The sequence below is a fragment of the Camellia sinensis genome, unplaced genomic scaffold (genome assembly GCF_055761805.1).
Source record: "Camellia sinensis isolate YWXY unplaced genomic scaffold, ASM5576180v1 Unanchor2, whole genome shotgun sequence".
NCBI classification, from domain to species: domain Eukaryota; kingdom Viridiplantae; phylum Streptophyta; class Magnoliopsida; order Ericales; family Theaceae; genus Camellia; species Camellia sinensis.
In genome coordinates this window covers 5764399-6052756 of record NW_028129079.1, presented here as the reverse complement: position 1 = coordinate 6052756, position 288358 = coordinate 5764399, and the positions used below count along the sequence as shown (strand labels likewise).

Here is a 288358-nt window from a genome sequence, read left to right as displayed (position 1 = left end):
AAACTGATTTTTAGTCGCCAATACATATACATTTGGCTACTAAATGGTTTTAGTCGCCAAAAGTCTTCATTTTTGGCGACTAAAATGGATTTAGTCGCCATTTGTGCAACTTTCAAAGACGAAATTCATTTTTTTAGTCGCCATTGGTGCTTTTTGTTGTAGTGGTTAGAGCTCGGATGGAGAAGAGACCAAAACCAAAGTGCTCCAAAAGCCAAGATTCTCGGATCAAAACGACGCCCTCGACGATCAACACAACTCTTACAAAGGCCGAAGGAGAGGGGAACACTCTAACTAGATCAAACCCTAGAGAGAAGGGAGTTTCTAGAGAGAGGAGCTCTCAAAATGACTTTTTGGAAAGTAAGAGAGAGAGAAAGAATGGAAAAGTGATTTGAGAAGCCAAAACACGGAGCTTTAACCCAGTCGCCCCGCTCGAGCGTCACTCACAGACTCCCGCTCGAGCGTCAACAATCTCGCTCGAGCGGCGGATACACACTCCCAGAACTTTTACGGAACCAGGTCTCTGCTTGAGCGTCAACCCTCCCCGCTCGAGCGTCACACACAACATCTCGCTCGAGCGTCAAAACTCCCGCTCGAGCTCACAACACTATAGAGGAGATACTGGAAGATGGAAAACTACGCTTGAGCGTCGGAAACCCCGCTCGAGCAGACGGACAACAACGTAGGGCCCGCTCGAGCATCAAAATCCCCGCTCGAGCGTGAAGGCCAAAATCTGGGCAACTACTCTTGTTTTCTAAGTTCAACCAACCTGTTTCACATTCGCCCAATACAACCCATGACTCGAATGCAAGGAGTAAAGGATGTAAACAAGACATATACAACAACCAACTCCACGGAACCTAAGTCTGGATACAACAGTTAAAGAAAAGGGGAAACTAGGATCGCTATATGAGCTTAATCTTCTCGGTTGTAACTTGAACCAGTTCGGGACCAATCAAAACTTTATCTCCCACTTCAGTCTAACATATCGGCGATCTGCACTTCCTTCCATACAAAGCTTCGTACGGCGCCATACCAATGCTGGCTTGATAACTGTTGTTGTAAGCGAATTCTACCAACGGTAGATGTACTTCCCAATTTCCCTTGAAATCCAATACACATAGTCTGAGCATGTCTTCGAGTGTCTGAATCGTTCTTTCTGTTTGTCCATCGATTTGGGGGTGAAAAGTTGTGCTAAACCTCAACTTGGTTCCTAAGGCTCTTTGTAAACTCTGCCAAAATCTAGAAACGAACTTCGGATCTCGGTCTGAGACAATGGACATCGGCACACCATGAAGTCTAACGATCTCATTCATATACAACTCAGCAAGCCGGTCGGCATTGAATGTCATCTTGACAGGCAAAAAGTGTGCTGACTTAGTAAATCTGTCGACTGTAACCCAAATTGAGTTCATACCTTTTTGCGTCCTCGGCAAACCAATCACAAAATCCATGGAGATGTGTTCCCATTTCCACTCAGGAATTGACAAGGGTTGAAGAAGTCCTACTGGTCTCTGGTGCTCTGTTTTCACTTGCTGACAACATAGACACTGGGATACGAACTCGGCTATCTCTCTTTTCATATTCGGCCACCAAAAAGTCCACTTCACATCTTGATACATCTTGGTGCTTCCTGGATGAATGGAAAATTTGGAGCTATGGGCTTCCTGCAAAATTTTCCTTTTCAACTCTGGGACGTCGGCCACGCACAATCTTTCTTCAAACTTAAGCACTTGATTTTCGATGGTGTACCCTGGCCTCGGCTTGGTGACGAACTCATCGATTACCTTCTTGAGGAATCCATCTTCCATCTATCTGGTCTTCACTTCTTCAACAATGGCCGGTTTTGCTGAAATTATTGCTAGGCACGCCAAATTTCCAGTCAACTTCCTGCTCAACGCGTCGGCTACGGAGTTCGCCTTACCCGGATGGTACTGAATCTCCATGTCATAGTCCTTTAATAATTCAAGCCATCTCCTCTGCCTCATGTTCAACTCCTTTTGAGTGAACAAGTACTTCAGACTCTTGTGGTCCGTGAAAACTTGGCAAGAAGTTCCATACAAGTAATGACGCCATATCTTTAAAGCAAAAACCACGGCTGCCAATTCCAAATCATGGGTAGGATAATTCTTTTCGTTGGGTTTCAATTGACGAGATGCGTATGCTATAACTTTACCTCCTTGCATTAATACACAGCCCAATCCCTTATGCGAAGCATCACTATAAATCTGAAATTCTCCCTTGACTGACGGTAAAACAAGTATTGGTGCTGTAACCAACCTCGTCTTTAACTCTTGAAAAGCGGACTCCCTATCCTCGGTCCATTCATACGCCACTCCTTTCTGAGTTAGTTGTGTCAGCGGTACTGCAATCCTTGAGAAATCCTTCACAAACTTCCTGTAATAGCCGGCCAAACCCAGAAAACTACGAACCTCGGACACGTTGGTCGGCGTCGGCCAATTCACTATAACTTTGATTTTACTCGGATCAACAGAGATTCCTTCTTCGTTAATCACATGACCCAGAAATGAGATGCTAGAAAGCCAAAACTCACACTTACTATACTTGGCGTACAACTTTCTGTCCCTCAAAACCTGTAAGGCCAATCTCAAGTGCCTCTCATGCTCATCACTATTCTTAGAATAGATCAGTATGTCGTTGATGAAAACAACCACGAACTCGTCTAGATACGGCTTGAAGACCCTGTTCATCAAATCTATGAATGCTGCAAGAGCGTTGGTCACCCCGAAAGGCATCACCAAAAATTCGTAGTGGCCATACCTTGTCCGAAAAGCAGTCTTCTCAACATCCTCGACTTTCACCTTCAACTGATGGTAACCCGACCTGAGGTCAATCTTAGAAAAGACTCGTGCCCCTTGTAATTGATCAAGCAAATCATCGATCCTCGGCAATGGATACTTGTTCTTAATGGTCACCTTGTTCAGTTCCCGGTAGTCGATACAAAGGCGAAGTGTACCATCCTTTTTCTTGACAAACAGAACTGGTGCTCTCCATGGTGAAGTACTCGGCCTAATGAATCCCTTATCTAACAATTCTTGTAACTGCAGCTTCAACTCCTTAAGCTCGGCTGGGGCCATTCTATAAGGTGTTTTGAAGATAGGCTGGGTTCCCGACATGACGTCAATAGTAAACTCTATTTCTCTGTCGACAAAGCAGCCAGGCAAGTCATTTGGAAAGACGTCGGGGAATTCCTTAACAACTGGGATGTCGGCTAACTCAACACTTCCTTCCAAATCACTTAGTATACTACACAGATAACCCCGACACCCTTTTTGGATCAATTTGTAGGCTTTCATAGATGAGATTAAGTAAGGTGGGGGTACTACTCCTTTCCCTTGGAAAATAACCTCGGCTTGGTTTGGGGGTTTCAATGTTACATTCTTCGAGACACAATTAATAGATGCGTGATTCGCTACCAACCAGTCCATCCCCAATATGACATCAAAGTGATTCATGCTTAACGGCATCAAATCAACTAATAATTCTACGCCCTCAATCACAACACTACACGCCCTATAAACGGATGCAACAATCATAGTTCTCCCAGATGGAGTAGCCACATATAACACATAAACAAGGGGTTCTTGTTCTCTATTTAATTTCTCGGCAAACTTAACAGATATGAATGAATGTGTAGATCCCGAATCAATTAATATGTATGCATCTTGAGAGCAAATTGAGAGTATACCTGACACCACTGTCTCAGCATTCGTAGTGTCTCCGGGTACCAATGCAAAAACTCTGCCCTATCTCATTTGGGCCCTCCCGATGTTATTTCTTTGTGCAAAGCCCGAGGTGCTCCCATCCTTCTTGCCGTCGTCAGTCCTTTTCTTCAGACAGTCTTTCACGCGATGACCCATTTCACCATATTCAAAACAGGCTCCTGATGCCCAACGGCAAACTCCGGAATGCGCCTTCCCACAACTTGCACACGTCGGCTTAGCGCTACTTTCCTGGTTTGAGTTGCTGGAGCTACTCGCGTTCGCTTTCTTCTTAGCGTTAAACGGAACTCGACGATTATCATAGTTCTGTCTCTTCTTCTGATTTTCTCCTGAGTTCTGGTATTGGTTCAGGTTAGCCTCTGCCAGGATGGCCTTGTCCAACACTCCGACATAGGTCGGCATATTGAGCATGTTGACTCGGTCCTGGATTGGTCCACGTAGTCCACTTTCGAACTTCCTAGCCTTCCTATATTCATCATCGACCATGTGAGGTGCATACCTCGCCAGCTTGGTAAAAGCACGGTCATATTCTGCCACTGTCCTGCTGCCTTATGTTAGAGTCTGGAACTCTGTAGTCTTGCGGTCTCTAATGCTAAGGGGAAAGTGTTTGTTGTAGAACAGCTCCAAAAATCTGGCCCAAGTCAGACCTGGGTTGCTCTCTCGGGTCATCATCCACCATCTTCGTGCATCGTCATCTAAGGTGAATGTTGCTAACGACACCTTCTGGGCATCGGTACTAGGAAAGATCTCGAACAGCTTTTCCATTTCCAAGACCCACACTTCGGCCGTCATCGGTTCAATACCCCCGGAGAACCTCGGCGGTTTCATCTTTTTGAACTCTCTGATCAAGGCTATAGTGTCGTCCCCATATAAAGCTTGTTGTGGAGGCACTTGTGGCACTGGAGAAGGTGGAGGTGGGGCTGCATGTCGGCCGTTTGTCTGCTCGGCCTGAGTAGAAGTAGTACTGGTGTCTTGTGGCCTAGTTTGTCTCAACTCGCGGACCAAACCTTCGACTAATCTCTCTAATCTGTCCAATCTGTCCTTGGGATGATCTTGGCCAACTGGTGGTCTACCCCTTCTCATGATGCTAGTAGTATGCAAAATATAACTTTAAAACAAAACAATCAAATAGACATGTACACAAGTAACAAACAGTCAAACCGAGATGATGCACACCTTGTCAAATAGCAAGCAATCATGATGCAATCCTAACATCAATTCTAAGGGAAATCCTATGCTCTTTAGGACTCGATGTGTGTGAGTAACGTACTAGAAAAAACTTGTGCTCTGATACCATTCTGTCACGACCCCAAACCACCCCTAGTAGTTTGGTGCCGTGATGGCCAGCAATCCGAGATTACCGAAGGCCAACTTTCAAAATTCACACACAATCAGAGTATAAATATATGGGGCTCACAAGTGTGGAAGCAATAATTTAAAATACAAGTGGTCCATAAGAGCTGTGCGTACATCAATGAAATGTCAAACATCTTTACAAAACTTACAACTTAGATACAATAGAAATGAAATACAAAATACACCTTGACCAAAAGGCTTCTCAAGCCGACATATACAAAACGTAATGAAATACAAGCTAAGAAGCATGATCTTCAAGATGCTACAAAAATATGAATCCAAGGAACATCGGCAATACATCGAAAAACACATCGGCAACACATCTAGGCCTCATCGCCTTCTTGCTCATCACCTACATATATATAGAGAGGGTGAGCTTGGATACTCAGTGAATGGTACAAGTAATAAAGGGTTTGCATGTATGACATCCGAGATCTTTAACAAAACGACACATAATCATAGCTTATAGCAAAACGTGAGATAAATCAAATTCATCTAACGAATCTATCGAGCTTCATCAATCAAAGTCTTTCAAGGCTTCCAAGTTCAAGGGATGACATTAGCAAGGGTTGTGCTACAAATGCTTATAGTACCCTAGCACGTACGGACTTTCAAGATTGTGCTACTAATGCTTATAGTCCCCTAGCACGTACGGACTTTCAAGATTGTGCTACTACTGCTTATAGTCCCCTAGCACGTACGAACTTTCAAGATTGTGCTACTACTGCTTATAGTCCCCTAGCACGTACGGACTTTCAAGATTGTGCTACTAATGCTTATAGTCCCCTAGCACGTACGGACTTTCAAGATTGTGCTACAAATGCTTATAGTCCCCTAGCACGTACGGACTTTCAAGATTGTCAAAACCAAGGCTAGTACATGATACACAAAATAGGGATAGTCATTCATGTTTAACAAATACTTTTCCAAAACAAGCAAGGCAAGGCTTTATCAAAACTTAATAACATAACTTTATTAAAAATACCACTCACCTAGTTTCTCAGTGTCGGGGTCAAGTGGGAGTCCAACTCCTACAAACACATAGCGAGGTCTATTGAATGTACTGACAAACAAGCTTTACATGAATGCAATGATCTCGGCATTTCTACAAAACTAAGTCAATCCCAAACAAAACACTGTTTCTCATCTCGGGAGAACATGCTGGGTACCAACCAGGCTATTGTCGAGGTCCCACACCTCCTAAAAACATGGACCTGGGTACCCATACTCGAAGATCTTATGAAAACAAACACAAAAGCATGGATCTTAATGCAACTTTCGGATCAAACAAGGCTTTTATTCAAGAACACATGAATACTACTTTCTCTTTCTAAAACCAAACTTTCAATCAATGCATAGCTCATGAAACATGCTAGATCATGCAATGCAGCTAGATGATTAATAAGAACAACAAGAATAGATCAAGAATCTAACCTCAAAGCACGGATCTAATGGCTCAACACTAAGGATCAAGCTTGGAATCTACTTCTCTCTCTAAAGACTTCTTCTTCTTCTTCTAGAGCTTCTCTCTCCTCAAGAACAAAGACATATAGCAAAATGATACATTTCTAGGTCTGCTAGTTGACTTAACACTTAGCTGGGACACGTGGCGCTACCGGGTTAGTTCTCTTCAAAAAGGTGGCTGACAGACCAGACAGAAGCATGGCGAAAGAGTGTTTAACAAGCAAAGCGGCATGGGCACTCTGGCAAGATGCTGACATCGGGTGAAATCATTGGCTCCGGTAGGTAAGGTATCTATGACCTCGGCTAGGACGGAAAAACCTCGGCCCAGCTGTGCCACACCTCGGCCTAGATGTGCCACACCTTGGTCTAGGTCGCACCAATCCAGGAATAAGATCACTTGGGTTCAAGGATAACATCTCGGCCTAGATGATGCACTTCTCAGCCTTGATGATACACCTCGGCCTAGAAAATGACATCTCGGCCAATATGCCAGGATGGAAGTAAAGGTAAACCAAAGTGGTTCCAAGATGGTTTTAGCTTTAAGGTGACTTCAGTTAGACTCACCAGGAGGAACAAGACTTAACAAGTGAATTCACATAAGCATAAACCAAGACAAGAATCTTATTCTAGATAAAACAAGCCGAGAAAATTCACTAATGCAAGCTTATCAAAACAAGATTATACAAATGCTCATGCTCGAGGCTAAGGTGGGTGAATGAGGGTCACTACAGTCTACCCTCCTTAGAGAAGTTTGGTCCCCAAACTTAAGTTACCTTGCTCTACAAATAACTACGGATAACGTATTTTCATTTCCAAATAGATCGTTAAGGTATAGTGGTTTCTTGAATGCACTTCCATGTTTAATTTTATGCAGTTTCCATTTCTATTTTTAATTTTATGCAAATTCTAATTTTGTTTTTATTCAACTTCCATTTTTATTCAATTTCCTTTTCTATTCATTATCCTTTTTTATTTAATTTCCAAATAGATCGTTATGGTATAGTGGTTTCTTTAATGAACTTCCATTTTTAATTTTATGCAACTTCCATTTTTGTTCAATTTTCTTTTCTATTCAATTTCTTTTTTATTTAATTTCCAAATAGATCGTTAAGGTATAGTGGTTTCTTGAATGACCTTCGTGTTTAATTTTATGCAGTTTCCATTTCTATTTTTATTCAACTTCCATTTTTATTCAATTTCCTTTTCAATTCAATTTCCATTTTTATTTAATTTCCAAATAGATCATTAAGGTGTTTTGGTTTCTTGAATGAACTATCATTCTCAATTTTATGCAACTTCCATTTTTATTTTTATTAAAGTTCCATTTTTATTCAATTTCCTTTTCTATTGAATTACATTTTTGTTTAATTTCCAAATAGATCGTTAAGGTATAGTGGTTTCCTGAATGAACTTCCATGTTTAATTTTATGCAGTTTCCATTTCTATTTTTATTCAACTTCTATTTTTATTTAATTTCCTTTTTTATTTAATTTCTAAATAGATCGTTAAGGTGTAGTGGTTTCTTGAATGAACTTCCATTCTTAATTTTATGCAACTTCCATTTTTATTTTTATTCCACTTCCATTTTTATTCAATTTGTTTTGCTATTCAATTTCCATTTTTTTTTTAATTTCCACATAGATCATTAAGGTATAGTGGTTTCTTGAATGAACTTCCATGCTTTATTGTATGCTGTTTCCATTTCTATTTTTTTTCAACATATATTTTTATTAAATTTCCAACTCCATTCAATTTCCATTTTTATTTAATTTCCAAATAGATCGTTAAGGTGTTGTGGTTTCTTGAATGAACTTCCATTCTGAATTTTATGCAACTTTCATTTTTATTTTTTTTCCACTTCCATTTTTATTCAATTACCTTTCTATTCAATTTCCTTTTTTATTTAATTTCCAAATAGATCGTTAAGGTATAGTGGTTTCTTGAATGAACTTCCACGTTTAATTTTATGCAGTTTCCATTTCTATTTTTATTCAATTTCCATCTCCATTCAATTTTCATTTTTATTTAATATCACAATAGATTGTTAAGGTATAGTGGTTTCTTAAATGAACTTCCATGTTTAATTTTTTGCTGTTTCCATTTCTATTTTTATTCAACTTCCATTTTTATTCAATTTCCTTTTCTATTCAATTTCCATTTTTATTTAATTTCCAAATCGATCATTAAGGTGTTGTGGTTTCTTGAATGAACTTTCATTCGTAATTTTATGCAACTTCCATTTTTTTTTTGGGTAAGTAACAACTTCCAACTTCTTCCATTTTTATTTTTATTAAAGTTCCATTTTTATTCAATTTCCTTTTCTTTTGAATTATACTTTTATATAATTTCCAAATAGATCGTTAAGGTATAGTGGTTTCTTGAATGAACTCCCATGTTTAATTTTATGCAGTTTCCATTTCTATTTTTATTCAACTTCTATTTTTATTCAATTTCCATCTCCATTCAATTTCCTTTTTTATTTAATTTCCAAATAGATCGTTAAGGTGTAGTTGTTTCTTGAATGAACTTCCATTCTTAATTTTATGCAACTTCCATTTTTACTTTTATTCCACTTCCATTTTTATTCAGTTTCTTTTTTTATTCAATTTCCATTTTTATTTAATTTCCAAATAAATCGTTAGGGTATAGTGGTTTCTTGAATGAACTTCCATGTTTTATTTTATGCAGTTTTCATTTCTATTTCTATTCAACATCTATTTTTATTAAATTTCCATCTCCATTCAATTTCCATTTTTATTTAATTTCCAAATAGATCGTTAAGATGTTGTGGTTTCTTGAATGAACTCCATTCTGAATTTTATGCAACTTCCATTTTTATTTTTATTCCACTTCCATTTTTATTCAATTTCCTTTTCTACTCAATTTCCTTTTTTATTTAATTTCCAAATAGATCGTTAAGGTATAGTGGTTTCTTGAATGAACTTCCATGTTTAATTTTATGCAGTTTCCATTTCTATTTTTATTCAACTTCCATTTTTATTCAATTTCCATCTCCATTCAATTTCCATTTTTATTTAATTTCACAATAGATTGTTAAGGTATAGTGGTTTCTTTAATGAACTTCCATATTTAATTTTTTGTTGTTTCCATTTCTATTTTTATTCAACTTCTATTTTTATTCAATTTTGCATCTCCAGTCAATTTCCTTTTTTATTTAATTTCCCAATAGATCGTTAAGGTGTAGTGGTTTCTTGAATGAACTTCCATTATTAATTTAATGCAACTTCCATTTTTATTTTTATTCCACTTCCATTTTTATTCAATTTCCTTTTCTATTCAATTTCCATTTTTATTTAATTTCCAAAATGATCATTAAGGTATAGCGGTATCTTGAATGAACTTTCATTTTTAACTTTATGCAACTTTCATTTTTATTTTTATTAAAGTTCCGTTTTTATTCAATTTCCTTTTCTATTGAATTACATTTTTATTTAATTTCCAAATAGATCGTTAAGGTATAGTGGTTTTCTGAATGAACTTCCATGCTTAATTTTATGCAGTTTCCATTTCTATTTTTATTCAACTTCTATTTTTATTTAAATTCCTTTTTTATTTAATTTCGAAATAGATCGTTGAGGTGTAATGGTTTGTTGAATGAACTTCCATTCTTAATTTTATGCAACTTCCATTTTTATTTTTATTCCACTTCCATTTTTATTCAATTTGTTTTGCAATTCAATTTCCATTTTTTTTTTTTAATTTCCCAATAGATCATTAAGGTATAGTGGTTTCTTGAATGAACTTCCATGCTTTATTGTTTGCAGTTTCCATTTCTATTTTTATTCAACATCTATTTTTATTAAATTTCCATCTCCACTCAATTTCCATTTTTATTTAATTTCCAAATAGATCATTAAGGTGTTGTGGTTTCTTGAATGAACTTCCATTCTGAATTTTATGCAACTTTCATTTTTATTTTTTTTCCATTTCCATTTTTATTCAATTTCCTTTCGATTCAATTTCCTTTTTTATTTAACTTCCAAATAGATCGTTAAGGTATAGTGGTTTCTTGAATGAACTTCCATGTTTAATTTTATGCAGTTTCAATTTCTATTTTTATTCACCTTCTATTTTTATTCAATTTCCATCTCCATTCAATTTCCATTTTTATTTAATATCACAATAGATTGTTAAGGTATAGTGGTTTCTTAAATGAACTTCCATGTTTAATTTTTTGCTGTTTCCATTTCTATTTTTATTCAACTTCCATTTTTATTCGATTTCCTTTTCTATTCAATTTCCATTTTTATTTAATTTCCAAATCGATCATTAAGGTGTTGTGGTTTCTTGAATGAACTTTCATTCGTAATTTTGTGCAACTTCCATTTTTTTTTTTGGGTAAGTAACAACTTCCAACTTCTTCCATTTTTATTTTTATTAAAGTTCCATTTTTATTCAATTTCCTTTTCTTTTGAATTATATTTTTATATAATTTCCAAATAGATCGTTAAGGTATAGTGGTTTCTTGAATGAACTCCCATGTTTAATTTTATGCAGTTTCCATTTCTATTTTTATTCAACTTCTATTTTTATTCAATTTCCATCTCCATTCAATTTCCTTTTTTATTTAATTTCCAAATAGATCGTTCAGGTGTAGTTGTTTCTTGAATGAACTTCCATTCTTAATTTTATGCAACTTCCTTTTTTACTTTTATTCCACTTCCATTTTTATTCAGTTTCTTTTTCTATTCAATTTCTATTTTTATTTAATTTCCAAATAAATCGTTAAGGTATAGTGGTTTCTTGAATTAACTTCCATGTTTTATTTTATGCAGTTTTCATTTCTATTTTTATTCAACATCTATTTTTATTAAATTTCCATCTCGATTCAATTTCCATTTTTATTTAATTTCCAAATAAATCGTTAAGGTGTTGTGGTTTCTTGAATGAACTCCATTCTGAATTTTATGCAACTTCCATTTTTATTTTTATTCCACTTCCATTTTTATTCAATTTCCTTTTCTATTCAATTTCCTTTTTTATTTAATTTCCAAATAGATCGTTAAGGTATAGTGGTTTCTTGAATGAACTTCCATGTTTAATTTTATGCAGTTTCCATTTCTATTTTTATTCAACTTCCATTTTTATTCAATTTCCATCTCCATTCAATTTCCATTTTTATTTAATTTCACAATAGATTGTTAAGGTATAGTGGTTTCTTCAATGAACTTCCATGTTTAATTTTTCGCTGTTTCCATTTCTATTTTTATTCAACTTCTATTTTTATTCAATTTTGCATCTCCAGTCAATTTCCTTTTTTATTTAATTTCCCAATAGATCGTTAAGGTGTAGTAGTTTCTTGAATGAACATGCATTATTAATTTAATGCAACTTCCATTTTTATTTTTATTCCACTTCCATTTTTATTCAATTTCCTTTTCTATTCAATTTCCATTTTTATTTAATTTCCAAAATGATCGTTATGGTATAGCGGTATCTTGAATGAACTTTCATTTTTAATTTTATGCAACTTTCATTTTTATTTTTATTAAAGTTCCGTTTTTATTCAATTTCCTTTTCTATTGAGTTACATTTTTATTTAATTTCCAAATAGATCGTTAAGGGATAGTGGTTTTCGGAATGAACTTCCATGTTTAATTTTCTGCAGTTTCCATTTCTATTTTTATTCAACTTCTATTTTTATTTAATTTCCTTTTTTATTTAATTTCTAAATAGATCATTGAGGTGTAGTGGTTTCTTGAATGAACTTCCATTCTTAATTTTATGCAACTTCCATTTTTATTTTTATTCCACTTCCATTTTTATTCAATTTGTTTTGCTATTCAATTTCCATTTTTTTTTAATTTCCAAATAGATCATTAAGGTATAGTGGTTTCTTGAATGAACTACCATGCTTTATTGTTTGCAGTTTCCATTTCTATTTTTATTCAACATCTATTTTTATTAAATTTCCATCTCTACTCAATTTCCATTTTTATTTAATTTCCAAATAGATCGTTAAGGTGTTGTGGTTTCTTGAATGAACTCCATTCTGAATTTTATGCAACTTCCATTTTTATTTTTATTCCACTTCCATTTTTATTCAATTTCCTTTTCTATTCAATTTCCTTTTTTATTTAATTTCCAAATAGATCGTTAAGGTATACTGGTTTCCTGAATGAACTTCCATGTTTAATTTTATGCAGTTTCCATTTCTATTTTTATTCAACTTCCATTTTTATTCAATTTCCATCTCCATTCAATTTCCATTTTTATTTAATTTCACAATAGATTGTTAAGGTATAGTGGTTTCTTCAATGAACTTCCATGTTTAATTTTTCGCTGTTTCCATTTCTATTTTTATTCAACTTCTATTTTTATTCAATTTTGCATCTCCAGTCAATTTCCTTTTTTATTTAATTTACCAATAGATCGTTAAGGTGTAGTAGTTTCTTGAATGAACTTGCATTATTAATTTAATGCAACTTCCATTTTTATTTTTATTCCACTTCCATTTTTGTTCAATTTCCTTTTCTATTCAATTTCCATTTTTATTTAATTTCCAAAATGATCGTTAAGGTATAGTGGTATCTTGAATGAACTTTCATTCTTAACTTTATGCAACTTTCATTTTTATTTTTATTAAAGTTCCGTTTTTATTCAATTTCCTTTTCTATTGAATTACATTTTTATTTAATTTCCAAATAGATCGTTAAGGTATAGTGGTTTTCTGAATGAACTTCCATGTTTAATTTTCTGCAGTTTCCATTTCTATTTTTATTCAACTTCTATTTTTATTTAATTTCCTTTTTTATTTAATTTCTAAATAGATCATTGAGGTGTAGTGGTTTCTTGAATGAATTTCCATTCTTAATTTTATGCAACTTCCATTTTTATTTTTATTCCACTTCCATTTTTATTCAATTTGTTTTGCTATTCAATTTCCATTTTTTTTTTAATTTCCGAATAGATCATTAAGGTATAGTGGTTTCTTGAATGAACTTCCATGCTTTATTGTTTGCAGTTTCCATTTCTATTTTTATTCAACATCTATTTTTATTGAATTTCCATTTCCACTCAATTTCCATTTTTATTTAATTTCCAAATAGATCGTTAAGGTGTTGTGGTTTCTTGAATGAACTCCATTCTGAATTTTATGCAACTTCCATTTTTATTTTTATTCCACTTCCATTTTTATTCAATTTCCTTTTCTATTCAATTTCCTTTTTTATTTAATTTCCAAATAGATCGTTAAGGTATACTGGTTTCCTGAATGAACTTCCATGTTTAATTTTATGCAGTTTCCATTTCTATTTTTATTCAACTTCCATTTTTATTCAATTTCCATCTCCATTCAATTTCCATTTTTATTTAATTTCACAATAGATTGTTAAGGTATAGTGGTTTCTTCAATGAACTTCCATGTTTAATTTTTCGCTGTTTCCATTTCTATTTTTATTCAACTTCTATTTTTATTCAATTTTGCATCTCCAGTCAATTTCCTTTTTTATTTAATTTCCCAATATATCGTTAAGGTGTAGTAGTTTCTTGAATGAACTTGCATTATTAATTTAATGCAACTTCCATTTTTATTTTTATTCCACTTCCATTTTTATTCAATTTCCTTTTCTATTCAATTTCCATTTTTATTTAATTTCCAAAATGATCGTTAAGGTATAGCGGTATCTTGAATGAACTTTCATTCTTAATTTTATGCAACTTTCATTTTTATTTTTATTAAAGTTCCGTTTTTATTCAATTTCCTTTTCTATTGAATTACATTTTTATTTAATTTCCAAATAGATCGTTAAGGTATAGTGGTTTTCTGAATGAACTTCCATGTTTAATTTTATGCAGTTTCCATTTCTATTTTTATTCAACTTCTATTTTTATTTAATTTCGTTTTTTATTTAATTTCTAAATAGATCATTGAGGTGTAGTGGTTTCTTGAATGAACTTCCATTCTTAATTTTATGCAACTTCCATTTTTATTTTTATTCCACTTCCATTTTTATTCAATTTGTTTTGCTATTCAATTTCCATTTTTTTTTAATTTCCAAATAGATCATTAAGGTATAGTGGTTTCTTGAATGAACTTCCATGCTTTATTGTTTGCAGTTTCCATTTCTATTTTTATTCAACATCTATTTTTATTAAATTTCCATCTCCACTCAATTTCCATTTTTATTTAATTTCCAAATAGATCGTTAAGGTGTTGTGGTTTCTTGAATGAACTCCATTCTGAATTTTATGCAACTTCCATTTTTATTTTTATTCCACTTCCATTTTTATTCAATTTCCTTTTCTATTCAATTTCCTTTTTTATTTAATTTCCAAAATAGATCGTTAAGGTATACTGGTTTCCTGAATGAACTTCCATGTTTAATTTTATGCAGTTTCCATTTCTATTTTTATTCAACTTCCATTTTTATTCAATTTCCATCTCCATTCAATTTCCATTTTTATTTAATTTCACAATAGATTGTTAAGGTATAGTGGTTTCTTCAATGAACTTCCATGTTTAATTTTTCGCTGTTTCCATTTCTATTTTTATTCAACTTCTATTTTTATTCAATTTTGCATCTCCAGTCAATTTCCTTTTTTATTTAATTTCCCAATAGATCGTTAAGGTGTAGTGGTTTCTTGAATGAACTTGCATTATTAATTTAATGCAACTTCCATTTTTATTTTTATTCCGCTTCCATTTTTATTCAATTTCCTTTTCTATTCAATTTCCATTTTTATTTAATTTCCAAAATGATCGTTAAGGTATAGTGGTATCTTGAATGAACTTTCATTCTTAATTTTATGCAACTTTCATTTTTTTTTTATTAAAGTTCCGTTTTTATTCAATTTCCTTTTCTATTGAATTACATTTTTATTTAATTTCCAAATAGATCGTTAAGGTATAGTGGTTTTCTGAATGAACTTCCATGTTTAATTTTATGCAGTTTCCATTTCTATTTTTATTCAACTTCTATTTTTATTTAATTTCCTTTTTTATTTAATTTCTAAATAGATCATTGAGGTGTAGTGGTTTCTTGAATGAACTTCCGTTCTTAATTTTATGCAACTTCCATTTTTATTTTTCTTCCACTTCCATTTTTATTCAATTTGTTTTGCTATTCAATTTCCATTTTTTTTTAATTTCCAAATAGATCATTAAGGTATAGTCGTTTCCTGAATGAACTTCCATGCTTTATTGTTTGCAGTTTCCATTTCTATTTTTATTCAACATCTATTTTTATTAAATTTCCATCTCCACTCAATTTCCATTTTTATTTAATTTCCAAATAGATCGTTAAGGTGTTGTGGTTTCTTGAATGAACTTCCATTCTGAATTTTATGCAACTTTCATTTTTATTTTTTTTCCACTTCCATTTTTATTCAATTTCCTTTCTATTCAATTTCCTTTTTTATTTAACTTCCAAATAGATCGTTAAGGTATAGTGGTTACTTGAATGAACTTCCATGTTTAATTTTATGCAGTTTCCATTTCTATTTTTATTCAACTTCTATTTTTATTCAATTTCCATCTCCATTCAAATTCCATTTTTATTTAATATCACAATAGATTGTTAAGGTATAGTGGTTTCTTAAATGAACTTCCATGTTTAATTTTTTGCTGTTTCCATTTCTATTTTTATTCAACTTCCATTTTTATTCAATATCATTTTCTATTCAATTTTCATTTTTATTTAATTTCCAAATCGATCATTAAGGTGTTGTGGTTTCTTGAATGAACTTTCATTCGTAATTTTATGCAACTTCCATTTTTTTTTTTGGGTAAGTAACAACTTTCAACTTCTTCCATTTTTATTTTTATTAAAGTTCCATTTTTATTCAATTTCCTTTTCTTTTGAATTATATTTTTATATAATTTCCAAATAGATCGTTAAGGTATAGTGGTTTCTTGAATGAACTCCCATGTTTAATTTTATGCAGTTTCCATTTCTATTTTTTTTCAACTTCTATTTTTTTTCAATTTCCATCTCCATTCAATTTCCTTTTTTATTTAATTTCCAAATAGATCGTTAAGGTGTAGTTGTTTCTTGAATGAACTTCCATTCTTAATTTTATGCAACTTCCATTTTTATTTTTATTCCACTTCCATTTTTATTCAATTTGTTTTGCTATTCAATTTCCATTTTTTTTAATTTCCAAATAGATCATTAAGGTATAGTCGTTTCCTGAATGAACTTCCATGCTTTATTGTTTGCAGTTTCCATTTCTATTTTTATTCAACATCTATTTTTATTAAATTTCCATCTCCACTCAATTTCCATTTTTATTTAATTTCCAAATAGATCGTTAAGGTGTTGTGGTTTCTTGAATGAACTTCCATTCTGAATTTTATGCAACTTTCATTTTTATTTTTTTTCCACTTCCATTTTTATTCAATTTCCTTTCTATTCAATTTCCTTTTTTATTTAACTTCCAAATAGATCGTTAAGGTATAGTGGTTACTTGAATGAACTTCCATGTTTAATTATATGCGGTTTCCATTTCTATTTTTATTCAACTTCTATTTTTATTCAATTTCCATCTCCATTCAAATTCCATTTTTATTTAATATCACAATAGATTGTTAAGGTATAGTGGTTTCTTAAATGAACTTCCATGTTTAATTTTTTGCTGTTTCCATTTCTATTTTTATTCAACTTCCATTTTTATTCAATATCATTTTCTATTCAATTTTCATTTTTATTTATTTTCCAAATCGATCATTAAGGTGTTGTGGTTTCTTGAATGAACTTTCATTCGTAATTTTATGCAACTTCCATTTTTTTTTTTTGGGTAAGTAACAACTTCCAACTTCTTCCATTTTTATTTTTATTAAAGTTCCATTTTTATTCAATTTCCTTTTCTTTTGAATTATATTTTTATATAATTTCCAAATAGATCGTTAAGGTATAGTGGTTTCTTGAATGAACTCCCATGTTTAATTTTATGCAGTTTCCATTTCTATTTTTTTTCAACTTCTATTTTTTTTCAATTTCCATCTCCATTCAATTTCCTTTTTTATTTAATTTCCAAATAGATCGTTAAGGTGTAGTTGTTTCTTGAATGAACTTCCATTCTTAATTTTATGCAACTTCCATTTTTATTTTTATTCCACTTCCATTTTTATTCAATTTCTTTTTCTATTCAATTTCCATTTTTATTTAATTTGCAAATAAATCGTTAAGGTATAGTGGTTTCTTTAATGAACTTCCATGTTTTATTTTATGCTGTTTTCATTTCTATTTTTATTCAACATCTATTTTTATTAAATTTCCATCTCCATTCAATTTCCATTTTTATTTCATTTCCAAATAGATCGTTAAGCTGTTGTGGTTTCTTCAATGAACTCCATTCTGAATTTTATGCAACTTCCACTTTTACTTTTATTCCACTTCCATTTTTATTCAATTTCCTTTTCTATTCAATTTCCTTTTTTATTTAATTTCCAAATAGATCGTTAAGGTATAGTGGTTTCTTGAATGAACTTCCATGTTTAATTTTATGCAGTTTCCATTTCTATTTTTATTCAACTTCCATTTTTATTCAATTTCCATCTCCATTCAATTTCCATTTTTATTTAATTTCACAATAGATTGTTAAGGTATAGTGGTTTCTTTAATGAACTTCCATGTTTAATTTTTTGCTGTTTCCATTTCTATTTTTATTCAACTTCTATTTTTATTCAATTTTGCATCTCCAGTCAATTTCCTTTTTTATTTAATTTCCGAATTGATCGTTAAGGTGCAGTGGTTTCTTGAATGAACTTCCATTATTAATTTAATGCAACTTCCATTTTTATTTTTATTCCACTTCCATTTTTATTCAATTTCCATTTTTATTTAATTTCCAAAATGATCGTTAAGGTATAGCGGTATCCTGAATGAACTTTCATTTTTAATTTTATGCAACTTCCATTTTTATTTTTGTTAAAGTTCCGGTTTTATTCAATTTCCTTTTCTATTGAATTACATTTTTATTTAATTTCCAAATAGATCGTTAAGGTATAGTGGTTTTCTGAATGAACTTCCATGCTTAATTTTATGCAGTTTCCATTTCTATTTTTATTCAACTTCTATTTTTATTTAATTTCCTTTTTTATTTAATTTCTAAATAGATCGTTGAGGTGTAGTGGTTTCTTGAATGAACTTCCATTCTTAATTTTATGCAACTTCCATTTTTATTTTTATTCCACTTCCATTTTTATTCAATTTGTTTTGCTATTCAATTTCCATTTTTTTTTTATTTCCAAATAGATCATTAAGGTATAGTGGTTTCTTAAATGAACTTCCACGCTTTATTCTATGCAGTTTCGATTTCTATTTTTATTCAACATCTATTTTTATTAAATTTCCATCTCCACTCAATTTCCATTTTTATTTAATTTCCAAATAGATCGTTAAGGTGTTGTGGTTTCTTGAATGAACTTCCATTTTGAATTTTCTGCAACTTTCATTTTTATTTTTTTTCCACTTCCATTTTTATTCAATTTCCTTTCTATTCAATTTCCATTTTTATTTAATTTCCAAATAGATCGTTAAGGTATAGTGGTTTCTTGAATGAACTTCCATGTTTAATTTTATGCAGTTTCCATTTCTATTTTTATTCAACTTCTATTTTTATTCAATTTCCATCTCCATTCAATTTCCATTTTTATTTAATATCACAATAGATTGTTAAGGTATAGTGGTTTCTTAAATGAACTTCCATGTTTAATTTTTTGCTGTTTCCATTTCTATTTTTATTCAACTTCCATTTTTATTCAATTTCCTTTTCTATTCAATTTCCATTTTTATTTAATTTCCAAATCGATCATTAAGGTGTTGTGGTTTCTTGAATGAACTTTCATTCTTAATTTTATGCAACTTCCATTTTTTTTTTGTGGGTAAGTAACTACTTCCAACTTCTTCCATTTTTATTTTTATTAAAGTTCCATTTTTATTCAATTTCCTTTTCTTTTGAATTATATTTTTATATAATTTCCAAATAGATCGTTAAGGTATAGTTGTTTCTTGAATGAACTTTCATTTTTAATTTTATGCAACCTCCATTTTTATTTTTATTCCACTTCCATTTTTATTCAATTTCCGTCTCCATTCAATTTCCATTTTTATTTAATTTCCAAATAGATCGTTAAGGTGTTGTGGTTTCCTGAATGAACTTCCATTTTTAGTTATATGCAACTTCCATTTTTATTTTTATTCCACTTCCATTTTTATTCAATTTCCTTTTTTTATTTAATTTCCAAAGAGATCGTTAAGGTATAGTGGTTTCTTGAATGAACTTCCGGGTTTAATTTTATGCAGTTTCCATTTCTAATTTTATTCAACTTCAATTTTTATTAATTTTCGATCTCCATTCAATTTCCTTTTTTATTTAATACCACAATAGATTGTTAAGGTATAGTGGTTTCTTAAATGAACTTCCATGTTTAATTTTTTGCTGTTTCCATTTCTATTTTTATTCAACTTCCATTTTTATTCAATTTCCTTTTCTATTTTCCATTTTTATTTAATTTCCAAATCGATCATTAAGGTGTTGTGGTTTCTTGAATGAACTTTCATTCGTAATTTTATGCAACTTCCATTTTTTTTTTTTTTTTGGGTAAGTAACAACTTCCAACTTCTTCCATTTTTATTTTTATTAAAGTTCCATTTTTATTCAATTTCCTTTTCTTTTGAATTATATTTTTATATAATTTCCAAATAGATCGTTATGGTATAGTGGTTTCTTGAATGAACTCCCATGTTTAATTTTATGCAGTTTCCATTTCTATTTTTATTCAACTTCTATTTTTATTCAATTTCCATTTCCATCTCCATTCAATTTCCTTTCTTATTTAATTTCCAAATAGATCGTTAAGGTGTAGTTGTTTCTTGAATTAACTTCAATTCTTAATTTTATGCAACTTCCGTTTTTATTTTTATTCCACTTCCATTTTTATTCAATTTCTTTTTCTATTCAATTTCCATTTTTATTTAATTTCCAAATAAATCGTTAAGATATAGTGGTTTCTTTAATGAACTTCCATGTTTTATTTTATGCAGTTTTCATTTCTATTTTTATTCAACATCTATTTTTATTAAATTTCCATCTCCATTCAATTTCCATTTTTATTTAATTTCCAAATAGATCGTTAAGGTGTTGTGGTTTCTTGAATGAACTCCATTCTGAATTTTATGCAACTTCCATTTTTATTTTTATTCCACTTCCATTTTTATTCAATTTCCTTTTCTATTCAATTTCCTTTTTTATTTAATTTCAAAATAGATCGTTAAGGTATAGTGGTTTCTTGAATGAACTTCCATGTTTAATTTTACGCAGTTTCCATTTTTATTTTTATTCAACTTCCATTTTTATTCAATTTCCATTTTTATTTAATTTCACAACAGATTGTTAAGGTATAGTGGTTTCTTTAATGAACTTCCATGTTTAATTTTTTGCTGTTTCCATTTCTATTTTTATTCAACTTCTATTTTTATTCAATTTTGCATTTCCAGTCAATTTCCTTTTTTATTTAATTTCCCAATAGATCGTTAAGGTGTAGTGGTTTCTTGAATGAACTTCCATTATTAATTTAATGCAACTTCCATTTTTATTTCCTTTTCTATTCCATTTCCATTTTTATTTAATTTCCAAAATGATCGTTAAGGTATAGCGGTATCTTGAATGAACTTTCATTTTTAATTTTATGCAACTTTCATTTTTATTTTTATTAAAGTTCCGTTTTTATTCAATTTCCTTTTCTATTGAATTACATTTTTATTTAATTTCCAAATAGATCGTTAAGGTATAGTGGTTTCCTGAATGAACTTCCATGTTTATTTTTATGCAGTTTCCATTTCTATTTTTATTCAACTTCTATTTTTATTTAATTTCCTTTTTTATTTAATTTCTAAATAGATCGTTGAGGTGTAGTGGTTTATTGAATGAACTTCCATTCTTAATTTTATGCAACTTCCATTTTTATTTTTATTCCACTTCCATTTTTATTCAATTTGTTTTGCTATTCAATTTCCATTTTTTTTTAATTTCCACATAGATCATTAAGGTATAGTGGTTTCTTAAATGAACTTCCATGCTTTATTGTATGCAGTTTCCATTTCTATTTTTATTCAACATCTATTTTTATTAAATTACCATCTCCACTCAATTTCCATTTTTATTTAATTTCCACATAGATCGTTATGGTGTTGTGGTTTCCTGAATGAACTTCCATTTTTAATTATATGCAACTTCCATTTTTATTTTTATTCCACTTCCATTTTTATTCAATTTCCTTTTCTATTCAATTTCCTTTTTTTATTTAATTTCCAAAGAGATTGTTAAGGTATAGTTGTTTCTTGAATGAACTTCCGTGTTTAATTTTATGCAGTTTCCATTTCTATTTTTATTCAACTTCTATTTTTATTCAATTTCGATCTCCATTCAATTTCCTTTTTTATTTAATATCACAATAGATTGTTAAGGTATAGTGGTTTCTTAAATGAACTTCCATGTTTAATTTTTTGCTGTTTCCATTTCTATTTTTATTCAACGTCCATTTTTATTCAATTTCCTTTTCTATTCAATTTCCATTTTTATTTAATTTCCAAATCGATCATTAAGGTGTTGTGGTTTCTTGAATGAACTTTCATTCGTAATTTTATGCAACTTCCATTTTTTTTTTTTGGGTAAGTAACAACTTCCAACTTCTTCCATTTTTATTTTTATTAAAGTTCCATTTTTATTCAATTTCCTTTTCTTTTGAATTATATTTTTATATAATTTCCAAATAGATCGTTAAGGTATAGTGGCTTCTTGAATGAACTCCCATGTTTAGTTTTATGCAGTTTCCATTTCTGTTTTTATTCAACTTCTATTTTTATTCAATTTCCATCTCCATTCAATTTCCTTTTTTATTTAATTTCCAAATAGATCGTTAAGGTGTAGTTGTTTCTTGAATGAACTTCCATTCTTAATTTTATGCAACTTCCGTTTTTATTTTTACTCCACTTCCATTTTTATTCAATTTCTTTTTCTATTCAATTTCCATTTTTATTTAATTTCCAAATAAATCGTTAAGGTATAGTTGTTTCTTGAATGAACTTCCATGTTTTATTTTATGCAGTTTTCATTTCTATTTTTATTCAACATCTATTTTTATTAAATTTCCATCTCCATTCAATTTCCATTTTTATTTAATTTCCAAATAGATCGTTAAGGTGTTGTGGTTTCTTGAATGAACTCCATTCTGAATTTTATGCAACTTCCATTTTTATTTTTATTCCACTTCCATTTTTATTCAATTTCCTTTTCTATTCAATTTCCTTTTTTATTTAATTTCCAAATAGATCGTTAAGGTATAGTGGTTTCTTGAATGAACTTCCATGTTTAATTTTATGCAGTTTCCATTTCTGTTTTTATTCAACTTCCATTTTTATTCAATTTCCATTTTTATTTAATTTCACAATAGATTGTTAAGGTATAGTGGTTTCTTTAATGAACTTCCATGTTTAATTTTTTGTTGTTTCCATTTCTATTTTTATTCAACTTCTATTTTTATTCAATTTTGCATCTCCAGTCAATTTCCTTTTTTATTTAATTTCCCAATAGATCGTTAAGGTGTAGTGGTTTCTTGAATGAACTTGCATTATTAATTTAATGCAACTTCCATTTTTATTTTTATTCCATTTCCATTTTTATTCAATTTCCTTTTCTATTCCATTTCCATTTTTATTTAATTTCCAAAATGATCGTTAAGGTATAGCGGTATCTTGAATGAACTTTCATTTTTAATTTTATGCAACTTTCATTTTTATTTTTATTAAAGTTCCGTTTTTATTCAATTTCCTTTTCTATTGAATTACATTTTTATTTAATTTCCAAATAGATCGTTAAGGTATAGTGGTTTCCTGAATGAACTTCCATGTTTAATTTTATGCAGTTTCCATTTCTATTTTTATTCAACTTCTATTTTTATTCAATTTGCTTTTTTATTTAATTTCTAAATAGATCGTTGAGGTGTAGTGGTTTCTTGAATGAACTTCCATTCTTAATTTTATGCAACTTCCATTTTTATTTTTATTCCATTCCATTTTTATTCAATTTGTTTTGCTATTCAATTTCCATTTTTTTTTAATTTCCAAATAGATCATTAAGGTATAGTGGTTTCTTGAATGAACTTCCATGCTTTATTGTTTGCAGTTTCCATTTCTATTTTTATTCAACATCTATTTTTATTAAATTTCCATCTCCACTCAATTTCCATTTTCATTTAATTTCCAAATAGATCGTTAAGGTGTTGTGGTTTCTTGAATGAACTTCCATTCTGAATTTTATGCAACTTTCATTTTTATTTTTTTTCCATTTCCATTTTTATTCAATTTCCTTTCTATTCAATTTCCTTTTTTATTTAATTTCCAAATAGATCGTTAAGGTATAGTGGTTTCTTGAATGAACTTCCATGTTTAATTTTGTGCAGTTTCCATTTCTATTTTTATTCAACTTCTATTTTTATTCAATTTCCATCTCCATTCAACTTCCATTTTTGTTTAATACCACAATAGATTGTTAAGGTATTGTGGTTTCTAAAATGAACTTCCTTGTTTAATTTTTTGCTGTTTCCATTTCTATTTTTATTCAACTTTCATTTTTATTCAATTTCCTTTTCTATTCAATTTCCATTTTTATTTAATTTCCAAATCGATCATTAAGGTGTTGTGGTTTCTTGAATGAACTTTCATTCGTAATTTTATGCAACTTCCATTTTTTTTTTGGGTAAGTAACAACTTCCAACTTCTTCCATTTTTATTTTTATTAAAGTTCCATTTTTATTCAATTTCCTTTTCTTTTGAATTATACTTTTATATAATTTCCAAATAGATCGTTAAGGTATAGTGGTTTCTTGAATGAACTCCCATGTTTAATTTTATGCAGTTTCCATTTCTATTTTTATTCAATTTCCATCTCCATTCAATTTCCTTTTTTATTTAATTTCCAAATAGATCGTTAAGGTGTAGTTGTTTCTTGAATGAACTTCCATGTTTAATTTTATTCCACTTCCATTTTTACTTTTATTCCACTTCCATTTTTACTTTTATTCCACTTCCATTTTTATTCAGTTTCTTTTTCTATTCAATTTCCATTTTTATTTAATTTCCAAATAAATCGTTAAGGTATAGTGGTTTCTTGAATGAACTTCCATGTTTTATTTTATGCAGTTTTCATTTCTATTTTTATTCAACATCTATTTTTATTAAATTTCCATCTCCATTCAATTTCCATTTTTATTTAATTTCCAAATAGATCGTTAAGATGTTGTGGTTTCTTGAATGAACTCCATTCTGAATTTTATGCAACTTCCATTTTTATTTTTATTCCACTTCTATTTTTATTCAATTTCCTTTTTGATTTAATTTCCAAACAGATCGTTATGGTATAGTGGTTTCTGGAATGAACTTCAATGTTTAATTTTATGCAGTTCCATTTATATTTTTATTCAACTTCCATTTTTATTCAATTTCCATCTCCATTCAATTTCCATTTTTATTTAATTTCACAATAGATTGTTAAGATATAGTGGTTTCTTTAATGAACTTCCATGTTTAATTTTTTGCTGTTTCTATTTCTATTTTTATTCAACTTATATTTTTATTCAATTTTGCATCTCCATTCAATTTCCTTTTTTTATTTAATTTCCCAACAGATCGTTAAGGTGTAGTGGTTTCTTGAATGACCTTCCATTATTAATTTAATGCAACTTTCATTTTTATTTTTATTCCACTTCCATTTTTATTTAATTTCCAAAAAGATCGTTAAGGTATAGTGGTATCTTGAATGAACTTTCATTTTTAATTTTATGCAACTTTCATTTTTATTTTTATTCCACTTCTATTTTAATTCAATTTCCTTTTTTATTTTATTTCCAAATAGATCGTTATGGTATAGTGGTTTCTTGAATGAACTTCCGTGTTTAATTTTATGCAGTTTCCTTTTCTATTTTTATTTAACTTCTATTTTTATTCAATTTCCATCGCCATTCAATTTCCTTTTTCATTTAATTTCCAAATAGATCGTTAAGGTGTAGTGGTTTCTTCAATGAACTTCAACGTTTAATTTTATACAGTTTCCATTTCTATTTTTATTCAACTTCTATTTTTATTCAATTTCCATCTCCATTCAATTTCCTTTTTTTTATTTCATTTCCAAATAAATCGTTAATGTATAGTGGTTTCTTGAATGAACTTCCGTGTTTAATTTTATGCAGTTTCCATTTTAATTTTTATTCAACTTCTATTTTTATTCAATTTCCATCTCCATTCAATTTCCATTTTTTTTAATTTCCAAATGTATCGTTAAGGTGTAGTGCTTTCTTGAATAAACTTCCATTCTTAATTTTAAGCAACTTCCATTATGATTTTTATTCCACTTCCATTTTTATTGAATTTCCTTTTCTATTCAATTTCATTTTTCTTTAATTTCCAAATAGATCGTTAAGGTATAGTGGTTTTCTAAATAGACTTCCATTTTTAATTTTATGCAACGTCTATTTTTGTTTTTATTCAACTTCCATTTTTATTCAATTTCCTTTTCTATTCATTTTCTTTTTTTATTTAATCTTCAAATAGATCGTTATGGTATAGTGGTATCTTGAATGAACTTCCATTTTTAATTTTATGCAACTTCCATTCTTATTTTTATTCCACTTCTATTTTTATTCAATTTCCTTTTCTATTCAATTTCATTTTTTATTTAATTTCCAAATAGATCGTTAAGGTATAGTGGTTTCTTGAATGAACTACCATGTTTAATTTTGTGCCGTTTCCATTTCTATTTTTAGTCAACTTCTATTTTTCTTCAATTTCCATCTCCATTCAATTTTCATTTTTATTTAATTTCCAAATAGATTGTTAAGGTATAGTGGTTTCTTGAATGAACTTCCAGGTTTAATTTTTTGCTGTTTCCATTTCTATTTCTATTCAACTTCTATTTGTATTCAATTTCCATTTCCATCTCCATTCAATTTCCTTTTTTATTTAATTTCCAAATAGATCGTTAAGGTATAGTGGTTTTTTGAATGAACTTCCATTTTTAATTTTATGCAACTTCCATTCTTATTTTTATTCCACTTCTATTTTTATTCAATTTCCTTTTCTATTCAATTTCATTTTTTATTTAATTTCCAAATAGATCGTTAAGGTATAATGGTTTCTTGAATGAACTACCATGTTTAATTTTGTGCCGTTTCCATTTCTATTTTTAGTCAACTTCTATTTTTCTTCAATTTCCATCTCCATTCAATTTTCATTTTTATTTAATTTCCAAATAGATTGTTAAGGTATAGTGGTTTCTTGAATGAACTTCCAGGTTTAATTGTTTGCTGTTTCCATTTCTATTTCTATTCAACTTCTATTTGTATTCAATTTCCATTTCCATCTCCATTCAATTTCCTTTTTTATTTAATTTCCAAATAGATCGTTAAGGTATAGTGGTTTCTTGAATGAACTTCCATTTTTAATTTTATGCAACTTCTATTTGTATTTTTATTCCACTTGCATTTTTACTCAATTTCCTTTTCTATTCAATTTCATTTTTTATTTAATTTGCAAATAGATCGTTAAGGTATAGTGGTTTTTTATAATGAACTTCCATTTTTAATTTTATGCAACTTCCATTTTTATTTTTATTCCACTTCCATTCTTATCCAATTTCCTTTTCTATTCAATTTCTTTTTTATTTAATTTCCAAATAGATCGTTAAGGTATAGTGGTTTCTTGAATGAACTTCGGTGTTTAATTTTATACTCTTTCCATTTCTATTTTTATTCAACATCTATTTTTATTCAATTTCCATCTCCATTCAATTTCCATTTTTGTTTAATTTCCAAATAGATCGTTAAGGTGTAGTGGTTTCTTGAATGCAACTTCCATTTTGATTTTTATTCCACTTCCATTTTTATTCAAATTTTTTTCTATTCAATTTCCTTTTTTATTTAATTTCCAAATAGATCGTTAAGGTATAGTGGTTTCTTGAATGAACTTCCAGGTTTAATTTTATGCAGTTTCCATTTATATTTTTATTCAACTTCTATTTTTATTCAATTTCCATCTCCATTCAATTTCCTTTTTTTATTCCATTTCCAAATAGATCGTTAAGGTATAGCGGTTTCTTGAATGAACTTTCGTGTTTAATTTTATGCAGGTTCCATTTCTATTTTTATTAAACTTCTATTTTTATTCAATTTCCACCTCCATTCACTTTCCTTTTTTTATTTAATTTCAAATAGATCGTTAAGGTATAGTGGTTTTTTGAATGAACTTCCGTGTTTAATTTTTTGCAATTTCCATTTCTATTTTTATACAATTTCCATCTCCACTCAATTTCCTTTTTTATTTAATTTCCAAATAGATCGTTAAGGTATAGTGGTTTCTTGAATGAACTTTCATTTTTAATTTTAGGCAACTTCCATTTTTATTTTTATTAAACTTTGATTTTTATTCAATTTTCTTTTCTATTCAATTTCCGTTTTTTATTTAATTTCCAAATATATCGTTAAGGTATTGTGGTTTCTTGAATAGACTTCCATTTTTAATTTTATGCAACTTCTATTTTTGTGTTTATTCAACTTCCATTTTTATTCAATTTCCTATTCTGTTCATTTTCCTTTTTTATTTAATTTCCAAATAGATCGTTATGGTATAGTGGTATCTTGAATGAACTTTCATTTTTAATTATATGCAAATTCCATTTTTATTTTTATTCCACTTCCATTTTTATTCAATTTCCTTTTCCATTGAATTTCCATTTTTATTTAATTTCCAAATAGATCGTTAAGGTATACTTGTTTCTTGAATGAACTTCCGTCTTTAATTTTATACAGTTTCCATTTCCATTTTTATTCAACATCTATTTTTATTCAATTTTCATCTCCATTCAATTTCCTTTTTTATTTAATTTCCAAAGAGATCGTTAAGGTGTAGTGGTTTCTTGAATGAACTTCCACGTTTAATTTTATGCAGTTTCCATTTCTATTTTTATTCAACTTCTATTTTTATTCCACTTGTATTTTTATGCAATTTCGATTTTTATTCGATTTTCTTTTCTATTCAATTTTCTTTTTTTATGTAATTTCCAAATAGATCGTTAAGGTATAGTGGTTTCTTCAATAGTCTTCCATTTTTAATTTTATGCAACTTCAATTTTTGTTTTTATTCAACTTCCACTTTTATTCAATTTTCTTTTCTATTCATTTTCTTTTTTTATTTAATTTCCAAAGAGATCGTTATGGTATAGTTGTATCCTGAATGAACTTCCATTTTCAATTTTATGCAACTTCCATTTTTATTTTTATTCCATTTCCATTTTTATTCAATTTCCTTTTCTATTCAATTTCCTTTTTCATTTAATTTCCTAACAGATCGTTAAGGTATAGTGGTTTCTTGAATGAATTTCCATGTTTAATTTTATGCAGTTTCCATTTCACTTTTTCTTTAGCTTCTATTTTTATTCAATTTCCATCACCATTCAATTACCTTTTTTATTTAATTTCCAAGGAGAACGCTAAGGTGTAGTGGTTTCTTGAATGAACTTCCACGTTTAATTTTATGCAGTTTCCATTTCTATTTTTATTCAACTTCTATTTTTATTCAATTTCCATCTCCATTCAATTTTCTTTTTTTTTTAATTTCCAAATAGATCGTTAAGGTATAGTGGTTTCTTGAATGAACTTTCATTTTTAATTTTATGCAACTTTCATTTTTATTTTTATTCAACATTGATTTTTATTCAATTTTATTTTCTATTCAATTTCCTTTTTCATTTAATTTTTTAATAGGTCGTTAAGGTATAGTGGTTTCTTGAATAAATTTCAATGTTTAATTTTATGCAGTTTCCATTTCTATTTTTATTCAATTTCCATCTCCATTCAATTTCCTTTTTTCCTTAATTTCCAAAGAGATCGTTAAGGCATAGTGGTTTCTTGAATGAACTTCAACGTTTAATTTTATGCAGTGTCCATTTCTATTTTTATTCAACTTCTATTTTTATTCAATTTCCACCTCCATTCAATTTCCTTTTTTTATTTCATTTCCAAATAAATCGTTAAGGTATAGTGGTTTGTTGAATGAACTTCCGTTTTTAATTTTTTGCAGTTTCCATTTCTATTTTTATTCCACTTCAATTTTTATTCAATTTCCATCTCCATTCAATTTCCTTTTTTATTTAATTTACAAATAGATCGATAAGGTGTAGTGGTTTCTTGAATGAATTTCCATTCTTAATTTTATGCAACTTCCATTTTTATTTTTATTCCACTTCCATTTTTATTCAATTCCTTTTCTATTCAATTTCCATTTTTAATTAATTTCCAAATAGATCGTTAAGGTATAGCTGTTTCTTGAATGAACTTCCATGCTTAATTTTATGCAGTTTCTATTTCTATTTTTATTCAACATCTATTTTTATTAAATTTCTATCACCATTCAATTTCCATTTTTATTTAATTTCAAATAGATCGTTAAGGTGTTGTTGTTTCTTGAATGAACTTCCATGCTTAATTTTATGCAGTTTCCATTTCTATTTTTATTCAACATCTACTTTTATTAAATTTCCATGTAACGCCCTCAAATTAAACCCATAATATACACAACAATAACATGCATTAATAAAAGAAACGAATCATTTGAGTTATTCATCAGAGTACTTTTATTGAAAGCCATTACATGTAACATCAAAATAAATGCCCTAAGGGCTTACATCTTTCCAAGCTATCACTTGGACACAAAAGAATGAGTACTAGCTCATTTACAAATTAAGCACTTGGCTTGAATGTTTACATGTAATCTCAAAGAAAAACAGATAACTAAAGACAAGTCTTCAGAATCCAAAAATTTAATCCTTCCAAGCTAAGTCCTTGGAGGTAGCTTATCACCTGAACCTGGAAAATGATGTTCCCATAAAGGGTGAACCACAGCCCAGTAGGAAAATACTAAACCAAATATAAGCACTGAATAAAGCTATGGCATTCAATAGATGGTTAACCAAGATAATCAATTATATCATTATACAGTTTCATGACACTAATGTCTATGACACGTTTCACTTTTCTTTATTATCAACATGGCTCAGAACCTGGCCAAACTTACAACAATGAACTATATATGTTATATCCACATTACTTCCAATATCAAACAAACAAATGAGACTCAGGCTCATATCAAAACACTTCATACTTCCCGTTTGATACACATTTTAGTGCTGTATCAATAACATGTAAAAACACTTCAATACAATAAGCACACATAATAGTGATGCTAATGGAGTCCATCCCCTATCTCCTCCCAAACAAAAATCTGGTTTAGAGGTCCATCCCCTATCTTCCCCTAAACCATGGAGTACATCCCCTATCTCCTCCCAAACAATATGCATATGCAATGCTCAATCAATACATGTATTTTCTGTATTAATTCAATAGTCTAAATTTATGACTTAAACAGATTGACTAGTTTCAATATTCCCTAATTCACATGCAATGTCTACAACAAACACGACTATCCTCCACCGATAGCCCAAAACAATTATTTCTAGACTGGAAATAAATATACCAACAATACAATAGGCGAGTGATTTAAATTATCCAACTACACCATTTAATCAATGAATTCCCCAATTTCAAGAATTTAACCAAATCCCCCAATTTTCTTAAATTAATTATACAAATTAATTCATTATTACAACTAAGGTTTTTTTCCAAAATTACCAAAGTATCCCCAACATATCAAGATACCAAAACTTAGAACAAAACTTATAAGAAGGAGTAGGAAATCCCTACCTCGAAGAAAATAACCCGAATGGAGAAGACGAAGATGAAGACCTAAATTCCAAAGTGCTCCAAACCACCAAACGTTCAGATTAAAAGGAAGCCCTTGACTCACTCTATCTTTTTAATAAAGGACTAAGGTTAGATACTCACCCTAGGTAGATCAATTCTTAGAGAGAAGACAAGTTTAGAGAGAGAGAGAGAGAGAGAGAGAGAAAAACTCTCAAGGGGCGGTTTTTAAAAGTTAAGAAATAAAAAGTAGGTCAAAAAGTGATTCAAAAAGTGAAATCACGGACTGATGTAGTCGACTCTCCGCTCGAGCGTGAAACACCCCGCTCGAGCGTCAGACACAGACTCACGCTCGAGCGTGAAAAGAGCCGCTCGAGCATTGATTGCACACTTCCAGAAGTTTTGCATGCGATGGTATCCGCTCGAGCGTCAAACTCTACGCTCAAGCTTAAGGACAAAAAAAACAAGATATCACGCTCGAGCGTAGAAAACTAGCGCTCGAGCGGACGAACTGCAGAGTAAAGTACTGGGAGATGGAAAACCATGCTCGAGCATCAAAACTCCCGCTCGAGCAGATAAGCAACAACGAAGACCCCGCTCGAGCGTTAAAACTTCCGCTCGAGCGTGAAGGCCAAAATCTGGGCATCACCTTTTGGTTTCAAAATGCAACCAACCTGTTTTAAACCTGCCCATCACAACCCAAGACTCAAATACAAAGAGTAAAGGCTAGGAGTGATAATGATATAAAAACAAGTCCACGGAACTAAGTCCAGAATACAGTATGCAAAGGAAGGAAAAATCGGGATCGCTATAACCTCCCCCCCTTAAAGAATTTCATCCCCGAAATTAAGTACAAGAAAAAGTTTTCTCTATTTCTCACAATATGCCAACATTCTATTAAATAACCTGACCCATTACCGGTCAATCCCATCTCTTTTCAAGAGGCATTTCACATTATACAAAACAACTTGCATTATCAATATGCATTATTGTCACGACCCCAAACCGCCCCTAGTAGTTTGGTGCCGTGATGGCCAGTAATCCGTAATTACCGAAGGCCAACTTCCAAAAACTTAACACAATCAGAGTATAATATAGGGGGCTCACAAGTGCGGAAGCATTAATTCAAAATACAAGCGGTCCATAAGAGCAGTGCATAGATCCAATGTAATGGCATACATCTTTACAGTTAACTTTACAACTTGAATACAACAAAGTAAAAGTCGGGTTACAACTTGATCAAAAGGCTTCTTGAGCCGACATATACAAAATACAATTAATACAAGTAAAGAAGCATGATTTTCAAGAATTGCCGACATAAAGATAAATGACATTGCCGACGTGAATGCAAAACGAGCCGACATAAACATGGATCCAAAACAAGCTTTCAAAACAGGCTAGGCGTCGCCGACGTCCTGCTCGTCACCTACATATATATAGAGAGGGTGAGCCTGAATACTCAGTGAATGGTACTAATAATAAAGGTTTTTGCATGAATATAGCCGAAGTCCTTCAAAACGAAACATGCCAAAAACCATACAAATATTAGCTGAGGTTCCTTACAAAACAATTTCATCGATGCTTACTGACATCGGCAAAACGAGGGATGAACCGTATTCATCAATCGAACATTACAAGTCTCAAGGGATGCTCACTGACATCGGCAAAACAAGGGATGATCCGTATTCATCAATCCAATCTTACAAGTATCAAGGGATGCTTACTGACATCGGCAAAACAAGGGATGAACCGTATTCATCAATCAATGGTACTGCGAAAGTTTAGAGTCCTCCAGTACAAGGGACTTGTGTTACTTAGGCCCGTAGCCCGATTTAACATATTAGAACTTCTAAGAAAGGACCGTATCCTTTTATACTCGGTACTGCGAAAGTTTAGAGTCCTCCAGTACAAGGGACTTGTGTTACTTAGGCTTGTAGCCCGATTTAACATATTAGAACTTCTAAGAAAGGACCGTATCCTTTTATACTCGGTACTGCGAAAGTTTAGAGTCCTCCAGTACAAGGGACTTGTGTTACTTAGGCCTGTAGCCCGATTTAACAATATAGTCTTTCCAAGAAAGGACCGTATCCTTTTATGCTTAGTGCTGCGAAAGTTTAGAGTCCTTCAGCACAAGGGACTTTTGCACTTGGTACTGCGAAAGTTTAGAGTCCTCCAGTACAAGGGACTTTTCAAGGATGACATCAAAACAAGGCTTACACTTGATACATCAAAACAAGGCTATTCATTCATGCTCAGCAAATACTTTCGTCAAAACAAAACAAAGCAAGATTTATCAAAGACAAGTGTAACATAGCTTTATTAGAAATACCACTCACATAGTCTTTCTTCGGTGTAGGCTCGAAGCAAAGATCAAGGACCTACAAATGCATGGCAATCACATTCTCAAAACAAGCTTTACATATACGAATGATCTCGGCATCCTTACCAGATCCAAGTCAAAACAAAGCAAAACACACTGGGAGCTTAAACACTGCTCCCGTCTCATAAGGACACACACACTGGGCACCAACCAGGTCTTTGCCGAGGTCCCACACATCCTTGCCGAGGTGTGGTCCCGTTGGCCTTATTCAAAACAAAGTCGGGAAAACCTGGGTTTCCCTTTGAAGAACGTGAAGAACATGATCATGAAGAAGATGAATGCAAGGATCATAACTTGTTACAAAAATCTGCGATTTCATGCCATGAGTTCAAAACATGGACCTGGGTACCCATTCAAGAAGATCACACGGGAACAAACACGAAAATATGATTTCCGTTCCCATCTATCGGATCAAAACGAGGCTTTCTTCAAGAACATATGAAAAACCATTTTCTCTTTCCAAACCAATTTCAAATTGATGCATGTCAAGCAAAACAGATCCGATCATGCAATGCAGCTAGATGTTCAATAACAACAACCAAAGTAGATCAAGATTCTTACCCCAAAACTCGAATCCAACGGATCAAACCACGAAGATCAAGCTTGGAAGACTTGCTCTCACTCAAGAACTTCTCTTCCTTCTCTCTAGAGCTTCTCTCTCTAAAGGCAAAGATTTGAGACAAAATGATTTGTTTCTAGACCTGCCGGCTGTCTTAACAATCAGCTCGGACACGTGGCGCTACCGGGTTGGTTTAACTCAAAAGGTGATTGATAGATAAGACAAGTCTCTGACAAAGCGTATGCAACAAGCTCGGGTAGCCACTTCGGCAATAAACAATATCGGCTAGAGTCAAAGCTTCAACAACAAGATAACAAGAACATCGGCTAGGGAGGATGACGCTTGACTAAGCTGTGCCACACCTTGGCCGGGGTGTGCCACATCTCGGCCTAGGCCATACCTGCCCGAGGACAAATATCACTGAGTACAAAACATCTCGGCAACAAGCCCGAGGTGAAGGTGGGGGTCGACCAAGGTCTCAAAACAGTTCTAAGTACAGGGGTTCAAAGGCGAACTAAGCTCAAGATGACCTCGACCACACACACACACCGAACAAGGAACAAAACCATGCAAGCAATGCAAACAAAACAAGGCAAGCAAATCCTTACAATTAACATGACAAGGCAAGATCATGCAGGAATGTATGCAAGTATGATAAGAGTAAGGTGAGGGTTGTTACATCCTATTTTTATTCAACTTCTATTTTTATTCAATTTCCATCTCCATTCAATTTCCTTTTTTTATTTCATTTCCAAATAGATCATTAAGGTATAGTGGTTTCTTGAATGAACTTCCGTGTTTAATTTTTTGCAGTTTCCATTTCTATTTTTATTCAACTTCTATTTTTATTCAATTTCCATCTCTATTCAATTTCCTTTTTTATTTAATTTCCAAAGAGATCGTTAAGGTGTAGTGGTTTCTTGAATGAACTTCAACGTTTCATTTTATGCATTTTCCATTTCTATTTTTATTCAACTTCTATTTTTATTCAATTTCCATCTCCATTCAATTTCCTTTTTTTATTCAATTTCCTTTTCTATTCAATTTCCTTTTTGATTTAATTTCCAAGGGGATCGTTAAGGTATAGTGGTTTCTTGAATGAACTTCCATGTTTAATTTTATGCAGTTTCCATTTCTATTTTTATTCAACTTCTATTTTTATTCAATTTCCATCTCCATTCAATTTCCATTTTTATTTAATTTCCAAATAGAATGTTAAGGTATAGTGGTTTCTTGAATGAACTTCCATGTTTAATTTGATGTTGTTACCATTTCTATTTTTATTCAGTTTCTTTTTTTATTCAATTTCCATCTCCACTCAGTTTCCTTTTTTATTTAATTTCCAAATAGATCGTTAAGGTGTAATGGTTTCTGGAATGAACTTCCATTCTTAATTTTATGCAACTTCCATTTTTATTTTTATTCTACTTCCATTTTTATTCAATTTCCTATTCTATTCAATTTCCATTTTTATTTAATTTCCCAATAGATCGTTAAGGTATAGTGGTTTCTTGAATGAACTTCCATTTTTAATTTTATGCAACTTCCATTTTTATTTTTATTCTACTTCCATCTTTATTCAATTTCCTTTTCTATTCAATTTCCATTTTTATTTAATTTCCAAATAGATCGTTAAGGTATAGTGGTTTCTTGAATGAACTTCCATTTTTAATTTTATGCAACTTCCATTTGTATTTTTATTCCACTTCCATTTTTATTCAATTTCTTTTTCTATTCAATTTCATTTTTTATTTAATTTCCAAATATATCGTTAAGGTATAGTGGTTTCTTGAATGAACTTCCATGTTTAATTTGATGCTGTTACCATTTCTATTTTTATTCAGCTTCTATTTCTATTCAATTTCCATCTCCATTCAGTTTCTTTTTTTATTTAATTTCCAAATTGATCGTTAAGGTGTAGTGGTATTTTGAATGAACTTCCATTCTTAATTTTATGCAACTTCTATTTTTGTTTTTATTCTACTTCCAATTTTATTCAATTTCCTTTTCTATTCAATTTCCATTTTTATTTAATTTCCAAATAGATCGTTAAGGTATAGTGGTTTCTTGAATGAACTTCCATTTTTAATTTTATGCAACTTCCATTTGTATTTTTATTCCACTTCCATTTTTATTCAGTTTTTTTTTTCTATTCAATTTCATTTTTTATATAATTTCCAAATAGATCGTTAAGGTATAGTGGTTTCTTGAATGAACTTTCAATTTTAAATTTATTTTCCATTTTTATTTTTATTTAACGTCGATCTTTATTCAATTTTCTTTTCTATTCAATTTGCTTTTTTTTATTTAATTTCCAAATAGATCGTTAAGGTATAGTGGTTTCTTGAATAGACATCCATTTTTAATTTTATGCAACTTCTATTTTTGTTTTTATTCAACTTCCATTTTTATTCTAATCCTTTTTCTATTCATTTTCCTTTTTTATTTAATTTCCAAATAGATCGTTATGGTATAGTGGTATCTTGAATGAACTTCCATTTTTAATTTTTTGCAACTTTCATTTTTATTTCTATTCCACTTCCATTTTAATTCAATTTTCTTTTTTATTTAATTTCCAAATAGGTCGTTAAGGTATAGTGGTTTCTTGAATGAACTTCCATGTTTAATTTTATGCAGTTTTCATTTCTATTTTTATTGAACTTCTATTTTTATTCAATTTCCATCTCCATTCAATTTCCTTTTTTATTTAATTTCCAAAGATATCGTTAAGGTGTAGTGGTTTCTTGAATGAACTTCAACGTTTAATTTTATTCAGTTTCCATTTCTATTTTTATTCAACTTCTATTTTTATTCAATTTCCATCTCCATTCAATTTCCTTTTTTTATTTCATTTCCAAATAGATCATTAAGGTATAGTGGTTTCTTGAATGAACTTCCGTGTTTAATTTTTGCAGTTTCCATTTCTACTTTTATTCAACTTCTATTTTTATTCAATTTCCGTCTCTATTCAATTTCCTTTTTTATTTAATATCCAAAGAGATCGTTAAGGTGTAGTGGTTTCTTGAATGAACTTCAACGTTTAATTTTATGCAGTTTTCATTTCTATTTTTATTCAACTTCTATTTTTATTCAATTTCCATCTCCATTCAATTTCCTTTTTTTATTTCATTTCCAAATAGATCATTAAGGTATAGTGGTTTCTTGAATGAACTTCCGTGTTTAATTTTTTGCAGTTTCCATTTCTATTTTTATTCAACTTCTATTTTTATTCAATTTCCATCTCCATTCAATTTCCTTTTTTATTTAATTTCCAAATAGATCGTTAAGGTGTGGTGGTTTCTTGAATGAACTTCCATTCTTAATTTTGTGCAACTTCCATTTTTATTATTATTCCACTTCCATTTTTATTCAATTTCCTTTTCTATTCAATTTCCATTTTTAATTAATTTCCAAATAGATCGTTAAGGTATAATGGTTTCTTTAATGAACTTCCATGCTTAATTTTATGCAGTTTCCACTTCTATTTTTATTCAACATCTATTTTTATTAAATTTCCATCTCCATTCAATTTCCATTTTTATTTAATTTCAAAATAGATCGTTAAGGTGTTGTGGTTTCTTGAATGAACTTCCATTCTTAATTTTATGCAACTTCCATTTTTATTTTTATTTCCCTTCCATTTTTATTCAATTTCCTTTTCTATTCAATCTCCTTTTTTATTTAATTTCCAAGGAGATCGTTAAGGTATAGTGGTTTCTTGAATGAACTTCCATGTTTAATTTTATGCAGTTTCCATTTCTATTTTTATTCAACTTCTATTTTTATTCAATTTCCATCCCCATTCAATTTCCATTTTTATTTAATTTCCAAATGGATTGTTAAGGTATAGTGGTTTCTTGAATGAACTTCCATGTTTAATTTGATGTTGTTACCACTTCTATTTTTATTCAGCTTCTATTTTTATTAAATTTCCATCTCCACTCAGTTTCTTTTTTTAATTAATTTCCAAATAGATCGTTAAGGTGTAGTGGTTTCTCGAATGAACTTCCATTCTTAATTTTATGCAACTTCCATTTTTATTTTTATTCCACTTCCATTTTTATTCAATTTCCTTTTCTATTCAATTTCCATATTTATTTAATTTCCCAATTGATCGTTAAGGTATAGTGGTTTCTTGAATGAACTTCCATTTTTAATTTTATGCAACTTCCATTTCTATTTTTATTCTACTTCCATCTTTATTCAATTTCCTTGTCTATTCAATTTTCATTTTTATTTAATTTTCAAATAGGTCGTTAAGGTATAGTGATTTCTTGAATGAACTTCCATTTTTAATTTTTTGCAACTTCCATTTGTATTTTTATTCCACTTCCATTTTTATTCAATTTCTTTTTCTATTCAATTTCATTTTATATTTAATTTCCAAATAGATCGTTAAGGTATAGGGGTTTCTTGAATGAACTTCCTTGTTTAATTTGATTCTGTTACCATTTCTATTTTTATTCAGCTTCTATTTCTATTCAATTTCCATCTCCATTCTGTTTCTTTTTTTTATTTAATTTCCAAATAGATCGTTAAGGTGTAGTGGTATTTTGAATGAACTTCCATTCTTAATTTTATGCAACTTCCATTTTTATTTTTATTCTACTTCCATTTTTATTCAATTTCCTTTTCTATTCAATTTCCATTTTTATTTAATTTCCCAATAGATCGTTAAGGTATAGTGGTTTCTTGAATGAACTTCCATTTTTAATTTTATGCAACTTCCATTTGTATTTTTATTCCACTTTCATTTTTATTCAATTTCTTTTTCTATTCAATTTCATTTTTTATTTAATTTCCAAATAGATCGTTAAGGTATAGTGGTTTCTTGAATGAACTTTCATTTTTAAATTTATGCAACTTCCATTTTTATTTTTATTCAACTTCGATCTTTATTCAATTTTCTTTTCTATTCAATTTCCTTTTTTTATTTAATTTGCAAAAGGATCGTTAAGGTATAGTGGTTTCTTGACTAGACTTCCATTTTTAATTTTATGCAACTTCTATTTTTGTTTTTATTCAACTTCCAGTTTTATTCAATTTCTTTTTCTATTCATTTTCCTTTTTTATTTAATTTGCAAATAGATCGTTATGGTATAGTGGTATCTTGAATTAACTTCCATTTTTAATTTTTTGCAACTTTCATTTTTATTCAATTTCCTTTTTTATTTAATTTCCAAATAGATCGTAAAGGTATACTGGTTTCTTGAATGAACTTCCGTGTTTAATTTTATGCAGTTTCCATTTCTATTTTTATTCAATTTTCGTCTCTATTCAATTTCCTTTTTTATTTAATTTCCAAAGAGATCGTTAAGGTGTAGTGGTTTCTTAAATGAACTTCAACGTTTATATAGCGATCCCGGTTTCCCCCTTTCTTTAACTGTTGTACCCGGACTTAGGTTCCGTGGAGTTGGTTGTTGTATATGTCCTGTTTACATCCTTTACTCCTTGCATTCGAGTCTTGAGTTATGTTGGGCGAGTTGGAAACAGGTTGGTTGAACTTAGAAACCAAGAGTAGTTGCCCAGATCTTGGCCTTCACGCTCGAGCGGGTATTTTGACGCTCGAGCGGGCCCTTCGTTGTTGTCTGTCCGCTTGAGCAGGGTTTTCGACGCTCGAGCGTACTTTTCCATCTTCCAGTATCTCCTCTGCAGAGTTGTACGCTCAAGCGGGAGTTTTGACGCTCGAGCGGGATGTTGTGTGTGACGCTCGAGCGGGAGGGTTGACGCTCAAGCGAAGGCCTGGTTCTGTGAAAGTTCTGGAAGTGTGTATTTGCCGCTCGAGCGGGATTGTTGACGCTCGAGCGAGAGTCTGTGAGTGACGCTCGAGCGGGGCATTGGACGCTCGAGCGGGAAGACTTTTATATAAATCCGAGATCCGACTTTTGGATCACTTTTTCAAGATCTTTTCTCTCTCTTACTTTTCCAAAAAGCCATTTTCAGAGCTTCTCACTCTAAAACCGGCCCTTCTCTCTTAGATTTGATCTAGTAGGAGTTGTTTGCTCACTTTTGGTCTTTATGAAAGTTGTGTTGATCATCGAGGGCTACATTTTAATCTGAAAATTTTAGAATTTGAAGCATATTGGTTTTGGTCTTCATCTCCTTTGGAGCTCAAACTTTGAGGTAGGGATATCCTACTCCTTTTTATGAGCTTTGTCTTTAAATTTTAGTATTTTGAGATGTTGGGGTTGGTTTGGTAATTTTGTGAAAGTTTGGGGGCTTTTGTGCAAATTTACAAAGTTGGGGTTTTAACTATATAAAGCCTAGATGCATGTTTGGCATGAAAAAAGTGGAATTAATGTTAAAACATTAATGAAAATGGAACCTAAGGGTTGTAATGTTAATTATGGAAAATGCCCTAATTACATTGGTTAATTAATTTGTAGAATTAATTGTGAGAAATGAGGAATTGGATTGGAAATGTTGAGATTGGAAATATATGGGATTAAAGGGTGTAGTTGGATCTTATGTCACTCACCTAGTTGGAAATGTTGATTTTATATCCATTTGTTGCATTTATTTTCTGTATAGAAATAATTGCTTTGGGCTATCGGTGGAGGATAGTCGTGATTGTTGTAGACAATGCATGATGATTAGGCAAACGGAAACTAATCACTGGGATGAGTCATTGAGTATGATGATTGAAAGGACACGTTAAATTTATGTGTTGTGTGATGATGTGTATAATTATTGTTTATATGCATTGTGTTGTGTTGGAGGAGATAGGGGATGTACTCCACGGTTTAGGGGAAGATAGGGGATGGACCTCTAAACCGGATGTTGTTGAGAGGAGATAGGGGATGGACTCCGTAGATAGAGCTCATATGCTTATCTAGTGATGTATTGACAGAGCTCATATGCTTGTCATTGGAAGTGTGATAGTGCTCATATGCATATCTGTGGAATTGATGATATAGCTTGTATGCTTATCTGTTGGGTTGATGATATAGCTTGTATGCTTATCTGTTGGTTTGTGATATAGCTAGTATGCTTATCTATTATGAAATGGGGAGGTGTTTGATATGAGTTATTGTCTCATATGAGTTGTTTGGCCAGGTTCTAAGCCATGGTTGTAAGATGAGAATTTAAAGGAACTGGAAAATGAATTGTAACATAGACTTGTATGTCATGAAACTGTAAAGTGTGATAAGAGAAAGTATAAGTGTTGGCCATCTATCAACTGCTAATCTTTTAGTCATTGTTCATATTTGGTTTAGTGTATTTCTACTGGGCTGTGGCTCACCCTATATGGGAATATCATTTTCAGGTACAGGTAGCATGCCACCTCCAAGGACATAGCTTGGGAGGCTAGAGGCCGTCACACTTTTCTTGTCTTATTTCTTTTGATGTATTACATGTAAATTCAAGCCAAGGGCTTAATGTGTAAATGAGTTAGTGCTCTTTTATTGTAACCAAGTGTTAACTTGGAAAGCTGTAAGCCCGTAGGGCATATGCTTTTGTCGTTAACATGTAATACTTTTTGTAATGGAACTCTGATGAATAGAAGAATGTAGAGTTTTTATATATCAATGCATGTCTATATTGATGGGTTTAATGTCATTATTTTGGGGGCGTTACAGTTTAATTTTATGCAGTTTCCATTTCTATTTTTATTCTACTTCTATTTTTATTCAATTTCCATCTCCATTCAATTTCCTTTCTTTATTTCATTTCCAAATAGATCGTTAAGGTATAGTGGTTTCTTGAATGAACTTCCGTGTTTAATTTTTTGCAGTTTCCATTTCTATTTTTATTCAACTTCTATTTTTATTCAATTGCCATCTCCATTCAATTTCCTTTTTTATTTAATTTCCAAATAGATCGTTAAGGTGTGGTGGTTTCTTGAATGAACTTCCATTATTAATTTTATGCAACTTCCATTTTTATTTTTATTCCACTTCCATTTTTATTCAATTTCATTTTCTATTCAATTTCCATTTTTAATTAATTTCCAAATAGATCGTTAAGGTATAATGGTTTCTTTAATGAACTTCCATGCTTAATTTTATGCAGTTTCCATTTCTATTTTTATTCAACATCTACTTTTATTAAATTTCCATCTCCATTCAATTTCCATTTTTATTTAATTTCCAAATAGATCGTTAAGGTGTTGTGGTTTCTTGAATGAACTTCCATTCTTAATTTTATGCAACTTCCATTTTTATTTTTATTTCCCTTCCATTTTTATTCAACTTCCTTCTCTATTCAATTTCCATTTTTATTTAATTTCCAAATAGATTGTTATGACATAGTGGTTTCTTGAATGAACTTTCATGTTTATATAGCGACCCCGGTCTTTTCCCATATGATTATTGTATCCGGACTTAGGTTCCGTAGATTCGGTCATTGTATAATTGTTGTTGTTGTTCCTTATTTTCTTATTTGGAGTTATAGGATGTGTTGGGCAGGTTTGTTTCAGGTTGGTTGGGTTTAGAAATCAAGTGTTGCTGTCCAGAATTTTGGATCTTCGCTCAAGCGAGGAGTTGGTCGCTCGAGCGAGCTGTTGTTTTTGGTTCTTCGCTCGAGCTGGGGTTTGGTCGCTCGAGCGAGAGTTTGCGTCTGGTTTGGACCTGTAGCTTTGCATTCTTGGCTCGAGCGAGCTTTTCTTTGCTCGAGCGAGTATTTCTTGTGTCTGGTCGCTCGAGCGACAAAGTCTTCGCTCGAGTGAGCCTGTTCAGTTTAATTACGCAGCAGCGGGTTTTGATCAGTCTTTTTCATCTTCTTTTTGATTCCAAACCCTAGGTCCGACCTCTCTCTCTCCCTACTCACCTTCTCTCTTAGGTTTGATCTATTTAGAGTGTGTTTTTACCCTAGTTGCTTTATTAAAAAGATAGAGGGAGTCGAGGGCTTTCATTTAATCTGAACATTTGGCGATTTGGAGCACATTGGTATTTGGGTATTCATCTCTATCTTCTCCATTTGGGTTGTTTTCTTCGAGGTAGGGATTTCCTACTCCATTTTATAAGTTTTGTTCTAAGTTTTGGTATTTTGATAAGTTGGGGTTACTTTGATAATTTTGGGAAAAACCCTAGTTGTTTAAATTAACTAATTTGTATAATTAATTTAAGGGAATTGGGGAATTGGGGAATTTGGTTAAATTCATGAAATTGGGAAATTTATTGCTCAAATGGTGTAGTTGGATAATGTAAATTACTCGCCCATTGAATTGTTGATATATTTATTTCCAGTCTAGAAATAACTGTTTTGGGCTATCGGTGGAGGATAGTCGTGATTGTTGTAGACATTGCATGTGGATTAGGAATAACTGAAACTAATCACATTGGTTAAGTCATTAATTTTGACTGTTGCATTGATACAGAAAATACGTGTATTGATTGAGCATTGCATTTGCATACATTGTTTTGTGTGGGAGGAGATAGGGGATGTACTCCACGGTTTAGGGGAAGATAGGGGATGGACCTCTAAACCGGATTTTTGTTTGGGAGGAGATAGGGGATGGACTCCATTAGCATCACTTTTATGTGTGCTTATTTATATAGAAGTGTTTTTATTGATACAACACTAAAATGTGTATCAATTTGGAAGTATGAAGTGTTTTGATTTGAGCTTGAGTCTCATTTGTTTCTTGATATTGGAAGAATGTGAATATGATATATATATATATAATTCACTGTTGTAGGTTTGGCCGGGTTCTGAGCCATGTTTATAAAGTTGAAAAGTAAAACGTGTCTTAGACAATAGCGTTATGAGACTGTAAAATGAAGTAATTGATTATCTTGGTTAACCATCTGTTGAATGCTATTGCTTTATTCATTGCTTATGTGTGGTTTAGTATATTTCTACTGGGCTGTGGCTCACCCTTTATGGGAACATCATTTTCAGGTTCAGGTGATAAGCTACCTCCAAGGACTTAGCTTGGAAGGACTTGGACTTTGAAGACTATTTCTAGTTATTTGTTTTATTTTATTGTTAGTACATGTAAACACTCAAGCCTAGGGCTTTATTTATATTTGAGGTAGAACTCATACTTTTGTGTCCAAGTGTTGGCTTGGAAAGATGTAAGCCGTTAGGGCATTTAATTTGATGTTACATGTAATACTTTTGATAGTAAGACTCTGATGAATGAATTAATAAATTGTTTTCTTTAAATAAAGCATGTCGATGATATACATATAATGGGTTTATTTTTGAGGGTGTGACAGTTTAATTTGATGTTGTTACCACTTCTATTTTTATTCAGCTTCTATTTTTATTAAATTTCCATCTCCACTCAGTTTTCTCTTTTAATTAATTTCCAAATAGATCGTTAAGGAATAGTGGTTTCTTGAATGAACTTCGTGTTTAATTTTATGCAGTTTCCATTTCTATTTTTATTCAACTTCCATTTTTATTCAATTTCCTTTTCTATTCAATTTCCATTTTTATTTAATTTCCAAATAGATCATTAAGGTGTTGTGGTTTCTTGAATGAACTACCATTCTTAATTTTATGCAACTTCCATTTTTATTTTTATTCTACTTCCATCTTTATTCAATTTCCTTTTCTATTCAATTTCCATTTTTATTTAATTTCCAAATAGATCGTTAAGGTATAGTGGTTTCTTGAATGAACTTCCATTTTTAATTTTATGAAACTTCCATTTGTATTTTTATTCCACTTCCATTTTTATTCAATTTCTTTTTCCATTCAATTTCATTTTATATTTAATTTCCAAATATATCGTTAAGGTATAGTGGTTTCTTGAATGAACTTCCATGTGTAATTTGATTCTGTTACCATTTCTATTTTTATTCAGCTTCCATTTCTATTCAATTTCCATCTCCATTCAGTTTCGTTTTTTATTTAATTTCCAAATAGATCGTTAAGGTGCAGTGGTATTTTGAATGAACTTCCATTCCTAATTTTATGCAACTTCCATTTTTATTTTTATTCTACTTCCATTTTTATTCAATTTCCTTTTCTATTCAATTTTCATTTTTATTTAATTTCCCAATAGATCGTTAAGGTATAGTGGTTTCTTGAATGAACTTCCATTTTTAATTTTATGCAACTTCCATTTGTATTTTTATTCCACTTCCATTTTTATTCAATTTCTTTTTCCATTCAATTTCATTTTTTATTTAATTTCCAAATAGATCGTTAAGGTATAGTGGTTTCTTGAACGAACTTTCATTTTTAAATTTATACAACTTCCATTTTTATTTTTATTCAACTTCGATCTTTATTCAATTTTCTTTTCTATTCAATTTCCTTTTTTTTTTAATTTAATTTTCAAAATGATCGTTAAGGTATAGTGGTTTCTTGACTAGACTTCCATTTTTAATTTTATGCAACTTCTATTTTTGTTTTTATTCAACTTCCATTTTTATTCTATTTCTTTTTCTATTCATTTTCCTTTTTTATTTAATTTCCAAATAGATCGTTATGGTATAATGGTATCTTGAATGAACTTCCATTTTTTATTTTTTACAACTTTCATTTTTATTTCTATTCCACTTCCATTTTTATTCAATTTCCTTTTTTATTTAATTTTCAAATAGATCGTTAAGGTATAGTGGTTTCTTGAATAAACTTCTGGGTTTAATTTTATGCAGTTTCCATTTCTATTTTTATTCAACTTCTATTTTTATTCAATTTCCTTTTTTATTTAATTTCCAAGGAGATCGTTAAGGTGTAGTGGTTTCTTGAATGAACTTCAACGTTTAATTTTATGCAGTTTCCATTTCTATTTTTATTCAACTTCTATTTTTATTCAATTTCCATCTCGATTCAATTTCCTTTTTTTATTTCATTTCCAAATAGATCGTTAAGGTATAGTGGTTTCTTGAATGAACTTCCATGTATAATTTTATGCTGTTTCCATTTCTATTTTTATTCAATTTCCATCTCCATTCAATTTCCATTTTTATTTAATTTCCAAATAGATCGTTAAGGTGTAGTGGTTTCTTGAATGCAACTTCCATTTTGATTTTTATTCCACTTCCATTTTTATTCAATTTTTTTTCTATTCAATTTCCTTTTTTATTTAATTTCCAAATAGATCGTTAAGGAATAGTGGTTTCTTGAATGAACTTCCATGTTTAATTTTGTGCAGTTTCCATTTCTATTTTTATTCAACTTCTATTTTTATTCAATTTCCAGCTCCATTCAATTTCCTTTTTTTATTCCATTCCAAAATAGATCGTTAAGGTATATCGGTTTCTTGAATAAACTTCCTTTTTTAATTTTATACAGTTTCCATTTCTATTTTTATTTAACTTCTATTTTTATTCAATTTCCATCTCCATTCAATTTCCTTTTTTATTTAATTTCCAAAGAGATCGTTAAGGTGTAGTGGTTTCTTGAATGAACTTCAACGTTTAATTTTATGCTGTTTCCATTTCTATTTTTATTCAACTTCTATTTTTATTCAATTTCCATCTCCATTCAACACTTCAACAAAAAAGGTCTATGGTGACGAAAATGCGTGACGAAAAAATATTTCGTCTCCAAATATGCATGTTTTAGTGATGAAAATAAGATTTCGCCTCCAATTGTATTATTTTTAGAGACGAAAACCAAATTTCGTCACCAAATGCTTAAAATCAAATAAAACAATAGGTGGCAAAAATTTTATTCGTCTCTAAATTTTATTTTTCGTCACAAAACAATTTCCCGCCCTTGGAAAATTTGGTGGAAGATTTGGCGCCATTTTGGAGACAAAATTTGTCGTCACCGTTGTAAAAAATTTTAGAGAGGAAATAATTTTGTCTCCAAATGTATTATTTTTAGAGAGGAAAACCAAATTTCGTCACCAAATGCTTAAAATCAATAAAAAAATACAAGAAATCTAGGCTATTGTGACAAAATTTAGTGACAAAATTTTTTTTGTCTTAAAATTTAACCGAAAGATGGCGAAATATTAATTTTGTCGTTTGTTTTAATTTTTCTCAGAAGTATAGGAGACGAAAACAAAAATTTGTGTGCAAAAATGAGGCGCCAATTTCATTTGCATTGGCGCGAATTATTTTAGCTCATTGGAGACGAACATTTTTGTCACAAAATATTTTTTTTTTTTTGTGACGAACGTAATTCATCACCAATAAATTCCATACCTATTAAACGATGTCGTTACATATTTCCATTTGTTAGGCGACAAATATATTTTTGTCTGGGAATGACAAGTTATGGAAGACGAAAATATTTCGTCACCAATAAACACTCCATCATGCGAACAATGTCATTTCATCTTTCTATTAAATAGGCGACAAATATATTTTTGTTTCAGAAGAATAAGTTGTGGGAGACGAAAATATTTCGTCACTAATAAATTCTAATTGATTGCGTGACGAATATATTTTTCATCTCATAAGGTTAAGTCGTGGAAGACAAAAATATTTCATCACCAATAATAAATTCTTTGTTCTGGTATTGAAGGATACAAAAATATTTTATCACTAATCATTTCTGTTTTTTAAAATGCCGTGAAACTGTGACCCTAAGAGATACACTCTGACGCTTATGACTCATTTTCATGTACACGGACCTTGAAGTCATGACCCAAGAAAACACTTTCTACAAACCCTCATTTCTCTCTCGCACTTGAGTCTACTCCTCTCTCACAAGTATTGAAGTCGTGACTCAAGAAGACACTCTGTAAACCATTTTTTCTATTTCGCGCTAAAGCCCCTCTCTTCTGTCTCACACTTAAGCCCTTCGTGCATGCTAGCATTGAAGCTATTATCCAAGAAGGTACCCTATGCAAACCCACTATTCTTTCTCACAGTGATGGCCCCTCTTGCACGCAAGCACTTTTTCTCATTGTCGGAACCAACTCTATCCTTTCTGTCTAGAACACTCATTTCAGAAAAATCGAAGGTCAAAACCTCTCTCCACAAAAAAAGAAAAAGAAAAAGATAATTAATGTAGCTATTTTTTTTGTGAGAAAAAATACAGAGAAACAAATAATAAAAAATTTGTAATTTTCAAAATTAATAGAAAACATTACCTTGTTTAGTACGGAGTTTTCAATAATTAATTTTTAAAATTTGGTGATAAAATTTATTTTCGTTTTAGAACATAACCCAAACTTGACCAAATATTACTTTTGTCGTTTCTTTTAATTGTTCTCAAAACTATAGGAGACGAAAAAATAAATTCGTCAGAAAAAAAAGAGGCGCCAATTTTTTTTCTTGTTGGTGCCAATTATTTTAGCTCATTGGAGACGAACATTTTTGTCACAAAATTTAAAGTATTTTGCGACAAAAGGAATTCGTCACCAATAAATTCCAAACTTATTAGACGATGTCGTTTCATTTTCTTATTTATTTGGTGACAAATATATTTTTTGTCTGGGAAGGATAAGTTATGGGAGACAAAAATATTTTGTCACCAATAAACCCTTCATGCTCGTTTTGTCTTTCTGTTAATTAGGCTACAAATATATTTTTGTCTCGGAAGGATATGTTTTGGGAGACGAAAATATTTCGTCACTAATAAATTCTCCATGTGTCGTGTTGCATTTTGATTGATTGTGCGACGAATATATTTTCGTCTCATAACGTTAAGTTGAAGGAGACGAAAATATTTCATCACCAATAAATTCTCCATCCCCATACAACGTTGTTTTTGTATTTTTGTTGATTAGGCAATGAACATATGAGTTTGAAACGAAAATATTTTGTCACTAATTATTTCTCTTTATTAAAATGCCGTCAGAAACTAAGAGACACTCTTCCTTAATCACTTACTTTCACACACACACAAATACTAAAGTCGTGACCCGAAAAGACACCCTCTACAAATCCTCATTTCTCTCGCACACTTGAGTCTCCTCTCTTACAGGTATTGAAGCTGTGACTCGAGAAAACAATCTCTATAAACCATCTCTTCTATTTTGCACTGAAGTTCCTCTATTCTCTCTCACATTTAAGCCATTTGTGCATGCAAACATTATTATCCAAGAAGACATTTTGTGCAAAGCTACTATTCTTTCTCACAATAAACCCCTCTCCACAAAAAGAAAATAATAATAATAATAATAATAATAATAATAATAATAATAATAATAATAATAATAATAATTAAACAAGGAAACAAAATACAAGAAATCTAGGCTATTATTGTGACAAAATTTGGTGATGAAATTTTTTTTGTCTTAAAATTTAACCCAAAGATGACAAAATATTGATTTTGTCGTTTGTTTTAATTTTTCTCAAACGTATAGGAGACGAAAAAAAATTCCGTCTGCAAAATTCAGGTGCCAATTTCATTTGCATTGGCTCGAATTATTTTAGCTCATTGGAGATGAACATTTTTGTCACAAAAAATATATATTTTTTGTGACGAACGTAATTTGTCATCAATAAATTCCCTACCTATTAAATAATGTCGTTGCATATTTCCATTTATTAGGCGACAAATACATTTTTGTCTGGGAATGATAAGTTATGGAAGACAAAAATATTTCATCACCAATAAACACTCCATCATGCAAACGATGTCGTTTCATCTTTCTATTAAATGGGCGACAAATATATTTTTATTTTTGAAGAATAAGTTGTGGGAGATGAAAATATTTCGTCATTAATAAATTCTGATTGATTGCGCGATGAATATATTTTTCGTCTCATAAGGTTATGTTGTGGAAGACAAAAATATTTCGTCACCAATAATAAATTCTCTGTTCTTGTATTTAAGGAGACAAAAATATTTTATCACTAATTATTTCTCTTTATTAAAATGCTATGGTTTTGTGTTTCGGAGCACTGAAACCGTCACCCCAAGAGACACACTCTGACCCTTATCACTCATTTTCATGTGCACGGACACTCAAGTCATGACCCAAGAAGACACTTCCTACAAACCCTCATTTCTCTCTCGCACTTGAGCCTACTCCTCTCTCACAAGTATTGAAGTCGTGAAGCAAGAAGACACTCTGTAAACCATTTCTTTTATTTTCGCACTAAAGTCCCTCTCATATGTCTCACACTTAAGCCCTTCATGCATGTCAGTATTGAAAGCTATTATCCATGAAGGCACCCTATGCAAAAACCGACTATTCTTTCTCATAGTGAAGGTGCCCATTGCATAAGCACTTTTTCTCATTGTCTAAACCAATTCTACCATTTCCATCTAGAACACACATTTTAGAAAAATCGCAGGTCAAAACTCCTTTTCACAAAAAAAAAAAAAGATAATTAATGTAGCTTTTTTTTTTTGTGTGAGAAAAAAAAACAGAGGAAAAATTAATAATAATTTTTTAATTTTCAAAATTAATAAAAAAACATTCCCTTGTTTAGTATGGAGTTTTCAATAATTAATTTTTGATTTTTAATCTATATTTTTTTAGTGAACATTTTTTAATATTATAATTTTTTTTTTCTTTTTTTTTTTAACTTTTTAAATCCCTTTAATTTAGATGAGGGCAAATTGCAGCAGTTGTCCCGATACTTTGGTCCTTGTATCATATAAACGTTATGTGCCATATTTATATCTATCTATCTATCTATCTATCTATCTATCTATCTATCTATCTATATATTATAGAGAAAAGCTAAGGATCATGAAAAAACTTTCATGAAAATGATCATAAAAGAATTATGACCCTTGGATTACCTTGATTAATGTGTGGTGCTTTATTTTAAGTGTAATCCAAGAGTCATAAATCTTTCATGATCATTTTCATAAAAAAAAATTCATGATACCTAGTATTGCTCATCTATACTATATATTAAGCAAAAGGGGTTTTTAACCCCAAGCCTTGTGAGAGCTCCAATCTCCCAATCTAAATTTCCTGATTTTTTTATTTAAAAAAAAAATCTTAGCATTTATTAATTTCTCTCAACTCTCAAGTCTTACCAACATAATAACACTTTAATGCATTAAGAACAAGCATAAAAAAAATTATTTGAAATCCAACACATATGAATTCCTTGAAAAGTCCCAACACATATAGTTATTAGCCCTCATAATAACACTTTAATGCATTAAGAACAAACATAAAAAAAATTTCTTAAAAAGTCCAACACATATGATTATTATGAATTCCTTGAAAAGTCCCAACACATATGACCATTATCCCTCATAATAACATTTTAATACATTAAGAACAAGCATAAAAAAAATTTCTTAAAAAGTCCAACACAAATGATTATTATCAAAATATTAAATTTTAATATAATATAATAATAAAAAAAACATTTAATTCCTTGAAAAGTTCAACATATATGATTATTATCTAAATATTAAACTTTAATATAATATAAAAAAGGAAAAAAAGAAGACATTTAAAAAAAAATTTAAAAATCACAATTCACATATATAGATAATTGTAAACACAATCCGTGCATAGCACGGGTGATATGCTAGTACTATATATTAAGCAAAATGTAGTTTTTAACCCCAAGTCTTGTGGGAGCTCCAATCTCCCAATCTAAATTTCTTGATTTAAAAAAAAAAAACCTTAGCATTTATTAACTTCTCCCAACCTCCAAGCATCATAACACTTTAATGCATTAAGAACAAGCATAAAAAAAATTCTTTGAAATCCAACACACATGAATTCTTTGAAAAGTTCCAACACGTATGATTATTATCCCTCATAATAACACTTTAATGCATTAAGAACAAGCATAAAAAGAAATTCTTGAAAAGTTCAACACATATGATTATTATCAAAATATTAAACTTTAATATAATATAATAAAAAAAAAGACACTTAATTCCTTGAAAAGTCTAACATATATTATTATTATCAAAATATTAAACTTTAATATAATATAAAAAAGGACAAAAAGAAGCATTTTACAACAACAAAAAAAAAATATTTAAAAATCGCAATTCACATATATAGATAATTGTAAACACAATCTGTGCATAGCATTGGTGATATGCTATCTATACTATATATTAAGAAAAAGGGGGTTTTTAACCCGCAAGCCTTGTGAGAGCTCCAATATTCAATCTAAATTTCTTGATTTTTTGATTTAAAAAAAAAAAAACTTAGCATTTATTAACTTCTCTCAACCCCTAAGCATTACCCTCATAATAACATTTTAATGCATTAAGAACAAGCATAAAAAAAATTCCTTGAAAAGTCCAACATATATGAATTTCTTGAAAAGTTCCAACACATATAATTATTATCCCCAATAATAACACTTTAATGCATTAAGAACAAGCATAAAAAAATTCCTAAATATCTATACTATATATTAAGCAAAAATGGGTTTTTAACCTCCAAGGCCTGTGGGACATTCAATATCCCAATATGAATTTTCTAAATTTTTTATTTAAAAAAAAAATAAGCATTTATTGATTTAGTCAAAATTCCCTGATCAGCATTTATTAATTTTTTTCAATCCACATGTCTTTTCACATACCTGCATTTATTGATTTGGTCAAAATTCCCTGATCAGCATTTAAAATCCCCTCATACAAATAATTATAGATACAATCTGTGTATAGTTACTGCAGTACCCTTTTCAACTTCTCCCATACACTATGGTTAGTGATAAGATTGTTAAATTATTTTTATAAAAAATCTTAAAAAACATAATTTATATATTAAAAAAAATCTAAAACAAATATAAATATCTATAATTATCCCGTGCATAGCACGAGTGATAGGCTAGCTATTATATAAGGAAAATGGAGTTTTAAATTTACAAATCTTATGGGAGCTCTAATATCCCAATCTTAATTTTAAAAATTTTTGATTTAAAAAAAAAAAAGAACTCAGCATATATTGACTTCTCCCAACCCACTTTTTGACTTTTCTCATACCTACTCCTACACCCTTTTCAACTTCTCGCATATACTATGGCTAGTGATGGGATTGTTAAATTATTTTTATAAAAAAAATTTAAAAATAATTAGTATATTAAAAAAATATCTAAAACAAATATGAATTCTTATTAAATATATATATATATATATATATATCTATACTATATATTAAGCAAAAGGGAGTTTTTAACCCCAAGGCCTGTGGGAGCTTCAATATCCCAATCTGAATTTTCTAAATTTTTTATTTAAAAAAAATCAACATTTATTAATTTGGTCAAAATCCCTTGATCAACATTTATTAACTTTTTTCAATCCACATGTCTTTCCACATGTTTGCATTTATTGATTTGGTCAAAATCCCCTATCAGTATTTAAAATCCCCTCATACAAATAATTATAGATACAATCTGTGTATAGTTACTGCAATACCCTTTTCAACTTCTCTCATAAGCTATGGTTAGTGATAAGATTGTTAAATTATTTTTATAAAAAAATCTTTAAAAACATAATTTATATATTAAAAAAATTCAGAGGTTGTGGTTCACTCATCACTCTTCTCTGTCTGTCCGTCTCTCTCTTTCTCTCTGTGTCTCTGTCACTCTTCTCTTTCTCTCTCTCACTCATCACTCTTCTCTGTCTGTCTGTCTCTCTCTTTTTCTCTGTGTCTCTCATCCATCTCTCTTCTCTCTATCTCTTTTCTCTCTCTCTCTCTCTCTCTCTGTGTGTGTCTCTCACTCATCTCTTTCTCTCATCACTCATCTCCTTTACCACCTTCACCACTACTGCAAACGCCATTTCACTACCACCACTACTACCACGGTCGCCATTTCACCTCGACGACTACCATTACTACTACCATCGCCACCACTCCACTACCACCACTACCACTATTGCCACTACTACTACTACCATTACCTGTCTTTCACCACCGCCACTCCATCTACTCTACCACTACCATAAATTCACCACTAATCTCCTTCGCCATCACCACAACCACCATCGTCTCTTATCCACCACCTTCACCACTACTGCCGCTTCCTCTCCTCTACCACAAAATATTACCTCTCTTCTCTCTCTCACTTATCACTCTTCTCTGTCTATCAGTCTTTGTCTCTGTCTCTTTCTTTTTCTCTCTTTGTCTCTCGTTCATCTCTCTTCTATCTATCTCTCTCATCTCTCTATCTCTCTTCTCTCTCGCTCATTTATCTTCTCTCTATCTCTCTCTCTGTGTCTCTCTCGCCCATCTTTCTTCTCTCTTCGTCTCTCTTTTTCTATGTCTTTCTCTTGATCATCTATTTTCGCTCTATTTCTCTTTCTCTTTGTCTATCTCTCGCTCATATCTTGTTTCTCTCTATTTTTCTATATGCCTCTCTCTCTATCTCTTTCTCTCTCTGTATCCCTGTCTCTCTCTCTCTCTATATCTCTTTCTCTCTTTGTCTCTCTCTCATTTATCACTCTTCTCTATCTCTTTCTCTCTCTGTGTCTGTCTCTCGCTCTTCTCTCTCTCTCTCTTTCTCTCTATGTGTCTGTCTGTCTATTTGTCTCTCTCCCCCATTGTGTTCACCTTGCTCACTCTCTACCACCACTATTCTATCTCCTCTACCGCTACCACAACTTCACCACTTATCTCTTTCACCATCACTTAACAAAAAAAAATGGGTCGTAAAAAAATATTTTTCATTGGCCACAAAAAATTAACTTTATTTTAATAGAAAATATTATCCCTACTTCTACCAAATAAAATAATAATAATAATTTTGTATTCATTAAAATAAATATGAAACAAATAAATTTTCAACCTTACTAAATGAAAAAACAAAAACAAAAATTCATTAACTATAAAAAAATTATTTTAATAAAAAATAAATTTTTTTTAGCAATGACATTCTCCGTTGCAAAAAAAAAAAAAAAAAAAAGAGTCGTTTTATTATTTAAATATTCATTTGTAATGAAAATCAGAAAAAAAAAATCAAAAAAATATCCATTCTCCCCCCTTCCTTTTCCATTCCCGCTCGGGTTCCCCCCAACCCAAATCCAAAATTCCCAATCTCAAAATTCCCTAATCTCTCCCCCCCCTTCTTTTCCATTCCAGCTCGGGTTTCCCCCCACCCCAAACCCAAACCCAAAATCCCCAATCTCAAAATCCCTAATCTCTTCTTACGTCTCTCTCTCTCTCTCTCTCTCTCTCTCTCTCTCTCCGTCTCAATTTGTTTCAGATGATGAAGACATTTACGATGGCCTTCAAGACGAGCCATGGGAGGAACGAACTCTCCACCTCCTTTACAACTCCAAGAGATCTCTCTCTCTCTCTCTCTCTCACAATTCTTATTGATTAATTACCGTGACGTGTTCTTTGATTATCACAGATTTTTCAATTGCTAAAGTTCAAAAAAGTGGACGAAAGAAGCACAAAGTGCGCTGGATGTCGAAGAGAGCTATGGAAATTCCTTAAGTCATCATCGAACTTCAAGACCAAGCCGTAAGAGAATGTACTCTCCGATGTCTCAGTACTTTCCTTCTCGAGGTCCATTCTAATCTCAAAACCTTCATGTGTAATTTTCTATTCTATGATTAATTTATTTCTTTCTTGGGTTTCTTGTTAATCAACCTATCAGTTTGGATTCTTTTCTTATTATTGGTTTCTTTCTGAAATTGGGCATGTTCTGTATTGATTAATTTTCCTCAAATATGTATTTCTTTGCTAAATTTCAGTGGATTGGGTTTCATTTCATAGATGTTAGTGTCTTTTCTGTGTGATATACCATCAACTATTTAAACTTAAAAGATCAGGTTTTACTCTTATTATGGTTTGCTCAATTGGGTGCTTGCTGTTAGCATTAATTTGTTTATTTAACTTAATTCTAATTTTTATTTCCATGTTTGTTGACTATCACCTGAATGGGCTTCAGAAATTTTCTTTTCCTTTCTTTTTTTTTTGGTTGTCGATAGAAAAGAGAAGATCCAGAAAATTACTACAGGACAGGGTTCTTGTTATGTAATTCTTGCAGCACTATAGCTGTCTTGCTACAGGTTTGAAATATATTGGTGTTGTTTTCTGGGTTAGGGTTAAATTGTCATTTTCAAGTGATAATTTTGAAGATTGAAAGTGGAGAGAAGAGAACCACAATAACCTGTATTTGGAGAGGGTGTAGATAAAATGCAGGCCCATGTGATTCCCAGGTGGGAAAGGTAGGCATCATTGTCACTTAGATCTCCTTGGCCACAAATTTGATGAGTGTACACCATCATTTGATGGCCCACCCCACCCCACCCCACCCAACCCCCAACCCACTTAGGCAGAAATCTGCCTATTAGTCTGGTTTGTTATATGTGATTTGTCTTTTCAAGCCTATTGGATCATATAATTAGTTTCTCCAACTTTTATTTTTTATATTTTACACAAAGTAATTACTTGTCTTCTGTCCTAAAAAAAAAAAATTACGTGTCTTCTTGTTATAGGACAGTTTGAGAGAATAAATCTCAACCAATTGTCAAATTCTTAACCCATTGCCAACCCACAAAACGTCAAAATCCACAGGTTGGTTCAAGTATTTTGGCAGTTCAGGTTGGTAGATTGTAAATTTTAACACATTTTATAAACATATTTAAGTTCTCAAATATTAAATGAAATTATGAAACTACAAAATCAAAACTAAAAACAAAAAAAAAATGTTTGATAATATACATGTGCCCAAAAAACATGTAAATTAATAGATAATTTTGAGATGGCGAGAGTGGAGGAGGGAGCAATGCCCCACCTTCAAACTCTAGTTATCACAAATAGTGAATTGGTAGAGGAGGTCCCCTCCGGTATCAAACATCTAACCAACCTTCAAATGTTTAGACTTTTTGATATCTGTAAGAAATTGATTATGAAGTTAGATTGAGAAGAACAAGGCGGGGATTACTGGAAAAAATCACACATCCCTCAAGTTGTAATTGAGAACTCAAACAAGGTCAAAGGTAAGTAAAGTTTCTACAAAAAGAAAGTGAAAAGAAAGTGCTCTCACTTAATTGGATCAGTATCACAATTAGTACCATATCTTTTTCTTTTTCTTAGTTTTTTCATAATCAATCATTTGCCTTCGTTTTGGTCTGGATGATGATTGATATAATTTTTGTATTCCAAATAATTGATAATAGTTGATTTGGTGTGTTTCATATCACAATTCATGCATGCATTGTACTTTCATTCTTACTTGTTTATGTACTTATCATTATAATTGTTGCTATTAAAAATTTAATGTTGCCACGGTTTTAACTAAAATTGGGACAGTATGGATCCTAATTTAAAATTGGACAAGTTAAGAGTGCTCTTATCAATCCTAGGAGTTCAATAGCATTATATTGCATGTATTAGACTCGACTTTAAGAGCACTATTAAAAGGGTTTCAGAACTTTTCAATATTTCTAAGGTTGTAAGAACTATTGTGTGTGAAAATACGTACTTCTTCAAATTATAAACCAATAACATTAAACTGAAAAAATGAAAAACATACCATTAAATAGTTGAATTCATGATTTCCAATCCATTAGCAAATATATTGAATATGTTAGGACTATCTTAATGATACATAATCTTAAATCTGAAGCTGAACAAAAGTCGATTATGTTGGGCCACCAGCAAACATGTTTATTGGATGATCGCAAAGTAAAACTTGTCCGGAACTTTTGACTCACACTATTACAAAAATAGATAAAGATCACACTTTGATACATGAAAATATCTCACTTTTATTAGAAGTGTGATAAAAAAAATTAGATTGATATGTTAATCACACTTGATTTGATTGAGTGTGATAATATTTATTTTTTATCACACTTTTCAATTACGTGTGATTATCGATATACATTTTTTAATCACACTTTTTAATTAACATGTGATATATTTATTTTTTATATCACTTTTCCATTAAGTGTGATTTTATATATATATATTTTTTATCACACTTTTCAATTAAGTGTGATTATATATATACATTTTTAACCACACTTTTAAATTAACATGTGATATATTTATTTTTTATGTCACTTTTTAATTAAGTGTCATTATATATATTTTTTTAATCACACTTTCTAATTAAGTGTGATTATATATAAAAAAATATATAAATGTGATTATATATATATATATATTTTAATATATTTTTTTATTCAAAAATATATCCCAAAATTGTTGCCTTTTCCTCTTCCACTACTCCAGCAGACACGCCTTCTTCCAAAAAAGATCTAGAAGTTCCAAACATATACCAGACTCTTCCTTTTCCAATTCTGTTTTGCCTCTGTTCTTGATTCATTTTCCCTAATTCTATTTGCAGCTCCAAAATCCCCATTGTTGCTCACTCAAGTCTTCGTCTCTGTTGAATCTTGAAACTTTTGGTGAGTTCTGTTCTCTTTCTTTTTTCTATGCTCATTTCGTATGTCATTCATAAGATATATTTGTATATGATTATGATTATTATTACTGGAATTATATAAATATAGTGTTTCATTTGGAATGAGGGTTTTGGGTGGGAATGTTGATATTGTATTTGGGTTTTGTAAATCAGAGTTGGAATTTTTATTTTTTATTTTTTATACTATATGTTGATTCAGAATTTTGTATGTTGATACTGTATTTGTATCTGTATGTGTGGAAGATGTGGTCTAGGGTTGATGAAATGGTGGGGATTGTAGTGGGTTCATTTGAAGCTGGTTCTTTGTTTTTTGAAGTTGGTTCTCTGTTTTTCATCATTTGAAGCTGGTTCATTTGTTTCTGAACAAGCCCATTAGAACCTCTGCTAGTGACAATCATTTCTCAAAGGTTGGAAGTTTTTAAGTCAAACAAAATTTTGCATTTCATTGCAGTTGGGAATTTGTAATCAACATTGCATCTACCTTTTTCTAAGAAAAATTGATTTAAAGTATAGCGAAGTGGCTGGTGGGTTACTATTGTTGATTCTGATTGCAAAACTTGGAGGCTTGATTATTGAATTTAATTTCACAAAGCTACTATATAGGTATTGGGACATGGAAGAGCATCTCACCTTCAATTAATTTTCATTCAACCAGTGCTACAGCTTAAGTAGTCTTCTGGTGCTTTTTTATTTATTTTTTATTTTTTTGTATCTTTTACATCATGTCTATCTTGATAACAACACATTACAATGCTTTCCTTCTCTCTCTCTCTCTCTCTCTCTCTCTCTCTCTGTGACACCGATAACTCCAATAAACAAGTTATTGGTGTTAGTTGTAGTTTCCAATTTGTGGGTGGACTTAATCTTCTAACTATGGTGTTTGGATATTGGATTTGAGTAGGGATTTATGGATGGAAAGGAAATGAGAAGGGAAAAGTGATAAATTTAGACGTGATCTTTTGAAATTTAAAAAAGAAAAGGGAGACCAAGAAAGATTACACATTACGTTCACTAATCAAATTAGATTGATGAATTCTTAACATAGAATTGTGTCAAAGAATGAGAATTGTTGAGGAGCATAATTTATGTGTATTTTTCTCGATAACCATGTAATGGGCTTGTGGTAAATTAAGGAATTCCCATTTCTAGAGTTTCAGATATTAGTTACCAAGTCTACCACAATGACCCAGCATAAAGACCATATGATATTTCATTTTTGCTCTCAAAATGTCACTTGATTTTGTCACGCTGATTTGATTTTGATTAGACAAATGGGACTGCTTAGCTGATTTATGAGTTGCAACGGGGCTCACTTTAAAAACTATGTAAGATGCAAACTGCAATTATAAAGGCATTGTGGTCATCTCAGTCTTTGTGCTTTTTATTTTTGTCATATTTTTTTCCACTCTTAATAAAAGTTAGGTTTTTATAAATATAAATATTTTTTTATCATGTTATTGTTTGTTGAAACATATTGATATTCATGCTCAAACTATGGTTTTTATGTGTTTTCTTGTTCTCCAGGTTGAGGATGCTACCAAAGCTCTTGGAGCAACAAACGGGGCAACTCTAGAAAATAACGGACAGATTCTACGAGTAGCATATGCAAAAAGCATTCTTGGACCGGGATCAGGGCCATCAGGATCTTCTCAGTCAAGCAGTCTTGCGGCTGCTGCAATTGAGGCAGCAGCATTTGCTCAACAGGTAGGCATGTATTGTTTCATTTTTATTATAAATGTATAATGGTCTATTCTATACTAAATATGTTAGTGTGGCAATTTTGGATGTTCACTTCTTCGTTATATGTATATACACTGCCATCATGTTGCAACCTGCTCTTTTCTGCTCTCTAGTGCTAGTTAACTTGATCTTATGATGTGTAGCACCAAGGGCGGAGGGAGGGAGGGGGGTTTGTGGCCCCTTCAAGGTTCTGAAAATTTTCATTTGTACATATGTATGCTATTTCTAATTTTTATTTTATTTTTCATATTACATGATAGCCCACCAAATTCAATGTAGCACTCCCAAAAAATTTGTGAAGTCTACATTGTATTAGAGTTGGCTTTCAAAATTTAGTAACTCATATAGTGGTCTCAAACATTTACAATAATATTATGATAGGCATATTTTCTTACAATGTTTTGTTTACCATCTTATGTATCAATTCTACGTTAGTATTAAGCATGAATGGCTAAGGTGATAAACAAATTGTGGTAAAAAAAAAATATGATCATCCTAACATTAAGATCCCCTCAACTATTAGCAAATATCACCTTACCGGTTATCTATAAATTCATATATTTTGACCCCTTTAACTATAAAAACTGTACAAATAATGTTTAATTGAGATTAATCTCTTATAATTTTATTGGTTCAATTGGCCTCTATTAAGTAATATTCAATAATGATTTAATCAAATAAAATTCATGCCGATCCATTAACAGCTCGGCGAGATCTGCCGTATGACTTCCTATGGAGAAATCCTGGCTCTGCCCCTACGTAGCATCATATATGTTGCAGGATACACTTTGTGCTTGTTCTTGGATTTTTCATAGTTTATTCATCCCATTCTTTATCCCTGCTATCTAGAAAACCACTGTGGTCCTTTTGCTGACCTGAAGCTGTTTTTAGTGTTATGTAATTTAAGGAGAGGATTCATTGCAATGGTAACTCAGGAAGCAAACACTTTGAATGCTCATGATTGCTTCCAAAGACACTCACACGTGTATGCACACATGCACACATTCTACCTGGCTGATCTCTTCTTATTTTCTTGTATTGGTTAGATGCAATTAGTCTATATTGTTGACGAACCTGATTGAATAAATACATTCCCTCCTTTCAATCCTTGTAGTATGATGCTGTTGGATGGGCACCAAAGGAGTATAATCCAGACAATAAGCAGCCCTCTGGTGGGCAGGAGCCAAGTGGTGGAGAGGTTGCAGGTCCAAAGGATGCTTATTCATTACAATCTGGCTTTGTTTGGGATGAAGCATCTGGCTATTATTATGATGCTTCTTCTGGATTCTATTATGATGGAAATACAGGTATTTATTTATTTGGAAGCTACATTTTAGTTGTTGTTTTCCTCATTGTTACTATAAAAGCTGTCTTGATTTTATGTTTATGCATAATATAGGCAAATGTTGCAAGTGTTGTATCATGTGAGCCATAGCCCCCGTGATATCAATGTTGTGTTCTATAAGTGAAAGTTCTGATATGTGTTTCTCATGCAATTGGACTGGTGCACTAGTGTGGCATCCTAAATCTTTAACAATCTTATTCAGTGTGCATCAAATAATTAGTTTCATTAATCATTGGTCTTGTGGTGGCATTCAATTTTTAAAGGGCCTCTGGTTTGGATTTCTGCTGTCAACTGACCATTACATTGTGACAGCATTTCTATTTTGGAGTTTATGGTTGGCTTGGATTGCTCTGCATTTGTTGATGGTTTTCAGTATGGATTATTTTAAGAAAATATAATTTTAGTAATTGTTACAAGGTTTTTTATATTTGAAATTTTGAGCAGAGCCCCGATATTTCTACACTATTTGGAGAGATGAGAGGAGAGACATCACTCAATAGAATTGTACAACTTTGAGAGCAGTATTTGTTGGGTGCTGCTAACAAACCTATCCAATATACTGATGGGGGATCTTTCTTCCAAATTTTGAGGTTTACAGAGGGTTAATTTGTGGAGATATACAAAAGTTTTCATGAGGAATATTTCTTGAAAATAATTAATATTTTTGTTTTATAAAAAATATTTACTCCTACCAATTTCTTCTTGTGTATTTATTGTCGGTTCATTCACAGATGTCATTTCTCATGAACATATGGAGTCATGGCCACAAGAAGCCTTAAACCCCCCAACTCCATGATATTGTCATAAACAGAGTGAAATGATGATATTTTATATTGACATTCGCAACTTCTCAGATAGAAAATGTCATTATTGTTTTGATTTCAACATCTTCTTGTTGTTTTATAATTGTGAGAAAACTTGTGAAATATTCGTATATCTTCATATTCTGTTTTATACTCTGAAAAATTCAAAACAATACTAATCAATGAAGGCATGGTTTGTTAGTTAAAATTGGGTTAGTGGTAAACAAATATGTAACATAAAGTATTAATATTTTTTTTATTATTTTTAATGCCATGATCAGGTGAAGCATATCTATGATAATATGTATTCTATTTTTATGCAAGCATGCTTTATTTTGTTGCTAATGAACTGGACGGGTACTAGTGCTAGTGGAGTAGACCAAATAGAATTTGGTCTAGTTTCTGATGAAGATCAATGTTTTATTTATTTATTTATTCTTGTGTTTTGCAGGATTATATTATTATTATTTTTATTTTTATTTTTTTTATAAATGTGCAGGATTATATTATGATGGTAACAATGGGGTTTGGTATTCTTATGATCACCAAACTCAGCAGTATGTCCCCTACTCTGATCAGAGTGACAATAAAACAGCTGGAAAACAAAATGTGAGATAAATTCTATACTTTTATTACTATTATATTCATGATACTTGTACATCTTCTTCATATTATCTAATTGTTTGTAAATAACCTCTTGCAATTCAATGGAAAAAAGACTTACACGGAAACCGAACTTGATGAAGTGCGAGTTGAATGGATTAATTTCGTACTAAAGAATATGAGTTGAAATCCAATGTAAGTATGATATAACTTCCGTTATTTAAATTGCTAATCAACAATTTCTTTAGTTGGTAAGGAATATATAATCACTTCAAGATTTCATTTTAGATTTGTTGATTCTATGTATATTTGGTTTTATGCCTTTAAAATATCTGCTCATACATTGAAGATTTTCATTTTGGATTTATTGATTCTATGTATATGTCATATTTATATATGGTAATCCAAACATTTTATACTAATAATAATCAAAGTTGTTATTCATTTTCTATTGATGTAGTAGATGACGAGTCAGTGTGATGAGAAAATGTTCGATTTTGTCTTTTGTAAGACAAGAACAATCTCTACAATAAATATTAAGTTTATTCATATGCTTCTAGTGGTTTCTGAATTAATTTGTGTTTTTTATTTTTTCAAGTTACAAATTTCTTGGAGAAATGCAAAATATGGTCAAAGAATTCAACAATTTCGTTTTTTCAAGTTTTTTTATTTTTTAATATATGTAAGCACAGTTAAAAACTTTTTATTAATTCCTTTGTATATACTTTTAAACATTTAACTTTCATTTATGAAATATATGACGTTATTCCATTCAATATATGGTTGTGATTCAAAATATAGCATATAGTGCGCATTACATTCTTCAAATGCATATAACGTGTGATCTTATCTGATTATTAATCACATGTTTTATTAGATATTAATCACACTTAAAATCTGTAAAAGATGTGATCTAAATATTTTTAATCACACTTAAAATGTGTGATCTAAATGTTATTAATCTCACTTAAAATGTGTGATCTAAATATTATTAATCACACTTAAAAGATGCGATCTAAATATTTTTAATCACACTTAAAATGTGTGATCTAAATGTTATTAATCACACTTAAAATGTGTGATCTAAATATTTTTAATCACACTTAAAAGCTATGATCTAAATGTTATTAATCACACTTAAAAGATGTGACTAAATATTTTTAATCGCACTTAAAATATGTCATCTAAATATTTTTAATCATACTTAAAAGGTGTGATCTAAATGTTATTAATCACACTTAAAATATGTGATTAAAAATGACCCCTTTTAATCACACTTTAACAAAACTAAAAGGTGTGATTAAATAACATACATCACACAAAAAAAGTGTGATCTTTATATGTTTTTGTAGTAGTGTCATTTTACTTTTGTGTATATTTTGTGATGAGGCCTCTCAGAAAGCATTGAGGTAGAAGATCAACAGAGAGCTATTAATTTGGATGAATTGTAGCAACTTCATATTCTTTTGCTTGTAACTTAGATAAAATTTGATTAGAATAGGGAGAGATTTCAAAAAAAACTAGAAAGAACACAATCAATTTGCTGTGAAATTCCATGTGTTCTTTTTTCCTTATCCTCTAAGCATGTAAGTGAAACATAATAAAAACCAAATAAGTGGCAAAATGAGAAAGGGAAACTATTAAACATGGATTGGAAGGCTCACATAATAGGAGATTAATTTATGATTCCTTAAAATGCATCTTTCACATCATAGAATAAAGAACTAAGATTTCAGTTTCTATGATTGTATTTTCTGTTTGTTCTTGAGTTTGGTCTAAAGTTTCATGATAATGGTAAGCAACTAGCTGAGTAACTAATACAGGGTATTAAGACAGAACTTTAGATTTGATATAGTTGTGGAAGAAAGAAAGGGATATGAGTTTGGTATCAGTAATTGTTCCATATCTTGTGAAATGTAAATGGATTTTTTCACAATCTATCTTGCCTATGCTTATATGCCCCCTAATTGTGAACGGTGTAAATTACTCGTTTTTCTTTTTTCACCTAGAAAAATCATCTTATAATGAAATCTCAACAAGTCCTCTAATCTATATTTCGAAGAATTGAATGAAACTAGTGAATAATTTGAAACATCTTTTAAGTTGAAATGATATATAGGAAAAGGATAGATATGAACAATGCAATTCTTTATTATCAAGCATTAAATTTGTTTTACTAGTGATACATTTCATTGTTATATTGGTTCATTCTTCCTTACAGGAACAATCAAAAGCTAACATATTTGTCTTACTAATGATACATTTCATTATTATATTGGTCATTCTTTCTTATAGGAGCAATCAAAGGGTAACATCGCGAACAGAGAAAGAATGTATACAAAACACAGGTGTGGTTCTAGGTCAATCCCTGTTAGAGTAGAAAAACTGGTACATATCAATTAAATGGACCAATATAAGTTATATGAACTTACGGCACATTAATGGGATGCACCATTTGTGAATTAGCTTTAAAATTAATTTTTTGTTCTCATAATCTCGAAAAAAAAGTCTGTTAGAGGGGTAAATTGTATAATTGATCTAATTGTAAATTGATGAGTTACTAATGTTTTTAATCTTTTGTATAATTAATTAATTACTAAAGCTTTTAATTTATTTTTTTGCAGATTGGATTGGGGTGGCATTTTTGACGTGCAACAATGATCTAATTTGCTTGAATGTTGTCACGCCCTCAAAATAATAACATTAAACCCGTCAATATAAACATACATTTATATACAAAAGATCCACATTCCCTCAATTAATCAGAGTACTCCATTACAAAAGTATTACACGTTAACAACAAAAGTAAATGCCCTACGGGCTTATAGCTTTCCAAGTTATCACTTGGTTACAAAGGAGAGTATCAACTCGGTTACACATTAAGCCCTTGGCTTAAATTTACATGTAATACATCAAAAGGAAAATAAGGCAATAAAAATATGTCTTGCCCCTAGCCTCCCAAGCTATGTCCTTAGAGGCGGCATGCTACCTGTATCTGAAAATAATGTCCCCATATAGGGTGAGCCAGAGCCCAGCAGAGATATACTAAACCAACTATGAACAATGATTAAAAGATTAGCAACTGATAGATGGTCGATACTTACACTCCTATTTACATCTTGTTTCAATTCCATGACAACCAAACCTATGTTACAATTCACTTTTCATTTCTTATTCAATTTTGAGTTTGAAAACAGGGTTCAGTACTCTGGCCAAAACATTTTGATGAGATTATAGTTCATCACTAGAACATTTTCAAAATTCACGGTGGATACACATTTTGGTGTTGTATCAATAACACATAAACTACTCCCATACTTCACAAACGATGATGATATACATTTTAGTGCTATATCAAATCAAACAGACTTTTCAATAGATAAGCATATGAGCTATATCACCACTACAACAGATAAGCATATGAGCTATATCACTACTACAACAGATAAGCATATGAGCTATATCAACATTCCAATAGATAAGCATATCACACATCAACAGATAAGCATATTAGCTGTATCCACACTTCACTAGACAAGCATATGAGCTGTATCTACACTTCACTAGACAAGCATATGAGCTGTATCTACACTTCACTAGACAAGCATATGAGCTGTATCTACGGAGTTCATCCCCCATCTCCTCCCAATCCTATCCAGTTTAGAGGTACATCCCCCATCTTCCCCTAAACCGCGGAGTACATCCCCCATCTCCTCCTCTACAGAGTGCATATAAACACAACGGTTCTATACACAATATAACACATGTAAACACAGAATCACATACGCAATCAATCAATACATAAAGTTAATGTATTCTACCAACCGTCTACACATAATGCATATAAATACACTGGTCATATACACAATCACTCAATACATAAAGTTAATGTATTCTATCAACCGTCATACTCTATGACACATCCGATTGATTAGTTTTAGTTTGCCTAATCATCATGCATTGTCTACAACAATCAACACTACCCTCCACCGGTAGTCCAAAGCAATTATTTCTAAGCAGGAAATAAATGCACAAATGGATAATATATCAACATTTTCAATTCAATTCCTCGTTTTCTTCAATTAATTATATGCATTAATTAATTTAAACCAATTAGGGCAAATTACCATAATTCACAAAACAACCCTAGGGTTCCATTTCCATCAATGTACCAACATCAATCTCATTTCTCTATGCCTAACATGCATATAGGTTTATATATTTAAAACCCCGACTTTTGTAAAATTACACAAAAGCCCAAACTTTCACCAAATTACCAAACCAACCCTAACATCTCAAAATACTAAAATTTAAAGACAAAATCCACAGAGAGGAGTAGGATATCCCTACCTCGAAGTTTGAGCCAAAAAGGAGATGAAGACTCGAAGATCAACGTGCTCCAAATCCAAACTTTTTCAGATTAAGCCGAAGCTCTCAACGCCCTCTATCTTTTTAACAAGGGCCCTAGGCTAGATTCACACTCTAGGGAGATCAAATCTTAGAGAGAGTGTAGGTTTAGAGAGAGAGAGTCTCGGATCTAGGGTTTGAAAGAAAAGGAAGTGAAAAACTGATGTTCAAAAATGCTACTGTCCGCTGATATAAAACACGCTCGCTCGAGCGAAGCCTTTGTCGCTCGAGCGACCAGACACAGAAAAATCTCGCTCGAGCCAAGAAGTTCTCGCTCGAGCTGAAAAGCTAGAAGTGCGCTCGAGCGAAAGAATGCTCGCTCGAGCTAACAACTCAAACCCTCAGGTCTGCCACCAGCACGCTCGAGCGATAGACTTCTCGCTCGAGCGAAGAACAAACCAGACCGCTCGAGCGAAGAAAACTCGCTCGAGCCAAGAAATGCAACTCTCAGGTCCAGAACCAGACACAATCGCTCGCTCGAGCGAAGCCACTCTGGCTCGATCCACCAGACACGAACTCAACTCTCGCTCGAGCGACCAACTCCTCGCTCGAGCGAAGGTCCAAAAATCTGGGCAGCAGCACTAGGCTCCCAAACGCAACCAACCTGTAACAAACCTGCCCAACACATCCTATAACTCAATATTCAAAGTAGTAACAGATGTAAACAAGACAATAATCAATTACTAACATCCACGGACACATGTCTGGATCACTGTTCAACAAGGGTAAACCCGGGATCTCTATAACCTCCCCCCTTAAAGAATTTCGTCCCCGAAATTAAGGATACGCCAAAACACAAGGCCAATTAATCACAGAGCATTCAACAACCGAGTCCCCACGGAAAGAAATTACTTTCACAACAAACCTCCGACTTACTCTTAGCAAGGAAGATACTAACCAAGGGAACACATTCTAAACGACCACACCTTAGGCACGCAAGCCTCAACAAACCAAACTTCCCCCGAAACAATTCACCAACAACCGACTAGCACTCCAAGCTGAGTCACTACTCAACACCACGACCAAAGCAAATCTTTAGAGTAGATAATAAGAAAACATTTTCTTGTTCAAGAGGCATTTCCCAAAGATGTTTAAATTTTCAACGTTGACGTTCCGGAATAAATCTTGCATGTTCCATACGAAAACACAAAAGCTTTGCAAACATTTTTCACAAATACGATGTTACCCAGAACGCAGAGTCATCCACAGTTTATTTGCCTGAAAGATTAATCGGGAATTCTTTAAAATCCTTGAATTAAATCAACTTTTCAACAATACATCTAGACGGTCCCAAACACTAGGAAAAGTTTGTTTTCCATTTCTTTCCAAAGTGACACTATCAACAACCATCACTCACATGGTGATGCCACAACCAACATGGGACACAACATTTCTATAATGATAGTTAATAGAAACAACAACAGCACAATCAACACATAAGGTATAAATACGGCTCAGGACCTGGCCAACAACCAAATGAGATCACATCTCATCCCCACTGTAGACGCGCCCGCGTGGGCCTCACGCTACAGTTCGGACTCGATTTGTGTCACGGTTCTTAATCTGAACCAAAGAGTCCAAATCTGGCAAATCGTTTTGAGAAACAGATTTTTGAAAAAAGTAGTGCCAAACATGGACTGCTTTGCCAGATACAGAGTCGCCACCTAAATATTTTTTATGGGAGAATTTAGGAAACCCTGACTCGGTGCCGAAGGCCACATGTCCGTCATCACCGGAGTTGTCTCGGCTCGGGAGCTTGGGTACGATCGGGGAAGGTCAGCTATGAGCACCCCCTTTCGCCCGGTCCGAAGGCCGACCTCTACTAACCGTGATATCCGTTTTTGAAAACTTTATGTGTTCTTAAACCAATTGTTAGCCTAGAATTACTATGTTATGCGCGCAGCAAACAAGTATAGACCAAATCGCCCAAATTGGAACAAAACATTTCATGTTTGTTTTGAAAATGGTTTGCTACTCGCAAGTAGGCTAAAATGCAGATTTTGCCACCCTCAAGTGGGCTTTTAGAAAAGATGATTTTGCCACTATCTAGTGGGCTTAAAACTCACAGTTTTAATGCATTATTCCAATTTAGGTAATTCAACCTCCATCCACAGGCATTCAAGCAGTTATATCACATAAGCAGCTAGCCTCATGGTAAGCATACTGTCATGTTAACATTCACACACATGCGAGATGCTAAAGCATAAATACTTACATCGTACTCCGTGCCAAAATAGTGAACTAGTTAGCAAAACATGCGTGTCCTAGTTCATGCTAAATTGTCTAATGCAACACATACAGGATGCAATTAGATGGGCTCGGCTAATCTTAAACATGGCATGTGAAATGCAATCAACTATCACATAGTCAATTTTTGAATTGAAGTACAAATGCAGTTAGCGTGATGTACCGAGCCCAATGCATGTAATACAAATGCACGGTTGCACACATGCATAGCATAAGGTATGCTAAAATAAATGATGCCCTAATCTACCATCATAAGCAGGTAAATAAAAGGGAGAAAGAAGTGGGGGTTGGAAGACATGCACACACGCACCCACACTTATTACAAGTTTGCCCTCGCTCGGAGGGACCAAAAGAATAATACAGTCCGAATAATAAATCGACTATCCTAGCTAAATTAATTATTACAGACCCTTGATTAATTAACAAAATAAATGCAGCAAGAAGGTGGCCGCAGCCCTGCCTTGGGATGCGTGAGTGGTGCATGCTCGAATCCGTCTCGCCCGGAAAGCCCGTACCATAACACTGCCACCTCTGTTTATACTGCCCTGTCTCTCTGAAAATTGCCAAAACTCCAGGACAGGTTCCTTGCATGCTGCAGAGCACCACCGGCTCGGGGAAATTCCCACCGGCAGTTCACAACTTCCACCGGCTGTTGATTGGCTCACCGGCATTTCAAAAAGTGCCGGCCGGCACTAAATTATGCCGGTCGGCAAAAACTCCCTGCAGAAGACAGTTTTGACAGCAACAGAAAATAGACAGCGTATGGCATAGGATTTTGGGCACATGTATGCATGGACACACTCCCTATCATGTAATGAACTCAATGGAACATGGCCCTCGACCCTCGGGCCACCAATCACGCATTTCGATGCATGATGGCCAAAGAGTCAAGTATGCATTTCAATGTCAAATGCAATGCACACAAAACATACAAGGGACCCGACCTCAATCATGGTTGGTCAAGAGGCGAGGCAATGCACGACAATGCACATGCGACCTAGGCATGCAAGCAAACATACAAACATGTAATATAACTACATGGCACACACAATGCTAACAACATAACATGCACAACGCATTGAAACAAGGCATACACAATGTAAGATGGACTTACACCAATGTGAGTGGACCTCAGCCGCACCCACATCAGTGGCCATAAGATGAAAATGAAGTGCCTCAAAATGCGTGTACACAGACACGCAAACCGAGGCAATGGCATATGCTATGCAATGGCTAAAATGGCATATAGAATGCAACATGGACTTATACTAACATGAGAGAGCCTCAGCCACACTCACATAAGAGGCCGACGAATGAAAATGGAGTGCCTCGAAATGCGTGCACACGGGCACGCAAATCGAGGCAATGGCATACGCAATGCAAATGACATGAAAATGTGATATGGGCTTATACCAACATGAGTGAGCCTCAGCCACACTCACATAGGATGCCGATGGATGAAAATGAAGTGCCTCGAAATGCGTGCACACGGGCACGCAAACCGAGGCAATGGCATATGCAATGCAATGGCATGAAAAATGGAAAGAAATCATTCTAATGGAATTTCAGCACTAAAATATGGGGGAAAACAGTCCCGAAATGAGGCGAAATGATACCAAATGCATGGAATAGTCCCGAAATGCGAATTTAGGCACCCGAAATGGCCTATAGCTATGCAATGCGTGCACAATATGGACATGAAGTGCAAATACAGAAGCTAGGCAGTCCCTAAATAGGCATTTTTTCAGTTATGAACATGGTCAAACAGCAAGCATAGGTAGAGCAACAATGGCATGCAAAAATGAGGGTCAAGAGAGGGGTATGAAGCAAGTGGTATATGCAAAAGCCAAACTGAAAAATGTCCTTCTACAACATCGAAGAGGGACCAAAAATATACACATTTACAGTTCATGGCAGCCCCGAAATCAGTATACAAACATGCTAGAAATTCAATGCAAAATGAGGCTCAAAAGTGGCTATAACATGAGGTATACAAAGCATTCACCAAACAAGCAAAGACCCTTAATAAAACATGTTAAGAAGGTCAAAATAAGGCCACTTTAAGTTCTGATCATGGTCCAAAAATAGAAAAATGATAGGCTAGTGAAGCATGCAAGAATATTGTCATACAAAGAGCTATTGAAACAAGTGTGAGATAGGGTTCTCAAAGAGGGTTGAGCCCTTCAACAAACATGTAGAATAGCTCAAAAAAGACCTAGTTTCAGTTAAGGTCGGAGCCTAAAACCGTAAGCAAATATGGCTAAGAAATGATACAAGAAAAAGCTCAAAAGAGAGGAAATGCTACTCACCCTTGAAGACCAAACTTTGATGGCTTCTTGGCTTGAGTTTGTGGCTCCTTAGGCTTTGAAGAACAGCCTCCAGCTGCTGGAAATGGAAGTGGTGGTGTTGTGCTATGGCTTGGTGTGTAAATGGCCAAGGATAATGGACTTTGGAGCTTGGAAGAGAGGGTTGAATGTATAGATATAGGGTTGTATGTATAATGCTCCAGCTGGTTTTTTTTCTAACCTAGCATAAGGAAGAAGAGGGCTTCCTTTATAGAGCCAAGGGAGTAAGACTTCTCTTAGAAGCTTCAAAACCAAGAGCCAAGATCCTCCATACACGTGTATGGAGGATCCAGTCTGTGCCCTCCAGCTGGCACAGCTGGAATCCACTCAATCTACAGAATGCTCCGGAAGGTCGTCGGCTAGCAAAAAAGGCCGGTCGGCTACTTTAAACTGCCGGTCGGCACAATAAATTGCCGGTCGGCACAATAAATTTCCGGTCGGATAAATATAGTGCCGATGGGTGGCCGGTGAGGTCAAAAAAGTTCCAGTTGGTGTCCAAATTGAAGCCCTGGAAGTTAGCTTTCCAATGGCGTAAACCTTGCATTAAAATTACTTCTGTGCAAAAAGTTATGCCATTTTTCGTGAAGCCGCGCAGATTCGATCCAACCGGGATGATGCCCGACTTCAACTGATCATATCTCCCCCACCCGGACTTGGTTCTAGGAGATTCTTGAGTGAAAAATGAAGCCCCGGAAGTAAGATTTCCGATGGTGGTAGCCCCATAGCTAAAATCCAAGCGTACAGACAGATAAGCCAGATTCAGCGAGGGCTGCTCGACTCGCTTCTACCCGGATTCATGCCGAACTTCTCCCAAATTAGTTTTCTCCTCTCCTTTCCTCTCTTCTTCAACTCCAAACTCCTAAACAAAGTGTTTTGAAGGATTTGCCTCTCTCCTTGCCAAAGAAACTGAACATTTCCCCTGCACACCTGTCTCCACCAAGTAAACCATCAGTAACGCCCAAGTCTTAAGGGCGGTCAAAAATGGGGTGTCTACAGTTGCCCCTCTTTGACAGAACTCGAAAGTCATAACAATGACGGGAGTGAATGTCAAAGCCCAGAGACGACCCATTTTTGACAAGGCCGAAGACTTGGACAAACAAACAAAATACAAATGAATGAATGGTTGTGCCCGCAGGCTGCCTACGTATCCCTTTCCAAGGAATCAAACCAGCGTAGTTCAGGGGCAGGATGCAAATGAGAAGACTTTGATAATTGGACTTATACGCTACGCGAAGCCGGTTTGTATTCAAAACAATGCAATGTACTAACAAGTACAAGTGAGGTGTGCAAGATAGCGCGATAGAATGCATGCAAAATGCAAGTAAGGTGCACAAAACAGTGCGATGCGCAAGAAAGCGCGAGTGATTTGAAATGCACAAAACAGTGCGAGTGAGATGAAATGCACAAGAAAGTGCGATTGAGATGCGCGAAATAGCGCGAATGTAAACTGCACAAAACAGTGCGATGCGCAAAATAGCGCGAATGATAAACTGCACAAAACAGTGCGATTGAGGTGCGCAAAATAGCGCGAATGTAAACTGCACAAAACAGTGCAATGCGCAAAATAGCGCGAGTGATAAACTGCACAAAATAGTGCGATTGAGGTGCGCAAAATAGCGCGAATGTAAACTGCACAAAATAGTGCAATACGGTTGAGGTGCGCAAAATAGCGCGAATGTAGCAGCACAAAACAGTGCGATGCGCGAATGATAAACTACACAAAACAGTGCGATTGAGGTGCGCAACATAGCGCGAATGTAAACTGCACAAAACAGTGCGATGCGCAAAATAGCGCGATTGAAATGCACTAAACAGTGCGATACGCTAGACAGCGCGATTGATTTGAAATGCACTAAACAGTGCGATACGCTAAACAGCGCGATTGAAATGCACTAAACAGTGCGATACGCTAGACAGCGCGATTGATTTGAAATGCACTAAACAGTGCGATACGCTAAACAGCGCGATTGAAATGCAATGCACAAAATAGTGCGAGTGAGATACAAAGTGTAAGTGCACAAGATAGTGCGAGTGAATGCATGTTCTATGCAAATGAGGTGCATTTTCTATGCAAGTATGGAAGAGTGCATTTTCTATGCAAAAGATGCGAGCATTTTCTATGCAAGAAACGGGAGCATATTCTATGCAGTAGTGAAAGCAAATTCTATGCTGAATCGAAATCAAGCATATTCTATGCATGAATCATAACAATGCGCGGCACGCATGTAACAGAAGTGTATATGAAAGTGCACACTCCATGCAATGGAAAGGCATCAAACATGTACTCTGGTGCCTCCGATTTACCTTTCGGAGGACTTGGCAATACGCTCAGCTCAAAAAGGGACACCCTGTTTATATTGACGAGAGATAACATCTGCTGCTGCTTTAATTGCCATTCTGACTTGAAGCAGGCTTACACTTGGGGTCGAGATACACTCATACTCCAGAGAAATGGCGAGGTCTGGGAAGCTGCACCTGAAATGCAGTCTCGGATCTTGCCAAAGCTGGAACACCCTAAGATGCTCCAAATTTTCCTTTTTTTCTTTTGCTTTGCAGTGTGGAACCTACATAGCTTCAGATAGGTCCTTGTTTTACTGTTCACACTTATCGGGGGTGGACCCTGCAGTTTTATGAAAGAACAAATACTGTTTTGCACAAATGTGGAGAATGGCACAGCACTCTGATCACAAGATGATTTTTTTTTTTTTTTTGGAAATTGAGAAATGAGTTCTTAACCGTGTATTGAGCCGACGACTGGCCACAGCCAAAACGACTCGACAAGTGAAAAACAAAGGTAAACAATCTAAACACATCGAGTAACACTCGAAGCGACTCAAAACGAGAATCGAGACAGACAAAATAAAATACAAGACTCAAATGTGCACATGGAGCCTATTTCCCCGGGTATTGTTTCCCACCCTTTCTCATTTGTGATTCTCACATCGCTCGGCCCTCAGGCTCTGTTTTTCTGAAAAAGCCCTTTTCTCACTTTTTCTCTCAACGCACATCTCTCTATTCTTTAATCTCTCATTTTTCATCCCTCCCCAGGGTGGTTGATGAATAAACAGGAAGTTGCGGGTTCTGGCTCCAAGCATTCTGCTAGATTCTCTTCTTCTGCTCACAATAGTGAACTTTCTCCCACAGAGGGGATGCGATGCGGCTGGATGTGCAGCGACGATGCTCTTACTGGGGAGTTTGGACGTGATTAGATCTGTCCAAACAAAGGAGTGGAATATCTTGATCCGTTCCCGTTCGTGCTTCGCACTTGGCTTGATACCTCGTTGCGTGGAGGATGTGAGAGCCTTCTGCCCTTTTGCGGTTAGCTTCAGTGGTGCCCTTTTCTGGCAGGTAGAGTGCCCTTCTTGGCAAGTATGTTGAAAATGGGGAAAAGACAGGAAGCCTGACTCAATTGTGCCCCTAGTTCATCATTTTGACCATTTTTTATTTTGTTTTCTACGAAAACAATTTTGACCAATATGAGAGTTAGATTAACACACTTGTTCGATTTTTGATTTGAAAATCATGCAAGTCAGGCTATGAGCACTGAAAATTTTCCCTTTTTGGGTCTAAGAAATGGTCCAGTTTTGGAAAAGATGGAATAATTTTCGAGAGATCAGTCAACCTCAGTAAAAATTCTCAAAAATTATTTTTGCAAACGGCCAACGCTCAACAAGCACGGAACCTACTCTTGAGATGCGCAACTTCAGATCCGAAGGAAAATTGCCCCTTGTTTGAAAAGAGCTGTACGGCAACGGAAAGTTGCCCCTTGTTTGAATGGCACCGTGGCACACTGTATGGCAACGGAAAGTTGCCCCTTGTTTGGATAGCATCGCAGCGCATTGCAATCAGTCCTCAGAGTGATGACGACAACCGAACTCTCGGATACAGAGAAGGCAAAGATGATCAAAACCATTACATGGACACAGTTGATTTTGAAGTGTTTTACGGCTGGACTTCAGAATGAAGTTGCCTACGTATCCCAAATATGGGAATCAAGACTTACGTAGTTCGGGGTTAAGGTACACTCGGGTATTAACCTCTCCTTTTTAGGCTCTAACTTTTGCCAAGGCGCCCGATGCGGGTTTTCGACCTTGCGAGCTTTGTTTTTCTTTTCTTTTCAATTCTTTTCATTTCTTTTCTTTTCATTTCTTTTTATTTCATTTCCTTTTTGATTTTCTTTTTTGTTCTTTTCTTTGCATTTTTTCTTTTTTTTTGTATTTTTCTTTTTTTGTTCTTTTTTTTTTTTGTTCTTTTTCTTGCTCTAACTTTTGCCTGGGTCGCCCTTCCGGGTTTTCGACCCAGCGAGCCTCTCAAGGGTAAAAGTGTAGCTTTGCCCATGTCAAATGGTTTTGAGATCCTGAAGTCATTTGAATCCAGGAGAATGGCTGCTGTTTTGCAAGAGGACTCATCTTCAGCTCTTCGAGCATGTCTGATATCTTTGCCCCTAGTTCGAGGGGTACTTCTGTTCTAGCTTTGCAAGCTTCTTCTGATCTTCTGATCTTTTTGATCTGACTTTCTTGGCCTCTTGTTCGAGGGCTGCTTCAAATCTGGCCACGCAGGCCTCACATCGTAGTTGGTCGTTGAACCTTCTGAATTCAAGTTCAAGGTTTGGGAGCGAAGGGGTTGAGTTTCGAGGCTGAGGGCGATCCTAGGCTGCACAATCTCAAGAGCGATTCCACACAGGTCTTCGCAGGACCGCGCAAAACATTTTGTTTTTGAAAGTTTTTAAGAAAGCGACAGATCGCTCGTGCTGAAGACAGTGTGGGACCAATCTGGATCAAGTGAGGATCCTTCTCAGTACTCACATTAACAAGCATGATCTCGATCATTAAGGGCTTAGCATGCCTCTCTTTCTCTCAATTGATTAAATTTTGCAAAACCCAAGGAATTCTTTCCTCTTTGTTTTTATCACAATGTTTCGAAAAAAGTTTTGGAAAACTTAGGTCATTACAATGACTTCAAAGGCACAGAAAAGGCAGGCGAAGAGCACTGTCATGTCATTCAAACTTCTGGCACAACTGGCACACGGCAGAAGCAAACACAAGAGTATGAAAATTGCTGCTATTTCATTCAAATCTGTTGGCATAACTGGCTCCAAGGCAGCAACAGACTCAAAAGAAGGCAAAAAGACAAACGCAAAACAAGATAGTGATGTCCGAGGTAACACCCCCGGAATCACCCGACTCTTAACAAAACAGGACTGACTCGATACAACAAGACAGACCTGAAACAAAAAGACTGACTCAAAACAGACTCAAAACAACACAACAAGACTGACCCAATACCCAAGTCAGAAAGTACCAAAGCTAGTGTTCGCACATTGCTCAAAACTGTGCGTGTCAAACGCCACATCTGAAGTAAACTGAGCGCCGCCCGCAGGTGGTTCATCCCCCGATCGCACCGTATTATCCCCCAGGTTCACTGATCCAATGACGATAGACTTTGTTGAGTTGGTGCGACGATGACCTTATTGTCAATCAGATCTTGTATTTCGTGGCGAAGACGGAAACAACCATCAGTGACGTGGCCGACTTGCTGATGAAAGGCACAGTACTTGGTCGGATCATGGGAGGAAGGAAGTCTATCTGGCAGTGGTCGCGGCTCAAAGGGTTTCAAATTCCCCTCTCTAATCAAGATCCTAAAGGCCGCTGATAGGGACATGTACAGTGGTGCGAACACCCTCTGGCCCCGAGATGGATATTTTGAGGTTTGTGGAGTTTTGCTGGATGCACCAGCAAAGGGATTGGCAGGCGCTGACTGGGTTTGCTGATCTCTTCCGAGCAAGGGATTAGGGCTGAAAGGAACATTCCTGGTACAAAGGCGCTTCTCCCAGCTTGCCCCTTGATTCAGACTGCTCTCATTCTGAGTGGCGAAAGTGTCATCCACAGTTTTTGTGACAACTGCGAGGACTTGCTCTTTGTTCAGTCCCTCAGCTTTCAAAGCCTCAATATCCCACCGAAGGTGTTCATGGGGACCAATGCTTGCCCCTACCTTGTTCTTACCACTTGCCTCCACTTTGCCAAGGGATTGGCCTCCTTCAAATGCAACCCGTCTTGAGGAGCCTTTTGACATGAACTCCCTGGTATGTGATGCGGTTGATGACGGGGCCAAAACTCCAAAGGCCAGATCTGCCACAGTTCTCTAAAGGTCTTCAATCATTTTCATCAGCTCGGAAGTAGTGGGTTCGTGGGTTTGAGATGATTGGGGTTCAGATGCACCCATCATGCATAAGTCCATGCTTTCCGGGATAAACACCTCAGGCTTGGGTAGATGGGTCGGGGTGATGTATACGCTGGGGTCGTAAGGGACGGCCAGTGTGTGGATCAGATTGAGATGTGGATGAGGTACTTGGTCATTGGGGGCTGAAGGTGGAGCTATCGTCCGGTTGTCGATGAGATTTTGGACATCATGACGAAGGCGGTAGCAACGGTCAGTGCCATGACCGCGCTGTTGATGGTACATACAGTACTTGGAGGGGTTATGTCTGGCTGGAAGTGGGTTAGGCAGAGGTTGAGGATCGAGGGGTTTGAGATGCCCTCTTTCCATCAAGGCTTTTAGTGCGCTAGTCAGGCTCATATAGAGGGGAGTGAAAGTTCTGCCCTGAGCTCGGGCTGGACCGGCTGTTTGTAGGTTTGGTTTGGCAAAAGGGTTGGCTATGGCGACTGCATTGATCTCGGTGGGTTTGGGAATAGCACTACTACCAGCGTTGGTACTCCCTGAAATCACCTTCCTTGTCAGTTCCCTTGTCCTGGGAATGATCCCGCTGTTGAACGCATTCTCGACTTGAACCCCCAGTTCATGAAAACTTTTGAAAGTGAATAGTGGAGCAACTATCAACTTTTGCAACATATCATGCTCGAGGTTTCGGACCATCATCTGCACTTGATCCTTCTCAGAAGGACGATCTGTCATCTGTGCTGCCTTTGCCCTCCACCTTGCTACAAATTCCACAAAAGGCTCTGTTGGGTTCTGGCGGGTTGTTTCAAGCTCTTGCATGGTCATTTCAACTTGGGTATTGTAGGAATACTGATCAACAAAGGCCTCAGCCAATTCTTCCCAGTCTTGCTTCACTTTGTCCTCCAACTTAGTGTACCAAGTAGCTGCTACACCCGACAGGGTTCTTCCATATAGAGAGAGTTTCTGTGGCTTAGTCAGTCCCATCGGCTTTAGGACATCCAAGAAAAGTCGGATATGTACCATTGGATCTCCAGACCCGTCGAAACGGTCAATACATGGCATTTTGAATCTGTCTGGGAGCCGAACGGCAGCCTCGGTGTGCCCATCCTCAATGTCGGGAATGGAGTTAAGGCCCTGGGCCTTTTTGAATTGCTTCTCAAGGTTCGCAATCTTCACTGTAGTCGGGTTGAGCTCATTAACATGAAAGGGTCGAAGCCTCTCAGTAGGCTGCACCAGGGGTCTGAGCACCTGAGCTTGAGTCAACCTTTCCCGAGAATTCAGACACGGCAAATCTTCAACCGGCGGAAGTGGGTCAAAGTTTGGTTGGGGTTCCAAAGCTGGATGTGAGGCAGATACCCCAGGTGGGCGCTGCGTTTCAATACTGGTCTCAGCCTGCATGGCAGTTCCCTGATTTAATGTTGCTATCACGGCCACAAATTCTTCTGAACCCTGTGCCATCATGGTCTGCTGAGTCCGAACAAAGGTGATGTGGCTGGTGACTGTCGGATCAGATGAACCAATGAGCCCTGTTTGGCCCTTCTTTACCTTGCCTCGGCAAAAGAACACTGGTTGCCCTTGAATTGAATTTCTGACCTAACAAAGTCTATCAGCACTAGTCCAATGTGCCCGGGGGATATCGGAGCCTTCTGAAGCTATGGTTCCAGGACTACCTTGCAAAAGAGAAAACAGACAGCATCTCAGCTCGGATATGATCATAGTAGAATGACTGTGCTCAATACTGATCACTTGTAACAACCCTCACCTTACTCTTGCCATATTTGTGTACATTCTTGCATGGTCTTGCTTGTTATGTTAATTTGAAGGTTTTACCTTGCCTTGGTTCGCTATAGTTGTTTGCATGATTTTGTTCCTTGCTTAGTGTGTGTGTGTGCGTAGCCGAGATCATCTTGAGCTTAGTCCGCCTTTGACCCTTTGTACTTAGAACTATCTTGAGGTCTTGTTTAACCCCATCTTCACCTCGGGCACTCTTTGCCGAGATGTTTCGCACTTGAACCTTGTCCGCAGGCAGGTATGGCCTAGGCCGAGATGTGGCGCACCCCGGCCAAGGTGTGGCACAGCTTAGTCAAGTGTCGTCCTCCCTAGCCGATGTTTTTCTATCCCGTTGCTGGATCCTTGTTTTGAGCCGATGTCATCTCTTTGCCGATGTGTCTTACCCGAGCTTGCTGCATACGATTTGTCAGAGACTTGTCTTGTCTATCAATCACCTTTTTGGAGCTGAACCAACCCGTTAATGCCACGTGTCCGAGCTGTTTGTTAAGACAGCCGGCAGACCTTGGAACAAATCATTTGTTGTCTCAAATCTTTGTTTTAGAGAGAGAAGCTCTAGAAAGGAGGAAGAAGAGTTCTTGAGTGAGAGTTGTCTTCCAAGCTTGATCTTTGTGGCTTGAGCCGTTAGATCCGAGTTTTGAGGTTAGAATCTTGATCCCCTTTGATTGTTTTTGTTGAATATCTAGCTGCATTGCATGATCGGATTTGTTTTGCATGTCATGCATCGTTTTGAAGTTGGTTTGGAAAGAGAAAATGGTTTTTCATGTGTTCTTGAACAAAGTCTCATTTTGATCGAAAAGTTGGAACGAAAATCATGTTTTGTGTTTGTTCTTGCATGCCTTTCTTTGATAGGTACCCAGGTCCATATATTTTGAACTCTTGGCATGAAAACTCAGATTTTTGTAACAAGTTGTGAACTTGCATTCATCTTTCCAATGATCATGTTCTTCATATTCTTCAAAGGAAAAGGAAAACCCAGATTTTTCCTGATCTTGTTTAGCGGGACCTCGGCTTAGCCCGGGACTGTACCCAGTGTGTTTTCGAGAAACGGGAGCAGTGTGTAAGCTCCCAGCTTGTTTTGTTTTGTCCTTGAGTTAGATCTGGCATGAATGCCGAGATCATTTGCATGTATATATAGAGCTTGTTTTGAGAATGTGACTTGCCATGTGATTGTAGGTCCTTGATATTGCTTTGAGTTTGCACCTGAAGAACTAGGTGAGTGGTATTATTGATAAAGCTATGTTATACTTGTTTTGATAAACCTTGCTTGCTTTGTTTTGACAAAAGTGTTTTGTTAAGCATGAATGAATAGCTCTTGTTTTGATATGACAAGTATAATCCTTGTTTTGATGCCATCTTTGAAAAGGATACGGTCCTTGTTAAATCGGGCTACGGGCCTAAGTAACACAAGTCCCTTGTGCTGGAGGACTTTAAACTTTCGCAGTACTAAGTATAAAAGGATACGGTCCTTGTTAAATCGGGCTACGGGCCTAAGTAACACAAGTCCCTTGTATTGGAGGACTCTAAACTTTCGCAATACTTTTGACCAAACGATTACGGATCGTACAGCCCTTGGTACTTGTATGATGAATACGGTTCATCCCTCGCTTTGCCGATGTTACGATACTTGTATGATGAATACGGTTCATCCCTCGCTTTGCCGATGTTACGATACTTGTGTGATGAATACGGTTCATCCCTCGCTTTGCCGATGTTACGATACTTGTATGATGAATACGGTTCATCCCTCGCTTTGTCGATGTTACGATACTTGTATGATGAATACGGTTCATCCCTTGTTTTGCCTATGTCAGTAAACACCTTTGGATACTTGTAATGTTTGATTGATGAATACGGTTCATCCCTTACCTTGCTAAGTTTGATGTGTTTCGTTTTGAAGGACCTCGGCTTTATTCATGTAAAACCTTTATTTTTAGTACCATTCACTGAGTTTTGTACTCACCCCTCTATATATATGTAGGTGATGAGCAGGACGGCGGCGACGCCTAGATCGTTTGGATGCTTGTTTTGGTTTTGTACTTATGTCGGCTTGCTTTTGCATTCACGTCGGCGATGCCTACCTTGCATGTCGGCAAATCTTGAAAATCATGCTTCTTGACTTGTATTAGCTGTATTTTGTATATGTCGGATCGAGAAGCCTTTTGATCAAGATGTAACATGAAATTTTACCTTGTTGTATTTAAGTTGTGAAGTTAATTGGAATGTATGGCATTGCTTTGATCTACGCACAGCTCTTATGGACTACTTGTATTTAATTTATTGCTTCCGCATTTGTGAGCCCCCTATATTCATACTCTGAATGTGTTAAGTTTTGAAAAGTTGGCCTTCGGTAATTACGGATTACTGGCCATCACGGCACTAAACTACTAGGGGCGGTTTGGGGTCGTGACAGAATGGTATCAGAGCACAAGTTCCTCGGTATACGTTATTCACACACTTTGAGTCCTGAAGAGCATAGGATTTCCCTTAGAAAAATGTTAGGGTTGCATCTTGGTATTTGTTGTTTGAGTGAAGTGTGCATTGTCTTGATATGCTTATTTGCTATTTGCCTATGTGGTTATTTGCTTAATTGTTTTAAAGTCATACTTTGCACGCTCATAGCATCATGAGGAGAGGTAGACCACCGCTTGGCCGAGATCAGCCCGAAGACAGAATGGACAGATTGGAAAGATTAGTTGAGGGTTTGGCCCGCGAGTTGAGGCAAACCAGGCAACAGTTCGCTAGTGCTACGTCGACTCAGGCCGAGCAGACCAACGGCCGAAATGTAGCTCCACCTCCACCTCCTCCCGTGCCGCAGGTTCCCCCGCAACCAGCCTTATATGGGGATGGCACGATAGCTTTGATCAGGGAGTTCAAGAAAATGAGACTGCCAAGGTTCTCTGGGGGTATAGAGCCGATGAAGGCTGAAGCATGGGTGTTGGAAATGGAAAAGTTATTCGAGATCTTCCCTAGCACCGACGCACAGAAAGTGACGTTGGCAGCATTCACATTAGATGATGACGCCCGTAGGTGGTGGATGATGGTTAGGGGGAGCAATCCGGATTTGACCTGGACCCGATTCTTAGAGTTGTTCTACAAGAAACATTTTCCCCTAAGTGTTCGAAACCGCAAGGCTACCGAATTTCATACTCTAACGCAAGGCAACAGAACAGTGGCGGAATATGACCGCGCTTTCACTGAATTGGTAAGATTTGTACCTCACATGACCAACGATGAATATATGAAGGCCAGGAAGTTCGAGTGTGGGCTTCGTGGACCGATTCAAGACCGGGTCAACTTGCTGGATATGCCGACTTATGCCGAAGTGTTGGACAAAGCCATTCAGGCTGAAGCTAATCTGAACCGATACCAGAGCTCGGGAGAAAACCAGCGAAAGAGGCAGAATTATGACAATTGCCGAGGACAGCTGAACACCAAGAAGAGAACGAACATGGACAGTACTGGTAACCTAAGGCAGGAAGGGAGTGTTAAACCGACGTGTTCGGATTGTGGGAAACAGCATTTTGGGATCTGCCGACGAACGTCTAGAGCCTGTTATGAATGTGGCGAGATGGGCCATTATGTGAGGGATTGCCCCAAAGCAAAGGCTGATGACAACAAGAAAGGAGAAAATACCTCGGGTTCCGTTCAGAAGGGAAATGCTGGGAGAGGACAGATGAGACAGGGCAGAGTGTTTGCATTAGTACCAGGAGACACTCAGAATGCTGAGGCAGTGGTGTCAGGTATTTTACTAATTTGCTCCCAAGATGCCTATGTATTGATTGATTCGGGTTCTACTCATTCGTTTATATCTACTAAGTTTGCCGAGAAAATTAATAGAGAACTAGAGCCCCTTGACTATGTGTTGTTTGTATCTACTCCATCTGGGAAATCCATGATTGTTGCATCCATTTACAGAGCATGTATTATTGTGATTGAAAATGTTGAACTGTTAGTAGATCTGATGCCTCTAGACATAGCTCATTTTGATATTATACTGGGAATGGATTGGCTAGTCGCGAACAATGCATCTATTAATTGTGTTTCGAAAAGTGTCACCTTGAGACCCCCAAACCTAGCCGAGGTTATTTTCCAGGGAAAAGGGGTAGTGCCCCCACCCTACTTGATTTCGTCCATTAAGGCCTGTAAGTTAATTCAGAAAGGGTGTCGAGGTTACTTGTGCAGTATACTGAGTGATCAGAATGGAAATATTAACTTAGCCGACATCCCGATTGTTAGTGATTTTCCCGACGTCTTTCCGGATGAATTGCCTGGCCACTTGACCGATAGAGAAATAGAATTTACTGTCGATATTATATCGGGAACGCAGCCGATCTCCAAACCACCTTATAGGATGGCCCCCGCTGAACTTAGAGAATTGAAACTGCAATTGCAAGAGTTGTTAGATAAGGGATTTATTAGGCCGAGCACTTCACCATGGGGAGCACCTGTTTTATTTGTTAAGAAGAAGGATGGCACACTCCGTCTTTGCATTGACTATAGAGAACTCAATAAAGTCACCATTAAGAACAAGTACCCGTTACCTAGAATTGATGATTTGCTTGATCAGTTACAAGGAGCACGAGTCTTTTCTAAGATCGACCTCCGGTCTGGTTACCATCAGCTTAAAGTTAAAGCCGAAGATGTTCAGAAGACTGCTTTTCGAACAAGATATGGCCACTACGAGTTTTTAGTAATGCCTTTTGGAGTGACTAATGCCCCTGCTGCATTTATGGATTTAATGAACAGAATCTTCAAACCGTATTTAGATGAATTTGTAGTTGTTTTCATTGATGATATATTGATCTATTCCAAGAGTAAGGATGAACATGAAAACCATTTGAGACTTGCCTTACAGATTTTGAGAGAACGGAAATTGTATGCGAAGTTTAACAAGTGTGAGTTTTGGCTTTCTACCATCTCATTTTTGGGTCATGTGATTAATGAGGAGGGTATCTCAGTAGATCCTAGCAAAGTTGAAGCCGTAGTAAATTGGCCGAGGCCGACTAATGTGTCCGAGATTCGTAGTTTTCTGGGTTTGGCAGGTTACTACAGAAAGTTTGTGAAAGATTTCTCAAGGATTGCAATTCCGTTAACGCAACTGACTAAGAAGGGAACACTGTATGAATGGACTAAAGATCGGGAGTCAGCCTTCCAGGAACTGAAGACGAGGTTAATTACAGCACCAGTACTTGTACTACCATCAGGTAACGAAGAATTTCATGTCTATAGTGATGCATCGCATAAGGGTTTGGGTTGTGTATTAATGCAAAAGGGTAAGGTTATAGCTTATGCATCTCGTCAGTTGAAACCTCATGAGAAAAACTACCCTACCCATGACTTAGAATTGGCGGCCGTAGTATTTGCTTTAAAGATTTGGCGTCACTACTTGTATGGAGCTATTTGTCAGGTTTTTACAGATCATAAGAGCTTAAAGTACCTATTCACTCAGAAGGAATTGAATTTGAGACAGAGACGGTGGCTTGAATTGTTGAAGGACTATGATATGCAAATCCAATATCACCCCGGGAAAGCTAACAGTGTAGCCGACGCTTTGAGCAGGAAGTCAGATGGAAATTTGGCGTGTTCAACCGTGATATCAGCAGAGCCGACTATTGTTAATGAAGTAAAGACAAGACAGATGGAGGATAACTTCCTCAGGAAAATGGCCGAGGAGAATGAAACGAGGCCGAGACCAGGGTATACCATCGAAAACCAAGTACTCAAGTTTGAAGGGAGGTTATGTGTGGCCGACATCCCAGAGCTGAAGAAAAAGATTTTGCAGGAAGCTCATGGTTCCAAGTTTGCTGTCCATCCAGGGAACACCAAAATGTATCGAGAAGTGAAGCAGACCTTCTGGTGGCCAAATATGAAGAGAGAAATAGCCGAATTCGTGTCCCAGTGTTTACATTGTCAGCAAGTGAAAGCAGAACATCAAAGACCAGTAGGACTCCTTCAACCTTTGCCGATTCCTGAGTGGAAATGGGAGCACATCTCCATGGATTTTGCGATTGGGTTGCCGAAGACACCAAAGGGTATGGATTCAATTTAGGTTGTTGTGGATAGGTTAACTAAGTCAGCACACTTTCTACCCGTTAAGACTACCTTCAACGCCAATCAACTTGCCTTGCTATATGTGAACGAGATTGTCAGACTTCATGGAGTGCCGATGTCAATTGTTTCAGACCGAGATCCTAAATTTGTTTCTAGATTTTGGCAGAGTCTACAGAGGGCCTTCGGAGCCGAGCTGAGATTTAGTACAGCCTTTCATCCCCAGACAGATGGGCAGACTGAGAGGACAATTCAGACGCTTGAAGATATGCTTAGACTTTGTGTGTTGGACTTCCAAGGAAGTTGGGGAACACATCTACCCTTAGTGGAATTCGCTTACAATAACAGTTATCAAGCTAGCATTGGCATGGCGCCGTATGAGGCCTTGTACGGAAGAAAATGTAGATCGCCGATATGTTGGACCGAAGTCGGAGACAGAGCTCTGCTTGGTCCCGAATTGATTCAAGTGACAACGGAAAAGATTAAACTTATCCAACAGAGGATTAGAACTGCCCAGAGCCGACAAAAGAGCTACGCCGATCAGAGGAGAAATGAGTTAGAGTTCGAAGTTGGGAATCATGTATTCCTGAAGGTTTCACCAATGAAAGGAGTTTCCAGATTTGGAAGGAAAGGTAAGTTAGCACCTCGCTATATTGGGCCATTTGAAATTCTTGAGAGAATTAACCCCGTTGCCTACAGACTTGCTTTGCCGCCAGATTTGAGCCAAGTCCACAATGTGTTTCATGTTTCGATGTTGAGGAAGTACATCCGAGATCCACTACATGTAATTGATCATTCCGAGATCACAGTTAATAAAGATTTGGGCTACGAGGAGAAGCCAATGAGGATTGTTGATCGACAAGTGAGGCAATTGAGGAACAGGTCGATACCGATGGTAAAGGTCGAATGGAAGGAGCATTATGGCACAGAAGCCACGTGGGAAAAGGAAGAGGACATGAGAGTCCGTTATCCGGAGTTGTTCTGGGAACAAGGTAATCTAAGTTTGGGGACCAAACTTCTTTAAGGAGGGTAGGATGTAACAACCCTCACCTTACTCTTGCCATATTTGTGTACATTCTTGCATGGTCTTGCTTGTTATGTTAATTTGAAGGTTTTACCTTGCCTTGGTTCGCTATAGTTGTTTGCATGATTTTGTTCCTTGCTTAGTGTGTGTGTGTGCGTAGCCGAGATCATCTTGAGCTTAGTCCGCCTTTGACCCTTTGTACTTAGAACTATCTTGAGGTCTTGTTTAACCCCATCTTCACCTCGGGCACTCTTTGCCGAGATGTTTCGCACTTGAACCTTGTCCGCAGGCAGGTATAGCCTAGGCCGAGATGTGGCGCACCCCGGCCAAGGTGTGGCACAGCTTAGTCAAGTGTCGTCCTCCCTAGCCGATGTTTTTCAATCCCGTTGCTGGATCCTTGTTTTGAGCCGATGTCATCTCTTTGCCGATGTGTCTTACCCGAGCTTGCTGCATACGATTTGTCAGAGACTTGTCTTGTCTATCAATCACCTTTTTGGAGCTGAACCAACCCGTTAATGCCACGTGTCCGAGCTGTTTGTTAAGACAGCCGGCAGACCTTGGAACAAATCATTTCTTGTCTCAAATCTTTGTTTTAGAGAGAGAAGCTCTAGAAAGGAGGAAGAAGAGTTCTTGAGTGAGAGTTGTCTTCCAAGCTTGATCTTTGTGGCTTGAGCCGTTAGATCCGAGTTTTGAGGTTAGAATCTTGATCCCCTTTGATTGTTTTTGTTGAATATCTAGCTGCATTGCATGATCGGATTTGTTTTGCATGTCATGCATCGTTTTGAAGTTGGTTTGGAAAGAGAAAATGGTTTTTCATGTGTTCTTGAACAAAGTCTCATTTTGATCGAAAAGTTGGAACGAAAATCATGTTTTGTGTTTGTTCTTGCATGCCTTTCTTTGATAGGTACCCAGGTCCATATATTTTGAACTCTTGGCATGAAAACTCAGATTTTTGTAACAAGTTGTGAACTTGCATTCATCTTTCCAATGATCATGTTCTTCATATTCTTCAAAGGAAAAGGAAAACCCAGATTTTTCCTGATCTTGTTTAGCGGGACCTCGGCTTAGCCCGGGACTGTACCCAGTGTGTTTTCGAGAAACGGGAGCAGTGTGTAAGCTCCCAGCTTGTTTTGTTTTGTCCTTGAGTTAGATCTGGCATGAATGCCGAGATCATTTGCATGTATATATAGAGCTTGTTTTGAGAATGTGACTTGCCATGTGATTGTAGGTCCTTGATATTGCTTTGAGTTTGCACCTGAAGAACTAGGTGAGTGGTATTATTGATAAAGCTATGTTATACTTGTTTTGATAAACCTTGCTTGCTTTGTTTTGACAAAAGTGTTTTGTTAAGCATGAATGAATAGCTCTTGTTTTGATATGACAAGTATAATCCTTGTTTTGATGCCATCTTTGAAAAGGATACGGTCCTTGTTAAATCGGGCTACGGGCCTAAGTAACACAAGTCCCTTGTGCTGGAGGACTTTAAACTTTCGCAGTACTAAGTATAAAAGGATACGGTCCTTGTTAAATCGGGCTACGGGCCTAAGTAACACAAGTCCCTTGTATTGGAGGACTCTAAACTTTCGCAATACTTTTGACCAAACGATTACGGATCGTACAGCCCTTGGTACTTGTATGATGAATACGGTTCATCCCTCGCTTTGCCGATGTTACGATACTTGTATGATGAATACGGTTCATCCCTCGCTTTGCCGATGTTACGATACTTGTATGATGAATACGGTTCATCCCTCGCTTTGCCGATGTTACGATACTTGTATGATGAATACGGTTCATCCCTCGCTTTGCCGATGTTACGATACTTGTATGATGAATACGGTTCATCCCTCGCTTTGTCGATGTTACGATACTTGTATGATGAATACGGTTCATCCCTTGTTTTGCCTATGTCAGTAAACACCTTTGGATACTTGTAATGTTTGATTGATGAATACGGTTCATCCCTTACCTTGCTAAGTTTGATGTGTTTCGTTTTGAAGGACCTCGGCTTTATTCATGTAAAACCTTTATTTTTAGTACCATTCACTGAGTTTTGTACTCACCCCTCTATATATATGTAGGTGATGAGCAGGACGGCGGCGACGCCTAGATCGTTTGGATGCTTGTTTTGGTTTTGTACTTATGTCGGCTTGCTTTTGCATTCACGTCGGCGATGCCTACCTTGCATGTCGGCAAATCTTGAAAATCATGCTTCTTGACTTGTATTAGCTGTATTTTGTATATGTCGGATCGAGAAGCCTTTTGATCAAGATGTAACATGAAATTTTACCTTGTTGTATTTAAGTTGTGAAGTTAATTGGAATGTGTGGCATTGCTTTGATCTACGCACAGCTCTTATGGACTACTTGTATTTAATTTATTGCTTCCGCATTTGTGAGCCCCCTATATTCATACTCTGAATGTGTTAAGTTTTGAAAAGTTGGCCTTCGGTAATTACGGATTACTGGCCATCACGGCACTAAACTACTAGGGGCGGTTTGGGGTCGTGACATCACTGTTCCCCAAATATCTGCCTGTAAACTGATACCCTCGGGTAAAACTGATTCCCCAAATACTGATGCTGATGCCCACAGGCCTGATGCCCAGACTTGCAAACTGGTATATGCATTCCTATAGAGATACACTCTAAAAGCACATAGCAAGTAAGAGAGGGCCAAAACACCCCTATGTTGGGGTAGGGTTTCCCTGTCCTATTTTGTCAGGAACTAGGGTTTCACTATGCACACAGCGGTTTCAAACAACTTAGCATCGGGTAAGCAACCTGTCCTAGTTTGGAATGGTCACTATGGATTCCGAATATGCACTAGGTCGAATGGTCAAAAAGGGTGCCCCGGTAAAAACCGGGGTTTGTGTTCCCATGCTGTCAGAGCCCATAGCCGGTCAGCCTTATGGACATGTCTTGACAAGACAAGCCTCCGGCAAACCGTTCAGGAATGGCAGATGGCAAACATTGTGTTCCTAGGCGCACCAATGCACATGCAATGCAAAGAAACACATAAGAGAAATCAAAACAGGATATCACGAGTTAAAGTCAAGCCCTCTAAAATCCCCAGCAGAGTCGCCAGAAACTGTAGACGCGCCCGCGTGGGCCTCACGCTACAGTTCGGACTCGATTTGTGTCACGGTTCTTAATCTGAACCAAAGAGTCCAAATCTGGCAAATCGTTTTGAGAAACAAATTTTTGAAAAAAGTAGTGCCAAACATGGACTGCTTTGCCAGATACAGAGTCGCCACCTAAATATTTTTTATGGGAGAATTTAGGAAACCCTGACTCGGTGCCGAAGGCCACATGTCCGTCATCACCGGAGTTGTCTCGGCTCGGGAGCTTGGGTACGATCGGGGAAGGTCAGCTATGAGCACCCCCTTTCGCCCGGTCCGAAGACCGACCTCTACTAACCGTGATATCCGTTTTTGAAAACTTTATGTGTTCTTAAACCAATTGTTAGCCTAGAATTACTATGTTATGCGCGCAGCAAACAAGTATAGACCAAATCGCCCAAATTGGAACAAAACATTTCATGTTTGTTTTGAAAATGGTTTGCTACTCGCAAGTAGGCTAAAATGCAGATTTTGCCACCCTCAAGTGGGCTTTTAGAAAAGATGATTTTGCCACTATCTAGTGGGCTTAAAACTCACAGTTTTAATGCATTATTCCAATTTAGGTAATTCAACCTCCATCCACAGGCATTCAAGCAGTTATATCACATAAGCAGCTAGCCTCATGGTAAGCATACTGTCATGTTAACATTCGCACACATGCGAGATGCTAAAGCTTAAATACTTACATCGTACTCCGTGCCAAAATAGTGAACTAGTTAGCAAAACATGCGTGTCCTAGTTCATGCTAAATTGTCTAATGCAACACATACAGGATGCAATTAGATGGGCTCGGCTAATCTTAAACATGGCATGTGAAATGCAATCAACTATCACATAGTCAATTTTTGAATTGAAGTACAAATGCAGTTAGCGTGATGTACCGAGCCCAATGCATGTAATACAAATGCACGGATGCACACATGCATAGCATAAGGTATGCTAAAATAAATGATGCCCTAATCTACCATCATAAGCAGGTAAATAAAAGGGAGAAAGAAGTGGGGGTTGGAAGACATGCACACACGCACCCACACTTATTACAAGTTTGCCCTCGCTCGGAGGGACCAAAAGAATAATACAGTCCGAATAATAAATCGACTATCCTAGCTAAATTAATTATTACAGACCCTTGATTAATTAACAAAATAAATGCAGCAAGAAGGTGGCCGCAGCCCTGCCTTGGGATGCGTGAGTGGTGCATGCTCGAATCCGTCTCGCCCGGAAAGCCCGTACCATAACACTGCCACCTCTGTTTATACTGCCCTGTCTCTCTGAAAATTGCCAAAACTCCAGGACAGGTTCCTTGCATGCTGCAGAGCACCACCGGCTCGGGGAAATTCCCACCGGCAGTTCACAACTTCCACCGGCTGTTGATTGGCTCACCGGCATTTCAAAAAGTGCCGGCCGGCACTAAATTATGCCGGTCGGCAAAAACTCCCTGCAGAAGACAGTTTTGACAGCAACAGAAAATAGACAGCGTATGGCATAGGATTTTGGGCACATGTATGCATGGACACACTCCCTATCATGTAATGAACTCAAGGGAACATGGCCCTCGACCCTCGGGCCACCAATCACGCATTTCGATGCATGATGGCCAAAGAGTCAAGTATGCATTTCAATGTCAAATGCAATGCACACAAAACATACAAGGGACCCGACCTCAATCATGGTTGGTCAAGAGGCGAGGCAATGCACGACAATGCACATGCGACCTAGGCATGCAAGCAAACATACAAACATGTAATATAACTACATGGCACACACAATGCTAACAACATAACATGCACAACGCATTGAAACAAGGCATACACAATGTAAAATGGACTTACACCAATGTGAGTGGACCTCAGCCGCACCCACATCAGTGGCCATAAGATGAAAATGAAGTGCCTCAAAATGCGTGTACACAGACACGCAAACCGAGGCAATGGCATATGCTATGCAATGGCTAAAATGGCATATAGAATGCAACATGGACTTATACTAACATGAGAGAGCCTCATCCACACTCACATAAGAGGCCGACGAATGAAAATGGAGTGCCTCGAAATGCGTGCACACGGGCACGCAAATCGAGGCAATGGCATACGCAATGCAAATGACATGAAAATGTGATATGGGCTTATACCAACATGAGTGAGCCTCAGCCACACTCACATAGGATGCCGATGGATGAAAATGAAGTGCCTCGAAATGCGTGCACACGGGCACGCAAACCGAGGCAATGGCATATGCAATGCAATGGCATGAAAAATGGAAAGAAATCATTCTAATGGAATTTCAGCACTAAAATATGGGGGAAAACAGTCCCGAAATGAGGCGAAATGATACCAAATGCATGGAATAGTCCCGAAATGCGAATTTAGGCACCCGAAATGGCCTATAGCTATGCAATGCGTGCACAATATGGACATGAAGTGCAAATACAGAAGCTAGGCAGTCCCTAAATAGGCATTTTTTCAGTTATGAACATGGTCAAACAGCAAGCATAGGTAGAGCAACAATGGCATGCAAAAATGAGGGTCAAGAGAGGGGTATGAAGCAAGTGGTATATGCAAAAGCCAAACTGAAAAATGTCCTTCTACAACATTGAAGAGGGACCAAAAATATACACATTTACAGTTCATGGCAGCCCCGAAATCAGTATACAAACATGCTAGAAATTCAATGCAAAATGAGGCTCAAAAGTGGCTATAACATGAGGTATACAAAGCATTCACCAAACAAGCAAAGACCCTTAATAAAACATGTTAAGAAGGTCAAAATAAGGCCACTTTCAGTTCTGATCATGGTCCAAAAATAGAAAAATGATAGGCTAGTGAAGCATGCAAGAATATTGTCATACAAAGAGCTATTGAAACAAGTGTGAGATAGGGTTCTCAAAGAGGGTTGAGCCCTTCAACAAACATGTAGAATAGCTCAAAAAAGACCTAGTTTCAGTTAAGGTCGGAGCCTAAAACCGTAAGCAAATATGGCTAAGAAATGATACAAGAAAAAGCTCAAAAGAGAGGAAATGCTACTCACCCTTGAAGACCAAACTTTGATGGCTTCTTGGCTTGAGTTTGTGGCTCCTTAGGCTTTGAAGAACAGCCTCCAGCTGCTGGAAATGGAAGTGGTGGTGTTGTGCTATGGCTTGGTGTGTAAATGGCCAAGGATAATGGACTTTGGAGCTTGGAAGAGAGGGTTGAATGTATAGATATAGGGTTGTATGTATAATGCTCCAGCTGGTTTTTTTTCTAACCTAGCATAAGGAAGAAGAGGGCTTCCTTTATAGAGCCAAGGGAGTAAGACTTCTCTTAGAAGCTTCAAAACCAAGAGCCAAGATCCTCCATACACGTGTATGGAGGATCCAGTCTGTGCCCTCCAGCTGGCACAGCTGGAATCCACTCAATCTGCAGAATGCTCCGGAAGGTCGTCGGCTAGCAAAAAAGGCCGGTCGGCTACTTTAAATTGCCGGTCGCCACAATAAATTGCCGGTCGGCACAATAAATTGCCGGTCGGATAAATATAGTGCCGATGGGTGGCCGGTCAGGTCAAAAAAGTGCCGATTGGTGTCCAAATTGAAGCCCCGGAAGTTATCTTTCCAATGGTGCAAACCTTGCATTAAAATTCCTTCTGTGCAAACAGTTATGCCCTTTTTCGTGAAGCCGCGCAGATTCGATCCAACCGGGATGATGCCTGACTTCAACTGATCATATCTCCCCCACCCGGACTTGGTTCTAGGAGATTCTTGAGTGAAAAATGAAGCCCCGGAAGTAAGCTTTCCGACGGCGGTGGCCCCATAGCTAAACTCCAAGCGTACAGACAGACAAGCCAGATTCAGCGAGGGCTGCTCGACTCGCTTCTACCTGGATTCATGCCGAACTTCTCCCAAATTAGTTTTCTCCTCTCCTTTCCTCTCTTCTTCAACTCCAAACTCCTAAACAAAGTGTTTTGAAGGATTTGCCTCTCTCCTTGCCAAAGAAACTGAACATTTCCCCTGCACACCTGTCTCCACCAAGTAAACCATCAGTAACGCCCAAGTCTTAAGGGCGGTCAAAAATGGGGTGTCTACAGTTGCCCCTCTTTGACAGAACTCGAAAGTCATAACAATGACGGGAGTGAATGTCAAAGCCCAGAGACGACCCATTTTTGACAAGGCCGAAGACTTGGACAAACAAACAAAACACAAATGAATGAATGGTTGTGCCCGCAGGCTGCCTACGTATCCCTTTCCAAGGAATCAAACCAGCGTAGTTCAGGGGCAGGATGCAAATGAGAAGACTTTGATAATTGGACTTATACGCTACGCGAAGCCGGTTTGTATTCAAAACAATGCAATGTACTAACAAGTACAAGTAAGGTGCGCAAGATAGCGCGATAGAATGCATGCAAAATGCAAGTAAGGTGCACAAAACAGTGCGATGCGCAAGAAAGCGCGAGTGATTTGAAATGCACAAAACAGTGTGAGTGAGATGAAATGCACAAGAAAGTGCGATTGAGATGCGCGAAATAGGGCGAATGTAAACTGCACAAAACAGTGCGATGCGCAAAATAGCGCGAATGATAAACTGCACAAAACAGTGCGATTGAGGTGCGCAAAATAGCGCGAATGTAAACTGCACAAAACAGTGCAATGCGCAAAATAGCGCGAGTGATAAACTGCACAAAATAGTGCGATTGAGGTGCGCAAAATAGCGCGAATGTAAACTGCACAAAATAGTGCAATACGGTTGAGGTGCGCAAAATAGTGCGAATGTAGCAGCACAAAACAGTGCGATGCGCGAATGATAAACTACACAAAACAGTGCGATTGAGGTGCGCAACATAGCGCGAATGTAAACTGCACAAAACAGTGCGATGCGCAAAATAGCGCGATTGAAATGCACTAAACAGTGCGATACGCTAGACAGCGCGATTGATTTGAAATGCACTAAACAGTGCGATACGCTAAACAGCGCGATTGAAATGCACTAAACAGTGCGATACGCTAGACAGCGCGATTGATTTGAAATGCACTAAACAGTGCGATACGCTAAACAGCGCGATTGAAATGCAATGCACAAAATAGTGCGAGTGAGATACAAAGTGTAAGTGCACAAGATAGTGCGAGTGAATGCATGTTCTATGCAAATGAGGTGCATTTTCTATGCAAGTATGGAAGAGTGCATTTTCTATGCAAAAGATGCGAGCATTTTCTATGCAAGAAACGGGAGCATATTCTATGCAGTAGTGAAAGCAAATTCTATGCTGAATCGAAATCAAGCATATTCTATGCATGAATCATAACAATGCGCGGCACGCATGTAACAGAAGCGTATATGAAAGTGCACACTCCATGCAATGGAAAGGCATCAAACATGTACTCTGGTGCCTCCGATTTACCTTTCGGAGGACTTGGCAATACGCTCAGCTCAAAAAGGGACACCCTGTTTATATTGACGAGTGATAACATCTGCTGCTGCTTTAATTGCCATTCTGACTTGAAGCAGGCTTACACTTGGGGTCGAGATACACTCATACTCCAGAGAAATGGCGAGGTCTGGGAAGCTGCACCTAAAATGCAGTCTCGGATCTTGCCAAAGCTGGAACACCCTAAGATGCTCCAAATTTTCCTTTTTTTCTTTTGCTTTGCAGTGTGGAACCTACATAGCTTCAGATAGGTCCTTGTTTTACTGTTCACACTTATCGGGGGTGGACCCTGCAGTTTTATGAAAGAACAAATACTGTTTTGCACAAATGTGGAGAATGGCACAGCACTCTGATCACAAGATGATTTTTTTTTTTTTTTTGGAAATTGAGAAATGAGTTCTTAACCGTGTATTGAGCCGACGACTGGCCACAGCCAAAACGACTCGACAAGTGAAAAACAAAGGTAAACAACCTAAACACATCGAGTAACACTCGAAGCGACTCAAAACGAGAATCGAGACAGACAAAATAAAATACAAGACTCAAATGTGCACATGGAGCCTGTTTCCCCGGGTATTGTTTCCCACCCTTTCTCATTTGTGATTCTCACATCGCTCGGCCCTCAGGCTCTGTTTTTCTGAAAAAGCCCTTTTCTCACTTTTTCTCTCAACGCACATCTCTCTATTCTTTAATCTCTCATTTTTCATCCATTCCCAGGGTGGTTGATGAATAAACAGGAAGTTGCGGGTTCTGGCTCCAAGCATTCTGCTAGATTCTCTTCTTCTGCTCACAATAGTGAACTTTCTCCCACAGAGGGGATGCGATGCGGCTGGATGTGCAGCGACGATGCTCTTACTGGGGAGTTTGGACGTGATTAGATCTGTCCAAACAAAGGAGTGGAATATCTTGATCCGTTCCCGTTCGTGCTTCGCACTTGGCTTGATACCTCGTTGCGTGGAGGATGTGAGAGCCTTCTGCCCTTTTGCAGTTAGCTTCAGTGGTGCCCTTTTCTGGCAGGTAGAGTGCCCTTCTTGGCAAGTATGTTGAAAATGGGGAAAAGACAGGAAGCCTGACTCAATTGTGCCCCTAGTTCATCATTTTGACCATTTTTTATTTTGTTTTCTACGAAAACAATTTTGACCAATATGAGAGTTAGATTAACACACTTGTTCGGTTTTTGATTTGAAAATCATGCAAGTCAGGCTATGAGCACTGAAAATTTTCCCTTTTTGGGTCCAAGAAATGGTCCAGTTTTGGAAAAGATGGAATAATTTTCGAGAGATCAGTCAACCTCAGTAAAAATTCTCAAAAATTATTTTTGCAAACGGCCAACGCTCAACAAGCACGGAACCTACTCTTGAGATGCGCAACTTCAGATCCGAAGAAAAATTGCCCCTTGTTTGAAAAGAGCTGCACGGCAACGGAAAGTTGCCCCTTGTTTGAATGGCACCGTGGCACACTGTATGGCAACGAAAAGTTGCCCCTTGTTTGGATAGCATCGCAGCGCATTGCAATCAGTCCTCAGAGTGATGACGACAACCGAACTCTCGGATATAGAGAAGGCAAAGATGATCAAAACCATTACATGGACACAGTTGATTTTGAAGTGTTTTACGGCTGGACTTCAGAATGAAGTTGCCTACGTATCCCAAATATGGGAATCAAGCCTTACGTAGTTCGGGGTTAAGGTACACTCGGGTATTAACCTCTCCTTTTTAGGCTCTAACTTTTGCCAAGGCGCCCGATGCGGGTTTTCGACCTTGCGAGCTTTGTTTTTCTTTTCTTTTCAATTCTTTTCATTTCTTTTCTTTTCATTTCTTTTTATTTCATTTCCTTTTTGATTTTCTTTTTTGTTCTTTTCTTTGCATTTTTTCTTTTTTTTTTTGTATTTTTCTTTTTTTGTTCTTTTTTTTTTTTGTTCTTTTTCTTGCTCTAACTTTTGCCTGGGTCGCCCTTCCGGGTTTTCGACCCAGCGAGTCTCTCAAGGGTAAAAGTGTAGCTTTGCCCATGTCAAATGGTTTTGAGATCCTGAAGTCATTTGAATCCAGGAGAATGGCTGCTGTTTTGCAAGAGGACTCATCTTCAGCTCTTCAAGCATGTCTGATATCTTTGCCCCTAGTTCGAGGGGTACTTCTGTTCTAGCTTTGCAAGCTTCTTCTGATCTTCTGATCTTTTTGATCTGACTTTCCTGGCCTCTTGTTTGAGGGCTGCTTCAAATCTGGCCACGCAGGCCTCACATCGTAGTTGGCCGTTGAACCTTCTGAATTCAAGTTCAAGGTTTGGGAGCGAAGGGGTTGAGTTTCGAGGCTGAGGGCGATCCTAGGCTGCACAATCTCAAGAGCGATTCCACACAGGTCTTCGCAGGACCGCGCAAAACATTTTGTTTTTGAAAGTTTTTAAGAAAGCGACAGATCGCTCGTGCTGAAGACAGTGTGGGACCAATCTGGATCAAGTGAGGATCCTTCTCAGTACTCACATTAACAAGCATGATCTCGATCATTAAGGGCTTAGCATGCCTCTCTTTCTCTCAATTGATTAAATTTTGCAAAACCCAAGGAATTTTTTCCTCTTTGTTTTTATCACAATGTTTCGAAAAAAGTTTTGGAAAACTTAGGTCATTACAATGACTTCAAAGGCACAGAAAAGGCAGGCGAAGAGCACTGTCATGTCATTCAAACTTCTGGCACAACTGGCACACGGCAGAAGCAAACACAAGAGTATGAAAATTGCTGCTGTTTCATTCAAATCTGTTGGCATAACTGGCTCCAAGCCAGCAACAGACTCAAAAGAAGGCAAAAAGACAAACGCAAAACAAGATAGTGATGTCCGAGGTAACACCCCCGGAATCACCCGACTCTTAACAAAACAGGACTGACTCGATACAACAAGACAGACCTGAAACAAAAAGACTGACTCAAAACAGACTCAAAACAACACAACAAGACTGACCCAATACCCAAGTCAGAAAGTACCAAAGCTAGTGTTCGCACATTGCTCAAAACTGTGCGTGTCAAACGCCACATCTGAAGTAAACTGAGCGCCGCCCGCAGGTGGTTCATCCCCCGATCGCACCGTATTATCCCCCAGGTTCACTGATCCAATGACGATAGACTTTGTTGAGTTGGTGCGACGATGACCTTATTGTCAATCAGATCTTGTATTTCGTGGCGAAGACGGAAACAACCATCAGTGACGTGGCCGACTTGCTGATGAAAGGCACAGTACTTGGTCGGATCATGGGAGGAAGGAAGTCTATCTGGCAGTGGTCGCGGCTCCAAGGGTTTCAAATTCCCCTCTCTAATCAAGATCCTAAAGGCCGCTGATAGGGACATGTACAGTGGTGCGAACACCCTCTGGCCCCGAGATGGATATTTTGAGGTTTGTGGAGTTTTGCTGGATGCACCAGCAAAGGGATTGGCAGGCGCTGACTGGGTTTGCTGATCTCTTCCGAGCAAGGGATTAGGGCTGAAGGGAACATTCCTGGTACAAAGGCGCTTCTCCCGGCTTGCCCCTTGATTCAGACTGCTCTCATTCTGAGTGGCGAAAGTGTCATCCACAGTTTTTGTGACAACTGCGAGGACTTGCTCTTTGTTCAGTCCCTCAGCTTTCAAAGCCTCAATATCCCACCGAAGGTGTTCATGGGGACCAATGCTTGCCCCTACCTTGTTCTTACCACTTGCCTCCACTTTGCCAAGGGATTGGCCTCCTTCAAATGCAACCCGTCTTGAGGAGCCTTTTGACATGAACTCCCTGGTATGTGATGCGGTTGATGACGGGGCCAAAACTCCAAAGGCCAGATCTGCCACAGTTCTCTGAAGGTCTTCAATCATTTTCATCAGCTCGGAAGTAGTGGGTTCGTGGGTTTGAGATGATTGGGGTTCAGATGCACCCATCATGCATAAGTCCATGCTTTCCGGGATAAACACCTCAGGCTTGGGTAGATGGGTCGGGGTGATGTATACGCTGGGGTCGTAAGGGACGGCCAGTGTGTGGATCAGATTGAGATGTGGATGAGGTACTTGGTCATTGGGGGCTGAAGGTGGAGCTATCGTCCGGTTGTCGATGAGATTTTGGACCTCATGACGAAGGCGGTAGCAACGGTCAGTGCTATGACCGCGCTGTTGATGGTACATACAGTACTTGGAGGGGTTATGTCTGGCTGGAAGTGGGTTAGGCAGAGGTTGAGGATCGAGGGGTTTGAGATGCCCTCTTTCCATCAAGGCTTTTAGTGCGCTAGTCAGGCTCATATAGAGGGGAGTGAAAGTTCTGCCCTGAGCTCGGGCTGGACCGGCTGTTTGTAGGTTTTGTTTGGCAAAAGGGTTGGCTATGGCGACTGCATTGATCTCGGTGGGTTTGGGAATAGCACTACTACCAGCGTTGGTACTCCCTGAAATCACCTTCCTTGTCAGTTCCCTTGTCCTGGGAATGATCCCGCTGTTGAACGCATTCTCGACTTGAACCCCCAGTTCATGCAAACTTTTGAAAGTGAATAGTGGAGCAACTATCAACTTTTGCAACATATCATGCTCGAGGTTTCGGACCATCATCTGCACTTGATCCTTCTCAGAAGGACGATCTGTCATCTGTGCTGCCTTTGCCCTCCACCTTGCTACAAATTCCACAAAAGGCTCTGTTGGGTTCTGGCGGGTTGTTTCAAGCTCTTGCATGGTCATTTCAACTTGGGCATTGTAGGAATACTGATCAACAAAGGCCTCAGCCAATTCTTCCCAGTCTTGCTTCACTTTGTCCTCCAACTTAGTGTACCAAGTAGCTGCTACACCCGACAGGGTTCTTCCATATAGAGAGAGTTTCTGTGGCTTAGTCAGTCCCATCGGCTTTAGGACATCCAAGAAAAGTCGGATATGTACCATTGGATCTCCAGACCCGTCGAAACGGTCAATACATGGCATTTTGAATCTGTCTGGGAGCCGAACGGCAGCCTCGGTGTGCCCATCCTCAATGTCGGGAATGGAGTTAAGGCCCTGGGCCTTTTTGAATTGCTTCTCAAGGTTCGCAATCTTCACTGTAGTCGGGTTGAGCTCATTAACATGAAAGGGTCGAAGCCTCTCAGTAGGCTGCACCAGGGGTCTGAGCACCTGAGCTTGAGTCAACCTTTCCCGAGAATTCAGACACGGCAAATCTTCAACCGGCGGAAGTGGGTCAAAGTTTGGTTGGGGTTCCAAAGCTGGATGTGAGGCAGATACCCCAGGTGGGCGCTGCGTTTCAATACTGGTCTCAGCCTGCATGGCAGTTCCCTGATTTAATGCTGCTATCACGGCCACAAATTCTTCTGAACCCTGTGCCATCATGGTCTGCTGAGTCCGAACAAAGGTGATGTGGCTGGTGACTGTCGGATCAGATGAACCAATGAGCCCTGTTTGGCCCTTCTTTACCTTGCCTCGGCAAAAGAACACTGGTTGCCCTTGAATTGAATTTCTGACCTAACAAAGTCTATCAGCACTAGTCCAATGTGCCCGGGGGATATCGGAGCCTTCTGAAGCTATGGTTCCAGGACTACCTTGCAAAAGAGAAAACAGACAGCATCTCAGCTCGGATATGATCATAGTAGAATGACTGTGCTCAATACTGATCACTGTTCCCCAAATATCTGCCTGTAAACTGATACCCTCGGGTAAAACTGATTCCCCAAATACTGATGCTGATGCCCACAGGCCTGATGCCCAGACTTGCAAACTGGTATATGCATTCCTATAGAGATACACTCTAAAAGCACATAGCAAGTAAGAGAGAGCCAAAACACCCCTATGTTGGGGTAGGGTTTCCCTGTCCTATTTTGTCAGGAACTAGGGTTTCACTATGCACACAGCGGTTTCAAACAACTTAGCATCGGGTAAGCAACCTGTCCTAGTTTGGAATGGTCACTATGGATTCCGAATATGCACTAGGTCGAATGGTCAAAAAGGGTGCCCCGGTAAAAACCGGGGTTTGTGTTCCCATGCTGTCAGAGTCCATAGCCGGTCAGCCTTATGGACATGTCTTGACAAGACAAGCCTCCGGCAAACCGTTCAGGAATGGCAGATGGCAAACACTGTGTTCCTAGGCACACCAATGCACATGCAATGCAAAGAAACACATAAGCGAAATCAAAACAGGATATCACGAGTTCGAGTCAAGCCCTCTAAAATCCCCAGCAGAGTCGCCAGAAACTGTAGACGCGCCCGCGTGGGCCTCACGCTACAGTTCGGACTCGATTTGTGTCACGGTTCTTAATCTGAACCAAAGAGTCCAAATCTGGCAAATCGTTTTGAGAAACAGATTTTTGAAAAAAGTAGTGCCAAACATGGACTGCTTTGCCAGATACAGAGTCGCCACCTAAATATTTTTTATGGGAGAATTTAGGAAACCCTGACTCGGTGCCGAAGGCCACATGTCCGTCATCACCGGAGTTGTCTCGGCTCGGGAGCTTGGGTACGATCGGGGAAGGTCAGCTATGAGCACCCCCTTTCGCCCGGTCCGAAGACCGACCTCTACTAACCGTGATATCCGTTTTTGAAAACTTTATGTGTTCTTAAACCAATTGTTAGCCTAGAATTACTATGTTATGCGCGCAGCAAACAAGTATAGACCAAATCGTCCAAATTGGAACAAAACATTTCATGTTTGTTTTGAAAATGGTTTGCTACTCGCAAGTAGGCTAAAATGCAGATTTTGCCACCCTCAAGTGGGCTTTTAGAAAAGATGATTTTGCCACTATCTAGTGGGCTTAAAACTCACAGTTTTAATGCATTATTCCAATTTAGGTAATTCAACCTCCATCCACAGGCATTCAAGCAGTTGTATCACATAAGCAGCTAGCCTCATGGTAAGCATACTGTCATGTTAACATTCACACACATGCGAGATGCTAAAGCATAAATACTTACATCGTACTCCGTGCCAAAACAGTGAACTAGTTAGCAAAACATGCGTGTCCTAGTTCATGCTAAATTGTCTAATGCAACACATACAGGATGCAATTAGATGGGCTCGGCTAATCTTAAACATGGCATGTGAAATGCAATTAACTATCACATAGTCAATTTTTGAATTGAAGTACAAATGCAGTTAGCGTGATGTACCGAGCCCAATGCATGCAATACAAATGCACGGATGCACACATGCATAGCATAAGGTATGCTAAAATAAATGATGCCCTAATCTACCATCATAAGCAGGTAAATAAAAGGGAGAAAGAAGTGGGGGTTGGAAGACATGCACACACGCACCCACACTTATTACAAGTTTGCCCTCGCTCGGAGGGACCAAAAGAATAATACAGTCCGAATAATAAATCGACTATCCTAGCTAAATTAATTATTACAGACCCTTGATTAATTAACAAAATAAATGCAGCAAGAAGGTGGCCGCAGCCCTGCCTTGGGATGCGTGAGTGGTGCATGCTCGAATCCGTCTCGCCCGGAAAGCCCGTACCATAACACTGCCACCTCTGTTTATACTGCCCTGTCTCTCTGAAAATTGCCAAAACTCCAGGACAGGTTCCTTGCATGCTGCAGAGCACCACCGGCTCGGGGAAATTCCCACCGGCAGTTCACAACTTCCACCGGCTGTTGATTGGCTCACCGGCATTTCAAAAAGTGCCGGCCGGCACTAAATTATTCCGGTCGGCAAAAACTCCCTGCAGAAGACAGTTTTGACAGCAACAGAAAATAGACAGTGTATGGCATAGGATTTTGGGCACATGTATGCATGGACACACTCCCTATCATGTAATGAACTCAAGGGAACATGGCCCTCGACCCTCGGGCCACCAATCACGCATTTCGATGCATGATGGCCAAAGAGTCAAGTATGCATTTCAATGTCAAATACAATGCACACAAAACATACAAGGGACCCGACCTCAATCATGGTTGGTCAAGAGGCGAGGCAATGCACGACAATGCACATGCGACCTAGGCATGCAAGCAAACATACAAACATGTAATATAACTACATGGCACACACAATGCTAACAACATAACATGCACAACGCATTGAAACAAGGCATACACAATGTAAAATGGACTTACACCAATGTGAGTGGACCTCAGCCGCACCCACATCAGTGGCCATAAGATGAAAATGAAGTGCCTCAAAATGCGTGTACACAGACACGCAAACCGAGGCAATGGCATATGCTATGCAATGGCTAAAATGGCATATAGAATGCAACATGGACTTATACTAACATGAGAGAGCCTCATCCACACTCACATAAGAGGCCGACGAATGAAAATGGAGTGCCTCGAAATGCGTGCACACGGGCACGCAAATCGAGGCAATGGCATACGCAATGCAAATGACATGAAAATGTGATATGGGCTTATACCAACATGAGTGAGCCTCAGCCACACTCACATAGGATGCCGATGGATGAAAATGAAGTGCCTCGAAATGCGTGCACACGGGCACGCAAACCGAGGCAATGGCATATGCAATGCAATGGCATGAAAAATGGAAAGAAATCATTCTAATGGAATTTCAGCACTAAAATATGGGGGAAAACAGTCCCGAAATGAGGCGAAATGATACCAAATGCATGGAATAGTCCCGAAATGCGAATTTAGGCACCCGAAATGGCCTATAGCTATGCAATGCGTGCACAATATGGACATGAAGTGCAAATACAGAAACTAGGCAGTCCCTAAATAGGCATTTTTTCAGTTATGAACATGGTCAAACAGCAAGCATAGGTAGAGCAACAATGGCATGCAAAAATGAGGGTCAAGAGAGGGGTATGAAGCAAGTGGTATATGCAAAAGCCAAACTGAAAAATGTCCTTCTACAACATCGAAGAGGGACCAAAAATATATACATTTACAGTTCATGGCAGCCCCGAAATCAGTATACAAACATGCTAGAAATTCAATGCAAAATGAGGCTCAAAAGTGGCTATAACATGAGGTATACAAAGCATTCACCAAAAAAGCAAAGACCCTTAATAAATCATGTTAAGAAGGTCAAAATAAGGCCACTTTCAGTTCTGATCATGGTCCAAAAATAGAAAAATGATAGGCTAGTGAAGCATGCAAGAATATTGTCATACAAAGAGCTATTGAAACAAGTGTGAGATAGGGTTCTCAAAGAGGGTTGAGCCCTTCAACAAACATGTAGAATAGCTCAAAAAAAGACCTAGTTTCAGTTAAGGTCGGAGCCTAAAACCGTAAGCAAATATGGCTAAGAAATGATACAAGAAAAAGCTCAAAAGAGAGGAAATGCTACTCACCCTTGAAGACCAAACTTTGATGGCTTCTTGGCTTGAGTTTGTGGCTCCTTAGGCTTTGAAGAACAGCCTCCAGCTGCTGGAAATGGAAGTGGTGGTGTTGTGCTATGGCTTGGTGTGTAAATGGCCAAGGATAATGGACTTTGGAGCTTGGAAGAGAGGGTTGAATGTATAGATATAGGGTTGTATGTATAATGCTCCAGCTGGTTTTTTTTCTAACCTAGCATAAGGAAGAAGAGGGCTTCCTTTATAGAGCCAAGGGAGTAAGACTTCTCTTAGAAGCTTCAAAACCAAGAGCCAAGATCCTCCATACACGTGTATGGAGGATCCAGTCTGTGCCCTCCAGCTGGCACAGCTGGAATCCACTCAATCTGCAGAATGCTCCGGAAGGTCGTCGGCTAGCAAAAAAGGCCGGTCGGCTACTTGAAACTGCCGGTCGGCACAATAAATTGCCGGTCGGATAAATATAGTGCCGATGGGTGGCCGGTGAGGTCAAAAAAGTTCCGGTTGGTGTCCAAATTGAAGCCCCGGAAGTTAGCTTTCCAATGGCGCAAACCTTGCATTAACATTCCTTCTGTGCAAAAAGTTATGCCCTTTTTCGTGAAGCCGCGCAGATTCGATCCAACCGGGATGATGCCCGACTTCAATTGATCATATCTCCCCCACCCGGACTTGGTTCTAGGAGATTCTTGAGTGAAAAATGAAGCCCCGGAAGTAAGCTTTCCGACGGTGGTGGCCCCATAGCTAAAGTCCAAGCGTACAGACAGATAAGCCAGATTCAGCGAGGACTGCTCGACTCGCTTCTACCCGGATTCATGCCGAACTTCTCCCAAATTAGTTTTCTCCTCTCCTTTCCTCTCTTCTTCAACTCCAAACTCCTAAACAAAGTGTTTTGAAGGATTTGCCTCTCTCCTTGCCAAAGAAACTGAACATTTCCCCTGCACACCTGTCTCCACCAAGTAAACCATCAGTAACGCCCAAGTCTTAAGGGCGGTCAAAAATGGGGTGTCTACACCCACAATATCCCCCTTTAACACACAAATGATACACATCTTAGTGCTGTATCAATATCAAACCAAACATCATACATACATAATGTATAAACGCCAATCATTCACAATGATCAATTAATACATATATTAGATGTATTATTCCAACCGTCAGATTCTACGCCGAAACATGTTCGATTAGTTTCAGTTTTCCCTAATCAACATACAAAATTTACAACCAACGAGACTAAACTCAAGGTGACCAATGCCAACCCGAAACCCGTTACCGACAAGCTGACTAATCAACTCAATAAACTCTACACTCAGTAATCCACACACTGATGTGCCACTCTAGCCACTGACCCCAACCACGGAGTTCTCTACACAAACCACAAATTGTGGAACCTCTCTAGATCTCCTAAAACTGAACCGCATCAACACTACGTCTAAGGGAATCACCATTCCCCGCCATGGCTATCTAGCAAGCCTGCTCACTTCCTTGACCAAAGACCGACATGGTCAACCTCAATCACAACAACCCGAACACGAAGGACCACCTTGACCAACGCTATACTCACTACTTTAGAACATAAACAGCCCTTCCTTCAAAGAATGCTACCAACATCCACTCACAACCCAAACCCAACAATTGATAACCAATCACAACTCGAACGCTACCCCTATACAACCAATGGGGTTACCACGGACTCACTGACTAGCAAGACCCAAAACACGAACCGACATACAGGTACCATTTCTACTAACTCGAGATACAAATCTCACATTCCCTCGAACATTCACACATAGTCTTGCCAACACCGCGCAATTCTCGCAACCATCACATCTAACCATCACATCAAATCTCCACATCTTGCCTGCCACCCATCCCGAGAGTACCCTCCAGAGGCCCAGCCTCGGTGCTAAACCACTAGTCAAAACTACCGCTAGGCAACCATCATGAACCAAACCCTGACACCACTACAAGTGGCCGACAAGGCTTTCAAGGATTCACTCTTCTAACTATCCAGCAGAGTAAAGGTTCTCACTCTCCTTGCCATTAACCCACATCTCCATCCGCAAACACCATACCATTGTGACTCCATCCACGGATCACACCCCAACTACGGACTGTACACCCAATCAACCCTTACGATGGCATCTCCCGACCTAACCAGTGTTAAGGTACAAACCTATCACATTCGATCAAAATAAAGGAGCCCCAAAACTTAGGAAATACCCATATACTACTGCCCGAGATATAGCACCAACTGCTTACAATACAACACTCCCCGACACAACAATCATGACCTTATATAGGGACTAACATCCCCTCACTTAAAACGGCCAATCAGTACACCTGTAATCTCGGCAATGCTACTTACCACGAAGGTACAAGTCCAACCTTAACAAAATTATACGCTATGCCCCCGTAAGACACCATATCAAATACGTGCTACATCTAGTACTAATCGCACACTTCACATCCTCTCCAATATTGCCTTGGCTAGGACACGCACCCCTCGGTGGTTCTTTCAAATTTGAAAACATGGCTCCTCAGCCCTCATCTTTACCAATCAAGTCACACGCCTAATACCAAAAAAATTTTTTTTTGTGGTTTTACAGCAACTTTATACCTTAATAAAACTTCAGAGCTACAACATGCTCCAATTCACCCATTCCAAGGAAATTAACAAACAAAGCACATATGTATACATATAGACAAACAAACAGTTTAGATGTTTCAACATTCCCAAAACACATTGGTTACACAACGGAACCCAATGATCACAAACGATAATTCACCGATTACAAAACGGATTAGCCAAAACGAAACCAACCCCTCGGTATTACCACCACTGCCATTCCTCGCTGGACCGCCAAAATTGATCATCTCCAAACACAAGACAACCTACGAGTTTACTAACCATGGACAAGAACTACCGACGTGCCCCCTCTGTCCACACCTGGAACAACTACGAACTTCCCCAACTGGGGCTTGGGAACTCGACTCTACTGAGGCCCTCGCAATCTGGCCTGCTAGTCCCCCAAAACGATACTGCTCCTGCTCAGTCGAATGAAACTGAGTCTGACTAGGTTGCAAAACCCCTAAAGAATTCCCCGGCTGAGTACAGAAACGCTGAATATGACCCGGCTGATTACACATCCAACAAGTAGGCGGTGCCTGAGCACGAGACTGGCTCAGAATCTGGGTTGATGAAGACCCCAACAACTGCCTCCCCACTGAGCATTTGATCGACCCAAAACCCGGTTGGTCAGATGATCCTGGTGGTACGACTACTGGTTGAACTACTAACCCTGCCCTCTTCCTCTGTGGGCAACCTGAAACCTTGTGGCCCAGAAGACCACATTTGAAACAAACGACATCCTTCTGTTTACGTTCTCCCGAACCCAAATCCGACACTGGAAGGGTGGTTCTAGCTCGACCTCCCTGTTGCGGGTTTAAACCCCTTTGCCTCTTAAAAGGTCTACCAACACCCTGAGTCACAGGAGTTGCCGAGATGGCTCCCTCCCCACTCTGCCCCATTGCTAGCACCGCAACCTCTACATGGGCAGCTGCCTCAACAAGCACACTATATCTTTTATGCCAAGACCCCGCTATCCTCACATGGATATCGTCACGCAGCTTACTCTCAAACTCGAAACAACGCAAGTCCTCCGTCTCCACCAATTCTGGAGCAAACCTCGACATATTAGCAAACCACCTTTCGAACCGCACCAAAGGTGTAGTACCTTGGCGTAACTCCACAAACTGTTTCCGCAACTCTTCCCGAGCGGAAGGAGGGAAATCACAACTTCCTCGCCTAGGCATCCTAGTAAAAGTAACAGAGACACGTTAGCACACTCATACATGTGCCGAAGCTAAACACTCACGTCCTAATACATGGACAACTCAAATTCACTCCACGTAAGCACATAAACACATAAGCACTTTACGAATTTCATTTCCGGATAATGATAGTCCTGAGGCGTTACTAGAGTTCTGGTTAGAAACAGCATTGATCAAGTGCTTTTCCAACTAGACTCCCAGAAACCCAAGGATCCAATCAACATCCTAGAAACTAAATCCCATACCCACATAGTCACATAAGCATGTTATCAATTTAAACACATAGTTTATGACACTACTACTAAGTCTCTATCAAGCGAGACAAACCCATTGTGATCCTAATCACTTCCCACGTACCCAAAGTATTCGAACCCGGTACGCTCTGATACCAAGTTGTCACGCCCTCAAAATAATAACATTAAACCCGTCAATATAAACATACATTTATATACAAAAGATCCACATTCCCTCAATTAATCAGAGTACTCCATTACAAAAGTATTACACGTTAACAACAAAAGTAAATGCCCTACGGGCTTATAGCTTTCCAAGTTATCACTTAGTTACAAAGGAGAGTATCAACTCGGTTACACATTAAGCCCTTGGCTTGAATTTACATGTAATACATCAAAAGGAAAATAAGGCAACAAAAGTATGTCTTGCCCCTAGCCTCCCAAGCTATGTCCTTAGAGGCGGCATGCTACCTGTACCTGAAAATAATATCCCCATATAGGGTGAGCCACAGCCCAGCAGAGATATACTAAACCAACTATGAACAATGATTAAAAGATTAGCAACTGATAGATAGTCGATACTTACACTCCCATTTACATCTTATTTCAATTCCATGACAACCAAACCTATGTTACAATTCACTTTTCATTTCTTATTCAATTTTGAGTTTGAAAACAGGGTTCAGTACTCTGACCAAAACATTTTGATGAGATTATAGTTCATCACTAGAACATTTTCAAAATTCACGGTGGATACACATTTTGGTGTTGTATCAATAACACATAAACTACTCCCATACTTCCCAAACGATGATGATATACATTTTAGTGCTATATCAAATCAAACAGACTTTCCAATAGATAAGCATATGAGCTATATCACCACTACAACAGATAAGCATATGAGCTATATCACTACTACAACAGATAAGCATATGAGCTATATCAACATTCCAATAGATAAGCATATCACACATCAACAGATAAGCATATTAGCTGTATCCACACTTCACTAGACAAGCATATGAGCTGTATCTACACTTCACTAGACAAGCATATGAGCTGTATCTACACTTCACTAGACAAGCATATGAGCTGTATCTACACTTCACTAGACAAGCATATGAGCTGTATCTACGGAGTTCATCCCCCATCTCCTCCCAATCCTATCCGGTTTAGAGGTACATCCCCCATCTTCCCCTAAACCGCGGAGTACATCCCCCATCTTCTCTTCTACACAATGCATATAAACACAAAGGTTCTATACACAATATAACGCATGTAAACACAGAATCACATACGCAATCAATCAATACATAAAGTTAATGTATTCTACCAACCGTCTACACATAATGCATATAAACACACTGGTCATATACACAATCACTCAATACATAAAGTTAATGTATTCTATCAACCGTCATACTCTATGACACATCCGATTGATTAGTTTTAGTTTGCCTAATCATCATGCATTGTCTACAACAATCAACACTACCCTCCACCGGTAGCCCAAAGCAATTATTTCTAAGCAGGAAATAAATGCACAAATGGATAATATATCAACATTTTCAATTCAATTCCTCGTTTTCTTCAATTAATTATATGCATTAATTAATTTAAACCAATTAGGGCAAATTACCATAATTCACAAAACAACCCTAGGGTTCCATTTCCATCAATGTACCAACATCAATCTCATTTCTCTATGCCTAACATGCATATAGGTTTATATACTTAAAACCCCAACTTTTGTAAAATTACACAAAAGCCCAAACTTTCACCAAATTATCAAACCAACCCCAACATCTCAAAATACTAAAATTTAAAGACAAAATCCATAGAGAGGAGTAGGATATCCTTACCTCGAAGTTTGAGCCAAAAAGGAGATGAAGACTCGAAGATCAACGTGCTCCAAATCCAAACTTTTTCAGATTAAGTCGAAGCTCTCAACGCCCTCTATCTTTTTAACAAAGGCCCTAGGCTAGATTCACACTCTAGGGAGATCAAATCTTAGAGAGAGTGTAGGTTTAGAGAGAGAGAGTCTCGGATCTAGGGTTTGAAAGAAAAGGAAGTGAAAAACTGATGTTCAAAAACGCTACTGTCCGCTGATATAAAACACGCTCGCTCGAGCGAAGCCTTTGTCGCTCGAGCGACCAGACACAGAAAAATCTCGCTCGAGCCAAGAAGTTCTCGCTCGAGCCGAAAAGCTAGAAGTGCACTCGAGCGAAAGAATGCTCGCTCGAGCTAACAACTCAAACCCTCAGGTCTGCCACCAGCACGCTCGAGCGACAGACTTCTCGCTCGAGCGAAGAACAAACCAGACCGCTCGAGCGAAGAAAACTCGCTCGAGCCAAGAAATGCAACTCTCAGGTCCAGAACCAGACACAATCGCTCTCTCGAGCAAAGCCACTCTGGCTCGATCCACCAGACACGAACTCAACTCTCGCTCGAGCGACCAACTCCTCGCTCGAGCGAAGGTCCAAAAATCTGGGCAGCAGCACTAGGCTCCCAAACGCAACCAACCTGTAACAAACCTGCCCAACACATCCTATAACTCAATATTCAAAGTAGTAACAGATGTAAACAAGACAATAATCAATTACTAACATCCACGGACACATGTCCGGATCACTGTTCAACAAGGGTAAACCCGGGATCGCAATAAATGTTCATTTTTGTTTGATAAGGATACACATACTTTGTGGAGTTGCACTAGTTATTGTTGGATTTTTGGTAAAATTGAACAAGTTATAACTTTTGGATATTTTGTGAATATTTCACTATTTTATTGTATTAGGATGAAATTATTTGTGATGATGAATGGATATTTTCATTTTGTTAATTCGTAAATGTGTTGATAACAGGTTAGGTTAAGTTGTGATGGAATTGTTATATTCAACAGGTTTCAACATGAACAGGGTTATATTTGTTGAACTAAAATTTAGATTTTGATAAAATAGATATATAATATGGAAAAAAATATTATGAAATTATTGACAAAATTTTCCATCCCTAAAGAAGGTTCTTTTGTCTCTTATTTTGCTTAGGTGGATGATTAATTTTGTCATGAATTCTTTATTTCGTCACTAAATGCATTTGTCGTGACAAAAAATATTGTCACATTTTGTCACTATTATCCTCAATGTGTGACGAATTTTTTTTGACATTATTTTATCATTTTTAATGATGAATTTGTTTTTGTCTCTATTGGTAGCTTCTTTGACAAAAAAAATTCGTCTTCGTTTATATTAAACGTGACAAAATTATTTTGTCTCCATTTCTTATATTTATGACAAAATAATTTTGTCTCTAATTTCTCCTTTAATGACAAAATATTTTGTCGCTAATTACTTACAAGTATGTTCCCAACAGAGTGTATTTGAGACAAAAAAATTCGTCACAAATTTATCATTTTTAATGATGAATTTGTTTTTGTCTCTATTGGTAGCTTCTTTGACAAAATTTTTTTGTCTTCGTTTATACTAAACGTGATAAAATTATTTCGTCTCTATTTCTTATATTTATGAAAAAATATTTTTGTCTCTAACTTCTTCCTTTAATGACAAAATATTTTGTCGCTAATTACTTACAAGTATGTTTCTAACAGAGTGTATTAGAGACAAAAAAATTGGTCACAAATTTATCATTTTTAATGATGAATTTGTTTTTATCTCTATTGGTAGCTTCTTTGACAAAAAAATTTCGTCTTCGTTTATATTAAGCGTGACAAAATTATTTCGTCTCTATTTCTTATATTTATGACGAAATACTTTTGTCTCTAATTTCTTTCTTTAATGACAAAATATTTTGTCGCTAATTACTTACAAGTATGTTCCTAACAGAGCGTATTGGAGACAAAAAAAATCGTCACAAATTTATCATTTTAAATGACGAAATTGTTTTTTCGTCTCTACGACCCTTTAGCGACGAGGCTTTGGCGACAAAACGGGTGACGAAAAATTTTCGTTGTGATTAGTTTGGGTGACGAAATATATACATTTTGGGACAAAATTTTTTCGTCTTTAAATCCCAAATTTGTTGTAGTGCAATTTCCTTTTTTTATTTCATTTACAAATAGATCGTTAAGATATAGTGGTTTCTTCAATGAACTTCCGTGTTTAATTTTTTGCAATTTCCATTTCTATTTTTATTCAACTTCTGTTTTTATTCAATTTCCATCTCCATTCAATTTCCTTTTTTATTTAATTTCCAAAGAGATCGTTAAGGTGTAGTGGTTTCTTGAATGAACTTCTATTCTTAATTTTATGCAACTTTCATTTTTATTTTTATTCCACTTCCATTTTTATTCAATTTCCTTTTCTATTCAATTTCCATTTTTAATTAATTTTCAAATAGATCGTTAAGGTATAGTGGTTTCTTAAATGAACTTCCATGTTTAATTTTATGCAGTTTCCATTTCTATTTTTATTCAACATTTATTTTTATTAAATTTCCATCTCCATTCAATTTTCATTTTTATTTAATTTCCAAATAGATCGTTAAGGTGTTGTCGTTTCTTGAATGAACTTCCATTCTTAATTTTATGGAACTTCCATTTTTATTTTTATTCCACTTCCATTTTTATTCAATTTCCTTTTCTATTCATTTTCCTTTTTTATTTAATTTTCAAGGAGATCGTTAAGGTATAGTGGTTTCTTGAATGAACTTCCATGTTTAATTTTATGCAGTTTCCATTTCTATTTTTATTCAACTTCTATTTCTATTCAATTTCTATCTCTATTCAATTTCCATTTTTATTTAATTTCCAAACAGATTGTTAAGGTATAGTGGTTTCTTGAACGAACTTCCATGTTTAATTTGATGTTGTTACCATTTCTATTTTTATTCAGTTTCTATTCTTATTCAATTTCCATCTTCACTCAGTTTCCTTTTTTATTTAATTTCCAAATAGATCGTTAAGGTGTAGTTGTTTCTTGAATGAACTTCCATTCTTAATTTTATGCAACTTCCATTTTTTGTTTTATTCTACTTCCATTTTTATTCAATTTCCTTTTCTATTCAATTTCCATTTTTATTTAATTTCCCAATAGATCGTTAAGGTATAGTGGTTTCTTGAATGAACTTCCATTCTTAATTTTATGCAACTTCCTTTTTTATTTTTATTCTACTTCCATTTTTATTCAATTTCCTTTTCTATCCAATTTCCAGTTTTATTTAATTTCCAAATAGATCGTTAAGGTATAGTGGTTTTTTTAATGAACTTTCATTTTTAAATTTATGCAACTTCAATTTTTATTTTTATTCAACTTCGATCTTTATTCAATTTTCTTTTCTATTCAATTTCCTTTTTTTATTTAATTTCCAAAGAGATCGTTAAGGTATAGTGGTTTCTTGAATAGACTTCCATTTTTAATTTTATGCAACTTCTATTTTTGTTTTTATTGAACTTCCATTTTTATTCAATTTCTTTTTCTATTCATTTTCCTTTTTTATTTAATTTCCAAATAGATGGTTATGGTATAGTGGTATCTTGAATGAACTTCTATTTTTAATTTTTTGCAACTTTCATTTTTATTTCTATTCCGCTTCTATTTTTATTCAATTTCCTTTTTTATTTAATTTCCAAATAGATCGTTAAGGTATAGTGGTTTCTTGAATGAACTTCCGTGTTTTATTTTATGCAGTTTGCATTTCTATTTTTATTCAACTTCTATTTTTATTCAATTTCCATCTCCATTCAATTTCCTTTTTTATTTAATTTCCAAAGAGATCGTTAAGGTGTAGTGGTTTCTTGAATGAACTTCAACGTCTAATTTTATGCAGTTTCCATTTCTATTTTTATTCAACTTCAATTTTTATTCAATTTCCATCTCCATTCAATTTCCTTTTTTTATTTCATTTCCAAATATATCGTTAAGGTATAGTGGTTTCTTGAATGAACTTCCATGTTTAATTTTATGCTGTTTCCATTTCTATTTTTATTCAACTTCTATTTTTATTCAATTTCCATCTAAATTCAATTTTCATTTTTATTTAATTTCCAAATAGATCGTTAAGGTGTAGTGGTTTCTTGAATGCAACTTCCATTTTTATTTTTATTAAACTTCCATTTTTATTCTATTTTTTTTCTATTCAATTTCCTTTTTCATTTAATTTCCAAATAGATCGTTAAGGTATAGTGGTTTCTTGAATGAACTTCCATGTTTAATTTTATGCAGTTTCCATTTCTATTTTTATTCAACTTCTATTTCTATTCAATTTCTATCTCTATTCAATTTCCATTTTTATTTAATTTCCAAACAGATTGTTAAGGTATAGTGGTTTCTTGAACGAACTTCCATGTTTAATTTGATGTTGTTACCATTTCTATTTTTATTCAGTTTCTATTCTTATTCAATTTCCATCTTCACTCAGTTTCCTTTTTTATTTAATTTCCAAATAGATCGTTAAGGTGTAGTTGTTTCTTGAATGAACTTACATTCTTAATTTTATGCAACTTCCATTTTTTGTTTTATTCTACTTCCATTTTTATTCAATTTCCTTTTCTATTCAATTTCCATTTTTATTTAATTTCCCAATAGATCGTTAAGGTATAGTGGTTTCTTGAATGAACTTCCATTCTTAATTTTATGCAACTTCCTTTTTTATTTTTATTCTACTTCCATTTTTATTCAATTTCCTTTTCTATCCAATTTCCAGTTTTATTTAATTTCCAAATAGATCGTTAAGGTATAGTGGTTTTTTTAATGAACTTTCATTTTTAAATTTATGCAACTTCAATTTTTATTTTTATTCAACTTCGATCTTTATTCAATTTTCTTTTCTATTCAATTTCCTTTTTTTATTTAATTTCCAAAGAGATCGTTAAGGTATAGTGGTTTCTTGAATAGACTTCCATTTTTAATTTTATGCAACTTCTATTTTTGTTTTTATTGAACTTCCATTTTTATTCAATTTCTTTTTCTATTCATTTTCCTTTTTTATTTAATTTCCAAATAGATGGTTATGGTATAGTGGTATCTTGAATGAACTTCTATTTTTAATTTTTTGCAACTTTCATTTTTATTTCTATTCCGCTTCTATTTTTATTCAATTTCCTTTTTTATTTAATTTCCAAATAGATCGTTAAGGTATAGTGGTTTCTTGAATGAACTTCCGTGTTTTATTTTATGCAGTTTGCATTTCTATTTTTATTCAACTTCTATTTTTATTCAATTTCCATCTCCATTCAATTTCCTTTTTTATTTAATTTCCAAAGAGATCGTTAAGGTGTAGTGGTTTCTTGAATGAACTTCAACGTCTAATTTTATGCAGTTTCCATTTCTATTTTTATTCAACTTCTATTTTTATTCAATTTCCATCTCCATTCAATTTCCTTTTTTTATTTCATTTCCAAATATATCGTTAAGGTATAGTGGTTTCTTGAATGAACTTCCATGTTTAATTTTATGCTGTTTCCATTTCTATTTTTATTCAACTTCTATTTTTATTCAATTTCCATCTAAATTCAATTTTCATTTTTATTTAATTTCCAAATAGATCGTTAAGGTGTAGTGGTTTCTTGAATGCAACTTCCATTTTTATTTTTATTCCACTTCCATTTTTATTCTATTTTTTTTCTATTCAATTTCCTTTTTCATTTAATTTCCAAATAGATCGTTAAGGTATAGTGGTTTCTTGAATGAACTTCCATGTTTAATTTTATGCAGTTTCCATTTCTATTTTTATTCAACTTCTATTTTTATTCAATTTCCATCTCCGTTCAATTTCCTTTTTTCATTCCATTTCCAAATAGATCGTTAAGGTATTGCGGTTTCTAGAATGAACTTCCGTGTTTAATTTTTTGCAGTTTCGATTTCTATTTTTATTCAACTTCTATTTTTATTCAATTTCCCTCTCCGTTCAATTTCCTTCTTTATTTAATTTCCAAATAGATCGTTAAGGTATAGTGGTTTCTTGAATGAACTTTCATTTTTAATTTTGTGCTACTTCCATTTTTATTTTTATTCAACTTTGATTTTTATTCAATTTTCTTTTTTATTCGATTTTCTTTTCTATTCAATTTCCATTTTTGTTTAATTTCCAAATAGATCGTTAAGGTATAGTGCTTTCTTGAATGAACTTTCATTTTTAATTTTACGCAACTTCTATTTTTATTTTTATTCAATTTTCTTTTCTATTCAATTTCCTTTTTTTATTTAATTTCCAAATAGATCGTTAAGATATAGTGGTTTCTTGAATAGATTTCCATTTTCAATTTTATGCAACTTCTATTTTTCTTTTTATTCAACTTCCATTTTTATTCAATTTCTTTTTCTATTCATTTTCCTTTTTTATTTAATTTCCAAATAGATCGTTATGGTATAGTGGTATCTTGGATAAACTTCCATTTTTAATTTTATGCAACTTTCATTTTTATTTTTATTCCACTTCCATTTTTATTCAATTTCCTTTTTTATTTAATTTCCAAATAGATCGTTAAGGTATAGTGGTTTCTTGAATGAACTTCCATGTTTAATTTTATGCAGTTTCCATTTCTATTTTTATTCAACTTCTATTTTTATTCAATTTCCATCTCCGTGCAATTTCCTTTTTTTATTCTATTTCCAAATAGATCGTTAAGGTATTGCGGTTTCTTGAATGAACTTCCGTGTTTAATTTTTTGCAGTTTCGATTTCTATTTTTATTCAACTTCTATTTTTATTCAATTTCCATCTCCGTTCAATTTCCTTCTTTATTTAATTTCCAAATAGATCGTTAAGGTATAGTGGTTTCTTGAATGAACTTTCATTTATAATTTTACGCTACTTCCATTTTTATTTTTATTCAACTTTGATTTTTATTCAATTTTCTTTTTTATTCGATTGGCTTTTCTATTCAAATTCCATTTTTGTTTAATTTCCAAATAGATCGTTAAGGTATAGTGTTTTCTTGAATGAACTTTCATTTTTAATTTTACGCAACTTCTATTTTTATTTTTATTCAACTTTGATTTTTATTCAATTTTCTTTTCTATTCAATTTTCTTTTTTTATTTAATTTCCAAATAGATCGTCAAGATATAGTGGTTTCGTGAATAGATTTCCATTTTCAATTTTATGCAACTTCTATTTTTGTTTTTATTCAACTTCCATTTTTATTCAATTTCTTTTTCTATTCATTTTCCTTTTTTATTTAATTTTCAAATAGATCGTTATGGTATAGTGGTATCTTGGATAAACTTTCATTTTTAATTTTATGCAACTTTCATTTTTATTTTTATTCCACTTCCATTTTTATTCAATTTCCTTTTTTATTTAATTTCCAAATAGATCGTTAAGGTATAGTGTTTTCTTGAATGAACTTCCGTGTTTCATTTTATGCAGTTTCCATTACTATTTTTATTCAACTTGTATTTTTATTCAATTTCCATCTCCATTCAATTTCCTTTTTTATTTAATTTCCAAAGGGATCGTTAAGGTGTAGTGGTTTCTTGAATGAACTTCAACGTTTAATTTTATGCAGTTTCCATTTCTATTTTTATTCAACTTCTATTTTTATTCAATTTCCATGCCCATTCAATTTCCTTTTTTTATTTCATTTCCAAATAGATCGTTAAGGTATAGTCGTTTCTTGAATGAACTTCCGTGTTTAATTTTATGCAGTTTTCATTTCTATTTTTTTTCAACATCAATTTTTATTCAATTTCCATCTCCATTCAATTTCCATTTTTATTTAATTTCCAAATAGATCATTAAGAGGTAGTGGTTTCTTGAATGAACATCCATTCTTTATTTTATGCAACTTCCATTTTGATTTTTATTCCACTTCCATTTTTATTCAATTTCCTTTTCTATTCAATTTCCTTTTTCATTTAATTTCCAAATAGATCGTTAAGGTATAGTGGTTTCTCGAATGACTTTTCATGTTTAATTTTATGTAGTTTCCATTTCTATTTTTATTCAACTTCTATTTTTATTCAATTTCCGTCTCCATTCAATTTCATTTTTCATTTAATTTCCAAGTCGATCGTTAAGGTGTAGTGGTTTCTTGAATGAACTTCCACGTTTAATTTTACGCAGTTTCCATTTCTATTTTTATTCAACTTCTGTTTTTATTCAATTTTCTTTTCTATTCAATTTTCTTTTCTATTTAATTTCCAAATAGATCGTTAAAGTATAGCGGTTTCTTGAATGAACTTCCATGTTTAATTTTATGCAGTTTCCATTTCTATTTTTATTCAACTTCTATTTTTATTCAATTTCCGTCTCCATTCAATTTCATTTTTCATTTAATTTCCAAGTCGATCGTTAAGGTGTAGTGGTTTCTTGAATGAACTTCCACGTTTAATTTTACGCAGTTTCCATTTCTATTTTTATTCAACTTCTGTTTTTATTCAATTTCCTTTTCTATTCAATTTTCTTTTCTATTTAATTTCCAAATAGATCGTTAAAGTATAGCGGTTTCTTGAATGAACTTCCATGTTTAATTTTATGCAGTTTCCATTTCTATTTTTATTCAACTTCTATTTTTATTCAATTTCCATCTCCATTCAATTTGCATTTTTGTTTAATTTCCAAATAGATCGTTAAGGTGTAGTGGTTTCTTGAATGAACTTCCATTCTTAATTTTATGCAACTTCCATTTTTATTTTTATTCCACTTCCATTTTTATTCAATATCCTTTTCTATTGAATTTCCATTTTTTTTTACTTTCCAAATTGATCGTTAAGGTATAGTGGTTTCTTGAATGAACGTCCATTTCTAATTTTATGCAACTTCCATTTGTATTTTTATTCCACTTCCATTTTTATTCAATTTCATTTTTAATTTAATTTCCAAATAGATCGTTAAGGTGTTGTGATTTTTTTGAATGAAGTTTCATTTTTAATTTCATGAAAATTCCATTTTTATTTTTATTCAACTTCGATTTTTATTCAATTTTGTTTTCTATTCAATTTCCTTTTTTTTATTTAATTTCCAAATAGATCATTAAGGTATAGTGGTTTCTTGAATAGATATCCATTTTTAATTTTATGCAACTTCTATTTTTGTTTTTATTCAACTTCCATTTTTATTCAATTTCGTTTCCTATTCATTTTCCTTTTTTATTTAATTTCCAAATAGATCGTTATGGTATAGTGGTATCTTGAATGAACTTCCATTTTTAATTTTATGCAACTTTCATTTTTTATTTTTATTCCACTTCTATTTTTATTCAATTTCATTTTTTATATAATTTCCAAATAGATCGTTAAGGTATAGTGGTTTTTCGAATAAACTTTCATGTTTAATTTTATGCAGTTTCCATTTTTATTTTTATTCAACTTGTATTTTTATTCAATTTCCATCTCCATTCAATTTCCTTTTTTATTTAATTTCCAAAGAGATCGTTAAGGTGTAGTGGTTTCTTGAATGAACTTCAACGTTTAATTTTATGCAGTTTCCATTTCTATTTTTATTGAACTTCTATTTTTATTCAATTTTCATCTCCATTCAATTTCCTTTTTTTATTTCATTTCCAAATAGATCGTTAAGGTATAGTAGTTTCTTGAATGAACTTCCGTGTTTAATTTTAGGCAGTTTCCATTTCTATTTTTATTCAACTTCTATTTTTATTCAATTTCCATCTCCATTCAATTTTCATTTTTTTTTAATTTCAAAATAGATTGTTAAGGTGTAGTGGTTTCTTGAATGCAACTTCCATTTTGATTTTTATTCCACTTCTATTTTTATTCAATTTTTTTTTATTCAATTTCCATTTTTATTTAATTTCCAAATTGATCGTTAAGGTATAGTGGTTTCTTCAATGAACTTCCATGTTCAATTTTATGCAATCTCCATTTCTTTTTTTATTCAACTTCTATTTTTATTCAATTTCCACCTCCATTCAATTCCATTTTTTATTTAATTTCCAAATAGATCGTTAAGGTGTAGTGGTTTCTTGAATGAACTTCCACGTTTAATTTTATGCAATTTCCATTTCTATTTTTATTCAACTTCTATTTTTATTCAATTTCCTTTTCAATTCAATTTTTTTTTTATTTAATTTCCAAATAGATCGTTAAGGTATAATGGCTTCTTGAATGAACTTCCATGTTTAATTTTATGCAGTTTCCATTTCTATTTTTACTCAACTTCTATTTTTATTCAATTTCCATCTCCATTCAATTTCCATTTTTATTTAATTTCCAAATTGATCATTAAGGTATAGTGGTTTCTTGAATGAACTTCCACGTTTAATTTTACGCAGTTTCCATTTCTATTTTTATTCAACTTCTGTTTTTATTCAATTTCCTTTTCTATTCAATTTTCTTTTCTATTTAATTTCCAAATAGATCGTTAAGGTGTGTTGTAGTTTCTTGAATGAACTTCCATTCTTAATTTTATGCAACTTCCATTTTTATTTTTCTTCCACTTCCTTTTTTATTCGATTTCCTTTTCTATTCAATTTTCATTTTTGTTTAATTTCCAAATAGATCGTTAAGGTATAGTGCTTTCTTGAATGAACTTTCATTTTTAATTTTACGCAGCTTCTATTTTTATTTTTATTCAACTTCGATTTTTATTCAATTTTCTTTTCTATTCAATTTCCTTTTTTTATTTAATTTCCAAATAGATCGTTAATATAGTGGTTTCTAGAATAGATCGCCATTTTTAATTTTATGCAACTTCTATTTTTGTTTTTATTCAACTTCCATTTTTATTCAATTTCTTTTTCTATTCATTTTCCTTTTTTATTTAATTTCCAAATAGATCGTTATGGTATAGTGGTATCTTGGATAAACTTCTATTTTTAATTTTATGCAACTTTCATTTTTATTTTTATTCCACTTCCATTTTTATTCAATTTCCTTTTTTTTTTAATTTCCATATAGATCGTTAAGGTATAGTGGTTTCTTGAATGAACTTCCGTGTTTCATTCTATGCAGTTTCCATTACTATTTTTATTCAACTTGTATTTTTATTCAATTTCCATTTCCATTCAATTTCCTTTTTTATTTAATTTCCAAAGAGATCATTAAGGTGTAGTGGTTTCTTGAATGAACTTCAACGTTTAATTTTATGCAGTTTCCATTTCTGTTTTTATTCAACTTCTATTTTTATTCAATTTCCATCTCCATTCAATTTCCTTTTGTTCTTTCATTTCCAAATAGATTGTTAAGGTATAGTCATTTCTTGGATGAACTTCCGTGTTTAATTTTATGCAGTTTTCATTTCTATTTTTTTTCAACATCTATTTTTATTCAATTTCCATCTCCATTCAATTTTCATTTTTATTTAATTTCCAAATAAATCGTTAAGGTGTAGTGGTTTCTTGAATGAACATCCATTCTAAATGTTATGCAACTTCCATTTTGATTTTTATTCCACTTCCATTTTTATTCAATTTCCTTTTCTATTCAATTTCCTTTTTCATTTAATTTCCAAATAGATCGTTAAGGTATAGTGGTTTCTCGAATGGCCTTCCATGTTTTATTTTATGCAGTTTCCATTTCTATTTTTATTCAACTTCTATTTTTATTCAATTTCCGTCTCCATTCAATTTCACTTTTCATTTAATTTCCAAGTAGATCGTTAAGGTGTAGTGGTTTCTTGAATGAACTTCCACGTTTAATTTTACACAGTTTGCATTTCTATTTTTATTCAACTTTTGTTTTTATGCAATTTCCTTTTCTATTCAATTTTCTTTTCTATTTAATTTCTAAATAGATCGTTAAGGTATAGAGGTTTCTTGAATGAACTTCCATGTTTAATTTTATGCAGTTTCCATTTCTATTTTTATTCAACTTCTATTTTTATTCAATTTCCATCTCCATTCAGTTTCCATTTTTGTTTAATTTCCAAATAGATCGTTAAGGTGTAGTGGTTTCTTGAATGAACTTCCATTCTTAATTTTATGCAACTTCCATTTTATTTTTATTCCTCTTCCGTTTTTATTCAATTTCCTTTTCTATTCAATTTCTATTTTTATTAAATTTCCAAATAGATCGTTAAGGTATAGTGGTTTCTTGGATGAACTTCCATTTTAATTTTTTGCAACTTCCATTTGTATTTTTATTCCACTTCCATTTTTATTCAATTTCCTTTTCTATTCAATTTCATTTTTTATTTAATTTCCAAATAGATCGTTAAGGTATAGTGGTTTGTTGAATGAACTTTCATTTTTAATTTTATGCAACTTCCATTTTTATTTATATTCAACTTCGATTTTTATTCAATTTTCTTTTCTATTCAATTTCCTTTTTTTATTTAATTTCGAAAATGATCGTTAATGTATAATGGTTTCTTGAATAGGCTTCCATTTTTAATTTTATGCAACTTCTATTTAATTTTTATTCAACTTCCATTTTTATTCAATTTCCATTTTTACTTAATTTCCAAATAGATCGTTACGGTAAAGTGGTTTCTTGAATGAACTTCCATTTTTAATTTTATGCAACATCCATTTTTATTTTTATTCCACTTCCAGTTTTATTCAATTTCCTTTCCTATTCAACTTCTTTTTTTTATTTAATTTCCAAATAGATCGTTAAGGTATAGTGGTTTTTTGGATAGACTTCCATTTTTAATTTTATGCAACTTCTATTTTTGTTTTTATTCAACTTCCATTTTTATTCAATTTCCTTTTCTGTTCATTTTACTTTTTTATTTCATTTCCAAATAGACCGTTATGGTATAGTGGTACCTTGAATGAACTTCCATTTTTAATTTTATGCAACTTCCATTTTTATTTTTATTCCACTTCCATTTTTATTCAATTTCCTTTTTTAATCAATTTGATTTTTTATTTAATTTCCAAATAGATCGTTATGGTATAGTGGTTTCTTGAATGAACTTCCCTGTTTAGTTTTATGCAGTTTCCATTTCTATTTTTATTCAACTTCTATTTTTATTCAATTTCCATCTCCATTCAATTTCCTTTTTTATTTAATTTCCAAACAGATCGTTAAGGTGTAGTGGTTTCTTGAATGAACTTCAACGTTTAATTTTATGCAGTTTCCATTTCTATTTTTATTCAACTTCTATTTTTATTCAATTTCCATCTCCATTCAATTTTCTTTTTTTATTTCATTTCCAAACAGATCGTTAAGGTATAGTGGTTTCTTGAATGAACCTCCGTGTTTAATTTTATGCAGTTTCCATTTCTATTTTTATTCAACTTCTATTTTTATTCAATTTCCATCTCCATTCAATTTCCATTTTTATTTAATTTCCAAATAGATCGTTAATGCAGTAGTTTTGTAACGCCCTCAAAATAATAACATTAAACCCCTCAATAGAGACATGCATAGATACATAAAGATCCACATTCATCTATCCATCAGAGTATTTTATTACAAAAGTATTACATGTTTACAACAAAACAAATGCCCTACTGGCTTACAGCTTTCCAAGTTAACACTTGGTTACAAAAGAGAATGCTAACTCAATTACACCTTACGCCCTTGGCTTGAAACTATATATAATACAAAAAAAGAGACAACCAAAGTATGTCCGCCTCTAGCCTCCCAAGCTATGTCCTTAGAGGTGGCAAGCTACCTGTACCTGAAAATGATGTCCCCATATAGGGTGAGCCACAGCCCAGTAGAAATATGCTAAACCAACTATGAACAATGACTAAGAGATTAGCAACTGGTAGATGGTCAACACTTACACTTCCATTTACATCTTATTAAAATTCCAGGGCGGTCAAATTTATGCTACAATTCACTTTCCAGTTCTTATTCAACTTTGAATTAGAAAACAAGGTTCAGTATTCTGGCCAAAACATTTGATGAGATTATAGTTCATCACTAGAACTTTTTTTTTGAAATTCAAGGTGAATACACATTTTGGTGTTGTATCAATAACACATAAACTACTTCCATATTTCACAAACGATGATGACATACATTTTAGTGTTATATCAAATCAAACAAATCTTTCAATAGATAAGCATATGAGCTATATCAACATTGCAATAGATAAGCATATGAGCTATATCACTACCACAACAGATAAGCATATGAGCTATATCAATACTTCAACAGATAAGCATATGAGCTATATCAATACTTCAACGGGTGAGCATATGAGCTGCATCCCAGGGTCCATCCCCCATCTTCCCTTAACCATTGACCAGTTTAGAGGTACATCCCCTATCTTTCCCTAAACCATTAACCAGCTTAGAGGTACATCCCCCATCTTCCTCTAAACCGTGGAGTACATCCCCTATCTCCTCCCATACACAAGTAATGCATATAAACACAGAATCACATACGCAATCAATCATTACAAAAAGTTAATGCATTCCATCAACCGTCTACACATAACGTATATAAACACATCGGCCATATGCACAATCAACCAACACATAAAGTTAGTGTATTCTATCAACCGTCATACTCTATGACACATCCAATTTGTAACGCCCTCAAAATAATAACATTAAACCCAATAAATAAGACATGCATTGATATTCAAAAGTCCCACATTCTTTCATTTATCAGAGTTTCATTACAAAAGGTATTACATGTTAACAACAATAGCAAATGCCCTACGGGCTTACAGCTTTCCAAGTTAACACTTGGTTACAATAAAAGAGTACTAACTCATACACATTAAGCCCTTGGCTTGAATTTACATGTAATACACCAAAAAGTAAAACGACAACAGTATGTCCTCCTCTAGCCTCCCAAGCTATGTCCTTGGAGGTGGCATGCTACCTGCACCTGAAAATGATATTCTCATATAGGGTGAGCCACAGCCCAGTAGAAATACACTAAACCAACCATGAACAATGACTAAAAATTTAGCAATTGATAGATGGCCAACACTGATACATTCACATAAATTACACCATTATGCCATACGACTTATAAGTCCAAGTTACTTTTCATTTTCCCTTTTTCAACAGATAAGCATGTTAGCTCTATCATTACTTCAACAGATAAGTTTAAAAACTATATCCCACATTCACAGATAAGCATATAACCTTTATCCACATTTTCAACAGATATGTCTAACAACAATATCCCATATTCACAGATAAGCATATAAGCTATATCCACACTTCACAAAGATAAGCATATAAGCTTTATCCACATTTTCAACAGATATGTATAACAACAATATCCACATTCTCAGATAAGCAAATAAGCTATATCCACACTTCACAAAGATAAGCATATGAGCTCTATCTTCACTTCTCTAGACAAGCATATGAGCTGTATCTACGGAGTTCATCCCCTATCTTCTCCCAACGCTATCCGGTTTAGAGGTACATCCCCTATCTTCCCCTAAACCGCATAGTACATCCCCCATCTCCTCCTCTACACATAACGTATACAAACACATTGGTTCTATATACAATCACTCAATACATACAGTTAATGTATTCTATCAACCGTCAAATTCCATGACACATTCCATTGATTAGTTTCCGTTTGCCTAATCATCATGCATTGTCTACAACAATCACGACTATCCTCCACCGATAGCCCAAAGCAGTTATTTCTAAACAGAAAATAAATGCACAATGGATATTCAATCAACATTTCATTCTCTCATTTCTCACAATTAATTATCCCAATTAATCAAACAATGTAATTAGGTCATTATCCATAATTACCATTTCAACCCTTAGGTCCCATTTTCATCCATGATTCAACATTTATTCCATTTCTCTATGCCAAACATGCATCTAGGTTTATTATGAATAAAACCCCAACTTTTGTAAAATTACACAAAAGCCCCTAACTTTCACAAAATTACCAAACCAACCCCAACATCTCAAAATACTAAAATTTAAAGACAAAATCCATAGAGAGGAGTAGGATATCCCTACCTCGAAGTTTCATCCAAAAAGGAGATGAAGACTCGAAGATCAACGTGCTCCAAATCCAAACTTTTTCAGATTAAATCAAAGCTCTCAACGTCCTCTATCTTTTTAACAAAGGCCCTAGGCTAGATTCACACCCTAGGGAGATCAATTCTTAGAGAGAATATAAGTGTAGAGAGAGAGGGTCTCGGATCTAGGGTTTGATCAAAAAAAGAGAGTGAAAAAGTGATGTTCAAAACGCTACTGTCTGCTGATATAAAACACGCTCGCTCGAGCGAAGCCTTTGTCGCTCGAGCGACCAGACACAGAAAACTCTCGCTCGAACCAAGAAGTTCTCGCTCGAGCCAAAAACTCAGAAGTGCGCTCGAGCAAAAGAATACTCGCTCGAGCCAACAACTCAAACCTTCAGGTCTGCAACCAGAAGCACGCTCGAGGGACAGACCTCTCGCTCGAGCAAAGAACAAACCAGACTGCTCAAGCCAAGAAAAGCTCGCTCGAGCCAAGAAATACAACTCTCAGGTCCAGAACCAGGTGCAAGCGCTCGCTCAAGCGAAGCCACTCTGGCTCGATCCACCAGACACGAACTCAACTCTCGCTCGAGCGACCAACTCCTCGCTCGAGCGAAGGTCCAAAAATCTGGGCAGCAACACTAGGCTCCCAAACACAACCAACCTGTAACAAACCTGCCCAACACATCCTATAACTCAATATACAAAGTAAAAAGGATGCAAACACGATAATAGACAACTACCAACATCCACGGACACGGGTCCGGATCACTGTACAACAAGGGTAAACCCAGGATCGCTATAACCTCCCCCCCTTAAAGAATTTCGTCCCCGAAATTAAGCACAAGTTTTCAAAACAGGTTTTCTTCCTCCATTTTAAACAATGTTACATTTTAACATTCAACAATTCGACCCATTACCGGTCACCCCCTCCCTTTAACAAGAGGCATTTCACAATATGTAAACAACATATATACTTTCAGCATGCATTAACATTACGCATTATCTTTCCAATTTCAACAATACATTCAACACATATAGTGTTATATTCAACTTCCATATGAGGCAAGTTCCAAAACATACTTCCAATAACCCAAAACATTTTCAATGTTTTACAACTTAAGACATATATAAAAGCTCTTAAGTTCAACAACAGTTCAAAATTTAAATACAAGATTACATATCAACAAACAAGTCCGGATATTTCTCGCGGACTTCCAACTCACGTTCCCAAGTGGCTTCCTCCACTCCGTGATGTTTCCACAAGACTTTCACCAAAGGAATGGTCTTGCCACGCAGGACTTGATCCCGCCTATCCAAGACCCGAACCGGTCTCTCCTCATACGAGGCATCCTCATCTACCTCTAAATCGGTCCAATCCAACACATGTGATGGATCTGGCTCATACTTCCGAAGCATACTCACATGAAACACGTCATGCACTCCGGACAACTGCGGCGGTAAGGCTAACCAATAAGCAACCTCGCCAATCCTCTCAAGGATCTCAAAAGGACCAATAAACCGAGGGGATAACTTCTCACTCTTCCCAAATCTCATCAAGCCTCGCCTAGGTGATATCTTCAAAAAGACATGATCACCTACCTCAAACGCCAAAGGCCTCCTCCTACGGTCAGCATAAGATTTCTGCCGACTCTGGGCTGTAACAAGCCTCCTACGGATAAGCTCAACTTTCTCCGTCGTCTCCCTAACCAACTCCGGACCCAACAAAGGTGCATCACCCACCTCGGCCCAACAAACTGGAGACCTACACGATCGGCCATACAAGGCCTAAAACGGTGCCATACCGATGCTAGACTGAAAACTATTGTTGTAGGCAAACTCTACCAATGGCAAGTGCCTCTCCCACGTCCCACTGAAATCCAGGACACAACCCCGAAGCATATCCTCGAGGATCTGAATAGTACGCTCGGACTGCCCGTCAGTCTGAGGATGATAGGCCGTACTAAAGGTCAACTTAGTGCCCAAGGCACTCTGCAAACTCTGCCATAACCTAGCAGTAAAACGAGGATCTCTATCTGAGATGATCGTCACTGGGACCCCGTGCAATCTCACTACGTCCCGAATATACAAGTCGGCAAGATGATCCACCGAATCTCTCACGCGCATAGGAATAAAGTGCGCCGACTTAGTCAACCGGTCTACAACCACCCAAATAGCATCACTACCCCGCTGAGTCCTCGGAAGACCTACAACGAAGTCCATAGTGACATGCTCCCACTTCCACTCGGCAATAGGCAAGGGTTGCAACAAACCCGCTGGCCTCTGATGCTCGGCCTTCACTTGCTGCCAAGTAAGGCACTTCGATACGAAAACAGCCACATCTCTCTTCATACCCCGCCACCAAAACTGGCGACCCAAATCCTGATACATCTTAGTACCTCCCAGATGCACCGCAAGGCGCGAATGGTGAAACTCTCGGAGTTCTTCCTCTCGGCAAGACTCCGGTTCAAACAAATGGTCTCGGTATCTCACACTCTGATCGGGATACACCGTCAAACCCTTCTCAACTTTTCCACTGGAGATCTTCTCTCGGAGGGACTCTACCTCAAGGTCACCTCTCTGTGCCTCTAACACTTTAGTCACAAGTGTAGGCTGCGCAACAACAGAAAACAAGGCCGCAGCCTCAACAGATTCGCCCAGTAGCAAATCAAACTCGCCAAGTGCTCCCAACATCTCCCATTCCCGGATGGCTATACCAGCTACATCACTAATTGATTTCCTACTAAGGGCATCGGCCACAACATTGGCCTTTCCCGGATGATAGCGCAACTCAAAATCATAATCCTCGATGAACTCCATCCACCTCCTCTGCCTCAAATTCAAGTCTCTCTGTGTAAACAGATACTTTAAACTCATGTGGTCCGAGAACACCTCGAACTTCTCACCATAAAGGTAGTGCCTCCAGATTTTCAAGGCAAAGATCACAGCCGCTAACTCTAGGTCGTGTGTAGGGTAATTCTTCTCGTGTATTTTCAACTGACGTGAGCCATAAGCTACCACTTTCCCCTCCTGCATCAACACACATCCCAAACCCTCTCGTGAGGCATCACAGTAAACCGCATAACCCAACCCCCTCTCCGGAATAATCAACACCGGTGCGGTGGTCAATCTAACTTTCAGCTCTTGGAACGACTTTTCACAAGTCTCACTCCACATAAACTTGACTCCCTTCCGAGTCAGTCTAGTCAACGGTGACGCTAACCTGGAGAAATCTTTCACAAACCGACGGTAATACCCAGCTAATCCCAGAAAACTGCGGATCTCAAACACACTCTTAGGCTGTGCCCAATCTTGCACTGCCTTAACCTTGGATGTATCAACAGACACCCCTTCCCCGGATACCACGTGGCCTAAGAATTTGACTTCCTTCAGCCAGAACTCACACTTCCCAAACTTGGCATACAGCCTATGGGCTCTAAGTAACTCAAGCACCACTCTCAAGTGTTCCTCGTGCTCCTCCTCTGAAGGCGAATAGATAAGGATGTCGTCCACGAAGACGACCACAAATCGGTCTAAGAACTCCCGGAAAATCCGGTTCATCAAGTCCATAAAGACTGCCGGTGCATTGGTAAGCCCAAATGGCATTACCAGAAACTCATAATGGCCATACCGCGTACGGAATGCCGTTTTCGGAATATCCTCTTCCCTGACCCTCAACTGGTGGTAACCCGATCTCAAGTCTATCTTAGAGAAACAACGGGAACCCTTCAACTGGTCAAACAAATCATCTATACGGGGCATAGGATACTTATTCTTAACCGTAGCCCGATTCAACTTCCGGTAGTCTATACACAATCTCAAGGCACCATCTTTCTTTTTAACAAAGAGGGCCGGTGCTCCCCACGGCGAAACACTAGGGCGAACAAAGCCCTTATCTAGCAATTCCTGGAGCTGAACTTTTAACTCAACCAACTCTGCTGGAGCAAAACGGTAAGGTGCCATGGAAATCGGCGCCGTACCAGACACTAAATCAATAGAGAACTCTATCTCTCGGTGAGGTGGCAAACTAACAAGATCTTCGGGAAAGACATCCGAATACTCACAAACCACCCTCGGCAACACAATCTGAGTCTCATCACACTCACTACTCTCAAAGCTAGCAAGTAGACCACTAAGCTCACTTCGCCCTCGTGAATCATACCCCGGTGGCAATACACAACCAACCCAGTCTCCCAAGAAATGGAACCACTCCCCGCTTAAGGTACATAACGTGACCCTCTGGCGGTAGCAATCAATAACAGCCCGGTATGACGATAGCCAGTCCATACCCAGAATAACATCAGAACCCTTCATGGGCATGACAACAAACAGAAAAGGAAGCCTATAATCGGCGACCTCTATATCACATCCTCTAACACCCTGTTTCAGGATCAACTCACCACCCAAAGGCGATACCACACAAATAGAAGATGCCAACTGTGCTAACTCCAATTCCAAAACAGATGCAAATGCAGCAGATACAAAAGAATGAGATGCACCCGTGTCTATCAACACATTAGCAACCAAGTTGCAAAACAGAAAAGTACCTCTCACTACTGATGGAGCCGGTACTAAATCCTGCGCGGTAACAGCATACACGCGCCCCGTAGGCCCCTGGCCTACCTGCTCACCTCTAGGAGCAAAAGACTGCTGCACAGACTGGGATGACGAAGCTCCCGGATTGGCCCTCAAGGCCTGCACAGACTGAGCTGGCTGAACACCCTACGTCTGCCTAGAACCAGACGCTCCCGAAGTGGCACTCAACTGCGGGCAAAACCTCTTCAGGTGCCCAGGCTGTCCACACTGATAACAAGACAAGGGCTGCCCCCTGCCCAAACTCTGACTCTGCGGTCTAGCTGAAGAAGAAGCAGCTCTCTGACCCCCACCCTTCTGCGGGCAAACAGAAACCTTGTGACCCAACTGGCCATACTTGTAACAGGTGAAATCCCCCTGACCACCTCTCCCGGAGCCTACACTCGGCATTGGGAAGGTTGATCTAGCAACACCACCCTGCGACTGCTGAGGGTTAGAACCCCTCTGCCTCCTGCCATCGCCCTGACCATCTTGGCTCCCCTTGGAGCCTCTCTGCCCCTCATCTTCCTCCTGCATCATGAGCTCCATATGAGCTGCAGCGTCCACTAGGTGTTTGTACTCCCGGATGTAAGACCTACCAACCCTCAACTTGAGGCCCCGCCTCAACTTCCGCTCAAACTCATAGCAACGGCGTTCCTCAGACGCCACCAGTTCAGGTGCGAACCTGGACAGACTAGTAAATGAAGCCTCAAACTCGGCCACTGACAAGCCCAGCTGATTGAGCCGACTAAACTGATCCCTCAGCTTCTCCCTAGCTGCTGCAGACAAAAACCTCTCCTGAAAAGCATTTATAAACGCCTCCCAAGTACCACCAACACGAGCCTTCTCGTATTTCCACCATTGACCCGCATCTCCCTTCAGTTGGAAGGATGCCAAGGTCACTTTCAGTGCTCCGTCCTCGATGCCAAGCATCTCGAACGTCTTACTCATTTGTTCTAGCCACTCATCAGCCTTCAGTGGCTCATTCAGATCCCCAATAAACTCATCCGGATTAGACCGGAAAAACTCCCTCTACAAGAAAGATGGCCCTGCCTCAGCCGCCTGATTCCCTACTCTAAGAATACCCAAAGCTCCTGCTATCTCTCTGGCCAAGGCACCCATGGCCTGCTGACCCACTGGCTCGGCCACGTTGGCCTGACCAACACCCTCCTGCACTGCCGGAATCTCACCCTGTAACGGTACTTCCTGCCTCGCAGGTCTACCACGCCTAGCACCTCTTCCTCGTCCTGACATCCTAATAAAGGTAACACAGAACATTAGCACATTCACAAATGTGCTGAAACTAAACACTCACGTCCTAATGCATGGACAACTGTAATTCACTCCACGTAAGCACATAAACACATAAGCACTTACGAATTTCATTTCCGGATGATGAAAGTCCCGAAGCATTACTAGAGTTCCAGTTAGAAACAGCATTGATCAAGTGCTTTTCCAACAAGACTCCTAGAAATCCAAGGATCCAATCAACATCCTAGAAATTAAATCCCATAACCACATAGTCACATAAGCATGTTATCAATCAAGTACATAGCATATGATACTACATCTAAGTCTCTATCAAGCGAGACAAACCCATTGTGATACTAATCACTTCCCACGTACCCAAAGTATTCGAACCCGGTACGCTCTGATACCAAGTTGTAACGCCCTCAAAATAATAACATTAAACCCAATAAATAAGACATGCATTGATATTCAAAAGTCCCAAATTCTTTCATTTATCAGAGTTTCATTACAAAAGGTATTACATGTTAACAACAAAAGCAAATGCCCTACGGGCTTACAGCTTTCCAAGTTAACACTTGGTTACAACAAAAGAGTACTAACTCATACACATTAAGCCCTTGGCTTGAATTTACATGTAATACACCAAAAAGTAAAACGACAACAGTATGTCCGCCTCTAGCCTCCCAAGCTATGTCCTTGGAGGTGGCATGCTACCTGCACCTGAAAATGATATTCTCATATAGGGTGAGCCACAGCCCAGTAGAAATACACTAAACCAACCATGAACAATGACTAAAAATTTAACAATTGATAGATGGCCAACACTGATACATTCACATAAATTACACCATTATGCCATACGACTTATAAGTCCAAGTTACTTTTCATTTTCCCTTTTTCAACAGATAAACATGTTAGCTCTATCATTACTTCAACAGATAAGTTTAAAAACTATATCCCACATTCACAGATAAGTATATAAGCTTTATCCACATTTTCAACAGATATGTATAACAACAATATCCCATATTCACAGATAAGCATATAAGCTATATCCACACTTCACAAAGATAAGCATATAAGCTTTATCCACATTTTCAACAGATATGTATAACAACAATATCCACATTCTCAGATAAGTAAATAAGCTATATCCACACTTCACAAAGATAAGCATATGAGCTCTATCTTCACTTCTCTAGACAAGCATATGAGCTGTATCTACGGAGTTCATCCCCTATCTTCTCCCAACGCTATCCGGTTTAGAGGTACATCCCCTATCTTTCCCTAAACCGCGGAGTACATCCCCCATCTCCTCCTCTACACATAACGTATACAAACACATTGGTTCTATATACAATCACTCAATACATACAGTTAATGTATTCTATCAACCGTCAAATTCCATGACACATTCTATTGATTAGTTTCCGTTTGCCTAATCATCATGCATTGTCTACAACAATCACGACTATCCTCCACCGATAGCCCAAAGCAGTTATTTCTAAATAGAAAATAAATGCACAATGGATATTCAATCAACATTTCATTCTCTCATTTCTCACAATTAATTATCTCAATTAATCAAACAATGTAATTAGGTCATTATCCATAATTACCATTTCAACCCTTAGGTCCCATTTTCATCCATGATTCAACATTTATTCCATTTCTGTATGCCAAACATGCATCTAGGTTTATTATGAATAAAACCCCAACTTTTGTAAAATTACACAAAAGCCCCTAACTTTCACAAAATTACCAAACCAACCCTAACATCTCAAAATACTAAAATTTAAAGACAAAATCCATAGAGAGGAGTAGGATATCCCTACCTCGAAGTTTCAGCCAAAAAGGAGATGAAGACTCGAAGATCAACGTGCTCCAAATCCAAACTTTTTCAGATTAAATCAAAGCTCTCAACGCCCTCTATCTTTTTAACAAAGGCCCTAGGCTAGATTCACGCCCTAGGGAGATCAATTCTTAGAGAGAATATAAGTGTAGAGAGAGAGGGTCTCGGATCTAGGGTTTGATCAAAAAAAGAGAGTGAAAAAGTGATGTTCAAAATGCTACTGTCTGCTGATATAAAACACGCTCGCTCGAGTGAAGCCTTTATCGCTCGAGCGACCAGACACAGAAAACTCTCGCTCGAACCAAGAAGTTCTCGCTCGAGCCAAAAACTCAGAAGTGCGCTCGAGCGAAAGAATACTCGCTCGAGCCGACAACTCAAACCTTTAGGTCTGCAACCAGAAGCACGCTCGAGCGACAGACCTCTCGCTCGAGCGAAGAACAAACCAGACTGCTCGAGCCAAGAAAAGCTCGCTCGAGCCACGAAATACAACTCTCAGGTCCAGAACCAGGTGCAAGCGCTCGCTCGAGCGAAGCCACTCTGGCTCGATCCACCAGACACAAACTTAACTCTCGCTCGAGCGACCAACTCCTCGCTCGAGCGAAGGTCCAAAAATCTGGGCAGCAACACTAGGCTCCCAAACACAACCAACCTGTAACAAACCTGCCCAACACATCCTATAACTCAATATACAAAGTAAAAAGGATGCAAACACGATAATAGACAACTACCAACATCCACGGACACGGGTCCGGATCACTGTACAACAAGGGTAAACCCGGGATCGCTATACAATTGATTAGTTTTAGTTTGCCTAATCATCATGCATTGTCTACAACAATCAACACAACCCTCCACCGGTAGCCCAAAGCAATTATTTCTAAGCAGGAAATAAATGCACAAATGGATAATATATCAATATTTCAATTAGATGAGCAATAAAAGATTCAACTACACTCTTTAGTTCTATATATTCCCAATTTCAATATTTTCAATTCAATTCCTCGTTTTCTTCAATTAATTATATGCATTGATTAATTGAACCAATTAGGGCAAATTACCATAATTCACAAAACAACCCTAAGGTTCCATTTCCATCAATGTACCAACATTAATCTCATTTCTCTATGCCTAACATGCATATAGGTTTACATATTTAAAACCCCAACTTTTGTAAAATTACACAAAGGCCCAAACTTTCTCAAAACTACCCAACAACCCCCAACATATCAAAATACTAAAATTTAAAGACAAAGCTCATAAGATGGAGTAGGTTATCCCTACCTCGAATGATGGGGCTCAACGAAGGAGATAAAGAAACAGAAATGCTCCAAATCTCGAAATTTTCAGATTAGAAGATAGCCCTCGACGATCAACACAACTTTTGTAAAGGCCCAAGGTGAGAAAACAACTCCTACTAGATCAATCCTAAGAGAGAAGTTAGGGTTCTAGTGAGAGGAGCTCTCAAAATAGCTTTTTGGAAAAGTAAGACAGAGAAAGGATGTTGAAAAGTGAACAAAAAGGTTGGATCTCGGCTTTATATAAAAGTCGCCCTGCTCGAGCGGCAAAATCCCCGCTCGAGCGTCACTCACAGACCCCCACTCGAGCGTCCAATCCCTCGCTCGAGCGGCGGATGCACGCTCCCAGAACTTTTACAGACATGGTTCCCCCTCGAGCGTCAAACTCCCGCTCGAGCGTCCAATCCCTCGCTCAAGCGTCTACCACTGCAGACGAAATACTGGATGGGTGATTTCCCCGCTCGAGCGCCAACACCCCCGCTAGAGTGGACAAGCACCAACAGAGTCCCGCTCGAGCGTCAAAAGAGCCGCTCGAGCGGAGAGACCAAAAACTGAGCAAAGATTTTACGTTTTAAAACACAACCAACTTATTCCCAACTTGCCCAACACAACCCAAAGCTCGAACACAAAGAGAAAGGGATAGAAAGAGGATAAGACAACAGCACCCTCACGAAACCGAATCCGGATTACAGTTAAACAACAACAGGGAATACTGGGATCGCTATAACGTTTAATTTTATGCAGTTTCCATTTCTATTTTTATTCAACTTCTATTTTTATTCAATTTGCATCTCCATTCAATTTCCTTTTTTTATTTCATTTCCAAATAGATCGTTAAGGTATAGTGGTTTCTTGAATGAACCTCCATGTTTAATTTTATGCAGTTTCCATTTCTATTTTTATTCAACTTCTATTTTTATTCAATTTCCATCTCCATTCAATTTCCATTTTTATTTAATTTCCAAATAGATCGTTAAGGTGCAGTAGTTTCTTGAATGAACTACCATTCTTAATTTGATGCAACTTCCATTTTGATTTTTATTCCACTTCCATTTTTATTCAATTTCCTTTTCTATTGAATTTCCTATTTTATTTAATTTCCAAATAGATCGTTAAGGTATTGTGGTTTCTTGAATGAACTCCCATGTTTAATTTTATGCAGTTTCCGTTTCTATTTTTATTCAACTTCTATTTTTATTCAACTTCTAGCAGTAAAACGAGGATCTCTATCTGAGACGATCGTCACTGGGACCCCGTGCAATCTCACTATGTCCCGAATATACAAGTCGGCAAGATGATCTACCGAATCTCTCACGCGCATAGGAATAAAGTGCGCCGACTTAGTCAACCGGTCCACAACCACCCAAATAGCATCACTACCTCGCTGAGTCCTCGAAAGACCTACAACGAAGTCCATAGTGACATGCTCCCACTTCCACTCGGCAATAGGCAAGGGTTGCAACAAACCCGCTGGCCTCTGAAGCTCGGCCTTCACTTGCTGGCAAGTAAGGCACTTCGATACGAAAATAGCCACATCTCTCTTCATACCCCGCCACCAGAATTGGCGACCCAAATCCCGATACATCTTAGTGCCTCCCGGATGCACCGCAAGGCGCGAATGATGAAACTCTCGGAGTACTTCCCCTCGGTAAGACTCCGGCACAAACAAACGGTCTCGGTATCTCACACTCTGGTCGGGATACACCGTCAAACCCTTCTCAACTTTCCCACTGGAGATCTTCTCTCGGAGGGATTCTACCTCAAGGTCACCTCTCTGTGCCTCTAACACTCTAGTCACAAGTGTAGGCTGTGCAACAACTGAAAACAAGGCCGCAGCCTCAACAGATTCGCCCAGTAGCAAATCAAACTCGCCAAGTGCTCCCAACATCTCCCATTCCCGGATGGCTATACAAGCTACATCACTAATGGATTTCCTACTAAGGGCATCGGCCACCACATTGGCCTTTCCCGGATGATAATGCAACTCAAAATCATAATCCTCAATGAACTCCATCCATCTCCTCTGTCTCAAATTCAAGTCTTTCTGTGTAAACAGATACTTCAAACTCTTGTGGTCCGAGAACACCTCGAACTTCTCACCATAAAGGTAGTGCCTCCAGATTCTCAAGGCAAAGATCACTGCTGCTAACTCTAGGTCGTGTGTGGGTTAATTCTTCTTGTGTATTTTCAACTGACGTGAGCCATAAGCTACCACTTTCCCCTCTTGCATCAACACACAACTCAAACCCTCTCGTGAGGCATCACAATAAACCGCATAACCCAACCCTCTCTCCGGAATGTGTAACGCCCTCAAAATAATAACAATAAACCCACCAGATAAGACATGCATTTACATTTAAACTAACCACATTCCTTTCATTCATTAGAATTCCGTTACATAAGTATTACATGTTAACCTCATAACAAAATGCCCTACGGGCTTACAGCTTTCCAAGTTAACACTTGGTTACAACAAAGAGTTCTAACTCGTTTACACATTAAGCCCTTGGCTTGAAATTACATGTAATAAATCAAAGTAAAACGACAAAACTATGCCCGCCACAAGCCTCCCAGCTATGTCCTTGGAGGTGGCATGCTTCCTGCACCTGAAAATGATATTCCCATATAGGGTGAGCCACAGCCCAGTAGAAATACACTAAACCAACCATGGACAATGACTAAAACATTAGCAATTGATAGTTGGTCAACACTGATACAGTCACATAAATAACATATTTATGTCAACGACTTACAAGTCCCAATTACTTTTCATTTTCCTTTTAACAACAGATAAGCATACTAGCTCTATCATCATTTCCACAGATATGTATAAAAACTATATCTCACATTCAGATAAGCATAAAAGCTATATCCACATTCTCAACAGATATGTATATCAACAATATCCACAGATAAGCATACAAGCTGTATCCACACTCTACAACAGATATGTATATCAACAATATCTACAGATAAGCATACAAGCTGTATCCACACTTCACTTCACAAAGATAAGCATATGAGCTCTATCTTCACTTCTCTAGACAAGCATATGAGCTCTGTCTACGGAGTACATCCCCTATCTCCTCCAAATACCTATCCGGTTTAGAGGTCCATCCCCTATCTTCCCCTAAACCGCGGAGTACATCCCCTATCTCCTCCTCTACACATAACGTATATAAACACATTGGTTCTATATACAATCACACAATACAAACAATTAATGTATTCTAGCAACTGTCAAGTTCCATAACACATTCCATTGATTAGTTTCAGTTTGCCTAATCAACATACATTGTCTACAACAATCACGACTATCCTCCACCGATAGCCCCAAGCAGTTATTTCTAAAACAGAAAATAAATGCGCAAATGGATATTCAATCAACATTTCATTTCCTCATTTCTCACCAATTAATTATCCCAATTAATTAAACAATGTAATTAGGCCATTTTCCATAATTACCATTTCAACCCTTAGGTCCCATTTTCTTCAATGATTCAGCAATCATTCCATTTTTTTTATGCTAAACATGCATCTAGGTTTATTATAAATAAAACCCCAACTTTTGTATAATTGCACAAAAGCCCCAAACTTTCACAAATTACCAAACCAAGCCCAACATCTCAAAATACCAAAATTTAAAGACAAAACCCATAGAGAGGAGTAGGTTATCCCTACCTCAAATTCGGAGTCCCAAAGGAGAAGACGACAAAACCCAACGTGCTCCAAAACCCGTGATTTTCAGATTAAAATGAAGCCCTCGACGATCAACAACTTTTTTGTAAAGGCCAAAGGTGAGTAAATCACTCCTACTAGATCAAAACCTAGAGAGAAGGTAGTATCTAGAGAGAAAGACTCAACAATGGTGTTTTTGGAAAAGTAAGAGAGAGAAGAGAAAGTGAAAAAGTGATTTGAAAAGTCACAATTTCGGGACTTAAACCCAGTCTTCCGCTCGAGCGTAAAACACCCCGCTCGAGCGGCCACTCACAGACTTCCGCTCGAGCGGCCAACCTCCCGCTCGAGCGCAGAATGCACTCGCCCAGCACTTTTGCAGAACCAGGCCTCCGCTCGAGCTCCCAATCCCTACGCTCGAGCTCACAACACTGCACAACAAGATACTGGATGGATGTAATCTACGCTCGAGCGCCAACACCTCCGCTCGAGCGTACAGGCCAAAAAAATCTGGGCAACTAGTTTTGGTTTCTAAACTCAACCAACCTGTAACAAACCCGCTCAACACATCCTATAACTCAAATACAAAGTAAGAAAGGATGTAAACAAGATAATAAACAACTACCAACATCCACGGACACATGTCCGGATCACTATACAACAAGGGTAAACCCGGGATCGCTATAGAATGATTAACACCGGAGCGGTGGTCAATCTAACTTTCAGCTCTAGGAATGACTTTTCACAAGTCTCACTCCACACAAACTTGACTCCCTTCCGAGTCAGTCTAGTCAACGGTGACGCTAACCTGGAGAAATCTTTCACAAACCGACGGTAATACCCAGCTAATCCCAGAAAACTGCGGATCTCAAACACACTCTTAGGCTGTGCCCAATCTTGCACTGCCTCAACCTTGGATGCATCAACAGACACTCCTTCCCCGGATACCACGTGGCCTAAGAATTTGACTTCCCCCAGCCAGAACTCACACTTCCCAAACTTGGCATACAGCCTATGGGCTCTAAGTAATTCAAGCACCATTCTTAAGTGTGCCTTGTGCTCCTCCTCTGAAGGCGAATAGATAAGGATGTCGTCCACGAAAACGACTACAAATCGATCCAAGAATTCCCGGAAGATCCGGTTCATCAAGTCCATAAAGACTGCCGGTGCATTGGTAAGCCCAAATGGCATCACCAGAAACTCATAATGGCCATACCGCGTACGGAATGCCGTCTTAGGAATATCCTCCTCCCTGACCCTCAACTGGTGGTAACCCGATCTCAAGTCTATCTTAGAGAAACAACGGGAACCCTTCAACTGGTCAAACAAATCATCTATACGGGGCATAGGGTACTTATTCTTAACCGTAGCCCGATTCAACTTCCGGTAGTCAATACACAATCTCAAGGCACCATCTTTCTTTTTAGCAAAGAGGGCCGGTGCTCCCCACGGCGAAACACTAGGGCAAACAAAGCCCTTATCTAGCAATTCCTGGAGCTGAACTTTCAACTCAACCAACTCTGCTGGAGCAAAACGGTAAGGTGCCATAGAAATCGGTGCCGTGCCAGGCACTAAATCAATGGAGAACTCAATCTCCCGATGAGGTGGCAAACTAACGAGATCCTCAGGAAAGATGTCCGAGTACTCACAAACTACCCTCAGAAAAACAACCTGGGTTTCGTCACACTCACCACTCTCAATGCTAGCAAGTAGACCACTAAGTTCACTTCGCCCTCGCGAATCATACCCCGGTGGTAAAACACAACCAACCCGGTCTCCCAAGAAATGGAACCACTCCCCGCTCAAGGTACATAATGTGACCCTCTGGCGGTAGCAATCGATAACAGCCCGGTATGACAATAGCCAGTCCATACCCAAAATAATGTCAAAGCCCTTCATGGGCATGACAACAAACGGAAAAGGAAGCCTATAATTAGCGACCTCTATATCACAACCTCTAACACCTTGTTTCAAGATTAACTCACCACCAATAGGCGATACCACACAAATAGGAGATGCCAACTGTGCTAACTCCAATTCCAAAACAGATGCAAATGCAGCAGATACAAAAGAATGAGATGCACCCGTGTCAATCAACACACTAGCAACCGAGTTGCAAAACAGAAAAGTACCTCTCACTACTAATGGAGCCGGTACTAAATCCTGCGCGGTAACAGCATACACGCGCCCGGTAGGCCCTTGGTCTACCTGCTCTCCTCTCGGAGCAAAAGACTGCTGCACAGACTGGGATGACGAAGCTCCCGGATTGGTCCTCGAGGCCTGCACAGACTGAGCTGGCTGAAAACCTTGCGTCTGCCTAGAACCAGACGCTCCCGAAGTGGCACTCAACAGCGGGCAAAACCTCTTCAGGTGCCCAGGCTGTCCACACTAATAACAAGACAAGGGCTGCCCCCTGCCCAAACTCTGACTCTGCGGTCCAGCTGAAGAAGAAGCAACTCTCTGACCCCCACCCTTCTGCGGGCAAACTGAAACCTTGTGACCTAGCTGGCCACACTTGTAACAAGCAAACTCCCCCTGATTGCCTCTCCCCGAGCCTGCACTCGGCACTGGAAAGGTTGATCTAGAAACTGCACCCTGAGGCTGCTGAGGGTTATAACCCCTCTGCCTCCTGCCATCACTCTGACCATCTTGGCTCCTCTTGGAGCCCCTCTGTTCTTCCTCCTCTTCCTGCATCATAATTTCCATATGAGCAGCAGCATCTACCAGGTGTCTATACTCTCGGATATAAGACCCACCAACTCTCAACTTGAGGCCCCGCCTCAACTTTCGCTCAAACTCATAGCAACGGCGTTCCTCGGACGCCACCAGTTCCGGTGCAAACCTGGACAGACTGGTAAAATTAGCCTCAAACTCGGCCACTGACAAGCCCTGCTGTTTAAGCCGGCTGAACTGATCCCTCAGCTTCTCCCTAGCTGCTGCAGACAAAAACCTCTCCTGAAAAGCATTTACAAATGCCTCCCATGTACCCCCAACACGAGCCTTCTCGTATTTCCACCATTGACCCGCATCTCCCTTCAGTTGGAAGGATGCCAAGGTCACTTTCAGTGCTCCGTCCTCGATGCCAAGCATCTCGAACGTCTTACTCATTTGCTCTAGCCACTCATCAGCCTTCAGTGGCTCCTTCGGATCCCCGATAAACTCATCCGGATTAGACCGGAAAAACTCCCTCTTCAAGAAAGAAGGCCCTGCCTCAGCTGCCTGATTCCCAGCTCTAAGAATACCCAAAGCTCCTGCTATCTCTCTGGCCAAAGTACCCATGGCCTGCTGACCCGCTGGCTCGGCCACATTGGCCTGGCCAACTCCCTCCTGCACTGCCGGAACCTCCTCCGGTAACGGTACTTCCTGCCTCGCAGGCCTACCACGCCTAACACCTCTTCCTCGTCCTGACATCCTAATAAAGGTAACACAGAACGTTAGCACATTCACAAATGTGCCGAAACTAAACACTCACGTCCTAATGCATGGACAACTGTAATTCACTCCACATAAGCACATAAACACATAAACACTTACGAATTTCATTTCCGGATAATGAAAGTCCCGAGGCGTTACTAGAGTTCTGGTTAGAAACAGCATTGATCAAGTGCTTTTCCAACAAGACTCCCAGAAACCCAAGGGTCCAATCAACATCCTAGAAATTAAATCCCATACCCACATAGTCACATAAGCATGTTATCAATTAAGCACATAGCATATGACATTACATCTAAGTCTCTATCAAGCGAGACAAACCCATTGTGATCCTAATCACTTCCCACGTACCCAAAGTATTCGAACCTGGTACGCTCTGATACCAAGTTGTAACGCCCTCAAAATAACAACATTAAACCCATCAAATAACACATATGAAATAACCACATGCTTCTATTCATCAGAGTTTCATTACAAAAGTATTACATGTTAACAACAAAAGCAAAATGCCTTATGGGCTTACAGCTTTCCAAGTTAACACTTGGTTACAACAAAAGAGTGCTAACTCATTTACACATTAAGCCCTTGGCTTGTATATACATGTAATACATCAAAAAGGAGCTAAAACAACAGCAGTCTGCTCACCTCTAGCCTCCCAAGCTATGACCTTGGAGGTGGCATGCTACCTGTACCTGAAAATGATATTCCCATATAGGGTGAGCCACAGCCCAGTAGAAATACACTAAACCAACCATGAACAATGACTAAAAGATTAGCAATTGATAGATGGCCAACACTAATACATTCACATAAATCACATATTTATGCCATACGACTTATGAGTCCGAGTTACCTTTCATTTTCCCTTTTTCAACAGATAAGCATATTAGCTCTATCATCATTTCAACAGATATGTATAAAAACTATATCCCACATTCACAGATAAGCATAGGAGCTATATCCACATTCTCAACAGATATGTATAACAACTATATCCCACATTCACAGATAAGCATAAAAGCTGTATCCACACTTCTCTAGACAAGCATATGAGCTGTATCTACGGAGTTCATCCCCTGTCTCCTCCCAACGCTATCCGGTTTAGAGGTACATCCCCCATCTTCCCCTAAACCGCGGAGTACATCCCCCATCTCCTCCTCTACTCATAACGTATACATACACATTGATTCTATATACAGTCACTCAATACATACAGTAAATGTATTCTATCAATCGTTAAATTCCATGACACATTCCATTGATTAGTTTCCGTTTGCCTAATCATCACGCATTGTCTACAACAATCGCGACTATCCTCCACCGATAGCCCAAAGCAGTTATTTCTAAACAGAAAAAAAATAAATGCACAAATGGATATTCAATCAACATTTCAATTCGGTGAGTGATAATTAATTCAACTACACCCTTTTTCCCATACATTCCAAATCTCAATATTTCCATTTCATTTCCTCATTTCCCACAATTAATTATCCCAATTAATCAAACAATGTAATTAGGTCATTTTCCATAATTAACATTTGAACCCTTAGGTCCCATTTTCATCAATGATTCAACATTTATTCCATTTCTCTATGCCGAACATGCATCTAGGTTTATTATAAAAAAAACCCCAACTTTTGTAAAATAACACAAAAGCCCCAAACTTTCACAAAATTACCAAACCAACCGCAACATCTCAAAATACTAAAATTTAAAGACAAAATCCATAGAGAGGAGTAGGATATCCCTACCTCGAAGTTTGAGCCAAAAAGGAGATGAAGACTCGAAGATCAATGTGCTCCAAATCCAAACTTTTTCAGATTAAATCAAAGCCCTCAACGCCCTCTATCTTTTTAACAAAGACCCTAGGCTAGATTCACACTCTAGGGAGATCAAATCTTAGAGAGAGTGTAAGTTTTCCATTCAATTTCATTTTTTATTTAATTTCCAAATAGATCGTTAAGGTGTAGTGGTTTCTTGAATGAACTTCCATTCTTAATTTTATGCAACTTCCATTTTGATTTTTATTCCACTTCCATTTTTATTCAATTTCCTTTTCTATTCAATTTCCTTTTTTATTTAATTTCCAAATAGATCGTTAAAGTATAGTGGTTTCTTGAATAAACTTTCATGTTTAATTTTATGCTGCTTCCATTTCTATTTTTATTCAACTTCTATTTTTATTCAATTTCCATCTCCATTCAATTTGCATTTTTATTTAATTTCCAAATAGATCGTTGCGGTGTAGTGATTTCTTGAATGAACTTCCATTCTTAATTTTATGCAACTTCCATTTTTATTTTTATTCCACTTCCATTTTTATTCAATTTCCTTTTCTTTTCAATTTCCATTTTTATTTAATTTACAAATAGATCGTTAAGGTATAGTGGTTTCTTGAATGAACTTCCATTTTTAATTTTATGCAACTTCCATTTGTATTTTTATTCCACTTCCATTTTTATTCAATTTCCTTTTCTATTCAATTTCATTTCTTATTTAATTTCCAAATAGATCGTTAAGGTATAGTGGTTTCTTGAGTGAACTTTCATTTTTAATTTTATGCAACTTCCATTTTTATTTTTATTCAACTTCGATTTTTATTCAATTTTCTTTTCTATTCAATTTCTTTTTTTTTATTTAGTTTCCAAATAGATCGTTAAGGTATAGTGGTTTCTTGAATAGGCTTCCATTTTTAATTTTATGCAACTTCTATTTTTGTTTTTGTTCAATTTCCTTTTCTATTCATTTTCCTTTTTTATTTAATTTCTAAATAGATCGTTATGGTATTGTGGTTTCTTGAATGAACTTCCATTTTTAATTTTATGCAACTTCCATTTTTATTTTTATTCCACTTCCATTTTTATTCAATTTCCTTTTCTATTCAATTTCATTTCTTTTTTAATTTCCCAATAGATCGTTAAGGTATAGTGGTTTCTTGAATAACTTTCATTTTTAATTTTATGCAACTTCTGTTTTTATTTTTATTCAACTTCCATTTTTATTCAAATTCCTTTTCTATTCATTTTCCTTTTTTTATTTCATTTCCAAATAGATCGTTATGGTATAGTGGTATGTTGAATGAACTTCCATTTTTACTTTTATGCAACTTCCCTTTTGATTTTTATTCCACTTCCATTTTTATTCAATTTCCTTTTCTATTCAATTTCATTTTTTTATTTAATTTCCAAATAGATCGTTAAGGTATAGTGGTTTCTCTAATGAACTTCCATGTTTAATTTTATGCAGTTTTCATTTCAATTTTTATTCAACTTCTATTTTTATTCAATTTCCATCTCCATTCAATTTGCATTTTTATTTAATTTCCAAATAGATCGTTAAGGTGTAGTGGTGTCTTGAATGAACTTCCATTCTTAATTTTATGCAACTTCCATTTTTATTTTTATTCCACTTCCATTTTTATTCAATTTCCTTTTCTATTCAATTTCCATTTTTATTTAATTTCCATATAGATAGTTAAGGTATAGTGGTTTCTTGAATGAACTTCCATTTTTAATTTTATGCAACTTCCATTTATATTTTTGTTCCACTTTCATTTTTATTCAATTTCCTTTTCAATTCAATTTCATTTCTTATTTAATTTCCAAATAGATCGTTAAGGTCTAGTGGTTTTTTGAATGAACTTTCATTTTTAATTTTATGCAAATTCCATTTTTTTTTATTCAACTTCGATTTTTATTCACTTTTCTTTTCTGTTCAATTTCCTTTTTTTTTATTTAGTTTCCAAATAGAGCGTTAAGGTATAGTGGTTTCTTGAATAGGCTTCCATTTTTAATTTTATGCAACTTCTATTTTTGTTTTTATTCAAATTCCTTTTCTATTCATTTTCCTTTTTTATTTAATTTCCAAATAGATCGTTATGGTATTGTGGTTTCTTGAATGAACTTCCATTTTTAATTTTATGCAACTTCCATTTTTATTTTTATTCAGTTTCCTTTTCTATTCAATTTTCTTTTTTTATTTAATTTCCAAATAGATCGTTAAGGTATAGTGGTTTCTTGAATAGATTTCCATTTTTAATTTTATGCAACTTCTAGTTTTGTTTTTATTCAATTTCCATTTTTATTCAATTTCCTTTTCTTTTCATTTTCCTTTTTTATTTCATTTCCAAATAGATCGTTATGGTATAGTGGTATGTTGAAAGAACTTCAATTTTTAATTTTATGCAACTTCCATTTTGATTTTTATTCCACTTCAATTCTTATTCAGTTTCCTTTTCTATTCAATTTCATTTTTTTATTTAATTTCCAAATAGATCGTTAAGGTATAGTGGTTTTTCTAATGAACTTCAATGTTTAATTTTATGCAGCTTCCATTTCTATTTTTATTCAACTTCTATTTTTATTCAATTTCCGTCTCCATTCAATTTCCTGTTTTATTTAATTTCCAAATAGATCGTTAAGGTGTAGTGGTTTCTTGAATGAACTTCCACGTTTAATTTTATGCAGTTTGCATTTCTATTTTTATTCAATTTCCTTTTCTTTTCAATTTCTTTTTTTATTTAATTTCCAAATAGATCGTTAAGGTATAGTGGTTATTTGAATGAACTTCAATGTTTATTTTTTTGCTGTTTCCATTTATATTTTTATTCAATTTCCATCTTCATTCAATTTGCATTTTTATTTAATTTCCAAATAGATGGTTAAGGTGTAGTGGTTTCTTGAATGAACTTCCATTCTTAATTTTATGCAACTTTCATTTTTATTTTTATTCCACTTCCATTTTTATTCAATTTCCTTTTCTATTCAATTTCCTTTTTTATTTAATTTCCAAATAGATAGTTAAGGTATAGTGGTTTCTTGAATGAACTTCCGTTTTTAATTTTATGCAACTTCCATTTGTATTTTTGTTCCACTTCCATTTTTATTCAATTTCATTTTCTATTCAATTTCATTTCATATTTCATTTCCAAATAGATCGTTAAGGTGTATTGATTTTTTGAATGAACTTTCAATTTTAATTTTATTCAACTTCCATTTTTATTTTTATTCAACTTCGATTTTTATTCACTTTTCTTTTCTATTCAGTTTCCCTTTTTTTTATTTAGTTTCCAAATAGAGCGTTAAGGTATAGTGGTTTCTTGAATAGGCTTCCATTTTTAATTTTATGCAACTTCTATTTTTTTTTATTCAATTTCCTTTTCTATTCATTTTCCTTTTTTATTTAATTTCCAAATAGATCGTTATGGTATTGTGGTTTCTTGAATGAACTTCCATTTTTAATTTTATGCAACTTCAATTTTTATTTTTATTCCACTTCCATTTTTATTCAATTTCCTTTTCTATTCAATTTCCTTTTTTATTTAATTTCCAAATAGAACGTTAAGGTATAGTGGTTTCTTGAATAGACTTCCATTTTTAATTTTATGCAACTTCTATTTTTGTTTTTATTCAACTTCCATTTTTATTCAATTTCCTTTTCTATTCATTTTCCATTTTTATTTCATTTCCAAAGAGATCGTTATGGTATGGTGGTATGTTGAAAAAACTTCCATTTTTAATTTTATGCGACTTCCATTTTGATTTTTATTCCACTTCCATTCTTATTCAATTTCCTTTTGTATTCAATTTCATATTTTTTATTTAATTTCCAAATAGATCGTTAAGGTATAGTGGTTTCTCTAATGAACTTCCATGTTTAATTTTATGCAGTTTCCATTTCTATTTTTATTCAACTTCTATTTTTATTCAATTTCCATCTCCATTCAATTTCCTGTTTTATTTAATTTCCAAATAGATCGTTAAGGTGTAGTGGTTTCTTAAATGAACTTCCACGTTTAATTTTATGCAGTTTGCATTTCTATTTTTATTCAATTTCCTTTTCTTTTCAATTTCTTTTTTTATTTAATTTCCAAATAGATCGTTAAGGTATAGTGGTTATTTGAATGAACTTCCACGTTTAATTTTTTGCAGTTTCCATTTCTATTTTTATTCAATTTCCATCTCCATTCAATTTGTATTTTTATTTCATTTCCAAATAGATCGTTAAGGTGTAGTGGTTTCTTGAATGAACTTCCATTCTTAATTTTATGCAACTTCCATTTTTATTTTTATTCCACTTCCATTTTTATTCAATTTCCTTTTCTATTCAATTTCCATTTTTATTTAATCTCCAAATAGATAGTTTAGGTATAGTGGTTTCTTGAATGAACTTCCGTTTTTAACTTTATGCAACTTCCATTTGTATTTTTGTTCCACTTTCATTTTTATTCAATTTCCTTTTCTATTCAATTTCATTTCTTATTTAATTTCCAAATAGATCGTTAAGGTGTAGTGGTTTTTTGAATGAACTTTCATTTTTAATTATATGCAACTTCCATTTTTATTTTTGTTCAACTTCGATTTTTATTCACTTTTCTTTTCTATTCAATTTCCATTTTTTTTATTTAGTTTCCAAATAGAGCGTTAAGGTATAGTGGTTTCTTGAATTGGATTCCATTTTTAATTTTATGCAACTTCTATTTTTATTTTTATTCAATTTCCTTTTCTATTTATTTTCCTTTTTTATTTAATTTCCAAATAGATCGTTTTGGTATTGTGGTTTCTTGAATGGACTTTCATTTTTAATTTTATGCAACTTTCATTTTTATTTTTATTTCACTTCCATTTTTATTCAATTTCCTTTTTTTATTTAATTTCCAAATAGAACGTTAAGGTATAGTGGTTTCTTGAATAGACTTCCATTTTTAATTTTATGCAACTTCTATTTTTGTTTTTATTCAACTTCCATTTTTATTCAATTTCCTTTTCTATTCATTTTCCTTTTTTATTTCACTTCCAAATAGATTGTTATGGTATAGTGGTATGTTGAAAGAACTTCCATTTTTAATTTTATGCAACTTCCATTTTGATTTTTATTCCACTTCCATTCTTATTCAATTTCCTTTTCTATTCAATTTCATTTTTTTATTTAATTTCCAAATAGATCGTTAAGGTATAGTGGTTTCTCTAATGAACTTCCATGTTTAATTTTATGCAGTTTCCATTTCTATTTTTATTCAACTTCTATTTTTATTCAATTTCCATCTCCATTCAATTTCCTGTTTTATTTGATTTCCAAATAGATCGTTATGGTGTAATGGTTTTTTGAATGAACTTTCACGTTTAATTTTGTGCAACTTACATTTTTATTTTTATTCCATTTCCATTTTTATTCAATTTCCTTTTCTATTCAATTTCCATTTTTATTTAATTTCAAATAGATCGTTAAGGTATAGTGGTTTCTTGAATGAACTTCCATTTTTAATTTTATGCAACTTCCATTTTTATTTTTATTCCACTTCCATTTTTATTCAAATTCCCTTTCTATTGAATTTCATTTCTTATTTAATTTCCAAATAGATCGTTAAGGTATAGTGGTTTCTTGAATGAACTTTCATTTTTAATTTTATGCAACTTCCATTTTTATTTTTATTCAACTTCGATTTTTCTTCACTTTTCTTTTCTATTCAATTTCCTTTTTTTTATTTAGTTTCCAAATAGATCGTTAAGGTATAGTGGTTTGTTGAATAGGATTCCATTTTTAATTTTATGCAACTTCTATTTTTGTTTTTATTCAATTTCCTTTTCTATTCCTTTTCCTTTTTCATTTAATTTCCAAATAGATCGCTATGGTATTGTAGTATCTTGATTGAACCTCCATTTTTAATTTTATGCAACTTCCATTTTTATTTTTATTCCACTTCCATTTTTATTCAATTTCCTTTTCTATTCAATTTTCTTTTTTATTTAATTTCCAAATAGATCATTAAGGTATAGTGGTTTCTTGAATGAACTTCCATGTTTAATTTTATGCAGTTTCGATTTCTATTTTTATTCGAATTCTATTTTTATTCAATTTCCATCTCCGTTCAATTTCCTTTTTTATTTAATTTCCAAATAGATCGTTAAGGTGTAGTGGTTTCTTGAATGAACTTCCACGTTTAATTTTAAGCAGTTTCCATTTCTATTTTTATTCAACTTCTATTTTTATTCAATTTCCTTTTCTATTCAATTTCCTTTTTTATTTAATTTCCAAATAGATCGTTAAGGTATAGTGGTTTCTTGAATGAACTTCCATGTTTAATTTTATGCAGTTTTAATTTCTATTTTTATTCGAATTCTATTTTTATTCAATTTCCATCTCCGTTCAATTTCCTTTTTTATTTAATTTCCAAATGGATCGTTAAGGTGTAGTGGTTTCTTGAATGAACTTCCACGTTTAATTTTAAGCAGTTTCCATTTCTATTTTTATTCAACTCCTATTTTTATTCAATTTCCTTTTCTATTCAATTTCCTTTTTTATTTAATTTCCAAATAGATCGTTAAGGTATAGTGGTTTCTTAAATGAACTTCCACGTTTAATTTTATGCAGTTTCCATTTCTATTTTTATTCGAATTCTATTTTTATTCAATTTCCATCTCTGTTCAATTTCCTTTTTTATTTAATTTCCAAATAGATCGTTAAAGTGTAGTGGTTTCTTGAATGAACCTCCACGTTTAATTTTAAGCAGTTTCCATTTCTATTTTTATTCAACTTCTATTTTTATTCAATTTCCTTTTCTATACAATTTCCTTTGTTATTTAATTTCCAAATAGATCGTTAAGGTATAGTGGTTTCTTAAATGAACTTCCATGTTTAATTTTATGCAGTTTCCATTTCTATTTGTATTCAATTTCCATCTCCATTCAATTTCCATTTTTATTTAATTTTCAAATAGATCGTTAAGGTGTTGTGGTTTCTTGAATGAACTTCCTCTCTTAATTTTATGCAACTTACATTTTTATTTTTATTCCACTTCCATTTTTATTCAATTTCCTTTTCTATTCAATTTCGATTTTTATTTAATTTCAAATAGATCGTTAAGGTATAGTGGTTTCTTGAATAAACTTCCATTTGTATTTTTATTCCACTTTCATTTTTATTCAGTTTCCTTTTCTATTCAATTTCATTTTTTATTTAATTTCCAAATAGGTCGTTAAGGTATAGTAGTTTTTGGAATGAACTTTCATTTATAATTTTATGCAACTTCCATTTTTATTTTTATTCAACTTCGATTTTTATTCAATTTTTTTTTCTATTCAATTTCTTTTTTTATTTAATTTCCAAATTGATCATTAAGGTATAGTGGTTTCTTGAATAGGCTTCCATTTTTAATTTTATGCAACCTCTATTTTTGTTTTTCTTCAACTTCCATTTTTATTCAATTTCCTTTTCTATTCATTTTCCTTTTTTATTTAATTTCCAAATAGATCGTTACGGTATAGTGGTTTGTTGAATGAACTTCCATTTTTAATTTCATGCAACTTCCATGTAACGCCCTCAAAATAAACCCATAATAACCATAACATTAACATGCATTTATAAAAGAAAATGAATCATTTGAGTTATTCATCAGAGTATTCTTATTGAAAGACATCACATGTAACATCCTGCAACATCAAAATAAATGCCCTAAGGGCTTACATCTTTCCAAGCTAACACTTGGACACAAAAAGGATGAGTACTAACTCATTTACAAGTTAAGCCCTAGGCTTGAATGTTTACATGAAATCTCAAAAATAACAAAATAAAACATATAACTAAAGACAAGTCTTCAAAATCCCAAACATCAAATCCTTCCAGGCTAAGTCCGTGGAGGTAGCTTATCACCTGAACCTGAAAATGATGTTCCCATAAAGGGTGAGCCACAGCCCAGTAGAAAAATACTAAACCAAATATAAGCATTGAATAAAGCTATAGCATTCAATAGATGGTTAACCAAGATAATCAATTTTATCATTAAACAGTCTCATGACACTAATGTCTAAGACACATTTCACCTTCCATTATTATCAACATGGCTCAGAACCTGGCCAAACTTACAACAGTGAATTATATATCATATTCACATTACTTCCAATATCAACAAAACAAATGAGACTCATGCTCATATCAAAACACTTCATACTTCCCATTTGATACACATTTTAGTGCTGCATCAATAATCATGTAAAAACACTTCAATATAATAAGCACACATAAAAATGGTGCTAATGGAGTCCATCCCCTATCTCCTCCCAAACAAAAATCCGGTTTAGAGGTCCATCCCCTATCTTCCCCTAAACCGTGGAGTACATCCCCTATCTCCTCCCACACAAAACAATATATGCAAATGCAATGCTCAATCAATACACGTATTTTCTGTATCAATGTAATAGTCAAAATTAATGACTTAACCAATGTGATTAGTTTCAGTTATTGCTAATCCACATGCAATGTCTACAACAAACACAGCTATCCTCCACCGATAGCCCAAAACAGTTATTTCTAGACTGGAAATAAATATATCAACAATTCAATAGGCGAGTGATTTTAATTATCCAACTACACCATTTAATCAATGGATTCCTTAATTTCATGCTTTTAACCAATTTTCCCAATTTTCCTTAAATTAATTGTACAAATTAATTTATTAATACAACTAGGGTTTTTCTCAAAATTACCAAAGTACTCCCAACATATCAAAATACCAAAACTTAGGACAAAACTTATAGAATGGAGTAGGAAATCCCTACCTTGAAGATCACAACTAAAATAGAGAAAATGGAGATGATGACCCAAAATCCAAAGTGCTCCAAATCCACTCTTTTTCAGATTAAAAGAAAGATCTCGTGAAGCTCTACCTTTCTTCCAAAGGAACTAGGGTAGAAGACCACCGGAAATAGATCAAATCTTGGAGAAAAGGTAAGAGTAGAGAGAGAGACTCTCAAGGGGCGGTTTTTAAAAGTTAAGAGATGAAAAGGTAGGTCAAAAAGTGATCAGAAAAGTGAAATCACGGACTGATGTAGTCGACTCTACGCTCGAGCGTAGAAATCCCCGCTCGAGCGTAAGACACAGAATCATGCTCGAGCGTGAAGAAAGCCGCTCGAGCGTCGATTGCACCCTCACAGAAGTTTTGCAGGCGCTGCACCCGCTCGAGCGTCAAACTCCCCGCTCGAGCGGAGGAGCAAAAACAAGGGATCACGCTCGAGCGTAAAACTACCGCTCGAGCGAAAGAACTGCAGAGCAAAAAAACTGGGAGATGGAAAATCCCGCTCGAGCGTTAAAACTCCCGCTCGAGCGGATAAGCAACAACGAAGGGCCCGCTCGAGCGTTAAAACCTCCGCTCGAGCGTGAAGGCCAAAATCTGGGCATCACCTATTGGCATCAACAATCAACCAACCTGTAACAGACCCGCCCAACACAACCTATAATTCAAATACTAAGAGATTAAAGGACAACAACAACCAATAAGTAATGACAGGATCCACGGAACCTAAGTCCGGATACAATAATCTAAAGAGAAAAGACCGGGGTCGCTATAACCTCCCCCCCCTTAAAAGAATTTCGTCCCCGAAATTAAGCACAAGGTTTTAAAAAAAACAAGTTTTCTCAAATTCCAACAATATGTCAACTCAATAATAAACAACTTGACCCAACACCGGCCATTCCATCTCTCAACTAAGAGGCATGCCACAATATGCAAAACAAACATATATCTCAACCTGCATTAACACTATGCAATTTTCTTTCAATTTCAACAATTTTCAATATATTCAATATATACAATGTTCCATTAAACTTCCATTTCGAGGCAAGTTCCAAAATATTTCCATTAACCAAAACATTCTAAATGTTGTACAGCTTAAGACATATATAAAAAGCTTTAAAGTTCGACAATATTACAAATCAATAAACATGTCCGGATATTTCTCGCGGACTTCCAACTCACGTTCCCATGTGGCTTCCTTCACCCCGTGATGTTTCCACAAAACTTTCACCAAAGGAATGGTCTTGCCTCGCAAGACTTGATCCCGCTTATCCAAGACTCTAACCGGTCTCTCCTCATACGAGACATCCTCATCAACTACTAAATCGGTCCAATCCAATACATGTGATGGATCCGGCTCATACTTCCGAAGCATACTCACATGAAACACGTCATGTACTCCGGACAACTGCGGCGGCAAAGCTAAACGATAGGCAGTCTCGCCAATCCTCTCAAGGATCTCAAAAGGACCAATGAATCGAGGGGACAACTTCCCGCTCTTCCCAAACCTCATCAATCCCCGTCTTGGTGATATCTTCAAAAAGACATGATCACTCACCTCGAACACCAAAGGTCTCCTCCTACGGTCGGCATAAGATTTCTGACGACTCTGGGCTGTAACAAGCCTCTTACGGATAAGCTCAACCTTCTCCGTCGTTTCCCTCACTAACTCCGAACCCAACAGAGGTGCATCACCCACCTCGGCCCAACAAACAGGAGACCTACACGGTCGGCCGTATAAGGCCTCAAACGGTGCCATACCGATACTAGATTGGAAGCTGTTGTTGTAGGCAAACTCCACTAATGGCAAGTGCCTCTCCCATGACCCGCTAAAGTCAAGAACACAACCCCGAAGCATATCTTCAAGGATCTGAATAGCACGCTCGGACTGCCCATCAGTCTGAGGATGATAAGCTGTGCTAAAGGTCAACTTAGTGCCTAAGGCACTCTGCAAGCTCTGCCATAATCTGGCAGTAAAACGAGGATCTCTATCCGAGACGATCGTCACTGGAACCCCGTGCAATCTCACTATGTCCCGAATATACAAGTCGGCAAGATGATCTACCGTATCTCTCACGCGCATAGGAATAAAATGCGCCGACTTAGTTAACCGGTCTACAACCACCCAAATAGCATCACTGCCCCGCTGAGTCCTCGGAAGACCTACAACGAAGTCCATAGTGACATGCTCCCACTTCCACTCGGCAATAGGCAAGGGTTGCAACAAACCCGCTGGCCTCTGATGTTCGGCCTTCACTTGCTGACAAGTAAGGCACTTAGATACGAAAGCTGCCACATCTCTCTTCATACCCCGCCACCAAAACTGGCGACCCAAATCCCGATACATCTTAGTACCTCCCGGATGCACCGCAAGGCGTGAATGATGAAACTCTCGGAGTACCTCCTCTCGATGAGACTTCGGCACAAACAGACGGTCTCGGTATCTCACACTCAGGTCGGGATACACCGTCAAACCTTTCTCAACCTTCCCACCAGAAATCTTCTCACGGAGGGATTCTATCTCAAGGTCGCCCCTCTGAGCCTCTAACACTCGAGTCACAAGTGTAGGTTGCGCAACAACAGAAAACAAGGCCGCAGCCTCAACGGACTCGCCCAGAAGCAAATCAAACTCTCCAAGTGCACCTAACATCTCCCACTCTCGGATGGCTATACTAGCTATGTCACCAACAGGTTTCCTGCTAAGGGCGTCGGCCACCACATTGGCCTTTCCCGGATGATAATGCAATTCAAAGTCATAATCCTCTATGAACTCCATCCACCTCCTCTAGCCAGAACTCACACTTCCCAAACTTAGCATAAAGCTGATGGGCTCTAAGTAAATCAAACACCACCCTCAAGTGTTCCTCGTGCTCTTCCTCTGAAGGTGAATAGATAAGGATGTCGTCCACGAAGACGACTACAAAACGATCTAAAAATTCCCGGAATATCCGGTTCATCAAATCCATAAATACTGCCGGTGCATTGGTGAGCCCAAATGGCATCACCAAAAACTCATAGTGGCCATACCGCGTACGGAATGCCGTCTTTGGAATATCCTCCTCCCTGACTCTCAACTGATGATAACCTGATCTCAAGTCTATCTTCGAGAAACAACGGGAACCTTTCAACTGATCGAACAGATCATCTATACGGGGCATAGGGTACTTATTCTTAACCGTAGCCCGATTCAATTTCCGGTAATCTATACAAAGTCTCAAAGCACCACCTTTCTTTTTAACAAAGAGGGCCGGTGCTCCCCAAGGCGAAACACTAGGACGTATAAAGCCTTTATCTAGCAACTCCTGGAGTTGGATCTTCAACTCAACTAACTCAGCTGGGGCAAAACGATAGGGTGCCATAGAAATCGGCGCCGTGCCGGGCACTAAGTCAATAGAGAATTCTATCTCTCGATGCGGTGGCAAACCAACAAGATCCTCGGGAAAAACGTCCGAGTACTCACACACCACCCTTGGCAACACAATCAGAGTCTCACCGTCCTCACTAATCGAAAGGTTAGCAAGTAGACCACTAAGCTCACTCCGTCCTCGTGTAACATACCCCGGTGGCAACACATCACCAACCCGGTCACCCAGAAAATGAAAATATTCTCCGCTCACGGTACAACAAGTGACCCTCTGGCGGTAGCAATCAATAACTGCCCGGTATGACGATAACCAATCCATACCCAAAATAACATCAAAACCTCTCATAGGCATAACTACAAAAGAAAATGGAATTCTATGGTAATCAACCTCTATATCACAACTCCTAACACCGTGTTTCAAAAACAATTCACCCCCAAGAGGCGACACTACACAAATAGGAGATGCCAACTGTGCTAACTCCAACTCCAAAACAGATGCAAATGCAGCAGACACAAAGGAATGAGATGCACCCGTATCAATCAAAACATTAGCAACCGAGTTGCAAAACAAGAAAGTACCTCTCACAACAGATGGAGCCGGTACAAGATCCTGCGCGGTAACAGCATACACGCGCCCAGATGACCTCTGATCAACCTGCTCACCCCTAGGAGCATAAGATTGTTGCACCGACTGAGACGATGAAGCCCCCTGATTGGCCCTCGAGGCCTGACCCGACTGAGCTGGCTGTTGACCCTGAATCTGCCTCAAACCAGGTGCACCAGGTGTGCCACCCAACTGCGGGCAATACCTCTTCATATGCCCTGGCTGACCACACTGATAACACGATAGTGGCTGGCCTCTGCCCTGACTCTGGCTCTGAGATCGAGCCGAAGATGATGCCGCTCTCTGCACTCCTCCCCTTTGAGGACAAACTGGAGACTTGTGGCCCAACTGGCCACACTTGAAACAGGTAATGTCTCCCTGACTGCCTCTCCCCGAACTAGCACTCGGTACAGGAAAAGTCGATCTCGAAAAGCTACCATGAGACTGCTGGGGATTAAAACCCTTCTGTCTCCTACCATCACTCTGACCATCCTGACTCCTCTTGGAGCCCTTCTGTCCTTCCTCCTCCTCCTGCATCATGATTTCCATGTGGGCTGCAGCATCAACCAAACGCCCATAATCCCGAATCATAGTTCCCCCAACTCTCAGCTTGAGGCCACGCCTCAACTTCTTCTCAAACTCAATACAGCGGCGTTCCTCAGACGCCACTAACTCAGGTGCAAACCTGGACAAGCTAGTAAATGCAGCCTCAAACTCGGCCACAGAAGAACTCGACTGCTTAAGCTGACAAAACAGATCTCGCAGCTTCTCCCTAACTGCCGGAGATAAAAACTTCTCCTGGAAAGCATTCACAAAAGCCTCCCACGTACCTCCTATACGCCCCTTAGTAAACTTCCACCACTGACCCGCATCCCCCTTCAACTGGAAAGATGCCAAGGTCACTTTCAACCCCTCGTCTTCGATGCCCAGCATCTCAAACGTCTTCGTTGTCTGTTCGAGCCATTCATCTGCCTTAAGCGGCTCTTTAGGATCACCCACAAATTCATCCGGATTGGACCGGAAGAACTCCCTCTTCAGAAAGGAAGGTCCTGCATCCGCAATACCAGCCTGAGCTTGATTCTCAGCTCTGAGAATGCCTACTGACTCCCTGAATGCCCCCGCTATCTCTCGAGCTAAAGCGCCCAAAGCCTGCTGGCCTACTGGCTCGGCCACATTGGCCTGGCCAATTCCCTCCTGAACTATCGGAATCTCCTCTGGCACAGGCACCTCCTGCCTACCCGGCCTACCACGCCTACCGCGTCCTCGTCCTCGTCCTCGTCCTGACATCCTAATAAAGGAAACAAAGACATTAGCACATTAATAAATGTGCCAAAACTAAACACTCGCGTCCCAATACAATGGACAACAATAATTCATTCCACGTAAGCACATAATCACATAAGCACCTACGAATTTCATTTCCGGATAATGATAGTCCCAATGCGTTACTATAGTTCCGGTTGGAAGCAGCAGTGATCAAGTGCCTTTCCAACAAGACTACTAGAAACTCAAGGGTCAAATCACCATCCTAGAAACTACATTCCATACCCACATAGTCACATAAACATGTTATCACGTAAGCATATAACATTACACTAAATCTCTATCAAACGAGACGAACCCATTGTGATACTAATCACTTCCCACGTACCCAAAGTATTCAAACCCGGTACGCTCTGATACCAAGTTGTAACGCCCTCAAAATAAACCCATAATAACCATAACATTAACATGCATTTATAAAAGAAAATGAATCATTTGAGTTATTCATCAGAGTATTCTTATTGAAAGACATCACATGTAACATCCTGCAACATCAAAATAAATGCCCTAAGGGCTTACATCTTTCCAAGCTAACACTTGGACACAAAAAGGATGAGTACTAACTCATTTACAAGTTAAGCCCTAGGCTTGAATGTTTACATGAAATCTCAAAAATAACAAAATAAAACATATAACTAAAGACAAGTCTTCAAAATCCCAAACATCAAATCCTTCCAGGCTAAGTCCGTGGAGGTAGCTTATCACCTGAACCTGAAAATGATGTTCCCATAAAGGGTGAGCCACAGCCCAGTAGAAAAATACTAAACCAAATATAAGCATTGAATAAAGCTATAGCATTCAATAGATGGTTAACCAAGATAATCAATTTTATCATTAAACAGTCTCATGACACTAATGTCTAAGACACATTTCACCTTCCATTATTATCAACATGGCTCAGAACCTGGCCAAACTTACAACAGTGAATTATATATCATATTCACATTACTTCCAATATCAACAAAACAAATGAGACTCATGCTCATATCAAAACACTTCATACTTCCCATTTGATACACATTTTAGTGCTGCATCAATAATCATGTAAAAACACTTCAATATAATAAGCACACATAAAAATGGTGCTAATGGAGTCCATCCCCTATCTCCTCCCAAACAAAAATCCGGTTTAGAGGTCCATCCCCTATCTTCCCCTAAACCGTGGAGTACATCCCCTATCTCCTCCCACACAAAACAATATATGCAAATGCAATGCTCAATCAATACACGTATTTTCTGTATCAATGTAATAGTCAAAATTAATGACTTAACCAATGTGATTAGTTTCAGTTATTGCTAATCCACATGCAATGTCTACAACAAACACAGCTATCCTCCACCGATAGCCCAAAACAGTTATTTCTAGACTGGAAATAAATATATCAACAATTCAATAGGCGAGTGATTTTAATTATCCAACTACACCATTTAATCAATGGATTCCTTAATTTCATGCTTTTAACCAATTTTCCCAATTTTCCTTAAATTAATTGTACAAATTAATTTATTAATACAACTAGGGTTTTTCTCAAAATTACCAAAGTACTCCCAACATATCAAAATACCAAAACTTAGGACAAAACTTATAGAATGGAGTAGGAAATCCCTACCTTGAAGATCACAACTAAAATAGAGAAAATGGAGATGATGACCCAAAATCCAAAGTGCTCCAAATCCACTCTTTTTCAGATTAAAAGAAAGATCTCGTGAAGCTCTACCTTTCTTCCAAAGGAACTAGGGTAGAAGACCACCGGAAATAGATCAAATCTTGGAGAAAAGGTAAGAGTAGAGAGAGAGACTCTCAAGGGGCGGTTTTTAAAAGTTAAGAGATGAAAAGGTAGGTCAAAAAGTGATCAGAAAAGTGAAATCACGGACTGATGTAGTCGACTCTACGCTCGAGCGTAGAAATCCCCGCTCGAGCGTAAGACACAGAATCATGCTCGAGCGTGAAGAAAGCCGCTCGAGCGTCGATTGCACCCTCACAGAAGTTTTGCAGGCGCTGCACCCGCTCGAGCGTCAAACTCCCCGCTCGAGCGGAGGAGCAAAAACAAGGGATCACGCTCGAGCGTAAAACTACCGCTCGAGCGAAAGAACTGCAGAGCAAAAAAACTGGGAGATGGAAAATCCCGCTCGAGCGTTAAAACTCCCGCTCGAGCGGATAAGCAACAACGAAGGGCCCGCTCGAGCGTTAAAACCTCCGCTCGAGCGTGAAGGCCAAAATCTGGGCATCACCTATTGGCATCAACAATCAACCAACCTGTAACAGACCCGCCCAACACAACCTATAATTCAAATACTAAGAGATTAAAGGACAACAACAACCAATAAGTAATGACAGGATCCACGGAACCTAAGTCCGGATACAATAATCTAAAGAGAAAAGACCGGGGTCGCTATATTCCATTTTTATTTTTATTCCACTTCTATTTTTATTCAATTTCCTTTTCTATTTGATTTCCTTTTCTTATTTAATTTCCAAGTAGATCGTTAAGGTATAGTGGTTTCTTGTATAGACTTCCATTTTTAATTTTATGCAACTTCTATTTTTGTTTTTATTCAACTTCCATTTTTATTCAATTTCCTTTTCTTTGCAATTTCCTTTTTTGTTTTAATTTCCAAATAGATCGTTAAGGTATAGTGGTTCCTTGAATAGACTTCCATTTTTAATTTTATGCAACTTCTATTTTTGTTTTTATTCAACTTCCATTTTCATTCAATTTCCTTTTCTATTCATTTTCCTTTTTCATTTCATTTCGAAATAGATTCTTACGGTATAGTGGTATGTTGAAATGAACTTCCATTTTTAATTTTCTGCAACTTCCATTTTGATTTTTATTCCACTTCCATTTTTATTCAATTTCCTTTTCTATTCAATTTCCTTTTTTATTTAATTTCCAAATAGATCGTTAAGGTGTAGTGTTTTCTTGAACGAACTTCCATGTTTAATTTTATGCAGTTTCCATTTCTATTTTTATTCAACTTCTATTTTTATTCAATTTCCATCTCCATTCAATTTCATTTTTAATTTAATTTCCAAATAGATCGTTAAGGTGTAGTGGTTTCTTGAATGAACTTCCACGTGTAATTTTATGCAGTTTCGATTTCTATTTTTATTCAACTTCTATTTTTATTCAATTTCCATCTCCATTCAATTTCCTTTTTTATTTAATTTCCAAATAGATCGTTAAGGTGTAGTGGTTTCTTGAATGAACTTCCACGTTTAATTTTTTGCAACTTCCATTTTGATTTTTATTCCACTTCCATTTTTATTCATTTTCCTTTCAATTCAATTTCCTTTTTTATTTGATTTTCAAATAGATCGTTCAGGTATAGTGGTTTCTTAAATGAACTTCCACGTTTAATTTTATGCAGTTTCCATTTCTATTTTTATTCGAATTCTATTTTTATTCAATTTCCATCTCTGTTCAATTTCCTTTTTTATTTAATTTCCAAATAGATCGTTAAGGTATAGTGGTTTCTTAAATGAACTTCCACGTTTAATTTTATGCAGTTTCCATTTCTATTTTTATTCGAATTCTATTTTTATTCAATTTCCATCTCTGTTCAATTTCCTTTTTTATTTAATTTCCAAATAGATCGTTAAAGTGTAGTGGTTTCTTGAATGAACCTCCACGTTTAATTTTAAGCAGTTTCCATTTCTATTTTTATTCAACTTCTATTTTTATTCAATTTCCTTTTCTATACAATTTCCTTTGTTATTTAATTTCCAAATAGATCGTTAAGGTATAGTGGTTTCTTAAATGAACTTCCATGTTTAATTTTATGCAGTTTCCATTTCTATTTTTATTCAATTTCCATCTCCATTCAATTTCCATTTTTATTTTATTTTCAAATAGATCGTTAAGGTGTTGTGGTTTCTTGAATGAACTTCCTCTCTTAATTTTATGCAACTTACATTTTTATTTTTATTCCACTTCCATTTTTATTCAATTTCCTTTTCTATTCAATTTCCATTTTTATTTAATTTCAAATAGATCGTTAAGGTATAGTGGTTTCTTGAATAAACTTCCATTTGTATTTTTATTCCACTTTCATTTTTATTCAGTTTCCTTTTCTATTCAATTTCATTTTTTATTTAATTTCCAAATAGGTCGTTAAGGTATAGTAGTTTTTGGAATGAACTTTCATTTATAATTTTATGCAACTTCCATTTTTATTTTTATTCAACTTCGATTTTTATTCAATTTTTTTTTCTATTCAATTTCTTTTTTTATTTAATTTCCAAATTGATCATTAAGGTATAGTGGTTTCTTGAATAGGCTTCCATTTTTAATTTTATGCAACCTCTATTTTTGTTTTTCTTCAACTTCCATTTTTATTCAATTTCCTTTTCTATTCATTTTCCTTTTTTATTTAATTTCCAAATAGATCGTTACGGTATAGTGGTTTGTTGAATGAACTTCCATTTTTAATTTCATGCAACTTCCATTTTTATTTTTATTCCACTTCTATTTTTATTCAATTTCCTTTTCTATTTGATTTCCTTTTCTTATTTAATTTCCAAGTAGATCGTTAAGGTATAGTGGTTTCTTGTATAGACTTCCATTTTTAATTTTATGCAACTTCTATTTTTGTTTTTATTCAACTTCCATTTTTATTCAATTTCCTTTTCTTTGCAATTTCCTTTTTTGTTTTAATTTCCAAATAGATCGTTAAGGTATAGTGGTTCCTTGAATAGACTTCCATTTTTAATTTTATGCAACTTCTATTTTTGTTTTTATTCAACTTCCATTTTCATTCAATTTCCTTTTCTATTCATTTTCCTTTTTCATTTCATTTCGAAATAGATTCTTACGGTATAGTGGTATGTTGAAATGAACTTCCATTTTTAATTTTCTGCAACTTCCATTTTGATTTTTATTCCACTTCCATTTTTATTCAATTTCCTTTTCTATTCAATTTCCTTTTTTATTTAATTTCCAAATAGATCGTTAAGGTGTAGTGTTTTCTTGAACGAACTTCCATGTTTAATTTTATGCAGTTTCCATTTCTATTTTTATTCAACTTCTATTTTTATTCAATTTCCATCTCCATTCAATTTCATTTTTAATTTAATTTCCAAATAGATCGTTAAGGTGTAGTGGTTTCTTGAATGAACTTCCACGTGTAATTTTATGCAGTTTCGATTTCTATTTTTATTCAACTTCTATTTTTATTCAATTTCCATCTCCATTCAATTTCCTTTTTTATTTAATTTCCAAATAGATCGTTAAGGTGTAGTGGTTTCTTGAATGAACTTCCACGTTTAATTTTTTGCAACTTCCATTTTGATTTTTATTCCACTTCCATTTTTATTCATTTTCCTTTCAATTCAATTTCCTTTTTTATTTGATTTTCAAATAGATCGTTCAGGTATAGTGGTTTCTTAAATGAACTTCCACGTTTAATTTTATGCAGTTTCCATTTCTATTTTTATTCGAATTCTATTTTTATTCAATTTCCATCTCTGTTCAATTTCCTTTTTTATTTAATTTCCAAATAGATCGTTAAGGTATAGTGGTTTCTTAAATGAACTTCCACGTTTAATTTTATGCAGTTTCCATTTCTATTTTTATTCGAATTCTATTTTTATTCAATTTCCATCTCTGTTCAATTTCCTTTTTTATTTAATTTCCAAATAGATCGTTAAAGTGTAGTGGTTTCTTGAATGAACCTCCACGTTTAATTTTAAGCAGTTTCCATTTCTATTTTTATTCAACTTCTATTTTTATTCAATTTCCTTTTCTATACAATTTCCTTTGTTATTTAATTTCCAAATAGATCGTTAAGGTATAGTGGTTTCTTAAATGAACTTCCATGTTTAATTTTATGCAGTTTCCATTTCTATTTTTATTCAATTTCCATCTCCATTCAATTTCCATTTTTATTTTATTTTCAAATAGATCGTTAAGGTGTTGTGGTTTCTTGAATGAACTTCCTCTCTTAATTTTATGCAACTTACATTTTTATTTTTATTCCACTTCCATTTTTATTCAATTTCCTTTTCTATTCAATTTCCATTTTTATTTAATTTCAAATAGATCGTTAAGGTATAGTGGTTTCTTGAATAAACTTCCATTTGTATTTTTATTCCACTTTCATTTTTATTCAGTTTCCTTTTCTATTCAATTTCATTTTTTATTTAATTTCCAAATAGGTCGTTAAGGTATAGTAGTTTTTGGAATGAACTTTCATTTATAATTTTATGCAACTTCCATTTTTATTTTTATTCAACTTCGATTTTTATTCAATTTTTTTTTCTATTCAATTTCTTTTTTTATTTAATTTCCAAATTGATCATTAAGGTATAGTGGTTTCTTGAATAGGCTTCCATTTTTAATTTTATGCAACCTCTATTTTTGTTTTTCTTCAACTTCCATTTTTATTCAATTTCCTTTTCTATTCATTTTCCTTTTTTATTTAATTTCCAAATAGATCGTTACGGTATAGTGGTTTGTTGAATGAACTTCCATTTTTAATTTCATGCAACTTCCATTTTTATTTTTATTCCACTTCTATTTTTATTCAATTTCCTTTTCTATTTGATTTCCTTTTCTTATTTAATTTCCAAGTAGATCGTTAAGGTATAGTGGTTTCTTGTATAGACTTCCATTTTTAATTTTATGCAACTTCTATTTTTGTTTTTATTCAACTTCCATTTTTATTCAATTTCCTTTTCTTTGCAATTTCCTTTTTTGTTTTAATTTCCAAATAGATCGTTAAGGTATAGTGGTTCCTTGAATAGACTTCCATTTTTAATTTTATGCAACTTCTATTTTTGTTTTTATTCAACTTCCATTTTCATTCAATTTCCTTTTCTATTCATTTTCCTTTTTCATTTCATTTCGAAATAGATTCTTACGGTATAGTGGTATGTTGAAATGAACTTCCATTTTTAATTTTCTGCAACTTCCATTTTGATTTTTATTCCACTTCCATTTTTATTCAATTTCCTTTTCTATTCAATTTCCTTTTTTATTTAATTTCCAAATAGATCGTTAAGGTGTAGTGTTTTCTTGAACGAACTTCCATGTTTAATTTTATGCAGTTTCCATTTCTATTTTTATTCAACTTCTATTTTTATTCAATTTCCATCTCCATTCAATTTCATTTTTAATTTAATTTCCAAATAGATCGTTAAGGTGTAGTGGTTTCTTGAATGAACTTCCACGTGTAATTTTATGCAGTTTCGATTTCTATTTTTATTCAACTTCTATTTTTATTCAATTTCCATCTCCATTCAATTTCCTTTTTTATTTAATTTCCAAATAGATCGTTAAGGTGTAGTGGTTTCTTGAATGAACTTCCACGTTTAATTTTTTGCAACTTCCATTTTGATTTTTATTCCACTTCCATTTTTATTCATTTTCCTTTCAATTCAATTTCCTTTTTTATTTGATTTTCAAATAGATCGTTCAGGTATAGTGGTTTCTTGAATGAACTTCCATGTTTAATTTCATGCAGTTTCCATTTCTATTTTTATTCAACTTCTATTTTTATTCAATTTCCATCTCCATTCAATTTCCTTTTTTATTTAATTTCCAAAGAGATCGTTAAGGTGTAGTGGTTTCTTGAATGAACCTCCACGTTTAATTTTGTGCGGTTTCCATTTCTATTTTTATGCAACTTCTATTTTTATTCAATTTCCATCTCCATTCAATTTCCTTTTTTTATTTAATTTCCAAATAGATCGTTAAGTTATAGTGGTTTCTTGAATGAACTTCCGTGTTTAATTTTATGCAGTTTCCAATTCTATTTTTATTCATCATCTATTTTTATTGAATTTCTATCTCCATTCAATTTCCTTTTTTATTTAATTTCCAAATAGATCGTTAAGGTATAGTGGTTTCTTGAATGAACTTCCATTCTTAATTTTATGCAACTTCCATTTTGATTTTTATTCCACTTCCATTTTTATTCAATTTCCTTTTCTATTCAATTTCCTTTTTTGTTTAATTTCCAAATAGATCGTTAAGGTATAGTGGTTTCTTGGCTGCGGCCCCTCTTTTGTACCTGTTCTTGACTTTAATGAAAATCTTCTTTTGTGCTCAACTGTCATTTCGGGTTTGATTTGTATGCTTGCACTTGTAATGTCTTCTACTACTCCAACTGTTATCTCGGTTTACATTTTATGCTTGCTTTCTAACTGCGGCTTGAACGAAATACAATATTTTTTGGCCGAGATAATTTATACCGGCCTTAACTGTGCTGCCTGACTAACCTTACTAGCCAACCACTCTTCTGCTGATATAATTACTTCGGCTGAAGAGTAACAAAAGTTTGTTTAATTCAGCCAACCACTTTTCAGTCATACACTTACTTCGGCTGAAGAGTAACAAAAGTTGGTTTAATACAGCCAACCACTCTTCAGCCATACACTTACTTCGGCTGAAGAGTAACAACAGTTGGTTTAATCCAGCCAACCACTCTTCAGCCATGCACTTACTTCGGCTGAAGAGTAACAACAGTTGGTTTAATCCAACCAACCACTCTTCAGCCATGCATTTACTTCGGCTGAAGAGTAACAACAGTTGGTTTAATCCAGCCAACCTCTAAGTTTTTCCAGCCAACTTAGAATAAAATGTTTGGTTATTGCGACCAAACGTCCTGCAGCCTGGATCCTTATCCTGGGCTTAGGAGGGGTGTTGGCTTAATCCAGCTAACCTCTAAGTTAGTTTTTCCAGCCAACTTAGAATGAAATGTTTACAAAGCTCCTGACTTACTAAGACTATCGTCTATTGAAAACAACCATACTGAAAAAGAATCGGCTTGTTTTATTAAAAAAAAGGGAAAATTACATATTCTTAAAAAGAGGAACTAAAAATAAAATAACTTGAGATTGGCCGTGTTCCATGGCCGGGGGATTGCTTTGCCGTCCTCATCTTCTAAGTGGTATGCCCCTTTGCCTGCTAATCCAACCACTTTGTAAGGTCCTTCCCAATTAGGCCCTAGCATGCCATCTCCTGGTAGTAATGTATTTCCCATTACTCTGCGCAGTACCCAATCTCCAACCTTGAATTGTCTTGGATGAACCGTTTTATTGTATGTCCTGGATAACTCTTGTTGATATGAGGCAATGTGAACTAGTGCTCTTTCTCTTCTTTCTTCCACAAGGTCGAGTTCCAAAGTTATAGCCTCACCATTTAAGTCAGGATCAAAATTTTCGCTTCGAATTGTGGGGAGACCGACTTCCAATGGGATCACTGCTTCCATGCCATAAGCTAAGGAGAATGGTGTTTCTCCAGTTGATCGTCGTGGCGTAGTACGGTAAGCCCATAAAACATGAGGGAGTTCCTCCGCCCACTTGCCTTTGGCTTTTTCTAACCGTTTCTTCAGGCCATCCAATACTACCTTGTTTGATGCTTCTGCCTGACCATTTGCTTGGGGATATGCTGGCGTAGAATTGTAGAACTCTATCTTGTACTCTTCACAAAAGCCTCTGAAGATTCTGCCGTCGAACTGAGTGTCGTTGACTGAGATTAGGGCTTTTGGTATGCCAAACCGAGTGATGATATTCTGCCAGACGAACTTCTTTACATCTTTTTCTTTGATTGATGCCAATGCTTCTGCTTCCACCCACTTTGTGAAGTAGTCTGTTGCTGCGAGAAAGAACTTCCTGTTTCCGGGTGCTGTTGGAAGTGGTCCTACTATGTCCAAGCCCCACATTGCGAAAGGCCATGGACTAGTCAATGGTAGGAGTTCTCTAGCTGGTTGATGTATTTGGTGCACAAATTTCTGGCATTTCTCGTACTTCTTCACATATTTCTCTGAGTCTGCCTGCATGTATGGCCACCAGTATCCTTGCAAAATGGCCCTGTAAGCTAGCGATCTTCCACCTTGATGGCTTCCGCACACCCCTTCGTGTATTTCGAACAAGAATGCTTCCACTTTCCTGGGATGAACACACTTTAGGTAAGGTCCTGAAAATGACTTTTTGTATAATGCCAAAGATGGGGAGAGCCAAAATTGCTGTGACTTCGCTCTTATTCTGTTGGCTTCTTTTTTCTCTTCCGGTAAGGTGCCATCCTTTAAGAACAGGATGATGGGATCCATCCAAAAGGGGCCTAGTTCTGCGCAGCATACCTCTTCTACTTCGGGGTCTTCAATGCATGGTCTAGGTAGGTAGTCGATCAATAATGGATGGGGGATGGAAGTATCTGCCATTGAGGCAAAGCATGTTAGTTCGTCCGCTCTGCTGCTTTCCTCCCTACCAATTTGTTCTATCCTGACCACTTCAAATTTCTTGATCTCTATTCTGACCAATTCTTGGTACTTGGCCATCCAGTCATCCTTTGCTTCATAGTCGCCAGAAATTTGGTTTACCACCAGCTGTGAGTCGCTGCAAACCATTAGTTCGGTGGCTTTCATGTAGAATGCTGATTTGAGACCTGCAAGGAGCGCTTCATACTCTGCTTCGTTGTTTGACGCTGGGAAGCCTAGGTTGATTGCCTGCTCCACCACTAGGCCGTCTGGAGAGATGAGGACTATGCCGAGCCCTGCTCCATGCTGGTTGGATGCTCCATCCACGAAGAGCTTCCACATCTCCCCAATGAACAACTTCCAGCAAGTGGAGGGATCAGCAGATGCCTTAGGATCTTCCATGTTGCTAGCGTCTTCTTTAAGGTTCATGCTTCTTGTCTGCCCCTTGCTATCTAATTGTTCCAAGCCTTTATTGGTCGATGAGTCCTGCCTTGGCGTAGCACGGTTTGCCTTTTCCTTCCTTGCTTTGCCGTGATCTGCCTTTGCGTATGGCTGAGTATCCATTACTAGGGGTTGTGCTATTCCGGCGTCAACTTCCATCCCTAGTGTGGCTGTTTTTGTCAGGTCGATTGGGCAGATGTGATGACTTCCTGGTGTGAATTCTGCGACAAAATCTGCCAGTGCTTGAGCTTTTATTGCGGTTCTGGGTTAGAATTTGATGTCATATTGTCTCAACTCAACTACCCACTTCAAGATTCGCCTAGAAAAATTTGCCCTTTCAAACAAAGCTTTTAATGGAAAGGCTGTAAGGACAACTATGGTATGGGCGTGAAAGTAATGTGACAACTTCCTTGAGGCCATCATCAAGGCCAGAGCCAGTTTTTCCAGTGGCAGGTACCTTGTTTCGGCTCCCAACAATGTCTTACTGACATAATAGATGGGGAGATGTTGGATTCCTTCCGCACGGACCAACACTGTGCTAATTGCGTGCTGAGAGACTGCTAGGTACAGGAAGAGTTCTTCTCCAGGTACTGGGGTGACAAGCAGTGGTGGGGAGGACATATATTCCTTTAAGCTTTCTAGAGCGTGGTCGCATTCTTCGTCCCACTCAAACTTGGCTTTTAGTGCATGGAAGAATGGTCGTAGTCTGTCCGATGACCGGCTTATGAACCGATTGAGCACAGCTACCATGCCGGTGAGATACTGCACTTCCTTTATTGAGTTTGGTATCTCCAAATCCTAGATTGCTTTAATCTGAGAGGGGTCTGCTTCTATACCTCGGTTGGTCACAAGGAATCTCAGGAATTTGCCAGATCCTACTCCGAATGCACACTTGGATGCATTGAGGCGCAACTTGTGCTTCTTCAAGATCTCAAACATTTCGCCTAGGTCTTTAAGATGGTCATTCTCATCCTTGCTCTTGACCACCATGTCGTCGATGTAAGCTTCCATTGTTCTGCCTAACAATGGTTCAAACATCTTGGTGACCATCCGTTGGAATGTCGCCCCTGCGTTCTTTAGGCCAAAGGGCATGACCTTGTAACAGTATAGTCCTCTTGGAGTTGTAAAGGATGTGACCTCCTGGTCTGGTTCATGCATGGCAATTTGGTGGTAGCCTCTGTATGCATCCAAAAAGCTAAGTCGGTTGTGCCCCGCCGTTAGGTCTACCAGTTGATCTATCCGTGGTAGAGGAAAGCTGTCTTTTGGGCACGCCTTGTTGACTATTTTGTAGTCGACGCAAACACGCCACTTGTCATTCTTCTTTGGCACTACAACTGTGTTGGAGATCCATCTTGGGTAATGCACTTCTCTAATTGCTCCTGCCTCCAGCAGGTGTCCTACTTCTTCTGCCACTATCTCGGCATGATGGAGTGCCGATCTATGGGTGCGTTGAATGATCGGTCTGGCAGATGGGTGGACATTGAGTTGGTGACAGATAAAACTGGGATCAATGCCTGGCATGTCGTACGGTGTCCAAGCAAACACTTCGATATTGGAGGTCAAAAATTCCAAGACCTCTAATCTCTCAGTGCTGGACAATGATGAACCGAGCAAAAAGAACTTATCCGGGTTCTCTTCCTCTATTCTCACCTCTACCAAGTCTTCCACCGCTTTCTGATTAGCTGATTTGCCCACATCTGCGAACAGTTCATCAGTCTCAGGCTCTTCCACCGAATGAACATATCCTTTGGCAGCGCGGCTGCCATTCGCCATGACAAAGCATTGCTTGGACATAATCTGATCTCTATAGACCTCCTCAATCACACCGGTGTCGTTGGGGAACCGCATTACTTGGTGGTAGGATGACGCCACCGATCGCATGGCATGCAGCCATGTTCTGCCCAAGATGATGTTATAAGTGGAGGGAACCTTCAATACCTAGAACTCCACTTGTTTCGTCACGCTTCCTGCTCTGACTGGAAGAATTATTTTGCCGACGGGCCATTCTGGCATGGAGTTGAATCCAATTAGGGGAGATACGGCAGGTGCCAAGTCTTTGTCCTGTAGCTTCAGTTGTTTAAATGTTTCGTAATACATGATTTCACATGAACTACCCTGGTCAATCAGAATCCGCTTGACGTCAAAATCCTTGACTCGGAGAGTGACGACCAGGGCATCATTGTGAGGGCAATATATCCATTCTAAGTCTTTATCTGAAAAGGACATGACGCTTGTGGCCTCTGTTTTCCCTTTCTTGATGGCAGGCTGGGCACTTATTACTTCTCTTAAGTGTTCAGCCTTTTTGATTGATCCCCTGTGCTCGCATACACACTCAGGTTCAAAGACTCCATGTATCACATTGATAATTCCTTGAGGCGGGGCGTCGATCGGCATCCCGTTGGGGTTATTATGGTCGTCATTTTGGGGGGCTGACTGTGTCCCTCCTTCAATGTATTTATCCAAGTGACCTGCTGCCACCAATTCCTCCAGGTGCTGTCTTAATGGTGTGCAATTCTCAGTGCGGTGCCCTTTTTCTTTGTGGAAGGTGCACCGTGACCTTTCGTCGTAGTCTTTCTGTGCTTCTCTTAGCTTAGCTGGCCACTTGACGAAAGGCTCATCTCTTATTTCGCTCAGAACCCGGTATATCGGTTTCTTGAAGATCGTGGTTATGGCAGTGCGGATTCTTAACCATCTTTTGTCCGGGTCTTCTCCGTTATCTCGTCTGCCACGTCCGTTTCTGTTCGGCCGATCTACTGCGTTGACTTTTGCTAAGGTCTTCTTTTCTGGCACTGTGGTCGCACCAGATTTTGCTTTGGCACGTGCGCCATCCTCTTCTACCCTGATGTGCTGATGCACTCTTTCCATCAAGGCTTCCATGGTGAGGGGTGGTGTCATGGTGATTGAGTCCCTTAGTCGGTTCCTGACCGGAAGGCCTCTCTTGTATTGCACAATGGCGAGATTGGTGGGACAGTCCCCAATCTGGTTGAAGGTCTCCCAGTATCGGCTGTTGTAGGATCTTAGGGTCTCTTTGTCACCCATGACGATGGAGAGCAGCTGGTCGATCTCCACCGGGGTTTTAGTGTTTGTTTGGAACCTTGTTACGAACGCCTCCGCCAGTTGCGCCCAAGAAGCTATGCTGCCCTCTGGAAGTTTTTCGAACCAAGTCAAGCCTAGGTCGCCAAGGCTAGATGGGAAGAGCATGCACATTAAGACCTCGTTTCGCCTGTATACAGCCATGACCTGGCGAAAGTGACTCAAGTGTGAGTAGGGGTCCGTCTTCCCTTTATATGTAGTGAATTTGGGCTGGAGGAAGCCTGACGGTAGGGGCGCGTTTTCAATTGCCAGAACAAAAGGTGAGGTCTGCAGCTTCGCTAATGCCTTGTCCGTTGGTTCGTAGGCAAGGCGCGGTATTGGCATTCCAACCTCAACGCTTCCATGCGTCCGAGGAGCCAACCGTTGTAAGGCAGAAACTCTGTGTGGATCGCGTGCCCTGGCATCCTCCTTGCATCGTGCCTTTTCCTCGAGCACGGTTCGCAAATCGGACGATCGGGGCAACTCCGTCTGTCTGGATCTGGTTTGGTGCGTATGTGAGGGCCAATACGTGTTTCCCTTAGTGTACGATCTCTCAGATCTCATCCTCTCAGACCTAGAGTGATGAGTTCTAGAAGACCTGGATTGAGTATCGCCTGTCCTAAGGCTTCTGCTCTCTGCTTGCGAGGGTGTGGTATTCCTACTACGACTTTCTGAGTGGCGAGGGGGCTGTAGACGTCCCCCGAACGCCCCGGGAGGGTTAGCTCCCATTCTGTTCATTTGGGGTCACTACAGTTCGGACTCTTAAATGTCACGGTTCCTAATCTGAACCAAAGAGTCCAAATCCGGCAAATTGTTTTGAGAAACTGATTTTTGAAAAAGTAGTGCCAAACATGGACTGCTTTGCCAGATACAGAGTCGCCACCTAAATATTTTATTTTGGGAAATTTAGGAAACCCTGACTCGGTGCCAAAAGGCCACGTGTCCGTCATCACCAAAGTTGCTTCGGCTCGGGAACTTGGGTACGATTAGGGAAGGTCACTTCGTGAGCACCCCCACTCGCCCGGTCATAGACCGGCCTCTACTAACCATGATATCAATTTTTGAAAACATTGTGAGTTCTTATTCCGGTTATTAGCCTAGGTTACTATGTGATGCGCATAACATACAAATATAGACCGGGTCGCCTAAATTGGAACGAAACATTTCATGTTTGTTTTTTGAAAATGGTTTGCTACCCGCAGGTAGGCTTGAAAAATTTGATGATTTATTCCAATTCAGATAACTCAACCTTCACCCACAGGCATTCAGGCAGTTATATCAGATAAGCACATAGCCTCATGGTAAACATGCTATTTATGGCAGCACTCACACGCATGTAAGGATGCTAAAGCATAAAGCTCACCGAGTACTCCAAGCCAAAATAGAAACTCATTAGAAATCATGCATGAATCCTAAGTATACAGAAATGCTTAATGCAACACTGGCAAAAATGCAATTATAGCAGGCTCGGCTATTCTAAGATGGTATATGAAATGCTACAACTACCATGTATTCAACTTGGAATTGAAAGTACAATGCAGTTAGTATGATGCGCCAAGCCCGGTGCATGCAATACAGATGAATGATGCAAACATGCTGTCATACTGTATGCTAATTGAAATATGCCCTAATCTAACCATCAAAAACGGATAAATAAAAGGGAGAAAGACGTGGGGTTGGAAGACATACATCACACTCACACACACTTATTACAGTTGTGCCCTCACTCAGAGGGTCCGAATAAATATACAGTCCCAATATTACAGTCCCGAATAAAAGAATATTACAGTCCAAAATATTACAAAATCCTAATTAGTTAATGAATTAACTAAGAAAGCAAATAAAACTGGCATGCAAGCCAGGGACTGCCTTGCTTCTGGTGGATGATGCATGTCCGGATTGCCTTGCGCGGAAATCCACCGGAATGCCCCAATTAGCCTCTGTTTACACCTATTCTTGAAATGCGTGCCAAGTCCCAAAAAGTTGCTGATTCTGCGTTTTGCTGCAACAGAGAGCAGGAAAGGGGCATAGCAATGTATTTGCACAGATATATGCATGTCTCGATCCTCGTGCCACCAATCACGCATACCGAGGCATGATGGCAGAGGAGTCGAAATGCACAACTCAATATAGGATGAATGCACATGAAACTACAGCTAAAACCTAACTCCATCATGGATAATCCGGAGTGTCGATGACTGGGGAATTGAGACACATTCCGTCATTCGGAGTACGAAATGTACCTCGTTTCCCGTGCCCGGGCTAACTCCTATTCCGGACACGATGCAATATGCATGATATGCATGAAATGCAACTAAGATATAATCCTAACATACACAATGCTACGGAAATGAGATGCCTCGAAATGCGTGCACACGGCACGCAAACCGAGAAAATGACAGAATGCTATGAAAATGATATGCCTCGAAATGCGTGCATACGGGCTCGCAAACCGAGGCGATGACAGAATGTAATGAAAATGGTATGCCTCGAAATGCGTGCACACGGGCTCGCAAACCGAGGCGATGACAAAATGTAATGAAAATGGTATGCCTCGATATGCGTGCACACGGGCACGCAAACCGAGGCAATGGTAGAATGCTATGAAAGTGAGGTGCCTCGAAATGCGTGCACACGGGCACGCAAACCGAGGCAATAGTAAAATGTTATAAAATGAAAATGAGGTGCCTCGAAATGCGTGCACACGGACACGCAAACTGAGGTAATGATAAAATGCTATGAAAATGAGATGCCTCAAAATGCGTGCACATGGGCACGCAAACCGAGGCAATGATAAAATGCTATGAAAATGAGGTGCCTCGAAATGCGTGCACACGGGCACGCAAACCGAGGCAATAGTAAAATGCTATGAAAATGAGATGCCTCGAAATGCGTGCACACGGGCACGCAAACCGAGGTAATGATAAAATGCAAATGACATGGAAAATGTAATATAGACTTATACTAGCATGAGAGAGCCTCAGCCACACTCACATAAGAAGCTGGTTGATGAAAATGAAGTGCCTCGAAATGCGTGCACACAGGCACGCAAACTGAGGCGATGGCAAAATGTGATGAAATGACATGGAAATGACAAATGGGCTTATACCAATCATGAGTGAGCCTCAGCCACACTCACATAGGATGCCGGCGGATAAAAATGAAGTGCCTCGAAATTCGTGTACACGGGCACGCAAACCGAGGCGATGATAAAATGTGATGAAATGACATGGAAATGACAAATGGGCTTATACCAACATGAGTGAGCCTCAGCCACACTCACATAGGATGCCGGCGGGTAAAAATGAGGTGCCTTGAAATGCGTGCACACGGGCACGCAAACCGAGGCAATGGAAAAATGCGATGAAATGACATGGAATGGATGGAAATCATTCTAACAGGATTTCAGCAACAAAATATGGGGGAAAACAGTCCCGAAATGAAGCGAAATGATACCAAATGCATGGAATTGTCCCGAAATGCAACATTAGGCACCCGAAATGGCCTATAGCTATGCCAAACATGCACAATATGGACATGAAATGCAAAGACAGAAGCTAGACAGTCCCAAAAGATGCACTTTCACAGTTATAAACATGGCCAAACAGCAAGCATAGGTAGGGGAAAAATAGCATGCAAGAATAGGGGCCAAAAGAGGGGTAATGAAGCAAGTGATATAAGCAAACCCCAAAATGAAACATTTCCTTCTACAACATTTAAGAGGGACCACAAATATGAATATTTACAGTATATGGAAGCCTCAAAATCAGTATACAAATATGATATAAATGTGATGCAAAATAAGACTCAAAAATGGCTATAACATGAAGTATACAAAATAATCACCAAACAGAAAAAAAGTGTTAATGAATCATGAAGTATAGGCCAAAATAATTCCACTTTCAGTTCGGACCAAGGTCCAAAAACAGAAGCAAAGAGGGCTGCCAATTTATGCAAAAATGGGGCCAAATAAGGGGTATAACTACAAGTGACACATGGAAGCACCAAACAATGTTGAGCCCTTCTCCAATGTTGAAGAGAGGCTCAAAATAAGCCTTATATCAGTTTACAACATGCTCAAAAACAGATTTCGCATGGGCCAAAAATAGCATGCAAAATCATGACATACAAGAGGATCAATGAAGCAAGTGTGTCATGGAGGGCTCAAACAGGGTTGAGCCCTTAATGAAAAGTGAAGATGAACTCAAAATAGGGCCCTTTTCAGTTAGGGCCGGAGCTTGAAACAAAAAGAAAATGGGGCTTACAAATAAATCAAGAAAAAGGGTCAAAAGGGTAAAAGTATTACTTACCCTTGAATACTCAAACTTTTGTTGCTTCTTGGATGAATTTGCAGCTTCTTTGGCCTTTGAGAAACCTTCCTTGTTGCTGGAAATGAGGTGGTGGTGGTAGAGCTTGGTGGTGTAGAAGGAATGATGGTTAGGGACTTAGGGTTTTTCAAAGAATTGAGAAGGATGGAGATGGAGTTGTGTATGGAGACTTGAAGGAGAGTTTTTCTAACCCCAAAATACTACAAGGCTTTCTTGCTATATAGGCCAAAGAAGGGGTGTAAAGGTGGGGCAAAAGGAGAGTAATATTCCCCCACGAAATATCCCCCAGATAAAGATCTTGTGTGGGGGAAACAGCTCCACAGCTGTAAAGTGTACAGTGCAAGGAAGCAGGCCGGCCTGGTACTTTTGTTGCAGGTGGCCGGCCGGCCACACCCCCTAGCCGGCCGGCTAGGGGTCAAAAGGTTCAATCATATTTTCTGGCCGGCCAGCAACTGGTGAGGTACTCCTATGTGTGTATAACACAACCATGTGGTTAAAAGTCCAAGAAAGTGGGTCCAAGGGGTTCAACATTAGCTCGGAAAGAGGGGTTCAAAAGGGTCAATTTGAATTACTGGCCGGCCATGAACTTTTAGGGTCCTCTCATGTGTGTACATCACAGATATGTGGTTCAAAGTTCAAGAAAAAAGGTCCAAGGGGTTCAACATTAGCCCGGAAGGAGGGGGTCAAAAGGGTCAAGTTGAATTACTGGCCGGCCATGAACTTTTAGGGTCCTCTCATGTGTGTACATCACAAATATGTGGTTGAAAGTTGGCAACACTAACCCTAGGGTGTTCAACATTAGCCTGGAAGTTGGAAAAACGGGCGCCGGGAGGCTCCGGAGGAGAGATAACTGGTTGCTGCAATAATTGCTGGCCTCCCACCCTTCAATGACCTCCCCGGTGATAAAACAGAGGTACCTGCCAAAAATGAACGAAAACCATTGCAAAACGAATGCTCGGGGACCAAAACGCGCAGTTCGGGGTCCCGAAAATGGGCTGTTAAGCACCGAAAGTGGCATTCGGCCACGAAGTGGGTTTCTCAGCCCCCAGTGTCCCTCAAAAGGGATTAAATAGGATGTATGCCAAAAACCGGAGCAATAGGAGATGGTTAAGCGGTCCCGAACCGAGGCACACGGCCAACGGTCCCGAAAACCGAGAACCGGACTCCGAAATGGGAAAAATGGCCTACGGCCACCAAATGTAGCCTACGAACATTGAGAGATGGTCTACGGGACCTCTCCCTCCCCTCAGGAAAAGAAACAGAGAAAACCGAGTCTGGTTCGCAAACCGAGACAAGGCACAGAAGAAGGTTCGGAAGTCCGGAGGCAGGGCTCACGGCCGCGACTCTGAAACTTCTGAACAAGCACATTATGCAACATCACCAAGTGCTCAAACGGTGACATCTGAGTCTTAAGGTCGGTCAAAAATGGGGTGTCTACAGGGGCGTCTTTTTTTTGCACCCCTCTCCTGTCGCCACCTCTTTTCCCTTCATCTGGCGTTTCAGGGTCTCCATGTCCGCCGCCATCTTCCTTATTAATTCATCTTGCTCCTTCACGCGGTCCTCCAGAGCTTGAGGATCAATCCTCCGCCTTTGCCTGTCGGGACTTTGTGAACGAGAGTGACGGGGGCTGTTAGTCCGCCTCCCCCTAGCATCCCTCCTAGTGTTATGTCGTTGGGACTCCAAATCTGCCATGGAAGGGATAGAAGGTAGTCCTTTAAGCCTTGCATCTCCTTATGGGGTTTGTCCGTCGATGGCGGACTGTGGAAAATCTTCATTGTGCGCTATTGTTTCTAAAGAGGAGAAGCTTAATCAAGAGGTTCTGTTCTTGTCTTACTTCCCACAAACGGCGCCAATTGTACGGGAAAGAAATAAACCTTCTCGTATAATCCTGTTGATCAAGTCTGCGCTCCTCCGTACGTCGTCGCTTTATCACCTGAAAATACAAACGTGAGCTAGCCGGCGGGTGTGTACCGGAAACCTCTCCGATGCCTAAGTCAGCACAATAGACAAGTAGACAAAAGCTCTGTGTATTCAGGAAGCAAAATTGTGTTACCTCTCCATAAGTGATGTTTGTGAGCTTTATAGGTTTCGTATGGCATAATCCTAGTAGGACTCTTACTCCTCCATGTAGAGTCCTCCTAGGATTCTTACTCCTGAAAGACAATGCTTATCCTTCAACACCCCCCTCACTACTTAAACCAAGTGAGATGGTTTTACCATGGCCGAACTACCATACGACCGAAATAAACATGACTCTGCTTAGCCGTAGAATTGGCCAAACTATACTTAATTCGGCTCTTCCCTCTACAACTCTTACTTCGGCTTCTCATGTACAACCCATGGCGTGGTTAGACCAAACTAACATGTTACGACCGGTGTAACTCTAAGACCGGTCTAACTCCGAAGTACCGTTAGACCGATCTTAGTTCTATCTTCCGTCGGACCGGACTATCTTCACGGCCTTAGGACTGGACTAACTTGAAAATATCCACACGACCGGAGTAACTTACAAGGCCATTTTACTCGGCCCTTTGTACTGCGGCTCATAACGGCCCATTACCCAGCTCGACCCAATTTTCATATAAATTACCCTCTCAATGCAGTTTCCATTTCTATTTTTATTCAACTTCTATTTTTATTCAATTTCCATCTCCATTCAATTTCCATTTTTATTTAATTTCCAAATAGAACGTTAAGGTGTAGTGGTTTCTTGAATGAACTTCGATTCTTAATTTTATGCAACTTCCATTTTTATTTTTATTCCATTTCCATTTTTATTCAATTTCCTTTTCTATTCAGTTTCCATTTTTATTTAATTTCCAAATAGATCGTTAAGGTATAGTGGTTTCTTGAATAGGCTTCCATTTTGAATTTTATGCAACTTCTAATTTTGTTTTTATTCAACTTCCATTTTCATTCAAGAAACGACTATACCTGAACGATCTGTTTTGAAATTTAAAAAAAAAAAGAAATTAAATAGAAAAACAAATTGAACAAAAATGGAAGTTGAATAAAAATTAAAATGGAAGTTCATTCAAGAAACCTGTTACGTTTTATTTCTTGGCAATCCCGTTTGACAAAACTCCTTTCAGTTGTATTTTTTTTTCGCACTTTTTTTTCCAGTAAGACTATGAGTGTTTAGATGCGAATCCAACCCGAATTGTGCTTTTCAGAGAAGTTTGTGATGATAAAGCGTTCAAGATTGCCACTTCGCTGATTATGACGGGGATCGAGCTGCCCGGTTAGCTCACAGGGGTCCAGGGGGCAGCGCCCCTTGGCGAGTCTGGGGCAGCGCCACGGCGGGGTCGAGGGGCAGCGCCCCCGAAGCAAAATGCAAAAATGCATTCAAAGTTGCCTGTTCGATCATGTTATATTTTTCCAGTTTTTCCAGTTTTTGCCTGTCCGCTCGAGCGAGGAAATGGACGCTCGAGCGGGGATTGGAAGCTCTCAGCATCTCTGCAGTCGCCCAAAAAATACTGGTGGGTGTGATTTTACGCTCGAGCGGATTCTCCTACGCTCGAGCGCATCTCAGTTTGTTCGCACGCAGTTTTTGGTCAGTCCGCTCGAGCGGGCTGTGTTGAGCTCGAGCGGACCGCGCGATCCCAGATTTTCAGATTTGATTAAAGAGTTGGTTTTCTTCTGAAATTAGGATTGCTTTGGTTCTCTATAAATACTTGGTTTTCTCCTAAAACTAAGTAATTAATTGAACTACTCTAGATCTTTTTTTTGGTTTCTAGGGTTTATATCTAGGGATACTTTGTGAGTTTTCTTTGATGTTTTGATTGAGTCTTCAACTCATGTTCTAAAGAGAGTACATCAAAGGTTGTGTTTTGTTCTACAAAAGAGAGTGTTGTTCTTCAGTTGTGTATTCTGAAGAATTCGAGCCTGAAGCTGTGGTGGAATCCAGAGTGGCTCATCAGAAAGACAATTCCGTGGTGAAGATGGGGTTGGAAGAGGCACATAAAGGTTGGTTCAATTAGGCGTTGTGGATTCGCTAGGTAATTGAGAGTATACCTGTGTAATTCCTTTAATTCTTCTTAGTGGATTGTCTTGTGGCTGTTGCCCGTGGTTTTTTGATCACAGTTGGAGGTGTCCAATTGTGGTTTTTTCCACGTTAAATTGTTGTGTCTCTTTGTCTTGATTGTTTGATTGGGATTGTTATATTCTGCTTAAAATTGATACATAATCACAAATCAACATCTAGGGGATTTCTAGATTTTTCAAAACCACTATACCTTAACGATCAATTTGGAAATTAGAAAAAGTGGAAGTTGAATAGAAAAGTAAATTGAATAAAAATGAAAGTTGAATAAAAGTAAAAATGGATGTTGCATAAAATTAACAAAGGAGATTCATTCAAGAAACCACCGTGCCATGACAATCTATTTGGAAATTAAATAAAAAAGGAAGTTGAATAGAAAAGGAAATTGAATAAAAAAGGAAGTTGAATAAAAATAAAAATGGAAGTTGCATAAAATTAAATATGGAAGTTCATTTAAGAAACCACTATATGTTAACGATCAATTTGGAAATTAAATAAAAAAAGCAAATTGAATAGAAAATGAAATTGAATAAAAAAGGAAGTGGAATAAAAATAAAAGTGGAAGTTGCATAAAATTAAAATGGAAGTTTATTCAAGTAACCACTATACCTTAACGATCTATTTGGGAATTAAATAAGAAAGGAAATTAAATAGAAAAGGAAATTGAATAAAAATGGAAGTTGAATAAAATTAAAAATGGAAGTTCATTCAAGAAAACACTATACCTTGACGATCTGTTTGGAAATTAAATAAAAAAGAAAATTGAATAAAAATAAAAATGGAAGTCGCATAAAATTAAAAATGGAAGTTCATTGAAAAAACCACTATGCCGTAACGATCTATTTGGAAATTAAATAAAAAAGGAAATTGAATAGAAAAGGAAATTGAATGAAAATGGAAGTTGAATAAAAATAAAAATGAAAGTTGCATAAAATTAAAAATGGAAGCTCATTCAAGAAACCATTATTGCTTAACGATCTACATGAAAATTAAATAAAAAAGGAAATTGAATAGAAACGGAAATTGAATAAAAATGGAAGTTGAATAAAAATAAAAATGGAAGTTACATAAAATTAAAAATGGAAGTTACATAAAATTAAAAATGGAAGTTCATTCAAGAAACCACTATACCTTAACGATCTATATGGAAATTAAAGAAGAAAGCAAATTGAATAGAAGAGGAAATTGAATAAAAATAGAAGTTGAATAAAAATAAAAATGGAAGTTGCATAAAATTAAAATTAGAGGTTCTTTAAGAAACCACTATACCTTAACGATCTATCTGGAAATTAAATAAAAATTGAAATTGAAAAGAAAATGAAAATAAATAAAAATGGAAGTTTCTTCAAGAAATCACTATACCTTAACGATCTATTTTGAAATTAAATAAAATGGGAAGTTGAATAGAAAAAAAATTGAATAAAAATGGTAGTTGAATAAAAATAAAAATGGAAGTTGCGTAAAATTAAAATGGAAGTTCATTCAAGAAACGACTATACCTTAACCATCTATTTGAAAATTAAATAAAAAATGAAGTTGAATAGAAAATAAAATTGAATAAAAATTAAAGTTCAATAAAAATAGAAATGGAAGTTGCATAAAATTAACAACAAAAGTTCAGTTAAGAAACTACTAGACCTTAACGATATATCTGGAAATTAAATAAAAAAGGAAGTTGAATAGAAAAGGAAAAAGAATAAAAGTGAAAGTTAAATAAAAATAAAAATGGAAGTTCATTCAACAAATCTTATACCTTAACGATCAATTTGGAAATTAAGAAAAAAAAAAGGAAGTTGAATAGATAAGTAAATTGAATAAAAAAGGAAATTGAATAAAAATGGAAGTTGAAAACAAATAAAAATGGAAGTCGCTTAAAATTGAAAATGGAAGTTCATTTAAGAAATCACTATACCATCTTAATATCTTTAAGAATGTTATTATCCGTAATGGTTTAGTTCTTTCTGCCCCAAAAATGCAACTATTTCAAACCACCATCAAATATTTAGGCCATAATATTTCCAATGGAAGTATTATACCTATTAACCGTAGCATGGAGTTTGCATCTAAATTTCCTGATGAAATTAAAGACAAAACACAATTACAGAGATTTTTGGGAAGTCTTAACTATGTTAGAGACTATTATCATAATTTATCTGCAGATGCTAACATCTTGTATGACAGGTTAAGGAAGAATCCTCCACCATGGTCTCCAGACCATACTTTAGCCGTTCAGAAAATTAAAGCTAAAGTTCAACAGTTACCTTGCTTACATCTTCCTAATCCTGATTGGAAGAAGATTGTGGAAACCGATGCTTCCAATGAAGGATTTGGTGGTATTTTAAAACAGTTTAATCCTAAGACTCAGAAAGAGGAATTATTACGATTCCATTCTGGGAATTGGAATCAAGCTGCTTTAAATTATCCGACCATTAAATAGGAATGTTTAGCCATTGTTAAATGCGTTATTAAATTCCAGGATGATTTATTAAACCAGCATTTTCTCATCAGAGTAGATTGCTCTGTTGCTAAACAGATTTTTAAACAGGATGTGAAAAATCTTGCATCTAAACAGATATTCTTAAGCTGGCAGAGTTATTTATCCAATTTTGATTTTGATATTAAATACATTAAAGGAGAAACTAACTCTTTGCCTGACTTTTTAACCCGTGAGTATTTGCAGAAATCCGCAAATAACCAGTAGAGGCCATCGTGGGCATGGTCGTGGCAGGGGTAATACCCCTCGTTATGACCCAACAGAATATCCACCTCTCTCTCGAGGAGGCCAAACCAGTAATCCATCGGCTAAGGATATCCTCCTTAAGACCGAAGATCCGTATACACCAAACAGTATTACTGAAGAAACAGTACTCTGGATTGAGCCATCCGATGAACAGTGGATGACAGATCCGTGGGAGATCAAACGCCGTTATCTCACCACTCAACAGTCCCCTTCACATTTTGACCAGTACAGATACATTTATGAACAGATATTGATCGAAACTGGAGCTGCTGAAATCAAGCATACTTTGCATGATGTCAACAAAGCTGCCAACCCAATTCAGTATAGCAAAATGGTTATCCGTCATATCATGCCCATTTCCACTTGGGGCATTCATCCGCACACCACCCGGGAGCTTGATCTCCGTAATAAACAGACTAAATATTCATACTGGGATTATAGTGATGCCTTTACTCAAGTCTTTTATTATCAGAATCCGATAAAGAATCATTCTTGGTTTATCCGTATTATGTCCGATGTCCTCAAAAATGATGTCCCTAACTGGTTCCTCATTTGGTGGGATAAGTTCGGACTTTCCCTTGATATTTTACCCGAATCCGTTAATACAGAATTTAATGATTGGCATGTGGCTTACTCCCGTGCTTATTCATTTCTCAATAAAAACAGAGAGCTTTCCATCAGTAAATCCATAGTTCATTTTTCTATCCGATTTGGTATCCCATGGATATGGAAGTGGGATTTTGCCTGTGATTATCAGAATAAAGTCCCTCACCTTAAACGAATCTTTTTCGTTAAATGGTGGGATAAGATGGATCTTAAGGATCTCCTTCCGAAAATTCAACAGCATACCAAAGCCTGCTGTGACTCAGTTAAGCAGCCAGCATTACCAGCACCATCTCCTCCATCAGCATCTAATCCTTTTATTCAAATTCAAAAGGATTTAAAACAGAAATATCCTCATCTTTCAGATAATGAATTAATTGTTAAAAGCATGGATTATCTGAAAGAACAATTTCTCCAATCCGTTAATCCAGAAGATGACGTCTCCATGAGGTCAGGTACCAGCCAAACTCCATCAGAACCCGAGACAGATCCAGCCGAACACGTGTTGGCCGGTGAGTCACAATCCGAAGATGATGTGGAGCCCAACCTTGGTGATTTCTGGGATTCCCTCACAGCTGTAATAGCAGAAAAGATGGCTAAGGACAAAAGCAGTAAAGGCAAGGGCCCCGAGCTTTAGGCGTCGGCACAACAGGACAAACATCTTTTGCAAAAGTAGATTCCTGTCAACAGTATAAAGGAAAAAGTTGTTCCCCATTCCGGAAAAGATGAAGATAAGGTGATAAGGTGCAATCTGTCGGTCCAGTCGAAGATAGTCACCTGTCTTTATGTAATAAGTTCTTATCTTCTTTTTGTATTATAAAAGGGCATCCCTCACCCTTGTTGAGGCAGAGTCGAATAGAGTTTTTCTTTTTAAGTTTTTTTTTCCTTTCCTCTGTAATCTCTCTTCCAACCCCCCTTGTGTAAAATATTCTACTTCCTCAATAAAAGTTTACACTTTGTGTTTCAAAATGTATGTCCTCTATTAATTTATTAGCACAGTTATTAGGATATAAAGCATTTTGGGAACATCAAAAAAGATACTATCTTAATACACCCGTAGACCGTTATACACAACAGTACATATCTGAGCGCCTCTCAGAGTGTGATTAGCGACTAGAGGAACTCCAGGTCCTGATCAACGAACAGCTAGTGGCGTGGGCGGCCAGAAGGCCTCCGCCACCCCAATAGTAAGGTAATATGAGATCATATATGCTGTAATTTGTTTTATTTATATTATTATTATGTGTGTATTAATTCCTGGGTTTGTGCTTGTGTAAGGTTAATTAACTGTTAGGGTTAGTGGGACGTCACCCAAGTCGCGTAGGGTTTAGGTCGTGTTACAGAGAGTGCGTTTGACCGTTTGATGCCCGTAAGTCGTTGACAGACGTGCTAGCCTTACCTTTAGTGAGCACCTTTATTGGTATCAGAGCCAAGTTTTAATTATCACATAATAAAAATATAAGTTTAATAAATTACGCATATATGATCACTATACAACCATGACAGACCAACAAGAAAATACCATAGAAATACCAGAATCAGGATCAGTAACAGCCGTCGGAAACACAGTTTCCTCACTAGCCGAAGCCGCTGAATTAGTAGCATATCAGGATGTTAAGAAAGCCTTAGATAAATGGACTATCCCATCTGTAGATCCGAAAACCATTTACAAGAAAGGAACATTTAACTTTCTTAGTAAAACAATTATCAAGACATTTGAACATGCATCTTGTATCCAGAATAATGATGAAATTATCCGTTTAATTCATATTAATGATTTTATTCCGTTTGTAAAACAGTATAAGTACATCCATATAGGATTGGTGCAAATTGCATTCAAACCCTTGACCCTTCTTGGTCAAAACACCAGTATACAGTGTACCCTTCGTGATGGTCGATGCCTAAATTGGCGAGCATCACTCATGGGAGCTATTGAGACTAGTTTGTCTCACAGACCAGTTTATTTTGACATCTATCCAAATCTTAGCGTAGCTTTATGCGATGCTAATCTATCTGAGGTTTTAGAACTTCGAGTTCTTACTCATGGTTATGAGTATAAACCAGGAACCCCACCTTTTTCAGTCCATTCCAGAATTTGCATAAAGGCTTTAAACCCTTATGTGAAAAAGAAAACTGAAGCAGGAAAAACAATATTAATTGAAACAAACCTTTACAGTAGCCAAGTGGCCGTTCCTAAATTAATCCCTTGGAAGGATATAACTTTTCCAGACAGATGGCATATTCCTAATGCCGTCCCTCCAAAACCTCTCATTCAGCACAACATTGATGATGTAATCCAGACTCAAGGAGGTAATGTTTATCTCCAATTCCAGAGACCTTTACTCACCAGGAGTAACTCTTCAAATGCCAGTTTTAGGGCTGCTCCCCGAAGCTTTTCTAATAACAGCTTTAGATCTGTTCCACCTTACCATGTGGACTTACCAGAATCAAGCAGACAATCAGTTGACAATTTACCTTCTCGAAGGCAGATTGAAAATATTCTTCAACAAATACCTTCTCGACCTCCTAGTAGACCACCTAGTGATCCATAAGAAGACCCGATGAATTCAGAAATTCAAGGAATCCGCCTCTCTCAAAATCGAATTCCTCATGGTGTCTACACAACACCAACTCCAGATAGCCCAATGGCCAGTGACATGAACTTTGAAATTTAATGGATTTTACACCAGGTAGTGAAAATAGAAAATTTTTAAACCAGGAATTTAACCAGGAAAAATATAAAGAATTTAGAAAATGGTATTTTGAATCTCATACACCTGAACAATTAACAGAATATAAAACTCAGTATTACAACCATCTTGAGTTACACCAGAAACTTATACCCTTTGTTGAATGGTATAATACTGTCACACAATCACAAATAACTGTAATTGAAGATCAGTATAAATCTTGGACAACTACTGAGGGCCAAATTATCCATTCTCTTTATCCTCCACCTCAAGCTTTAGAATTAGCTCCAAATGGCGAAACTACCAGACAACCTTTATCAGCCACTGCATACATAGATGCTCAATCCGTAAAACTTAGCAAAGCCGAAGCCTCATTAGCCAGACAAAATAATTATACTAACCTTATCTGTCAGACTATGAGTAAACAGTTAATTAGAATAGAAGAAGCAGTTTCTACCTTCAAGGATAGAACCTTAGCTCCACCAGTAACAGGAGTCTCAGCTCTACATCCAGTCTCCATTAAACCACCATTAGACATCACTAATTTTAATTTTATGCAACTTCCATTTGTATTTTTATTCCACTTCCATTTTTATTTAGTTTCCTTTTCTACTCAAATTCATTTTTTATTTAATTTCCAAATATATCGTTAAGGTATAGTGGTTTCTTGAATAGGCTTCCATTTTGAATTTTATGCAACTTCTAATTTTGTTTTTATTCAACTTTCATTTTTATTCAATTTCCTTTTCTATTCATTTTCTTTTTTTATTTAATTTCCAAATAGATCGCTATGGTATAGTGGTTTCTTGAATGAACTTCTATTTTTAATTTTATGCAACTTCCATTTTTATTTTTATACCACTTTCATTTTTATTCAATTTCCTTTTCTATTCAATTTCCTTTTTTATTTAATTTCCAAACAGATCCTCAAGGTATAGCGGTTTCTTGAATGAACTTCCGTGTTTAATTTTATACAGTTTCCATTTCTATTTTTATTCAACATCTATTTTTATTCAATTTCCATCTCCATTCCATTTCTATTTTTATTTAATTTTCAAATAGATCGTTAAGGTGTTGTGGTTTCTTGAATGAACTTCCATTCTTCAATTTATGCAACTTCCATTTTTATTTTTATTCCGCTTTCATTTTTATTCAATTTCCTTTTCTGCTCAATTTCCTTTTTTATTTAATTTCCAAATAGATCGTTAAGGTATAATGCTTACTTGAATGAACTTCCATGTTTAATTTTAAGCAGTTTCCATTTCTATTTTTATTCAACATCTATTTTTATTAAATTTCCATCTCCATTCAATTTCCATTTTTATTTAATTTCCAAATAGATCGTTAAGGTGTAGTTGTTTCTTGAATGAACTTCCATTCTTAATTTTATGCAACTTCCATTTTTATTTTTATTCCACTTCTATTTTTATTCAATTTCCTTTTTTATTTAATTTCCAAATATATCGTTAAGGTATAGGGGTTTCTTGAATGAACTTCCATGTTTAATTTTAGGCAGTTTCCATTTCTATTTTTATTCAACTTCTATTTTTATTCAATTTCCATCTCCATTCAATTTCCATTTTTATTTAATTTCCAAATAGATCGTTAAGGTATAGTGGTTTCTAGAATGAACTTCCATTCCGAATTTCATGCAACTTCCATTTCTATTTTTATTCCACTTTCATTTTTATTCAATTTCCTTTTCTATTCAATTTCCATTTTAATTTAATTTCCGAATAGATCGTTAAGGTATTGTGGTTTCTTGAATGAACTTCCACGTTTAATTTTATGCTGTTTCCATTTCTATTTTTATTCAACTTCAATTTTTATTCAATTTCCATCTCCATTCAATATTCTTTTTTATTTAATTGCCAAATAGATCGTTAAGGTGTAGTGGTTTCTTGAATGAACTTCCACGTTTAATTTTATGCAACTTCCATTTTGATTTTTATTCCACTTCCATTTTTATTCAATTTCCTTCTCTATTCATTTCCCATTTTTATTTAATTTCCAAAATGATCATTAAGGTATAGTGGTTTCCTGAATGAACTTCCACTTTTAATTTAATGCGACTTCCATTTGTGTTTTAATTCCACTTCCATTTTTATTCAGTTTCCTTTTCTATTCAATTTCATTTTTTATTTAATTTCCAAACATATCGTTAAGGTATAGTGGTTTCTTGAATGAACTATCATTTTTAATTTTATGCAGCTTCCATTTTTATTTTTATTCAACTTCGATTTTTATTCAATTTTCTTTTCCATTCAATTTCCCTTTTTTATTTAATTTGCAAATAGATCGTTAAGGTATAGTGGTTTCTTGAATAGGCTTCCATTTTTAATTTTATGCAACTTCTATTTTTGTTTTTATTCAACTTCCATTTTTATTCAATTTCCTTTTCTATTCATTTTCGTTTTTTATTTCATTTCCAAGTAGATCGATATGGTATAGTGGTTTCTTGAATGAACTTCCATTTTTAACTTTATGTAACTTCCATTTTTATTTTTATTCCACTTTCATTTTTATTCAATTTCCTTTTCAATTCAATTTCCTTTTTTATTTAATTTCCAAATAGGTCCTTAAGGTATAGCGGTTTCTTGAATGAACTTCCGTGTTTCATTTTATACAGTTTCCATTTCTATTTTTATTCAATTTCCTTCTCCATTCAATTTCCATTTTTATTTAATTTCCAAATAGATTGTTAAGGTATTGCAGTTTCTTGAATGAACTTCCATTCTTCATTTTATGCAACTTCCATTTTTATTTTTATTCCGCTTTCATTTTTATTCAATTTCCTTTTCTGTTCAATTTCCTTTTTTATTTAATTTCCAAATAGATCGTTAGGGTATAGTGGTTTCTTGAATGAACTTCTATGTTTAATTTTATGCAGTTTCAATTTCTATTTTTATTCAACATCTATTTTTATTAAATTTCCATCTCCATTCAATTTCCATTTGTATTTAATTTCCAAATAGATCGTTAAGGTGTAGTGGTTTCTTGAATGAACTTTCATTCTTAATTTTATGCAACTTCCATTTTTATTTTTATTGCACTTCTATTTTTATTCAATTTCCTTTTCTATTCAATTTCCTTTTTTATTTAATTTCCAAATATATCGTTAAGGTATAGTGGTTTCTTGAATGAACTTCCAAGTTTAATTTTATGCAGTTTCCATTTCTATTTTTATTCAACTTCTATTTTTATTCAATTTCGATCTCCATTCAATTTCCATTTTTATTTAATTTCCAAATAGATCGTTAAGGTGTAGTGGTTTCTTGAATGAACTTCCATTCTGAATTTTCTGCAACTTCCATTTCTATTTTTATTCTACTTTCATTTTTATTCAATTTCCTTTTCTATTCAATTTTCATTTTTATTTAATTTCCAAATAGATCCTTCAGGTATAGTGGTTTCCTGAATGAACTTCCATTTTTAATTTTAGGCGACTTCCATTTGTATTTTTACTCTACTTCCATTTTTATTCAGTTTCCTTTTCTATTCAATTTCATTTTTTATTTAATTTCCAAATAGATCGTTAAGGTGTAGTAGTTTCTTGAATGAACATCCATTCTAAATTTTATGCAACTTCCATTTTTATTTTTATTCCACTTTCATTTTTACTCAATTTCCTTTTCTACTCAATTTCCATTTTTATTTAATTTCCAAATACATCTTTAGGGTATAGTGGTTTCTTGAATGAACTTCCATGTTTAATTTTATGTTGTTTCCATTTCTATTTTTATTCAACATCTATTTTTATTCAATTTCCATCTCCATTCAATTTCCATTTTTATTTAATTTCCAAATAGATCGTTAAGGTGTTGCGGTTCTTGAATGAACTTCCATTCTTCATTCTATGCAACTTCCATTTTTATTTTTATTCCGCTTTAATTTTTATTCTATTTCCTTTTCTGTTCAATTTCCTTTTTTATTTAATTTCCAAATAGATCGTTCAGTTATAGTGGTTTCTTGAATGAACTTCCATGTTTAATTTTATGCAGTTTCCATTTCTATTTTTATTCAACTTCTATTTTTATTCAATTTCCATCTCCATTCAATTTCCATTTTTATTTAATTTCCAAATAGATCGTTAAGGTATAGTGGTTTCTTGAATGAACTTCCATGTTTAATTTTATGCAGTTTCCATTTCTATTTTTATTCAACTTCTATTTTTATTCAATTTCCATCTCCATTCAATTTCCTTTTTTACTTAATTTCCAAATAGATCGTTAAGGTGTAGTGGTTTATAGAATGAACTTCCATTCCGAATTTTATGCAACTTCCATTACTATTTTTATTCCACTTTCATTTTTATTCAATTTCCTTTTCTATTCAATTTCCATTTTTATTTAATTTCCGAATAGATCGTTAAGGTATAGTTGTTTCTTGAATGAACTTCCACGTTTAATTTTATGTTGTTTCCATTTCTATTTTTATTCAACTTCTATTTTTATTCAATTTCCATCTCCAATCAATTTTCTTTTTTATTTAATTTCCAAATAGATCGTTAAGGTGTAGTGGTTTCTTGAATGAACTTCCACGTTTAATTTTATACAACTTCCATTTTGATTTTTATTCCACTTCCATATTTATTCAATTTCCTTTTCTATTCAGTTCCCATTTTTATTTAATTTCCAAATTGATCATTAAGGTATAGTGGTTTCCTGAATAAACTTCCATTTTTAATTTTATGCGACTTCCATTTGTATTTTTATTCCACTTCCATTTTTATTCAGTTTCCTTTTCGATTCAATTTCATTTTTTTATTTAATTTCCAAGTATATCCTTAAGGAATAGTGGTTTCTTGAATGAACTATCATTTTTAATTTTATGTAGCTTCCATTTTTATTTTTATTCAATTTCGATTTTTATTCAATTTTCTTTTCCATTCAATTTCCCTTTTTTATTTAATTTGAAATAGATCGTTAAGGTATAGTGGTTTCTTGAATAGGCTTCCATTTTTAATTTTATGCAACTTCTATTTTTGGTTTTATTCAACTTCCATTTTTATTCAATTTCCTTTTCTCTTCATTTTTGTTTTTTATTTCATTTCCAAATAGATCGCTATGGTACAGTGGTTTCTTGAATGAACTTCCATTTTTAACTTTTTGCAACTTCCATTTTTATTTTTATTCTGCTTTCATTTTTATTTAATTTCCAAATAGATCGTTAAGGTATAGTGGTTTCCCGAATGAACTTCCATCTTTAATTTTATGCAGTTTCCATTTCTATTTTTATTCAACATGTAATTTTATTAAATTTCCATCTCCATTCGATTTCCATTTTTATTAAATTTTCAAATAGATCGTTAAGGTGTAGTGGTTTCTTGAATGAACTTTCATTCTTAATTTTATGCAACTTCCATTTTTATCTTTATTCCACTTCCATTTTTATTTAATTTCCTTTTCTATTTAATTTCCAAATATATCGTTAAGATATAGTGGTTTCTTGAATGAACTTCCAAGTTTAATTTTATGCAGTTTCCATTTCTATTTTTATTCAACTTCTGTTTTTATTCAATTTCGATCTCCATTCAATTTCCATTTTTATTTAATTTCCAAATAGATCGTTAAGGTGTAGTGGTTTCTTGTATGAACTTCCATTTCTATTTTTATTCCACTTCCATTTTTATTTAATTTCCTTTTCTATTCAATTTCTATTTTTATTTAATTTCCAAATAGATCGTTAAGGTATAGTGGTTTCTTGAATAGACTTCCATTTAAATTTTATGCGACTTCTATTTTTGTTTTTATTTAACTTCCATTTTTATTCAATTTCCATCTCCATTCAATTTCCTTTTTTATTTAATTTTCAAATAGATCGTTATGGTATAGTGGTATGTTGAATGAACTTCCATATTTAATTTTATGCAACTTCCATTTTTATTTTTATTCCACTTCCATTTTTATTCAATTTCCTTTTCTATTCGATTTCCTTTTTTATTTAATTTCCAAATAGATCGTTAAGGTATGGTGGTTTCTTGAATGAACTTCCATGTTTAATTTTATGCAGTTTCCATTTCTATTTTTCTTCAACTTCTATTTTTATTGAATTTCCATCTCCATTCAATTTCCTTCTTTTATTTTATTTCCGAATAGATTGTTAAGGTATAGTGGTTTCTTGAATGAACTTCCGTGTTTAATTTTATGCAGTTTCCGTTTCTATATTTATTCAACTTCTATTTTTATTCAATTTCGATCTCCATTCAATTTTCTTTTTTATTTAATTTCCAAATAGATCGTTAAGGTGTAGTGGTTTCTTGAATTAACTTTCATTTTTAATTTTACGCAACTTCCATTTTTATTTTTATTGTACTTCCATTTTTATTTTTATTGTACTTCCATTTTTATTCAATTTCATTTCAATTCAATTTCCTTTTTTAATTAATTTCGAAATAGATCGTTAAGGTATAGTGGTTTCTTGAATGAATTTCCATTTTTAATTTTATGCAACTTCCATTTTTATTTTTATTCAACTTCCATTTTTATTCAATTTCCTTTTCTATTCAATTTCCGTTTTTTATTTCATTTCCAAATAGATCGTTAATGTATAGTGGTTTCTTGAATAGACTTCCATTTTTAATTTTATGCAACTTCGATTTTTGTTTTTATTCAACTTCCATTTTTATTCAATTTCATTTTCTTTTCATATTCCTTTTTTATTTAATTTCCAAATAGATTGTTAAGGTATATAGTGGTTTCTTAAATGAACTTCCATTTTTAATTTTATGCAACTTGCACTTTTATTTTTATTCAACATCCATTTTTATTCAATTTTCTTTTCCATTCAATTTCCTTTTTTTATTTAACTTCCTAATAGATCGTTAAGGTATAGTTGTTTTTTTAATGAACTTTCGTTTTTAATTTTACACAACTATCATTTTTATTTTTATCCAACTTCCGTTTTTATTCATTTTCCTTTTCTATTCAATTTCCAAATAGATCGTTAAGGTTTATTAGTTAGTTGAACGAACTTTCATTTTTAATTTTATGCAACTTCCACTTTTATTTTTATTCAACTTCCATTTTTATTCAATTTCCTTTTCTATTGAATTTCCTCTTTTATTTAACTTCCAAATAGATCGTTAAGGTGTAGTGGTTTCTTGAATGAACCACCATTTCTGATTTTCTGCACATTCCATTTTTATTTTTATTCCACTTCCATTTTTATTCAATTTTCTTTTCTATTCAATTACCTTTTTTATTTAATTTCCAAATAGATCGTTCAGGTATAGTGGTTTCTTGAATGAACTTCCATGTTTAATTTTAAGCAGTTTCCATTTCTATTTTTATTCGACTTCTATTTTTATTCAATTCCGATCTTCATTCAATTTCCTTTTTTATTTAATTTCTAAATAGATCGTTAAGGTGTAGTGGTTTCTTGAATGAACTTACATTTTTAATTTTCTACAACTTCCATTTTTATTTTTATTCCACTTCCATTTTTATTCAATTTCCTTTTCTATTGAATTTCCTCTTTTATTTAATTTCCAAATAGAACGTTAAGGTGTAGTGGTTTCTTGAATGAACATCCATTTTTTATTTTCTGCAACTTCCATTTTTATTTTTATTCCACTTCCATTTTTATTCAATTTCCTTTTCTATTCAATTTCCTTTTTTATTTAATTTCAAAATAGATCTTTAAGATATAGTGGTTTCTCGAATGAACTTCCATGTCTAATTTTTTGCAGTTTCCACTTCTATTTTTATTCAACTTCTATTTTTATTCAATTTCGATCTCCATTCAATTTCCTTTTTTATTTAATTTCCAAATAGATCGTTAAGGTGTAGTGGTTTCTTAAATGAACTTCCATTTTTAATTTTATGCAACTTCTATTCGTATTTTTATTCCACTTCCATTTTGAATCAATTTTCATTTCTATTCAATTTCCTTTTTTAATTAATTTCCAAATAGATCGTTATGGTATAGTGGTTTCTTAAATGAACTTCCATTTTTAATTTTTTGCAACTTCCATTTTTATTTTTATTCAACTTCCAGGGTTTTTTTGAATGAACATCCATTTTTGATTTTCTGTAACTTCCATTTTTACTTTTATTCCAGTTCCATTTTTATTCCATTTCCTTTTCTGTTCAATTTCCTTTTTTATTTAATTTCCACATATATCTTTATGGTGTGGTGATTTGTTGAATGAACTTTCATGTGTAATTTTATGCATTTTCCATTTCTATTTTTATTCAATTTCGATCTCCATTCCATTTCCTTTTTTATTTAATTTCCAAATAGATCGTTAAGGTGTAGTGGTTTCTCGAATGAACTTCCAATTTTAATTTTATGCAACTTCCATTTTTATTTTTATTCCACGTCCATTTTTCTTCAATTTCCATTTCTATTCAATTTCCTTTTTTAATTAATTTCCAAATAGATCGTTAACGTGTAGTGGCTTTTTGAAAGAACTTCGATTTTTAATTTTATGCAAGTTCCATTTTTATTCAATTTCTTTTCCTATTGAATTTCCTTTTTTATTTAATTTCCAAATAGATTGTTAAGGTGTAGTGGTTTCTTGAATGAACATCCATTTTTAATTTTCTGCAACTTCCATTTTTATTCAATTTCCTTTTTCTATTCCATTTCCTTTTTTATTTAATTTCCAAATAGATTGTTAAGGTATAGTGGTTTCTTCAATAGACTTCCATTTTTAATTTTATGCAACTTCGATTTTTGTTTTCATTCAACTTCCATTTTAATTCAATTTCCTTTTCTATTCAATTTCCTTTTTTATTTAATTTCCAAATAGATCGTTAAGGTTTAGTGGTTAGTTGAATGAACTTTCATTTTTAATTTTACGCAACTTCAATTTTTATTCAATTTCCTTTTTCTATTTAATTTCCAAATAGATCGTTAAGGTATAGTGGTTTTTTGAATGAACTTTCATGTTTAATTTTATGCAGTTTCCATTTCTGTTTTTATTCAACTTCTATTTTTATTAAATTTCCATCTCCATTCAATTTCCTTTTTTATTTAATTTCCAAATTGATCGTTAAGGTATAGTGGTTTCTTGAATGAACTTCCATTTTTAATTTTATGCAACTTCCATTTTTATTTTTATTCAACTTTCGTTTTTATCCAATTTCCTTTTCTATTGCATTTTCTTTTTTATATAATTTCCAAATATATCGTTAAGGTGTAGTGGTTTCTTGAATGAACTTCCACGTTCAATATTATGCAGTTTCCATTTCTATTTTTATTCAATTTCTATTTTTATTCAATTTCCTTTTCTATTCAATTTTCTTTTTTATTTAATTTCCAAAAAGATTGTTAAGGTATAGTGGTTTCTTGAATGAACTTCCATGTTTAATTTTATGCGGTTTCCATTTCTATTTTTATTCAATTTCGATCACCATTCAATTTCCTTTTTTATTTAATTTCTAAATAGATCGTTAAGGTGTAGTGGTTTCTTGAATGAACTTCCATTTTTAATTTTCTGCAACTTCCATTTTTATTTTTATTCCACTTCCATTTTTATTCGATTTCCGTTTCTACTCAATTTCTTTTTTTAATTAATTTCCGAATAGATTGTTAAGGTATAGTGGTTTCTTGAATTAACTTACATGTTTAATTTTATGCTGTTTCAATTTCTATTTTTGTTCAGCTTCTATTTTTATTCAATTTGCATCTCCATTCATTTTCTTTTTTATTTAATTTCAAAATAGATTGTTAAGGTGTAGTGGTTTCTTGAATGAACTTCCACGTTCATTTTTTTGCAGTTTCCATTTCTATTTTTATTCAACTTCTATTTTTATTCAATTTCCTTTTCTACTTAATTTCCAAATAGATTGTTAAGGTATAGTGGTTTCTTGAATGAACTTCCATGTTTAATTTTATGCAGTTTCCATTTCTATTTTTATTCAGCATCTATTTTTATCCAATTTCCATCTCCATTCGATTTCCTTTTTTGTTTAATTTCCAAATAGATCGTTAAGGTGTAGTGGTTTCTTCAATGAACTACCATTCTTAATTTTATGCAACTTCCGTTTTTATTTTTATTCCACTTCCTTTTTAATTCCATTTCCTTTTCTATTCAATTTACTTTTTTATTTAATTTCGAAATAGATCGTCAAGCTATAGTGCTTTCTTGAATGAACTTCCATGTTTAATTTTATGCAGTTTCCATTTCTATTTTTATTCAACTGCTATTTTTATGCAATTACTATATCCATTCAATTTCCTTTTTTATTTCATTTCCAAATAGATCGTTAAGGTGTAGTGGTTTCTTGAATGAACTTCCATTCTTAATTTTATGCAACTTCCATTTTTATTTTTTTTCCACTTCCATTTTATTCAATTTCCTTTTCTATTTAATTTCCATTTTTATTTAATTTCCAAATAGATCGTTAAGGTATAGTGGTTTCTCGAATGAACTTCCATGTCTAATTTTCTGCAGTTTCCATTTCTATTTTTATTCAACATCTATTTTTATTAAATTTCTATCTCTATTCAATTTCCATTTTTATTTAATTTCCAAATAGATCGTTAAGGTGTAGTGGTTTCTTGAATGAACTTCCATTCTTAATTTTATGGAACTTCCATTTTTGTTTTTATTCCACTTCCATTTTAATTCAATTTCCTTTTCTATTCAATTTCCATTTTTATTTAATTTCCAAATAGATCGTTAAGGTATAGTGGTTTCTTGAATGAACTTCCAGTTTTAATTTTATGCAACTTCCATTTGTATTTTTATTCCACCTCCATTTTTATTCAATTTTCTTTTCTGTTCAATTTCATTTTTTATTTAATTTCCAAATAGATCGTTAAGGTATATTGGTTTCTTGAATGAACTTTCATTTTTAATTTTATGCAACTTCCATTTTTATTTTTATTCAACTTCGATTTTTATTCAATTTTCTTTTCTATTCAATTTCCTTTTTTATTTAATTTCCAAATAGATCGTTATGGTATAGTGGTATCTTAAATGAACTTCCATTTTTATTGAATTTCCTTTTCTATTCAATTTCCTATTTTATTTAATTTCCAAATAGATCGTTAAGGTATAGTGGTTTGTTGAATGAACTTCCATGTTTAATTTTATGCAGTTTCCATTTCTATTTTTATTCAACTTTTATTTTAATTCAATTTCCATCTGCGTTCAATTTCCTTTTTTAGTTAATTTCTAAAGAGATCGTTAAGGTGTAGTGGTTTCTTGAATGAACTTCTACGTTTAATTTTATGCAGTTTCCATTTCTATTTTTATTCAACTTCTATTTTTATTCAATTTCCATCTCCATTAGATTTCCTCTTTTTATTTCATTTCCAAATGGATCGTTAAGGTATAGTGGTTTTTTGAATGAACTTCCGTGTTTAATTTTATGCAGTTTCCATTTCTATTTTTATTCAACTTCTATTTTTATTCAATTTCGATCTCCATTCAATTTCCTTTTTTATTTAATCGCCAAATAGATCGTTAAGGTGTAGTGGTTCCTTGAATGAACTTCCATTTTTAATTTCATGCAACTTCCATTTTTATTTTAATTCCATTTCCATTTCTATTCAATTTCCTTTTTTAATTAATTTCCAAATAGATCGTTAAGGTATAGTGGTTTCTGGAATGAACTTCCATTTTTAATTTTATGCAACTTCCATTTTTATTTTTATTCAACTTCCATTTTTATTCAATTTCCTTTTCTATTCAATATCCGTTTTTGTTTAATTTCCCAATAGATCGTTATGGTATTGTGGTTTCTTGAATAGACTTCCATTTTTAATTTTATGCAACTGCGATTTTTGTTTTTATTCAACTTCCATTTTTATTGAATTTCCTTTTCATTTCATAGTCCTTTTTTATTTAATTTCCAAATAGATCGTTAAGGTATAGTGGTTTCTTAAATGAACTTCCATTTTCAATTTTGTGCAACTTACACATTTTTTTTATTCAACTTCCATTTTTATTCAATTTTCTTTTCTATTCAATTTCGTTTTTTTATTTAACTTTCAAATAGATCGTTAAGGTATAGTGGTTTTTTGAATGAACTTTCGTTTTTAATTTTATGCAACTTCCATTTTTATTTTTATCCAAATTCCATTTGTATTCAATTTCCTTTTCTCTTCAATTTCCATTTTTATTTAATTTCGAAATAGATCGTTAAGGTTTAGTGGTTAGTTGAATGAACTTTCAGTTTTAATTTTATGCAACTTCCTTTTTTATTCAATTTTCTTTTCTATTCAATTTCCTTTTTTTATTTAATTTGCAAATAGATCGTTAAGGTATAGTTGTTTCTTGAGTGAACTTCCATTTTTAATTTTATGCAACTTCCATTTTTATTTCTATTCAACTTCCATTTTTATTCAATTTCTTTTTTTATTGAATTTCCTCTTTTATTTAATTTCCAAATAGATCGTTAAGGTGTAGTGGTTTCTTGAATGAACATCCATTTCTGATTTTCTGCACCTTCCATTTTTATTTTTATTCCACTTCCATTTTTATTCAATTTCCTTTTCTATTCAATTTCATTTTTTATTTAATTTCCAAATAGATTGTTAAGGTATAGTGGTTTCTTGAATAGACTTCCATTTTTAATTTTATGAAACTTCTATTTTTGTTTTTATTTAACTTCTATTTTTATTCAATTTCCTTTTTTATTTAATTTCTAAATAGATCGTTAAGGTGTAGTGCTTTCTTGAATGAACTTCCATTTTTAATTTTCTGCAACTTCCATTTTTATTTTTATTCCACTTCCATTTTTATTCAATTTCCATTTCTATTGAATTTCCTTTTTTAATTAATTTCCAAATAGATCGTTAAGGTATAGTGGTTTCTTGAATGAACTTTTATTTTTAATTTTATGCAACTTCCATTATTATTTTTATTCAACTTCCATTTTTATTCAATTTCCTTTTCTATTGAATTTTCTTTTTTATTTAATTTCCAAATAGAACGTTAAGGTGTAGTGGTTTCTTGAATGATTATCCATTTTTTATTTTTTACAACTTCCATTTTTATTTTTATTCCACTTCCATTTTTATTCAATTTTCTTTTCTATTCAATTTCCTTTCCTATTTAATTTCTAAATAGATCTTTAAGGTATAGTGGTTTCTTTAATGAACTTCCATGTTTAATTTTATGTAGTTTCCATTTCTATTTTTATTCAACTTCTATTTTTATTCAATTTTGATCTCCATTCAATTTCATTTTTTATTTAATTTCCAAATAGATCTTCAAGGCGTAGTTGTTTCTGGAATTAACTTCCATTATTAATTTTATGCAACTTCCATTTTTATTTTTATTCCACTTCCATTTTTATTCAATTTCCATTGCTATTCAATTTCCTTTTTTAATTAATTTCCAAATAGATCGTTAAGGTATAGTGGTTTTGTGAATGAACTTCCATTTTTAATTTTGTGCAACTTCCATTTTTATTTTTATTCAACTTCCATTTTTATTTTTATTCAACTTCCATTTTTATTCAAATTCCTTTTCTATTCAATTTTCGTTTCTTATTTAATTTCCTAATAGATCGTTAAGGTGTAGTGGTTTCTTGAATGAACATCCATTTTTGATTTTCTGCAACTTCCATTTTTGTTTTTCTTCCACTTCCATTTTTATTCAATTTCCTTCTCCATTCAATTTCCTTTTTTATTTAATTTCCAAATAGATTGTTAAGGTATAGTGGTTTCTTGAATGAACTTCCATGTTTAATTTTATGCGGTTTCCATTTCTATTTTTATTCAATTTCGATCTCCATTCAATTTCCTTTTTTATTTAATATCTACATAGATCGTTAAGGTGTAGTGGTTTCGTGAATGAACTTCCATGTTTAATTTTATGCAGTTTCCATTTCTATTTTTATTCAGCTTCTATTTTTATTTAATTTCCATCTCCATTCAATTTCCTTTTTTATTTAATTTCCAAACAGATCGTTATCGTGTAGTGGTTTCTTGAATGAACTTTCATTCTTAATTTTATGCAACTTCCATTTTTATTTTTATTCCACTTCCATTTTTATTCAATTTCCAATTCTATTCAATTTCCTTTTTTATTTAATTTCCAAATTTGTAACGCCCTCAAAATAAACCCATAATAACCATAACATTAACATGCATTTATAAAAGAAAACGAATCATTTGAGTTATTCATCAGAGTATTCTTATTGAAAGACATCACATGTAACATCCTGCAACATCAAAATAAATGCCCTAAGGGCTTACATCTTTCCAAGCTAACACTTGGACACAAAAAGGATGAGTACTAACTCATTTACAAGTTAAGCCCTAGGCTTGAATGTTTACATGAAATCTCAAAAATAACAAAATAAAACATATAACTAAAGACAAGTCTTCAAAATCCCAAACATCAAATCCTTCCAGGCTAAGTCCGTGGAGGTAGCTTATCACTTGAACCTGAAAATGATGTTCCCATAAAGGGTGAGCCACAGCCCAATAGAAAAAATACTAAACCAAATATAAGCATTGAATAAAGCTATAGCATTCAATAGATGGTTAACCAAGATAATCAATTTTATCATTAAACAGTCTCATGACACTAATGTCTAAGACACATTTCACTTTCCATTATTATCAACATGGCTCAGAACCTGGCCAAACTTACAACAGTGAATTATATATCATATTCACATTACTTCCAATATCAACAAAACAAATGAGACTCATGCTCATATCAAAACACTTCATACTTCCCATTTGATACACATTTTAGTGCTGTATCAATAATCATGTAAAAACACTTCAATATAATAAGCACACATAAAAATGGTGCTAATGGAGTCCATCCCCTATCTCCTCCCAAACAAAAATCCGGTTTAGAGGTCCATCCCCTATCTTCCCCTAAACCGTGGAGTACATCCCTTATCTCCTCCCAAACAATATGCATATGTAATGCTCAATCAATACATGTAATTTCTGTATTAATTCAATAGTCTAAATTTATGACTTAACAAATTGATTAGTTTCAATTTTCCCTAATTTGCATGCAATGTCTACAACAAGCACGACTATCCTCCACCGATAGCCCAAAACAGTTATTTCTAGACTCGAAAAATAAATATACCAACAATTCAATAGGCGAGTGATTTATATTATCCAACTACACCATTTAATCAATAAATTCCTCAATTTCATGGATTTAACCAAATTCCCCAATTTCCTTAAATTAATTACTCAAATCAATTTAGCAATTCAACTAGGGTTTTTTTCCCAAAATTTTCAAAGTGTCCCCAACCTATCAAAATACCAAACTTAGAACAAAGCATATAAAATGGAGTAGGAAAATCCCTACCTTGAAGAAAATAACCCGTATGGAGAAGATGGAGATGAAGACCAAAGACCAACGTACTCCAAATCCCAAGTTTCTCAGATTAAAACGAAGCCCTCAACTCACTCTAACTTTGTAATAAAGGATCTAAGGTAGAAACTCACTCTAAGTAGATCAATCGAAAGAGAGAAGGTGTGTAGAGGGAGAGAGAGAGATAAAAACACTCCAGGGGCGGTTTTTAAAAAGTTATGAAGGAAAAGTAGGTCAAAAAGTGATCCAAAAAGTGAAATCACGGACTGATATAATCTACTCTACGCTCGAGCGTAGAAAGCCCCGCTCGAGCGTAAGACACAGAATCATGCTCGAGCGTGAAGAAAGCCGCTCGAGCGTCGATTGCACCCTTCCAGAAGTTTTGCAGGCGCTGGCACCCGCTCGAGCGTCAAACTCCCCGCTTGAGCGGAGGAGCAAAAACAAGGGATCACGCTCGAGCGTAAAAACTACCGCTCGAGCGGAAGAACTGCAGAGCAAAATACTGGGAGATGGAAAATCACGCTCGAGCGTCAAAATTCCCGCTCGAGCGGATAAGCAACAACGAAGGGACCGCTCGAGCGTTAAAACTTCCGCTCGAGCGTGAAGGCCAAAATCTGGGCATCACCTATTGGCATCTAAAATCAACCAACCTGTAACAGACCCGCCCAACACAACCTATACTTCAAATACAAAGAGATTAAAGGACAACAACAACCAATAAGTAATGACAGGATCCACGGAACCTAAGTCCGGATACAATAATTTAAAGAGAAAAGACCGGGGTCGCTATAACCTCCCCCCCTTAAAAGAATTTCGTCCCCGAAATTAAGCACAAGGTTTCGAAAACAAGTTTTTCTCAAATTCCAACAATATGATAACTCACTAATAAACAACTTGACCCAACACCGGCCATTCCATCTCTTAACAAAGAGGCATGCCACAATATGCAAAACAACCATATATTTCAACCTGCATTAACACTATGCAATTTTCTTTCAATTTCAACAATTTTCAATATATTCAATATATACAATGTTCCATTAAACTTCCATTTCGAGGCAAGTTCCAAAATATTTCCATTAACCAAAACATTCTAAATGTTTTACAGCTTAAGACATATATAAAAGCTTTAAAGTTCGACAATATTACAAAATCTAACTACAAGATTACAAATCAATAAACATGTCCGGATATTTCTCGCGGACTTCCAACTCACGTTCCCATGTGGCTTCCTCCACCCCGTGATGTTTCCACGAAACTTTCACCAAAGGAATGGTCTTGCCTCGCAAGACTTGATCCCGCTTATCCAAGACCCTAACCGGTCTCTCCTCATACGAGACATCCTCATCAACTACTAAATCGGTCCAATCCAATACATGTGATGGATCCGGCTCATACTTCCGAAGCATACTCACATGAAACACGTCATGTACTCCGGACAACTGCGGCGGCAAAGCTAAACGATAAGCAGTCTCGCCAATCCTCTCAAGGATCTCAAAAGGACCAATGAATCGAGGGGACAACTTCCCGCTCTTCCCAAACCTCATCAAACCCCGTCTTGGTGATATCTTCAAAAAGACATGATCACTCACCTCAAACACCAAAGGTCTCCTCCTACGGTCGGCATAAGATTTCTGACGACTCTGGGCTGTAACAAGCCTCTTACGGATAAGCTCAACCTTCTCCGTCGTTTCCCTCACTAACTCCGGACCCAACAGAGGTGCATCACCCACCTCGGCCCAACAAACAGGAGACCTACACGGTCGGCCGTATAAGGCCTCAAACGGTGCCATACCGATACTAGACTGGAAGCTGTTGTTGTAGGCAAACTCCACTAATGGCAAGTGCCTCTCCCATGACCCGCTAAAGTCAAGAACACAACCCCGAAGCATATCTTCAAGGATCTGAATAGTACGCTCGGACTGCCCATCAGTCTGAGGATGATAAGCTGTGCTAAAGGTCAACTTAGTAGCTAAGGCGCTCTGCAAGCTCTGCCATAATCTGGCAGTAAAACAAGGGTCCCTATCGGAGACGATCGTCACTGGAACCCCGTGCAACCTCACTATGTCCCAAATATACAAGTCGGCAAGATGATCTATTGAATCTCTAACGCGCATAGGAATGAAGTGCGCCGACTTAGTCAACCGGTCTACAACCACCCAAATAGCATCACTGCCCCGCTGAGTCCTCGGAAGACCTACAACGAAGTCCATAGTGACATGCTCCCACTTCCACTCAGCAATAGGCAAGGGTTGCAACAAACCCGCTGGCCTCTGATGTTCGGCCTTCACTTGCTGACAAGTAAGGCACTTAGACACGAAAGCTGCCACATCTCTCTTCATACCCCGCCACCAAAACTGGCAACCCAAATCCCGATACATCTTGGTACCTCCCGAATGCACCGCAAGGCGTGAATGATGAAACTCTCGGAGTACCTCCTCTCGATGAGACTCCGGCACAAACAGACGGTCTCGGTATCTCACACTCAGGTCGGGATACACCGTCAAACCTTTCTCAACCTTCCCACCAGAAATCTTCTCACGGAGGGATTCTACCTCAAGGTCGCCCCTCTGAGCCTCTAACACTCGAGTCACAAGTGTAGGTTGCGCAACAACAGAAAACAAGGCCACAGCCTCAACGGATTCGCCCAGAAGCAAATCAAACTCTCCAAGTGCACCTAACATCTCCCACTCTCGGATGGCTATACTAGCTATGTCACCAACAGGTTTCCTGCTAAGGGCGTCGGCCACCACATTAGCCTTTCCCGGATGATAATGCAATTCAAAGTCATAATCCTCAATAAATTCCATCCACCTCCTCTGCCTCAAGTTCAAGTCTTTCTGTGTGAACAGATATTTCAGACTCTTATGATCCGAGAATACCTCGAACCTCTCACCGTAAAGATAATGTCTCCAAATCTTCAAGGCAAATATCACAGCTGCTAACTCTAAATCATGCGTAGGGTAATTCTTCTCGTGAACTTTTAACTGACGTGAGCCATAGGCAACCACTTTCCCCTCTTGCATCAACACACAACCAAGACCCTCTCGTGAGGCGTCACAATAGACTGCATAACCCAACCCTCTCTCCGGAATAATCAAGACTGGAGCAGTGGTCAGTCTAACTTTCAACTCCTGGAACGACTTTTCACAAGTCTCACTCCAAACAAATTTGACTCCCTTCCGAGTCAATCTAGTCAAAGGCGAAGCTAATCTGGAGAAATCTCTTACAAACCGGCGATAATACCCAGCTAATCCCAGAAAATTGCGGATCTCAAACACACTCTTAGGTTGTACCCAATCTTGCACTGCCTCTATCTTGGATGTATCAACAGACACCCCTTCCCTAGAAACTACATGGCCTAAGAACTTCACCTCCTCTAGCCAGAACTCACACTTCCCAAACTTAGCATAAAGCTGATGGGCTCTAAGTAAATCAAGCACCACCCTCAAGTGTTCCTCGTGCTCTTCCTCTGAAGGTGAATAGATAAGGATGTCGTCCACGAAGACGACTACAAAACGATCTAGAAATTCCCGGAATATCTGGTTCATCAAATCCATAAATACTGCCGGTGCATTGGTGAGCCCAAATGGCATCACCAAAAACTCATAGTGGCCATACCGCGTACGGAATGCCGTCTTTGGAATATCCTCCTCCCTGACTCTCAACTGATGATAACCTGATCTCAAGTCTATCTTCGAGAAACAACGGGAACCTTTCAACTGATCGAACAGATCATCTATACGGGGCATAGGGTAGTTATTCTTAACCGTAGCCCGATTCAATTTCCAGTAATCTATACAAAGTCTCAAAGCACCACCTTTCTTTTTAACAAAGAGGGCCGGTGCTCCCCAAGGCGAAACACTAGGACGTATAAAGCCTTTATCTAGCAACTCCTGGAGTTGGATCTTCAACTCAACTAACTCAGCTGGGGCAAAACGATAAGGTGCCATAGAAATCGGCGCCGTGCCGGGCACTAAGTCAATAGAGAATTCAATCTCTCGATGCGGTGGCAAACCAACAAGATCCTCGGGAAAAACGTCCGAGTACTCACACACCACCCTTGGCAACACAATCTGAGTCTCACCGTCCTTACTAATCGAAAGGTTAGCAAGTAGACCACTAAGCTCACTCCGTCCTCGCAGAACATACCCCGGTGGCAAAACACTACCAACACGGTCCCCCAGAAAATGAAAACACTCACCATTCACGGTACAACAAGTGACTCTCTAGCGGTAGCAATCAATAACTGCCCGGTATGACGATAACCAGTCCATACCCAAAATAACATCGAAACCTCTCATAGGCATAACTACAAAGGAAAATGGGATTCTATGGTAATCAACCTCTATATCACAACCCCTAACACCGTGTTTCAAAATCAATTCACCCCCAAGAGGCGACACTACACAAATAGGAGATGCTAACTGTGCTAACTCCAACTCCAAAACAGATGCAAATGCAGCAGACACAAAGGAATGAGATGCACCCGTATCAATCAAAACATTAGCAACCGAGTTGCAAAACAAGAAAGTACCTCTCACAACAGATGGAGCCGGTACAAGATCCTGCGCGGTAACAGCATACACGCGCCCAGATGACCTCTGATCAACCTGCTCACCCCTAGGAGCATAAGATTGTTGCACCGACTGAGACGATGAAGCCCCCTGATTGGCCCTCGAGGCCTGACCCGACTGAGCTGGCTGTTGACCCTGAATCTGCCTCAAACCAGATGCACCAGGTGTGCCACCCAACTGCGGGCAATACCTCTTCATATGCCCTGGCTGACCACACTGATAACACGAGAGTGGCTGGCCTCTACCCTGACTCTGGCTCTGAGATCGAGCCGAAGATGATGCTGCTCTCTGCACTCCTCCCCTCTGAGGACAAACTGGAGACTTGTGGCCCAGCTGGCCACACTTGAAGCAGGTAATGTCTCCTTGACTGCCTTTCCCCGAACTAGCACTCGGCACAGGAAAAGTCGATCTAGAAAAGCTACTCTGAGATTGTTGGGGATTAAAACCCTTCTGTCTCCTACCATCACTCTGACCATCCTGACTCCTCTTGGAGCCCTTCTGTCCTTCCTCCTCCTCCTGCATCATGATTTCCATGTGGGCTGCAGCATCAACCAAACGCCCATAATCCCGAATCATAGTTCCCCCAACTCTCAGCTTGAGGCCACGCCTCAACTTCCTCTCAAACTCAATACAACGGCGTTCCTCAGACGCCACCAATTCAGGTGCAAACCTGGACAAACTAGTAAATGCAGCCTCAAACTCGGCCACTGAAGAACTCGACTGCCTAAGCTGGCAGAACTGGTCTCTCAGCTTCTCCCTAACTGCTGGAGATAAGAACTTCTCCTGGAAAGCATTCACAAAAGCCTCCCATGTACCTCCTATACGCCCCTTAGTGAACTTCCACCACTGACCCGCATCCCCCTTCAACTGGAATGATGCCAAGGTCACCTTCAACCCCTCGTCTTCGATGCCAAGCATCTCAAACGTCTTCGTTGTCTGTTCGAGCCATTCATCTGCCTTAAGCGGCTCTTTAGGATCACCCACAAATTCATCCGGATTAGACCGGAAGAACTCCCTCTTCAAAAAGGAAGGTCCTGCATCCGCAACAACCTGGGCTTGATTCTCAGCCCTAAGAATGCCTACTGACTCCCTGAATGCCCCTGCTATCTCTCGGGCTAAAGCGCCCATAGCCTGCTGGCCTACTGGCTCGGCCACATTGGCCTGACCAATTCCCTCATGAACTGCCGGAATCTCCTCTGGCACCGGTACCTCCTGCCTACCCGGCCTACCACGCCTACCGCGTCCTCGTCCTCGTCCTGACATCCTAATAAAGGAAACAAACAAAGACGTTAGCACATTAATAAATGTGCCGAAACTAAACACTCGCGTCCTAATGCATTGGACAAAAATAATTCATTCCACGTAAGCACATAATCACATAAGCACCTACGAATTTCATTCCTGGATAATAATAGTCCCGAAGCGTTACTATAGTTCCGGTTGGAAACAGCATTGATCAAGTGCCTTTCCAACAAGACTACTAGAAACTCAAGGGTCCAATTAACATCCTAGAAACTACGTTCCATACCCACATAATCACATAAACATGCTATCATATAAGCACATAACAGTACATCTAAGTCTCTATCAAGCGAGACGAACCCATTGTGATACTAATCACTTCCCACGTACCCAAAGTACCCAAAGTATTCGAACCCGGTACGCTCTGATACCAAGTTGTAACGCCCTCAAAATAAAGCCATAATAACCATAACATTAACATGCATTTATAAAAGAAAACGAATCATTTGAGTTATTCATCAGAGTATTCTTATTGAAAGACATCACATGTAACATCCTGCAACATCAAAATAAATGCCCTAAGGGCTTACATCTTTCCAAGCTAACACTTGGACACAAAAAGGATGAGTACTAACTCATTTACAAGTTAAGCCCTAGGCTTCAATGTTTACATGAAATCTCAAAAATAACAAAATAAAACATATAACTAAAGACAAGTCTTCAAAATCCCAAACATCAAATCCTTCCAGGCTAAGTCCGTGGAGGTAGCTTATCACCTGAACCTGAAAATGATGTTCCCATAAAGGGTGAGCCACAGCCCAATAGAAAAAATACTAAACCAAATATAAGCATTGAATAAAGCTATAGCATTCAATAGATGGTTAACCAAGATAATCAATTTTATCATTAAACAGTCTCATGACACTAATGTCTAAGACACATTTCACTTTCCATTATTATCAACATGGCTCAGAACTTGGCCAAACTTACAACAGTGAATTATATATCATATTCACATTACTTCCAATATCAACAAAACAAATGAGAATCATGCTCATATCAAAACACTTCATACTTCCCATTTGATACACATTTTAGTGCTGTATCAATAATCATGTAAAAACACTTCAATATAATAAGCACACATAAAAATGGTGCTAATGGAGTCCATCCCCTATCTCCTCCCAAACAAAAATCCGGTTTAGAGGTCCATCCCCTATCTTCCCCTAAACCGTGGAGTACATCCCCTATCTCCTACCAAACAATATGCATATGCAATGCTCAATCAATACATGTAATTTCTGTATTAATTCAATAGTCTAAATTTATGACTTAACAAATTGATTAGTTTCAATTTTCCCTAATTCGCATGCAATGTCTACAACAAGCACGACTATCCTCCACCGATAGCCCAAAACAGTTATTTCTAGACTCGAAAAATAAATATACCAACAATTCAATAGGCGAGTGATTTATATTATCCAACTACACCATTTAATCAATAAATTCCTCAATTTCATGGATTTAACCAAATTCCCCAATTTCCTTAAATTAATTACTCAAATCAATTTAGCAATTCAACTAGGGTTTTTTTCCCAAAATTTTCAAAGTGTCCCCAACCTATCAAAATACCAAACTTAGAACAAAGCATATAAAATGGAGTAGGAAAATCCCTACCTCGAAGAAAATAACCCGTATGGAGAAGATGGAGATGAAGACCAAAGACCAACGTGCTCCAAATCCCAAGTTTCTCAGATTAAAACGAAGCCCTCAACTCACTCTAACTTTTTAATAAAGGATCTAAGGTAGAAACTCACTCTAAGTAGATCAATCGAAAGAGAGAAGGTGTGTAGAGGGAGAGAGAGAGATAAAAACACTCCAGGGGCGGTTTTTAAAAAGTTATGAAGGAAAAGTAGGTCAAAAAGTGATCCAAAAAGTGAAATCACGGACTGATATAATCTACTCTACGCTCGAGCGTAGAAAGCCCCGCTCGAGCGTAAGACACAGAATCATGCTCGAGCGTGAAGAAAGTCGCTCGAGCGTCGATTGCACCCTTCCAGAAGTTTTGCAGGCGCTGGCACCCGCTCGAGCGTCAAACTCCCCACTCGAGCGGAGGAGCAAAAACAAGGGATCACGCTCGAGCGTAAAAACTACCGCTCGAGCGGAAGAACTGCAGAGCAAAATACTGGGAGATGGAAAATCACGCTCGAGCGTCAAAATTCCCGCTCGAGCGGATAAGCAACAACGAAGGGACCGCTCGAGCGTTAAAACTTCCGCTCGAGCGTGAAGGCCAAAATCTGGGCATCACCTATTGGCATCTAAAATCAACCAACCTGTAACAGACCCGCCCAACACAACCTATACTTCAAATACAAAGAGATTAAAGGACGACAACAACCAATAAGTAATGACAGGATCCATGGAACCTAAGTCCGGATACAATAATTTAAAGAGAAAAGACCGGGGTCGCTATAAAATTGATCGTTAAGGTGTAGTGGTTTCTTGAATGAACATCCATTTTTAATTTTCTGCAACTTCCATTTTTATTTTTATTCCACTTCCATTTTTATTCAATTTCCATTTCTATTCAATTTCCTTTTTTAATTAATTTCCAAATTGATCGTTAAGGTATAGTGGTTTCTTGAATGAACTTTCATTTCTAATTTTATGCAACTTCCATTTTTATTTTTATTCAACTTCCATTTTTATTCAATTTCCTTTTCTATTGAATTTCCTCTTTTATTTAATTTCCAAATAGAACGTTAAGGTGTAGTGGTTTCTTGAATGAACATTTAATTTTTATTTTCTGCAACTTCCATTTTTATTTTTATTCCACTTCCATCTTTATTCAATTTCCTTTTCTATTTAATTTCTAAATAGATCTTTAAGGTATAGTGATTTCTAGAATGAAATTCCATGTTTAATTTTATGCACTTTCCATACTATTTTTATTCAACTTCTATTTTTATTGAATTTCGATCTACATTCAATTTCCTTTTTTATTTAATTTCCAAATAGATCGTTAAGGTGTAGTGGTTTCTTGAATGAACTTCCATTTTTAATTTTATGCAACTTCCATTTTTATTTTTATTCCACTTCTGTTTTTATTCAATTTCCATTTCTATTCAGTTTCCTTTTTTAATTAATTTCCAAATAGGTCGTTAAGGTATAGTGGTTCCTTGAATAGACTTCCATTTTTAATGTTATGCAACTTCGATTTTTGTTTTTATTCAACTTCCATTTTTATTCAATTTCCTTTTCTATTCAATTTTATTTTTTATTTAATTTCCAAATAGATCGTTAAGGTTTAGTGGTTAGTTGAATGAACTTTCATTTTATTTTTATGAAACTTCCATTTTTATTCAATTTCCTTTTCTATTCAAGTTCCTTATTTTTATTTAATTTCCAAATATATCGTTAAGGTATAGTAGTTTCTTGAATGAACTTCCATGTTTAATTTTATGCAGTTTCCATTTCTATATTTATTCAACTTCTATTTTTATTAAATTTCCAACTCCATTCAATTTCCTTTTTTATTTAATTTCCAAATAGATCGTTAAGGTATAGTGGTTTCTTGAATGAACTTCCATTTTTAATTTTATGCAACTTCCATTTTTATTTTTATTCAACTTCCATTTTTATTTAATTTCATTTTCTATTGAATTTCCTTTTTTATGTAATTTCCGAATAGATCGTTAAGGGGTAGTGGTTTCTTGAATGGACTTCCATTTTTGATTTTCTGCAACTTCCATTTTATTTTTATTCCACTTCCATTTTTATTCCATTTCCTTTTCTTTTCAATTTCCTTTTTTATCTAATTTGCAAATAGATTGTTAAGGTATGGTGATTTCTTGAATGAACTTTCATGTGTAATTTTATGCAGTTTCCATTTCTATTTTTATTCAACTTCTATTTTTATTTAATTTTTTGTTTAATTTCCAATTAGGTCGTTAAGGTGTAGTGGTTTCTTGAATGAACTTCCATTTTTATATTTATGCAACTTCCATTTTTATTTTTATTCCACTTCCGTTTTTATTCAATTTCCATTTCTATTCAATTTCCTTTTTTAATTAATTTCCAAATAGGTCGGTAAGGTATAGTGGTTTTTTGAATGAACTTCCATTTTCAATTTTTTGCAACTTCATTTTTATTTTTATTCAACTTCCATTTTTATTCAATTTCTTTTTCTTTTGGATTTTCTTTTTTATTTAATTTCCAAATAGATCGTTAAAGTGTAGTGGTTTCTTGAATGAACATCCATTTTTAATTTTCTGTAACTTTCATTTTTTTTAATTCCACTTCCATTTTTATTCAATTTCCTTTTCTATTCAATTTCCTTTTTATTTAATTTCCAAATAGATCGTTAAGGTATAGTGGTTTCTTGAATGAACTTCCATGTTTGATTTTATGCAGCTTCCATTTGTATTTTTATTCAATCTCCATCTCCATTCAATTTCCTTTTTTATTTACTTTCTAAATCGATCGTTACGGTATAGTGATCTCTTGAATGAACTTTCATTTTTAATTTTATGCAACTTCCATTTTGATTTTTATTCCACTTCCATTTTTATTCAATTTCCATTTCTATTAAATTTTCTTTTTTAATTAATTTCCAAATAGATCGTTAAGGTATAGTAGTTTCTTGAATTAACTTCCATTTTTAATTTTATGCAACTTCCATTTTTATTTTTATTCAACTTCTATTTTTATTCAATTTCCTTTTCTATTCAAGTTCCGTTTTTTATTTAATTTCCAAATAGATTGTTAAGGTATAGTGGTTACTTGAATAGACTTCCATTTTTAATTTTATGCAACTTCGATTTTTTTTTTCACTCAACTTCCATTTTAATTCAATTTCCTTTTCTATTCAATTTCCTTTTTTATTTAATTTCCAAATTATCGTTAAGGTTTAGTGGTTAGTTGAATGAACTTTCATTTTTAATTTTATGCAACTTCATTTTTTATTCAATTTCCTTTTCTATTGAATTTTCTTTTTTTATTTAATTTCCAAATAGATCGTTAAGGTATAGTGGTTTCTTGAATGAACTTCCATGTTTAATTTTATGCAGTTTCCATTTCTATTTTTATCCAACTTCTATTTTTATTAAATTTCCATCTCCATTCAATTTCCTTTTTTATTTAATTTCCAAATAGATTGTTAAGGTATTGTGGTTTCTTGAATGAACTTCAATTTTTAATTTTATGCAACTTCCATTTTCATTTTTATTCAACTTCCGTTTTTATTCAATTTCCTTTTCCGTTGAATTTCCCTTTTTATTTAATTTCCAAACAGATCGTTAAAGTGTAGTGGTTTCTTGAATAAACATCCATTTTTGATTTTCTGCAACTTCCATTTTTATTTTTATTCCACTTCCATTTTTATTCCATTTCGTTTTCTATTCAATTTCCTTTTTTATTTAATTTCAAAATAGATCGTTAAGGTATAGTGGTTTCTTGTATGAACTTCCATGTTTAATTTTATGCAGTTTCCATTTCTATTTTTATTCAACTGCTATTTTTATTCAATTTCCATCTCCATTCAATTTCTTTTTTTATTTAATTTCCAAATAGATCGTTAAGCTGTAGTGGTTTCTTGAATGAACTTCCATTTTTAATTTTATGCAACTTTCATTTTCATTTTTATTCAACTTTCATTTTTATTCAATTTCCTTTTCTGTTGAATTTCCTTTTTTATTTACTTTCCAAATAGATCGTTACGGTGTTGTGGTTTCTTGAATGAACTTCCATTCTTAATTTTAGGCAACTTCCATTTTTATTTTTATTCCACTTCCTTTTTTATTCAATTTCCTTTTCTATTCAATTTCCTTTTTTATTTAATTTCCAAATTGATCGTTAAGGTATAGTGGTTTCTTGAATGAACTTCCATGTTTAATTTTATGCAGTTTCCATTTCTATTTTTATTCAACTTCTATTTTTATTCAATTTCCATCTCTAATCAATTTCCTTTTTTATTTAATTTCAAAATAGATCGTTAATGTGTAGTGGTTTCTTGAATGAACTTCCATTTTTATTTTTATTCCACTTCCGTTTTTATTCAATTTCCTTTTCTATTCAATTTCTTTTTTTTATTTAATTTCCAAATAGATCGTTAATGTATTGTGGTTTCTTGAATGAACTTCCATTTTTAATTTTATGTAACTTCCATTTTTATTTTTATTCAACTTTCAGTTTCTTTTTTGATTGAATTTCCTTTTTTTATTTAATTTCAAATAGATCGTTAAGGCGTAGTGGTTTTTGGAATGAACTTCCATTTTTAATTTTATGCAACTTCCATTTTTATTTTTATTCCACTACCATTTTTATTCAATTTCCTTTTCTATTCAATTTCCCTTTTTATTTAATTTCCAAATAGATCGTTAAGGTATAGTGGTTTCTTGAATGAACTTCCATGTTTAATTTTATGCAGTTTCCATTTCTATTTTTATTCAACTTCTATTTTTATTCAATTTCCATCTCCATTCAATTGCCTTTTTTTATTTAATTTCCAAATAGATCATTAAGGTATAATGGTTTCTTGAATGAACTTCCATTTTTAATTTTATGCAACTTCCATTTGTATTTTTATTCAACTTTCATTTTTATTCAATTTCCTTTTCTATTTAATTGCCAAATAGATCGTTAAGGTATAGTGGTTTCTTGCCTGAACTTCCATGTTTAATTTGATGCGGTTTCCATTTCCATTTTTATTCAACTTCTATTTTTATTAAATTTCTATCTCTATTCAATTTCCTTTTATATTTAATTTCCAAATAGATCGTTAAGGTATAGTGGTTTCTTGAATGAATTTCCATGTTTAATTTTATGCGTTTTCCACTTCTATTTTTATTCAACTTCTATTTTTATTCAATATCCATCTCCATTCAATTTTTTTTTTATTTAATTTCCAAATAGATCGTTAAGGTATAGTGGTTTCTTTAATAACTTTCATTTTTAATTTTATGAAACTTCCATTTTTATTTTTATTCAACTTCCATTTTTATTCAATTTCCTTTCCTATTGAATTTCCTTTTTTATTTAATTTCAAAATAGATCGTTACGGTATAGTGGTTTCTTGAATGAACTTTCATTTTAAATTTTATGTAACTTCCATTTTTGTTTTTTTTCCGCTTCCATTTTTATTCAATTTCGATTTCTATTCAATTTCCTTTTTTAATTAATTTCCAAATAGATCGTTAAGGTTTAGAGGTTTCTTGAAGAGACTTCCATTTTTAATTTTAGGCAACTTCTATTTTTGTTTTTATTCAACTTCCATTTTTATTCAATTTCCTTTTCTATTCAATTTCCTTTTTTTATTTAATTTCCAAGTAGACCGTTAAGATATAGTGGTTTCTTGAATGAACTTTCATGTTTAATTTTACGTAACTTCCATTTTTATTTTTATTCAACTTCCATTTTTAATCAATTTCTTTTTCTATTGAATTTCCTTTTTTTATTGATTTTCCAAATAGATCGTTAATGTATAGTGGTTTCTTGAATGAACTTCCATTTTTATTCAATTTCTTTTTCTATTGAATTACCTTTTTTATTTAATTTCCAAATAGATCGTTAAGGTATAGTGGTTTCTTGAATGAACTTCCATTTTTATTCAATTTCTTTTTCTATTGAATTTCCTTTTTTATTTAATTTCCAAATAGATCGTTAAGGTGTAGTGGTTTTTTGAATGAACTTTCATTTTAAATTTTATGCAACTTCCATTTTTATTTTTATTCAACTTCCATTTTTATTCAATTTCCTTTTTTTATTTAATTTCTAAATAGATCGTTGAGATATAGTGGTTTCTTGAATAGACTTCCATTTTTAATTTTATGCAACTTTCATTTTTATTTTTATTCCACTTCCATTTTTATTCAATTTCCTTTTCTATTAAATTTCTTTTTTTATTTAATTTCCAAATAGATCGTTAATGTATAGTGCTTTCGTGAATGTCCTTCCATTTTTAATTTTATGCAACTTCCATTTTTATTTTTATTCAACTTTATTTTTATTCAATTTCTTTTTCTATTGAATTTCCTGTTTTATTTAATTCCAAATAGATCATTAAGGTGTAGTGGTTTTGTAACGCCCTCTAAATAATAACATTAAACCCATCAATTTAGACATGCATTGATATATATAAAAGCTTCATATTCTTCTATTCATCAGAGTTCCAATACTAAAAAGTATTACATGTTAACGACAAAAGCAAATGCCCTAAAGGCTTACAGCTTTCCAAGTTAACACTTGGTTACAACAAAGAGTACTAACTCATTTACACATTAAGCCCTTGGCTTGAATTTACATGTAATACATCGAAAGAGAAAAGACAACAAAAAGGCTACCCGCCTCTAGCCTCCCAAGCTACGTCCTTGGATGTGGCGTGCTACCTGTACCTGAAAATGATATTCCCATATAGGGTGAGCCACAGCCCAGTAGAAATACACTAAACCAAATATGAACAATGACTGAAAGATTAGCAGTTGATAGATGGCTAACACTGATACTTTCCCTAATCATACTTTACGGTTTCATGACATACAAGTCCATGTTACAATCCATTTCCCAATCCTTTTCAATTCTCAATTTATAATCATGGCTCAGAACCTAGCCAAACAACTTATACGAGACAGTAACTCATATTAAACTTCTTCCCAATTCACATTAGATAAGCGTACTAGCTATATCAACATGTCAACAGATAAGCATACAAGCTATATCATCACTTCCATAGATATGCATAAGAGCACTATGACACTTCCAAAGACAAGCATATGAGCTATGTCGACACATTACTAGATAAGCATATGAGCTCTATCTATGGAGTCCATCCCCTATCTTCTCCCAACAACATCCGGTTTAGAGGTCCATCCCCTATCATCCCCTAAACCGTGGAGTACATTCCATATCTCCTCCAACACGACACAATGCATATAAACAACAATTATACACATCATCAATCAATACATAACATTTAATGTATTCATTCAACCGTCATACTCAATGACACATTCCAGTGATTAGTTTTAGTTTGCCTAACCATCATGCATTGTCTACAACAATCAAGACTATCCTCCACCGATAGCCCAAAGCAGTTATTTCTATACAGAATATAAATGCAACAAATGGATACATAATCAACATTTCCAACTAGGTGAGCGATATAAAATCCAACTACACCCTTTAATCCCATACATTCCCAATCTCAACATTTCCACTTCAATTCCTCGTTTCTCACAATTAATTTTATAAATTAATTAACCAATGTAATTAGGGCATTTTCCATAATTAACATTACAACCCTTAGGTTCCATTTTCATCAATGCCTCAACATTTATACCATTTCTCCATGCCAAACATGCATCTAGGTTTTATATAGCTAAAACCCCAACTTTTGTAAATTTACACAAAAGCCCCAAACTCTCACCAAATTACCAAACCAATCCCAACATCTCAAAATACTTAAATTTAAAGACAAAATCCATAGTAAGGAGTAGGTTATCCCTACCTCAAAAGATGACTCCCAACCGAGAAGGTGAAGAAAATGAAAATGCTCCAAATCACGAATTTCTCGGATCAAAAGATAGCCCTCGACGATCAACAACTCTTTTGTAAAGGCCAAAGGTGAGGAAATCACTCCTACTAGATCAATACCTAGAGAGAAGGTAGAGCTCTAGAGTGAAAAGCTCAACAATGGGGTTTTTGGAAAAGTAAGAGAGAGAAGAGAAATGGAAAAAGTGATTTGAAAAGTCAAAACACGGAGCTTTAACCCAGTCGCCCCGCTCGAGCGTCCAAACCCACGCTCGAGCGTCACTCACAGACTCCCGCTCGAGCGTCCAAACCGCCGCTCGAGCGCTGAATACACACTCCCAGCACTTTTGCAGAACCAGACTCCCGCTCGAGCGTCCAACTCCCCGCTCGAGCGTAACACACAAACTCCCGCTCGAGCGTCCAAACTCCCGCTCGAGCGGACAACCCTGCAGAGAAAAAATACTGGAAGGTGGATTTTCCCGCTCGAGCGGACAGGCCAAAAACTGGGCAACTACACTTGGTTCCTAAGCTCAACCAACCTGTTTCACACCTGCCCAACACAACCCAAGACTCAAATACAAAGAGTAAAGGATGTAAACAAGATGTACACAACAACCAATGAAAGGGAAACCGAGATCGCTATAGGTTTCTTGAATGAACTTCCATTTTTAATTTTATGCAACTTCCATTTTTATTTTTATTCCACTTCTATTTTTATTTAGTTTCCTTTTCTGTTCAATTTCCTTTTTAATTTAATTTCCAAATAAATCGTTAAGGTGTAGTGGTTTCTTGAATAAACTTCCACGTTTAATTTTATGCAGTTTCCATTTCAATTTTTATTGAACTTCTATTTTTATTCAATTTCCTTTTCTATTCAATTTCCTTTTTTATTTAATTTCCAAATAGATCGTTAAGGTATAGTGGTTTCTTGAATGAACTTCCATGTTTAATTTTATGCAGTTTCCATTTCTATTTTCATTCAACTTCCATTTTTCTTCAATTTCCTTTTCTATTAAATTTTCTTTTTTCTTTAATTTCCAAATAGATCGTTAAGGTATAGTGGTTTCTTGAATGAACTTCCATGTTTAATTTTACGCAACTTCCGTTTTTATTTTTATTCAACTTCCATTTTTAATCAATTTCCTTTTCTAATCAATTTCCTTTTTTTTATTGAATTTCCAAATAGACAGTTAATGTATAGTGGTTTCTTGAATGAACTTCCATTTTTATTTTTATTCAACTTCCATTTTTATTCAATTTCTTTTTCTATTGAATTTCCTTTTTTATTTAATTTCCAAATAGATCGTTAAGGTGTATTGGTTTTTTGAATGAACTTTCATTTTTAATTTTATGCAACTTCCATTTTTATTTTTATTCAACTTCCATTTTTATTCAATTTCCTTTTCTATTCAATTTCCTTTTTTTATTTAATTTCCAAATAGATCGTTAAGGTATAGTGGTTTCTTGAATAGACTTCCATTTTTAATTTTATGCAACTTTTGTTTTTGTTTTTATTCAACTTCCATTTTTATTCAATTTCCTTTTCTATTGAATTTCCTTTTTTATTTAGTTTCCAAATAGATCGTTAAGGTGTAGTGGTTTCTTGAATGAACTTCCATTTTTAATTTTATGCAACTTTCGTTTTTATTTTTATTCCACTTCCATTTTTATTCAATTTCCTTTTCTATTAAATTTCCTTTTTTATTTAATTTCCAAATAGATGTTTAATGTATAGTCCTTTCGTGAATGACCTTCCATTTTTAATTTTATGCAACTTTCATTTTTATTTTTATTCAACTTCCATTTTTTTTCAATGTCTTTTTCTATTGAATTTCCTGTTTTATTTAATTCCAAATAGATCATTAAGGTGTAGTGTTTTCTTGAATGAACTTCCATTGTTAATTTTATGCAACTTCCATTTTTATTTTTATTCCACTTCCATTTTTATTTAGTTTCCTTTTCTATTCAATTTCCTTTTTTATTTAATTTCCAAATAGATCGTTAAGGTGTAGTGGTTTCTTGGATGAACTTTCACGTTTAATTTTATGCAGTTTCCATTTCTATTTTTATTCAACTTCTATTTTTATTCAATTTCCTTTTCTATTCAATTTCCTTTTTTATTTAATTTCCAAGTAGATCGTTAAGGTATAGTGGTTTCTTGAATGAACTTCCATGTTTAATTTTATGCAGTTTCCATTTCTATTTTTACTCAACTTCCATTTTTATTCAATTTCCTTTTCTATTCAATTTCCTTTTTTTATTTAATTTCCAAATAGATCGTTAAGGTATAGTGGTTTCTTGAATGAACTTCCATGTTTAATTTTACGCAACTTCTATTTTTATTTTTATTCAACTCTCACTTTTAATCAATTTGCTTTTCTATTCAATTTCCTTTTTTTATTGAATTTCCAAATAGATCGTTAATGTATGGTGTTTTCTGGAATGAACTTCCATTTTTATTCAATTTCTTTTTCTATTGAATTTCCTTTTTTATTTAATTTCCAAATAGATCGTTAAGGTGTAGTGGTTTTTTGAATGAACTTTCATTTTTAATTCTATGCAACTTCCATTTTTATTTTTATTCAACTTCCATTTTTATTCAATTTCTTTTTCTATTCAATTTCCTTTTTTTTATTTAATTTCCAAATAGCACGTTAAGGTATAGTGGTTTCTTGAATAGACTTCCATTTTTAATTTTATGCCAACTTTTGTTTTTGTTTTTATTCAACTTCCATTTTTATTCAATTTCCTTTTCTATTGAATTTCCTTTTTTATTTAGTTTCCAAATAGATCATTAAGGTGTAGTGGTTTCTTGAATGAACTTCCATTTTAAATTTTATGCAACTTTCATTTTTATTTTTATTCCACTTCCAATTTTATTTAATTTCCTTTTCTATTAAATTTCCTTTTTTATTTAATTTCCAAATAGATCGTTAATGTATAGTGCTTTCGTGAATGACCTTCCATTTTTAATTTTATGCAACTTCCATTTTTATTTTTATTCAACTTCCATTTTTATTCAATTTACTTTTCTATTCAATTTCCTTTTTTTATTTAATTTCTAAATAGATCGTTAAGGTATAGTGGTTTCTTGAATGGACTTCGATTTTTAATTTTATGCAACTTTCATTTTTATTTTTATTCTATTTCCATTTTTATTCAATTTCCTCTCCTTTTACATTTCTTTTTTTATTTAATTTCCAAATAGATCGTTAATGTATAGAGCTTTCGTGAGTGACCTTCCATTTTTAATTTTGTGTAACTTCCATTTTTATTTTTATTCAAGTTCCATTTTTATTCAATTTCTTTTTCTATTGAATATCCTGTTTTATTTAATTCCAAATAGATCATTAAGGTGCTGTGGTTTCTTGAATGAACTTCCATTTTTAATTTTATACAACTTCCTTTTTTATTTTTATTCCACTGATATTTTTATTTAGTTTCCTTTTCTATTCAATTTCCTTTTTTATTTAATTTCCAAATAGATCGTTAAGGTGTAGCGGTTTCTTGAATGAACTTCCACGTCTAATTTTCTGCAGTTTCCATATCTATTTTTATTAAACTTCTATTTTTCTTCAATTTCCTTTTCTATTCAATTTCCTTTTTTATTTAATTTCCAAATAGATCGTTAAGGTATAGCGGTTTCTTGAATGAACTTCCATGTTTAATTTTATGCAGTTTCCATTTTTATTTTTATTCAACTTCCATTTTTATTCAATTTCCTTTTCTATTCAATTTCCTTTTTTTATTTAATTTCCAAATAGATCGTTAAGGTATAGTGGTTTTTTGAATGAACTTCCATGTTTAATTTTACGCAACTTCCATTTTTATTTTTGTTCAACTTCCATTTTTAATCAATTTCGTTTTCTATTCAATTTCCTTTTTTTATTGAATTTCCTAATAGATCGTTAATGTATAGTGGTCTCTTGAATGAACTTCCATTTTTATTTTTATTCAACTTCCATTTTTATACAATTTCTTTTTCTATTGAATTTCCTTTTTTATTTAATTTCCAAATAGATCGTTATGGTGTAGTGGTTTTTTGAATGAACTTTCATTTTTAATTTTATGCAACTTCCATTTATATTTTTATTCCACTTCAATTTTTATTCAATTTCCTTTTCTATTCAATTTCCTTTTCTTATTTAATTTCCAAATAGATCGTTAAGGTGTTGTGGTTTCTGGAATGAACTTCCATTTTAAATTTTATGCAACTTCCATTTGTATTTTTATTCAACTTCCATTTTTATCCAATTTCCATTTCTATTCAATTTCATTTTTTAATTAATTTCCAAATAGATCGTTAAGGTGTAGTGGTGTTTTGAACGAACTTCCATTGTTAATTTTATGCAACTTTCAATTTTATTTTTATTCCACTTCCATTTTTATATAGTTTCCTTTTCTATTCAATTTCCTTTTTTATTTAATTTCCAAATAGATCGTTAAGGTGTAGTGGTTTCTTGAATGAACTTCCAAGTTTAATTTTATGCAGTTTCCATTTCAATTTTTATTCAACTTCTATTTTTATTCAATTTCCTTTTCTATTCAATTTCCTTTTTTATTTAATTTCCAAATAGATCATTAAGGTATAGTGGTTTCTTGAATGAACTTCCATGTTTAATTTTATGCAGTTTCCATTTCTATTTTTATTCAACTTCCATTTTTATTCAATTTCCTTTTCTATTACATTTTCTTTTTTATTTAATTTCCAAATAGATCGTTAAGGTATAGTGGTTTCTTGAATGAACTTCCATGTTTAATTTTACGTAACTTCCATTTTTAATCAATTTCCTTTTCTATTCAATTTCCTTTTTTTCTTGAATTTCCAAATAGATAGTTAATGTATAGTGGTTTCTTGAATGAACTTCCATTTTTATTTTTATTCAACTTCCATTTTTATTCAATTTCTTTTTCTATTGAATTTCCTTTTTTATTTACTTTCCAAATAGATCGTTAAGGCGTAGTGATTTTTTGAATGAACTTTCATTTTGAATTTTATGCAACTTCCATTTTTATTTTTATTCAACTTCCATTTTTATTCAATTTCCTTTTCTATTCAATTTCCTTTTTTTATTTAATTTCCAAATAGATCGTTAAGGTATAGTGGTTTTTTGAATAGACTTCCATTTTTAATCTTATGCAACTTTTGTTTTTGTTTTTATTCAACTTCCATTTTTATTCAATTTCCTTTTCTATTGAATTTGCTTTTTTATTTAGTTTCCAAATAGATCGTTAAGGTGTAGTGGTTTCTTGAATGAACTTCTATTTTTAATTTTATGCAACTTTCGTTTTTATTTTTATTCCACTTCCATTTTTATTCAATTTCCTTTTTTATTTAATTTCCAAATAGATGTTTAATGTATAGTCCTTTCGTGAATGACCTTCCATTTTTAATTTTATGCAACTTCCATTTTTATTTTTATTCAACTTCCATTTTTTTTCATTGTCTTTTTCTATTGAATTTCCTGTTTTATTTAATTCCAAATAGATCATTAAGGTGTAGTGTTTTCTTGAATGAACTTCCATTGTTAATTTTATGCAACTTCCATTTTTATTTTTGTTCCACTTCGATTTTTATTTAGTTTCCTTTTCTATTCAATTTCCTTTTTTATTTAATTTCCAAATAGATCGTTAAGGTGTAGTGGTTTCTTGAATGAACTTCCACGTTTAATTTTATGCAGTTTCCATTTCTATTTTTATTCAACTTCTATTTTTATTCAATTTCCTTTTCTGTTCAATTTCCTTTTTTATTTAATTTCCAAGAAGATCGTTAAGGTATAGTGGTTTCTTGATTGAACTTCCATGTTTAATTTTATGCAGTTTCCATTTTTATTTTTATTCAACTTCCATTTTTATTCAATTTCCTTTTTTTATTTAATTTCCAAATAGATCGTTAAGGTATAGTGGTTTCTTGAATGAACTTCCATGTTTAATTTTACGCAACTTCCATTTTTATTTTTATTCAACTTTCATTTTTAATCAATTTCCTTTTTTTATTGAATTTCCAAATAGATCGTTCATGAATAGTGGTTTCTTGAATGAACTTCCATTTTTATTCAATTTCTTTTTCTATTGAATTTCCTTTTTTATTCAATTTCCAAATAGATCGTTAAGATGTAGTGGTTTGTTGAATGAACTTTCATTTGTAATTTTATGCAACTTCCATTTTTATTTTTATTCAACTTCCATTTTTATTCAATTTCTTTTTCTATTCGATTTCCTTTTTTTATTTAATTTCCAAATAGCTCGTTAAGGTATAGTGGATTCTTGAATAGACTTTCATTTTTAATTTTATGCAACTTTTGTTTTTGTTTTTATTCAACTTCTATTTTTATTCAATTTCCTTTTCTATTGAATTTCCTTTTTTATTTAGTTTCCAAATAGATCATTAAGGGGTAGTGGTTTCTTGAATGAACTTCCATGTTTAATTTTATGCAACTTTCATTTTTATTTTTATTTATATTTAGTTTCCAAATAGATCGTTAATGTATTGTGGTTTCTTGAATGAACTACCATTTTTAATTTTATGCAACTTCCATTTTTATTCAATTTCTTTTTCTATTGAATTTCTTTTTTTTATTTAATTTCTAAATAGATCGTTAAGGTATAGTGGTTTCTTGATTGAACTTCCATTTTTATTTTTATTCAACTTCCATTTTTATCCAATTTCCTTTTCTGTTCAATTTCCATTTTTTCTTTAATTTCCAAATAGATCGTTAATGGATAGTGGTTTTTTGAATGAACTTCCACTTTTAATTTTATGCAACTTCCATTTTTATTTTTATTCAACTTTCATTTTTAATCAATTTCTTTTTCCATTGAATTTCCTTTTTTACTTAATTTCCTAATAGTTCGTTAAGGTATAGTGGTTTCATGAATAAACTTTCATTTTTTATTTTATGCAACTTCCATTTTTATTCTATTTCCTTTTCTATTCAATTTACATTTTTTATTTAATTTCCAAGAAGATAGTTAAGGTTTATTTGTTAGTTGAATGAACTCTCATTTTTAATTTTATGCAACTTTCATTTTTATTTTTATTCCACTTCCATTTTTATTCAATTTCCTCTCCTTTTACATTTCTTTTTTTATTTAATTTCCAAATAGATCGTTAATGTATAGTGCTTTCGTGAGTGACCTTCCATTTTTAATTTTGTGTAACTTCCATTTTTATTTTTATTCAAGTTCCATTTTTATTCAATTTCTTTTTCTATTGAATATCCTGTTTTATTTAATTCCAAATAGATCATTAAGGTGCTGTGGTTTCTTGAATGAACTTCCATTTTTAATTTTATACAACTTCCTTTTTTATTTTTATTCCACTGATATTTTTATTTAGTTTCCTTTTCTATTCAATTTCCTTTTTTATTTAATTTCCAAATAGATCGTTAAGGTGTAGCGGTTTCTTGAATGAACTTCCACGTTTAATTTTCTGCAGTTTCCATATCTATTTTTATTAAACTTCTATTTTTCTTCAATTTCCTTTTCTATTCAATTTCCTTTTTTATTTAATTTCCAAATAGATCGTTAAGGTATAGCGGTTTCTTGAATGAACTTCCATGTTTAATTTTATGCAGTTTCCATTTTTATTTTTATTCAACTTCCATTTTTATTCAATTTCCTTTTCTATTCAATTTCCTTTTTTTATTTAATTTCCAAATAGATCGTTAAGGTATAGTGGTTTTTTGAATGAACTTCCATGTTTAATTTTACGCAACTTCCATTTTTATTTTTGTTCAACTTCCATTTTTAATCAATTTCCTTTTCTATTCAATTTCCTTTTTTTATTGAATTTCCTAATAGATCGTTAATGTATAGTGGTCTCTTGAATGAACTTCCATTTTTATTTTTATTCAACTTCCATTTTTATACAATTTCTTTTTCTATTGAATTTCCTTTTTTATTTAATTTCCAAATAGATCGTTATGGTGTAGTGGTTTTTTGAATGAACTTTCATTTTTAATTTTATGCAACTTCCATTTATATTTTTATTCCACTTCAATTTTTATTCAATTTCCTTTTCTATTCAATTTCCTTTTTTTATTTAATTTCCAAATAGATTGTTAAGGTGTTGTGGTTTCTGGAATGAACTTCCATTTTAAATTTTATGCAACTTCCATTTGTATTTTTATTCAACTTCCATTTTTATCCAATTTCCATTTCTATTCAATTTCATTTTTTAATTAATTTCCAAATAGATCGTTAAGGTGTAGTGGTGTTTTGAACGAACTTCCATTGTTAATTTTATGCAACTTTCAATTTTATTTTTATTCCACTTCCATTTTTATATAGTTTCCTTTTCTATTCAATTTCCTTTTTTATTTAATTTCCAAATAGATCGTTAAGGTGTAGTGGTTTCTTGAATGAACTTCCACGTTTAATTTTATGCAGTTTCCATTTCAATTTTTATTCAACTTCTATTTTTATTCAATTTCCTTTTCTATTCAATTTCCTTTTTTATTTAATTTCCAAATAGATCATTAAGGTATAGTGGTTTCTTGAATGAACTTCCATGTTTAATTTTATGCAGTTTCCATTTCTATTTTTATTCAACTTCCATTTTTATTCAATTTCCTTTTCTATTACATTTTCTTTTTTATTTAATTTCCAAATAGATCGTTAAGGTATAGTGGTTTCTTGAATGAACTTCCATGTTTAATTTTACGTAACTTCCATTTTTAATCAATTTCCTTTTCTATTCAATTTCCTTTTTTTCTTGAATTTCCAAATAGATAGTTAATGTATAGTGGTTTCTTGAATGAACTTCCATTTTTATTTTTATTCAACTTCCATTTTTATTCAATTTCTTTTTCTATTGAATTTCCTTTTTTATTTACTTTCCAAATAGATCGTTAAGGCGTAGTGATTTTTTGAATGAACTTTCATTTTGAATTTTATGCAACTTCCATTTTTATTTTTATTCAACTTCCATTTTTATTCAATTTCCTTTTCTATTCAATTTCCTTTTTTTATTTAATTTCCAAATAGATCGTTAAGGTATAGTGGTTTTTTGAATAGACTTCCATTTTTAATCTTATGCAACTTTTGTTTTTGTTTTTATTCAACTTCCATTTTTATTCAATTTCCTTTTCTATTGAATTTGCTTTTTTATTTAGTTTCCAAATAGATCATTAAGGTTTAGTGGTTTCTTGAATGAACTTCTATTTTTAATTTTATGCAACTTTCGTTTTTATTTTTATTCCACTTCCATTTTTATTCAATTTCCTTTTTTATTTAATTTCCAAATAGATGTTTAATGTATAGTCCTTTCGTGAATGACCTTCCATTTTTAATTTTATGCAACTTCCATTTTTATTTTTATTCAACTTCCATTTTTTTTCATTGTCTTTTTCTATTGAATTTCCTGTTTTATTTAATTCCAAATAGATCATTAAGGTGTAGTGTTTTCTTGAATGAACTTCCATTGTTAATTTTATGCAACTTCCATTTTTATTTTTATTCCACTTCGATTTTTATTTAGTTTCCTTTTCTATTCAATTTCCTTTTTTATTTAATTTCCAAATAGATCGTTAAGGTGTAGTGGTTTCTTGAATGAACTTCCACGTTTAATTTTATGCAGTTTCCATTTCTATTTTTATTCAACTTCTATTTTTATTCAATTTCCTTTTCTGTTCAATTTCCTTTTTTATTTAATTTCCAAGAAGATCGTTAAGGTATAGTGGTTTCTTGATTGAACTTCCATGTTTAATTTTATGCAGTTTCCATTTTTATTTTTATTCAACTTCCATTTTTATTCAATTTCCTTTTTTTATTTAATTTCCAAATAGATCGTTAAGGTATAGTGGTTTCTTGAATGAACTTCTGTAGAACTTGGGCCCTTTTAAAACTTTTGGGAAGTGTATTTGAATCATGTATTATGTTTTGGGAATCTTCGGTGTTGTTGTACCTTGGTTTTGGATGAGTGAAATTTATTTAAACTTGTTGGGATTGCTCATTCACGCTTGTTCGCGTTGAAAAGTTGTTTGGAAACTTGAAAATCATGTTCTGGGGTCGACACCAGTCTTGGTGGTGTCGACACCTTCTCTTTTGTTCGCCATAAGGGTCGACACCAAAGCTGGGAAGGGTCGACCCTTGTTCTGAATTTGCCTGCTGCATTTTGGTGTCGACACCAGCCTAGGGTAGGGTCGACACCTGCAGTGTAGTCACACTTAAGTGTTCCAGATTTCTTCTTTGGTGTCGACACCACTATTGCAGGGGTAGACACCTGCGACTGTTTCCCAGATTTTTCTCACGGTTTGGACCTACTTTTTGGGGATATTTTGACTAGATATTTTGAGTTGACTTTGGGGCTTATATCTATTTTTGACCTAGTACTATATAAATGCCCTCACTTAACCTTTTCTTTCACTTTTTCTTCCCTTTCCTCTCTCTAAACCGTGAAACACCTTCTCTCTCTCTCAAAAGGCACTTTTACTCTAAGATCTCTAGATCTACTCACCTAGAGTGATCTTTTCACCATGGTCCTTTGAGATGGATTGTAGATCTCGTCAAGGGCTTCCTTTTGGTCTGAGTGGTTCGTGGTTTCGTCGCCGGTGATTTTTGGGTGGTTTTCTCTCCTAAGCTTGAGGTAGGGATTTCCTTGTTCTTTTTCAATACTTCATCTATAGATAGGCATGTGGTAGTTTTGTATTGCATGAAAATCATATCCATGTTGGATTTGTTTGAAATCATGAGAAGGAACCTAGGGTTGGTTGTTTGAAAATGGTTATTTTATCATTGATGGTTGTCTTGGGCTAATTGGAGTGTAAATTAGCATGTTATATTTGAAAGAAGAAAAAGCCCTAAATTATATTTTGATTTGGTAAATTAAAATGGAGGGTAGTTAACCTATGTTGTAAATCTCTATTGTTAATGCGAATTGGGTGAAGGTGTTAATGCCTAAGGGGTTAACTTTGGTTTTGAAATGGGTTTGAAATGTATGTAGTGTACTAATGTGAGTTATGGCTTCCTTATTGGTAGGAATCGGTTTTTTGTAAAATAAAAGGGATGGGTTTGGTTTTGTGACAACTAAAGAGACGGAGTTGGTTTTGTTAAAACAAAGAGGGAAGTGGAACTTGTTTTGTGAAATGGGAAAGGTGTTTTGAAATACGTATGAAAATTGGATTATTGTTTCATGAGTGTTGAACACACACATGTGTGGAATTGTATCTTGAACTACCATGTTAATGTTGTTGTCGGGTTTGTGGTCTCATAATAATTGAGTCTTTAATAGGTGTACTAAATATTTGCATCTAGAGATTTTATCCTTGGTCATCGGTGGAGGATGACGTGGTTGTGTTGAATTGCTGTGTATGTAATACACCATTGTTGATTGAACATTGTATGTAATGAAATGCTGAATTACATTATATTTGTATACTGGTTTGGGAGAAGAGAGGGGTTGTACTCCAGTGTGTGTGAGAAGATAGGGGATGGACTCCACACACTTATGTGTTCAGCGCTTATAATCAAAGGTATCATACCCTTCCAGCTAGCGCCTGGAGAACTGACGCGCTGATAATCTAAGGTACCATACCCTTCCAGCTAGCGCCTGGTAAACTGGTAGATTGTGGTGAGAAGTGTATCTTTGGCTTACTACGCATATAGCTAGTAGTGCAGTGTTGTTTTGTTATTGTTTCAGTGTATCTGGAAACATTGTGGATTGTATTTGTTACAGTGTTGGAGGGACGAGTTGACTCATTGATTGATTTTATGTATGTAGTTGAGTTGTTATCTTTTTATAGAGGTGTGCATGGATAATTATGATATAATTGGAATTGCATTGAAATGCCAAATATGTTTTGAAAAGGCACATCTGTTGTATGTGTGGCAAATGGAAGAGTAATGGGCTTAGTGAATCTATGTTTCTAAGTAGTTGTTAATGTTATAAAAGATTGGGAACGGGGGTTAATGAAAGGAAAAAGGGAGGATAAATCGCTTATAGCGGTGAATTAAATGATTGTTTTCAAGAAAAGTTCATATATATATTTATATATATATTTTGTATAAACTGTCACATTATTATTCTAGTATGAGAATGGGTGTTCATGATCATAGCTATTTGTAATGTTGTTATTGTTAAGGAGCATGTTGAGTTCCCTACTGGACTATATGTTCATCCCACGTTGTTGAATTTTTTTTCAGGTGTTGAGCAGGGTGTGCTACAAGATTTGGATCTTCTTATTTGTTGGCCACGGGGCCTTAGTTATGTTGGCGGAATGCCATTGTTGTAAAGGGTTACACCCTTTTTCTTGTACTTTTAATGATGTAAGCCCAAGGGCAATTTATTAAGTTAGTTCATGTAATGTTTACTTTGCATACGACTGAGAGTATTGTTAATCATTTCTACGGATTGAATGTATGAGTTTATTTCCGCATGTTATCTCTGAAATTGGATTAAGTTAAAGAATTTGGTAATGACTCCGAATAATAAAAAGTGGGGCGTGACAACTTGGTATCAGAGCCAGCCGGGTTTGAATACTTTGGGCTCGTGGGAAGTGGTTTTTACCACAGTGGGTTTACTACGTATAGTGAGGGCGTTGCATATAGATATCATGAAAGTTAGGACTTGTGTGTTGCATTTATGTGAGCATGGGATTCAGTCTCTCGGATAGTATTCATAGCCGGTAAACTTGCTTTGAGGTCCTTTCGGAAACACGCTTGATCAACGTGGTTTCTGATAGGAATTCCTTGAGAGTTCTGGGATGAGTGGCTATCTTTGTGGACTTGATTCGATTATGTGTCTACATGTTTAGATGATTATATGAAATAGAGATGTATATTTTGTGACTTAGTAGTGGAGTGCGCCTCGGAGAAGGCTATTGTGTTGTGCACTAAGCGTAGTGTTTGCTTTTGTGCTTTATAGGATGTCTACACGAGGAAGTAGAGGACGGTTGAGTAGTAGGAGTGTCGGTAGGGGCACTGCAGCTCCTTTAGCACCCGTCGTTGCAGCATCGGCTGTCGGTGAGGACGTCGCACGTGAGATTGTGAGAGCAGTGCAAGACGCCCTAGCTCGCACTGAGGGCGGCAGTGGGCATGCTCTCAAGCTTACTAAGGAGTTTTTCCGCTCCGGCCCACCAGAGTTTGTGGGGGAGGCTAAACCGTTGGAGGCAGAGAGTTGGTTGGAACAGATTACCAAGACTCTTGATATGCTCAGAGTCGAAGAGGAGGAGTTGAGGGTTTCTTTGGCGACTTTTCAATTGAAGGGCGATGCGAGTTATTGGTGGAAGTATGTTAAGAATAATGCGGGTAGCACGTGGGTTGCTTTTACCAAGGCCTTTTTGGCCAAGTATTTCCCTCCTTCTGCTCGGGAAAGGTTGAGGGATCAGTTTTTGGAGTTGCGTCAGGATGATACTCCTGTGGCACAGTTTGAGATGCGGTTTGCTAGCTTGTCGAGGTTTGCTCCAGAGTTGGTGGCAACAGAGGAGCGTCGTTGTTTTGAGTTTGAAAGGCGGTTGTGTTTCAATATTCGGGAGAAGGTAGCTGGATCCTTTTGGAAGGATTATTATTATTTAGTTGAGGCAGCGGCCCATGTGGAGGCCATGGTTGCGAGTGATGATGGGATTAAGGAGGAGATTATAGTGGTAAGTCCTTCGGTTCCTAAATACTCTAGGCTCAGTAAGGGGTGGAGGCGGAAACATGCTCAGTCGGGGGCTGGTTCCTTTTCTTCGCCAGGGGTTTCAGACACTTCGGTTGGAAGGTCCGGGGAAGTGCAGGTTTCAGACCAGTCTCAGAGTAGGGGACCTGGTGGTTGTTTCGTTTGTGGCCAGCAGGGCCATGGTAGACGTTCTTGTCCTTTGCGTGTGAATCCTTCGGGTGTTTCAAAACCCAGTCAGACTCAGTCGTGCCCATCTAGTCGGGGACGTTATCGGTACCAAAAACGTGCGGGCCAGGCTTCGGGAGCCTCGCGAGGGGCGACTTGTTAGTTAGTCCTTTGGTATTACCCTAGAGGGGGACTTTTGTATTTGTTGGCCGGTGGTGTATTATATCAGTCATCTTGTTGTTTACCGGTGTGTTGTTGGATGCTGAGGCACCATGTTTATGTATCGCTTATGTATGCATATTGTTGTTTGTTTAACCCTCATGCATTGGGGAGTGTGTGTGGAATCTAAAATCCTCTTTTCCTATTGAGAAGTTGTCAAAGGGATCAATGATCCTGATGTTGTTGCTTGCTTGGTACCTATATGTTGATTTGTGTTTTGGGCTTTGCTGGTTAAGAGGTCCGTGGTGACCCCATCCGTTGTATAGGGGTAGTGTTTGTATTGAGATTGGTTATCAATTGTGGGGTATGGTTTGTGAGTGGATGCTGGCAGCATTCTTTGGAGGGAGAACAGTTTGAGTTCTAGAGTAATGAGAATAGCGTTGGTCAAAATTGTCCTTCGTGATTGGGTTGCTGTGATTGAGGTTTACCAAGTTGGTTTTCGGTCGAGGAGATGAGTAGGCTTGCTACGTAGCCATGGGGGGGGGGGAATAGTAATTCCCTTAGACATAGTATTGTTGTGGTTTGGTTTTAGGAGATCCGTTGAGATTCCAAAATTTGGGGGTTTGTGTGGGGAACTCCGTGTGTGGGGTTAGTGGCACATCAGTGGGTGGATTACTGAGTGTGGAGTTTATTGAGTTGATTAGTCAGCTCACTGGTATAGGGTTTTGGGTTGACCTTGGTCACCGTGAAGTTAGTCTCATTCGTTGTAGACTTTGTGTGTTGATTGAGGAAAACCGAAACTAATCATCCGGTTGTGTCATTGAATATGACGGTTATAATAATACAGCAAATTTGTGCATTGAATGATCATTGTAAATGATTGGATTTTTTTTTATACATTATATATGTATATTGTTTGGGAGGAGATAGGGGATGGACTCCGATGATACAGCACCAAAATGTGTATCTGTTGAAAGATTGATATAACTCATATGCTTATCTATGGTGAAGTGAAAAAAATGTTTATATGAGTTACTATCTCATTTAATTGTTTGGCCAGGTTCTGAGCCAGGTGTATGTTATTAAACTGGTTAAGTAAAGGGAGGCAACATGAAATTGCAAAACCATGAATTTCTTATGTCTTTTGTGTTGATAGTACTGTTATTATTTCTATTAACTATCGTTATAGAAAAGTGTTGTTCCGTGTTGGTTGTGGCATCACTGTGTGAGTGATGGTTGTTGATGGTGTTATTTTGAAAAGAAAATGGAAAACAAAATTTTTCTAGTGGTTGGGCCACCTAAAGGCGTTGTTGAGAAATTGATTTAATTCAAGGGTTTTGAGGATTTTCAAATGAATGATTTTGGCAAATAAACGGTGGATGATTGTGTTTTGGATAACACCGTGTGGGTGAAAAATGTATACAACGTTTTCTTTTTAGTTTCGCATGGAAAATGCAAAGTTTATTTTGAAATGTCAGCATTGAAAATTTGACCATCTTTGAGAAATGTCTCATGAGCAAGAAAATTTTTTCCTTATATTAAGGTGAAAGATTTGCCTTGAGTATCCTTTTATTGGAAGTAATTGTTGTTGCATAGTGACTTAGCTTGAAGCGCTGGTCAGATGTGAGTAAACTGTTTCAGAAGGGTTGATTTTGTTGTGGCTTTTATGCCTACAGTGTTGTCGTTTGGAACGTGTTCCCTTAATTAGTCTCTTCCTTGGCAAGAGTGAATCGAAGGTTTGTTGTGAGAGTATTTCCTTCCTTGGTGCCCGAGTGTTGAGTGCTTTGTGATCAGCTGGCCTTGTGTTTTGGAGTTTCCTTAATTTCGGGGACGAAATTTCCTAAGGTGGGGAGGTTGTAGAACTTGGGCCCTTTTAAAACTTTTGGGAAGTGTATTTGAATCATGTATTATGTTTTGGGAATCTTCGGTGTTGTTGTACCTTGGTTTTGGATGAGTGAAATTTATTTAAACTTGTTGGGATTGCTCGTTCACGCTTGTTCGCGTTGAAAAGTTGTTTGGAAACTTGAAAATCATGTTCTGGGGTCGACACCAGTCTTGGTGGTGTCGACACCTTCTCTTTTGTTCGCCATAAGGGTCGACACCAAAGCTGGGAAGGGTCGACCCTTGTTCTGAATTTGCCTGCTGCATTTTGGTGTCGACACCAGCCTAGGGTAGGGTCGACACCTGCAGTGTAGTCACACTTAAGTGTTCCAGATTTCTTCTTTGGTGTCGACACCACTATTGCAGGGGTCGACACCTGCGACTGTTTCCCAGATTTTTCTCACGGTTTGGACCTACTTTTTGGGGATATTTTGACTAGATATTTTGAGTTGACTTTGGGGCTTATATCTATTTTTGACCTAGTACTATATAAATGCCCTCACTTAACCTTTTCTTTCACTTTTTTTTCCCTTTCCTCTCTCTAAACCGTGAAACACCTTCTCTCTCTCTCAAAAGGCACTTTTACTCTAAGATCTCTAGATCTACTCACCTAGAGTGATCTTTTCACCATGGTCCTTTGAGATGGATTGTAGATCTCGTCAAGGGCTTCCTTTTGGTCTGAGTGGTTCGTGGTTTCGTCGCCGGTGATTTTTGGGTGGTTTTCTCTCCTAAGCTTGAGGTAGGGATTTCCTTGTTCTTTTTCAATACTTCATCTATAGATAGGCATGTGGTAGTTTTGTATTGCATGAAAATCATATCCATGTTGGATTTGTTTGAAATCATGAGAAGGAACCTAGGGTTGGTTGTTTGAAAATGGTTATTTTATCATTGATGGTTGTCTTGGGCTAATTGGAGTGTAAATTAGCATGTTATATTTGAAAGAAGAAAAAGCCCTAAATTATATTTTGATTTGGTAAATTAAAATGGAGGGTAGTTAACCTATGTTGTAAATCTCTATTGTTAATGCGAATTGGGTGAAGGTGTTAATGCCTAAGGGGTTAACTTTGGTTTTGAAATGGGTTTGAAATGTATGTAGTGTACTAATGTGAGTTATGGCTTCCTTATTGGTAGGAATCGGTTTTTTGTAAAATAAAAGGGATGGGTTTGGTTTTGTGACAACTAAAGAGACGGAGTTGGTTTTGTTAAAACAAAGAGGGAAGTGGAACTTGTTTTGTGAAATGGGAAAGGTGTTTTGAAATACGTATGAAAATTGGATTATTGTTTCATGAGTGTTGAACACACACATGTGTGGAATTGTATCTTGAACTACCATGTTAATGTTGTTGTCGGGTTTGTGGTCTCATAATAATTGAGTCTTTAATAGGTGTACTAAATATTTGCATCTAGAGATTTTATCCTTGGTCATCGGTGGAGGATGACGTGGTTGTGTTGAATTGCTGTGTATGTAATACACCATTGTTGATTGAACATTGTATGTAATGAAATGCTGAATTACATTATATTTGTATACTGGTTTGGGAGAAGAGAGGGGTTGTACTCCAGTGTGTGTGAGAAGATAGGGGATGGACTCCACACACTTATGTGTTCAGCGCTTATAATCAAAGGTATCATACCCTTCCAGCTAGCGCCTGGAGAACTGACGCGCTGATAATCTAAGGTACCATACCCTTCCAGCTAGCGCCTGGTAAACTGGTAGATTGTGGTGAGAAGTGTATCTTTGGCTTACTACGCATATAGCTAGTAGTGCAGTGTTGTTTTGTTATTGTTTCAGTGTATCTGGAAACATTGTGGATTGTATTTGTTACAGTGTTGGAGGGACGAGTTGACTCATTGATTGATTTTATGTATGTAGTTGAGTTGTTATCTTTTTATAGAGGTGTGCATGGATAATTATGATATAATTGGAATTGCATTGAAATGCCAAATATGTTTTGAAAAGGCACATCTGTTGTATGTGTGGCAAATGGAAGAGTAATGGGCTTAGTGAATCTATGTTTCTAAGTAGTTGTTAATGTTATAAAAGATTGGGAACGGGGGTTAATGAAAGGAAAAAGGGAGGATAAATCGCTTATAGCGGTGAATTAAATGATTGTTTTCAAGAAAAGTTCATATATATATTTATATATATATTTTGTATAAACTGTCACATTATTATTCTAGTATGAGAATGGGTGTTCATGATCATAGCTATTTGTAATGTTGTTATTGTTAAGGAGCATGTTGAGTTCCCTACTGGACTATATGTTCATCCCACGTTGTTGAATTTTTTTTCAGGTGTTGAGCAGGGTGTGCTACAAGATTTGGATCTTCTTATTTGTTGGCCACGGGGCCTTAGTTATGTTGGCGGAATGCCATTGTTGTAAAGGGTTACACCCTTTTTCTTGTACTTTTAATGATGTAAGCCCAAGGGCAATTTATTAAGTTAGTTCATGTAATGTTTACTTTGCATACGACTGAGAGTATTGTTAATCATTTCTACGGATTGAATGTATGAGTTTATTTCCGCATGTTATCTCTGAAATTGGATTAAGTTAAAGAATTTGGTAATGACTCCGAATAATAAAAAGTGGGGCGTGACAACTTCCATGTTTAATTTTACGCAACTTCCATTTTTATTTTTATTCAACTTTCATTTTTAATCAATTTCCTTTTTTTATTGAATTTCCAAATAGATCGTTCATGAATAGTGGTTTCTTGAATGAACTTCCATTTTTATTCAATTTCTTTTTCTATTGAATTTCCTTTTTTATTCAATTTCCAAATAGATCGTTAAGATGTAGTGGTTTGTTGAATGAACTTTCATTTGTAATTTTATGCAACTTCCATTTTTATTTTTATTCAACTTCCATTTTTATTCAATTTCTTTTTCTATTCGATTTCCTTTTTTTATTTAATTTCCAAATAGCTCGTTAAGGTATAGTGGATTCTTGAATAGACTTTCATTTTTAATTTTATGCAACTTTTGTTTTTGTTTTTATTCAACTTCTATTTTTATTCAATTTCCTTTTCTATTGAATTTCCTTTTTTATTTAGTTTCCAAATAGATCATTAAGGGGTAGTGGTTTCTTGAATGAACTTCCATGTTTAATTTTATGCAACTTTCATTTTTATTTTTATTTATATTTAGTTTCCAAATAGATCGTTAATGTATTGTGGTTTCTTGAATGAACTACCATTTTTAATTTTATGCAACTTCCATTTTTATTCAATTTCTTTTTCTATTGAATTTTTTTTTTATTTAATTTCTAAATAGATCGTTAAGGTATAGTGGTTTCTTGATTGAACTTCCATTTTTATTTTTATTCAACTTCCATTTTTATCCAATTTCCTTTTCTGTTCAATTTCCATTTTTTCTTTAATTTCCAAATAGATCGTTAATGGATAGTGGTTTTTTGAATGAACTTCCACTTTTAATTTTATGCAACTTCCATTTTTATTTTTATTCAACTTTCATTTTTAATCAATTTCTTTTTCCATTGAATTTCCTTTTTTACTTAATTTCCTAATAGTTCGTTAAGGTATAGTGGTTTCATGAATAAACTTTCATTTTTTATTTTATGCAACTTCCATTTTTATTCTATTTCCTTTTCTATTCAATTTACATTTTTTATTTAATTTCCAAGAAGATAGTTAAGGTTTATTTGTTAGTTGAATGAACTCTCATTTTTAATTTTATGCAACTTCCATTTTTATTTTTATTCAACTTCCATTTTTATTCGATTTCTTTTTCTATTCAATTTCCTTTTTTTATTTAATTTCCAAATAGATCGTTAATGTATAGTGGTTACTTGAATGAACTTCCATTTTTAATTTTATGCAACTTCCATTTTTATTTTTATTCAGCTTCCATTTTTATTCGATTTCTTTTTCTATTGAATTTCCATTTTTATTTAATTTCAAATAGATCGTTAAGGTGTAGTGGTTTCTTGAATGAACTTCCATTTTTATTTTTATTCAACTTCCATTTTTATTCAATTTTCTTTTTTTATTTTATTTCCAAATAGATCGTTAATGGATAGTGGTTTTTTGAATGAACTTCCATGTTTAATTTTATGCAACTTCCATTTTTATTTTTATTCAACTTTCATTTTTATTCAATTTCCACTTCCATTTTTATTCAACTTCCATTCCATTTTTATTCAATTTTTTTTTTCTACTCAATTTCCTTTTTTTATTTAATTTCAAAATAGATCGTTAAGGTTTAGCGGTTAGTTGAATGAACTTTCATTTTTACTTTTATGTAACTTCTATTTTTATTTTTATTCAACTTACATTTTTATTCAATTTCCTTTTCTATTCAATTTCCTTTTTTTATTTAATTTCGAAATAGATCGTTAAGGTATAGTGGTTTCTTGAATGAACTTCTATTTTTATTTTTATTCAACTTTCATTTTTATTTTTATTCAACTTTCATTTTTATTCAATTTCTTTTTCAATTGAATTTCGTTTTTTACTTAATTTCCAAATAAATCGTTAAGGTATAGTGGTTTCATGAATAAACTTCCATTTTTAATTTTATGCAACTTCCATTTTTATTTTTATTCAACTTCCATTTTTTTTCAATTTCCTTTTCTATTCAATTTACTTTTTTTATTTAATTTCCAAATAGATCGTTAAGGTTTAGTGGTTAGTTGAATGAACTTTCATTTTTAATTTTATGCAACTTCCATTTTTATTTTTATTCAACTTCCATTTTTATTCAATTTCCTTTTCTATTCAATTTCCTTTCTTTATTTATATTCCAAATAGATCGTTAATGTATTGTGCTTTCTTGAATGAACTTCCATTTTTAATTTTCTGTAATTTCCATTTTTATTTTTATTCAACTTCCATTTTTAATCAATTTGCTTTTCTATTCAATTTCTTGTTTTTTATTTAATTTCCAAATAGATCGTTGAGGTATAGTTGTTTTTTGAATGAACTTCCATTTTTAATTTTATGTAACTTCCATTTTTATTTTTATTCATCTTCCATTTTTATTCAATTTTCTTGTCAATTGAATTTCATTGTTTTATTTAATTTTCAAATAGATCGTTAAGTTATAATGGTTTCATGAATGAACTTCCATGTTTAATTTTCTGCAACTTCCATTTTTATTTTTATTCAACTTTAATTTTTATTCAATTTCTTTTTCAATTGAATTTCCTTTTTTACTTAATTTCCTAATAGCTCGTTAAGGTATAGTAGTTTCATGAATAAACTTTCATTTTTAATTTTATGCAACTTCCATTTTTATTTTTATTTTTATTCAACTTCCATTTTTATTCTATTTCCTTTTCTATTCAATTTACTTTTTTTTATTTAATTTCCAAAAAGATCGTTAAGGTTTATTGGTTAGTTGAATGAACTTTCATTTTTATTTTTATATAACTTCCATTTTTATTCCATTTCCTTTTCTGTTCATTTTTTTTTTTTTTTTTGTAATTTCCAAATAGATCGTTAATGTATAGTGATTTTTTGAATGAACTTCCGTTTTTAATTTTATGCAACTTCCATTTTTAATTTTATTCAACTTCCATTTTTATTCAATTTCCTTGTCAATTGAATTTCGTTATTTATTTAATTTCCAAATAGATCGTTAGTGGATAGTGGTGTATTGAATGAACTTCTATTTTTAATTTTACGCAACTTCTATTTTTATTTTTATTCAACTTTCATTTTTATTCAATTTCTTTTTCAATTGAATTTCCTGTTTTACTTAATTTCCTAATAGATCGTTAAGGTGTAGTGGTTTCATGAATGAACTTCCATTTTTAATTTTACGCAACTTCCTTTTTTGTTTTTATTGAACTTCCATTTTTATTCAATTTCCTTTTCTATTCAATTTCCTTTTTTTTTTATTTAACTTCCAAATAGATCGTTAAGATTTAGTGGTTAGTTGAATGAACTTTCATTTTTAATTTTATGGAACTTCCATTTTTATTTTTATTCAACTTCCATTTTTATTCAATTTACTTTTTTTAATTTAATTTCCAAATAGATCGTTAATGTATAGTAGTTTCTTGAATGAACTTCAATTTTTAATTTTATGCAACTTTCATTTTTATTTTTATTCAACTTCCATTTTTATTCAATTTCCTTTTCTATTCAATTTTCTTTTTTTATTTAATTTCCAAATTGATCGTTAATGTATTGTGGTTTTTTGAATGAACTTCAATTTTTAATTTTATGCAACTTTCAATTTTATTTTTATACAACTTTCATTTTTATTCAATTACTTTTTAAATTGAATTTCCTTTTTTACTTAATTCGTAATAGATCGTTAAGGTATAGTGATTTCATGAATAAACTTTCATTTTTAATTTTATGCAACTTCTGTTTTTATTTTTATTCAATTTCCATTTTTATTCAATTTATTTTTCTATTCAATTTCCTTTTCTTCTTTAATTTCTAAATTGATCGTTAATGTATTGTGGTTTCTTGAATGAACTTCATTTTTAATTTTATGCAACTTCCATTTTTAATCAATTTGCTTTTCTATTCAATTTCCTTTTTTTTTTTATTTAATTTCCAAATAGATCGTCAAGGTATAGTGGTTTTTTTAATAAACTTCCATTTTTAATTTTATGCAACTTCCATTTTTATTTTTATTCAACTTCCATTTTTATTCAATTTCCTTGTCAATTGAATTTCGTTTTTTTATTTAATTTCCAAATAGATCGTTAAGGTATAGTAGTTTCTTGAATGAACTTCCATGTTTAATTTTCTGCAACTTCCATTTTTATTTTTATTCAACATCCATTTTTAATCAATTTCCTTTTATATCCAATTTTCTTTTTTTATTTAATTTCCAAATAGATCGTTAATGTATCTTTGTTTCTTGAATGAACTTCCGTTTTTAATTTTTTGCAGCTTTCATTTTTATTTTTATTCAACTTCCATTTTTATTAAATTTCTTTTTCTATTGAATTTCCTTTTTCTATTTAATTTCTAAATAGATCGTTAAGGTATAGTGGTTTCTTGAATGAACTTCCATTTTTATTTTTATTCAACTTCCATTTTTATCCAATTTTCGTTTCTGTTCAATTTCCTTTTTTTATTTAATTTCCAAATACATCGTTAATGTATCTTGGTTTCTTGAATGAACTTCCATTTTTAATTTTATGCAACTTCCATTTTTATTTTTATTCAATTTTCATTTTTATTCAATTTCGTTTTCAATTGAATTTCCTGTTTTACTTAATTTCCTAATAGATCATTAAGGTATAGTTGTTTCATGAATAAACTTCCATTTTTAATTTTATGCAACTTCCATTTTTATTTTTATTCAGCTTCCTTTTTTTTTTAATTTCCTTTTCTATTCAATTTAATTTTTTTATTTAATTTCCAAATAGATCGTTAAGGTTTAGTGGTTAGTTGAATGAACTTTAATTTTTAATTTTATGCAACTTCCATTTTTATTTTTATTCAACTTCGATTTTTATTCAATTTCCTTTTCTATTAAATTTCCTTTTTTTATTTAATTTCCAAATAGATCGTTAATGTATAGTGATTTTTTGAATGAACTTCCATTTTTATTTTTATTCGACTTCCATTTTTATTCAATTTCCTTGTCAATTGAATTTCGTTTTTTTTATTTAATTTCCAAATAGATCGTTAAGGTATAGTGGTTTCTTGAATGAACTTCCATTTTTAATTTTCTGCAACTTCCATTTTTAATCAATTTCCTTTTCTATTCAATTTCCTTTTTTATTTAATTTCCAAATAGATCGTTAATATATTGTGGTTTCTTGAATGAACTTCCTTTTTTAATTTGATGCAACTTCCATTTTTATTTTTATTCAACTTTCATTTTTATTCGATTTCTTTTTCTATTGAATTTTCTTTTTTATTTAATTTCAAATAGATCGTTAAGGTGTAGTGATTTCTTGAATGAACTTCTATTTTTAATTTTATGCAACTTCCATTTTTATTTTTATTCAACTTCCATTTTGATTCAATTTCTTTTTCTATTGAATTTCCTTTTTTATTTAATTTGAAATACATCGTTAAGGTGTAGTGGTTTCTTTAATGAACTTCCATTTTTATTTTTATTCAACCTCCATTTTTATTCAATTTCCTTTTTTTTATTTAATTTCCAAATAGATCGATAATGGATAGTGGTTTTTTGAATGAACTTTCATTTTTAATTTTATGCAACTTCTATTTTTATTTTTATTCAACTTTCATTTTTATTCAATTTCCACTTCCATTTTTATTCAACTTCCACTTTCATTTTTATTCAATTTTTTTTTCTACTCAAATTTTTTTTTATTTAATTTCGAAATAGATCGTTAAGGTTTAGTGCTTAGTTGAATGAACTTTCATTTTTAATTTTATGTAACTTCCATTTTTATTTTTATTCAACTTCCATTTTTATTCAATTTCCTTTTTTAATTTAATTTCTAAATAGATCGTTAAGGTATAGTGGTTTCTTGAATGAACTTCCATTTTTATTTTTATTCAACTTCAATTTTTATTCAATTTCCTTTTCTATTCGATTTCCTTTTTTTTATTTAATTTCCAAATAGATCGTTAATGGATAGTGGTTTATTGAATGAACTTTTATTTTTAATTTTATGCAACTTCTATTATTATTTTTATTCAAATTTTTTTTTATTCAATTTCTTTTTCAAATTAATTTCCTGTTTTACTTAATTTCCTAATAGATCGTTAAGGTATAGTGGTTTCATGCGTGAACTTCCATTTTTAATTTTATGCAACTTCCTTTTTTGTTTTTATTCAACTTCCATTTTTATTCAATTTCCTTTTCTATTCAATTTCCTTTTTTTTTTATTTAACTTCCAAATAGATCGTTAAGGTTTAGTGGTTAGTTGAATGAACTTTCATTTTTAATTTTATGGAACTTCCATTTTTATTTTTATTCAACTTCCATTTTTATTCAATTTCCTTTTCTATTCAATTTACTTTTTTTATTTAATTTCCAAATAGATCGTTAATCTATAGTGGTTTCTTGAATGAACTTCCATTTTTAATTTTATACAAATTCCGTTTTTATTTTTATTCAACTTCCATTTTTATTCAATTTCCTTTTCTATTCAATTTTCTTTTTTTATTTAATTTCCAAATTGATCGTTAATGTATTGTGGTTTCTTGAATGAACTTCAATTTTTAATTTTATGCAACTTTCATTTTTATTTTTATACAACTTTCATTTTTATTCAATTACTTTTTCAATTGAATTTCCTTTTTTACTTAATTCCTAATAGATCGTTAAGGTATAGTGATTTCATGAATAAACTTTCATTTTTAATTTTATGCAACTTCCGTTTTTATTTTTATTCAACTTCCATTTTTATTCAATTTATTTTTCTTTTCCCTTTCCTTCTCTTATTTAATTTCTAAATAGATCGTTAATGTATTGTGGTTTCTTGAATGAACTTCCATTTTTAATTTTATGCAACTTCCATTTTTATTTTTATTCAACTTCCATTTTTAATCAATTTACTTTTCTATTCAATTTCCTTTTTTTTATTTAATTTCCAAATAGATCGTTAAGGTATAGTGGTTTTTTGAATGAACTTTCATTTTTAATTTTATGCAACTTCCATTTTTATTCAATTTCCTTGTCAATTGAATTTCGTTTTTTTATTTAATTTCTAAATAGATCGTTAAGGTATAGTGGTTTCTTGAATGAACTTCCATGTTTAATTTTCTGGAACTTCCATTTTTATTTTTATTCAACATCCATTTTTAATCAATTTCCTTTTTTTATTTAATTTCCAAATAGATCGTTAATGTATCTTGGTTTCTTGAATGAACTTCCGTTTTTAATTTTATGCAACTTTCATTTTTATTTTTATTCAACTTCCATTTTTATTAAATTTCTTTTTCTATTGAATTTCCTTTTTCTATTTAGGTCAAGTTTGGCATGGTTAGAAAAAGATAAAAAGTCAAAAAGTCACTATCCTATTTAAGTCACATCATCTTATTTAAGTCACATCACCTCTCTAACACATCACTTCAAACCCAACCCATATTTCATAAAAAGTCAAAAAGTACACTTATTTAGTCTTCCCAAACTAGGCCTTAATTTCTAAATAGATCGTTAATGTCACGACCCCATTCCGCCCCTAGAAGAATGGTGCCGTGATGGCCAGCAATCCGAGATTACCGAAGGCCGACTTTCAAAATCACACAGAATCAGAGTATAAATATATAGGGCTCACAAGTGCGGAAGCAATAATTTAAAATACAAGTGGTCCATAAGAGCAGTGTATAAGTTACATGGAATGGCATACAACTTTGCAAAATACTACAACTTGGATTCAAATACAATAAAGTACAAAATACATTCTACATCTTGATCAAAAGGCTTCTCCAGCCGATATGTGTAATTTACAAGCATTATGAGCCGAGAAGCATAGTTTTCAAGACTGCCGACATGTAAACAAGTTAAGCTGACGTATATAAAAACCCAAAACGAGCTTGCGAGTCACACCTAGGCGTCACCGCCTTCCTGCTCATCACCTACATATATATAGAGGGGTGAGCTTGGATACTCAGTGAATGGTATAAGAAATAAAGGGGTTTGCATGACTGGTATTCAAGATCTTTGTTAAACAATACAAAACATAATTAGTGCAAGTCAAAGGATGAATCAAGTCCATCTAGCAAATCTGTCAAGTTCAAAGGATGCTTACTAACATCATTATAATACAAGTGATGACATCTCGGCAAACAGGCCCACGCGGTAAACCGTCAGTGGCAAACAAGACAAGACAAGGCAAGATAAGGGAGATATCTCAATTCAATGGTGTCGTTGCATTATAGTCCCCGGACACTAAGGACTTGTGCTACAAGTGCTTATAGCCCCTTAGCATGTACGGACTTCCAAACTTTGTGCTACAAGTGCTTATAGTCCCTTAGCACGTACGGACTTCCAAGAATGTCATCAAAACAAGATATATATATATATATATATATTTTCAATTAGGAATAACCATTCATGCTTGCAAATACTTTCCAAAACAAGCAAAACAAGACTTTATCAAAGCATTAAAACATAGCTTTATTAAAGATACCACTCACTTAGTTCTTCAAACGTCGGGGTCGAAGCAAGTCCAAACCCTACAAACTCATGGCAAAGTCTATTGAATGCACTTTCAAGCAAGTTCCACATGCATGCAGATGATCTCGGCATTCCCCAAGACTAAGTCAAATCAAAACAAACATAATTCTCTATCTCGAAAAACATGCTGGGAGACTACCAGGTCTAGGCCGAGGTCCCACACCTCCTTGCCGAGGTGTTGCCTCGATGGCCACATTCAGCGGAATGAAGTCGGGAAAAATCTGGGTTTCCCTTTCTCGAAGAACATGAACATGAGGAAGATGAATGCAAAGATCGTGATTTGTTATTTCAAAATCTAAGATTTCATGCTATGAGTTCAAAAACATGGACCTGGATACCCATATTCAGGGATCCAGTGAGAACAAACACAAAAACACAAAACTTAATGCAAACTTTCAGATCGAACAAGACTTTTCTTTCGTGAATACAAGAACACCATTTTCTCTTTCTAAAACCAACTTTAAATCGATGCATGACATGCAAAACGGGTTCGATCATGCAATGCAGCTAGATGATCAATAAGAATGACAAGAGTAGATCAAGAATCTAACCTCAATACGCGAATCTAATCGTTTGATCTCTAGGAATCAAGCTCGAAACTCACTCTCTCACTCTAAACTTCTTCTTCTTCTTCTTCTTCTTCTAGAGCTTCTCTCTTCTCAAAAACAAAGACATATAGCAAATGATACATTTCTAAGCCTGCTGGCTGACTTAACCCTCTACAGAGGCACGTGGCAGCGGCTGGTTGGTGCTACACAGAAAGGTGGCTGAGTGACAAGACAAAACTATGACAAAGTGTGTTCGACAAGCAAGACGGTTTGGGCACTCTGGCAAGTAATGATCTCGGCTAAGAGAAAGACATCGGCAAGTAAGGAACAATGACCTCGGCTAGGAAGGACAACACTTGACTAAGCTGTGCCACACCTTGGCCTAGATGTGCCACACCTCGGTCTAGGTCATACCTCTTCGGGACAAAGTCTCTTTGGTGCAAAGGTAACATCTCAGCCTAGATGATTCACATCTCGGCCTTGGTGATGAACACCTCGGCCTAGATAATGACATCTCAGCCAGTATGTCAAAGCGAAGGTAAAGGTCAAACAAAGTGGTTCCAAGATAACTGAAAATGACCTCGGCCAAACTCACACAGCAAGATACAAAACATGTTGTAACGCTCAAACGAATAGGGACAAGACTCGAAATGCAAGTTTACAAGACGGAATCACATGAATGCATATAAGTATGGTTCGGATAGCATGAGGGTTATTATATCCTACCCCCCTTAAAGAAGTTTGGTCCCTAAACTTGAGTTACCTTGGTTCGAGAATAACTCCGGGTATCGGACTTTCATTTCTTCTTCCATTTCCTACGTAGCATCCTTGTCGTAATGCTCTTTCCACTCAATCTTCACCATCGGTATTGTCTTATTTCTCAATCGTCTCACTTGTCTATCGATAATGCGTATCGGCTCCCCTTCATAGCTTAGGCCTTCATTAACCACAACCCCGAAATGATCGATCACGTGTAGTGGATCTCGTATATATTTTCTCAACATTGAGATATGAAACACATTATGAACTTGGCTTAATCTCGGTGGTAAAGCAAGTCTGTAGGCAACCGGGTTAACTTTCTCAAGGATTTCAAACGGTCCAATGTAACGGGGTGCCAATTTACCCTTCTTCCCAAATCTTGAAACTCCTTTCATCGGCGAGGTTTTCAGGAACACATGATCCCCTACTTCGAATTCTAACTCATTCCTTCTCTGGTCGGCGTAACTCTTTTGTCGGCTCTGAGCGGTTTTGATTCTCTGTTGGATGAGCTTAATCTTTTCGGTTGTCCTTTGGACTAAATCAGGGCCGATCAAAGCTTTATCTCCTACCTCGGTCCAACATATCGACGATCTGTACTTTCTCCCATACAAGGCTTCATACGGCGCCATGCCAATGCTAGCTTGGTAGCTGTTGTTGTAAGCGAATTCTACTAATGGAAAATGCACTTCCCAGCTTCCCTTGAAGTCTAATGCACACAGTCTAAGCATATCTTCAAGTGTTTGAATTGTTCTCTCTGTTTGGCCATCGGTCTGCGGATGAAAAGCTGTACTAAACCTCAATTCGGTCCCTAAAGCTCTTTGTAAACTCTGCCAAAATCTAGAAACAAATTTCGGATCTCGGTCTGACACGATGGACATCGGTACACCATGAAGTCTAACGATCTCATTCATATACAACACAGCAAGTCGATCAGCACTGAACAAGGTTCTAACCGGTAAGAAATGCGCTGACTTAGTTAACCTGTCGATTATAACCCAAATCGAATCCATTCCTTTCTGTGTCTTCGGCAAACCAGTCACGAAGTCCATGGAGATGTCCTCCCATTTCCACTCCGGAATCGGCAAAGGTTGGAGAAGCCCCACCGGCCTCTGATGTTCCACTTTCACCTGCTGACAATACAAACACTGAGACACGAACTCGGCTATCTCTCTTTTCATATTCGGCCACCAAAAGGTTTGCTTTACGTCTTGGTGCATCTTGGTGTTCCCTGGATGAACTGCAAATCTGGATCCATGAGAGTCTTGCAGAATCCTTCTGTTCAATTCTGGGACGTCGGCCACGCACAATCTTCCTTCAAACTTAAGTACCCCGTTCTCGAGGGTGTAACCCAACTTCGGCTTGGTGGTAATCTCGTCGGCTACTTTCTTTAGGAATCCATCCTCCATTTGCCTTGTCTTTACTTCCCCAATAGTAGTCGGCTCCATTGCAATCACGGCTAAGCACGCCAAACTTCCCACTGACTTTCTACTCAACGCGTCGGCTACCGCGTTTGCTTTACCTGGGTGATATTGAATCTACATGTCGTAATCTTTCAATAATTCAAGCCATCTTCTCTGCCTCAAATTTAATTCCTTTTGGGTGAATAAATACTTTAAACTCTTGTGATCCGTAAAAACTTGGCAAGAGGCTCCATACAAGTAGTGGCGCCAAATCTTCAAAGCAAACACCACGGCTGCTAGCTCTAGATCATAGGTTGGATAGTTCTTTTCGTGAAGCTTCAACTGACGAGATGCATATGCTATGACTCTGTCCCCTTGCATTAACACGCAACGCAAACCCTTATGTGAAGCATCGCTGAAGATCTGAAATTCCTCATTACCCGACGGGAGTACAAGAACTGGTGCTGTAACTAACCTCGTCTTCAACTCTTGGAAGGCTGATTCTCTATCATCGGTCCATTCATATGCTGCTCCTTTCTTAGTTAATTGTGTCAATGGTACTGCTATCCTTGAGAAGTCCTTCACAAACTTTCTGTAATAACCTGCTAAGCCCAGAAAACTACGAACCTCGGACACGTTGGTCGGCGTCGGCCAAGTCACAATGGCTTCAATCTTACTCGGATCAACTGATATACCCTCTTCATTAATCACATGCCCTAAAAATGAGATGCTGGAAAGCCAAAACTCGCACTTACTCAACTTGGCGTACAGCTTCTTATCTCTCAAAATTTGTAAGGCAAGTCTCAGATGATTCTCGTGCTCAATTGTACTCTTGGAATAGATCAATATATCGTCAATAAAAACAACTACAAACTCATCTAGATACGGCTTAAAGACTCTATTCATCAAGTCCACGAACGCTGCAGGAGCATTGGTCACTCCGAAGGGCATTACCAAAAATTCGTAGTGGCCATACCTTGTCCGAAAAGCAGTCTTCTCAATGTCCTCGGCTTTAACCTTCAACTGGTGGTAGCCCGACCTATGGTCAATCTTGGAAAAGACCCGCGCCCCTTGTAATTGATCAAGCAGATCGTCAATCCTAGGCAATGGGTACTTGTTCTTGATGGTTACCTTATTAAGTTCCCTGTAGTCAATGAAAAGGCGAAGTGTGCCATCCTTTTTCTTAACAAATAAAACGGGTGCTCCCCACGGTGAAGTGCTAGGCCTAATGAATCCCTTGTCCAATAATTCTTGTAACTTTAGTTTCAGTTCCCTAAGTTCAGCTGGGGCCATTCTATAGGGTGTTTTGGAGATAGGTTGCGTTCCCGACACGAGGTCCACAGTAAACTCTACTTCTCTATCGACTAAGTGGCCAGGCAGCTCATTTGGAAAGACGTCGAAAAATTCCTTAACAACTGGTATGCCGGCTAACTCAACACTTCCGTTCAAATCACTTAGTATACTACACAAATAATCCTGACACCCTTTTTGGATCAACTTATAGGCTTTCATGGATGAGATTAAGTAGGGTGGGGGTACTACTCCCTTACCCTGGAAAAAGACCTCGGTTTTGTTTGGGGTCTTCAATGTGACGCTCTTAGTAGCACAATTAATGGATGCATGATGCGCTACTAACCAATCCATTCCCAATATGACATCAAAGTGAGTCATGCTAAAGGGCATCAAATCCGCTAATAATTCTATATCCTCAATCATCACAACATACGCCCTATATATGGATGCAATAAGTATAGTTCCCCCAGATGGAGTAGATACAGATAGCACATAATCAAGGGGTTCTAACGGTCTGTTCAACTTCTCGGCAAATTTAACAGATACAAAGGAATGCGTAGAGCCCGAATCAATCAAGACGTATGCAACTTGAGAGCAAATTGAGAGTGTACCTAACACTACCGTTTCAGCATTCTGGGTGTCTCCTGGCACTAAAGCAAAAACTCTGCCCTGTCTCATCTGTGTCCTTCCAATGTTGCTCCCTTGTGCAGAGCCTGAGGTGCTCCCACTTTTCTTACCATCACCAGCTCTGGCCTTTGGACAGTCCTTCACGCGGTGGCCTATCTCGCCACATTCAAAGCAGGCTCCTGCCGCCCAGCGGCAAACCCCGGTATGCGGCTTCCCACAACTCGTACACGTCGGCTTAGCATTCCCATCCCGATCTGAGTTGCTGGAACTACCCACATTCGCCTTCTTCTTGGCATTAAACGGTATCTGACGGCCTTCATAGTTCTGTCTCTTCCTCTGACTCTCTCCTGAACCTTGATATCGGTTTAGGTTAGCTTCCGCCAAGATGGCCTTGTCTAACACCTCGGCGTAAGTCGGCATATTGAGCATGTTGACCCGATCCTGGATTGGTCCTCGTAGTCCACTTTCAAACTTCCTGGCTTTCCTATACTCATCACTGACCATATGAGGCACATATCTCACCAATTCGGTGAAGGCACGGTCGTACTCTGCTACTGTTCTGCTGCCTTGTGTCAGAGTCTGGAACGCTGTGGTCTTGCGATCTCGAACGCTAAGTGGAAAATGCTTGTTGTAAAACAGTTCTAAAAATCTGTCCCAAGTTAAACCAGGATTAGCCTCCCGGATCATCATCCACCACCTTCGAGCGTCGTCGTCTAAAGTGAATGCTGCTAATGTCACCTTCTGAGTGTCGGTGCTAGGAAAGATCTCGAACAGCTTTTCCATTTCCAAAACCCATGCCTCGGCCTTCATCGGCTCTATGCCCCCTGCGAATCTCGGTGGGTTCATCTCCTTGAACTCTTTAATCAGAGTCATCGTCCCTTCCCCTTACAAGGTTGGCTGTGGAGGCACTTGGGGCACTGGAAGAGGTGGAGCTGCATGCCGGCCATCCGTCTGTCCGGCTGGGGTAGATGTAGCGCTTGCATTCTGTTGCCTCATCTGCCTCAACTCGTGAGTTAAACCTTCAACTAGTCTCTCTAGCCTGTCCAATCTATCCTCTGGTTGATCTCGGCCAACTGATGGTCTACCTCTCCTCATGATGCTAAGAGTAGGCAAAATGCAACCTTAAAACAAACTGAACCAAGAAGCGTATATGCAAATAACAAATGGTTACGCCGAGATGATCCACACCTTGTCAAATAACAAGCAATATGATGCAATCCTAAGGCCATTCTAAGGGACATCCTATGCTCTTTAGGACTCCAAACATGTGAATAACGTACTATAAGGAACGCGTGCTCTGATACCAATCTGTCACGACCCCATTCCGCCCCTAGTAGAATGGTGCCGTGATGGCCAGTAATCCGAGATTACCGAAGGCCGACTTTCAAAATCACACAGAATCAGAGTATAAATATATAGGGCTCACAAGTGCGGAAACAATAATTTAAAATACAAGTGGTCCATAAGAGCAGTGTATAAGTTACATGGAATGGCATACAACTTTGCAAAATACTAGAACTTGGATTCAAATACAATAAAGTACAAAATACATTCTACATCTTGATCAAAAGGCTTCTCCAGCCGATATGTGTAATTTACAAGCATTATGAGCCGAGAAGCATAGTTTTCAAGACTGCCGACATGTAAACAAGTTAAGCCGACGTAAACAAAAACCCAAAACGAGCTTGCGAGTCACACCTAGGTGTCACCGCCTTCCTGCTCATCACCTACATATATATAGAGGGGGTGAGCTTGGATACTCAGTGAATGGTATAAGAAATAAAGGGGTTTGCATGACTGGTATTCAAGATCTTTGTTAAACAATACAAAAAATAATTAGTGCAAGTCAAAGGATGAATCAAGTCCATTTAGCAAATCTGTCAAGTTCAAAGGATGCTTACTAACATCATTATAATACAAGTGATGACATCTCGGCAAACAGGCCCACGCGGTAAACCGTCAGTGGAAAACAAGACAAGACAAGGCAAGATAAGGGAGATATCTCAATTCAATGGTGTCGTTGCATTATAGTCCCCGGACACTAAGGACTTGTGCTACAAGTGCTTATAGTCTCTTAGCACGTACGGACTTCCAAACTTTGTGCTACAAGTGCTTATAGCCCCTTAGCACGTACGGACTTCCAAACTTTGTGCTACAAGTGCTTATAGTCCCTTAGCACGTACGGACTTCCAAGAATGTCATCAAAACAAGATATATATATATATATATTTTTTCAATTAGGAATAACCATTCATGCTTGCAAATACTTTCCAAAACAAGCAAAACAAGACTTTATCAAAGCATTAAAACATAGCTTTATTAAAGATACCACTCACTTAGTTCTTCAAACGTCGGGGTCGAAGCAAGTCCAAACCCTACAAACATATGGCAAAGTCTATTGAATGCACTTTCAAGCAAGTTCCACATGCATGCAGATGATCTCGGCATTCCCCAAGACTAAGTCAAATCAAAACAAACATAATTCTCTATCTCGGAAAACATGCTGGGCGACTACCAGGTCTAGGCCGAGGTCCCACACCTCCTTGCCGAGGTGTTGCCTCGATGGCCACATTCAGCGGAATGAAGTCGGGAAAAATCTGGGTTTCCCTTTCTCGAAGAACATGAACATGAGGAAGATGAATGCAAAGATCGTGATTTGTTATTTCAAAATCTGAGATTTCATGCTATGAGTTCAAAAATATGGGCCTGGATACCCATATTCAGGGATCTAGTGAGAACAAACACAAAAACACAAAACTTAATGCAAACTTTCAGATCGAACAAGACTTTTCTTTCGTGAATACAAGAACACCATTTTCTCTTTCTAAAACCAACTTTAAATCGATGCATGACATGCAAAACGGGTTCGATCATGCAATGCAGCTAGATGATCAATAAGAATGACAAGAGTAGATCAAGAATCTAACCTCAATACGCGAATCTAATCGTTTGATCTCTAGGAATCAAGCTCGAAACTCACTCTCTCACTCTAAACTTCTTCTTCTTCTTCTAGAGCTTCTCTCTCCTCAAAAACAAAGACATATAGCAAATGATACATTTCTAAGCCTGCTGGCTTACTTAACCCTCTACAGAGGCACGTGGCAGTGGCTGGTTGGTGCTACACAGAAAGGTGGCTGAGTGACAAGAAAAAACTATGACAAAGTGTGTTCGACAAGCAAGACGGTATGGGCACTCTGGCAAGTAATGATCTCAGCTAAGAGAAAGACATCGGCAAGTAGGGAACAATGACCTCGGCTAGGAAGGACAACACTTGACTAAGCTGTGCCACACCTTGGCCTAGATGTGCCACACCTCGGTCTAGGTCATACCTCTCCGGGACAAAGTCTCTTTGGTGCAAAGGTAACATCTCAGCCTAGATGATTCACATCTCGGCCTTGGTGATGAACACCTCGGCCTAGATAATGACATCTCGGCCAGTATGTCAAAGCGAAGGTAAAGGTCAAACAAAGTGGTTCCAAGATAACTGAAAATGACCTCGGCCAAACTCACACAGCAAGATACAAAACATATTGTAACGCTCAAACGAATAGGGACAAGACTCGAAATGCAAGTTTACAAGACGGAATGACACGAATGCATATAAGTATGGTTAGGATAGCGTGAGGGTTATTATAGATAAGGTATAGTGGTTTCTTGAATGAACTTTCATTTTTATTTTTATTCAACTTCCATTTTTATCCAATTTCCGTTTCTGTTCAATTTCCCTTTTTCATTTAATTTCCAAATAGATCGTTAATGTATCTTGGTTTCTTGAATGAACTTCCATTTTTAATTTTATGCAACTTTCATTTTTATTTTTATTCAATTTCGTTTTCAATTGAATTTCCTTTTTTACTTAATTTCCTAATAGATCATTAAGGTATAGTGGTTTCATGAATAAACTTCCATTTTTAATTTTATGCAACTTCCATTTTTATTTTTATTCAGCTTCCTTTTTTATTCAATTTCCTTTTCGATTCAATTTACTTTTTTTTATTGAATTTCCAAATAGATCGTTAAGGTTTAGTGGTTAGTTGAATGAACTTTCATTTTTAATTTTATGCAACTTCCATTTTTATTTTTATTCAACTTCCATTTTTATTCAATTTCCTTTTCTATTCAATTTCCTTTTTTTATTTAATTTCCAAATAGATCGTTAATGTATAGTGATTTTTTGAATGAACTTCCATTTTTATTTTTATTCGACTTCCATTTTTATTCAATTTCCTTGTCAATTGAATTTCATTTTTTTATTTAATTTCCAAATAGATCGTTAAGGTATAGTGGTTTCTTGAATGAAGTTCCATGTTTAATTTTCTGCAACTTTCATTTTTATTTTTATTCAACTTCCATTTTTAATCAATTTCCTTTCTATTCAATTTCCTTTTTTTATTTAATTTCCAAATAGATCGTTAATGTATTGTGGTTTCTTGAATGAATTTTTATTTTTAATTTTATGCAACTTCCATTTTTATTTTCATTCAACTTCCATTTTTATTCAATTTCTTTTTCTATTGAATTACCTTTTTTATTTAATTTCAAATAGATCGTTAAGGTGTAGTGGTTTCTTGAATGAACTTCCATTTTTAATTTTATGCAACTTCCATTTTTAATTTTATTCCACTTCCATTTTTATTCAATTTCCTTTTCTATTCAATTTCCTTTTTTATTTAGCTTCCAAATAGATCGTTGAGGTATAGTGGTTTCATGAATGAACTTTCATTTCTAATTTTATGCAACTTCCATTTTTATTTTTATTCAACATCCATTTTTTTTTCTATTTCCTTGTCGATTGAATTTCCTTTTTTTATTTAATTTCCAAATAGATCGTTCAGGTATAGTGATTTCTTGAATGGAGTTCCATGTTTAATTTTCTGCAATTTTCATTTTTATTTTTATTCAACTTCCATTTTTATTCAATTTCCTTCTCTATTCAATTTCCTTTTTTTTATTTAATTTCCAAATAGATCTTTAATGTATAGTGGTTTTTTCAATGAACTTCATTTTTAATTTTATGCAACTTCCATTTTTATTTTTAGTCAACTTCCATTTTTATTCGATTTCTTTTTCTATTGAATTTTCTTTTTTATTTAATTTCAAATAGATCGTTAAGGTGTAGTGGTTTCTTGAATGAACTTCCATTTTTAATTTTATGCAACTTCCATTTTTATTTTTATTCAATTTCCATTTTTATTCAATTTCTTTTTATATTGAATTTCCTTTTTTATTTAATTTCAAATACATCGTTAAGGTGTAATGGTTTCTTGAATGAACTTCCATTTTTATTTTTATTCAACTTCACTTTTTATTCAATTTCCTTCTCTATTCAATTTCCTTTTTTTATTAAATTTCCAAACAGGTCGTTAATGGATAGTGGTTTTTTGGATGAACTTCCATTTTTAATTTTATGCAACTTCCATTTTTATTTTTATTCAACTTTCATTTTTATTCAATTTCCACTTCCATTTTTATTCAACTTCCACTTCCATTTTTATTCAATTTTTTTTTCTCCTCAATTTCCTTTTTTATTTAATTTCCAAATATTTCGTTAAGGTTTAGTGGTTAGTTGAATGAACTTTCATTTTTAATTTTATGTAACTTCCATTTTCATTTTTATTCAACTTCCATTTTTATTCAATTTCCTTTTCTATTCAATTTCCTTTTTTTATTTAATTTCTAAATAGATCGTTAAGATATAGTGGTTTCTTGAATGAACTTCCATTTTTATTTGGGAGCTTTTTTGATAAATCCATTTTCTAAGAGTTTTATTCCATCCAACCCATATTCTTTTTGACTATTCCATTAGGTCCAATTTGAGATAAGAAGACCAAAATACCCTTTTCATCTACTTATGTTCCATTTAGTTCACATTATTTTTTTATATTTTAATAAGTCCTATGGGTGACATAATTACCAAAATACCCCTAATGTGAATGTTCACACTATCAATGTAAATGTTCATATCGTCAATGTGTAGGGGCCCGGCCCATGTCGATCCTCGTGGGTGCCTGGAAAAATTTGAGTTGGGTCGGGCTGGGCCGGCCCACAGGCCAAAAAAATAGGCCCGGCCAGGCCCGGCCTGTTGATAATGTGAACATTCACATTGACAAGTTAACATTCACATTGATAGGAGTGTAAAATTGGCCCGTGATCCGTGGGCGGCCCAAAGCCAGCCCGCCACCTGGGGCGGGCCCGGGCCGGCCCGTTCATAATGTTAATATTCACATTGACATATTAACATTAACATTGATAAGAGTGTAAAATTAGCCCGTGACCCGTGGGCAGCTCGAAGCCCGGGCCCCGCCTCGGGCCGGGCTGAGCCAGGCCCGGCCCGTTGACAATGTGAATATTCACATTGACATTTTAACATTCACATTGATAGAAGTATAAATTAGTCTGCGGCCTATGGCCGGCCCGAAACCCGCCCGTGGCTTGTGGCCTGCCTTGGGCGGGTCCGGCCCGAACCGTTGATAATGTGAATTTCACATTGACATGTTAACATTCACATTGATAAGAATATAAAATTAGCCCGCGCCCCGTGACTGCCCGAAACCAGCCCATGGCCCGTGGGCGGCTCGGGGCGGGTCCGGCCCAGCCTGTTGACAATGTGAATATTCACATTGACATGTTAACATTCACATTGATAAGAGTGTAAAATTTACTCGCGTCCCATGGGCAGCCCGGGGCGAGCCCGACCCGGCTCGTTTACAATGTGAATATTCACATTGACACATTAACATTCACATTGATAGGAGTGTAAAATTGGCCCGTGGGCGGCCCGAAGCCCGACCGCTGCCTAGGGCGGGCCCGGCCCAGCCTGTTGACAATGTGAATATTCACATTGACATATTGACATTAACATTGATAACAGTGTAAAATTGGCCCGTGACCTGTAGCCAGTCCGAAGCCCGGCCCCGGCCCGTTGACAACGTGAATATTCACATTGACATGTTAACAGTCACATTGATAAGAGTGTAACATTAACCCGTGCCCCGTGGCTGCCCGAAACCCGCTCACGGCCCGTGGACAACCCGAGGTGGGCCCGGCCCGGCCTGGCCTGTTGACAATGTGAATATTTACATTGACATGTTAACATTCACATTGATAAGAGTGTAAAATTTACTCGCATCGCATGGGCGGCCCGGGGAGGCCCGGGTTTGGATCCGGGACTACCCCGGGCCGCGGGCGAGCTTCGGGCAGCGGACAAATTTTACACTCCTATCAATGTTAATGTTAACATGTCAATGTGAATATTCACATTGTCACGGGTCGGGCCAAGCCCGCCACGGGCTGCGATCTAGCTTCGGGCCATCCACAGGCTGCGAGCCAATTTTACACTCCTATCAATGTGAATGTTAACATGTCAATATGAATATTCACATTGCCAACAAGCCGGGCTCGCCCGGCCCGTGGTCAGGCTGCGGGCTGCTCACGGGTCACGAGCCAATTTTACACTCTTATCAATGTGAATATTAACATGTCAATGTGAATATTCACATTGTCAACAGGCCGGGCCGAGCCCGCCCCGGGCTGTCCACGGGCCGTGAGCGGGTTTCAGGCAGCCACGGAGCGCGGGCTAATTTTACACTCCTATCAATGTAAATGTTAACATGTCAATGTGAATATTCACATTGTCACGGGTCGGGCCAAGCCAGCCTCGGGCTTCGGTCGGGCTTCAAGCTGCCCACGGGCTGCGGGCCAATTTTACACTCTTATCAATGTGAATGTTAACATGTCAATGTGAATATTCACATTGTCAACGGGCCGGGTCGGGCCTGCCCTGGGCCGCGGGCGGGCTTTTGGCTGCCCATGGGCCGCAGACCAATTTTATACTCTTATCAATGTGAATGTTAACATGTCAATGTGAATATTCACATTGTCAACGGGCCAGACCGGGCCCGCCCTGGGCCGCCCATGGGCCGCGGGCGAGTTTCGGGCCTCCACGGGACGGGGGCCAATTTTACACTCCTATTACTGTGAATGTTAACATGTTAATGTGAATATTCACATTGTCAACGGGTCGGGCCGGGTCCGCGCTGGGCTGCTGGCCAATTTTATACTCTCATCAATGTGAATGTTAACATGTCAATGTGAATATTCACATTGTCAACAGGCCGGGCCGGGCCCGACCCGAGCCATGGGCGGGTTTCGGGCAGCCACGAGGCGCGGGCTAATTTTACACTCCTATCAATGTGAATGTTAACATGTGAATGTGAATATTCACATTGTCAACGGGCCGGGCAGGACCCTCAACGGGCCGCGGGCGGGCTTTTGGCCGCTTATGGGCTGCGGGCCAATTTTATACTCTTATCAATGTGAATGTTAACATGTCAATGTGAATATTCACATTGTCAATAGGCCAGATTGGGCCCGCCCCGGGCCGCCCATGGGCCGCGAGCGGGTTTCAGGCTGCCACGGGACGCGGGCCAATTTTACACTCCTATTAATGTGAATGTTAATATGACAATGTGAATATTCACATTGTCAACGGGCTGGGCCCACCCCGGCTCGCGGGCGGGTTTCGGGCCGCCAAGGGGCCAATTTTACATTCCTACCAATGTGAATTTTAAAATATGAATGTTCACACCATTAAATTGCTAATCGTTCAAAAAATATTTATAAAGGTATCAAAATTGAATATAAGGGCATAAGTGTCTAAGAAAATAGTGTAAATCAAGAAAATGGACTTTATGGAATAAAACTATATATACATGGGACTAAATGGGTTAAAAAATTCCTTCATGGACTTCTTGGGTTAAAACACTTCTAAATTGGACTTATCAATAAAAATCCTTTTTTAAGGAGCTTTTTTGATAAATCCATTTTCTAAGAGTTTTATTCTATCCGACCCATATTCTTTTTGACTATTCCATTAGGTCCAATTTGAGATAAGAAGACCAAAATACCATTTTCATCTACTTATGTTCCATTTAGTTCACATTATTTTTTTTATATTTTAATAAGTCCTATGGGTGACATAATTACCAAAATACCCCTAATGTGAATGTTCACACTATCAATGTAAATGTTCATATCGTCAATGTGTAGGGGCCCGGCCCATGTCGATCCTCGTGGGTGCCTGGAAAAATTCGAGTTGGGTCGGGCTGGGCCGGCCCACAGGCCAAAAAAATAGGCCCGGCCACGGGCTGCGATCTGGCTTCGGGCCATCCACAGGCTGCGAGCCAATTTTACACTCCTATCAATGTGAATGTTCACATTGCCAACGGGCCGGGCTCGCCCCGGCCCGTGGTCAGGCTTCGGGCTGCTTAAGGGTCACGGGCCAATTTTACACTCTTATCAATGTGAATGTTAACATGTCAATGTGAATATTCACATTGTCAACAGGCCGGGCCGAGCCCGCCCCGGGCCGTCCACGGGCCGTGAGCGGGTTTCGGGCAGCCACGGAGCATGGGCTAATTTTACACTCCTATCAATGTAAATGTTAACATGTCAATGTGAATATTCACATTGTCACGGGTCGGGCCAAGCCAGCCTCGGGCTTCGGTCGGGCTTCAGGCTACGCACGGGCTGCGGGCCAATTTTACACTCTTATCAATGTGAATGTTAACATGTCAATGTGAATATTCACATTGTCAACGGGCCGGGCTGGGCCTGCCCTGGGCCGCGGGCGGGCTTTTGGCTGCCCATGGGCCGCAGGCCAATTTTATACTCTTATCAATGTGAATGTTAACATGTCAATATGAATATTCACATTGTCAACGGGCCGGACCGGGCCCGCCCCGGGCCGCCCATGGGCCGCGGGCGAGTTTCGGGCCTCCACGGGACGGGGGCCAATTTTACACTCCTATTAATGTGAATGTTAACATGTCAATGTGAATATTCACATTGTCAACGGGCCGGGCCGGGCCGGGCCGGGTCCGCCCTGGGCTGCTGGCCAATTTTATACTCTCATCAATGTGAATGTTAACATGTCAATGTGAATATTCACATTGTCAACAGGCCGGGCCGGGCCTGACCCGGGCCACCCACAGGCCATGGGCGGGTTTCGGGCAGCCACGAGGTGCGGGCTAATTTTATACTCCTATCAATGTGAATGTTAACATGTGAATGTGAATATTCACATTGTCAGCGGGCCGGACCGGACCCTCCCCGGGCCGCGGGCGGGCTTTTAGCCGGCCATGGGCTACGGGCCAATTTTATACTCTTATCAATGTGAATTTTAACATGTCAATGTGAATATTCACATTGTCAATAGGCCAGATCGGGCCCGCCCCGGGCCGCCCATGGGCCGCGAGCGGGTTTCGCGCCGCCACTGGACGCGGGCCAATTTTACACTCCTATTAATGTGAATATTAATATGTCAATGTGAATATTCACATTGTCAACGGCCCGGGCCCGCCCCGGCTCGCGGGCGGGTTTCGAGCTGCCAACGGGCCAATTTTACATTCCTAGCAATGTGAATTTTAAAATATGAATGTTCACATCATTAAATTGCTAATCGTTCAAAAAATATTTATAAAGGTATCAAAATTGAATATAAGGGCATAAGTGTCTAAGAAAATAGTGTAAATCAAGAAAATGGACTTTATGGAATAAAACTATACATACATGGGACTAAATGGGTAAAAAAATTCCTTCATGGACTTTTTGGGTTAAAACACTTCTAAATTGGACTTATCAATAAAAATCATTTTTTATTTTTATTCAACTTTCATTTTTATTTAATTTCCTTTTCTATTCAATTTCCTTTTTTTATTTAATTTCCAAATAGATCGTTAATGGATAGTGGTTTTTTGAATGAACTTTCATTTTTAATTTTATGCACCTTTCTTTTTTATTTTTATTCAACTTTCATTTTTATTCAATTTCTTTTTCAATTGAATTTCCTTTTTTTCTTAATTTCCTAATAGATCGTTAAGGTATAGTGGTTTCATAAATGAACTTCCATTTTTAATTTTATACAACTTCCATTTTTATTTTTATTCAACTTCCATTTTTATTCAATTTCCTTTTCTATTCAATTTACTTTTTTTATTTAATTTCCAAATAGATCGTTAAGGTTTAGTGGTTAGTTGAATGAGCTTTCATTTTTAATTTTATGCAACTTCCATTTTTATTTTTATTCAACTTCCATTTTTATTCAATTTCCTTTTCTATTTAATTTCCTTTTTTTATTTAATTTCCAAATAGATCGTTAATGTATAGTGGTCTCTTGAATGAACTTCCATTTTTAATTTTATGCAACTTCCATTTTTATTTTTATTCAACTTCCAATTTTATTCAATTTCCTATTTTATTCAATTTCCTTTTCTATTCAACTTCCATTTTTATTAAACTTCCATTACCGATCAAACCCATCTCTTTTTCAAGAGGCATTTCACATTATACTGGACAACCTGCATTATCAATATGCATTCCTTTGAAATTCACCAATTTCAACTCATTTCCCACAATTCCACAACACATGCAACATTAATATCATGCTTGCATTTTCACAATATACTTAACATGCACAACGTTAACATAACTTCCATCTACCAAAACATTTACAATGTTTTACAACTTAAGACATATATAATGTTCTTAAAGGTCAATATTATTACAAAATTTCATTACGTGATTATACATCAACAAACATGTCCGGATACTTCTCACGGACTTCCAACTGACGTTCCCAAGTGGCTTCCTCCACTCCATGATGTTTCCAAAAAACCTTTACCAAGGGGATGGTCTTGCCTAGCAAGACTTGATCCCGTCTATCCAAGACCCGAACCGGTCTCTCCTCATATGAGGCATCCTCATCTACCTCCAAATCGGTCCAATCCAACACATGGGACGGATCCGGCTCGTACTTCTGAAGCATACTAATATGAAAGACATCATGAACTTCGGACAACTGCGGTGGCAAAGCCAAACGATAAGCAACTTCCCCAATTCTCTCAAGGATCTCAAAGGGACTGATAAACCGAGGGGATAACTTCCCACTCTTCCAAAACCTCATCAAACCTCGCCTAGGTGATATTTTCAAGAAAACATGGTCACCTATCTCAAACGCCAAAGGCCTCCTCCTATGGTCGGCATAACTCTTTTGGCGACTCTGGGCTGTAACAAGTCTCCTACGGATAAGCTCAACTTTCTCCGTCGTCTCCCTAACCAATTCCGGACCCAACAAGGGTGCATCACCCACCTCGGCCCAACACACTGGAGACCTACACGGTCGGCCATACAAGGCCTCGAACGGTGCCATACCGATACTCGATTGAAAACTGTTGTTGTAGGCAAACTCCACCAAGGGCAAGTGCCTCTCCCACGTCCCACTAAAGTCAAGGACACAACCTCGAAGCATATCCTCAAGGATCTGAATAGTACGCTCGGACTGCCCGTCAGTCTGAGGATGATAAGCCGTACTAAAGGTCAACTTAGTGCCCAAGGCACTCTGTAAACTCTGCCACAACCTAGCAGTAAAACGAGGATCTCTATCTGAGACGATCGTCACTGGGACACCATGCAATCTCACTATGTCCCGAATATACAAATCGGCGAGATGGTCTACCGAATCTCTCACGCGCATAGGGATAAAATGCGCCGACTTAGTCAACCGGTCTACAACCACCCAAATAGCATCACTACCCCGTTGAGTCTTCGGAAGACCTAGAACGAAGTCCATAGTGACATGCTCCCACTTCCACTAGGCAATAAGCAAGGGTTGCAACAAACCCGCTGGCCTTTGATGCTCGGCCTTCACTTGCTGGTAAGTAAGGCATTTTGATACGAAACTCTTCATACCCCGCCACCAAAACTGGCGACCCAAATCCTGATATATCTTAGTGCCTTCCGGATGCACCGCAAGGCGTGAATGATGGAACTCTCGGAGTACTTCCTCTCGGCAAGACTCCTTCACAAACAAACGGTCTCGGTATCTCACACTCAGGTCAGGATACACCGTCAAACCCTTCTCAACCTTCCCACTAGAGATCTTCTCTCGGAGGGATTCTACCTCAAGGTCACCTCTCTGTGCCTCTAACACTCGAGTCACAAGTGTAGGTTGTGTAACAACAGAAAATAAGGCCGCAGCCTCAACAGATTCGCCCAGAAGCAAATCAAACTGACCAAGTGCCCCCAACATCTCCCACTCCCGAATGGCTATACAAGCTACATCACTAATGGATTTCCTACTAAGGGCATCGGCCACAACATTGGCCTTCCCAGGGTGATAGTGTAACTCAAAATCATAGTCCTCGATAAACTCCATCCACCTTCTCTGCCTCAAATTCAAGTCCCTCTGTATAAACAGGTACTTCAAACTTTTATGGTCCGAGAACACTTCAAACCTCTCACCATAAAGGTAATGTCTCCAAATCTTTAAGGCAAAAATCACGGCTGCTAATTCTAAGTCGTGTGCAGGGTAATTCTTCTCGTGTATTTTCAACTGACGTGAGCCATAAGCTACCACTTTCCCTTCTTGTATCAACGCACAACCCAAACCCTCTCGTGAGGCATCACAATAAACCGCATAGCCCAACCCTCTCTCTGGAATAATCAACACCGGAGCGGTGGTCAATCTAACCTTCAACTCTTGGAACGACTTTTCACAAGCCTCACTCCACACAAACTTAACCCCTTTCCGTGTCAATCTAGTCAACGGCGAAGCTAGCCTGGAGAAATCCTTCACAAACCGGCGGTAATACCCAGCTAATCCCAGAAAACTGCGGATCTCAAAAACACTCTTAGGCTGTGCCCAATCTTACACTGCCTCTACTTTGAATGTATCAACCGATACCCCTTCCCCGGATACCACATGGCCTAAGAATTTGACTTCTTCTAGCCAGAACTCACACTTCCCAAACTTGGCATACAGCCTATGGGCTCTAAGCAATTCAAACACCACTCTCAAGTGTTTCTCGTGCTCCTCCTCAGAAGGCGAATAGATAAGAATGTCGTCCACAAAAACGACCACAAATCGATCTAAGAATTCCCAGAAGATCCGGTTCATCAGGTCCATAAAGACTGTAGGTGCATTGGTAAGGCCAAATGGCATCACCAGAAACTCATAATGGCCATACCGCGTACGGAATGCCGTCTTCGGGATGTCCTCCTCCCTGACCCTCAACTGGTGGTAACCCGACCTCAAATCTATCTTAGAGAAACAACGGGAACCCTTCAACTAGTCAAACAAATCATCTATACGAGGCATAGGGTACTTATTCTTAACCGTAGCCCGATTCAACTTTCGGTAGTCGATACACAATCTCAAGGCACCATCTTTCTTCTTAGCAAAGAGGGCCGGTGCTCCCCACGGTGAAACACTAGGGCGAACGAAACCCTTATCTAGCAATTCCTGGAGCTGGACCTTCAACTCACTCAACTCGGCTGGGGCAAAACGATACGGTGCCATGGAAATCGGCACCGTGTCGGGCACTAGATCGATAGAGAACTCTATCTCTCGGTAAGGTGGCAGACTAACAAGATCTTCGGGAAAAACATCCGAATAATCACAAGCCACTCTCGGTAACACAGTCTGGGTCTCATCACACTCACCACTCATAAAGCTAGCAAGTAGGCCACTAAGCTCACCCTGTCCTCGCGAATCATACATTGGTGGTAACACACTACCAACCCAATCCCCCAAGAAATGGAAACACTCCCCACTCAAGGTACATACCGTGACCCTCTAGTGGTAGCAATCAATAATAGCCCGGTATGACGATATCCAGTCCATACCCAAAATAACATCAAAGCCTTTCATGGGCATAACAACAAAGGGAAAAGGAAGCCTACGGTCGGCGACCTCTGTATCATAACCTCTACATCCGTGTTTCAAAATCAATTCACCCCCAACAGGTGATACAACACATATAGAAGATGCTAAAAGTGCCAACTCCAGCTCCAACACAGATGCAAATGCAGCAGACACAAAAGAATGAGACGCACCCGTATCAATCAACACACTAGCAACCGAATTACAAAACAGAAAGGTACCTCTCACTACTGATGGAGCCAGTACTAGGTCCTGCGCGGTAACAGCACACACGTGCCCTGTAGGCCCTTGATCCACCTGCTCACCTCTAGGAGCAAAGGACTGCTGCACAGACTGGGATGTCGAAGCTCCCGGATTGGCCCTCGAGGCCTGCACAGACTGAACTGGCTGATAACTCTGCGTCTGCCTAGAACCAGACGCTCCCGATGTGGCACTCAACTGTGGGCAATACCTCTTCAGGTGCCCCGGCTGGCCACACTGATAACAAGACAAAGGCTGGCCCCTGCCCTGACTCTGGCCCTGAGGTCTAGCTGAAGAAGAAGCAGCTCGCTGACTCACTCCCTTCTGCGGGCAAACTGAAGACTTGTGACCCAGCTGGCCACATGCAAAACAAGTCAGGCCTCCCTGACCACCTCTCCCGGAGCCTACACTCGGCACTAGGAAGGTCGATCTAGCTAAACTACCCTGAGACTGCTGAGGGTTAGAACCCCTCTATCTCCTGCCATCACCCTGACCATCTTGGCTCCTCTTGGAGCCTCTCTGCCCTTCATCCTCCTCCTGCATCATGAGCTCCATATGAGCTGCAACATCCACCAAATGTCTATACTCCCGGATAAACGACCCTCCAATCCTCAACTTGAGCCCACGCCTCAATTTCCGCTCAAACTCAAAGCAACGGCGTTCCTCGGACGCCACAAGTTCAGGTGTAAACCTAGACAGACTGGTAAAAGTAGCCTCAAACTCAGCCACTGACAAGCCCTGCTGTTTAAGCTGGCAAAACCGTTCCCTCAGCTTTTCCGTAGCAGTTGAAGACAAAAACTTCTCCTGGAAGGTATTCACAAAAGTCTCCCATACACCACCAACACGGCCCTTCTCGTACTTCCACCATTGACCCGCATCTCCCTTCAGCTGGAAGGATGCTAAGGTCACCTTTAAAGCCCCGTCCTCGATGCCAAGCATCTCGATCGTCTTCTCCATCTGTTCCAACCACTCGTCAACCTTAAGGGGCTCCTTCGGATCCCCAACAAATTCGTCCGGGTTAGACCGGAACAACTCCCTCTTCAAGAAAGAAGGTCCTACCTCAGCAAAGAAGGTCCTCCCTCTAAGAATACCCAAGCTTCCCCTATCTCTCGGGCCAAGGCACCCATAGCCTGCTGACCCGCTGGCTCGGCCATGTTGGCCTGACCAACTCCTTCCTGCACTGCCGGAACGTCATCTGGTAAAGGCATCTCTTGCCTACCACGCCTGCCACGCCTACCACGCCCTCGTCTTGACATCCTAATAAAGGTAACCAAGACTATTAGCACATTCACAAATGTGTCGAAGCTATAACACTCGCGTCCTAATACATGGACAACTGTAATTCACTCCACATAAGCACATAAACACATAAGCACTTACGAATTTCATTTCCGGATAATGATAGTCCCGAGGCGTTGCTAGAGTTCTGGTTAGAAACAGCATTGATCAAGTGCTTTTCCAACAAGACTCCCGGAAACCCAAGGATCCAATCAACATCCTAGAAACTACATTCCATACCCACATAGTCACATAAGCATGTTATAAATTAAACACATAACATTACATCTAAGTCTCTAATCAAGCGAGACAAACCCATTGTGATACTAATCACTTCCCATGTACCCAAAGTATTCGAACCCGGTACGCTCTGATACCAAGTTGTCACGCCCTCAAAATAATACATAAAACCCTTTTTTTTTTTACATGCATTCATATAAAAGAAACCAACCATTTCATTTCATCAGAGTAAACTTTACAATGGTATTACATGTTAACAACAAAAGCAAATGCCCTATAGGCTTACAGCTTTCCAAATCAACACTTGGTTACACAAAAGAAGCCCTTGGCTTGATGTACATGTAATATAAAACAAAATAAACAAAAGGAGTCTTCAACTCCCACATCCATCCAAGCTACGTCCTTAGAGGTGGCATGCTACCTGTACCTAAAAATAATGTCCCATATAGGGTGAGCCAACACCCAGTGGAGATATGCTAATCACAGTATGAGCAATAACTAAGACATTAGCAATTGATAAATGTTCAATTCCATACATCAATTCATAACCCTTTTCCCATTACAAGACCACTATGTCCATGTTTCATTTCATTTTCCGTTTCTTATCAATTCCGCAATTTACATTAACGGCTCAGAGCCTAGTCATTCACTTATATGAGACCATGACTCATATTAAACATTTCCCATTCTACAATAGATAAACATATTAGTTGTATCAACTTTCAACAGATAAGCACACAAGCTGTATCCACATTTCAACAGATAAGCATACAAGCTGTATCAACACTTCCAAAGATAAGCATATGAGCTGTATCATCGCTTCCATAGATAAGCATATGAGCTGTATCATCACATTATCTGACAAAAATATGAGCTGTATCAGTGGAGTCCATCCCCTATCTCCTCCCAAACAATATCCGGTTTAGAGGTCCATCCCCTATCTTCTCCTAAATCGTGGAGTACATCCCATATCTCCTCCTTCCACACACACAAAGTATATACACATTGGTCATATACACAATCAATCAATACATAACGTTAATGTATTCTGTCAGCCGTCATACTTTATGACATATCCAATTGATTAGTTTCAATTTGCCTAATCATCATGCATTGTCTACAACAATCAAAACTACCCTCCACCGGTAGCCCAAGCAGTTATTTCTAAACAGATAATAAAAGCTCCAACAGATAGAATATCAATGTTTTCAAAAGTAAGCGATTAACAAATCTAACTCCACTATTTTACCACATAATGAGTCAATTTCATTATTCTCAACCCAATTCCGTAAGTCCACAAATTTTCCAAATTAATTATACCAATTAATTTACACCACAAATTAGGGTTTTCTACCCCTTTTCCCAACATTGGCCCAATGGCCTATATATCAACATCCATTAACAATAACCTCATTTTGAAACCCAATATACATTTTCAAGAATCAAAAATGACAAAACCCCCATTTAACAATTTGAAACCCTAGGTCCCAAAATTTCCCAACTTCAACACTTTATCAAAACAACCAACAATCTATGTCAAAGATCATAAGAGTGAGTAGGAATCCCTACCTCAAAGGTTGACACCCAACGAAGAAGATGATGAAAATGAAAATGCTCCAAATCACAAGTTTCCCAGATCAAAAGATAGCCCTCGACGATCAACAACTCTTTTGTAAAGGCCAAAGATGAGGAAACAACTCTAACTAGATCAATACCTAGAGAGAAGGCAAGGTTCTAGAGAGAGAGGCTCAACAATGGAGTATTTGGGAAAGTAAGAGAGAAAAGAGATGTGAAAAAAGTGATTTTAAAAGTCAAAACACGGAGCTTTAAACCCGATGCCCCGCTCGAGCGTGGAAACCCCCGCTCGAGCGTCACTCACAGACTCCTGCTCAAGCGTCCAAACCGCCGCTCGAGCGCTGGATACGCACTCCCAGCACTTTTGCAGAACCAGGTCCCTGCTCGAGCGTTAAACTCTCCGCTCAAGCGTAACACACAAACTCCCGCTCGAGCGTCCAAACTCCCACTCGAGTGGACAACCCTGCAGAGAAAGTACTGGAAGGGTGATTTTCCCGCTCGAGCGCCAAAAGCTCCGCTCGAGCGGAAAGGCAAAAATCTGGGCAACTACACTTGGTTCCTAAGCTCAACCAACCTGTTTCAAACCTACCCAACACAACCCAAGACTCAATTACAAAGAGTAAAGGATGTAAACAAGATGTACACAACAACCAATAAAAAGGGAAACCGGGATTGCTATATGAACTTCCATTTTTAATTTTATGCAACTTCCATTTTTATTTTTATTCAACTTCCATTTTTTTTCAATTTCCTTGTCAATTGAATTTCCTTTTTTTATTTAATTTCCAAATAGATCGTTAAGGTATAGTGGTTTCTTCAATGAAGTTCCATGTTTAATTTTATGCAATTTCCATTTTTATTTTTATTCAACTTCCATTTTTAATCAATTTCCTTTTTTATTTAATTTCCTTTTTTTATTTAATTTCCAAATATATCGTTAAGGTATAGTGGATGAACTTCCATGTTTCATTTTATGCAGTTTCCATTTCTATTTTTATTCAACTTCTATTTTTATTCAATTTCCATCTCCATTCAATTTCCTTTTTTATTGAATTTCCAAATAGATCGCTAAGGTGGAGTGGTTTCTTTAATAAATTTCCATTTTTAATTTTATGCAACTTCCATTTTTATTTTTATTCCACTTCCATTTTTATTCAATTTCCTTTTCTATTCAATTTCCTTTTTTATTTAAATTCCAAATAGATCGTTAAGGTATAGTGGTTTCTTGAATGAACTTCCATGTGTAATTTTGTGCTATAGCGATCCCGGTTTCCCCTTTTCTTTAACTGTTGTACCCAGACTTAGGTTCCGTGGAGTTGGTTGTTGTATATGTCTTGTTTACATCCTTTACTCCTTGCATTCGAGTCTTGGGTTGTGTTGGGCAAATTTGAAACAGGTTGGTTGAACTTTGAAACCAAGAGTAGTTGCCCAGATTTTGGCCTTCACGCTCGAGCGGGGATTTTGACGCTCGAGCGGGCCCTTCGTTGTTGTCTGTCCGCTCGAGCGGGGTTTTCGACGCTCGAGCGTAGTTTTCCATCTTCCAGTATCTCCTCTACGGTGTTGTGCGCTCGAGCGGGATTTTTGATGCTCGAGCGGGATGTTGTGTGTGACGCTCGAGCGGGAGGGTTGACGCTCGAGCGGAGACCTGGTTCTGTAAAAGTTCTAGAAGTGCGTATCCGCCGCTCGAGCGGGATTGTTGACGCTCGAGCGGGAGTCTGTGAGTGACGCTCGAGCGGGGGTTTGGACGCTCGAGCGGGGCGACTTTTATATAAATCCGAGATCCGACTTTTGGATCACTTTTTCAACTCCTTTTCTCTCTCTTACTTTTCAAAACCTCCATTTGAGAGCTCCTCTCACTAGAACCTCAACTTCTCTCTAGGTATTGATCTAGCTAGGGTGTATTCCTCACCTTTGGTCTTTAAAAAAGTTGGGTTGATCGTCGAGGGCTTTACATTGATCCGAAAATTTTGAGTTTTGGAGCACGTTGAGTTTCGTCACCTTCTTCCCTTGAGCTATGAATTTGAGGTAGGGATAACCTACTCCTTACTATGGGTTTTGTCTTTAAATTTTAGTAGTTTGAGATGTTGGAGTTGGTTTGGTAATTTTGTGAAAGTTTGGGACTTTTGTGCAAATTTACAAAGTTGGGGTTTTAACTATATAAAAGGCTAGATGCATGTTTGGCATGGAAAAGTGGAATTAATGTCAAAACATTAATGAAAATGGAACCTAAGGGTTGTAATGTTAATTATGGAAAATACCCTAATTACATTGGTTAATTAATTTGTAAAATTAATTGTGAGAAATGAGGAATTGAAGTGGAAATATTGAGATTGGGATGTGTAGGATTAAAGGGTGTAGTTGGATTTTATATCACTCACCTAGTTGGAAATGTTGATTTTATATCCATTTGTTGCATTTATATTCTGTATAGAAATAACTGCTTTGGGCTATCAGTGGAGGATAGTCTTTATTGTTGTAGACAATGCATGATGATTAGGCGAACTAAAACTAATCACCGGAATATGTCATTGAGTATGACAGTTGAATGAATACATTAAATGTTATGTATTGGTTGATGATGTGTATAATTATTGTTTATATGCATTGTGTTGTGTTGGAGGAGATAGGGGATGTACTCCACGGTTTAGGGGATGATAGGGCATGGACCTCTAAACCGGATGTTGTTTGGGAGAAGATAGGGGATGGACTCCATAGATAGAGCTCATATGCTTATCTAGTGATGTGTTGACATAGCTCATATGCTTGTCTTTGGAAGTGTGATAGTGCTCTTATGCATATCTATGGAAGTGATGATATAGCTTGTATGCTTATCTGTTGGTGTGTGATATAGCTAGTATGCTTATCTATTATGAAATGGGAAAGTGTTTAATATGAGTTACTATCTCATATGAGTTGTTTGGCCAGGTTCTGAGCCAGGGTTATAAATTGAGAATTGACAGGAATTGGAAGATGGATTGTAACATGGACTTGTATGTCATAAAACTGTAAAGCGTGATAAGAGAAAGTATCGGTGTTGGCCATCTATCAAACTGCTAATCTTTTAGTCATTGTTCATATTTGGTTTAGTGTATTTCTACTGGGCTATGGCTCACCCTATATGGGACTATCATTTTCAGGTACAGGTAGCATGCCACCTCCAAGGACGTAGCTTGGGAGGCTAGAGGCGAGCAGACTTTTGTTGTCTTTTCTCTTTTGATGTATTACATGTATATTCAAGCCAAGGGCTTAATGTGTAAATGAGTTAGTACTCTTTTGTTGTAACCAAGTGTTAACTTGGAAAGCTGTAAGCCTTTAGGGCATTTGTTTTTGTCATTAACATGTAATACTTTTTGTAATGAAATTCTGATGAATAGAAGAATGTGGAACTTTTACATATCGATGTATGTCTATATTGATGGGTTTAATGTTATTATTTTGAGGGCGTTACATATGCAGTTTCCATTTCTATTTTTAATCGACTTCTATTTTTATTGAAGTTCCATCTCCATTCAATTTACTTTTTTATTTAATTTCCAAATAGATCGTTAAGGTATAGTACTTTCTTGAATGAATTTTCATTTTTAATGTTATGCAACTTTCATTTGTATTTTTATTCCACTTCCATTTTTATTCAATTTCTTTTTCAATTGAATTTCCTTTTTGTCTTAATTTCCTAATAGATGGTTAAGGTATAGTGGTTTCATGAATGAACTTCTATTTTTAATTTTATACAACTTCCATTTTTCTTTTTATTCAACTTCCATTTTTATTCAATTTCCTTTTCTATTCAATTTACTTTTTTTATTTAATTTCCAAATAGATCGTTAAGGTTTAGTGGTTAGTTGAATGAACTTTCATTTTTAATTTTATGTAACTTCCATTTTTATTTTTATTCAACTTCCATTTTTATTCAATTTCCTTTTCTATTCAATTTCCTTTTTTTATTTAATTTCTAAATAGATCGTTAATGTATTGTGGTTTCTTGAATGAACTTCCATTTTTAATTTTATGCAACTTCCATTTTTATTTTTATTCAACTTCCAATTTTATTCAATTTCCTTTTCTATTCATTTCCTTTTTTTATTTAATTTGCAAATAGATCGCTAAGGTATAGTGCTTTCTTGAATGCACTTCTATGTTTAATTTTATGCAACTTCCATTTTATTTTTATTCAACTTCCATTTTTAATCAATTTGCTTTTCTATTCAATTTCTTTTTTTATTTAATTTCCAAATAGATCATTAATGTATTGTTGTTTCTGGAATGAACTTCCATTTTTAATTTTATGCAACTTCCATTTTTATTTTTATTCAACTTCCATTTTTCATCAATTTGCTTTTCTATTCAATTTCCTTTTTTTATTTAATTTCCAAATAGATCGTTAAGGTATCATGGTTTTCTGAAAGAAATTCCATTTTTAATTTTATGCAACTTCCATTTTTATTTTTATTCAACTTCCATTTTTATTCAATTTCCTTGTCAATTGAATTTTGTTTTTTTATTTAATTTCCAAATAGATCGTTAAGGTTTAGTGGTTTCTGGAATGAACTTCCATGTTTAATTATCTGCAACTTCCATTTTTATTTTTATTCAACTGCCATTTTTAATCAATTTCTTTTTCTATTCAATTTCCTTTTTTATTTAATTTCCAAATAGATCGTTAAGATATAGTGGTTTCTTGAATGAACTTCCATGTTTAATTTTATGCAGTTTCCATTTCTATTTTTATTCAACTTCTATTTTTATTCAATTTCCATCTCCATTCAAATTCCTTTTTTATTTAGTTTCCAAATAGATCGTTAAGGTGTAGTGGTTTCTTAAATGAACTTCCATTTTTAATTTTATGCAACTTCCATTTTTATTTTTATTCCACTTCCATTTTTATTCAATTCCCTTTTCTATTCAATTTCCTTTTATATTTAATTTCCAAATAGATCGTTAAGGTATAGTGGTTTCTTGAATGAACTTCCATGTTTAATTTTATGCAGTTTCCATTTCCTTTTTTATTCAACTTTAATTTTTATTCAATTTCCTTTTCTATTTAATTTTCAAATAGATCGTTAAGGAGTGGTGGTTTCTTGAATCAACTTCCATTTTTAATTTTATGCAACTTCCATTTTTTTTTATTCCACTTCCATTTTTATTCAAATTCCTTTTCTATTCAATTTCCTTTTTTAGTTAATTTCCAAATAAATCGTTAAGGTATAGTGGTTTCTTGAATGAACTTCCATGTTTAATTTTATGCAGTTTCCATTTCTATTTTTAATCAACTTCTATTTTTATTGAAGTTCCATCTCCATTCAATTTACTTTTTTATTTAATTTCCAAATAGATCGTTAAGGTATAGTAGTTTCTTGAACGAACTTCAATTTTTAACTTTATGCAACTTCCATTTGTATTTTTATTCCACTTCCATTTTTATTCAATTTCCTTTTCTATTCAATTTCCATTTTTATTTAATTTCCAAATAGATCGTTAAGGTATAGTGGTTTCTTGAATGAACATTCATTTTTAATTTTATGTAACTTCTATGTTTACTTTTATTCAACTTCCATTTTTATTCAATTTCCTTTTCTATTCAATTTCATTTTTTTATTTAATTTCCAAATAGATCTTTAAGGTATAGTGGTTTCTTGAATAGACTTCCATTTTTAATTTTATGCAACTTCTATTTTTGTTTTTATTCAACTTCCATTTTTATTCACTTTCCTTTTCTATTCATTTTCCTATTTTATTTAATTTCCAAATAGATCGTTAAGGTATAGTGGTTCTGGAATGAACTTCTATTTTTAATTTTTTGCAACTTCCATTTTTATTTTTATTTTTATTCCACTTCCATTTTTATTCAATTTTCTTTTCTGCTCAATTTCTTTTTTTTATTTAATTTCCAAATAGAACGTTGAGGTATCGTGGTTTCTTGAATGAACTTTCATTTTTAATTTTATGCAACTTCCATTTTTATTTTTATTCAACTTCCATTATTATTCAATTTCCTTTTCTATTGAATATCCTATTTTATTTAATTTCCAAATAGATCGTTAAGGTTTTGCTGGTTATTTGAATGAACTTCGATGTTTCATTTTATGCAGTTTCCATTTCTATTTTTATTCAACTTCTATTTTTATTCAATTTCCATCTCCATTCAATTTCCTTTTTTATTTAATTTCCAAATAGATCGTTAAGGTATAGTGGTTTCTTAAATGAACTTCCATTTTTAATTTTATGCAACTTCCATTTTTATTTTTATTCAACTTCCTTTTTTTTTTTTCAATTTGCTTGTCAATTGAATTTCCTTTTTTTATTTAATTTCAAATAGATCGTTAAGGTATAGTGGTTTCTTGAATGAACTTCCATGTTTAATTTTATGCAGTTTCCATTTCTATTTTTAATCAACTTCTATTTTTATTGAAGTTCCATCTCCATTCAATTTACTTTTTTATTTAATTTCCAAATAGATCGTTAAGGTTAATTTCCAAATAGATCGTTAAGGTATAGTAGTTTCTTGAATGAACTTTCATTTTTAATTTTATGCAACTTCCATTTGTATTTTTATTCCACTTCCATTTTTATTCAATTTCCTTTTCTACTCAATTTCCTTTTTTATTTAATTTCCAAATAGATCGTTAAGGTATAGTGGTTTCTGGAATGAACTTTCATTTTTAATTTTATGCAACTTCAATTTTTATTCAATTTCATTTTCTATTCAATTTTCATATTTTATTGAATTTCCAAATAGATCTTTAAGGTATAGTGTTTTTCTTGAAAATACTTCCATTTTTAATTCAATGCAACTTCTATTTTGGTTTTTATTTGACTTTCGTTTTTATTCAATTTCCTTTTCTATTCCTTTTCCTTTTTTATTTAATTTCCAAATAGATCGTTAAGTTATAGTGGTTTCTGGAATGAACTTCCATTTTTAATTTTTTGCCACTTTTATTTTTATTTTTATTCAAATTCCCTTTTTATTTTTATTCAATTTCCTTTTCTATTCAATTTCATTTTTTTATTTAATTTCCAAATAGATCGTTAATGGATAGTGGTTTTTTGAATAGATTTCCATTTTTAATGTTATGAAACTTCTATTTTTGTTTTTATTCCACTTCAATTTTTATTCAATTTCATTTTTTATTCATTTTCCTTTTTTACTTAATTTTCAAATAGATCATTATGGTATAGTGGTTTCTTGAATGAACTTCCATTTTTAATAATATGCAACTTCCATTTTTATTTTTATTCAACTTCTATTTTTATTTAATTTTTTTTTTCTATTCAATTTCCAATTTTTATTTAATTTCCAAATAGATCGTTAAGGTATAGTGGTTTCTTGAATGAACTTTCATTTTTAATTTTATGCAACTTCCATTTTTATTTTTATTCAACTTCATTTTTTTTCAATTTCCTTGTCAATTGAATTTTCTTTTTTTATTTCATTTCCAAACAGATCGTTAAGGTACAGTGGTTTCTTGAATGAAGTTCCATGTTTAATTTTATGCAATTTCTATTTTTATTTTTATTCAACTTCCATTTTTAATCAATTTCCTTTTCTATTCAGTTTCCTTTTTTTATTTAATTTCCAAATAGGTCGTTAATGTATAGTGGTTTCTTCAATGAACTTCCATTTTTAATTTTATGCAACTTCTATTTTCATTTTTATTCGACTTCCATTTTTATTAAATTTCTTTTTCTATTGAATTTCCTTTTTTATTTAATTTCCAAATAGATCGTTAAGGTATAGTGGTTTCTTGAATGAACTTCCATTTTTAAGTTTATGCAACTTCCGTTTTTATTTTTATTCCACTTCCATTTTTATACAATTTCCTTTTCTATTCAATTTACTTTTTTATTTAATTGCCAAATAGATCGTTAAGGTATAGTGGTTTCTCGAATGAACTTCCATGTTTAATTTTATGCAGTTTCCATTTCTATTTTATTCAACTTCTATTTTTATTCAATTTCCATCTCCATTCAATTTCCTTTTTTATTTAATTTCCAAATAGATCGTTAAGGTATAGTGGTTTCTGGAAAGAACTTTCAGTTTTAATTTTATGCAACTTCTATTTTTATTTTTATTCAACTTCTAGTTTTATTCAATTTCTTTTTCTATTGAATTTCCTTTTTCATTTAATTTCAAATAGATCGTTAAGGTGTAGTGGTTTCTTGAATGAACTTCCATTTTTATTTTTATGCAACTTCCATTTTTATTCAATTTCTTTTTCAATTGAATTTCCTTTTTTATTTAATTTCCTAATAGATCGTTAAGGTATAGTGGTTTCTTGAATGAACTTCCATTTTTAATTTTATGCAACTTCCATTTTTATTTTTATTCAACTTCCATTTTTATTCGCTTTCCTTTTCTATTCATTTTCCTTTTTTATTTAATTGACAAACAGGTCGTTAAGGTTTCGTGGTTAGTTGAATGAAATTTCATTTTTAATTTTATGCAACATCCATTTTTATTTTTATTCAACTTCTATTTTTATTCAATTTTCTTTTAAATTCAATTTCCTTTTTTTATTTAATTTCTAAATAGATCGTTAGGGTATAGTGGTTTCTTGAATGAACTTCCATTTTTAATTTTATGCAACTTGCCTTTTTATTTTTATTAAACTTTCATTTTTATTCAATTTCCTTTTCTATTGAATTTCCTTTGCTATTTAATTTCCGAATAGATCGTTAAAATTTAGTGGTTAGTTGAATGAACTTTCATTTTTAATTTTATGCGACTTCCATTTTTATTTTTATTCAACTTCAATTTTTATTCAATTTCCTTTTCTATTCAATTTCCTTTTTTATTTAATTTCCAAATAGATTGTTAAGGTATAGTGGTTTCTTGAATGAACTTCCATGTTTAATTTTATGCAACTTCCATTTTATTTTTATTCAACTTCCATTTTTAATCAATTTCCTGTTCTATTCAATTTCCTTTTTTTCTTTAATTTCCAAACAGATCGTTAATGTATAGTGGTTTTTGGAATGAACTTCCATTTTTAATTTTATGCAACTTCCATTTTTATTTTTATTCAACTTCCATTTTTATTCAATTTTCTTTTAAATTCAATTTTATAGCGATCCCAGTTTTTCCTTTCATTGGTTGTTGTGTACATCTTGTTTACATCCTTTACTCTTTGTATTTGAGTCTTAGGTTGTGTTGGGCAGATGTGAAACAGGTTGGTTGAGCTTAAGAACCAAGTGTAGTTGCCCAGTTTTTGGCCTGTCCGCTCGAGCGGGAAAATCAACCTTCCAGTATTTTCTCTGCAGGGTTGTCCGCTCGAGTGGGAGTTGGGACGCTCGAGCGGGAGTTTGTGTGTTACGCTCGAGCGGGGAGTTGGACGCTCGAGCGGGAGTCTGGTTCTGCAAAAGTGCTGGGAGTGTGTATTCAGCGCTCGAGCGGCGGTTTGGACGCTCGAGCGGGAGTCTGTGAGTGACGCTCGGGCGGGGGTTTGGACGCTCGAGCGGGGCGACTGGGTTAAAGCTCCGTGTTTTGACTTTTTAAATCACTTTTTCCACTTCTCTTCTCTCTCTTACTTTTCCAAAAACACCATTGTTGAGCTTCTTACTCTAGAGCTCTACCTTCTCTCTAAGTATTGATCTAGTGAGAGTGATTTGCTCACCTTTGGCCTTTACAAAAAAGTTGTTGATCGTCGAGGGCTAACTTTTGATCCGAAAAATTTGTGATTTGGAGCACTTTCGTTTTCTTCGTCTTCTTGGTTGGAGCTCAAACTTTGAGGTAGGGATAACCTACTCCTCACTATGGATTTTGTCTTTAAATTTTAGTAGTTTGAGATGTTGGATTTGGTTTGGAAATTTTTGTGAAAGTTTGGGACTTTTGTGTAAATTTACAAAAAGTTGGGGTTTTAGCTATATAAAACCTAGATGCATGTTTGGCATGGAAAAGTGAAATTAATGTTAAAACATTAATGAAAATGGAACCTAAGGATTGTAATGTTAATTATGGAAAATGCCCTAATTACATTGGTTAATCAATTCGCATAATTAATTATGAGGAATGAGAAATTGATTTGGAAATGTATGGAATTAAAGGGTGTAGTTGGATTATTTATCACTCACCGGGTTGAAATGTTGATTATATATCCATTGTTGCATTTATTTTCTGTATAGAAATAACTGCTTTGGGCTATCGGTGGAGGATAGTCTTGATTGTTGTAGACAATGCATGATGATTAGGCAAACTGAAACTAATCACTGGAACGTGTCATTGAGTATGATGGTTGAAAGAATACATTAAATTTATGTATTGTGTGATGATGTGTATAATTATTGTTTATATGCATTGTGTCGTGTTGGAGGAGATAGGGGATGTACTCCACGGTTTAGGGGATGATAGGGGATGGACCTCTAAACCAGATGTTGTTGGGAGAAGATAGGGGATGGACTCCATGAATAGAGCTCATATGCTTATCTAGTGATGTGTTGACACAGCTCATATGCTCGTCTTTGGAAGTGTGATAGTGCTCTTATGCATATCTATGGAAGTGATGATATAGCTTGTATGCTTATCAGTTGGTGTGTGATATAGCTCATATGCTTATCTATTATGAAATGGGAAAGTGTTTAATATGAGTTACTGTCTCATATAAGTTGTTTGGCCAGGTTCTGAGCCATGGTTATAAATTGAGAATTGAAAAGAATTGGAAAATGGATTGTAACATGGACTTTTATGTCATGAAACCGTAAAGTATGATGAGGGAAAGTATCAGTGTTAGCCATCTATCAACTGCTAATCTTTTAGTCATTGTTCATATTTGGTTTAGTGTATTTCTACTGGGCTGTGGCTCACCCTATATGGGAATATCGTTTTCAGGTACAGGTAGCATGCCACCTCCAAGGACGTAACTTGGGAGGCTAGAGGCAGGCAGACTTTTTGTTGTCTTTTCTCTTTTGATGTATTACATGTATATTCAAGCCAAGGGCTTAATGTGTAAATGAGTTAGCACTCTTTTGTTGTAACCAAGTGTTAACTTGGAAAGTTGTAAGCCTTTAGGGCATTTGCTTTTGTCGTTAACATGTAATACCTTTTAGTAATGGAACTCTGATGAATAGAAGAATGTGGAGCTTTTATATATATCTATGCATGTCAATATTGATGGGTTTAATGTTATTTTTTTGAGGGCGTTTCAAATTTCCTTTTTATGTTTAATTTCTAAATATATCGTTAAGGTATAGTGGTTTCTTGAATGAACTTCCATTTTTAATTTTATGCAACTTGCATTTTTATTTTTATTAAACTTCCATTTTTATTCAATTTCCTTTTCTATTGAATTTCCTTTTTTATTTATTTTCGAATAGATCGTTAAGGTTTAGTGGTTAGTTGAATGAACTTTCATTTTTCATTTTATGCAACTTCCATTTTTATTTTTATTCAACTTCTATTTTTATTCAATTTCCTTTTCTATTTAATTTCCTTTTTTTTTTTAAATTTTCAAATATATCGTTAAGGTATAGTGGTTTCTTGAATGAACTTCCATGTTTAATTTTATGCAACTTCCATTTTTATTTTTATTCAACTTCCATTTTTAATCAATTTCCTATTCTATTCAATTTCCTTTTTTTCTTTAATTTCCAAACAGATCGTTACTGTATAGTGGTTTCTGGAGTGAACTTCCATTTTTAATTTTATGTAACTTTCATTTTTATTTTTATTCAACTTCCATTTTTATTCAATTTCCGTTTCTATTTAATTTCTTTTTTTATTTCATTTCCAAATAGATCGTTAAGGTATAGTGCTTTCTTGAATGAACTTCCATGTTTAATTTTATGCAACTTCCATATTTATTCAATTTCCTTTTCTATTCAATTTCCGTTTTTATTTAATTTCCAAATAGATCGTTAAGGTATAGTGTTTTCTTGGATGAACTTCCATTTTTTATTTTGTACAACTTCCATTTTTATTTTCATTCAACTTCCATTGCGATTCAATTTCTTTATCTGATAAACTTCCTTTTTTATTTAATTTCCAAATAAATCGTTAAGATATTGTGCTTTTTTGAATGAACTTTCATTTTTTATTTTATGCAACTTCCATTTTTATTTTTATTCAATTTCCTTTTCGATTTAATTTCCTTTTTTTTATTCCATTTCCAAATAGATCGTTAAGGTATAGTGGTTTCTTAAATGAACTTCCTTGTTTAATAATATGTAACTTCCATTTTTATTTTTATTCAACTTCCATTTTTATTCAATTTCCTTTTCTATTCAATTTCCAATTTTTATTTAATTTCCAAACAGATCGTTAAGGTATAGTGGTTTCTTGAATGAACTTTCATTTTTAATTTGATGCAATTTCCAATTTTATTTTTACTCAACTTCCATTTTTATTCAATTTTTTTTTTCTATTCAATTTCCATTTTTTATTTAATTTCCAAATAGATCGTTAAGGTATAGTGGTTTCTTGAATGAACTTTCATTTTTAATTTTATGCAACTTCCATTTTTATTTTTATTCAACTTCCATTTTTTTTCAATTTCCTTGTCAATTGAATTTCCTTTTTTTATTTAATTTCCAAACAAATCGTTAAGGTATTGTGGTTTCTTGAATGAAGTTCCAAGTTTAATTTTATGCAATTTGCATTTTTATTTTTATTCAACTTCCATTTTTAATCAATTTCCTTTTCTATTCAGTTTCCTTTCTATATTGAATTTCCAAATAGAAAGTTAATGTATAGTGGTTTCTTGAATGAACTTCCATTTTTAATTTTATGCAACTTCTATTTTTATTTTTACTCGACTTCCATTTTTATTCAATTTCTTTTTCTATTGAATTTCCTTTTTTGTTTAATTTCCAAATAGATTGTTAAGGTATTGTGGTTTCTTGAATGAACTTCCATGTTTAATTTTATGCAGTTTCCATTTCTAATTTTATTCAACTTCTATTTTTATTCAATTTCCATCTCCATTCAATTTCCTTTTTTATTTAATTTCCAAATAAATCGTTAAGGTATAGTAGTTTCTTGAATGAACTTCCATTTTTAATTTTATGCAACTTCCATTTTTATTTTTATTCCACTTCCATTTTTATTCAATTTTCTTTTCTATTCAATTTCCTTTTTAATTTAATTTCCAAATAGATCGTTAAGGTATAGTGGTTTCTTGAATGAACTTCCATGTTTAATTTTACGAAGTTTCCATTTCTATTTTTATTCAACTTCTGTTTTTATTCAATTTCCATCTCCATTCAATTTCGTTCAGATATAGTGGTTTTTTGAATAAACTTCCATTTTTAATTTTATGCAACTTCCATTTTTATTTTTATTCAACTTCCATTTTTATTGAATTTCCTTTTCTATTTAACTTCTTTTTTTTTTTCTTTCATTTCCAAATAGATCGTTAAGGTATAGTGGTTTCTTGAATGAACTTCCATTTTTAATTTTATGCAACTTCCATTTTTATTTTTATTCAACTTCCATTTTTATTCGATTTCCTTTTCTATTCAATTTCCTTTTTTTATTTAATTTCCGAATAGATCGTTAATGTATAGTGGTTTCTTGAATGAACTTCTATTTTTAATTATATGCAACTTCAATTTTTACTTTTATTCAACTTTCAATTTTATTCAATTTCTTTTTCAATTGATATTCCTTTTTTATTTAATTTCCAAATAGATCGTCAAGTTATAGTGGTTTCTTGAACCAACTTCCATGTTTAATTTTATGCAAGTTCTGTTTCCATTTTTATTCAGCTTCAACTTTTATTTAATTTCCATCCCTTTTCAGTAGCTTTTTTTATTTAATTTCCAAATAGATCGTTAAGGTATAGTTGTTTCTTGAATGAACTTCCATTTTTAATTTGATGCAACTTCCATTTTTATTTTTATTGAACTTCCATTTTTATTCGATTTCCTTTTCTATTCAATTTCCTTTTTTATTTAATTTTCGAATACATCGTTAATGTATAGTGGTTTCTTGAATGAACTTCTATTTTTAATTTTATGCAACTTCAATTTTTATTTTTATTCAACTTTCAATTTTATTCAATTTCTTTTTCATTTGAATTTCCTTTTTTATTTAATTTCCAAGTAGATCGTCAAGTTATAGTGGTTTCTTGAACCAGCTTCCATGTTTAATTTTATGCAAGTTCTGTTTCCGTTTTTATTCAGCTTCCACTTTTATTTAATTTCCATCTCTATTCAGTATCTTTTTTTATTTAATTTCCAAATTGATCGTTAAGGTATAGTGGTTTCTTGAATGAACTTCCATTTTTAGTTTTATGCTACTTCCATTTTTATTTATATTCCACTTCCTCTTTTATTCAATTTCCTTTTCTATTCAATTTCTTTTTTTATTTAATTTCCAAATAGATCCTTAAGGTATAGTGGTTTCTTGAATGGACTTCCATTTTTAATTTTATGCAACTTCCATTTTTATTATTATTCCACTTCCATTTTTATTAAATTTCCTTCACTATTCAATTTCCTTTTTTATTTAATTTCCAAATAGATCGTTAAGGTATAGTGGTTTTTTGAATGAACTTTCATTTTTAATTTTATGCAACTTCCATTTTTATTCAATTTCATTTTTTTATTTATTTTCCAAATAGATCGTTAAGATATAGTGGTTTTTTGAATAAACTTCCATTTTTAATTTTATGCAACTTCCATTTTTATTTTTATTAAACTTCCATTTTTATTGAATTTCCTTTTCTATTTAACTTCTTTTTTTTTTCTTTCATTTCCAAATAGATCGTTAAGGTATAGTGGTTTCTTGAATGAATTTCCATTTTTAATTTTATGCAACTTCCATTTTTATTTTTATTCAACTTCCATTTTTATTCGATTTCCTTTTCTATTCAATTTCCTTTTTTTATTTAATTTCCGAATAGATCGTTAATGTATAGTGGTTTCTTGAATGAACTTCTATTTTTAATTATATGCACCTTCAATTTTTATTTTTATTCAACTTTCAATTTTATTCAATTTCTTTTTCAATTGAATTTCCTTTTTTATTTAATTTCCAAATAGATCGTCAAGTTATAGTGGTTTCTTGAACCAACTTCCATGTTTAATTTTATGCAAGTTCTGTTTCCATTTTTATTCAGCTTCCACTTTTATTTAATTTCCATCTCTTTTCAGTAGCTTTTTTTATTTAATTTCCAAATAGATCGTTAAGGTATAGTGGTTTCTTGAATGAACTTCCATTTTTAATTTTATGCAACTTCCATTTTTATTTTTATTGAACTTCCATTTTTATTCGATTTCCTTTTCTATTCAATTTCCTTTTTTATTTAATTTCCGAATAGATCGTTAATGTATAGTGGTTTCTTGAATGAACTTCTATTTTTAATTTTATGCAACTTCAATTTTTATTTTTATTCAACTTTCAATTTTATTCAATTTCTTTTTCAATTGAATTTCCCTTTTTATTTAATTTCCAAGTAGATCGTCAAGTTATAGTGGTTTCTTGAACCAGCTTCCATGTTTAATTTTATGCAAGTTCTGTTTCCGTTTTTATTCAGCTTCCACTTTTATTTAATTTCCATCTCTATTCAGTATCTTTTTTTAATTAATTTCCAAATTGAACGTTAATGTATAGTGGTTTCTTGAATGAACTTCCATTTTTAATTTTGTGCTACTTCCATTTTTATTTATATTCCACTTCCTCTTTTATTCAATTTCCTTTTCTATTCAATTTCTTTTTTTATTTAATTTCCAAATAGATCCTTAAGGTGTAGTGGTTTCTTGAATGAACTTCCATTTTTAATTTTATGCAACTTCCATTTTTATTATTATTCCACTTCCATTTTTATTCAATTTCCTTCACTATTCAATTTCCTTTTTTTATTTAATTTCCAAATAGATCGTTAAGGTATAGTGGTTTTTTGAATGAACTTTCATTTTTAATTTTATGCAACTTCCATTTTTATTCAATTTCATTTTTTTATTTATTTTCCAAATAGATCGTTAAGATATAGTGGTTTTTTGAATAAACTTCCATTTTTAATTTTAAGCAACTTCCATTTTTATTTTTATTAAACTTCCATTTTTATTGAATTTCCTTTTCTATTTAACTTCTTTTTTTTTTTTCTTTCATTTCCAAATAGATCGTTAAGGTATAGTGGTTTCTTGAATGAACTTCCATTTTTAATTTTATGCAACTTCCATTTTTATTTTTATTCAACTTCCATTTTTATTCGATTTCTTTTTCTATTCAATTTCCTTTTTTTATTTAATTTCCGAATAGATCGTTAATGTATAGCGGTTTCTTGAATGAACTTCTATTTTTAATTATATGCACCTTCAATTTTTATTTTTATTCAACTTTCAATTTTATTCAATTTCTTTTTCAATTGAATTTCCTTTTTTATTTAATTTCCAAATAGATCGTCAAGTTATAGTGGTTTCTTGAACCAACTTCCATGTTTAATTTTATGCAAGTTCTGTTTCCATTTTTATTCAGCTTCCACTTTTATTTAATTTCCATCTCTTTTCAGTAGCTTTTTTTATTTAATTTCCAAATAGATCGTTAAGGTATAGTGGTTTCTTGAATGAACTTCCATTTTTAATTTGATGCAACTTCCATTTTTATTTTTATTGAACTTCCATTTTTATTCGATTTCCTTTTCTATTCAATTTCCTTTTTTATTTAATTTCCGAATAGATCGTTAATGTATAGTGGTTTCTTGAATGAACTTCTATTTTTAATTTTATGCAACTTCAATTTTTATTTTTATTCAACTTTCAATTTTATTCAATTTCTTTTTCAATTGAATTTCCCTTTTTATTTAATTTCCAAGTAGATCGTCAAGTTATAGTGGTTTCTTGAACCAGCTTCCATGTTTAATTTTATGCAAGTTCTGTTTCCGTTTTTATTCAGCTTCCACTTTTATTTAATTTCCATCTCTATTCAGTATCTTTTTTTAATTGATTTCCAAATTGATCGTTAATGTATAGTGGTTTCTTGAATGAACTTCCATTTTTAATTTTGTGCTACTTCCATTTTTATTTATATTCCACTTCCTCTTTTATTCAATTTCCTTTTCTATTCAATTTCATTTTTTATTTAATTTCCAAATAGATCCTTAAGGTATAGTGGTTTCTTGAATGAACTTCCATTTTTAATTTTATGCAACTTCCATTTTTATTATTATTCCACTTCCATTTTTATTGAATTTCCTTCTCTATTCAATTTCCTTTTTTATTTAATTTCCAAATAGATCGTTAAGGTATAGTGGTTTTTTGAATGAACTCTCATTTTTAATTTTATGCAACTTCCATTTTTATTCAATTTCATTTTTTTTATTTAATTTCCAAATAGATCGTTAAGATATAGTGGTTTTTTGAATAAACTTCCATTTTTAATTTTAAGCAACTTCCATTTTTATTTTTATTCAACTTCCATTTTTATTGAATTTCCTTTTCTATTTAACTTCTTTTTTTTTCTTTCATTTCCAAATAGATCGTTAAGGTATAGTTGTTTCTTGAATGAACTTCCATTTTTAATTTTATGCAACTTCCATTTTTATTCAATTTCCTTGTGTATTGAATTTCCTTTTTTATTTAATTTCCAAATAGATCGTTAAGGTATAGTGGTTTCTTGAATGAACTTTCAATTTCAATTTTATGCAACTTCCATTTTTTTTTATTCAACATCCATTTTTATTCAATTTCCTTGTTTTTGTTTAATTTCCAAATAGATCGTTAAGATATAGTGGTTTCTTGAATGAACTTTCATTTTTAATTTTATGCAACTTCCATTTTTATTTTTATTCAACTTACATTTTTATTCAATTTCTTTTTCTATTCAATTTCCTTTTTAAATTTAATTTTCGAATAGATCGTTAATGTATAGTGGTTTCTTGTATGAACTTCCACTTTTCATTTTATGCGGCTTCCATTTTTATTTTTATTCAACTTCCATTTTTATTCAATTTCCTTTTCTATTGAATTTCCTTTTTTTGTTTAATTTCAAAATAGATTGTTAAGGTACAGTGGTTTCATGAATGAACATCCATTTTTAATTTTATGCAACTTCCATTTTTATTCAATTTGCTTTTCTATTCAATTTCCTTTTTTTCTTTAATTTCCAAATAGATCGTTAATGTATAATGGTTTCTTGAATTAACTTCCATTTTTATTTTTATTCAACTTCTATTTTTATTCAATTTTCTTTTCTATTTAATTTCCTTTTTTATTTCATTTCCTTTTTTATTTCATTTCCAAATAGATCGTTAAGGTATAATGGTTTCTTGAATGAACTTCCATTTTTAATTTTATGCAACTTCCTTTTTTATTTTTATTCAACTTTCATTTTTATTGAATTTCTTTTTCTATTCAATTTCCTTTTTTTTTATTTAATTTCCAAATAGATCGTTAATGTATATTGGTTTCTTGAATAAACTTCCATTTTTAATTTTATGCAACTTCCATTTTTATTTTTATTCAACTTCCATTTTTATTCAATTTCCTTTTCGATTTAATTTCCTTTTTTTTTTATTTCATTTCCAAATAGATCGTTAAGGTATATTGTTTATAGCGATCCCGGGTTTACCCTTGTTGAACAGTGATCCGGACATGTGTCCGTGGATGTTGGTAGTTGTTTATTATCTTGTTTGCATCCTTTTTCTTCGTATTTGAGTTATGGGATGTGTTGGGCAGGTTTGTTACAGGTTGGTTGTGTTTGGGAGCCTGGTGTTGCTGCCCAGATTTTTGGACCTTCGCTCGAGCGAGGGGTTTGTCGCTCGAGCGAGAGTGAGGTTCGTGTCTGGTGGGTCGAGCCAGGGTGGCTTCGCTCGAGTGATTGTTGCGTCTGGTTCTGGACCTGAGAGTTGCCTTTCTTGGCTCGAGCGAGCTTCCTTCGCTCGAGCGGTCTGGGTTTTTCTTCGCTCGATCGAGAACTTCTTGGCTCGAGCGAGAGTTTCTGTGTCTGGTCGCTCGAGCGACAAAGGCTTCGCTCGAGCTAGCGTGTTTTATATCAGCGGACAGTAACGTTTTGAACATCACTTTTTCATCTTCTTTTTTTTTATCAAACCTAGATTCGAGACTCTCTCTCTCTACACTTATATTCTCTCTAAGAATTGATCTCCCTAGAGTGTGAATCTAGCCTTGGGCCTTTGTTAAAAAGATAGAGGGCATTGAGAGCTTTGTTTTAATCTGAAAAAGTTTGGATTTGGAGCACGTTGGTCTTCGAGTCTTCATCTCCTTTTTGGCTCAAACTTTGAGGTAGGGATATCCTACTCCTCTCTATGGATTTTGTCTTTAAATTTTGGTATTTTGAGATGTTGGGGTTGGTTTGGTAATTTTGTAAAAGTTTGGGGCTTTTGTGTAATTTTACAAAAGTTGGGGTTTTATTCATAACAAACCTAGATGCATGTTTGGCATAGAGAAATGGAATTGATGTTAAATCAGTGATGAAAATGGGACCTAAGGGTTGAAATGGTAATTATGGAAAATGGCCTAATTACATTGTTTGATTAATTGGGATAATTAATGGTGAGAAATGAGGAAATGAAATGTTGATTGAATATCCATTTGTGCATTTATTTTCTGTTTAGAAATAACTGCTTTGGGCTATCGGTGAAGGATAGTCGTGATTGTTGTAGACAATGCATGATGATTAGGCAAACTGAAACTAATCAATGAAATGTGTCATGAAACTTGACGGTTGATAGAATACATTAACTGTATGTATTGGGTGATTGTATATAGAACCAATATGTTTATATACGTTATGTGTAGAGGAGGAGATGGGGGATGTACTCCGCGGTTTAGGGGAAGATAGGGGATGTACCTCTAAACCAGATAGTGTTGGGAGAAGATAGGGGATGAACTCCGTAGATACAGCTCATATGCTTGTCTAAAGAAGTGAAGATAGAGCTTATACGCTTATCTTTGTGATGTGTGGATATAGCTTTTATGCTTATCTGTGGATATTGTGGTTATACATATCTGTTGTAGAATGTGGATATAGCTTATATGCTTATCTGTGGATATTGTTGTTATACATATCTGTTGAGAATGTGGGTAGTGCTTATATACCTATCCGTTGAAAAAGGGAAAATGAAAGGTAACTTGGACTCATAAGTCGTATGACATAAATATGTGATTTATGTGATTGTATCAGTGTTGGCCATCTATCAATTGCTAATATTTTAGTCATTGTTCATGGTTGGTTTAGTGTATTTCTACTGGGCTGTGGCTCACCCTATATGGGAATATCATTTTCAGGTACAGGTAGCATGCCACCTCCAAGGACATAGCTGGGAGGCTAGAGGCGGACATACTTTTGTCGCTTAACTTTTGATGTATTACATGTAACTTCAAGCCAAGGGCTTAATGTGTAAACGAGTTAGTACTCTTTTGTTGTAACCAAGTGTTAACTTGGAAAGTTGTAAGCCCGTAGGGCATTTTGTTTTGATGTTAACATGTAATACTTATGTAATGGAACTCTAATGAATAAAAGAATGTGGTTAGTTTATATGTCAATGCATGTCTTATCTGATGGGTTTAATGTTGTTATTTTGAGGGCGTTACAACTTGGTATCAGAGCGAGGTTCGAATACTTTGGGTACGTGGGAAGTGATTAGTATCACAATGGGTTTGTCTCGCTTGATAGAGACTTAGATGTAGTATCATATGCTATGTGCTTAATTGATAACATGCTTATGTGACTATGTGGGTATGGGATTTAATTTCTGGGATGTTGATTGGATCCTTGAGTTTCTGGAGTCTTGTTGGAAAAGCACTTGATCAATGCTGTTTCTAACCGGAACTCTAGTAACGTCTCGGGACTATCATTATCCGGAAATGAAATTCGTAAGTGCTGATGTGTTTATGTGCTTACGTGGAGTGAATTACAGTTGTCCATGTATTAGGACGTGAGTGTTTAGTTTCGGCACATTTATGAATGTGCTAATGTTCTGTGTTACCTTTATTAGGATGTCAGGACGAGGAAGAGGTGCTAGGCGTGGCAGACCTGCGAGGCAGGAAGTACCGTTACCGGGTGAGATTCCGGCAGTACAGGAGGGAGTTGGTCAGGCCAATGTGGCCGAGCCAGTGGGTCAGCAGGCCATGGGTGCCTTGGCCAGAGAGATAGCAGGAGCTTTGGGTATTCTTAGAGCTGGGAATCAGGCAGCTGAGGCAGGGCCTTCTTTCTTGAAGAGGGAGTTCTTCCGGTCTAATCCGGATGAGTTTGTTGGGGATCCGAAGGAGCCACTGAAGGCTGATGAGTGGCTAGAGCAAATGAGTAAGACGTTCGAGATGCTTGGCATCGAGGACGGAGCACTGAAAGTGACCTTGGCATCCTTCCAACTGAAGGGAGATGCGGGTCAATGGTGGAAGTACGAGAAGGCTCGTGTTGGTGGTACTTGGGAGGCATTTATAAATGCTTTTCAGGAGAGGTTTTTGTCTGCAGCAGCTAGGGAGAAGCTGAGGGATCAGTTTAGCCGGCTTAATCAGCAGGGCTTGTCAGTGGCCGAGTTTGAGGCTACTTTTACCAGTCTGTCCAGGTTTGCACCTGAACTGGTGGCGTCTGAGGAACGCCGTTGCTATGAGTTTGAGCGGAAGTTGAGGCGGGGCCTCAAGCTGAGAGTTGGTGGGTCTTACATCCGAGAGTATAGACACCTAGTGGACGCTGCAGCTCACATGGAGCTCATGATGCAGGAGGAGGATGAGGGGCAGAGAGGCT

The 288358-nt window shown here is 35.3% G+C and overlaps 1 protein-coding gene across 4 annotated transcripts; it reads left to right on the top strand.

Moving 5' to 3' along the window:
• The first annotated feature begins 57743 nt into the window (after positions 1–57743).
• On the top strand, positions 57744–286918 carry LOC114311968 (SUPPRESSOR OF ABI3-5-like). 4 transcript variants are annotated; one of them, XM_082912059.1, is made up of 7 exons: positions 57744–58376; positions 59661–59718; positions 59918–60097; positions 61248–61440; positions 62781–62890; positions 63000–63079; positions 286900–286918. In XM_082912059.1, exons 2-6 carry the CDS (start codon positions 59686–59688, stop codon positions 63069–63071), a joined length of 588 nt encoding a protein of 195 aa, XP_082768185.1. In that variant the 5' UTR covers positions 57744–58376; positions 59661–59685; the 3' UTR covers positions 63072–63079; positions 286900–286918. The 4 variants fall into 4 exon arrangements, with proteins under 4 accessions (XP_082768185.1, XP_082768182.1, XP_082768183.1 ...); XM_082912056.1 differs by lacking the exons at positions 63000–63079; positions 286900–286918 and adding exons at positions 65180–65272; positions 65509–65564; XM_082912057.1 differs by lacking the exon at positions 286900–286918 and adding an exon at positions 65180–65251.
• Positions 286919–288358: the final 1440 nt, after the last annotated feature.

Coding starts and splice junctions, on each gene's coding strand:
- LOC114311968 (XM_082912056.1), top strand. CDS start 59,686: ATGAGTTGCAACGGGGCTCACTTTAAAAACTAT. Junction 59,719..59,917: donor GGGCTCACTTTAAAAACTAT/GTAAGATGCAAA, acceptor CTTGTTCTCCAG/GTTGAGGATGCTACCAAAGC. Junction 65,273..65,508: donor CTGTTAGAGTAGAAAAACTG/GTACATATCAAT, acceptor ATTTTTTTGCAG/ATTGGATTGGGGTGGCATTT.